The sequence below is a fragment of the Carcharhinus amblyrhynchos genome, chromosome X (assembly GCF_965287045.1).
Source record: "Carcharhinus amblyrhynchos chromosome X, sCarAmb.v2.hapA, whole genome shotgun sequence".
Classification (NCBI taxonomy): domain Eukaryota; kingdom Metazoa; phylum Chordata; class Chondrichthyes; order Carcharhiniformes; family Carcharhinidae; genus Carcharhinus; species Carcharhinus amblyrhynchos.
In genome coordinates, this window is record NC_137359.1 from 11,657,775 (window position 1) to 11,934,986 (window position 277,212).

A 277,212-nucleotide genomic window follows, 5' to 3' on the forward strand; every position below is an offset into this window, starting at 1 on the left:
CTAACCCACACATCTTTGGATTGTGGGAGGAAACCAGAGCACCTGGAAGAAACCCACGCAGACACAGAGAATGTGCAAACTCCATGTAGACAGTGACCCGAGCTGGGATTTGAACCCAGGTCACTGGAGCTGTGAAGCAGCAGTGTTAACCACTGTGCTACCATGCTGCCCATTAAGGAAAGTAAGCTGTTTTATTGTGGGGATCAAAGGCTAATCAAATGCACTTTATGATTTCAAATGATTAATTTTAACAAAAAACATCATTGCACACTCTAAATCAGTTTATTTGAGCAGTATATCTAAACCATGGTGATAGATGATGCCTTTGACTTGTGGACCAGGCTTCATAAGTATGACCGTTGTTTCTAATGCAGCTGAGACCAGTTCTGAATCTGCTGCGAGAAACTTTTTATCATTAAAATAAGTAATTTTAGTTCTATGCATGTCAAGATAAAGTTTGTTTAAAGATGATTGGGAGAAGGAACTTGCATTTTTACAACATTTGTAATCTCAGGACATCCTCAAGCTCTACAACCAATAAAAGTGTAATTGACATTTAGTCAGTTGTAATGCAGGAAATATGAAAGAAGGGCTTGAATTTATTTAGCATGTATTTTGTGACGACCAATATGTGTACTGCACATGGCAGATCATTTTAGGTGTTGCTTCAAGGATGAATATTAATTAGGATAAAAGCAAAATACTGCAAATGCTGGAATCTGAAACGAAAATAGAAAATGCTGGAAAATCCCACTAGGCCTGAGCATCTGTGGAGCGAGAACCAACACTTCAAGTCTGGATGACCCTTCGTCAGAACTCAGGATATTGGGGAGAATTCCCCAACTCTTAAATGGTGCTCTGAGATCTTTACTATCCACCTCGGACAGCAGATTGACTCAATTTAAGCTTTCATTCAAAAAATAGCATCTTTGTATGTAGTGCTCCAGCCTCAGTCCTGCACTGAGAATGTGACCAGTGACATATAGCTGGCTCCAAAATCCCTGTGGAAATTACTCCAGCTTGGCTATGAATTTCTTCGCAGACCCCTCTCCACACCTCTCAACCTTGTCAAATAATTTAAATTATTTCATAGGATGTAGGCATTGCTGGCTAGGCCAGCAACTTTATTACCCATCTCTAATTGCCCCTTAAGAAGATGGTGCTGAGCTACCTTCTTGAACTGCTATAGACCCTGGTGACACCCACAGTCCTGTTACAGAGGGAAATCCATGGTATAGATCTGGTGACTGAAGGAGCAGTGAAATTTTTTTGATGTATTATTGTCACGTATTAATATACATGAAAAATATTTTGCACGCTATACAGACAACACAGCATTCATGGAGAAGGAAAGGGGAGAATGCAGAATGTAGTGTTGCAGTCATTGCTAGGGTGTAGAGAAAGATCAACTTAGTGCGAGGTAAGTCCATTCAAAAGTCTGGCAGCAGGGAAGAAGCTGTTCTTGAGTCAGTTGGCACATGACCTCACACTTTTGTATCCTTTTCCCGATGGAAGAAGGTGCAGGAGAGTATGTCCAGGGTGCGTGGGATCCTTGGTTATGCTGGCTGCTTTTCTGAGGCAGCGGGAAGTGTCGATGGAGTCAGTGGATGGGAGGCTGGTTTGTGTGATGGATTGTGCTTCATTCACGACCCTTTGTAGTTTCTTGCGGTCTTGGGCAGAGCAGGAGCCATACCAATCTCCAAGTCAGGATGGTGAGTGACTTGGATGGGCACCTCTAGGTAGTGATGTACGATGTGTCTTACCCTTGGCCTTTGGGATGGTAGAGGTCACGGGTTTGTAAGGTTTTGCGAGTTATTGCAGTGCATCTTGTAGATGGTGCATACTGCTACCACTGTGCATCAGTGGTGGAAGAAGTAAATTTTGGATCAAGCGGGCTGTTTAGCCTTGGATGGTGTCAAGCATCTTGATTTGTTGCTGCTGCACTCATCCAACAAGTGGAGAATATTCCAACACACTCCTGATTTATGCCTTGTAGATGGTGGACAAGCTATGGGGAGTCAGGAGGTGAGTTGCCACAGCATTTCCAACCACTGACCTTTGTAGTCATGATAATTATATGCCTGGTCTTATTCTGTTTCTGGCCAATGGTAACCCTCTGCATGTTGATGGTAGGGGTTCAGAGATGGTCATTACTTAACACTTAAACAGCAATGTCATGTCAGCCCAGGTCTTGCTGAATTTGACATGGGCTGTTTCAGTATCTGAAAGTCGCAAATCACGCTGAACATAGTGCAATCATAAGTGACCATTCTGACATGATGAGGGGTAAGTTAATGATGAAGCAGCTGAAGATGGTTGTGTCGAAGATACTACCCTGAGGAACTCTGGCAGTGATGTCTTGGAACTGAGATGATTGGCTTCCAACAACCACAACCTCTTCCTTTGTGTTTGGTGTGATTCCAACAAGTGGAGAGTTCCAACCCCCTGATTCCCATTAATTTCAATTTAGCTTGGTGTCCTTGATGCCATACTTTCAAATGCTTCCTTGATATCAAGGGCAGTCACTCGCCACCTGTGGCATTCAGCTCCTTTGTCTATGTTTAGATCATGTCTGCCATAAGACTTGAAGCCAAGTGACCCCGGCGGAACTCAAACTAAGTTTTGGTGAATGGGTTATTACTGAGTGTGTGCTGATAACACTGTCGACAACACTTTGTTGATGATCTAGATTAGGCTGATGAGACAGTAATTGGCCAGACTGGATCTGTTCTGTTTCTGAGAGTGGGACATACCTGGGCAATTTTGCACCACAGATTCTGGAAAGGTTCTTGCAACTGGGATTTAGCAAATGTCACCCCACTAAGAAAGGAAGGAGAGACAAAACAAAGACCTGTTTGCCTAATATCAGTGGTAGGTTGTTGGAATGCTTCAGCTTTATCTTTTGTACTGAAATGCTGGGCCCCATCATTGAGGATGGAAATATTTGTGGAGTCTCTTCCTCCAGTGAGTTGTTTAATTGTCCACCATCATTCACGACTGGATGTGGAAGGACTGCAGAGCTTAGATCTGATCTGCTGGTTGTGGGATCGCTTAGCTCTGTCTATTACTTGCTGCCCATACTGTTTGGTGCGTAAGTCGTCCTGTGTTATAGCTTCACCAGGTCGACATCTCATTTTTAGACATCTGATCATCATGATTTTCAGTGCTCAGAATTTCCTCCGTTATTCTATAACTGGCCAGTGGATGGAGTATCAGCGATAGCGAACAATTCCCTCTGTCCCATCCGAGGATCAAGATCAGGGATTTGTTGTGTCGGGGACATCAGGGGCACAAACCCAGATTCTAACATTTAATGGTAACATACTTAAAGTATAGCTTGTTTGAGTATTTCATAATTGCCAGAAGCACTCATTTATAAAGCTAGAACCCCAGTTGCAATATTATTGCATTTTCATTCTGAGCCTCTGGGTGTCGCTCGAAAGGCTCCTTGATTTAATAAAACTGAATTGTCTTGCAAGACTTCCAAGGGTCAGAGAATGACCCGAAAGACCACCCGCCCCCCGGGGTCAGAGAATGGTTTCCTGTGCTGGATCATTCGGCCCGTCATTGCCGGATGTTGGTGTGAGACTGCATTCACACCCAGGATGGGTTTCTTCTCTTAAAGGTTATTAGTGAAATTGTTGGGAATTTTTAAGGATTTCAACTTCTCAAAAGACATTTTACAGGTTCCACCATTTTATCTAAACAAAGTTCAGATCTCAAACTACTATGATGGTAAACGGACTCCAGTTCATATTGGATGTGTCCAAGTCTCTGAGTTACCATAAGAATAAGAAATAGGAGCAGGAGTAGGCCATCTAGCCCTTCGAGCCTGCCCCGCCATTCAATAAGATCATGGCTGATCTGTCGCTGCTCAGTTCCACTTTCCCGCCCTCTCCCTATAACCCTTAATCCCCTCTCCCATCAAAAACCCATCAACCAGTCCAGTAATTAGAGTAATATAACTACTGTGTACATGTTGCCTTACATAAAATATACTTCACTCTTCCCAACCAATGAATTACTCCTATATGAGTGAGAATTCCTTTTTTAAACTGAACTGTTGTCAGTGTCTTGATTACTCAATAGGTGAGGGCACCACAAGTGACTGTTCTTCAAAAGTACTTCAGTGGCTGTAAAGCGGTTTGAATGTGAAAGGTAGTACATAAATGAAAGTCCACCTTAAACCATACAAAATAGGCGAGTCTTTGGTCCTTCATGAGTGCTAATCTTAGATCCCATAGACTCCGCACAGTGTAAAAAGAGGCTATCCAGCCTATTAAGTCTCTCTGAAAGAGCATCTTACCTAGGCCATCTTTTCCTCCCTAGCCTGTAACCCTGCGTGCTTATCTTGGCCAATTCACCTAACCTGCAAATCTTTCAACAGTGGGAGGAACCTGGAGCACCTGGAGACTTTTTCCAAGGGTGGACGTGTCAATTACAAGGGGGCATAGGTTCAAGGTGAGAGAGGGAAAGTTTAAGGGAGATGTGTGGGAAAAGTTTTTCATGCAGAGAGTGGTGTGTGCCTGGAATGCACTGTCAGAGGTGGTGATGGAAGCAGGCACATTAGCAACATTTAAGAGGCATCTGGATGGATACATGAGTAGAGGGATACGGACTGAGTAAGGGCAGAAGATTTTTTTAAATTAGGGCATCGTGATTGGCACAGGCCTGGAGGGTGTAGGGTCTGTTCCTGTGCAGTACTTTTCTTTGTTCTTTGAAGCCCACTCAGACACAGGGAGAATGTGCAAATTCCACACAGTCACCCAAGGTCAGAATCAAACTCTGGTCCCTGACACTGTGAGGCAGCAATGCTAACCACTGTGCCACTGAAGGTCCAGCTGCCAGGAAGTGGAATGAAGGAAGGGGAGGTGCACTCAAAGCGATATGGAGGGTTTGGGCTGGGAAGAAGGTGTAACTTCAGAGGGAGGAAGGAGTAAAGCCACAGAGAGATTTAAATACAAGGATAAGAGCATTTGGAGATGTTGATGCCAATGTAGGTCAGCAGCGATAGGGCTGCTGAGTGTGTGGGGTAGATACAGCAACATTGTGTTCGATGGGCTTAATGTTTATGACTTGAAGAAGGAGGAGCTGACTGGGTGAATATTGGAGTAGTCGGACCTGATTACGGCCAACGTATTTTTGGGTTTCTGTAGCCAGTGGCCTAAGACAGTTACATGAGTAAGATGGGTATAGGGAGATATGGGCCAAATGTGGGCAACTGGGACTAGCTTAGTGGTTTAAAAAAGAAAGAAGTGCCATGGACAAGTTGGGTCAAAGGGCCTGTTTCCATGCTGACTCTATGAGATGGAAGCAGGCAGTAACATCGAGGTGGAGATACAAATAGGTGTTGTAGTGGAGAGAATATGAGGCTGGTAGTTACAAAGCACGTTAGGCCTGAGGCATTATCCATGCTGAAGGTTGGAATTGGCAAGGATACAAAGTCGTGGCAGGGGCTAAAGACAATGGTTTGGGTCTTCACATACTGTTCAACAAAAAGGAAAATGAAGTTCATGCAACACTGGATGCTGGCCAAGCAGCCTAAGGAGGCAAGTAGCGAAAGAGTCTGGGAAGATAGTGTTGAGGTAGAGCTGAGGGTGTCATGGGTGTGCATGTGGAAGCTGAACCCACACATTTTGATGATGTTTCTGGGTGCAGTATATAGGTGAGAATTGGAGCAAATAAAGTACTATAGAATCCCTACAGTGCAGAAAGAGGCCATTTAGCCCATTGAGTCTGCATCAACTCTCTGAAAGAGCATCCCACTCAGCCTCTCCCCTCCACCCTATCCCCATGCACTAACATAGCCAATCCATCTAACCTGCACATCTTTAGACTGTGGGAGGAAACTGGAGCAAAGCCATGTAGACACGGGGAGAATGTGCAAACTCCACACGCACACAGTGACCCAAGCCGGGAATCAAACCCAGATCTCTGGAAGTGTGAGGCAGCAGTGCCATTGGAACAATAATGGAGGGTTAACAATTGCCCTCCATAATACTCAGCGAAAGAGTACAATGAAGGTCGCCACTCCTGCCCCCTCCTGGTAAGTACCTGCGTTTCAGGTTTTGGCTGGCTTGACTCCAGTACGTATAATCACGGGACTATACAGCCATCTGAATAAACACCTGAAAACAGTAAGAAGAAACTTGGGGAGTTGCAATAGCAGGACTTTTTTTTAGTATCGATTATATATTTAAGGCATTTTAATTCATAGCCGTTGCACAGAAATTCTTACATTTTAGATTTAAGGATGACTGACTGCAAAATAAAATGTTTGTTCCACTCGATTCATGTAATCTTTATTTGTATTCCCTTGTGCTCGCGACACTTAAATCAGCCCTGTACAGTCAATATTGCTGTAAGGCGATGAACTGAACAACTTATATTTTGGGAAGGTTATAACACAAAATCAGCCAGTTTAAATAGTATTTCTTCATAATATCGCCAGCTTCATTCATTCATTAACCCCCCGGGAAACTCCGATTGATGAAAGTTCTGGAGATGTATGTTTCACACCTTCCTGCTGATGCGATTGGCCTCCGAAAGCTGGAGAGCTGCCCACACCACATGTGTCATATCAGCTCAATATAATTGATAGTACTCAGCGTGAGAGTGACTTGGAGCGGGTTGCATGAGTTCCTTACTCGAGGGTGGAAATCAGAAACTTTGAAAACATTTCTCAAAGTTTTCAAACGCTGGATCCCGCTCATCGCGCCGTCTCTTAAAGACAAACACGTTATGGAAGTGATTTCTTAGAAGAGAGCGCAATCTGGAATACAGAAGATGAGAAATTTGCAGGTGTTGGGAATATGCTTACTGTGGATTGTAAATGGTGTTAGCTCTCAGTCAGGTTGGTGGGCTCGATCCTACACTTTGTATCTTTTAATCATAAAGGTGATTTATTATTTCTGATTATGACAAACAGAACTTTTGGTCTGACTAACTTGGTGTGTTTTTCTCGTATAGCCGTTTAAAATTGTCGTGTTTTTTGAATGTAAGTTTCTATGACCAGCTTTTGTCGAGACGGAAACTGAAGCTATGAAAACCTGTTTGTTTAAAGTTTTTGCGCAACCATCTAACGATAAATTGAGGCTGTTTTATGGGAGTGTCTGTCTCGGGGTTGGCAGAACCTGCCTGTGGACCCGGCAATCAAAGTGTTAACTGGCTGTAAAATCAGGTTAATGGACAACTTGAGTTAATGTGGAGTGGGAGCAAGAACCAAAACCAGGGAAAGCTTTGAACTTCACACTTGCTTTTAAAAGCGCCTTTCATTTGTGTAGAGCCAACTCAGAATGAGGTTTTAAAAATCGAAAATCACAGCCAGACATTGTGACAGGGTGGACGTTTGACCACATTTACCACAAGTAATGTTTAATTGTTTCAAGTTTTACTCATTAGCACTTGTTTGCGATAGTCACCTTTGTTAGGTGATTAAATGCGATGAAGCTCAGTATAACTTTAAAGTGTTCGTTCAGTCTTTGCCTGAGTTTGTAGGCGCTTTCACACTTGGTGCTTCTTTATGTGTCGGCTGGTAAAGGAATAATGCCCAAATGCAAGTTCTCCACTTGACCAGAAACCGTGTCTTCTGTCCTGATGCCAGTGTCCCGATCCACTCTTAAGGATCTACGATGCCACTATGGAGTGCAGTCTAGAACCTGGGTCAATATACAGTCCCCACGCTGCTTTTCGACTGTTGATGTCACTGACTTGGCAGAGAACCCCGATGAATCCTAGCATGTTTGTAACTGCAGAACTGTGCACCAGGAGCTAGTTACAAAGTTGTAAAAGCATGTTCAAGATGATCTGGACACTTGTTTCTTTCGTGGGATCTTGGCTCTTTGCGAATCAGTTCCTGTGTATTTTGTACTTCCAAGTAATTTTCTGCATGCATGACGGTGCTATAGAAATGTAAATATTTACGCATTAAATTTAAGAACCTTCAAATTATAATACAGTTTTAATTGTATTGATGATTTGGAATATTTATTTAAATGATGCTGGGACAGACATTTTTAAAAATCCAAGGTCAAGTTAATGTAGTGATTTGGAGTTTTGACTGCAGAGACTCTTACAGGTTTAACCCTTTCTTTCCGAACCTGCCCTTTCTGCTGTAATAATGTTGCTTGCTGCCCTTTCTGCTAGTTGAAATGTAGTTTTGCCTATTAATGTGTGCTTCACACAAGCATATTCACTCTTGTTTGGATGGAAATTCATCCCGTTCTCTTCTCTTGATGGTCTTCAACCTCCTCCCCACCCTCCTCTTTAACAGTAAGCATAAGAAGCTCCTGGATGACTTTGTCAATTTAAATTGAGACTATTTATTCGAATGCGTCAGCCAGATTTCCCTACCCCAGTCTATATGCTGCTGAAGTCCATCCTTGCTCTATTTATAAGTATTCCCACCCTTATATAAACTCGTCCATCTAACCTGTCCTGCACACCTCCCAATTCTCATGTCCAAATTCCTTTGGAACCTTGTCCTTTCTATCTTTCTTCCCACCTCTTCGCCCCCCCACCCCCGAACTATACATTTATTTGACTTGGGTCTCCTGTTCATTCTGCCTTCGCATTGACAGCTGAGCATTCAGATATTTGGACCCTATGCTTGAAATGCTCTTCCTAAATTTCTCTTCTGATACCCCTCCCCCCTCAATTTAAGACTACACAATTATTTTTTGTCTGGTTAGGCTTCTGTGAAGTGTTTTGGGTCCTTCACAAAAAAATATATTTTATTCATATAAAATCTGAAAGACACAACAATTTTAAATGGTTAGTTTTAACAGTAAAGTGCAATGATATTCACATTTTCCCTTAAGATCAAGATGCACTCTGAGGTGTATCTGTTCAGTAATGGGAACATTACAAACATTTCAACATTTTCATTGTAGAGAGTGCAATTCTTTATATATGTTGGCCATATTGCACTCTACGGTGCTCAAATACATTTGCATAGCGTTAGGATTAAGCACACAGTCTGTGGGGTTTTGCCCAGTTGCTAGCCCCTTGGTCTGCATTGGCTGAAAGGCCTTACACAGCCGCCTTCCCCATTTCTCCTTACAATGGCTGCCCCAAGCTTAAGTGTGTCCCTCAGCACGTAGTCCTGGACCTTGGAAAATACCAGTCTGCAACCCTTGGTCATCAACAGCTTTTGGCTCTGGCAGACCAACAGGTTTTGGGCAGACCAAAGGGTGTCTTTCATCGAATTGATGACCCTCCAGCAGCAGTTGATGTTTGTCTGGGTGTGTCCCCCTGGGAACAGCCTGTAGAGCACAGAGGATTGCATCACAGAGCTGTTCAGATCAGGATGCTATATAACTGCAAATTGTTGTTGATGCTGCAGTTTACTGCCATTTATCAGATATTTATGCATAGCTGTCACCCATCAAGCTCATTCTTTCCACAGTCTGTGTCTGCCATAACTTCCATCCGTCCTGTGGTACCTCCCATGGAATGGTTTCTTCCCTCTCGCCCAAAAGAGTAAAAGTAAGCAAAATTTCCAAACATTTATCTCGCTGCCGCACCATCCAGTAGGAATGTGGGCAGGTTTGATTCTCAATCTGCTCAATCCACATTCTAACAAAGCATTTAGGAGACACTAAGCAGGAAAGACGACATTTCCCTGCAGAAGGAGAAGAAAAATCAGAGAAGGGAATCATGCCTGCAATATTTTGCATCTTGGATGGCAGCTACAAGAGCACTGCGAGGTGTTTGGAGAATGGCATTGTCCACTTAACCTCATGATAGTCATTGTGCTGAGGTCAGGTGGACCTAGCACTGAAAGGACCTCGTCAAAGTCTTCAACAATATGATTCCTGACTGCAGCCTTGGGACCTTCTTTTGATTTTAAAGGTGCCATATAAATGCAAGTTGTTGCTTCGCTTCGCTTCCCTTTAAAGCACTGGTTTCTTTATCTGGTATTTTATAAAACAGCATCTCTCTATATAATGATGGCTCTCTCTGACGAAGGGTCATCCAGACTCAAAACAGTGGCTCTATTCTCTCTCCACAGATGCTGTTAGGCCTGCTGAGATTTTCCAGCATTTTCTGCTTTTGTTTCAGATTCCAGCATCTGCAGTATTTTGCCTTTATCTCTCTCTAAGATGTGATCCAGCTCAGCAGTAAATCCTACAGCTGTCTACTTGCCATGTGGAGTGCAATTTCCTCTTCAATAGCACAGCTTTGCATAAAACTCCCAGAGGCAGTAAAATTCTTGATTTCAGAGCAGATGAGAGTGATAGCTTGCCCAGCTATGTCAAATCACATACAGGAACTATTTTGCATGATTTTAATAATTCTTAAACAATGGAGAAATTGGTTTTGAGCTTGTCTCTGAAGAAAAATCTTTAACTAATTGAACTGGCCTTATTCAGTGTAAATGTTTAGCAAGTATATGTCACACAGAGGATTTGGCTGGCAGAGTCTGTGACCTCTACCTGGATGAAATGAAGCTTTTAATGTTCTCTCTAGGCACCTTTAATTTTCAAGCTCTCTTTTCTCCTTGGAACAGCTTTTTCAGATGTTTCAATATATGTATGATGCAGTGTCATCCTCAATCAAAGATGACATGGCAGTGCATTCTGCTGGAAGTACTGCACTGTCAGAGGTGTCATCTTTTGGATGAGATGTCAAATCAAGGCTCTATCTGCCCTACACCTATCAGGTGGACCATGGTATCACTCAAAGACAAGCAGGGGACTTCTTCCCAGTGTCCTGACCAATATCTATCCCTTGATCAACATTGCAAAAAGAGATTATCTGGTCATTATCACATTGGGGCAGCTTGTTGTGTGCAAATTATCTGCCCCATTTCTTACATAACAAGTGACTCACTTAGCTATAATGTGCTTTGAGAGGTCCAGTGGTAATGAAAGGTGCTATATTAATGAATTGTTTCTCAAGTCCCGTTAGTTCAGCTGAAACTATTTTCCTAGAGGGAAAATTTTCACAGAGGTTTCAAAAAGCCGTTTAGCAGATTTAGCACATTCATGCAAGTGTTTTTAAAGTGTTTAAGCTGAGGGTTAGCTAAAATATTTGAGCTAGGTTTAGTTGTTTCAGCTTGTTTTATCATTGCTAAAGACTTCATTCATTTTGTTGATACTGGAGAATTGCAAATGTTACACCTTTCTTCAAAAAAACGGTGACCAGCAACTACATTCAGTTTAAATTTGATGGTGGGGAAAGTTAAACAATACTCCAGTACAAAATCAACAGTCACATGGACAAGTGCGGGTTAATTTAGGGAAAGCCAGTACGGATTTCTTAGCGGAAAGTCTTGTTTAACTAACTTGCTGTAATTTTGGGAAGAGGTAATAGAGAGGGTTGATGAGGGTAATGTTGTGCCCATGGATTTTCAAAAGGTATTTGATACAGTGCCACACAGCAACTTGAGAAAAATTATAACTCATGGAATAAATGGGACAGTAACACATTTATACAGAATTGGCTGAGTGACAGGGAACAGAGTTGTGATTTCTGGATATTTTTTGGGCTGGAGAAAGGTTTGTAGTGCTGTTCCCCAGGGTATTGGGACCCTTGTTTTTCCTGATATGTATTAATGAACTAGGCCTTGGGATGCAGGGCATAATTTCAAAACTTGAAGACAATGTGAAACTTGGAAGCATTGTGAACTGTGTAGAACTTCTAAAGGACAAAGAAAAGTTGTTGGAATAGGCAGGCGGGTGGCAGATGATGTGCAATAAATATGAAATAATTCATTTTGGTAGGAAAAACATAGAGAAACTATAAAATAAAGGGTAGAATTGTATACAGGGCGCAGGAGCAGGAGTGGGGTGTATATGTGCATAAGGCATTGAAGAAGGTGGGAGAGATTTGAGAGCACAGTTAATAAAGCATATAATATTTAGGTTTTATTAATAGGGGCATAGAGTACAAGAGCAAGGTGGTTGTGTTGAACTTGTATTAGACACCAGTTTGGCCTCAGCTGGAGTACTGTGACCAGTTCTGGGGGCTGCACTTTAGGAAGGATGTGAAGAACTTAAAGCGGGTGCGGATCCAGGGATGAGAAACTTCAGATATGAAAACAGATTGAAGAAGTTGAGACTGATTGCCTGGGAGAAAAGAAGACAGAGGAGATTTCCTAGAAATATTCACAACCATGAGGGGTCTGGAAAGACGAGTCTGTTAGCACTCATGAAAGATCAAGAACAAGAGGGCACGGATTTAAAGTAATTGGCAAAAGAAGCAAAAACAAGATGACAAGCTTTTCATGCAGAGAGTGGTTTGGGTCTAGAATGCTCTGCCTGAGAGTGCGGTAGACACAGATTCATTCGAAGCTTTCAGAAGGGAATAAGACTGTTATCAGAAAAGAAAGTAAGTGCAAGCTTATGGGGAGAAGGCAGGAGAATGGCACTGACTAAAATGCTCATTTGGAGAGCTGATCCAGACCTGATGGGCTGAATGGCCACCTCCTGTACTGTAACGTTTGGTTCTGCGACTAATATGGAAAATTGTGGTATGTTCTTTGTTGTATTAGTTTTGTGACAATAAGCTGTGTTTGGATTCAAGTCATTTTGACCATAACTGCTCTTCCATGTGTTCATCCTCTTGTGAAAGAAAGCATCTTCTCAATTTGCATTGATTCTTGTTGTACCAAGTGTTTATTCAGTCTCTACTTGAAGGGATTGAAGGAGAACCCACTTGAAAGACCCAAGCGTCAAGGAAGTAATGTTGTTATGCCCTAGGTTACACTATGATATGAGTATGTATGATGTTCAGACTCCAACACCATTGAATGCAAGAACTTCCATTAAGATTGTAATGGAAAGGAAAGTTCCTGCATTTGTATAGCGCCTTTCACAATCTGAGTGTCTCGGTGTGCTTTACAGTTAATTAAATACTTTTGCGTTGTAGTCTTCGATTGCCAGCCCAATTTGTGCACAGCAAGAATCTCTTAAACGATGAGAGAAATGACCAGATTATCTGTTTTAATGATGTTGTTGGTTGGTTGACCAGGACACCAGGAGAATTTCTTGCTCTTTTTTCCAAATGATGTCATGGGGATTTTTACATCCCCTTTTGAGAAGGCAGGAGGGTCCTTTATTTGCAACTCGGAAGATGAACTACAGCCATTTGAATCAAATGCAAGCGTGTTACCCACTGAACCGTGGCTGACACCTTCGGACCTTCCAGAGCTGTCTTGCTATAGGCAAGTGTTCAGCTTAGTTATTTGCTCCCTTTCGTTCCCCTAAGTCTCAAAGGAAGTAAATACTATTAACAACAGGGAAAGGCTTACCATTTTTAATATTTAATAGTGACACAATCTTCATTCAGTGATGCTGTGGAAATCTTTGACATTAGTGAATAGTATGGGTGGAATATCATCTTTGGTTTCAACATAACCACATTTTTTTTTTCGAACCATTAACATCAAGGATAGAATCGCAATCAATCAGAACACACCACAAATCCAGTTCAACATGAGAGGCTGTATTTATTTTGAAGAATTATATACATTGCTCACCTCATCTTTATAGTTCGCAACTGCTCTGTAGACTAACAATGTCACAGGACCAACGAGCTGCTGTGTGTTGTGGTAGAGGTGTGACAATTAGTTTCAACAGGGGGCAAAAAAAAGGCAAGCCAGATTTCTTGCCTCTTGTATTATCTGCTAGATGTGCATGTACGGAGATGAAGTGAGGCCAGAATTGTTCAATGCCAGGCCATCTGAGCAGACTACTCCCACCAAAGGCTCCTGCCAATGTCTGGTCACCTGGCTGGGCACAGGAGCAGCACAGTGCCAAACTTAGTTCCAACATTGACCATCTTTGGCAAAAGCACTTTAAAAACGATTGAATGTTTTGTGTTTGAATATTCACCAAACCTTGGATGTGACTTTTGTGTTATAATCAACTGTTCACATTGAGCTTATTTTGTTGATGTGTGAGAAACAGCCTTCTAAAGTTAATTTATTAGTCACAAGAAGATTTACATTTACTCTGAAAGTCTCCGAGTCACCACGCTCCTGTTCGGGTACACTGAGGGTGAATTTAGCATGGTCGATGCACCTAACCAGCAGGTCTTTCAGACTATAGGAGGAAACCGGAGCACCCAAAGGAAACTCACACAGACACGGGGAGAATGTGCAGACTCGGCCTTCGCTCCAATATTCACCACTTTCCATTTCTGGTTGGCAACTTGTTTAATTTGATGTGATGGGAAGAGAGATCTTTGTATGATAGGTCGATGATAGATGGAGTCATTGCCTGAAAGAGAAGGTTTGATGTTTTGAATTATAACGCTCCTACAATGATGGTTTAATTTGAGGGAATGTCACAGTGGGTTAGCACTGCTGCCTCACAGCACCAGGGACCCGGGTTCAATTCCAGTCTTGGGTGACTGTCTGTGTGAAGTTTGCACGTTCTTCCCATGTCGGTGTGGATTTCCTCTGGGTGCTCCAGTCTCCTCCCACAGTTCAAAGGTGTGTGGGTTAGGTGGATTGCCATGTTAAACTGCCCCTTAGTGTCCAAAGATGTGTAGGTTAGCAGGTTAAATACATGGGGTTGTGGGGCCATGATAATCCTCAGCACTGGTGTCCCTCAAGGCTGTGTTCTCAGCCCCCTGCTGTATTCCTTATACACCTATGACTGTGCGGCCAAATTCCCCTCCAACTCAATTATCAAGTTTGCCAACGATACCACCATAGTGGGTCAGATCTCAAAAAATGACAAGACAGAGTACAGGAATGAGACAGAGAATCTGGTGAACTGGTGCAGCAACAATAATCCCTTTCTCAATGTCAGCAAAATGAAGGAGATTGTCATCAACTTCAGGAAGCGTAAAGGAGAACAGACCCCTGTCTACATCAATGGGGATGAAGTAGAAAGGATCGAGAGCTTCAAGATTTTAGGTGTCCGGATCACCAACCTGTCCTGGTTCTCTCTCTCTCTTCTTCTTCTTCCTTTCTCCTCCTCCTCCCCCGCCCCCCCTCCCGGCATGCTGACACTATAGTTAAGAAAGCCCACCAAAGCCTCTACTAAGGAAATTTGGCATGTCCACTATGACTCTCACCAACTTTTACAGATGCCCCATAGAAAGCATTCTTTCTGGGTGTATCACAGCTTGGTCTGGGCTCCTGCTCTGCCCAAGATCGCAAGAAACTTCAAAAGGGTGGTGAATGTAGCCCAATCCATCACACAAACCAGCCTCCCATCCATTGACTCTGTCTACACTTCCCACTGCCTCGGGAAAAGCAGCCAGTATAACCAAGGACCCCACGCACCCCGGACATTCTCTCTTCCACCTTCTTCCATTGGGAAAAAGATACAAAAGTCTGAGATCACGTACCAACCGACTCAAGAACAGCTTCTTCCCTGCTGCTGTCAGACTTTTGAATGGACCTACCCTGCATTAAGTTGATTTTTCTCTTCACCTTAGCTATGACTGTAAGAGTGCATTCTGCACTCTCTCGTTTCCTTCTCTATGAACAGTATGTTTTGTGTAGCACACAAGAAACAATACTTTTCACTGTATGCTAATACATGTGACAATAATAAATTGGATAGGCCTGGGTCAGATGCTCTGCTGTAAAGTCAGTACTGACCAGATGGGCTGACTGGCCTCCTTCTGCAGCGGTGGGATTCAATAATTGGTAAATCCAGATGTAACTTTATATAAAGAATGCTCTCTATGTGACAGTGTATGTGTGCTGAGTCATTGCACTAATCTACATTGTTTCTGAGAAGGTAAACAAAACTGAGGAACAGGTGTATGACCAACAAAGAGCGGGCCACATCGAAAGGCAAACTGGGCCAAGGCTATTTGCCCTTTCAGCTGCAGATAACTTGACTGAGGTCATGAGAACCAAATCACTGTGATGTTCTTAGATTGAAATTCAGACTCATTGGTACAGTACATTGCACAAAAAGTGAAACTATAGGGATTGATGTTGGCAAATCTCCAGTGCAACACTTTATACATTACTATTCCAATGACCTTTTGTATATTTGCTGATCACTGACATTGTATGTGTGTCTCTCTCTCTCTCTGTACACCAGCCTCTCTTACTGATTCTTCAACCACAGAATCATCCCTATGAGAACCAGGGCTGGATTTTTTTATTGACTGACTGGATCCATGCATGACCCAAGGTTTCAGATCTTTCCACCATCCTATGCCCTCTCCAACCTCTTCCCCCATGTTACAACTCCAGGGGCTTCCAATATATCTCACTCATTCTTCCTGACTCCTGGCAGTTTCAACTCTAGGCGTCATAGCTGACCTCAGTCCTCCACTTACTGGACACTTATGCACACTCAATTTCTGGAGGGATAGCATTCAGGATCTGGGCTGAATAGCCTCAAAGCACTGAGGCTAATTACAGGAGCCCAACTCCCTCCAGCAAGCTCAGCAGGGACAAGGGAGAAAACTTGGATGTTTGCACATACACGAATATTCCATCGGAGTGAGTGAATAGCATTCAGGAGCAGCCTCTCTTTGACTTCAGCTGTGGTGTTGTTACTATTCCCCCTCCAAAGATCATCTCCTACCATTCAAAAGTCAATAGTGATGTGACTAGCAGCCTCTCTACACAACTCCGTATCATGTTGGGTAGTGCATTCAATCACTGAGCCATCACAAAACCAATCCATTTTCTAGGCAAATCTGGATGGGCTGAGAGCCCTTTCTCATAGGGAGAACACTTCTAGAAGGGCATAGATTTAAGATTAGGGAATTTGAGGACAAACCTTTTTTCATCCAGAGAGTGGTAGGGATCTGGAACCTGCAAGGGGGGGCGGGGATGTTGGTGGGGGGGGTTGTAGAGGCAGGAACCATCAGGATACTTAAGAAACATTTAGATGAGCACTTTAAACACCACAGCATACAAGGCTATGAACCAAGTGCTGGGAAATGGATTAGGATAGGGCTGCTGTAGATACAATGGGCTGAAGGGCCTCTTTCTGTGCTGTAAAACTGAGAGAGAGTCTATTCAGAATCACCAGGAACTAATTTTTTTTTGTTTTCTTCTTGGCAAGAATGTCCAGCACATACCTGACACTAGTTTCTGTGGCCTGGGTGCTGGGAAAGTTGCTTAGCCACTTGCTGAGTTATCTCTGGCTGCGAGTGTAGGTAATGTGTTTAACATTGATGCCATTCACTGAATATTATCTGTGGTAGCTGGAGCTGTGTACAGTGGATGATCTCACCCTGCTATTTGGGTTGGGCCAGAATCCAGGGGCCAGAGCTAAGATTATGAGAAAATATTTTTCAGTTTAATGACTGGCAGTGTCGAGTTTAGTTTTTAAATCCTATTATGTTTATAGTCTTTTGTTGCGTTACATGAACAGCTTTGTGAACGTGAAGATCAAAGTTTGTTTCAGTTGGTTACCTTGGATTGGGGTTACCTTGACTGCTTTCACTTCACCCAGTATTTTTCCAATCCTGGGGATGGAAGAGGGATTTACGAACTTCACCAACAGTGTGATTGATCTGCCAGACTCATTAATGCTGGGCTCTGACTGACAAATTGACTTCCATTTGGCGCTTCTGCAGTTTAAACAGTGGGACAGATCCCTAAGTCAAAATAGTTCAAACTAGCTCTTTTTTTTTAACCCTGATCATGGATCCAACCAAACTCAAGTCGCCTTGGTGAGAAAGTTTTGTGCCCCTAAATTGGTGCTCAGAATACTTCTCTTTTCATTTGCTTCTGAGATGCAACTGTCACTGACAATCAGCATTTATTACCCACCCCCTAGTTGCCCTTGAACCATTGCAGGCCACATGATGTAGGTGCACTCGCAGTGCTTTTCTCTGTAGCGGTTTGATACAATTTGAGTGGCTTGCTAGGCTAATTCAGAGGGTAGTCAACCACATTGCTGTGGATTGGAAAATCCATCTAGTTCACTAATGTCCCTTTAGGGAAGGAAATCTGCTGTCCTTACGTGACTCCAGAGCCACAGTAATGTGGTTGATGCTCAACTGCCTTCTGAACAAGGGCAACTAGGGATGGACAATAAATGCTGGCCCAGCCAGCGACACACATGGCCCACAAATGACTAAAAAAAACGTCACGTGTTAGGCCAGACCAGGTAAAGGCAGCAGATTTCCTTCCCTAAAGGTCATTAATGAGTCAGATGGGACAATCTGTTTCCTGATTTTCATTACAGGGACTAGCTTTTTATTCCATACTTATTAATTTGAATTTCAGTTCCTGCAGCAGTTGTGGGATTTGAATTGTCTCCAAGGCCTCTGGATTATTAGTCCAGGAACATCACCTGACTGGCAAGGAGCCAGTTAAAGTTCATTTATTAGTCACAAGTAGGCTTACATTAACACTGCAATGACGTTACTGTGAAAATCCCCTGGTCATCACACTCCGGTGCCTGTTCGGGTACACTGAGGGAGAATTTAGCACGGCCATTGCACCTAATCTGCACGTCTTTCAGACTGTGGGAGGAAACCGGAGCACCCGGAGGAAACCCACGCAGACACAGGGGAGAACGTGCAGACTCTGCACAGACAGTGACCCAAGCTAGGAATCGAAGTGCTGTGAGGCAGTAGTGCTAACTACAGTGTCATCTTGTCACCTAGTCTCCTGCCCTCCATTTGTGACTCAACTTTGCTGCCTGATCTGGCTCTGACTCTCCAGTCAAGGCCTGCATGGGTGTGGGACGTTGATCATACCAAAGTTCACTCTTTTGCAAGAGAAACAGGTGACTTTGTGAGGAAATGGGGAATATTGGGAAGTTATTTATTTGATTACAGTTCAGTCTTGGTTGACGTCAACACCTCCAGCAAGTGATCATTAGATAGTGATCAACATTGATCAATTTCCTCATCCTGAATCAGTCATTAAACCAATAACTGCCCCAGCTGAGGTCCACTGATTGAACCAGGGATGTTCAGAGTCTGTCGAACTCCATTGCTCATTAGAGAAACATGCTGAGGGACCAAACCATTAACTTGCAAACTTAACGCAGCTTCTGTACAGTATGTGAAAGGACTCCATTAAAATAGATCCTATCATTTTATTGTTCTATCTTTGCCTGTGGAGAAATGCTTGCAATCCACTTGGCAATTGCGCACAAAGGCAGGAATGGAATAAGGAACTTACTGTGTGAAGGCAGTTACAGGCCCACAAGCCATCACTCTGTTTTGGAGCCTCTGCAAGTTGTCCGCAAAACAGGACAATGATTGGGACTGTGGTTCAAAACAAAAAGTTACTGAGTCAAAGCACCCCAGAGAATGGTGCTAGAGTGACTTAAAAATGATCAAAACCCTGGTTCGGAGGACAGTCAATTGAAGTGGTGACTTCATAAACTAAATATCACAGGTTCACACACAGCACTGTAATACCCTGGCCTCCAACACCACCTCCCTAAACACACATTAAGTTTGTTCTGTTTTATCCAGCTACAACACACCTGTTTGCAGTTCTTTTCTAACAAGTGCCAGTGTTCAATCTGTACTTGTCATAACCCAAATAAAGTCTTTTTTGTGTTTGAGGAAGCTTCCTCATGAGATTATGCAGCACCTTAATTTAACTATTGAAGAACTGCTGGCCAATTTGGAAATAATTGCTAAGCATGACACATTCAGCCATTTTTTGTTATTTGTTCTCAGGATGTGGGCAATTTATTGCCCATCCTGTCCAGAGAAGATGTTGGGTGGTGTTATTGAGCTCCTGCACTGTTGGTGCTCCCCCACCCCCACTTGCCCCTACAAGGGGGCTGGATAGGGAATTACCCTATTGAGGATGAAGGAACAGTGATTTGTGTTAAAGTTTGATTGTGCTGTGATTCAGAGGGAATTTGAAGGTGACGATGTTCCCAGGACATTGTTGCTCTTGGCCTTCTCAGCAGTAGGATTGACACAGTTGGGAGGTGCTGTCAAAGTAACCTTGGTGAGCTGCTGCAGTGCATTTTCTAGTTTGTATACAGTGCAGTCACAATGGTGGCCAGGACACTGATAAAGTGGACTGCTTTACCCTGGATGGTGTCAAGCTTATGCAGCGTGATTGCAGCTGCACTCCTTGCCCTCCTGACCTTGAACCTTGTAGATGGTGGAGAAGCTGTGAATGTACATGAGGTGTGTCACCCCCTACCCTGCTCTTGTTCAGATGGCTGGTCCAGTTAAGCTTTCAGTCAATGGGTAGCGCCATCCCCACCTTGCTGCAAGGTGTTGATATTGGAGGCTTCAGTGACGATGCTGTTTTACAATTACACATCAGAGCACATCACACATTCTGAAATGAATTTGAGCTGCTTTTATATTAGGCCTCCTACAGCTATAACCTTCAGGATTGTTAAATGGTTAGAATAATGAGAGTTTCCCTCATGGTCTTGGTGCCTGCTGCTGGTTTAACTGTGGCAAGAGGAAACTGCCCAATTGCTGGCAGCATGAGACTGATGGTGCCTTGAAGTCATAATATTATCGAGTTTGCAATTTCTCTGCCAATCTTGTCATCACTTACTCATTGACATCATTGGGTGAGATTACATTGAATTACAATGATCACGCTCTCCCTCATTTAACAAGTTATTTTTGATACTGAACAAAACTGAGAATGGAATCCTATATTTACAAAGGCACCTGTGACTCTTACCATTTCCAGTGACTCTTGACTGTTTTGACTGTGACTTGCAATGTTGTTTCTGTACATGGCTACAAGTTTATTCCTCGTTAATAGCCAACGATGAAACAATTGACGGTCTTGGGGGAAAAAGTTGCCAGACCAGCTTTTCTGAAAAATCTATTTATTTGTCCTTCTTTCTCTCTTGCCTCCAGTTCCTCCTTTCCTTTTGATGGTGTCCAGTCACACTTGGAGACTGTTCCTCACACATGCACACTACCAGCCCTCAGATACTGACTCAATTGACCATTATTCACATGTTAGTCTGGTCTATATAAATAGCAGGTTATCCAACAGTCGGGCCATCTTAGACAAATCCCCAATCTTATCCTTCCTTCTACATCCACAATTGGGAGTTGCTGGATCCTCATCCTAATCAGCAGCAGAAACCATGGCTGGGACATTGGGGCTCTGATTGTGATCAGTCTGAAAAGACTTTTGCAGACGTCGGTCTGCTAGACCGTTGTTCGGTAGACGGCAGTGCACTATATGGGTTCTCTGACCAAGCTTTGATCTGTCATTGTATAATCCTTACTCTGACGTTTAATATTTATCCAAATGTGCAGCTACTCTGTGCTAAGCACAATAACTGTTGTCAACATGTTGTCTAATTTCACCAAAGGGAAAACGGTGATAGTGACATGGCCTTGCAATTATATCCAGCAGGAACCATTTTCACATTGTAACTGAGCTTTTGGTACATTTGCCTGTGCAAGTCCCCTGTTACTCTGAGGCCTGGTTCCTGCTACGTGAGGATTGTGGGAGGTGAAAAAGAAAAATCATTGCTTTAGTTACAGCAAATGTCATGAATTATCTACAAACAAACAACAAAATGCTAATGTAACATGCATTCCTGCACAAGTTTACTCATTTGGAGCAACTGAAAAGCTAAAATGCAGAGATCATGTAAAGTGGACTTGTGCTATTTAACTCAGGACTGACAGCACCAGGCTTGAGAATGTAGTTCCAATATTAACATGCTGAAATTGGAGCAGAAATGAGTAAAACAGTCGAGGAACAGACCTCTGCTGAAAGCAAATTGTGTTGAGCATCCCCTGCAACAAAGGGGATATATATTTTGCATGTGAGGTAGGAGATTCTGGAATCAGTATTAATAGGGTTTTCTCCCTCCTGCTCTTCTCCTGTTTCTATAGGATATGAGGGGAAGGCAGGATCAGGTGATTGAGTTGGATGATCAGCCATGATCATAATGAATGGTGGAACAGGCACAAAGGGCCAAATGGCCTATTTCTGCTCCTAATTTCTATGTTTCTGTGCATGTGTTGATGATACCTTTTGGTGAGTAATCAGTTATTTAGGTACCAGTCACCCTCAGTTGCCTGGCCCAGATCTGATCTTTAACAATGTCAACAAGCTATTTGACCATGAAAGCATTGCAGCTGTGCCTCATTCTGTCCCCTTCCAGAATTTGCCAGCAACCACTTCCAGCAGGGCTTTTGTGAAACCCTGCTTCAGTTCAGAAGAGAGCAGAGGGGCCTTGGACCTTGCGGTAGATGGTATGGCTCAGCACAGTCACTGGATAATACTCAGCTTGAATTCCTGATCCCCTTGGTAACTGCAGAGTTTCTTTCAAGGCCAAAGCAGATTGCAGATTGTTTGCGTCATGGACTGAAAGACTTTTTGCTCATTTTCCCCCCCTGCAGTCTCTGGTCTCGTTCTGTGGGCACTGACATCTTTCTGGTTAACTATTCGTCATACAAGAGCTGCTGAAGTAAGGGGAAGGTTGGGCAAAGTTTATTCCTCGTGGGGTGAGAATCAGAGCCAAACTGGTTCTTCTCCCTAGTAAATATCCTTGGATTTCCTTTTCTTTTATTCCCTTATCCTTAGTGCAGCATAACAGAGGCCAATTGCAATACTCTCCTCCTATTCCATGCTGCTTTACCCATTGCTGAGATGGAGCACCTTGGACCAGACAAAAGTTAAACCTGGGCCCCCTTGGTCTATCTGCAGCAGCCTGACACAACCTTGTGTGTTCAGTCAGCAAGGCCTTTCTAAACGATTTGGCTGAGGAATGGCTTCAGAGAAGTTGACCTGTAGCACTCCGTAACCATATAATGTGAGCCTTCTCTGGGGAAAATAGTAAGCTAGACCGCAAAGAGTTAAAGCACCTGCAGAACTGGATTGGAAATATTTGTGCCCAGGGTGTGTCTGGGTGAATCAGTCCGAGACCAATCTGGAATGGGCGTTGCTATTTCACAAGGTGCAGCCTTGCAGATTTTTCCCAATATGTGTTTAATGAACGCCAGCCCAGCCACACTCGCTGTGGGATCAGAGCACAGCCTCTGAAATGCAGCTGAGAACCAACAGTGCTGGCTTCAGAAATAATGTCCAAGAAACAATATCGCTTTTAAAATCGACAAAGCACTGAAAGCTCCCACACAGCAAATACAACCTGAACGTGCTGTGAATACTGGTGGCTGTTTTTCTGACCTGATTGTTTCCCTGTAAATGGCACCCTGTGTGCAGTGCATGTCCCTCATGAGATCAGTACGTGGAGTGGGCTAACTGAGCCATTTCTTTGATGTACCTCCTCAGTAACATGTGCCTTTATGTCGCAATGCCAGTGACTGTCTGCACTGTCTGAGTATAAATCCAGGTTGTGGTGGGGAGGGGGACACATGCTGGGTGTCACACTTGGCCTATAGTTTCAGAACAACTGCAATGACCAAGAGGTCCCAGGTTCAAGTTGGGTTGTTTAATCTCAGTGAGGGCAACAGTCAGGCTGCTACAATAGCCTCAGCAGATCCTGAGCTCTAGAGGAGTCGAATCAGCCCGGGTGCCTGCTCCATGCTAGGAAGTGTGTGTGTGTGTGTGTGTGTGTGTGTGTGTGTGTGTGTGTGTGTGTGTGTGTGTGTGTGTGTGTGTGTGTGTGTGTGTGTGTGTGTACAATGGGTGAGGACAGGGTCAGGCTTGACTGACCCCTCTCCACAGTCCATGCCCCACAGATGCTCGCTGTTGATGTTCACCCATGTTGAATGGCTGTTTGTATCAGATACAAGAGAACGGCTGTGCCTGCAGAACAGGACTTCACTCTCAACTGTCAGCATCTCCAAGCAGGCATTTTAAAAAAAAGTGACTTTGTGTACCTTACTTGGAGAACATTGTTTAATGTTTCCAAATTTTTTATGGGATGTATGACCTCCAAAGGGCAATAGCTTTTTATTTTAATTTCTCTTTGATCTGTGATTGTCATATTACCTTGGTCCCAAGGTAAACATGTTTTGAACAGTAGGTTTTATTCTCCAAGTTCCTGGTTGAGGTTTAAGATGCTGAAACTGAGTTCAATCCTCAGAAATATGCAAATCTACATATAATTTGGACTATTGTCATGGCAATACACCTGACAAGGGTCTAAGCTTTATTTTAATATGGTGCTATATTTACAGCTGCATTTTTTTTATATATAGATGTGGTTATTGATGCTGCTTAGGTTGGTGAAAAGGCATTCTGATGTCCTACTTGTGAAAGAATAGATTAGAACATAAGAAATAGGAGCAGGAGTAGGCCAACTAGCCCTTCGAGCCTGCCCCACCATTCAATAAGATCATGGCTGATCTGTCGTGGCTCAGTTCCACTTTCCCGCCCTCTCCCCATAACCCTTAATCCCCTCTCTTATCAAAAACCCATCAACCCGCGTCTTAAAAATATTTAGCGAGGCAGCCTCCACCACTTCAATGGGCAGAGAATTCCAGAGATTCACCACCCTTTGAGTGAAGAAGTTCCTCCTCAACTCCGTTCTAAACCGCCCCCCCCCTTTATCTTGAGGCTGTGCCCCCTAGTCCTACTATCCTTTCTGAGCGGGAAGAGTCTCTCCACCTCTATCCTATCCATCCCATTCATCATCTTATACGTCTCAATGAGATCTCCCCTCATTCTTCTAAACTCTAACGAGTACAAGCCTAATTTATTCAGCCTCTCCTCATAGCTCAACCCCCTCAGCTCCGGCATCAGCCTAGTAAACCTCCTCTGCACTCCCTCCAAGGCCAAAATATCCTTGCGTAAGTACGGCGACCAAAACTGCACACAGATTACAGACCTTTCAAATGTTTCCTGCCATTATTCTCCTAGAATTGACTCGCTCTCTTCTCTGCAACTTTCTGCTTTGGGTGCAGATGATGCCCTGTTCTCTAGAAGCTTGTGCTCTGACTTGCTGAGTACTGATGCTGGCGTTGGACTGGGGTAAGCACAGTAAGAAGTCTCACGACACCAGGTTGAAGTCCAAGAGGTTTATTTGGTAGCAAAAGCCACTAGCTTTTGGAGCGCTGCTCCTTCGTCAGGTGAGTGGGGAGTTCTGTTCACAAACAGGGCTGAGTACTGGCAGCCTTCTGCCCCAACTGAGTGGCTGTTCTTACAGCATGGGGTTCAACAGTGAGTATCCATGGGCTAATCAATCAAGCCAGCTTCGCAGTCTCCTTAGCCAGTGCCCAGAAACAGGCACTTTCCAACAGGGATCAATGTGTATTTCATTAAGAATAAGGAACTTTGGCTGATATTACATCAGCTTCCTAGCAGGTGTGGAGACTATTGAAGAAGGGCTGATTCCTGAGTTCAGTTAGGAATGTGAGGAGGACTCTGTGCACATCAGGTCAGGACAACACCCCCAGCGCCTCTCCCAACACAATGCCATTTTGGTACTTCAGTGTCTAATACACTCGCTGATTAAACTGATCCAGGTACTGGAGGACTGCTGGAGTTAATGCGGATGAAACTGGTCAACACCCATTGGGCAGAAGTGTTGCTGATGCAGTAGCTGCCTGGTTTAAAGCACCCCTTTTTTTTAATTCCGTAGAATTCCTATAGGGCAGAAGGAGGCCATTCAGCCCATCAAGCCTGCATCGACAACAATCCCACCCAGGCCCTATCCCCATAACCCCATGTATTTACTCTGCTAATCCCCCTGACACGAAGGGGCAATTTAGCATGGCCAATCAACCTAATCCGCACATCTTTGAACTGTTCAAACCCATGTAGACACGGGGACAATGTGCAAACTCCACACACACAGTGACTCGAGGCCAGAATTGAACCCGGCTCCCTGGTGCTGTGAGGCAGCAGTGCTAACCACTGTGCCACCATGCTGCCTGGTGTTCGTTGGTGTTTATGGCTACACTCTTGCCTTTCACTCAACGAGCTTTGAAGCCCTTGACAGATTGGTTAGCTGAGAATTATACATTCAGGGCAATATTGAAGAAGGTGTCATTTCTTTCTGGTTAAAATGAGGCCCTATCCACCAACTCAGGGCGATCATAGAGTCTCTATAGTGTAGAAGGAGGTAAATTGACTCATTGAGTCTGCACTGACTCTCTGACAAATTATCTTACAGAGGCCCCCCCTATCTCTATCCCTGTAACCTCACACATTTACCACAGCCAATCCACCTAACCTACACATCTCGAGACACTAAGGGACAATTTACCATGGTCCATCCACCTAACCAGCATATTTTTGGATGTAGGAGGAAACAGGAGCATCCTGAGGAAACCCACACCAATGTGAGGGGGACATGCAAACTCCACACAGACAGTGACCTGAGGCTGGAACTGAACCTGGGTCCCTGGTGCTGTGAAGCTGCAGTGTTAACCACTACCATCCATAAATTCCACCAGCTGCAATGGTGGGATTTGCCCCCAGAACTGGATTAGTAGCCTGCAATATTACCGCGACACCACCATCTTCCCTTGTAGAAGATCTCATGGTGCTATTCAAAATGTTTTCCCAATGGCCTGGCAACATTCCTCCTAAACAAAAACTGATGGCTTGGTTATGTTGCTTATAACCAGAGGAATCTTGTAGTGTGCAAACTGGCTGTTGCGTTTCATACAACAGTGGCTACACGTTAAAACATATTTCATTGAGTTTAAAGTGCTTTGGAACATCCTGAATATATGATTATAAATGAGTTTTCTTTTACTGTTTACTCCTTAGGATTATGCACAATATTTTTCTCTAATGTTGACTTTTATATTTAAGTGAACAATCACTATCATTAATGATAAAATTTGTGGCAGTAATTTACTGGGATTTATAACTGTATTTTAATCTATCTGCTGCAGGAGAATCTCTGAGTCTTTATATTCCAAAATGTGGACTCATAGGTAGATCTATCTGCTCAGTAATTCCTGTCGATCTAATTCTGTCATGTCTAACCCCACCATCTGACCTGTAATTCTTACACACAAGTGTGTCCAGTGGAATGCATGCTTCTTATAACTTGCAGATTGACACTGCCTATAGAAAAGTGATGTTGTCATTCTCCATTAATGGAGTGTTGTGTCCATTTTACATCAGCAGCAGGGTGCAGCTATCAGATTGCTTCTATTTCTGTCCTGACTGGTATGCACAGCACAGCCTTCTGTTAAAGGGAGAGCCTTTTTGCTGACAGCCAGGCAGCGATGATTTTAAACGTTTGCGTTGTAGTCCAGCTCTGGGGCAAATCACTATCTCTTTAGTCTGCAGTCTCCTTGTTTTCTTTTGCCGTTTCCAGATTTCTGAAGTTTTGGCTCTTTTGTACAATTCCTGCTGCTGTTCAGCGGTTTACCCAAATTGGCCATTTTTAATGAGTGAGCCTGGGCAGTGAATGTCAACAGGCAATTCAGCTATGGCCATGCATCACAGCCATGCTTGATCCTGTCCTTTCCTAACACATGCACAACTTCAGCTGCTGTTATTCCACAACAATTAACCCTGCCTGGGAAGCCAATTGTTGTATCCTTACCACTGTGCTGGCTGAGATCAGCAAACAGGCTGCAATCAGGATCTGGGTGGCTCTTCTCACTGAAAAAACTATCGACCAAGAGAGCCATTACTATCCGAGTACTCTTTTTTTTTCTCTCTCTCACATGAGCAATGAGGGATGGGGGGGGCTGCAAGATTGAAATCTGATTTTTCCACTAACCATGTCCCCACGAATAAGATTAAATACATTTAATACATGCTGAATATTTCATAATGAGCTATAGGAAATGATCATACATTAATAGAACGACCATCAACTTTAAATGTTAAAAACAAATGAAATATTGACACTTTGGGAACAGAGGGAGTGCACGGCTCTCACAATCGATGTTGTGTGTAATCAGCACACACCTCACTTCACTCACTCTTAGAACATAAGAACATAAGAAATAGGAGCAGGAGTAGGCCATCTAGCCCTTCGAGCCTGCCCCGCCATTCAATAAGATCATGGCTGATCTGTCGTGGCTCAGTTCCACATTCCCGCCCTCTCCCCATAACCCTTAATCCCCTCTCTTATCAAGAACCCATCAACCCGCTTCTTAAAAATATTTAGCGAGGCAGCCTCCACCACTTCAACGGGCAGAGAATTCCAGAGATTCACCACCCTTTGAGTGAAGAAGTTCCTCCTCAACTCCGTTCTAAACCGCCTCCCCTTTATCTTGAGGCTGTGCCCCCTAGTCCTACTGTCTTTTTTGAGCGGGAAGACTCTCTCCACCTCTATCCTATCCATCCCATTCATCATCTTATACGTCTCAATGAGATCTCCCCTCATTCTTCTAAACTCTAACGAGTACAAGCCCAGTTTATTCAGCCTCTCCTCATAGCTCAATCCCCTCAACTCCGGTATCAGCCTAGTAAACCTCCTCTGCACTCCCTCCAGGGCTAAAATATCCTTGCGCAGGTGCGGCGCCCAAAACTGCACACAGTACTCCAGCTGCGGCCTCACCAATGCCCTATACAGCTGCAGCAAGACCTCCCTACTTTTATATTCAATCCCCCTCGCTATGAAGGCCAGCATCCCATTCGCCTTCCTGACCACCTGCTGCACCTGCAAGCTGGGTTTTTGCGACTCATGCACAAGGACCCCGAGGTCCCTCTGCACCGTCGCCTGCTGCAGTTTTTCGCCACGTAAGTAATAGTCCTTCCTACCATTCTTCTTACCAAAGTGGACCACCTCTTGCTTTACGTGCAAATCACTTCAGTCACACAGGTAGGAAAAAAAACTACACAGATGGAAATCAGTGAAATGTGGCAACTCTGAGTGTGGGCAATAATCAACGAGATATCTCATGAGCCACACGTGCTGTCTGTCCTTATCTAATTCTGACCCTGAAATGCTCTACCAAGCCACTCAGGTTCTATCAAACTGCAATACTTGCAATAGTTTAAGAATGTGTCCACCTTCTCAGGCAACTAGAGATCGGCAATAAATGTTGGGCTTGCCAACGACACCCACAAGAATTATTAAAAGACTAATATACTCAACAGACCATTATAATTGTTTTACAGTACAATACTACACAACACCATTATATTGTATGATGCTGAACATTATATTGTACAGTTCTGTACTACACATATTTGTAGGATGCTGAATGTTATTATACTGCACAATACTAGACAACAGCATTATACTCTATGATACTGTACTACACTATAATACACAACACTATACATAACATCATAATACTGTACAGTTTGGTGCTCTGGTCTCTTCCTGTTAATATTCAAATTATGAGCCAAAGGAAAGTGTTTTTGCAATTAGCCTTAAAATAAATATTTGATGGATTTGTTCAGAATGTCCACCATAAAATATCCATCTGCCATGAGAGCAGCATATTGAGAGGAACACTGCCTCTTAACAGTATCTTTGTGTAGGATATGAAAGGAAAGCTTAGAAGTACCTAGCTTACAGTGCAAAACACCTCCTGTTCAGATGGGCAGTACAAGATGCCAGGCTAGTTGGTAGCATCCTGTCCTTGCTCAATGGCCACATCTGAGGCCATGATTGATCATTTACCCCATCTCCCACCAAGCCCAGGACACTGAGGCCAATAGTAACAGCCCAATCACAACACTGGTATTTAAAAAAAAATCAGCAGAGGTCAGGGAACAATTCTGTTGCTGACCTGTGTGGCTCATCAGGATACCAGGTAATGCCATCAAGTAGCTGGGTAACAAACCTACCCAAATCTGGGCCATCCTTTTATGGCTTCTAATCGCAATGTCATGTGGACCGATTTCTCAGTATGTTACAAGAGGAGACTGAAGTCAGGTGTACTGTATATTGTTATACAAGTCGTACAGTGGGGATTTATTGTAAGTTTTATTTATAACTTTCAGTTATAACCAGTCTCTTGTATAAAGGGAGTAAACAGGACTGAGGTATCTCCTTGTACTGGATGGAGTGAAACTTGTCCGAACGGTTATTTATGTGGCGGTGCAGGTTTGTTATTGAAAACAAGTGAGTTGTCAGGGAACACTCCAAAATACCTGTCCAACATTTGTGATATCATCCCTTTTGAGTTTTGTTTGGTGTGACATTCTAGTCCTTCTATAGTTGAATGCAGGTGTAAATATACTGTTGGTAATGCAGTGCAGTGTCAACTTGGATCAGTTGGTATTCTTCTTGTCTCTGAATCGGAAACTTGTGGATTCAAGCTGTCCCTGCCCCCACAGATCTGAAGAACAAATGTCTTAGCTGATCCTCTACTGCAGTACAGCACTGAGGGAGCGCTGCTCTGTCAGAGGTGCTGTGTGATGTCAAACATGGATGAGATGTTAAACCAAAGCCCTGTCTTTTCAGCTAGGACTAAGATCTCGTGGCACTCGAAAGAAGAACAGGCCAGTTCTCCCCTATATCCTGGCCATTTTTTTTGTCCCACAACCAACATCATTTAAAAAAAGACTACCTGGTCATTATCTCACTTACTAGCTCTGAGAGTTTTCTGTGTTCAAATATATTGCTGTGCTTCCTATTTTACAGGAGTTACTGTACTTCAAAAATGTCTAATTGGCTTTTTCAGTTCTTTGGGATGTCCTGTGGTTGTGACAGGTGCTATAGAAATGCAAGTTTTTTTAAGGACATCATTGAAAGGAATGTGTTTGTGATTGTGTGAAAAATGCTGTTGAAGTGAAGAATTCTTCACAGTTGCCAGGTGTGATGTGCCAAGGGTCTCTGTAATGGATACACCACCCGGCTCAATGGATGTATCGAAAAAAGTAACAGCTCACAAACCAAAACTCTGGCCGACTTGCATTGGCTGACTCTTAATGCTTTGGTTTGATGTCAGATGCTGACCCTGAGTCATGTACCGCACATTCTGTGATGAAGGCCAAGCTTCAGTTGAGAGGGGAGGCAAAAGACTAGAGTAAGTCTCTTATTTATTGTGGGTGTGCTTTGAGTCAAAAGAAGTGGGTGGAATATGCTGAATGTGCCTGGAGAGGTTTGCGGCACAGATTTAGGTCCATTGTACCTTGTCTAATTGCAAAGTCTCAGCTTGTGGAAGAGAGTAAGAGCAAACAAGTGAGAGATTGAAACTATGGAACAATTGATGGAAACTGCAGAAATAAGAGACATTACAAACAGCAGTTTCTATGTTATCTAATTCTGTGTCCGACTTCCTTAAAGGCCCTCCTCTCTCACACTGAGATGCTATTGCAAGGTGGCAGCAGTCCTCAGCTACCCAAGTAGCCATTCAGGGTTTTCAAGAGGGAGACAGAGACATTAGTTTACATGGAGGAACACTAAACTGCAGTGATACTGATAGGGAAACAAGTCACATGCAGATAAAACCGCCAACTTCAGACGTACTCATGCATTATGTGACATTACGTTGCAAAACAATTGGCTGATGGGAAATAATTTGCCCTTGAACATGAGTTTTTTTTTACTGACTTGTCAATATTTTGGCTTTGGGAATCCCAAGGACTGCAGTCTCAAAAACAACTAATATTAAATTCCAGGTCTATCTGTAGGAAAGAGCTGGCTGTGTCTGTTTCTGCTTGTTTGACTAGCCACTGTCATTGTGATTGTGATCTGACTGCTATGCGTCTCCATGAAAATGTATTTCCAACATTCACAACAATCATCATTTTTTAGATGGCTTACTTCCCTACAGAAATGTTACAATCATGTTTTATTGTTGGATGGGTGTCTGTCTCCCCAAAACATTTGGTTGAGAGGGAATGAAATAGCCAGGATGTGCTAAGATGCAGCCCTCTTTAATGATGGCATTTGATTGCAGGCTTGAAAGTTTAGAAGGTGCCTCTGTTTTTAGGTCAGCATTTACAGTGCTAAATCTGGGTTCTTTATCACAGCAGCAGAATTTGAATACCAAGTATTCTTTGTGTGGCTGTGTTTCAGCTGCCAGGAGAAGGGATCCAGAGTTTGTAGTTTAGTCGCCATAGTGGCAGAGAACCATAGGCTGCACTCCTCTTTGAGCGGGAGAGCTGGCTGGTGGTGATTTCTTTTTAAAAAAACGTTTGATTTTATTATTGTCACATGTATTGGTATATAGTGAAAAGTACTGTTTCTTGTGCTGTACAGACAAAGCATACAGTTGAACTGAAACCGAGCTGTTGGTGTCACTCTGCATCACGGACCAGCTGTCCAGCCAACTGAGCCAAACTGAAATGAGTGCCACTACAAAGATGGCTTTAGATTATGTGAATAGCTCCCTCCAACCCGCCCCGGCTAAAATGACAATTGCTAGGTTTCCACGAAGGTCATCTATGTATTTGTATCCCAGTCTTATTGTTCTTTCAGCTTTCCCTTAAGAGTGAATGCTGAACCATCGGGTGGGATTAGATCCCACAGGCAAGATTTTAACTCGCACAACACACATTCATTCACACATAGTTAAAATCAAGCCCCAGGCCTCTGACTCACTGAATCAAGAAATGTGGAAGCCCAAAGCATAAGAATCAAAGCTGCTTCTTGCCATGACTATCTACTCCATTGCTGGATTTTTAATCCAGAGACAGGAACTCACACCCCACCACAGGGGCTGCTGGGGAATTTCAATTCAATTCATTAAAAATAAGTCAGTAAAGGTGACCGTGAAACTATTGGATTGTCTTCAAAAACCCAATTGGTTCATAAAGGGTCCCAGACCCAAAACACTAAAACTCCACAGATTCTGCCTGACTCACTGAGCATTTCCAGTATTTTCTACTTCTAGTTCAGATTTCCAGCATCTGCAGTATCGCCGGCTGACCAACATTTATTGCCCATCCCTAACCACCCTCTACTTCAGAGGGCATTTGAGTCAATCACATTGCTGTGGGTCTGGAGTCGCATGTAGGCTAGAGCAGGTAAGGATGGCGGATTTCTTTCCCTAAAGGACATTAGTGAACTGTATGAGTTTTTTTACAATGATTAACAGTAGGTCATCATTAGACCTTCAATTCCAAATTTTTATTTATTGAATTCAACTTTCACTACCTGCCATGGTGGGATTCGAACCCAGGTCCCCAGATTTTACATAAGAACATAAGAACTAGGAGCAGGAGTAGGCCATCTAGCCCTTCAAGCCTGCCCCGCCATTCAATAAGATCATGACTGATCTGTCGTGGCTCAGTTCCACCTTCCCGCCCTCTCCCCATAACCCTTAAACCCCTCTCTTATCAAAAACCCATCAACCCGCGTCTTAAAAATATTTAGCGAGGCAGCCTCCACCACTTCAACGGGCAGAGAATTCCAGAGATTCACCACCCTTTGAGTGAAGAAGTTCCTCCTCAACTCCGTTCTAAACCGCCCCCCCTTTATCTTGAGGCTGTGCCCCCTAGTCCTACTGTCCTTTCTGAGTGGGAAGAGTCTCTCCACCTCTATCCTATCCATCCCATTCATCATCTTATATGTCTCAATGAGATCTCCCCTCATTCTTCTAAACTCTAACGAGTACAAGCCTAGTTTATTCAGCCTCCCCTCATAGCTCAACCCCCTCAACTCCGGTATCAGCCTAGTAAACCTCCTCTGCACTCCCTCCAAGGCCAAAATATCCTTGTGTAAGTGCGGCGACCAAAACTGCACACAGTACTCCAGCTGCGGCCTCACCAATGCCCTATACAGCCACAGCAAGACCTCCCTACTTTTATATTCAATCCCCCTCGCTATGAAGGCCAGCATCCCATTCGCCTTCCTGACCACCTGCTGCACCTGCAGGCTGGGTTTTTGCGACTCATGCACAAGGACCCCGAGGTCCCTCTGCACCGTCGCCTGCTGCAGTTTTTCGCCACGTAAGTAATAGTCCTTCCGACCATTATTCCTACCAAAGTGGACCACCTTGCACTTGCCAACATTAAATTCCATTTGCCATTTCCTGGCCCATTCGCCCAGCCTATCTAGATCCTTCTGCAGACTCTCCACACCCTCCGCACAATTTGCCGTTCCACCAATCTTGGTGTCATCAGCAAATTTCGACACCATACACTCGGTTCCCTCCTCCAGATCATCTATATAAATGGTAAATAGCTGAGGCCCCAGCACCGACCCCTGGGGCACTCCACTAGTCACCAACCACCAATCCGAATAGCACCCATTAACCCCCACTCTTTGCCTCCTATTTGACAACCAATCCTCTATCCACGCTAACACCCTACCCCCAACTCCATGCCCCCTTACCTTCTGCAATAACCTCTTGTGAGGCACCTTATCAAATGCCTTCTGAAAATCAAGAAACACCACATCCACTGGCTCTCCTCTATCCACCGCCCTAGACACATCCTCATAGAACACCAATAAACTTGTCAGACACGACTTCCCCTTAACGAAACCGTGCTGCGTCTGCTCTATCAAGCAATTCCCCGCAAGATGCCTCGCTATTTCCTCCTTGATGACGGATTCTAACATTTTACCTACAACGGACGTTAAACTAACCGGCCTATAATTCCCTGCCTTTTGCCTGGCACCCTTCTTAAACAACGGCGTAACATTAGCCGTTTTCCAATCTTCCGGCACTTCCCCGGAATCCAGCGACGTTTGGAAAATAACCACCAAGGCATCCACTATCACCTCCGCCATTTCTTTCAGAACCCTTGGATGCATTCCATCCGGTCCTGGGGACTTGTTCACAATCAGTCCCTCCAGTCTGTCAAGCACCGCCTCTCTAGTAACAATAATGTCATTGAGACCCTCCAGTCCTACCACCTTTCCATCGCTAACACCCAACAAATTATTCACGTCCTCCTCCGTGAAGACCGAAACAAAAAAGTTATTCAAGACCTCAGCCATTTCCCCATCCCCTACCACTAAGTCCCCCCTCTCATCCTCTAAGGGTCCAACGTTCACCTTCTTCCTTTTTATATATTTATAAAAACTCTTGCTATCCTTTTTTATATTAAGCGCTAGCCCAGCTTCATAGTTTCTCCTACCCTTCTTTATCAACTTCTTTGTCAATCTTTGTTGACAATTAAACTTCTCCCAATCCTCTTCTCGCCCACTACTCTTAGCTGCTCTAAACGCCTCCACTTTTAATTTAACACTTTCCTTCACCTCCTTCGTTATCCACGGCTTATTACCTCTTGTCCTACAGTCCTTTTTAACCATCGGAATAAATTTCTGCTGAGCACCAAGAAAGATCTCCTTAAAGATCCTCCACTGTTCCTCAGCAGACCTACCTTCCAACGCGCTCCCCCAGTCCACATTCGCCAATTCTTCTCTCATCCTACCATACTCCCCTCTGTTCAGACAAAGGACACGTGTCCGGGAACCCACTTTCTCCTCCTCCATCTGCACCAGAAACTCCACCATACAATGATCACTCTCCCCAAGAGGATCCTTCACCGCAAGGTCCCTAATTCTACCCACCTCATTACATAACACCAGATCCAAGATAGCTCGCTCCCTCGTCGGCTCCAACACACACTGTTCAAGGAAACTATCCCCGCTTTGGGTCTCTAGATTACGAGTCCATTATGCCACTGTCTTCCCCAATTTGGTTCGCTATGTCCTTGAAGGAAGGAAATCTGCTGTCCTGACATGTGACTCTAGGCCACAGCAATGTGCCCTCTGAAATGACCCAGCAAGCTGCTCAGTTGGAATGGCAAAACTCGCTGGTCTTGTAAGCAATGCCCACATCCTGTTAGTTAGAAAAAAAACCAATCGTGGATTAATTTAATCTCCTGAGGAAGCACTCTGGATGAAATACTCCCTGATTCCCAAAGAAATCTAGACTATTTGCCCGAGCTGACAGCTCAGCTGTTCCATGCTTGCCTGCTGCTCTCCATAGAGAACATCCCCCACTACTGACACCCTGCCCCCAGCGCCTCTTCCCCCAACCCACCCTCATGCAGCAACCATTGTGCCCTTGTTGAATGATCAGCAAATTCTTGATTGCTTTTTCTGAAATCCCTGTTACTGGGAAGAAATCATATGCGTGCATCAAGTGTTATTAATTACTTCTGAAATGTGGTCACTGTTTGTGTAGGCAAGCACTGTGGGAAAGAACTGGAAATGTATTTGTGGTGGTTTTGCTGGGCAGATTATCCTGTTTTCCTGATCGAGTAGTGTGGACAGATGAATGAGGGGTATGATACAGTTAGTTACTTTCTACTTGAGTGTTTTTTCAGCAATGTACACGGTTGTATCGTCTGTCTGGGCAGACCCTCTGGTCCAGACTACTTTTCCTGCAAGATCCTGGGGCTCTGTGATAGGTATTAGCCAAGTCCATGCATTACATTCTGTTGCAAATATCTACTCGCTAACCTTTACACTGAGCTTATTGTCTGGGAAGCTCCCATGACATTGCAGTGACTGAAAGCAGATCGTTCTTGGGGGCCTGTCTGATGGCTGGAGATTCACAATGCTGTTTTGTACTAAAACTTAACATGACTCAACTTCCAATACTGAAATTGGCATTTCTACACCCTACTATTAGAAGAAATTGAGTCTATTAATTGAAGAAGCTTCATATTGGATCTGCGTTAATATCAGATTGCAAGCTTAATGAGTACTCCATTTGACTGTGCCAAATACTCATTAATGTTTCAAAGCTTGACTCTGAGTGGTATACTGTCCCAGAGATGATTTAATGTCTCTATGAGCAGATCTACTGCCTGGTACAGTACTTGTCTGGATTCTCCAGTTCTATTCCTGGGATTGTGCTGCTAACTATTTTTAGCCAAGGTAGTGATAAGTGGGGGGACTAAAATCAACTTCACTATCTTATACTGGAGAAAAATCGGCCAAAAGTCAATGTACTTTCCATCATCACCAGTTCCTACTGCAAAGTACACATGAGTGTACGTAAGGTGAGGGGAGGAGCTGCCCAGTTGTGATTGTTTCCAGGGCCAGAGGGCTCCCTGCCTCTCACTATCCAACTTCCACAAATGAAGGTTTGGTCACCAGCGTGAGGTGCCAGAGGGATGGTGATTACTAGGGAACCATATTCCAGTGCAAGTCAAGAATGTGGAACCAGAGGGATTAGTTGAGAAAAATAACATGGATGCATTTAGGGGAAACCTTAATAAACACACGAGGGAGAAAGAAATAGGAGGATATGCTGGTGGGATTAGATTGAAGAGAGGTGGGAGAAGCCTTGCATGGAGCATCGACAGCAGCATGGAGCAGATGGGCTGAATGGCCTGATTCCGTGCTTGTAATACTTTGAATCTGACTCCCTTCAGGAGAGGAGAGAAAAAAATCTTCTATTTCTGAGTGTACTTTGGATGAGACATTAAACCGCGGGCCCTTGTCTGCTCTCTCAGGTGGACTGAAGGATCCAATAACCACTATTTTGATGAAAAGCAGGGAGGTTCTTGCTGGTGTCCTAGCTGATTATGAATCCCTCACCTCAGCAACATTATCACATTGCTGGGAGCTTGAGAGCAAATTGGCTGCCATGTTTCCCACAATACAACAGTTGCTGTCTTAGCTGTGAAGCACTTTTATGTGCTAAAAATTTGAAAGGTGCTTATAAATGCCAGTCTTTCTCTTTTTTCTCTCTGAGTCAGTCTCACCTACATTGTTCCTGTGTGAGTGTGCAAGAGTGAAAAACAGCAGATTCAAATTGCTGACATGATAGGGCTCATTGAGTCACACAGTACCAGCCATGTACGACTAGTTGCCTTTTATCCTGATTGTACTGAATGTCTTTTCAGAGAAGACAAAAAGGCAATTGAGAATTCCATGCATAGCCTGGGGAAGATCTCCCAGCTTGATCTGTTGAGGAGAATAAAGGCCAGCATAGGGTCATGACTCCAACTCAATTAACATAACGCCAACAGTCCCATTTGATTCAGCTGCCACACATCTCCAGCCCTCCGCAATGTTTCTCTGAGGAGCAGGCTGTCTCTCATGGCATCGAAACCATTCCTTTTTCCCCCCGCCCCTCTCCTTCCATTTTAAAAATACATTTTGAGTCCAAATTTATCAGTTGTGAAGCAGGTAGGTTTGTACATGTACCTATTTGTACATGTTTCATATGTACCCAAACTTCCAAGATCAGGTTAGTAAACTGAGAATGTCATGTTCATCAAGGCAAGGTAAATGGAACATTGATCTATTAACTTTTGTACTTGCTGGCAGCATTGAACACTCCCAGGTCAGGTGTAGCAATCCAATGGTGTGAAGTGAGATCAAAGCTTCCTCTAACACCTTCCTTACAAAATAACCAATTCCAACCTTCGAGCTCCTGTTTTTGTTGTAACCTTTCAACTTCCCTCTGTGATCGCTTTAGTTAAGATGGCTCATTTTAGCGCAAATTCCCAGTAATTATGGATAGTTTTGTGCTGTGGACCTGCAGCCATTGAGCTGAGACTGACCACAACTTGTAATCTCATTTGAGGTTCATAAACAGCACAGAGAAGACTCTGCCATCCTGTTACTCTTGGCTACATTCAGACCCACAACCTGGAAATCAACACTTTGTTCTTCCCCCAACCCACCGTGTCTGGATGGTACTCCTCTAATGTGAGGATGGGAAATCACATCCTGACAAAAGTATCAGATTGGGGATGGAATTGAAATTCTCGAGGTGTAGATGGAGGTTGTCAAATACTCCAAGGGGCAGCAATCGCTGGGATTCTCTGGCCTCCCCGTGGTGTTAGTTTCAGTGGCAGGATCTTGTGATTCTGCCACTGTAAATGGGATTTCCCATTGATCCCACCCCACACCACTGGGACACCCATGGTAGGGTGGAGGGGTTAGGGGGTGCACCATCGCTAGGATCAGAAGGTTGAAGAACCAGAAGATTGCGCCCAATATCTCTGTGCTGGTAGAATGATAGGAATATAATTTATTGAAAGCTCTGTGCAACATTGAATAAAAGGTAGAGGTTTCTGGATATTGTAGATATTTGACTGATTTCCCCTTGGAAATTGGAGGAAGAAGCTTTGTATCAGCTTTCCTCTGATTATAGACATGGGGTGGAGTTGCTGATGAGAGAGATTGCCAAGCTGCCTCCAATAGCATCTTCCAAATCTGCAATCTCTGCCACCTAGGACGAGGTCAGCAGACACATGGAAACACCACTACATGCAAGTTCCCTTTCTAACCACGTATCATTCTGACTTGGAAATATATCACCATTCCTTCACTGTCACTGGGTCAAAAACCTGAAACTCCCTCCTCAACAGCACTGTGGGTCTACCTACACCACATGGACTGCAGCGATCCACGAAGGCAGTTCATTACCATCTTCTCAGAGCAATTAGGGATGTGTAATAAATGCTAGCCGTACCAGCATCTTTCACCTCCCAAGAACAATTATTCTGAAAATTGTACAGAGACTGTGCAAGGAGTGGGCTTAATGTCCTTGTCACCTTTCATATATTTTGATTCATTCTGGTTAAGGAAGAAAATTCATGAGGTGGTGAAATGGGTCAACTTGATAAAGTGTTAGTTCACACTTTTTTCCCCAGTCAGAAAGCTTTGGGTTCAAGCCCTATGCCAGAATTTGAGTGAATGATCTTGGTTAACACTTAGTGTTGACTGTCTAGGATGAGATATTAAATTGTGGCCCCATATGTTTGTTGAAGTGGGTGTAAAAGTCCTATGCTGTTTTTCACAAAAAGAACAAGTTCACCAAATACCCTGACTCATTCCTCCTTCAACCAACATAATCAAAACTTGATTGATTCGTGATTTGTAGTTGGTGAGATCTTACTGTGCACAAATTGGCTAAAGCATTTGCTTACAGAACAACAATTTCATTTAAAAAAATCAATGACTGCATATTGACAAACTCAGTAATAAGTCTCACAACAGCAGGTTAAAATCCACAGGTTTATTCAGTAGCACAAGCCACTAGCTTTTAGGGCTTTGTCCCTTCGTTAGGTAAGTGGGAGTTGTGTTCACAAACAGGGTATATAAAGACACAAACTCAATTTACAAAATAATGGTTGGAATGCAAGTCTTTACAGGTAATCAAGTCTCAAAGGTACAGATGAGGTGAGTGGAGAGAGCGTTAAGCACAGGTTAAAGAGGTGTGTAATGTCTCCAGACAGGACAGTTAGTGAGATTTTGCAAGCCCAGGCAAGTCATGGGGTTACAGATAGTGTGACATGAACTCTAGATCCTGGTTAAGGCCATCCTCGTGTGCAGAACACTCTCTGCTCAGCGACACTGCGTTGTCGTGTGTCATGAAGGCTGCCTTGGAGAACGCTTACCCGAAGATCAGAGGCCGAATGCCAGTGACTGCTCAAATGTTCCCCAACACAATTAGTGATTGTTGAGCGGTGTTCATTCATCCATGTTGTAGCATCTGCATGGTCTCCCCAATGTACCATGTCTCGGGACATCCTTTCCTGCAGCGTATTAGGCAGACAACAGACAACATATTGACAAACCGTCAGCACTTCGATATTTCTGACAGATGTGATTAGTTTCTGCATAAATGCAAATTTAAAAATGAACATCTGCACTTCCTTGTTGTAAATCACCTTTGGTAGAAGATTAACGTAATCAGGAAAATGGTGAATGTAGATTGAGAGGGGAAAAGAATGACTTCTTTTGAGCTTTTGTTTTATATATTGCCATGATATGCCTTTGTCACAATTAATAAGTACTTCATTCAAAAATAATTCCAAAGTTTCTGGTGAGATGGCTTTGTTCTTTTTGTGTGTTAAATAAGTACTTCTTGCTTCATATCAGTTAGATGTTAGGAGTGTGGGTGCTTATTAAAGCATTTCATTAAGCTCAGTAGCAGCATACGTTTGAAAGACCTTGATCCCATTTCATAGAGGCTTTGCTTGTTCTGTTCAAAGGACCATTTACAACCTAGTGCAACCAGTCAACCAACAAATCCTGAACATCAAGGTTATTTCCCCAGGACAGATGGACTATACGCCTAGCTATGAAGAACTGTACTTTTCCCTTTAAATGGGATGAATATTCTACTCTTCAAAACAAGTCACCCTGGTTGACCCCAGATCATCTCTTTGGTTCTCAGCTCCCAATGTTCCAGTTAAACTTCCCAGCTACTCTGCTTGAGGAGGGCAATGGAGTAACACAGTCATAAAGGTTTATCTGTTATGTCAAGATTTGGAACATGTTGATCTTGGATTCTCTTGAAGTAGATAAGAACAGGCTCCAAGCAGTGTTAAGTGCTGGAGATTGGAACACTTTCCAATTTTGCGTGCATTGCCAGTTGGTGGAAGGCATTTTAACAGGGTTACATATGGAAGTTTTTAAAAAATTCATTCATGGGATGTGCAAGGATGACATTTATTGTCCTTCTTAACTACCATTCTAGCAGTTTTTACAACTGAGTGTCTTTCTAGACCACTTCAGAGGGCAGTTAAGAATCAACCGCATTACTGTGTGACTGGAGCCCTGTAGGTCAGACTGGATAAGGATAGCAGGTTTCTTTCTCTAAAGGATATGAATGAAGCAGGTGGGTTTTTACAGCAATCTGTTTCATGGTCACTGTTTTTAATGCCAGCTTTTTAATCAAGGTTTATTTCATGAACTGAATTGAAATTTCCCAGCTCCAGTGGTTCTGGATCATCAGTCCAGTATATATGGACTAGGCTACCTTACCCTGCATGATGTGTGTCGTGATAATCAGTGATGTAATTTATTCCGATGGTCAAAAAGGACCGTAGGAGGAGAGGTAATAAGCCGTGGATAACGAAGGAGGTGAAGGAAAGTGTTAAATTAAAAGTGGAGGCGTTTAGAGTAGCTAAGAGTAGTGGGCAAGAAGAGGATTGGGAGAGGTTTAAATGTCAACAAAGATTGACAAAGAAGTTGATAAAGAAGGGTAGGATAAACTATGAAGCTGGGCTAGCACTTAATATAAAAAAGGATAGCAAGAGTTTTTATAAATATATAAAAAGGAAGAGGCTGGCTAGGGTGAACATTGGACCCTTAGAGGATGAGAAGGTAGGGGATGGGGATATGGCTGAGGTCCTGAATAACTTTTTTGTTTCTGTCTTCACGGAGGAGGACGTGAATAATTTGCCGGGTGTTAGAGATGGAAAGGTGGTAGAACTGGAGGTCTCAATGACATTACTGTTACGAGAGAGGCGGTGCTCGACAGACTGGAGGGGCTGATTGTGGACAAGTTGCCAGGACCGGATGGAATGCATCCAAGGGTTCTGAAAGAAATGGCGGAGGTGATAGTGGATGCCTTGGTGGTTATTTTCCAAACGTCGCTGGATTCCGGGGAAGTGCCGGAAGATTGGAAAGCGGCTAATGTTACGCCGTTGTTTAAGAAGGGTGCCAGGCAAAAGGCAGGGAATTATAGGCCGGTTAGTTTAACGTCTGTTGTAGGTAAAATGTTAGAATCCGTCATCAAGGAGGAAATAGCGAGGCGTCTTGAGAGGAATTGCTTGATAGAGCAGACGCAGCACGGTTTCATTAAAGGGAAGTCGTGTCTGACAAATTTACTGGAGTTCTATGAGGATGTGTCTAGGGCGGTGGATAGAGGAGAGCCGGTGGATGTAGTCTTTCTTGATTTTCAGAAGGCGTTTGACAAGGTACCTCAAGAGGTTATAGCAGAAGGTCAGGGGACATGGAGTTGGGGGTAGGGTGTTAGCATGGATAGAGGATTGGTTGTCAAATAGGAGGCAGAGAGTGGGGGTCAATGGGTACTATTCGGATTGGCGGATGGTGACTAGTGGAGTGCCCCAGGGGTCGGTGCTGGGGCCTCAGCTATTTACCATTTATATAGATGATCTGGAGGAGGGAACCGAGTGTATGGTGTCGAAATTTGCTGATGACACCAAGATTGGTGGAACGGCAAATTGTGCGGAGGGTGTGGAGAGTCTACAGAAGGATCTAGATAGGCTGGGCGAATGGGCCAGGAAATGGCAAATGGAATTTAATGTTGGCAAGTGCAAGGTGGTCCACTTTGGTAGGAATAATGGTAGGAAGGATTATTACTTACGTGGAGAAAAACTGCAGCAGGCGACGGTGCAGAGGGACCTTGGGGTCCTTGTGCATGACTCGCAAAAACCCAGCCTGCAGGTGCAGCAGGTGGTCAGGAAGGCGAATGGGATGCTGGCCTTCATAGCGAGGGGGATTGAATATAAAAGTAGGGAGGTCTTGCTGCGGCTGTATAGGGCATTGGTGAGGCCGCAGCTGGAGTACTGTGTGCAGTTTTGGGCGCCGTACTTACGCAAGGATATTTTGGCCTTGGAGGGAGTGCAGAGGAGGTTTACTAGGCTGATACCGGAGTTGAGGGGGTTGAGCTATGAGGAGAGGCTGAATAAACTAGGCTCGTACTCATTAGAGTTTAGAAGAATGAGGGGAGATCTCATTGAGATGTATAAGATGATGAATGGGATGGATAGGATAGAGGTGGAGAGACTCTTCCCGCTCAGAAAGGATAGTAGGACTAGGGGGCACAGCCTCAAGATAAAGGGGGGGCGGTTTAGAATGGAGTTGAGGAGGAACTTCTTCACTCAAAGGGTGGTGAATCTCTGGAATTCTCTGCCCGTTGAAGTGGTGGAGGCTGCCTCGCTAAATATTTTTAAGACGCGGGATGATGGGTTTTTGATAAGCGAGGGGATTAAGGGTTATGGGGAGAGGGCGGGAATGTGGAACTGAGACATGACAGATCAGCCATGATCTTATTGAATGGCGGGGCAGGCTCGAAGGGCTAGATGGCCTACTCCTGCTCCTATTTCTTATGTTCTTATGTTCTTATGTAAGAGGTAATAATTCCATTGTCTCTCACCTGACACAATCCAGGACCGCATTTCAGAAAATTGCCCATCCCCAGGTAATGATTTTCTGTCCGTTCATTTAAATGGATGAAAGTCAAGGTCTGAGAGGATGCTGCTATTTGCTGATTAGATGCAAGGAGAGACATGGTTACACTTTTACCTCGGTTATCCCCTCACTGATCTGGGCTGTCCTAAACACCATTCTGGTCATCTTAACCCAAACCCATTCTTCATGCTCCTTCAGCGCACAATTTCCTTTTGCAATTTTCAATCCAAATTTCCCAGTTGTTGAGCAAACATGAGTTGAGGTTAAGCAGGGGAGATAATCTGTCTTTCCTCAGATCAATTGAAATAAGTGTTGAAAACCTGAAGGAGGAGAGCTGTGGTAATTATAGAGAGAGTGAGATAGCTACCTGGGAGAGAGTAAAGGCTGTAATTAAAGGGGTGGTGAGATGGAGGGTGTTCAGGTGCTTTGTATATTAGTCAAATGAATATCTTGGTATGATTCCAAATCTGCAATCTAATCAAAGGGTTCAGATGACACCATAAACTTGTGAAAGTTTAGCTCCAGAAGATTCTATCAGTCATCATGTGTTGATTCCCATTTATTGTCTTTTATGTGTATTGGATTGGTTTTCCCCCAACTTTTTCAGTCAGTTTTGTACTTTAGAAATGAAGAGCTGTTGGCATTTGTCCTACGGATGCCATTCAGGGCAATCCATGCAGCTGATGCATGATGAGGTCCACAGTGAAGGATTAATGACTGCAAATCTATGTAAGCTTGCAGTGAATGATCATGTGCAGTAGAATGCCATAGAACTGCTGCCTCACAGCGCCAGAGACCCGGTTTGATTCTGACCTTGGGTGACGATTTGTGTGGAGTTTGCAAGTTCTCCCCATGTCTGCATGGGTTTCCTCCAGGTGCTTCAGTTTCCTCCCACAGTCCAAAGCTGTGGTTAAGTGGATTGGCCTTTCTAAATGTGCAGGGTTATGGGAATAGGGCAGAGGGGTGGGCCTAGGTAGGATGCTCTTTTGCAGAGTCGGTGAAGAGTCGATGGGCCAGATGGCCTCCTCTTGCACTGTAATGATCCTATGGTAATATCAGAAAAACAGTAAGAAATCTCACAACACCATGTTGAAGTCCAATAGGTTTATTTGGTAGCAAAAGCCACTGGCTTTCAGAGCACTGCCTCTTCATCAGACTCACCTGATAAAGGGGCAGCGCTCCGAAAGCCAGTGGCTTTTGATACCAAATAAACCTGTTGGACTTTAACCTGGTGTTGTGAGATTTCTTATTGTTTACCCCAGTCCAGCGCCGGCATCTCCACATCATCAGTATCAGAAAAATACAGACATGATGTAATATTTTAACCTTGATAATTGATCCATGTTTTCCACTTTACTGTCTATCTGGCCAGTTCTAACTAGCTGAAAAGGTTTAGTGCCAATATTGGTGCCCAAAATGTGAAAGTGTTAAACATTCCTCAGCATTAATGCCCCTTATCTCTCTTAACGACCATAATCGACCATTGTAATGATTTGATGCCCACATAGTTTTATTCATACTTTCAGGTTCCGTTTCTTTACAGATTTTCTTTTGTTTTATTGATGTTCTCATTTATATTGACGGCTTGAGTTATTTTTGATCCTAAACAAGTTTCTTTCCTTTCCACAGTGCAGCCTTTAGGCACAGGAAGTTGTGGCCTTGCACCCTTTTGTTCTCTGGTCTGTGCCATTAATCACTTGTTAATGATCCATAGTCCCAATTTAAACCCCCGAATGTTTTACTTGTCTGTTCGTAAGGAGTGAGATGCTAATGAGGTCATTTTGTTTCAAAGCCTACATTGTTGGACCTCAAATAAATTCTTCCAATGAGTTATCTGTCAACCATTTAAAAGACAGCAAAAGAAAATGACTTTGATTTCACAGGTTTCTTGATTGAAAAGGCCAGTGGATTAAGACAATTTGATGGGGTTTGAATACAGTGTGTTACTAACAAGAGAAATTATGCAAACTTTTGTTTTATTGCATAACTTTGGGTTGTGCTTGTATATTGACATTAGAAAAGGTGTAAAGGAAAATCTCTTGGATTTTTCAAATCACTTTTTTGTTTTGTCATCTTAATCTCCAGGATTCACCTTTTATAGCAGCTCGCCAAGACTTCATTGGCAGCATCTCCTACATCCCCAAACTCCTCCACCTAGAAGCACAAGGACAACACGGGAACACCAACACCTCCAAGTTATACATCATCATGATTAGGACATAACATCACAGTTCCTTCACTCTGGCTGGGTTAATATTCTGCAAGTTCCCATCTAACAATGTATTCTGTTACCCCACCCCCCATCTCAATGCCCTGCCCACCTCTCTCCTCCGAGTAAAGCCAGTAACCTGCCCAGAGCTTTGCCTGGGAATTTTATCTGTTGGCTGTCCTTCTTAAAAACAAAGTGAATCTCCTGAAAAAGGCTATGTCAGTGAACAAGACTGATTTATACACCAAAGAAGTGCTTTGAAAAACCGAGGCTGGATTTCTCCAAGCTCACCTGCAGCTGGGATTCTCCAGTACTGCTGCAATAAATGGCATTTTAGCTGAGTGTCAAATGTTCTGTTCTCACTGGCAGGGTGTGCTATATTGGAAAATTCCAGCCACAGAGTTTTGAGTTTATACCTTTCCTGATGTGAACACTTCTCTGGTTTCTGTGTGAAGACTAATCATGATGATGTATAACTTGGAGGTGTTGGTGTTCCCGTGTTGTCCTTGTGCTTCTAGGTGGAGGAGTTTGGGGATGTAGGAGATGCTGCCAATGAAGTCTTGGCGAGCTGCTATAAAAGTGAATCCTGGAGATTAAGATGACAAAACAAAGAAGTGATTTGAAAAATCCAAAATGACCTCATTAGATGTGAACACTTGGATGTGGAGGATGTTCTAAAAATGCAAATAATTCTAGTTGAAGACTCTCTGGGCCTCGTTTACCACAATATTTCCACAAACCTGTGATTCAAGTCTGAGAACATTGGGTGTTCAATAAAGCCTTGCTGTTTGAAACTCCAAATCAGCCTTTTCTCAAACAACTCGGTTGCTTTTGTTTGTCAGTTTGGACCTGATCATCTGAAGAAGGCAGGAAAAACTTTGGGAGTCGAATGTGGGACTGCAGCCTCCTCCCTCTTCCCAGAGAACTCGCTTGCACTATCCGACTGGAAGCTTGCCTAACATAATGGTACAGCTACCACCACCAGGGCATTGACAATGCTAGGGCTGGACTTCTGAGGACAGTATTGAAGTGGGGGCTGAGGAGGAGAGTTTTTGAGCAAATGACAAAAACATTTCACATGTAACTTTCCTTGCACATTTGTTAACCTCATACGTGTGCAAAATGTGACCTGAATTTCCAGCAGAAACAAATAGACAATTCACATTTACTGAGTTAAGATTTTAATATAAATTATAATAGAGCTAGGAAAAGGCACACAGTTGCATTAAAAACTGCTATGTAATAGGACAATTGTGTTAAAGTACCTCGCACACTATGAATTGTTTGATTGTTGACTTCAGAAAATGCCTGCGGGTGACTCTGTCAAACTTTGCCAGTGGTTCCAAATGGTCAGAGATTCTGGCTCCCCTCTTCAGAAGCAGAAAAGATAAGTTTAAGTCTGATAAGTATTTGCCCTCGCAGTCTGACAAAGCCTGGTCTGTACGATGTGCCAATTCACAAAGGGCCACCGCTGGCTTCTCTGTGTGAAGACTATTGTTTTTGAATAAAGGACCAAATTATTCTGCTGTTAGCTGTGGCTGTTTGAGGGGCTTGTGGAATCTGACCTTTAGAAGGGGAACACTGCTGAAAAGGCAGAGCTGAAAGTTTGAAGCATTTAACTTAAAACGGGCATCATCCATCTGCGATGGATTGTGGCAGTTAACCCTTAGAAAGCCCTTCCTGAATCTTTTCACAAGTGAAAATAGAAACATTAGAAACTAGAAGCAGGAGGAGGCCATTTGGCCCTTCATACCTGCTCTCCATTCATTTTGATCATGGCTGATCATAAAATTCAATATCCTGATTTCCGCCCCCCCATCCCTTGATCCTTTTAGCCCCAAGAGCCATATCTAATTTCTTCTTGAAATCACACAATGTTTTGGTCTTAACTACTTTCTGTGGGAGTGAATTCCACACATTCCCCACCCTCTGGGTGAAGAAATTTCTCCTCACCTCAGTTCTAAAAGGTTTACCCCTTATCCTCAAACTGTGACCCCTCGTTCTGGATTCCTCCTCCATCAGGAACATTCTTTCTGAATCTCTGCTGGCTAACCCCGTTAGAATTTTATAAAGTGCTTTGAGATCACCTCTTGCTTTTCTAAACTCCAATAAATACAATCCTAACTGACTCAGTCTCTCTTCATATGACAGATATTACAAAGTTGGGGCAGTGGTGGGCAAAAGCAATAAACTGTACAGATCGAGCTTGTTATTTTAAAATCGACTGGCATTCTCTCCCCCTGCCTGCCTTATCACACTGCTAATCCTTAGGCTCCACTTCTGTTGAATGCCCTCTGCTAAAATGCAGTGTTGAGGGCTTTTTTGGGTGTGGGTTCTATTCCCCCAAAATGCGCAAGTCTGGTCTGAACAAATCCACGCTGGTATAGAGAAAGTTTTCCCTGATGCCATCCACAACAAAATAACCCAACAATACTCATTAAGCTCACCCCTTTAGAATGGCAACTTGGAGGATGTATTCAAGGGATTCCAACATCCATTGCGCCACACACCAGGAACAACCCAATGGAAAGAGGCAGGAATGCTTGCTCATTTTTATTGATGAAAAGGATTCAGGTAAGCAGAATGTTGTTTGTGTATGCTCTTGCTGTTTTTGGGAGTTTGCTTGGTAAGTAGAGATGGTGCTCACTCAGCCTGTGCCACTGGGCTGCTCTCCTTCAATGTGGTTTGTTTGCTTGTGGAATAGTGGAATGTGTGCTTTGGTTAAGGTGTTTAAGTGGACCCTGCTCTGCCATGCTGAGCAGAATAGGCCTACTGTATTGTGTTGTTGCTCCTGTCATTTTGCTGCTATGAAAGGCTGTTCTTTCACCCAAGCAATGGATCTGAATTCAACTGCCCTGTATGTTGGCACTTGTTTGAGTACATTCAGTACCAGAGAGTTACTAAACAGGTTTAGAAACATTTAGCACTTGGGTGAAGATTCTGCGTTCAGTGTTATCTAGCATCAGAGTTTTAGTCTAGGCAGGGGCTGGAATTGGTTTGACATCAGTCTGATCTGTGCTGAGTTATCTGAATTTAACTCTTGGTGGGGGGAACTTGCGATTGGCTTCTGTGCCTAGAGGACAAGGAAGGAGAGATGAGGCATTCTGCTCCTGACGCTGCTCTCCAGCGTCACTGGTGATAATGCACAGGTGAGGACCATATTGAATTTGGTTGTGGTACCTTCTCCCCTTTGAAATAGCATGCTGGCAATCACAGTCTTGGTTCACACATTGAAAGTGGCCAAAAAACCAGAATCCAGCAGCCAGTTGGTACCTATGGAGAAGGTGAGTAGGTTGTTAGAAATGGGCAAAATACCTACAGTTTTATAGACTCACCTTTGAACTGATGAATGGATCATTTAGAACTGCTATGTTCACAATGCTATGCTTTTAGAATAAGAACATAAGAACATAAGAAATAGGAGCAGGAGTAGGCCATCTAGCCCCTCAAACATGCCCCGCCATTCAATAAGATCATGGCTGATCTGTCGTGTTTCAGTTCCACATTCCCGCCCTCTCCCCATAACCCTTAATCCCCTTGCCTATCAAAAACCTATCGACCCACGTCTTAAAAATATTTAGCGAGGCAGCCTCCACCACTTCAACGGGCAGAGAATTCCAGAGATTCACCACCCTTTGAGTGAAGAAGTTCCTCCTCAACTCCATTCTAAACCACCCCCCCTTTATCTTGAGGCTGTGCCCTCTAGTCCTACTGTCCTTTCTGAGCGGGAAGAGCCTCTCCACCTCTATCCTATCCATCCCATTCATCATCTTATACATCTCAATGAGATCTCCCCTCATTCTTCTAAACTCTAACGAGTACAAGCCTAGTTTATTCAGCCTCTCCTCATAGCTCAACCCCCTCAACTCCGGTATCAGCCTAGTAAACCTCCTCTGCACTCCAAGGCCAAAATATCCTTGCGTAAGTGCGGCGACCAAAACTGCACACAGTACTCCAGCTGCGGCCTCACCAATGCCCTATACAGCTGCAGCAAGACCTCCCTACTTTTATATTCAATCCCCCTCGCTATGAAGGCCAGCATCCCATTCGCCTTCCTGACCACCTGCTGCACCTGTAGGCTGGGTTTTTGCGACTCATGCACAAGGACCCCGAGGTCCCTCTGCACCGTTGCCTGCTGCAGTTTTTCGCCATGTAAGTAATAGTCCTTCCTACCATTATTCCTACCAAAGTGGACAACCTCACATTTGCCAACATTAAATTCCATTTGCCAGTTCCTGGCCCATTCACCCAGCCTATCTAGATCCTTCTGTAGACTCTCCACACCCTCCGCACAATTTGCCGTTCCACCAATCTTGGTGTCATCAGCAAATTTCGACACCATACACTCGGTTCCCTCCTCCAGATCATCTATATAAATGGTAAATAGCTGAGGCCCCAGCACCGACCCCTGGGGCACTCCACTAGTCACCAACCACCAATCCGAATAGCACCCATTGACCCCCACTCTCTGCCTCCTATTTGACAGCCAATCCTCTATCCACGCTAACACCCTACCCCCAACTCCATGCCCCCTGACCTTCTGCAATAACCTCTTGTGAGGCACCTTATCAAACGCCTTCTGAAAATCAAGAAAGACCACATCCACCGGCTCTCCTCTATCCACCGCCCTAGACACATCCTCATAGAACTCCAATAAATTTGTCAGGCACGACTTCCCTTTAATGAAACTGTGCTGCGTCTGCTCTATCAAACAATTCCCCTCAAGATGCCTCGCTATTTCCTCCTTGATGACGGATTCTAACATTTTACCTACAACAGATGTTAAACTAACCGGCCTATAATTCCCTGCCTTTTGCCTGCCACCTTTCTCAAACAACGGCGTAACATTCGCCATTTTCCAATCTTCCGGCACTTCCCCGGAATCCAGCGACGTTTGGAAAATCTTTCAATATTAAAAATCTTGCACCTTGCACTTTCTGTCAGCCTTTGCCTTTGCTGAATTCACAATTATATGGAAACTGTCTAATGTAAAATTTGTCAAGCTGTAATCGCCCCCGATTGAAAATGTTGCAGCGCCTCCACTTAGAGAAAGATGTAGTTACTATGTGACATGTTCACATAGAGATGAATAGATGACTTTATAATAGAAATACAAAAATAAGGACAGAAACTGTGATTTGCAAGTGCTGATTGAATTAGATCAGCACAGTCTGGTCCAATTACCCCTTCAGTCTGCTTCACTGGAAGGTTACTATTGGTCTCAGGATTGCTGTTTAGTATTTAACATAATCAATTATCATTTTTTTGGTACAATTAACTTTTGGCCATCAAAGTGGTGTCCTTGGTGCTCATTTGTTAAAACTAGCTGAGAATTCTTGCGAGTCCCTAACCAAATAGGCCAATGGTTTTATAAAAGCAGTTGTTCCTTGCCAAGGTTTTACTGTGTATGCACTAGGCTTGCCATGTTAATGATTAATGGAGTATGGCTCAGGATAGGAACGGTGTTTCTGTAGGTCCATGTCGGGAAGATTTGAGAGAATCTAATTCTGCGACGGTTTGCCTCTAAATTCATTCTCAAACACTGCAACATTGGTCCCCACTCAAAGCTTATACTGCAACACAGGCTACTTTTCTGGCTGTATAAATGTATGTGCACGTGCTTTGATGTATTTCTCTCTACCCTTCCCCTCATCAATGGTGAGACTTTCTACTGTTGGCAGGGGAAGGAGTGGCACACTGCATGACTTTCAGGTGAGACTAAGAAGCAAACGGTCACAGGAGTAGTGGGGGGGTGATTGGAATGGAATGAAAGTTCTCCTGCTGCCTTAGCAGGTAAAAGTTCTATAGATTAGAAAGTGTTTGTGATCTAGCCTCAATCAGCTGATGTCAACTAGTATAGGAGGGCTTTCTGACTCCTATGGGATTTGACCACAGCATGAATGAAAACCAAAACAATTTCTGATACTTGGCATTGATTTTAAGACACTCTCACTCTCTCCAAAGACGTTGCATTTCTATCCTGCTTCTGGTTTGGAAACTAACTGCACTTTTGATCTCAAAACTGGCAGGCTTACTGGAATCATTAATATTTTGTAAAAGTGCAATAAAACAATTGGCCTGTGACCAGCCAAATTAGGTGCGTTATGACTGGAAAGATTGGCTTCATTTCTCTCAAACACATTTGAACTGCTCCTTGCAAGTTAACCCCCACAATGCACCAAATTACACTCAAAGTGGCGATCATTTTGACTGAGAGTGGTAGATGAACTAAGGCAGGCCACTGGAGTTGAAATCAATAGCCTAATTCAGAGGGAACACAAAGATGACTGCCTCGTGAAGTGGAGAAATGATGCAGCTGCAGTAGGTGTTTTTTTGGAGGGTGGGACTCTGAGGCACATTGAACAAGTGCAGGGAAACCTTTCACCATGGCTTCTCCAGCAGCCTTTACACAACCTCCACTGCCCGCTCCTATCTGACACTATCCCTCACTGTCTCTGTTCTTGGGGACCCCCCCCCTCCATTGGCTAGCCACGCCTCCCCCCACCTCACCTTCTACATGCATTTAATTCAAGGTCTTTGTCCACTTGTATAAGATGCTCCATGGCCTCACCCCATTTTGCCTCTGTAGCCATCTCCAGGCCTATGGTTAGCCTTGTGCTCTTCTACCTTGGTGGCAGAGACTTCAGTTATGGTCCCACAAAGTTAGAAACTGTCCCCAAACTCCTCCGGTGTTTGTTGCCTCTCTGAAGCCTCAACTCTTTGACTAGACTTTCAGTCACACTAACTATTACCTAACACCCGTGTCTACTTTTGTTCTTGTGAAGCATCTTGAGATGTTTAGCTATGTTGAAATGTGCAGTATCAACGTAAATTGGTGCTGTTGCTCCTCCTATACTTGACCTGGGAATTGTTTGTTACTACTTCCACATAGAAAAGCATTCACATTGCTTTAACAGGACAGAAGACTTCACCAAAAAACTGAGCTATTAATGATTGGCACTGGGTAGGTAGGGGATGTGGTCCTGGGGCCTTGATTATTTACAATCCACTTAATGATTTGGATGAAGGGACTGAATGTCATGGTAGCTAAATTTGCTGATGACACCAAGTTGTCAAGAAGAGGTAAAGAGTCGACAAAAGGGTATTGGTTGAATGAGTGGGCAAAACTTTGGCAGATGGAGTATGACGTGGGGAAAATGTGAACTTGTCCACTTTGGCAGAAAGAATAGCAAAACCGAAAATAGGGAGAGATTGTAGAACTTGGTGGTACAGAAAGATCTGGCTGCCCTGATACATGAATCACAAAAAGTTGGCATGCTGGTACAGCAAGTGATTGGGAAGGCAAATGGAATACTGGTGTTTATTGCAAGGGGAATGGAATATACAAGTAGGGAAATTTTATTTCAGCTGTCCAGGGCCTTGGTGAGACAACATCTGGAATACAGTGTACAGTTTTAGTCTCCTTATTTGAAAAAAGATATTATTGTGTTAGAAACACTTCTGAGAAGGTTCACTTGACTCATCCTGGGATGAGGAGCTTGTCTTGTGCAGAAAGGTTGGACAGTTTGGGCCTATACACATTGAAGTTTCAAAGAATGAGAGGTGATTTTATTGAAACATATCAGATCCTGAGGGGACTTGATAGGATGGATACCTGGAGGAGGTTTGCTGTTGTTGGGGAGACTAGAACTAAGGGACACAGTTTTCCCTTTTTAAGACAGAGATGAGAACTTTTTTTTTGCTCAGAGGGTTGTTTGTGGAATTCTCTTCCAAAAACAGTGGACGCTGAGTCATTGAATTTATTCAAGACTGAGTTAGATTTTATGGGGCAGACAAGAAGGTGGAATTGTGGGTGACATGGTAGCACAGTGGTTAGCACTGCTGCTTCATAGCTCCAGGGACCTGGGTTCGATTTCCCAGCTTGGATCACTGTCTGCGTGGAGTTTGCACGTTCTCCTCGTGTCTGCGTGGGTTTCCTCCAGGTGCTGTGGTTTCCTCCCACAGTCCAAAGATGTGCGGGTTAGGTTGGTTGGCTATGCTAAAATTGCCCCTTAGTGTCCTGAGATGCTTAGGTTAGAGGGATTAGTGAGTAAAATATGTAGGGATATGGGAGTAGGTCCTGGGTGTGATTGTGGTTGGTGCAAACTCGATGGGCTGAAGGGCCTCTTTCTGCACTGTAGGGTTCTATGGATCTATAGAGACTATAATCAGTTCAACTATTATCTTATCAAATGGCAGAGCAGGCTCAAAGGGCCAAATGGCCTCCTGATCTTAAGTCCAATGTTTAAATGTGGATGTTGCAACATTTTAGCAACGTTGTTATCTTAGATATGCCTTTTGCATCATGTTGTGATTTTTGTTTTTGCCTGCTTCCCTTGCCATTGTTGTTCTCTGTACGTGTGTGTGGCAATATGCAGGCATTTCTTGCTTTCTTTCCACACCAGAGGCAGAATAATTAGGTAGTTGATCAGGAAACAGCAGCCACACTCTCGCTTCACATGGGGACAATTAGCTAGAAATCAGTTTGAGACAATCGAGCAAATAACCCAGAATAACAATGTGTTGACTCATTAATCTGTTGAGTAACTTCATGTACTGTTCTGTTTGATGTGAAAAAAATGTGTCAATTGAATAGTGGTATAGAATGACAATACTGCTCAATGACGGCACCAGTGAAGGAACAAAAAAGGAATCATATGATGAGTAGGCAGGGCAGATAGCTCTCAATTTGAGACTTTTTCATTATTCTTTGTTTTTTCCAATTTTCTTCTTTTTCCTATAATTGCTGACTCTGAATGTTGTTGGCCCTCTGACACCTCATCCAAATGACCATTCATCACATGCATGAGGCTAGATATTGAGTGAGAGCAGCTATTCAACTGAAGGTGGCATTACAGTTGAACTCAATCTGTCCTCACCTGATGGGTGCACAGTTTCAGCAGGAATTTCAGGCTAACAATCAAAAGCTCAGCCTGTCTCGACAGCTCTAAGCTACCGGACACGATTGGAGCACCACCATAATCATTTTAGCTGAGACAAATATACCACAAACCAAGGATTGAACTTGGAACCTTGCTGGTCTGTGTGGCTCCTCTTCATCAAAAGGATTTGCCAGAATATTGCCCCTCAAATGTGAATACTGTTTGGATGTCAGATGCTCACCCGATCAACTCGGCAGAGGCCCAGTGAAGAAGCCTTTGTGTTGAACAGCCTGCTCACATTCCATCCCTCGTCAACAGTCAACCATTGCCTAGTTGGTAACACTTTTCCCTGCGAGTCACAACATTCTGGATTCATGTTCCACCCCTATATTTGAGAGAAGAAGAGCAGGGGAGTCCTTCCTAGTGTCCTGACCAATATTTATCCCTCAATCGATGTCACATAAAACAGATGATCTGGTCATTGTCACGTCACCGGTTATGGGCGCTTACTGTCTGCTGCATGCCCTACGCACAGCGGCCAACTTAAAGTACCTCAATGCCTATAAAACGCTTTGAGATGTCCGATGGCCATGAAAAGTGCTATATAAATGCAATTTTTTTTTTCCACATGCACGATGAATAACCAATTGAGCAAAGTCTGAAAGTTCTGTGCATCAACCTGATCTCCCATTTAGTAAGATCGTGGCTGATCTGATTGTGTGCGCTTAACTCCACTTTCCTGATGGCACTCCATAACCCTTGATGACCTGACTCCCTTGTCAATCAAAAATCTGTCTAACTCCACCTTGAATATAGTCAATGATCCAGCCGCCAATACCTCTGGGGGAAAAGAATTACAAAGATTAGCAACCCTTTGGAATGATCTTAAATGGGGGGCCCTTTATTTAAAAACTGTGCCCCCTTGTTCAAGATTCTCTGCTCCCCCCTCCCCCATATGAGGGAAAACATTCTCTCAGCATCTATGCTGTCAAGCCCCCTCAGAATCTTTTGTGTTTCGTTAAGATCAGCTCCCATTGTTCAGATGGGCCCAACTTGCTCAACCTTCTTCATAAGAACAACCCCTTCATCGAAGGAATCAACCAAGGTGAACATTCTCTCCATTTAATGAAACTGTATCCCTCCGGAAATGAGGAGACCAAAACTGAGAACAATCCTTTAGATGTGGTCTCACCAATGCCCTGTACAGAAGTAACAAGTTTCTTAAGTTGACATTCCACCCCCTTGTAATAAAGGTCAAAGGAGAGAGGGAAAATCGGAGAGGATGGGAAATAAGTGTAACTGGATATCAGCTCACTGAACAAGAGTGCAAACTTGCTCTACCACGTGGTGTGCTGGCATTTTTTTTCCCTGGCAGTTTATTTGTACCATAAGCCACTGATGAACTATTTATTGACTCACTAACCGGTGTGGTTTGAAACTTGATAAACAACTCGTGATGGTGGCTTGATAAAACAATCCACCTTGTTGTTAGGGCTGCACCAACACACATTCCAACGCTACTTACAGTTAAACCTTCATAAAAAACCTTTTCAAAGGGTGTTTGCCAGTGGGGGAAAAAAACAAAAAAAAGGTTTGCTGTTCCGTAAATAAGTCAACAATGGAACTTTTGCATCTGAATGGTGACTAAAAATTCATTTTGTATCTGTTTGCGGGGACAGAGACGGGAGGGGTATGTTAAAGATTGAAACACACTTTCTGCCTAATTATCAGCAGCAAGTACTCTCCCATTAAGGTAGTGTAAGCATCATCAGTGTAAAGCCTTGTTTTACTTATCCCAATAATGGGCTTCACCTCCCATTCCAACAAAATGCCTTGGGGTGAATCTACTTGTACACACCCATAGTTATGGACTCCCTGAGGGAGATTACCAATTACTGTTGAATTAGGTCCACTATAGCCCATACCTATTATAGTGTGAGGTGAAGCTGCCTTGAACCGATTTCATCTATGACCCTTACAGTGGAGAGATTTCTGTTTTATCAAGAGCCAGCCATCAGTGAAAAGGCAATGAGACTACAATGGGACAATAGAAACTCTGATTGATACCGATCATCTAAGAATACCTAACACCTTGTCCCAAATTCTTGCCTATGCTAGAATGCCTACATTCAAATAATACAGACCGGAATTCGGTATGAGATACTTGAACAGTCAGTCACACGAGCAGTGATGATTGTGAAACAAAAACAGGAAATGCTGGAAAATCTCAGCAGGTCTGACAGCATCTGTGGAGAAAGAATAAAGCTATTGTTATGAGTCTGGATGACTCTTCACCAAATCACATAGTGACATTCGGGCAGATGACCAAAAGCTTGGTTAGAGGTACATTTTAAATAGGAAAGTAGAGGAGAGAGGTTTAGGGAGGGAATTCCAGAGTTTAGGATCTGGATGCAGCTAAATGCACAACAGCTAATGGTGGAATGATTAAATGCTCAAGGGGCCAAAATTGGAGTGCAGTGATCTCGGGGAGCGGGGGTGGTTGGTGGTTGTAGGAGGTCACAGAGATGGGGAACAGTGTGGCCATGCGTGAGTGCTGACGGTGACATGTTATATGTTCATATCAGCCTCATGTTCACACTTGCATTCGAGTGGGTATTGCTGGATAGCAAACAAGGTGAGGAAGTGTTGCATTTTCCCCTTCTTAATCCAAAAGCAGAGTCGAGTTGGCGCATCCCCACCACTGACCTGACTGGCCCCATCTATGTGGCTTAATTACTCACAGGATAAACCCACTGGCTATAGAGGGGTAAACAGAAACATTTTCCTGAAAAGTGGCAGAGCAACGTGTTTTGAGTAATCAAAATTATTCTGTAAGCAAATGGTTTGCATTTTCTGAGCAACGTACAATGGTCTGTTGAATCCCATAACACTTCAGCCATTCTTATTATTTTCTATAATTATATGTTGATATGCAGTGTGTGGAAGAGATCAGTTCATGCTGTCCGGTACTTATCTGTTTATTAAAATGACTGCTTTCCCCCTCCACAATGGAACACTCAATTCCTGATAATTCAGTGATTGCATTTTGAAATTGCTATGTGGACTTTAACAGTCTGTGGAGTTTGCACGTTCTTCCCGTGTCTGCGTAGGTTTCCTCCCACAGTCCAAAGATGTGCAGGATAGGTAGATTGACTGTGGTGAATTGCCCCTTAGTGTCCCAAGATATGTAGGTTGAGGGCATTACTGGGGTAAATACATGGGGTTCCAGGGTAAGCCTGAGTAAGAGTCAATGCAGACTCGATGGGCTGTATGGCCACCTTCTGCACTGTAGGGATTCTATGAGTAACTAAGTATCTTGTCCCTGACTATCCTTTGCATTTTCATTAAAAATAGAATCTGAAAAGACAAATTCTTCAGCATAATCTCTAGTTACCTTGATATACTACACAGCCTATCACTCAAAGGCGGTATGGTGGCACAGTGGTTAGCACTGCTGCCTCACAGAGCCAGGGACCTGGGTTCAGTTCCTGGCTTGGGTCACTGTCTGTGTGGAGTTTGCATGTTCTCCCTGTGTCTGTGTGGGTTTCCTCTCTGTCCAAAGATGTGCTGGTTAGGTTGATTGGCCATGCTAAATTGCCCCTTTAGTGTCAGGGAGATAGTAGGGTTATGGGGATAGGGCCTAGGTGGGATTGTGATTGGTGCAGACTCGATGGGCCAAATGTAGAGATTCTATGAAGGTTTGGGGGAGGAAACGAGGTTGAAACATGCACTATTTTTATTTAGGAAAGTCCATCTTTTTTAACACAGAACTTATAGCACGGACACAGGCCATTTGCCCCAACTAGTTTATTCTGGTATTTATGATCTACATGAGCCTCTTCCCTTCTTCTAAAGTCTTCTGTTGTTTTCTCCCTGATGTGTTTATCCAGTTTCTCCTTAAATGTATTGATGCTGTTCACCTCAAATGGGAGCGAGTTTCACATCATCACCAGTCTCTGGATAAAAGAAGTTTCTCCTGAAATCGCTATTGGATTTATTAATGACTATTTTATATTTATGGATCTCGAGATCTCAAATTTCCCTCAAAATGGCTGGAATTTCTTTGTCTTGCATTTTTTGTTAGATTGAACAGGCTGGGGCTCTTGTCTTTAGAAAAGATAAGAATGAGGGTTGGCTTGATAGAAGTCGTTAAAATTGTGGTAGGGTTTCATATGGTAGACATGGAGAAGACGTTGGCTGAAAAGTGGGTTTTCCTACAGTGGGGCCGGAGGGCTATTGAAATCTCCGTTTATATCAGCAGGATTGGAAGATCCCGCTGGCATGAAGGGCTGGAAAATTTCCACCAATGTCTTCTAGTGTCTACTGTATGAAACCCTTCCACAACTATCAGGCACTCCTCGCTCTTCTCTTTCCTAGGGACAGGAGCCCCAACCTGTTCAATCTAACAAATGCATAAGACAAAGATGATAAAAGGAAGCTTCTGCTGAAGAAATGTGGTAATTTTACAGAAACACAACTTAGTCACAGGCACAAGGAAAGTTAATTGTTTATGTCATACGGAGTTAGACTTAATGGTGCACATCTAGTTCACAATGATGCATATCATGTTCAAGCACGTAGACTTGGAGTACACAAGAAGTTTAGAAGGTAATTTGTTCCACGAATGTAGAATAGGTTAATTTAACCCAGGTAATGGGCACTGAAATTGTGTGGGGCAGGATGATGCAGCACGTGGCCACATCTAGTGATGGTTGACGCAAAACCTACACGAATCACATTGTCACCCATTTCCTTTCTTTAGTGAGCCTATGTGCAATGACTTTCTCCAATACATCTGCAATGTCATTGTGTAAATATGGACTGAAGGTCACTCTGGATCTTGAATTCCGGGCAAAGGGGGCTTGGCTCTTTGATAATATGAATATAGTTGTTTCTGAACTTTTGATCACACAGCTTGTGAAACCCAGGAAGACGGTAATGAGTGTATTCTATCAAGGGATATGGGGGGGAAGGCACGATCAAGATACTGAATTTGATGATCAGCCACGATCAAAATGAATGGTAGAGCAGGCTGGAAGGGTCAAATGGCCTACTCCTGCTTTTGTTTTCTATGTTTCTACGTTTGTATACAGTGGTGCTTCAGTGCTTGGTTTCCGTGGCATTTGAAGGTTACTACACTTGAGTGCACTAAGTGTGCGCTGCATCTGTGGCTACTGATACGAAAGGTCTCAAACTCTGTAATACCACTGAAGATCTGACTTCTTCCGGATCTTAAAACCTGTCACTAAATTTTGCACTCTTATGGATGTGCAGAGCCTGTTCTATTGGCAGTTTCACATGATAATATATATCTCCAGTTTGCCTGTGTAAAAGCTATGGATGTCCACAAAATCAGGATTTCTTGTGGGCCTCCAGATGGAGTGGTGGGAGAATCACCCAATGCTTTCTCCATATCTCCTGGAATACTTCAGCCTTTAACGTTTCATTAACTTTGGGAAAGGTAAATCATGGAGCACGAGAAAGCAAGATAGAAAATTAATAATATCTTAAAATATACCCATGAAAATGAGGCCCGGCTGATTGAATAGGTGGATGTGTATGTTGTTTTGCCAAGGAAGTCTCAGGTTTTTTGCCGAGGTCGCTGATCCCAATCATTTTGAACAGCTAAAAGTGGCTTCAGCCTCCCTGGACAAGGGAGAAAAAATTCAACCAGGGTCTCCGGATGTGATTACCGGATAGTAAGTCCTTCAAGAAAATGCACATGTGAGCAGCTGCTGAGGATGGGTTTATTCAGCCATCATGTTTACCTTTGTCAAGCAATCCACTGAGAGTCGGTTCCTGTGATCACGTGAAAAAAGCGGTCAGTTGGGCAAGTGCTGAGGGGCTGTAATCATGTTGCAATCCATATCTTGGCTTGAATTGGCACCTTTCAGGAGGAAGGGGGGGGTTATCTGGGGGAGCGGAGGAGAGGGGGTTGGGAAGAGAGAAAAAAAACCCAACACTGCACCTACTGTACTTGGCAGCTCAAACACATCAATAAGCTATTTACACATGCAGCTGCCAGGTCTGAGTGCTGATCCTTGCTGGACTCAAACCCACAGACCTGCTGTCATTTGCATGATGTGGCCTGGCTTGTTCTACAGAAAAAAAAGAGTTTGCGTTGGTGCAGGCAGGTTCTGCAGTTGCCGGACTCGTTCATCCAGTCCAGATTTGGTGCCAATGACATCAGATATTACTGTAAATAAATAGGAAAAACAGCCGGGAGGACCGGCAAACAGAATGAAAACAAAGAAAATATTCAAGGCTTGTCAAACCAGACTTTGTACGCACTGATCACTTTGCCCATCCACAGCCTCCCAGCTGCACCCCCCCCCCAACCCCCACCCACGCAAGATGGAACACTTAGCTGTCAACCAGAAGTCTCAATGGCTATGGAAACTTGCAGGTGGTTTATCCATCTAGATCTTAAAAGGCAAGCCCAATAAAGGAGACAATTGCAAAGAGAAAACCACTGTAATCTGTGTGTTACAAAAGCTATGATGGTTCTATTATGGCTGGTATATAATGTGCAGTATCACTCTAACAGATTATACATTTCTAGGTTCCCTATGTGAGATTGTGTTCGCCAAGAATATCAAATTGCAAGGCTCCACCTGCTCCAGGCAGCTGTGATTTCTGGGCAGGTGTTATGAAAATGTTCACGCAGTTCCTGTTGGTTCCTTCAATCTTAGTAACCTGTAAAAGTAAGTGCTTCTGGGTTCCAAAGCTCATAAATGTAGGTTCTGAAGAAGGAAAATATTATCTTCAGGGCCTAACAAGGCTGAAGAGGCAATGGTCTAGTGGTATTATCGCTAGACTATTAATCCAGAAATTCAGCTCATGTTTTGGGGACCCCGGTTCTAATCCTGCCACGGCAGATGGCGGAATTTAAATTCAATTAAAAAAAACATCTGGAATTAAGAATCTACTGATCACCGTGAAACTATTGTCGATTGTTGGGAAAACCCATCGGGTTCACTAATGTCCTTTTTAGGGAAGGAAATCTGCTGTCCCTATGTGGTCTGGCCTACATGTGACTCCAGAGCCTCAGCGATGTGGTTGACTCTCAACTACAACTAGGAATGGGCAATAAATACTAACCAGCCAGCGACACCTCTGTCCCACGAATGAGTAAAAAAGAGCTATCCTTTTGAGACAGGACATTACAGGGGTTACAGACATTGATCAGTTTTCAATGGAGGGTCAAACTTAACCTAGGAAGCCCCAGGTTTGATTCCTCGTCTGTGGTGCATTAACTAATCTCAACTGGTGTGGGAGGTGAGGCAGTTACAATTGGGCTTTGAGCATAAAAAAAACTCTGCTCAACTTCTTGTTCCTGATTTTGTGTGCAGTGGAAAGTGGAGCATGTGTGATGATGAGTGAGTCAGGATAAGAACATGCTCAATTGTGATGCTCCTCCAGCTGAATAGCCCGATGAGGTTCACGATCCAGACACCAGTATGAAGATGAACCAACTGGGCAAAGAACTGGAGCTTCTGGAAATGTACTCGGGCATGGGTTCCCGGGACAGTGCTCCCAGGATAGGGGTGCGTGGCGGGGTGGGAGACTAAATAATAACATATAGGACAAAAACACTATTTTAGATTTATACTTTGGGATGGGCAACAAATGCTGGCCTAGCCAGCAATACCCATATCCTGTAAATGAATAAAAAAAATTGTCTTAGTGGAGAGCCAAAGAAGGAGGTATTAGGTGGGGTGAGCAAAAGTTTGGTCATGGATAACTTTCAAAGGAGTTTTTAAGGCAAAGAAAGGTGAAGAGCTTTATGGAGGGAATTTCCAAGTGTAGAGACAAAATGACAAAGTCACAGTGAGAATGGTGAAGTGAAGTTAAAGTGGAATGCACATGAGGCTAGAGTGCAAGAAATGGAAGGCTGGAGGAGTTAGGGAGGGGTGAGGCCACGAAGGCCTTTAAAAGCAAGGTACTGAAAGGCCGATTCTTGTGAAGGTGAGGACGGGACTTCAGGAAAGGTTAGTAATAGAGGAAAGAAAGCGGAGGTGAGAAGAGTTATCTTTACTTTCCAGAATAATGCTGGAGTACGCAGCAGTTTCCGCAGCAGTGTGTGTGGGCCGATATAGCATGGGATGTGGTCCAGCCACATCTGGTGATGAACGGTTAAAGCAGTCGTGCACCAGATACACTCATCGTCTTGGACTTGAAGGAGTGAAGGTGGAGGAAGGACCATGATGCGAGAGAGTGAAGATTCTGTTGAGAACGGGCATCAAAAATGGAGGTAGTGCCCTGGTCAATGGGCCCAATTAATCAAGTGGCACATGTATAATTTGCACAGTCATAGATGCCCCATTTATTCTTTGCTGTCTGAGGCAAATAGTTATTGTTAAATTATCCAAAGCCACTTTTACACCAGTGACTGTTTAGTTTGGATTCTGAGAAAACACCACCTGTGAACTGGCTCCTGACATCTGCATTGCTAAATTTGTCTCTTAATCTTGGTGGCAGATTTGTCAATGATTCTGCTGCCAGGGAACAGGACCAGGTTTAGTAAAATGCTGTTGCCAGCTCTCAATCTCCTGGAGCCCAAATTAAACAAGGGGCAGTATAAAGGCACTATAATATCGCAGGAGCCCCATGTTGGAGATGCCAGCTTCCTACAGTGATGGCCTCCTGCAACCAACTCCAAGCCGAATGTAAAACTGCTAGGACCTGTTAAAGGCAGCTGCTGAGAAGTCCAGAACTGAACAACCTGTTCAAAAGGTTCAAGGAAAGTTGCTGAAGCCCTCACTGATCCTCCCAAAGACCCAGGAGAAAAAGTAACCCTGTTCACCCCATCTGGTTGCATTCCAGACAGCATTCCCAGTAAGATTAGAGCCACATTGCTCTAGGAAGTTTTATCTTTAACTATTTATCCTTGTCCCTTCAATATATATTTCTTTAACGGGAGCTAATCAATGTGGCTTCTGGTGGGAGTCAGTTTTAAATATTTGGCACTTTGGGGAGTTGGGGGAATTTTCCTTTGATCTGTTCACATGTACATTTATTTGCACTATTTCTAGACCCAAATGTTGACTCTTCATCCAGTCTTCTCCTTCACTGAGAACACATGAAAATCCTTGTTCAGAAGTCTTACTTGCCTTTTGAGATGCTCCATAGCTGTTTTTACACTGCATTCAGACTACAGGAGACAGGTGTCTATTGTAACCTTAAATCCAGTTCCCCTATTCAGTGCGTAATAGGTTTTACCGGTATAAGATAACTAGATTTAGTAGTATTTCCCTTGTATATCAGGATAACAGTGCTAACAATGAAGGGAACACAAGTGGATAAGTAAACGGGTGCATTGATAACTCTGCCAGCTGAAATATGGCAGATATTGTCTCTTCACAAGTCTCACATTACCATGTTTCTGGGGGGATTTTTCTCCTACTGATCCTAGCATCTCTCACAACTTGTCTCAACACAGGCACAGCATTGAGATTCCAATTACTTCATTTCTTCTCTGACTTCTGTCTCAGTGCTCAGGGTTTGCCAAGAAGCGATAACTAAGTTGCATTGCTTCAAGTATGTCCTTAAATTGTTATTCTACAAGAGAAATCACCTTCAGGACTGGAGTTGAAAGTTGGAAATAAAATAACGATTGGGGTGGCGGTGAGGGGACAGAGGAGAGATGAATCCACCACAAGCTTTACTTCAACACCATGAGAGAGTCCATCACAAGATTGACCTCAACATGTACTGATGCCTGATACATTTTACTGTGTCATGCCAATCTGGAATAGCGCAGGCCCTTCTATCAGTGGCCACCAGATTTTAGTTTTCGATAATTGTGTAGGTAAAACAGTCTGGGACCTAATGTGATGCATTCACAGGCAACATCAGTGCCACGTTGTTGGCCAACAGTGCCAATAACAAGTGAAGGTGCAATAGAGCAGCACAGTGATTAGCACTGCTGCCTCACAGCGCCAGGGACCCAGGTTCAATTCCTGGCTTGGGTCCTGTCTGTGTGGAGTTAGCATGTTCTCCCTGTGTCTGCATGGGTTTCCTCAGAGTTCTCCCGTTGCTCCCACAATCTGAAAGATGTGCTGGTTAGGGTGCATTGCCCATGCTAAATTCTCCCTCAGAGTACCCAAACAGGAGTGTGGTGACTAGGGGATTTGCACAGTGACTTCATTGCAGTGTGAATGTAAGCTTACTTGTGACTAATAAATAGACTTCTAAAACTTTAAACACAGGGTCTGCTAATTCTTTCACCTTCCCTCAGAGAAGACAAATTTCATTAACCCTATCAAATGGTCTGGCCAACTGAGGATGAAAGTCTACTGGCAATGAGTTTGAATCTTGCTCAGGCCCTGGGATATCAAACTCCAGGATCTCCATTTGGAAATCTAGATGTGTACAGCTTGAAATTAAAATTGAGCATGCTCACAAGCTCCATCTTTCTCCCCTTTTAACACCCACATTTTTACATCCCTTGGTGCTAACCATCTTCACAATTGTCAACCTGCAGAAAGTTTAACCTTTCCCCAAGTGCACTACGTTCAACTTTTTTTATTGTGACATTTGTGATAGTATTCTATTGAAGCACTTTTACAAACTAGTGCTGAACCTACTAAATCAGGCACGCAGGGCCATTACTTGTGCTATTTTTCCTTCTATTATCTGTCTGTCATCTGAACTTTGAGCTGTACCAATCACTGATCCAAGTCCAAGTGATAATGAAAATTGATTTGGTTTATACCTATAGTTCTGGACTCTCAACCCAAATCAACTAACTCCTGTACACCTGTATCACTGACTTCACTCAGCACTTTGGAAGGCCTGAATTAGTCCTCCCGATGGTTAATGGCCTAATAATTGTGTTTAATTATATGCAGTTGGAGGGTCATTATTGGCATTTCACTTGCATATGTAGAAAGAGACATTTACTGAAAACTATGCTGTGGTTGAATTAGGAGGAGTACATTTGTAATGTCTCATTCTGTAAATGTAAGCCCATGTAAAGATGGACTCCAGTAATAGCCTCCAATTGGCTTTCCCCTCCTCCTCCCCACAAAATACTGTCCCTCTCCCCAGCGAAAATTATTGACACAATTCTCCTCTTGTATGACAGCTCTTCAAGCCGCCAAATGTTGTTTTCAATAGCTTTGAAGATCAGGATAATTTTGCAAGCCTCTAGTCGCCTGACACAGCTCCAAGCTTTGTTGAAGTCTGAAAAATCTTACCCAAAGACTCACTTATTTCCTCTTGGATTTCCTTGAGGATTCTAGGGTGTGTCCCATCCGGTCCAGGTGTCACAGAAACATTCAAAGCTGCTAATTTTCCCCAAGAAAACTGTCCCCGAGTCTCTAGTCACATGAGGCAGACAATCACATTGGGCCAGAATTCAATGCTATCAGAAACATTGCAGCGATTTACACTCTTTTTTGCTTTTAGAAATACACTATTACCTGACATAGTCAGGTGATGTACAAAAAAAACAGCAGGGCACACCCTTACATGGAACATGCACACTTCTGCTGAACACCAAGTTTTATGGGCTTTTGTTTTGGTGGTAATCAGATTAATGGTGCCAAAAGGCAGGTCTATACTAGTCCAGAATTTTCAGAGATTTTCACTGTGGTTCAGTGGGTATCTGACAGATTTTTAATTTGTGTTATTTCTTGCTCAGCAATGATGCTTTTAAAGTGGTTGAGTTACATTTTAAAATAATTGGGTCACTGCCTCCATGGCTCAGTGGGTGAAAGCCACTTCCACAGTGTGAACTCATACATCAAAGAAAAATAACGCCCCCCCCCCCCACCTCCCCCCAAAACTGGGATTGGATGTCCTATGCTGCTCTCAGTGGTGTGAGGGAATAGTCAGACAAACCAGCTGCTGTCTGGTAACCACAGTTGGAAGTTGTACACGAAAGGACAGAATTGGCGTTGGCAGTGATCCCCTCTGTGGTTGAATAGCTTGCACGGTAGTGAGCTGTGGCTTAGTGAGTAGCACTCACACCTCTGAATTAGAAGGGTGTGGGTTCAAGTCCCAGTCTAGGGATTTGAGCACAAAAGACTGTATTGCTAGTAGCATTGGGGAAGTGCTAGGCTCTCATAGGTGCTGATTTTCAGGTGAGATGTGAAACTGAGACCCCATCAGCCTTCTTGAGTGGGTGTAAAAGATCCACCACAATATTTTATAGAAAGGCAGGCATGTTCTCCTCAGTGTCCAGGCCAATATTTATCCATCAACCAACATCATTTTATAAGAACAGATATTTTGGTCATAGCCAATTTGCACACAGCAATCAGATAGTCATATTTCTTTAGTTACAATAATAACATAAGAAACAGAGCAACATTGTGGCACAGTGGTTAGCAGTGCTGCCTCACAGCGCTAGGGTCCTGGGTTCAATTCCAGCCTTGGGTCACTGTCTGTGTGGAGTTTGCACATTGTCTGCATGGGTCCCCTCTGGGTGCTCTGGTTTCCTCCCACAGTCCAAAGATGTGTAGGTTAGTGGGACTGGCCATGCTAAATTGACCCTTAGTTTTACAAGAGGTGTAGATAAGGTGGACTGGCCATGGTAAATGTGTGGGGTTATGGGGATGGGGATAAGATACTCTGCCAGAGAATTGGTGCAGACTTGATGGGCTGAATGGCCTTCTTTTGCACTGTAGGGATTCTATGAACCGTGACTACAATTCAAAAATAATTAATTGGTTGTAAAGTATTTTGGGTTGAAAGCATGAAAGGTGCTATGTAAATATACTCGTTGACAGTGCTTACAAATGAAGAGTGGGCATTTTGGTAACATGACAGAGGGTGTTCAGAACCCACTCCATAGAATTGGACACTAACATAAAATGGGAGAAAATTGGAGAATAACGGCACGAGAGGGGAATGCATTTGGATCCTGATTCACTGTTGGCTAAAAGACTCTGAAAACAAAATGTTGAATGCAACCGTCTCAATGTTCTGTTCCCTGAATGGAATCTTTTCGTGTGTGTGTGTGTGTGTGTGTGTGTGTGTGTGTGTGTGTGTGTGTGTGTGTGTGTGTGTGTGTGTGTGTGTGTGTGTGTGTGTGTGTGTGTGTGTGTGTGTGTGTGTGTGTGTGTGTGTGTGTGTGTGTGTGTGTTTAACAGCTTTTGTACTTATGGCTATTTTATGAGCCTGTTCAATCTTTCCTGATAGGTACAATCTCTCAGTTCTGGTATCATTCTAATAAATCTTTTTTGTACCTTGCCCAAGCCTCTCTTACCTTTGTATCCTATGGGACCAGAACTGTGCAAAGTGTACTGTGATCAAATGTTGTTAGAATTCAGTAATTCCCAGGTTTTCTGGAAAATTGCATGAGATAGGTTTGACGGTTTTGCCTCCTGCCAACTGCCACTTTAACAAATGGGGATTGATGTCCTCTTCATGCTGGTGAATAGTGCCATAGACACACACAGTGCCAGGTGCCCTGATAGCTCACTGGGGAAATGATACTGAGTGACAAAGACCAGGACCACTCCAGCCTCAATCGCTTAACTAACTGATCTCAACCAGGGTAGTGAAAGGAGCAGTATAATTGGCGTAAGTGTCCCTGAGCTCACTTTAGCTCATTGTCTATTGCTCCTGCTAGAAAGTAGGCATGCACAGCTTGTGGGCAAGGACAAAATTGAGGTTTTGATGCGTCCCATTGTTGAAAAGCAGGCTGACGGGTCAGTGCCAAGCTCAAGTGATGAGCGGCCACTTGAGACTTATTGGAGGGACTTGAGGAAAGGAGGGCAGAAAGTTTAGAAAAGTCTCCAAGGAAAAATAAAGTTGTTCCCAAGGTCTTCAGTTCTGTGCAAGAGTTATTAGTGTGGTACAGCTGTAAGGTAGTCAGATCTGGGAACTGGCACCACTTCATGTTTTGATTGCAATTCCAGGTAACGCAGACAGAAGCAATGTTATCAACACATGCAAATCTACTTTCTCTGTTCTACCTGTAAGTCAAGCCAATAGCATTTACCATGTATAGTTTCACACTTGATTTCAGATGAGCAGGTGGAACGAGGAGCCAAATTTTGAAATCACACTTGATTTGCAAGGTTTTCATGTTGTGTCTTGTTTATGAGGTTGTGGTATTAACCACCTACACATCTGATCATCTTTTATGGACAGGACCTACTGAGATATTGAGTTTGTTCCACCATTTTGTTTGCCACATGATAGCTCTATCTTTTTAATTGCAACTTCCTGCCCTCCTTATCTCGTATCCGTCCATCCCAAATAAATGTTTTAACTTTGAAGCACCTCATTTGACTTGGCATCTAAGGGCCAGTGCATCCTGCATTCTCAACCTCTTTGCATGAATTTTTTTTTTGTGCATTCATTTTTAACTAGTTCAGCTTGAATTCTAAGATTAATTGCCCTTATTTTGGATTCCCTTGCTGAAGGAACAATCATTTCCTCTATCAGCACTGTCACGTTCTCTTTATTATTGTAAATACTTCAATCACACCGTTCTCTCCTCAGCTTCAAGAAATATAAAACAAATTCACCCAATTGCCTATTGTGATTTTTCATCGGGGGGTGGGGGGGCAGTGTGGCCTGGTGGTATTGTTGCTAGACTAGTGATTCAGATACCCAGGGTCGAATCACACCACAGCTGATGGTGAAATTTCAATTCAATAGAAATTTGGAATTAAAAATTAAATGATGACCATGAAACCATTGTTGATTGTCATTAAAAACTCATCTCGTTCGCAAATGGCCTTAAGGCAGATTTCATTCCCTTGCCTGGCCTGGCCTACATGTGACTCCAGATCCACAGCAATGTTGACTCTTAAATGCCCTCAGGGTTGGGCAATAAGAACATAAGAAATAGGAGCAGGAGTAGGCCATCTGGCCCTTCGAGCCTGCCCCGCCATTCAATAAGATCATGGCTGATCTGTCGTGGCTCAGTTCCACATTCCCGCCCTCTCCCCATAACCCTTAATCCCCTCTCTTATCAAAAACCCATCAACCCGCATCTTAAAAATATTTAGCGAGGCAGCCTCCACCACTTCAACGGGCAGAGAATTCCAGAGATTCACCACCCTTTGAGTGAAGAAATTCTTCCTCAACTCCGTTCTAAACCGCCTCCCCCTTTATCTTGAGGCTGTGCCCCCTAGTCCTACTGTCCTTTCTGAGCGGGAAGAGTCTCTCCACCTCTATCCTATCCATCCCATTCATCATCTTATACGTCTCAATGAGATCTCCCCTCATTCTTCTAAACTCTAACGAGTACAAGCCTAGTTTATTCAGCCTCTCCTCATAGCTCAACCGCCTCAACTCCGGCATCAGCCTAGTAAACCTCCTCTGCACTCCCTCCAAGGCCAAAATATCCTTGCGTAAGTACGGCGCCCAAAACTGCACACAGTACTCCAGCTGCGGCCTCACCAATGCCCTATACAGCTGCAGCAAGACCTCCCTACTTTTATATTCAGTCCCCCTCGCTATGAAGGCCAGCATCCCATTAGCCTTCCTGACCACCTGCTGCACCTGCAAGCTGGGTTTTTGCGACTCATGCACAAGGACCCCGAGGTCCCTCTGCACCGTCGCCTGCTGCAGTTTTTCTCCACGTAAGTAATAATCCTTCCTACCATTATTCCTACCAAAGTGGACCACCTCGCACTTGCCAACATTAAATTCCATTTGCCAGTTCCTGGCCCATTCGCCCAGCCTATCTAGATCCTTCTGCAGACTCTCCACACCCTCCGCGCAATTTGCCGTTCCACCAATCTTGGTGTCATCAGCAAATTTCGACACTCTACACTCGGTTCCCTCCTCCAGATCATCTATATAAATGGTAAATAGCTGAGGCCCCAGCACCGACCCCTGGGGCACTCCACTAGTCACCAACCGCCAATCCGAATAGCACCCATTGACCCCCACTCTCTGCCTCCTATTTGACAACCAATCCTCTATCCACGCTAACACCCTACCCCCAACTCCATGTCCCCTGACCTTCTGCAATAATCTCTTGTGAGGTACCTTGTCAAACGCCTTCTGAAAATCAAGAAAGACCACATCCACCGGCTCTCCTCTATCCACCGCCCTAGACACATCCTCATAGAACTCCAGTAAGTTTGTCAGACACGACTTCCCCTTAACGAAACCGTGCTGCGTCTGCTCTATCAAGCAATTCCCCTCAAGATGCCTCGCTATTTCCTCCTTGATGACGGATGCTAACATTTTACCTACAACAGATGTTAAACTAACCGGCCTATAATTCCCCGCCTTTTGCCTGGCACCCTTCTTAAACAACGGCGTAACATTAGCCGCTTTCCAATCTTCCGGCGCTTCCCCGGAATCCAGCGAGGTTTGGAAAATAACCACCAAGGCATCCACTATCACCTCCGCCATTTCTTTCAGAACCCTCGGATGCATTCCATCCGGTCCTGGGGACTTGTCCACAATCAGCCCCTCCAGTCTGTCGCTGGTCCAGTCAGCGACGCCCACATCCTATGAGTGGATGTAAAAAAAAAATGCAAAGGTCAAATTACCCAGAAAGATTATACAGACTAGAATTGTCTTCTCGGGAAGGATTGTCTTTCCAGGAATTTAGAGGATTCAGGGATTAGTTAATTGAAAGTTTCAAGATATTAAGGAGAACCATTAAGTTGGAAAGAATTTTCACCAAGTGGGGAGTACAAGACTGGGGACCATAACCAAAAAGTTAGAGCCAGACCTTTTGGAGTGAAGTTCAGAAATATTGTTATGCATGAGCATGGCAGATGTTTGGTACCCTCTTCCACATATGGCAGTTCGTGCTGGATCAATTTTGAGATTAAATTGGAAATTGATAGATTTTTGGTTACCAAAGGTACTAAGGGGTATGGGGCAAAGGCTGGTTTGTGGAATTAAGTCACGGGTCAACCATGATCTAAGGAAATTTGGCACGTCTGATACCACTCTCACCAACTTTTACAGAAAGCATTCTTTGATTGTATCACAGCTTGGTATGGCTCCTGCTGTGTCCAAGATCACAAGAAACTACAAAGGGTTGTGAACGAAGCCTAATCCATCACTCAAACCAGCCTCCCATCCATTGACTCTGTCTATGCTTCTTGTTGCCTCAGAAAAGCAGCCAGCATAATTACAGACCCCACCCACCTCAGACATTCTCTCTTCCACCTTCTTCTGTCAGGAAAAAGATACAAAAGTCTGAGGATACGTACCAACCAACTCAAGAAAAGCTTCTTCCCTACTGCCATCAGACTTTTGAATGGACCTATCTTGCATTAAGTTGATCTTAACAGTTGGTCCAGTTCATCCAACAGCCTTGTGTTCCCTGACCTACATTGGCTCTTTGTTGAGGAATATCACCTCGATTTTGTTTTCATTTATTCTTTCATAGGATGTGGGCTTCACTAGTGGGCAGGGCCAGCATTTGTTGCCCATCCCTAATTGCCCTTGAACTGAATGGCTTGCTAGGACATTGCACTGGGCAGTTAAGAGTCAACTACATTTCTGTGGGTCTGGAGTCACATGTAGGCCAGACCAGGTAAGGATGGCAGTATACCTTCTCTAAAGGGAGATTAGTGAACCAGATGGGCTTTTTCTGACAATTGATGATAGTTATCATGGTCACCATTACTGAGATTAACTTTTCATTCCAGATTTATTCATTGAATTTAAATTCCACCACCTGCCATGGTGGGATTGCACCCATATCCTCAGACTATTAGCTTGGGTCTCTGGAATACTAGTCCATCGATATTACCACCACGTCACCGTGCTCCTAACTTTAAAATTCTTCACCCTAATTTTCAAATCCCTCCATGGTTTTGCCCTCCCCTATCTCCGTAACTAGCTCCAGCTTCACAACCCTGAGATCTCAAGCCTCTGCACATCCCCGATTTTCATCTCTCCACCAATGGCAGCCACGCCTTCTTCTCTAAACCTCTCCACTTCCTCTTAAGGTGCTCCTTAGAGCCTACCTCCTTGACCAAGCGTTTATTCATCTGTCTTAGATTCTCCTTATGTGGTTCAGTATCAAATTATGTTTTATGATCATTCCTGTAAAGTGCCTTGGTGTATTTTACTACCTTAGAAGCACTCTACAAATATAAATGATTGTTGCAGTGGGTCAGAAGAAGGATGAGGAATTGTTGTTCACTATCTGCAATACATTCTAACCCCATTGGCTTGGGTTAATCCTATACTTCTGCACTGTAAACTGAAATGAACAACCACCTCAGAGGAGCAAAACTGTGAATGGGATAAATAGATGATGGAGGAGCTGGTACTCGTACTTTCCCAATGCACCACTTAATGCACCACTTTTGCCTAATACATGTATGCTGCTATGTAGACAGCAAGTCATTGTAAATTCACTGATGAATGCAAGCTCTTGTTCACTGATGGGATCTGTTTGTGTTTTTGCAGTGTGTGCCGGCACAGAAAACAAGCTGAGTTCATTATTTGGCCAGGAGCAGCAGTATCAGCAACTTCAGAAGATGTACATGCACTGCGAGATTGTGATGGGCAACTTGGAGATCACCAACATCAATGCCAACCGAAACCTCACCTTCCTGAGGGTAGGGACAATGGGCTTCCCACTGTAAAAGGAGATTCACACAAGCATTTCACATTTTTACTTGTGCCATGTTCTCTTCACCCATTATCCTTTTACTCGCCAACCTACACTGTCTCTGTCACACAACACTCAACATTAAAATTCTCATCCTTGTTTTCAAATCCCTCCATGGCTTCGTCTTTCCCTATCTCTAATCTCCTCCAGCTCTAAAACCTTCCAAGATAACTGCATTTTGCTAATTCTGGTCTCTTGAGCATTTCCAATTTTTTAATTGCTCCACCACTGATGGCCGCACCTTCAGCTGCCTATCACAGAATCACAGAATTGTTACAGTGCAGAAGGAGGCCACTTGGCCCATTGTGTCTGTATCAGCTCTTCAAACAAGTATTGTGGCTTCGTGGCATTCTCCTGCTTTTTCCCTGTACCCCAGCCAATAATCATCTGAGGTCCTCCTGAATGCCTCAATGAACCTGCCTCCACCACACTTCTAAGCAGTGCAGTCCAGACCCAAACCACTCGCTGTGTGGAAAAAATTTTTCTTGTATCACACTTATTTCTTTTGCAAATCACTTTTAATTTGTGCCCTCTTGTTCTTGATCCTTTTACAAGCAAGAACAGTTTCTCTTTTTCAACTCTGTCCAGCCCCCTCATGGTTTTGAACATCTTTATAAAATCTCCACTTGGCCGCCTTCTCTCCAAGGAGAACATTCACACCTCTACAATTTATCTTCACAGCTGAACTTTCTTATCCCTGGAACCATTCTTGTAAACCACCTCTTACACTGTCTCCAATTCACATCCTTCCTACAGTGTGGTACCCAGAACTGTACACAATATTTCATTTTAAGGTCTTGTATGAGTTCAGCATCACCTCTTTATTCTTTACTCTATGCCCCTATTGCCCCTATTAATAAAACCCAAGATGCTATTTACTACTCTGTCTACCTGTCCTGCCACCTTCAATGATCTATGCATACGTACATCCAAGTCCTGCACCCACTTAAGACTTTTACCCCTTATTTTATGTTGTCTCTCCATGTTATTCCTGCCAAAATGCATCACCTCACACTTCTCTGCATTGAATTTCATCTGCCACCCTATCTGCGCACTCCACCAACTTGTCTGTGTCCTTTTTGAGGTTCTACACTGTCCTCTTCACAGTTACAATACTTCCACATTTTGTGTCATCTACCGACTGTGAAATTGTCCCCTGCACACCAAGAACTAGATCATTAATGTATATCAGGAAAGGCAAGGCTCCCAATACTGACCCCAGGGTAACTCCTCTACAAACCTTTGGAATTCCCTCTTTAAACCACTCTGCCTCACTTTCCTTCTTTATGATGCTCCTTAAAACCTATTTTTCAGACTAAACTTTAGGTCACTTGCCCTAATATCTCCTTGTGTCTTGGTATCACAGTTTTATAGATGATGTTTTTATGAAGTCCAAGATGTTTTTCTGTGTTAAAGGCACTATATAAATCCAAGTTGTTCACAATCTAAACAAATAGACATCTCTATTCAACCTCTGTAAATATTAATGGTCTCAATGAATTTTGGTTTATATTCACAAATGTTCACATTCTCAGACAATCATGAATGTGTGTTTGCAGTTGCTATTTTTTTGAATTCACAATTCAGTCTCTTTCACCAACGCAATGTTGTGTATTTTCAGGATCAATGGTTATGATTAAGCTTCATTATTTGTGTCAAGATCTGTTGCATGTTGGTCACCTACCTTTTTTGAATTTCCACTCATGTCGAGTGCTCTCTGCTAAATGGCTTCTTTCCTGGAAAGCAAAGTGGAAAGTGTGGTAAATGCTGTGAGTGGGGAGATTCTAATCTACGTTTGCCAGCAAGTTATATCAACATGAACTATCACTGGAGTAACCCAGGCCTGAGAAGGTTTTTGTTTAATCTAATACAAATTCTGGGAGTAAATTGATCAAGACTTATAGTCTTACAGCTGTGGAGACAGAGCCCTTGTGTATATTTAAGGCTGTGACAGATTTTTGATCAGTAAAGGAACCACGGGTCATGGGGAAAGTGCAGGAAAGTGAACATGAGGAATGTTAGATCAGCCATGATCCTACTGAATGGCAGAGCAGGCTCGAGGGGCCAAATGGCCCACTCCTGTTCCTGTTTCTTACAGTCTTAAGATGTGTTGAGTTTGAAACCCTATCTCAGCATCATTGCCTTAAGTAGTGGTGGTGGAAAAAAGGAGCTTGCCTACAACCTAAAAAATCTGTAACTCCTGCCCTCTTTGTAGTCCCTCCATATTTAATGCCCTACACTGAACAGTAGCCACAGTCAAACTTTTCTAACCAATTAACATTTCTAAGGATATCACACAGACTGCTACTTTGCCCATTTAGGATCATAGAACCCCTGCAGATGGCATCAGAGGTGACCTCAGAAGGAGGCCGTTCGGCCCATCGAGTCTGTATGGACCACAATCCCACCCAGGCCCTATTCCCATAACCCCACACATTTACCCTTCTAATCCTCCTGACACTAGGGTCAATTTAGCATGGCTAATCAACCTAATCTGCAATCTTTGGACTGTGGGAGGAAACTGGAGCACCCGGAGAAAACCCACACAGATGCAGGGAGAAAGTATAAATTCCCACAATCAGTGACTGAGGCCAGAATTGAACCTGGGTAACTAACCACTGTGCCACCCTTTCTACCAGTCCCGTGTAGACTGGATGACTCACAATGTCACTTTTTCTTAAGATTGGTAAGAAACTTAAGGAAACCTGAATTCAAATGTCTATCAAGACTTCACACGAGGGCCCAGAAATCTGCTGGTGCTGCTCCTGTTTTGCAGACGCGGACACCTGAACAATTAATGCGTGTGTACATTCAACAATGGAAGTGCCCCTCTTGTCATACCAGATCAGGCTGCTCAGAAGGCATGCAGGCGCGAGCCAGAACCATATAACATGGTCGTCCAAATATTTAAATAGTAACACTTGTTGTAGGACCCCTTTGTGAAATTGATTTTGTCCAGTCCCTGATTCACAACATGATGATAAACCTGTCTATTAACTTATGGTACTAACAGGTATCAGGGCGTTGTAGTTTATGCTGAGATGCACTTTTGGCCTATTTTCTCACTTCCATAACTGCTTTCTAACTTCTAGCAATTTTTTTTTTGCTGCTGGATAGCTTTTGGATGGCACTGTGCTGCCATGGAGTCTGTTCTGAGCTGTTTGCAGAGCATCCAACAGGGTGGGCACCAGTGTCATGACCATGGAGCTGCCCACTAGCTCAGGGTTGATCAGAACAGTCTCCATGCTCTGCATGAAGCTCTGATAGTTCCATGCTCTGAGCAACTATGATCAAACTCACTAGTAGGCTGCCCATGCTGTATACCTCGCATTTCCTGGTGTATGCCCATCTTCAACAGCAAGAGTTTTTGAAGATGGCATCAGAAGTGACCTCAGACTCAGAGCAGATCTAGTCTGTGATCTCACCCTCCAGCAAGCTGAAACCTGTGCCATCCTATCCTTTTGAGTGAACGCTTGCACAGTGATACAAAGTGAATGGTTAGTAGTGATACATTGTAAGAAGTCTCACAGCACCAGTTTAAAGTCCAACAGGTTTATTTGATAGCACAAGCTTTCAGAGCGCTGCTCCCTTCCCAGGTGAGTGGCAAGTTGTGTTCACAAACAGGGCATATATAGACACAAACTCAAACTCAATTACAAGATAATGGTTGGAATGCGAGTCTTTACAGATAATCAAATCTTTACAGATGCAGACAATGTGAGTGGAGAGAGGGTTAAGCACAGGTTAAAGAGGTGTGAATTGTCCCAAGCCAGGACAGTTAGAGATGTTGCAAGCCCAGGCAAGTCGTGGGGGTTACAGATAGTGCGACATGAACCCAAGATCCTGGTTGAGGCCGTCCTCATGTGTGCGGAACTTGGCTATCAGTCTCTGCTCAGTGACTCTGCGCTGTCGTATGTCGTGAAGGCCGCCTTGGAGTACGCTTACCGAAGATTGGAGGCTGAAAGCCCTTAACTGCTGAAGTGTTCCCCGAAAGGAAGGGAACACTCCTGCCTGGTGATTGTCAAGCGTTGTCCGTTCATCTGTTGTCGTAGCATAGCATACCAAGAACAGGAAACTTGAGAAACTCAGTAACACCACCAGCAGCAACGAAGCCTCCCCCAGTACCACAGTAGAAAGCAGTACCACTGCAGGAAGTCCACTGTCAACTTGTCAGACTACACTCTTCAACCAGACGAAACCAAAGTTATCAGTCGAGGGCTCAATGTCTTCTCCACCACCAAAATGGACCCATCAGTTTCATGGTGGACACAGAGGAATTCATCAGGTGAATGAGGCTGCGGGAGTTCTTCTACAAACCCCAAGAGGCCAACAGCGAACACAATGAGACAGCCAATGAACCGGAACAGCTGACAGAGATCCGCGGTGCAGCAACCAAAGGGGAAAGGGTTGAATTAGACTCCTCCGGAAGGCCGCTGCCCTCGACTCAACATGTGTGCCCCAGTCATCAGGAGATGTGACAATGCCAGATTCATCAGCCGCACTCACTAGACAGCCCCGAACGTCACCCAAGCAAAACGCAACGCCATCCACACTCTCAAGACCAACCGCAACATTGTTATCAAACCAGCAGACAAAGAAGGGGCCATCGTCATCCTGAACAAAACGGATTACTGCAAAGAAGTGTACCGACAACTGAACCAGGAACACTACAGACAGTTACCCGCAGATCTGACCAAAGAACACACCCACCAAGTCAACATACTGATTAAGACCTTTGATTCAGACCTTGAGAGCATCCTCCATGCTCTCATCCCACATACTCCCCGCACTGGAGATCTCTACTGCCTTCTGAAGATACACAAGGCCAACACAGTCGGCTGTCCCATCGTATCGGGCAATGGGACCCTTTTGCAAGGACGTCTCCGGCTACGTTGAGGGCATCCTGAAACCCATTGTACAAAGAACCCCCAGCTTTTGTTGTGACACTATGGACTTCTTACAGAAACGTAGCACACATGGAGCAGTTGAACCAGGAGCACTCCTCATTACAATGGATGTCTCGGCGCTCTACACCAGCATCCCCCTCGACGATGGCATTGCTGTAACTGCTTCAGTACTCAACGCTGACAACTGCCAATCTCCAGATGCAATTTTACAACTCATCCATTTCATTCTGGACCACAACATCTTCACGTTCAACAACCGGTTCTTCATCCAGACATACAGAACAGCCATGGGGACCACATTTGCACCTCAATATGCCAACATCTTCATGTACATATTCGAAGAAGACCTCTTCACCGCACAGGACCTTCTACCAATGCTACACACTAGATACATCGATGACATTTTCTTCACGGTGAAAAATCACTGAAACTATATGATGACATCATCACGTTCCATCCTACCATCAGACTCACCATGGACTACTCTCCAGAATCAGCTGCATTCTTGGACACACATATCTTCATCAAGGACGGTCACCTCAGCACCTCACTGTATCGCAAGCCCATGGATAACCTCATGATGCTCCACTGCTCTAACTTCCACATTAAACAGGTTAAAGAAGCCATCCTCTACGGGCAAGCCCTCCATATACACAGGATCTGCTCAGATGAAGAGGAACACAACAGATGCCCACAGACACCGAAAGACGCCCTCATAAGAACAGGATATGGCACTCGATTCATTGATCAACAGTTCCGACGCACCACAACAAAAAGCCACACTGACCTCCTCCTCAGAAGACAATCATGGACACAGCCAACAGAGTACCCTTCGCTGTCCAGTACTTCCCCGCAGCGGAGAAGCTACAACATCTTCTCCGGAGCATTCAACATGTCATTGATGAAGATGAACATCTCGCCAAGGCCATCCCCACACCCCCACTTCTTGCCTTCAAATAACCGCACAACCTCAAACAGACTATTGTCCACAGCAAACTACCCAGCCTTCAGGAGAACAGTGACCACAACACCACACAACCCTACCACAGCAACCTCTGCAAGACATGCCGGATCATCGACACAGATACCACCGTTACATGTGAGAACACCATCCACCAGGTACACAATACATACTCATGCGACTCGGCTAACATTGTCTATCTGATACGCTGCAGGAAAGGATGTCCCGAGGTATGGTACATCGGGGAGACCATGCAGACACCACAACAACAGATGAATGAACACCGCTCGACAATCACCAGGCAGGAGTGTTCCCTTCCTTTTGGGGAACACTTCAGTGGTCACGGGCATTCAGCCTCCAATCTTAGGGTAAGTGTTCTCCAAGGTGGCCTTCAAGACACACGACAGTGCAGAATTGCTGAGCAGAAACTGATAGCCAAGTTCTGCACATGAGTAGAGCCTCAACCAGGATCTTGGGTTCATGTTACATTACCTGTAACCTCCACGGCTTGCCTGGGCTTGCAAAATCTCGCTAACTGTTCTAGCTTGAGACAATTTACACCTCTTTAACCTGTGCTTAACCCTCTCTCCACTCACATTGTTTGTCTGTACCTGTAAAGACTTGATTACCTGTTAAGACTTGCATTCCAACCATTATCTTTGTAATTGAGTCTGTGTCTATCTATGCCCTGTTTATGAACACAACTCACCACTCAGCTGATGAAAGAGCAGTGTTCCGAAAGCTCGTGCTACTAAATAATAAATCTGTTGGACTTTAACCTGGTGTTGTGAGACTTCTTACTGTACCCACCCCAGTCTAACGTCAGTACCTCCACATCACAGTGATTCATCATATTAGGATTTCTCTATCCTACCTTCTACAGTACACATGGTGGCAGTGTTTGAACTGTGACATGAATGAGACAGATCAAGTGACACTGCTTCAGAAGAGTTGGGCTTCATTGCTGAAGTTGTACCTGGGCAATCACACATCTAGCAGCTGAAAGGAAAGGGTGAAGAGAGAGAAGTGGCTGCTGGTAACGGCTGCTCGTTTGTCTTTTGGTGTGTGTGTGTGTGTGTGTGTGTGTGTGTGTAGGGTAAGATTGAAGCATGATATCTTCTCCAGCATTGCCCAACGCCATCATGGCCAGGACTCTCCTCCTGCTCATGTAGGCCAGCAGTTTCTTTCATCAGGACTCTGCCTCCTCTGGTTTAGCATTCTATCAAGTTGTGGATGGGAAAGCAGTGTGTTAGTGGCAACCTTGTGAGATGTTTATGTGCTTGTCATAACGTGAGGTGTGCAATAAGCGTATTACCATGGTAATTCTGTTGAGGTCATTGAACCTGTTTCAACATTGCAGTTAAACTCCTGGTATTAATCTCTGTAGCAACCACTTTCCACTGGTGACTGAAGTTGCCAGGAGGGTTTTCTCCCAGCAGCTTCTCCATCCTGGGGTAAACAGGCTGTTCTCTTCCTCCTGACCAGGGGCTAATGCTCCATCAGAGAGAGAGAGAGTGGTCTTTCTGGACCTCTTGCAGCCATTTCCCTCTTTACAAACACATTCTGGCTGCAGACAGCAGAAAATATCTCCCCTTCAAGAGGTGATGGCTGCATTTAAGTGAAGCTGGTTTCACTCTTCCTCACCCCTACCCTCACTCAATAGCATGAGCTGCCACCCAGCTTGTGATAACAAGCTGCAAGCAACCCGGTCATCATGGTTCCTGCAGTTGTGCACGCACCACTGAATTTCTAGGCCAAGGTGTTTACTTCACTCCTCTCAATCTTTTTTTTAAGTCTTAACTGATGAGGCGTCTCTGTTTCTTGGCAGCAGTACACCGATTCCTATCCAGGCTTGACTGGATGTTTTTTTTTCTGTCTACTGACTGACTATAAATAGGTTCTTTCTGAGGATTTTGTGGCTCTTGCACCTTCTACGAGAAGCTAAACCATTTTGGCAAATAAACACACAGGGCACAGACATTCTTTATTAGATTGAGTCAAATTGAGAGGAGCGTCTCTCATTACACAGTGTGCCTACTTTTCAGTCAGTCGTGTGACTGATTTTGTGCTTAATCATGGAACAGATTCTGATGTATTCACTCCTGGGACAGTGACTCATGCTGCTTTACTGTTCTATGGGTCCAGAAGTACTGGCAATTTTCACGAATGGTCGTTAATGACAGACTAGGGGAAGGGGCTAGGTGGATTGCCAAGGTCTGTTGATTCATTTTTGTTGCATCCATTAATGAACCAGACATAGACAGGTGTTTTTGAGTACTCAGGGAACCAAGGGCTAGTGAGGGAAGGCAGCACTAAGGTGTGAGATTAGTCAATATCATATTGAATAATGGAGCAGGCTTGAGGGGCTGAATGGTCGTCTTTTATGCCTTCAACCCAGTTGTGAGATGACTCCTTTTGCAGATGATGCTAAAATGTGGGTGCTATGGGGAGAGGGGATTTTGTTAAGTTTTTTACAGAGTAATTCAGAAAGCGGTGGCATAGTGGTTAGCACTGTTGTCTCACAGCACCAGGGATCAGGGTTCAATTCCCACCTCGAGTCACTGACTGTGTGGAATCTGCATGTTCTCCCCGTCTCTGTGTGGGCTTCCTCAGGGTGCTCCAGTTTCCTCCCACAGTTTGAAAGATATACTGGTTAGGTGGATTGGCCATGCTAAATTGTCTCTTAGTGTCCAATATGTGTATGGTAGAGGGATTAGCTGGGTAAATTCATGGGGCTATGGGGATATGCCTGGGTCGATTGCTCTGTTGAAGGGTTGGACTGGCCTCCCTTCTGGGAGGGATTCTATGATTCTCGATCTGTTATCGATCATGATCATAATGAACGGTCTCCTCCTGCTCCTATTTTCTATGTTTGTAACTAAGTGAACAGGCAATTGCCTTTTCATATTGTAGGAAAGGTTCAACACCATAATCAAGCAATGAAGGAAACGAGAACAGGGTGACTTCGGAAACATATTCCACAGAGGTTACACTGAGAGCTTCTCATGCTTTGGGATGGGACTTGAAAACCATGTGTACTTCTAAACGGACATGTCTGCATTGGAGAGGGTAAAATAAGTGAACAATAATTAGAGAACTTCAGATCTACACTCTTTAAAGAAATAAGTTACAAAGTGACATCCCACCAAGTTATGTAATGTGTTAAGTGATGATATTATAGTGAACCCAGAATGTTGAGTGGACAGAAATTTAATTGAGAGTAAAATATATTACAGGGAAAGAAATGTCTTTCCTGAAACAGTGAATAACGCCTGGAATGGTCTATCTGCTAAGGGATGGCATGTTCAGAAAAGAGTTGGAAGTTAGATTGGATGAATTAGATGGATAAACACAGTGGGTTGAACAGTCTTTTCTTATTCTTTACTTGCTGGGTTAGTAGAACCTTGGACTAATAATTCCAACAAGCAATTTTACTACAGGGGTGGATTACAACAGGGTCCAATTGTGCCTTCAACTAACAACCATACATTTACATTCCTGATTGCAACCAGGAGCAGAAACTCAAACCATTTTCTGACTTCCCCTCCTCCTGGATGCAGGAAACTGAAGCGCCTCCACCATGGCCCCAGCTGAAATAAACTAATCCAAAGCCAACAAGGAAGTGAACGTGTGGGACTTCCCTGGTTTGTATGGCTCAATCTCTCACTGTGTGCCGTGCACTCACAGACTGTTACTTCAGGGGAGCTTGCTAATGAATGACTTTAATTCCCAAATCCAGTTCAAATGTGACTGATTTGAGTTCCACTGATTGGCCAGTAGGTAAAGAAAACACCACATAGTATTGTACTAAATTGTAGTGTGCAGAACATAAGCTTGTCTGTTCTATATCAGTTGCTGCTGTAGTAAAGAGGTACTACCATTCAGCTCACTGCCTCCAGACCGAAGAGAAGATAAAAATTCATGCTCCTAACTATTATGCAGTGATCCAGGTGGAAAGTATATTTGCATGAGATCATCCTGTGAGCACATGTGATATCTTTCACACTTGAGTTTTTTTTTCCTTTATTCTTCCGTGAGATGTGGGCATTGCTGGCAAGATCAGAATTTGTCATCCATCCCTAATTGCCTTTGAATTGAATAGTTTGCTCGGCCATTTCATACGGCAATTAGAGTCAACCACAATGCTGTAGGTCTGGAGTCACATGTAAGCCAGACCAGGTGAGGATGGCAGCTTTCCTTCCCTAAAGGGAATTAGTGAACCAGGTGGGTTTTTCTGACAATCCGATGATAGTTGTCATGGTCACCATTACTAAGACGAACTTTTCATTCCAGATTTATTAATCAAATTTAAACTCCATCAGCTGCCATGGTGAGATTTGAATCTGTGTCCTCAGATAATTAGCCTGGGCCTCTGGATGTCTTGACGATCCACATTAACACTGTACCACTGTCTCTCCCTCTTCCACATCGCCAACCCCCCATCTTGCCAACGTCTCCTCCTGATATCACTATCTTGCCTCACGTGTTTAAGATGGCCACATTGCAGGAACACTTGGTGCCCAGGGTTATCTGCTGCTGTGTTGACCATGTTAACATAAGAACATAAGAAATAGGAGCAGGAGTAGGCCATCTAGCCCTTCGAGCCTGCCCCGCCATTCAATAAGATCATGGCTGATCTGAAGTGGATCAGTTCCACTTTCCCGCTTCCTCCCCATAACCCTTAATTCCCTTGTCTATCAGAAATCTATCTACCCGTGACTTAAATATATTCAGCGAGGTAGCCTCCACCACTTCAACGGGCAGAGAATTCCAGAGATTCACCACCCTTTGAGTGAAGAAGTTCCTCCTCAACTCCGATGTTACGATTGCCCATCTGTTAAAGTGAATGCTGCTGAGTACAGGGGTGGAAAGCCCCAGCCAGTGTCTCTCTCAAGAGGTGAGCAGGAAATTTGGGGGTGGGATAGGGGTAGGGTGTGGAGGGAGATCTGATTACATGGCTTTTTTAAAATGTACTTATTTTGTCCAGGCAAAAGTTCCCTATTTTTAAACTTTACATCATGGCAGCTGGGATGAAAGTACTTCAAGGTCAGCCTGTGTGATGCTGATACACACAGTATGGAGGTTGTCCATCCAAAACTGGCTTCTCTGCAGCTGTCAATCTTCACTCCAAATTTACAAGGACATTATCTGTGTTAATCCAGAATGGGCAGGCAGCTGCTGCTGACTTGTGAGTTTTTCCTGACTCTGCAGATCCTGGGGTCTTTGGCCATTCTTAATGCATTTGCCCAGACACTGAGCGGCAGCAGGCTGTTTGCAATGGAGATAGGATGACACCTGCTCCATCCTTTACCCACCCAGCATGCATGGACCTACATTTTCAAGCGGGGGATTACCAGAGAAGGAGCTGTCACTCAATTAGTTATTTTACATCGGGGCTATTGAGGTCATTTATAGCTTCTAACAATTGCCCCTGTTGAGATTGGCTAACTCCACACTGACCTAGACTTGAACTTGGGACCTTTTTTGAGATGAATTTACAAAGCCTGTGACAGGAAATAGAGACTTATAGTTTTCATAACCACTGGACATCTCCTAACTCTTTACAGCCAATGAAGTACTTTTCCAAGCGTGGTCACCTGTTGTAATGTAGGAAATGTGACAGCCAATTTGCACACAGCAAGATCCCACACACAGCAGTGTGATAGCGACCAGATAATCTGGTGATGTTGGTTAAGGGAGAAATATTGGCCAGGGCAGCAGGGAGAATTCCCCTGTTCTTTGAAATAGTAAGAAGTCTCACAACACCAGGTTAAAGTCTAACCAGTTTATCTGATAGTAATCCCACAAGCTTTTGGAAACAGTGTCCCTTTGTCAGGTGTGGGAACACCGTTTCTGAAAGCTTGTGGGATTACTATCAGATAAACTGGTTGGACTCTAACCTGGTGTTGAGACTTCTTACTATGTTTACCCCAGTCCAACGCCGGCATCTCCACATCTTTGAAACAGTGCCATGGGATCATTTACATTTAGCTGAGCAGGCAGGTGGGCCCTCAAGTTTAACATCCTGTCCAAAAGCCTTTTCTCTCTCTAGAAAGAAAGACTAGCATTTACATTGCACATTGCTTGATCGTAGTTTTTTAGCCAATGAAGACATTCTGAAACACAGTCACTGTCGTAAATGCAGTGTGGCTCCCACAAATCCAAAATACTTATCACAGAAGATAGAGCTTCAAGTGTATATCCACAGCATTGGCAGTTATTGTCCAGATACAATTTGGGCTGGAGAGAAATCATTGCAAACAGTTTTGGAAAGTGAAGTGGCCACCTATTTCCTCGAAGACTTTACAATTCATGAATTGATCTACCTGTGATTTCTGCAGGCTGTGCTGAATGATCATCATTCAATGTGCTTCATATCCACCCTTTAATGCCTTGATTTTAAAATCAATTAGAAAATCCATTCTACACTGCAAAATGGATTTTTAGTGGGCTCTCTTCCTTGTATTTGGAAAAGCTATGCTGTTACATTTTGTCTCACGGTCTGCTCTATCCATTGCAGTGTGAACTTTTTTTTTAAATCACTCATGGGACATGGACATTGCTGGCTAGCCAGCAATTACTTGTCCCAAGTTGCCCTTGAGAAGGTGGTGGTGAGCTGCCTTCTTGAAATGCAACTGAGTGGCTTGCTAGGCCATTTCAGAGGGCAGTTGAGAGTCAACCACATTCTGTGGCTTTGGAGTCACATGTAGGTCAGACCAGATAAGGATGGCAGATTTCCTTCCCTCAAGGACATTAATGAACTATTAGAATGCTGATTAATTCATTGCTAATACAAAAATACTGTAGACATTGGCAATCGGAAATAGAAATAGAGAATGCTATAAAAACTGGGAATACATATTAAGTAATATCTGTAGAGAGCAAAATGGATTGAACATTTCAGGGCAGTGACCTTTTGTCAGAATTCTACTGGATGTCACAGCCCAGGCTGACACTTCAGTGTAGTACTGAAAGAGAGCTACACTGTTGGAGGTGCCGTCCTTCAGATAACATTTTCAGGTGAGGACATGGAGGCTTTAGAGAGAGTGTGCAGAGAAGGTTTACCAGGATGTTGCCTGGTATGGAGGGTCTTAGCTACGAGGAGAGATTGGGTAGACTGGGGTTGTTCTCCCTGGAAAGATGGAGAATGAGGGGAGACCTAGTAGAGGTGTACAAAATTATGAAGGGTGTAGATAGGGTGAATAGTGGGAAGCTTTTTCCCAGGTCAGAGGTGACGATCATGAGGGGTCACAGGCTCAAAGTGAGAGGGCCGAGGTATAACTCTGATATCAGAAGGACATTTTTTACACAGAGGGTGGTGGGGGCATCGTTTTAAGAATTACCTGGATAGACACATGAGCAGCCTGGGAATATGCGGCACAGGCTTGGAGGGCCGAAGGGCCTGTTTCCTGTGCTGTACTGTTCTTTGTTCTTTGAATGGAAGAAAGAATGGCCACTATTTCGCCCCTTAACCAACACAACCAAAGTCAGATTTGTTGTATGTAGGTATTTGCTGTGTGCACACTTGCTTTGATATAAGTGACTATATTTACGAAAGTAATTCATTGGATGCGAAGCACTTGGAAACACCCTGATGGGTGGCACGGTGGTACAGTGGTTGGCACTGCTGCCTCACAGCGCCAGGGGCCCAGGTTTGATTCCCAGATTGGGTCACTGTCTGTGTGGAGTCTACATGTTCTCCCCATGTCTACATGGGTTTCCTCAGGTGTTCCGGTTTCCTCCCACAGTCCAAAAGACGTGTTGGTTCGGTGCATTGGCCATGCTAAATTCTCCCTCAGTGTATCTGAACAGATACCAGAGTGTGGCGACTAGGGGATTTTCACAGTAACTTCATTGCAGTGTTAATGTAAGCCTACTTGTGACACGAAGAAATAAGCTTTAAACTTTAAGACAATGCAATAAGGTGCTAAGCAAATGCATTGAACTTTATAAAGTCTTATTGACAGGTGTTTTATTTTGTACGGTTTCTACCCTGCCTCTGGAGCAAAATATACTGTGGGAAAATAGTAGCTTTCCCATTTGAAATGCAGGTATGTTGCCACATTCATTATGATACGGAGTGCTGAATAACACACAAATCTTTTATCTCAAACCACAGGCAAGGTATTGCCTGTCTGGACCTGCCAAGTGTACCTCGGGGCTAGGGGATGACTGGAGTAGAGACAAGAAATGCAGAGATTCTTCTGTTGTTATATGAATCAAACCCATGCTGAAGATGCTCCTTAAACAGGCAAACACTGCTTCAAGCAATGAACATTTCATTTCATTTTCCAACTTTCCACAGGATGCTTTTCATTAAATAATTGAAGGCCCTGGGAAGTTGGCAACAGCTACTAAAAACTGCAAATGCAAATTTTATGTATTCCCTTTCGATCTTGCTCAATTCCCCCCCCTGCCCCGAAGCTGCTGACTCCTTGCTGATTGCTAGGCACCCTCGACTTACTACCATGTCCAAACGGCCATCTACATCTGTGAACTATGTGGACTCAGCAAAACTATTCGCCTGGTGGGAATCTTGCACATGAGCCTATTTGTGCTTTTAACTGACCTCCAGCACTTACCCAGCACTGGTCACTGGATTGTGATTAGGAGCAAGAATCCTGGTGCATTTTTCTCCCTCCCTGGCCCAATGCTTCTGAGGCCAATTGTAACATTCCAACTGCTGCCTTGGCTGTGATCCATTAACGAGCAGAAATGTATTAAAGACACCCATTAGTTATTGGAATTTAGACCCTGTGTAGTCACGTCTAAGGTGACCTGAGCTTTTTAAAAGACAGACTTTTCAAATGTTGTGACGACAGGCCATACCGAGATCTCCTACACTGGGCACAGAGGCTTTCTGGGTGAAATTCATGATGTGTCCAGCCCCACCTTCCCATTCCTAAAGGATCAGGCCTTCCCCTGTTCCTTCCTTCTGTGATAGGGGGTTTGCATTGTGGACCAAAGTTAAAATGGTCCCATAAAATGCTGAAATGAGCTAGCGGTCAAAGTGGCACATTTTCTTACGGCTCAGTGACGGGCAGTCAATTATCAGAAATTACATAGAATATAGAACAGTACAGCACAGTACAGGCCCTTCGGCCCTCGATGTTGTGCTGACCTGTGAAGCCAATCTAAAGCCCATCTAACCTACACTATTCCAATATCATCCATATGTTTATCCAATGACCATTTAAATGCCCTTAATGTTGATGAATCCACTACTGTTGCAGGCAGGGCATTCCACGCCCTTACTACTCTCTGAACAAAGAACATACCTCTGACATCTGTCCAATATCTATCACCCCCAATTTAAAGCTATGTCCCCTCATGCTAGCCATCACCATCCGAGGAAAAAGGTTCATTCTGTCCACCCTATCTAATCCCCTGATCATCTTGTATGCCTCTATTAAGTCACCTCTTAACCTTCTTCTCTCTAACGAAAACAGCCTCAAGTGCCTCAGCCTTTCCTCATAAGACCTTCCCACCATACCAGGCAACATCCTGGTAAATCTCCTCTGCACCCTTTCCAGTGCTTCCACATCCTTCCTATAATGCGGTGACCAGAACTGTACACAATACTCCAAGTGCGGCCACACCAGAGTTTTGTACAGCTGCAACATGACCTCATGGCTCCAAAACTCAATCCCTCTACCAATAAAAGCTAACACACCGTACACCTTCTTAACAATCTTTTCAACCTGGGTGCCAACTTTCAGGGATCTATATACACAGACACCGAGATCTCTCTGCTCATCCACACTACTATGTATCTTACCATTAACCCAGTACTCTGTATTCCTGTTACTCATTCCAAAGTGAATCACTTCACACTTTTCCACATTAAACTTCATTTGCCACCTCTCAGCCCAGCTCTGCAGCTTATCTATGTTCTTTTATAACCTGTAACATTCTTCCGCACTGTCCACAACTTCACCGACTTTAGTGTCATCTGCAAATTTACTAATCCATCCTTCTATGCCCTTATCCAGGTCATTTATAAAAATGACAAACAGCAGTGGCCCCAAAACAGATCCTTGCAGTACACCACTAGTAACTGAACTCCAGGATGAACATGTCCCATCAACCACCACCCTCTGTCTTCTATCAGCTAGCCAATTCCTGATCCAAACCACTAAATCACCCTCAATCCCATGCCTCCGTATCTTCTGCAATAGCTTACCATGGGGACCCTTATCAAATGCTTTACTGAAATCCATATACACCACATCAACTGCTTTATCCTCATCCACCTCTTTGGTCACCTTCTCAAAGAACTCAGTAAGGTTTGAGAGGCACGACCTACCCTTCACAAAACCGTACTGACTATCCCTAATCAAATTATTCCTTTCTAGATGATTATAAATCCTATCTCTTATAATCCTTTCCAAAACTTTGCCCACAACAGTAGTAAGGCTCACTGGTCTATAATTACCAGGGTTGTTTCTACTCCCCTTCTTGAGCAAGAGGACAACATTTGCTATCCTCCAGTCTTCTGGCACTATTCCTGTAGACAATGACGACCTAAAGATCAAAGCCAAAGCCTCTGCAATCACCTCCCTAGCCTGCCAGAGAATCCTAGGATAAATTCCTTCTGTCCCAGATGCGGGTTGATAGGTTTTTGATAGGCAAGGGGATTAAGGGTTATGGGGAGAGGGCGGGAATGTGGAACTGAGCCACGACAGATCAGCCATGATCTTATTGAATGGCGGGGCAGGCTCGAAGGGCTAGATGGCCTACTCCTGCTCCTATTTCCTATTTCTTATGACTTGCCTATTTTTACACTTTCCAGAATTGCTAACACCTCCTCCTTATGAACCTCAATCTCATCTAGTCTAATAGCCTGTATCTCAGCATTCTCCTCAACAACACTGTCTTTTTCCTGTGTGAATACTGATGAAAAATATTCATTTAACGCCTCTCCTATCTCTTCAGACTTCATGCACAACTTCTGTCCTTGTCTGGCCTTAATCTTACCCTAGTCATTCTTTTAGTCCTGGCATACCTATAGAAAGCTTTAGGGTTTTCCTTAATCCTACCTGCCAAATACTTCTCATGTCCCCTCCTGGCTCTTCTTAGCCCTCTCTTTAGGTCCTTCCTGGCTAACTTGTAACTCTCAAGTGCCCTAACTGAGCCTTCACATCTCATCTTTACATAAGTCTCCTTCTTCCTCTGCACAAGAGATTCCACTTTTTTTAATAAACCACGGTTCCCTCGCTCGACCACTTCCTCCATGCCTGACGGGTACATACTTATCAAGGACACGCAGTAGCTGTTCCTTGAATAAGCTCCACATTTCAGTTGTGCCCATCCTCTGCAGTTTCCTTCCACATCCTATGCATCTTAAATCTCGCCTAATCGCATCATAATTTCCTTTACCCCAATTGTAACTCTTGCCCTGTGGTATATACCTACCCCTTTCCATCGCCAATGGTAAAAGATAGAGTAAAAAGTGGACCTGTGGGGCGGGATTCTCTAGCCAATCGTGCCAGCGGGGTTCTCCAGTCCCGCTGCAGTGGACAGAGATTTGGCCAAGTTCTCCGTCCACACTGACAGTGGGGTGCAAAGGGCCAGAGAATTCCAGCTGTGATCTCTGAGACATAATTCTTGGAGGGCTTGACAGGGAAAATACTGAGAGACTGTTTTCCCCCTGGGCGGAGAAGCTCAAGCGAATGGCGAGGTGCCAGGGTCATTGTCTCAGGATAAGGTGTCAGCCATTCTGGGCTGGCAGATTAGGAAAAATATCTTCACTCAGAGGCCAGTGGTTCTTTGGAATTGTCTGTGCGAAAGAGCTGTGTGCTCAGTTATTGATTCAAGGCATCAATTGAAGAGTTCTGGACTGAGGGGAATTAAGGAACATGGCGATAGTGCAGGAAAGTGATGTTGAGATACATCAACCATAATCTCATTGAATTGCAGAATAGGCCGGAGGGGCTGAATGGCCTCCTGCAGCTCTTTATTACATCAGTGATGTATTTTCCATAATGCATCAAGAAGGGAAGCAGACACGTGGGAACACCATCACCTGCAAGTACCCCTCCATCCTGACTTGGAAACATATCACTGTTCCTTCACTGTCGCTGGGTAAAAATCCTGGAATTTCCTCCCCAACAGCACAGTGGATGTACCTACAACTCAGGGGCTGCAGCGGTTCAGGAAGGCCATCTCGCCACTGCCTTTTCAAATGGCAATTAGGACTGGGCAATAAATGCTTAGCCAGCGACACCCCCCACCCATGGACAAATAAACAGAAGAGTTTTCAGGGACTGGACGAACAAGACAGGTTTCTGGGTGAGACACACCAAAGAGGCAAAAAACACGACTGCATAAAACGACAAACCTGGAGTTCCCATAGCGAACTTTCCATCACGCGGCACTTTGTGGGATCTTTCTTGTCCATTATGTAGGGATCAGTGGAAATATCTTCAGTGTCCCCAGGCCTTACATTGAAGTGGGTCACGCTAGTACCTGAGCTTAGGTTGTCCTTTTCCCATGCTGTACCTGCAGGTACTGTCACCACTGATGGGTCGTGTGTCACTGTGCTGTTCAATATTTATACTGGGTTACCTACTAGTTAAGGCTGATAGATGTGTTCTACTGTAATAAGATACTTGTGTTACTGTTGTAGCACAGGTCAGAAAGGTTTAAACTCAGGAGACTGGGAGTCAGCATGTTTTTCCCCCAGCTCATGGGAGCTGGGTTCTAATGGAGTCCACACTGGAATGGCGCATGCCTGAAAGTTTACATTGCAGTAAGAAGTGGCTTTCTAAGGCTACGGTAAAGTAATATGAGTGAGCTTTATTCTTTATTGAATCTCTACCTGTGCTGGCAGCATTTGATGGGGACAGTGTAGAGGGAGCTTTACTCTGTATCTAACCCCGTGCTGTACCTGTCCTGGGAGTGTTTGATGGGGGGACAGTGTAGAGGGAGCTTTACTCTGTATCTAACCCCGTGCTGTACCTGTCCTGGGAGTGTTTGATGGGGGACAGTGTAGAGGGAGCTTTACTCTGTATCTAACCCCGTGCTGTACCTGTCCTGGGAGTGTTTGATGGGGGTACAGTGTAGAGGGAGCTTTACTCTGTATCTAACCCCGTGCTGTACCTGTCCTGGGAGTGTTTGATGGGGGTACAGTGTAGAGGGAGCTTTACTCTGTATCTAACCCCGTGCTGTACCTGTCCTGGGAGTGTTTGATGGGGGGACAGTGTAGAGGGAGATTTACTCTGTATCTAACCCCGTGCTGTACCTGTCCTGGGAGTGTTTGACGGGGGGACAGTGTAGAGGGAGCTATACTCTGTATCTAACCCCGTGCTGTACCTGTCCTGGGAGTGTTTGATGGAGACAGTGCAGAGGGAGATTTATAATGTATGTCACGCTGTGCTTGTCCTGGGAGTGTTTTGATGGGACAGTGTAGCCAGTGGGCCATTTATGCAGTTGCATTGTATATAATGTACAAACAAATTCAGGGAAGCTCAAGACATTGAAAATGAAACAAAATGTGTTTTGGCCCTCCAGTTTTTTCTCTTTTTAAGACCCTGAGTGCTTATAATTATAAAGGTGCTAGCTGCCCTTGAGTACCTTGTGTGTGAGCATTGTCAGACCCAGATTTCTGATTATTATTTTAATGTTGAGTAGTGATACTCAGGAGGATATTTGTGAAGAAATCAGTGCTAAATGCAATCCTCAATTGACACCGCCACAAGGGCAGCATAGATAGGTTACAGCACAGAGGGAAAAAGATGTGAGCAAAATTCAACAGATCTTTGATACAAATTGAGTGTTAATCACAATTACTAACTCTGAAAATACATCACATTTGTGTTGGTGAAAGATTGAATCCAACATTTTTGAGACAGTGATACTGAAGAGTGTGCTTTTTTTTATTCATTAAAACGATGTAGGCTTCACTGGCTAGGCCCACATTTATTGTCCATCCACAATTGCCCCCTGAGAAGGTGGTGGTGAGCTGCCTTCTTGAACTGCTGCAGTCCTTGTGGCATATGTACATCCACAGTGTTGTTAGGGTGGGAGTTCCAGGATTTTGACCCAGTAACAGTAAAGGAACAGTGATATATTTTCAAGTCAGGATGGTGAGTGGCTTGGAGGGGAACATCCAGATGGTGGTGTTCCCAGGTATTTACTGGCCTTGTCCTTCTAAATGCTAGCAGTCATGGGTTTGGAAGGTGCTGTCTCAGGAGCCTTGATGAATTCCTGCAGTGCATCTTGTAAATGGTACACACTGCTGCCACTGTTTGTGGGTGTGGAGGAAGTGAATGTTTGTGGATGTGGTGCCAATCAAGCGGGGCTGCTTTTTCCTGGATGGGGTCGAGCTTCTTTAGTGTTGTTGGAGCTGCACCCATCCAGGCAAGTGGGGAGTATTCCACCACATTCCTGACTTGTGCCTTGTAGATGGTGGACAGGCTTTTACTCGCCACAGGATTTCCAGCCTCTGACTTGCTCATGTAACCACAGTATTAACATGGCTAGTCCCATTCAGTTTCTGGTCCACAGTAACCCCCCAGGGTGTTGCTAGAAGTTGACTTGCCAACTGAGCCAATGGTGCACTGAATTTTTTACATTAAATGCAAGATTTCTGTTGGCGCGTAATGGTTGCACCCTGTATACTGATGTCATTTTTCTTTCTCTCCCTGCACAGTCGATCCGGGAGGTGACTGGATACTTGCTGGTGGCCCTGAATCAGTTTGAGTATCTTCCTTTAGAAAACCTACGAATTATCCGTGGTACAACGCTGTACGATGACAAATACGCGCTCGCAGTCATTCTCAATTATCGAAAGGATGGAGTTCATGGGCTGAAGCAGCTTGGATTTAAACAGTTAACAGGTAGGATTGTTGAAATGCAGGGTGGATGGAGGTTCAAGAGGAGCTGTTGGGGGGATAAGTGAGTGCGTACAGAGAGGGCAAGACATAAATTCCCCTTCCAGCACTTGGCAAAGTCCCCCAGTCAAGTACCTTTGATGCCTATGGCACCTTTACAAATATTGTGAATTTTCACCTGTTCTCCTGGGGTTGAGTCTCCCAGGAAGCTCTAGCCTACTGATAAGAATATGGACATGAGCACTGGCGAGTTAGTCAAACAAAGGGAACATCATAGTTGAGCCCAATCTTGCCCTCTAATGAAATTTAGATTAATATCCTGCTCCCAACCCTGAAATAGTGAAATGAATTAAGTTGAGGAATAGCCATTGCTGTTTCAGATCTGAAGCCTTCTACCTTGCAAATTAGGCAGGTAAAAACATTACTGTTTTGTACCGAAAAATGTCTTTGTGCTTTCCTCCAGCTCACTCAATTCTGTTAAATACATGGGTTTGGATGATCCTTGACAGATGTAATTAAAAGATTTATTTGTTGTGACATTTGCAATGAGTCAGTGAGAAACACGCAGTTTCTGTCAAACCAGATTTTCAGCCGGGGAACAGGACTGACGCCAAACTTCATAAAGGAAGGCAGCAAACAGGGCATGCATGGTGAAAGCTAGCTAGCAGACAGCCACCCTAAAGCTCCATCAGCCCTACCTGCCCCACCTCTTCTCATGAAGATATTGCCTCACAATAGAGTTTAAGTTTATTTAGTATCACAAGTAGGCTTACATTAACACTGCAATGTAGTTACTGTGAAAATCCCCTTGAGGTTGCTTGCACAGGTGTCAGGAACCCCTCCAGCACCTGATCCAAGATGCCTTTTCTCAAGATGGAACCTGGATACCCTGCGTCAGTGGGTTTTTCAACTATAGAGGCATCACAGTCGAGTCTGATTCTGTTCTCATCTGATGCCCCCGTATATGCACTTTGCAGTTGAGATGCACTGAATAGTGAGAGCCCTGGCTGATTGTCCTTTTTCAGCCTAGAGAATAATTTTAATGCCTCAGTTAGTACTCAGCATATTAAAGGATATTTGCACTCATAGCACAGACCAGAAATTGATGTGGCTTTGTGCTACATATCAGGCCATTGAGGGAAGCTCACTGTAAGTCTTGCTGCGATGAATTATCCTGCCGTTATCACCATTAATGTCCTATTTACCCAGTGTCCTTCCATGGAAGTGGCTCACTAATTGAGCTGGTTCCTCTAACTCCCCTGGCATCCTGATCACATTACAAGGCAAATTTTACAACAGTGAGGAGAGTACAGGTGCATAAATGAGATTTTAAAGCAACTGCAGACAACAACAACTTTCATTTATATTGTGCTTTTAATGCAGTAAAACATCCTGGGCATTCCACAGGAGCATTTTCCCAGCAAAATATGACCCCTGAGCTACATACGATGATATTAGGTCAAATGACCAAAAGCATGGTTTTAAAGAGCATCTTAAAGGAGCAGAGAGGTGGAATGGAGGAGAGGTTTAGGGAGGCAATTCCAAAACTTGGGGCCAATGTAGCTAAAGGCACAACCATCAACGGTGGAACGATTAAATTGAGAATATGCAAGAGGTCGGAATTAGAGGAGCGCAGGAACCTTGGGAAGGTTGCAGGATGGAAATATGTTGTTGGTGAGCAATTAGCCCACCTCTGTTCTGAATCAGAATGGTGGGCCTGAAGCAAAGTGCCAATAGCTGGTTAACTTTACTGGCACTTCTGATCAGAGATACATAGTGAAACTCCTACGACAGCAACTTGCACACTGTCGCCTTCAATGTCATGAGTGTGTGGCCATTTACACTGCAGTTGTTGTATAAAGAGGGCTTCAAGTTGTTTTCTTTTCCCTTCTCCTTGGAAAGAGCCTTTATATTCAGATTGCTATCTCCAGCCCCCCCTGTAGTGTAGTCCGACTCTTGTGCCATTCAACTGGTGGCACATTACAAAGATTCCTACTTAAAAGATTAAGGCAAAAAGTTACATTAATGCAAGGGATGAGTAATTGGACTTAACAAGCCAGTTCTTAAAGTGTGTGAGCCAAAGTAGTTGTAGACATTGACGAATATTCCCCTCATCCTCCCGGCTTGATAGGGCTGGGCTGGGCTTACTTTGGCTTGTAATGTCACCAATTGTTAGCTATCATGCAGCTTTTTTACATGTTGGAATAAATTATATTCTGAACCAAAGAACAGAACAGGAAGAATGAGTTCTATATAGGATCTTTGGAGATTTGAAATGAATTGTTGGATTCAAAACAGCTGTAGTATATCAAATTGATTTTCTTTTTAGAAAGCATACATGGTTTTTATAAATCTTCAGCCACCTGTATTTTTTTTAAGGTTGGTGTTTGAGATTTTGCTGCACTGGCACTCATTCTCGATGTTCACACTTTTTCCCTGTATTTGTCCCGAATAAAACTGTGACCATTGGATTGTATACTCTCATTCCCATCGTCTTGCATTCCTGGATTTACACTTTTGATGGCGAGTTAATAGTTTTCCTGCTAAACTTTCTCTCCTCGTCTTCTTGTTTGGGTAGAGATTCTGGTCGGAGGTGTTTATTTGGAAAGCAACAACTTCCTGTGTCACACGCAGACCATCGACTGGGCTGATATCCTTCACAATCCAAAAGAGAAAACGGACTTCAATGAGACAGAAGATTTTAGAAAAGGCTGTAAGCATATAAACAATTTGGGGTCACCCCGTTTTTGGAATCTATGCTTTCACAAATTTCACACAGTAAATTAGTCCTTTTTATTAAAAGCAAAGGCCTTAATGTTCCAAATGTCAAACTCTGTCTCGTAAACTTTCTGACTCTTTGTGCACAAGTTCTCCTCCTCCTAATAAATCTCCTTTCCTTTCCAAAGCTATTGATTCTGGCTGGTATACACTTCCATGTGTATCTTGCCCTCCAGTACTTTGCTTAAATGGCCATTCTTCATGTGTGAATCTCAGTGAAAGGCTGTTGTTCAACCATAGGGGCATTACAGAAGAATCTAATTCTATCCTTACATAATGTACTCACAAGCACGGATTTCACCCCCCCTTAAAATCTAGGGGCAGCAATGTCAATTCAATTTTGTGATATGATTTGGGTTCAGATACATTGCTCTGCTCTGTACAGTTTAACAAGCGGATGGGGTGGGAGAAGCAAATTTGCACTTAGCAAAGTTCCACCAACTGCAGTGTGATCACTGACTAGTTGATGGTTTGACAGTGTTGGTGGGGGATAAGTCTTGGCCAAGACATCAGAACTCCCCGACATGCCTCCAAATCTGCCTTGGAACCTTTGGTCTTCTCCAAAGGATATAGATGGGGATTTTGGTTCAATATCTCAACTGATAACACAGCATCCCCCTCAGATTGTGATCCTCAATCATGCACTCCAGTCTCTGGAGTGGGGCTTGAACTGACACAAATATGTTGCACAGTTCGCATTCACACTGTGGTCAGTCACTGTGAACCTGTCGAGACAGAATATTTCAAAACTTCCAATAAGCACCAATGTGAAAAGGAATGTCCCAAAGAAAAGGAAAAATCCATGAATTTAATTAGTTTTAAACTCAGGATTTTAAAAACTTTGCTATATATTCTTTAGCTAAACAAAAAAGGTTGGAATGTATGCATCAGATATAAAATTGGGAACACCATCACCTGGAGGTTCCCTTCCAAATCACTCACCATTCTAACTTGGAAATACATTGCTGTTCCTTCACTGTCACTGGGTCAAAATCCTGGCACTCCCTCCCTAACAGCACTGTGGGTGTACCTACGGCACACACACTGTAGCAAGGAGGTGGCTCACCACCACCTTCTCGGGGCAATTAGGGATGGACAACAAATGGTAGCTTGGCCGGCGACACCCACGTCCCATAAATGAAGTTTTAAAAATTGTTGAAATAAGCAATCAGCTATAGAATGCAGGTGAACATGTCTTTTATCACCTGAAAAAATTGGATGGAACGTGTTTGAAGTTGGAACTGAGGCTTTTACTAACTTTCCTCTTTCATTCAGTCTTTCCCTCTCTTGACATACGTCAGAAGGGTGAGCCTTTCCCAAACTTGGAAAGCCCTAATTCTTGTTGCGCCTCTGTCAAGATGTTAAGTCATCAGGGTAAAACTTTGGCTACATGAGGTTTGTGAGTGCAACCCTGTGCTTTATCACCCTTGCTTGTCCAGGATTACTAAAGATCACCAAGATAATGATGGAAGAGAAAGGCTATCGGTCCACCTTCGTTCATTCATCTAGAACGTCTGGAAAGTCCCCTCTCCATTTCAGCTTGCAATTTTTTTCTTGCACGATCCCTGGGGTTTTGCCCGATGGCTTGTTCCATACACTAATCACTTTTCATGTGCAGAAGGATTTCTGATCTCAGTCTGAAAATGGCCCTTTTACAACTTTGAATCTGTATCAACTTGCCCTAATTGTCTCAATTTAAGAACTTAAAGTAGTTTTCCAAAGTTGAGCCCAGGCCCTATCCACCTAACCTGGTATTGGCAGACCCCAGTCACACAGCCAGCGTATAAATGCAGCACCAACACAGGCAAGATGGGTTGAATAGCCTCCTCCTGTGCTGAAAGATGCTACGATTTTGTCTTGGCCTGTATTTCTTTGCAGACCAATGCCAGAGGTCCCAGAATTAAAGGCAATTACTTCCCCATGCTTTCGTTCATTCAAATGTATCGCTGTCCTGATAAGAGGACCCCTCTCCTTCTTTTTTCAGGTGCCAAGTGTCATGCATCTTGTAATGGACATTGCTGGGGCCCTAGTGAGGATGACTGTCAGACTTGTGAGTATATTGTCTATTACTGAACATTTCGGTTACTGTATATATGGAGCTAGAAAACAGGTTAGTTATGATCTAATTGAACAGCAGAATAGGCTCAAGGGCCTACTCCTGTTCCTACTGCTGCTAGGTAATAGTGAGGTACAGAAAATGGACAGGTTAAGGTGCAATCCATCGGCTTAAGATTGACTTAAGAATTGTAACAGACATTTGCACCATAGCAACTCAATTCAAGTACAGCACATGTTTCTCAAACATGTCAATGCATTCTGGCAGTCGCCAGACTTAACGGATGAATAGAATACAAGTATGAAGAGATGAGGAAAAAATTTGCAATAATTAAAAGAAATATGATCGCACGTGTTGGAGGCTGCCAGCTCCCCTTGTTTTCTCATGCTCACTCATTTAAATAACTCATTCAAAGTGCAGGTATTCTAAAAGGTAAACCAAATTAGTTGCAGACAATTATAAATTAGTGTCAGCTTGGCTCGCTGTGTGTGAAGGTTGTGGTTTTCAAGCGTCATCCCAAGATTTGAGTGCATATTCTAGGTGGATTCTTGAATGCAGTGCTGCTGAAATGCCACATTGTTGGAGGTGTAATTTTTGGATTAGCTGTTAAACTGAAAGCCCCCATCTGCCTGTTCAGTAGATGTAAGAGACCTTGATGGCACTTGTACTTTGAGTCGTTCCAGAGAACGGATAATGCACGTTTTTTTTTGCAGGTAGAGCTGGTGAGTTTGGACACTCCTGTCTGCTCTACCATTTGAAATAAGAATGTCAAAATGTTATCTCGGCCATTTAGGACTGAAATAAAAAGAAATGTCTTCACTCAAAGGGTTGTCAATCTTTGGAATTCTCTACCCCAGAGAGCTGTGGATGTTCAGTTGTTCAAGACTGATACTGATTTGATTTATTATTGTCACAGTACAGTGAAAAGTATTGTTTCTCACTCGTTATAAGAACATAAGAACATAAGAAATAGGAGCAGGAGTAGGCCATCCAGCCCTTCGAGCCTGCCCCGCCATTCAATAAGATCATGGCTGATCTGTTGTGGCTCAGTTCCACTTTCCCGCCCTCTCCCCATAACCCTTAATCCCCTCTCTTATCAAAAACCCATCAACCCGCGTCTTAAAAATATTTAGCGAGGCAGCCTCCACCACTTCAACGGGCAGAGAATTCCAGAGATTCACCACCCTTTGAGTGAAGAAGTTCCTCCTCAACTCCGTTCTAAACCACCCCCCCTTTATCTTGAGGCTGTGCCCCCTAGTCCTACTGTCTTTTTTGAGCGGGAAGAGTCTCTCCACCTCTATCCTATCCATCCCATTCATCATCTTATACATCTCAATGAGATCTCCCCTCATTCTTCTAAACTCTAACGAGTACAAGCCTAGTTTATTCAGCCTCTCCTCATAGCTCAACCCCCTCAACTCCGGAATCAGCCTAGTAAACCTCCTCTGCACTCCCTCCAAGGCCAAAATATCTTTGCGCAGGTGCGGCGCCCAAAACTGCACACAGCACTCCAGCTGCGGCCTCACCAATGCCCTATACAGCTGCAGCAAGACCTCCCTACTTTTATATTCAATCCCCCTCACTATGAAGGCCAGCATCCCATTCGCCTTCCTGACCACCTGCTGCACCTGCAAGCTGGGTTTTTGCAACTCATGCACAAGGACCCCGAGGTCCCTCTGCACCGTCGCCTGCTGCAGTTTTTCGCCACGTAAGTAATAATCCTTCCTACCATTATTCCTACCAAAGTGGACCACCTCACACTTGCCAACATTAAATTCCATTTGCCATTTCCTGGCCCATTCGCCCAGCCTATCTAGATCCTTCTGCAGACTCTCCACACCCTCCGCACAATTTGCCGTTCCCCCAATCTTGGTGTCATCAGCAAATTTCGACACCCTACACTCGGTTCCCTCCTCCAGATCATCTATATAAATGGTAAAAAGCTGAGGCCCCAGCACCGACCCCTGGGGCACTCCACTAGTCACCATCCGCCAATCCGAATAGCACCCATTGACCCCCACTCTCTGCCTCCTATTTGACAACCAATCCTCTATCCACGCTAACACCCTACCCCCAACTCCATGTCCCTCGACCTTCTGCAATAACCTCTTGTGAGGTACTTTGTCAAACGCCTTCTGAAAATCCAGAAAGACCACATCCACCGGCTCTCCTCTATCCACCGCCCTAGACACATCCTCATAGAACTCCAGTAAATTTGTCAGACACGACTTCCCTTTAATGAAACCGTGCTGCGTCTGTTCTATGAAGCAGTTCCCTTCAAGATGCCCCGCAATTTCCTCCTTAATGACGGATTCTAACATTTTACCTACCACAGACGTTAAACGAACCGGCCTATAATTCCCCGCCTTTTGCCTGGCACCCTTCTTAAACAACGGCGTAACATTAGCCGTTTTCCAATCCTCCGGCACTTCCCCGGAATCCAGCGACGTCTGGAAAATAACCACCAAGGCATCCACTATCACCTCCGCCATTTCTTTCAGAACCCTCGGATGCATTCCATCTGGTCCTGGGGACTTGTCCACAATCAGCCCCTCCAGTCTGTCGAGCACCGCCTCTCTAGTAACAGTAATGTCATTAAGACCCTCCATTCCTACCACCTTTCCATCACTAACACCCGGCAAATTATTCACGTCCTCCTCCGTGAAGACAGAAACAAAAAAGTTATTCAATACCTTAGCCATATCCCCATCCCCTACCACTAGGTCCCCTTTCTCATCCTCTAAAGGACCAACGTTCACCCTAGCCAGCCTCTTCCTTTTTATATATTTATAAAAACTCTTGCTATCCTTTTTTATATTAAGCGCTAGCCCAGCTTCATAGTTTCTCCTACCCTTCTTTATCAACTTCTTTGTCAATCTTTGTTGACATTTAAACCTCTCCCAATCCTCTTCTCGCCCACTACTCTTAGCTACTCTAAATTCCTCCGCTTTTAATTTAACACTTTCCTTCACCTCCTTCGTTATCCACGGCTTATTACCTCTCCTCCTACAGTCCTTTTTGACCATCGGAATAAATTTCTGCTGAGCACCAAGAAAGATCTCCTTAAAGATCCTCCACTGCTCCTCAGCAGACCTACCTTCCAACGCGCTCCCCCAGTCCACATTCGCCAATTCTTCTCTCATCCTACCGTACTCCCCTCTATTCAAACAAAGTACGCGTGTCCGGGAACCCACTTTCTCCTCCTCCATCTGCACCAGAAACTCCACCATACAATGATCACTCTCCCCAAGAGGATCCTTCACCGCAAGGTCCCTAATTCTACCCGCCTCATTACATAGCACCAGATCCAAGATAGCTCTCTCCCTCGTCGGCTCCAACACACACTGTTCAAGGAAACTATCCCGGCAGCATTCCAAGAACTCCTCCTCGAGCCCACCGCGTCCAACGTGGGTCGACCAATCAATATGCAGATTGAAATCCCCCATAACTACGGCCGTCCCATTCCTGCACGCCGCACTTATTTGCGCGTTAACAGCCCGCCCCACCTCCAGATCATTATTCGGGGGCCTATAGACGACACCCACCAGCGTCTTCCTCCTTTTGCTGTTCCTAATCTCCACCCACAACGATTCCACTTTCTGCTCCTTGGCTCCAATATCATCCCTTGCTACCACCTTGATGCTATCCTTAATCAGCAGAGCTACACCCCCCACTTTTCCCTCCTGCCTATCCTTCCTAAACACTTGATAGCCCTGTACATTCAGCTCCCAGTCCCTGTCACCCTGCAGCCACGTCTCTGTAATGGCCACCAGATCGTATCCATTTGTGTCGATCTGCATCACCAGCTCATCCACTTTATTCCGAATGCTTCGTGCATTCAGATAAAGCGCTTTCATCCCAGCCTTCACCTGGACCCTATTTGCTGTAACGCCACCAACTATACTCACGCCCCCTACTCCCTCTATTATTGGGACATCCTCGGCCTCTTCCCTTACCTGTCCTGTAATGTCACCTACCCTCGCACTCTCCCCCCCCTAATTAGTTTAAAGCCCTGTCTACAGTCCTCTTTACTCGATTCGCCAGCACTCTGGTCCCAGCACGGTTCAGACCAACCCCATCCTGCCCGAACAGGTCCCACCTACCCCAATACTGGTGCCAATGCCCCATAAATTCAAACCCATTCCTCCCACACCAATCCCTGAGCCACCCATTCACTTCCTTAATCCTGTCAACCTTATGCCCGTCTGCACTCGGTTCAGGCAGTAGCCCAGAGATACCATTCATAAAGTACATAGGGGAGAAGTAATGAATAGGGTGCAGAATATAGTGTTGCAGTTACAGATAGGGTGAAGAGAAAGATCAGCTTAATATAAGGTAGGTCCATTGAAAAGTCTGATGACAGCAGGGAAGAAGCTGTTCTTGAGTCGGTTAGTACATGTTCTCAGACTTTTGTATCTTTTTACGGATGGAAGAAGGTGCTAGAGAGTATATCTATGGTGTGTGGGGTCCTTGATTTTGCTGGCTGCTTTACAGAAGCAGCGGGGAATGTAGACAGACTCAATGGATGGGAGGGTGGTTTGATACATTTTTGGACACTAAAGCATTATGGGAAAGGGGAAAGTGGAGTTGAGATAGAAGATCAACAGTGAAGAATGGAGCAGGCTTGAGGGGCTGGATGTCCTACTCCAATTGTTTACCTGTGTGAGGTACTGGAGGGTACCTGGCCTCTGTGGAAGGCTGGATGAATCAATGTCTTGAGGTAAATAGGAGAAAAAAATTGAGAAGTACAAAAAGTAGTAGTGATTCCAAGCTTTCTCCGACAGTTGGAATTGTCAACCTTGAGCTTTTTCCTGTTTTCCACTCTCTCCCTTTTTCTTTCCCTCAGTGACTAAATCAGTGTGCGCTCCTCAGTGCAATGGCCGATGCTTCGGACAACACAACCCCAGTGAATGCTGCCACAGCGAGTGTGCTGGTGGATGTTCAGGGCCGAAAGATACAGACTGTTTTGTAAGTCTTGGAAAGGATTTTTCTTTCGTCAATGGGTGGCTATATGGGAATTCTAATACAGAAACAAAATATTGCGAATACTGGAAATTGGAAAAGAAAGCAGAAGTCCTCAAAACACTCAGCAGATCAGGCCGTACTAAGTGTAAATTTTAACTGTACCTGACTTGATCAGGAGTGAGAACTGAGCCTGTGCCATTTTACTAGGAGATGATGATGTAACCAAGAACAAGCAAATGCTTGTCTTTTTCCTCTGCAGGCAGGAGGTGCTGGCTTGCATGTGGTTGATTTGAGTGTGGGACAGTAATAGTCCTGACACACAGTTACAGTCAGAAATAACTCCATCAGGAAAATAGCGTTGAAATTGAGAGGTGAATGGGAGGAAGCATGATTGTATAAGCAGAATTGATGTGGTGAATGTAAGAGTGGGATGAGCATTGCATAGTGAGCGTGAGAGTGTATGTGCTAGGGACTAAATGTCTGGTGGACACTAATTGGAATGAAAGTGGGAGAGTGAGTGGGAATTGAGAGACTGAGGACAATGGCGAGTTGCTGTGATGGGACTGATAGCCAGAGTGATTGAAACTGAAATCCATTGAGGCAGGGATTGAGAGGCAGAGAGTGAGACCAGTGACGGGGATGGAGAGTGAGCAATGGGGATTAACAGAAAGAGGTGTGAGACTCTGACAGATTGAGACAGGCTAAGAGACAGCCACTGCATGTGAGTGAGTGAAGGGTTGCAGTGTGCACAAATGTCAGCGTGTGAAATGGTTATTCCGCTAGTCAGTTTGTTTCTTACATGAGGCTATGTTCCCACAGGCATGCAGGCGTTTTAATGACAGCAATGCCTGTGTTCCAGTCTGTCCAAAGCCATTAATTTACAACAAGCAGTCCTATCAGCTGGAGCGCAACCCAGACACCAAATATATGTACGGAGCTTTCTGTGTGAAGAGCTGCCCTGGTAAGTGCACCGGGTTTTTACACTGTTGATGTAAATTTGTTTTCCTTTCACTTCATTCTCTATGAATCATGGATTCATCAGGAGAGCTCATGCAACACTGAGCAGTGTCTGTAACGGACCACTGGACTATCTATGGTAATGACCCCCTTTCCTGAGAGAACAACCTGCCCCAATCCACCTCCAACTGGTGTCCAGGCTGAGATCAGCTAACTCAACAGACCAGAGTGGAACCTGGAATCTTGCTGCTCTGTATGGCTCTGGGATCTTGGTTTTACATTACCACACTGCCCCATCCCCAACTCCCAGCATTGAAGGGAGTGTTGGGATAGGGTTTCATTCTACTGTGTTGACACTCGACAAACGGAGAGTCACGGAATGCAGAATTAGACCATTTGGCCTTTTGTGCCTATCCTGGCTCTTTGAAAGAATTATCCAAATAGTCCCACTCCACTGCTCTGTCCCCATCACCCTGCAAATTTATCTTCTGTCGGCAATTTTGAATTAGCCCATTATACATTATTTCAATTTTCCCTTCCATCAAAGGCACTGGGAGGGAAAATCAGGCAGAGTGGATAATGGGCAGCCATTTTGGTGTCATTCACCTTGCCCAAAGTTAAAAATGACCCTGGTGGTTAATTTACTTTGTGGTGAATGTTTTTTAACTGCTGGAAATCATTACTGGCACTTTGAGGCAAGTGCTCATGGAATGTAACTGGAAAGTTCACCCTGTCTTTTGTTCTGCAGCGAACTTTGTCGTCGATCAGAGTTCTTGTGTTCGTGCCTGTCCCAGTGACAAGATGGAGGTTGAGAAAAATGGTCTGAAAATGTGTGAGCCGTGTGACGGCCTCTGTCCGAAAGGTGAGTGGTGAAGTGTGAGCAGTACAGACCAAACTCCCTCCCTCACCTGGGCACAAATACACTTTAAGTTACAAACATTTCCACCCTCTCAGTTAATACTGTATCAGTTGATAGCTGATTGGGATTCAAGCTCTATCACTTGAATTACATCCAGCCTGTCAAACTGCAATGTGTTTAAGAGATGTGATTTGGAACTTGGAGATAACTTGGAGTTGGAGATAACTTGGAAATCCGGCAAGTAAGATAATCTTTGCAGGTTTGTTCTAAATGTCTGCAGTGCAATCTCATATTGAGATGCCCAACTTAAACCAGAAGTATCTTTCTTTTAACCTTGTATCTATTCAGTTTTAGATTAAGTTGTTTAATTTACCTGGACATTTTAAAATGTGCATATAGTGGGAGGTGGTGGCATAGCGGTATTGTTGCTGGACTAGTAATTCAGAGACCCAGGGTAATGCTCTGGGGAACAGGGCTCAAGTCCAACAATCATAGATGGTGTAATTGGAATTCTCAATAAAAATCTGGATTAAAAATCTAATGATGACCATGAAACCATTGTCGATTGTGGTTAAAAACTCATCTGGTTCACTAATGTCCTTTAAGGAAGGAAATCTGTTGTCTTTACCTGGTCTGGCCTACATGTGACTCCAGATCCACAGTAATGTGGTTGACTTGGCAGGATGGCACAATGGTTAGCGCTGCTGCCTCAGTGCCAGGGACCCGGGTTCAATTCCGGTCTTGGGTGATTATCTGTGTGGAGTTTGCATGTTCCCCCCATGCTTGTGTGGGTTCCCTCCGGGTGCTCCCGTCTTCTCTCTCAGTTCAAAGATATGTCGGTTAGGTGAATTGGCCATGATAAATTACTCCTTTAATTTTCCAAGGCTAGGAGGATTAGCCATGGTAAATGCGTGAGGTTAGGGTGGGGTGGTGGGTCTGGGTATGATATTTTGTCAGAGAGTCGGTGCAGACTCAATGGGCCAAATGGTGTCCTTCTGCACCGTAGTGATTCTATGATTAGATGTCCTCAGGGATGGAGAACCCAGCCATGAATGCAGATGGGAGATTTTTGGTGACAATTAACAAAAACCAAACACCCATCCCTTGTATTATCCTGTCAAACCACTAGCTGTAGAAATAAAGGCCAAGTGTAACAAATTGTCCCTAAATTATTCTCCCCTGAATCTGGTTTCCAATGGGGGTACCGTACGCATACACATGGGTCAAGGTAGGTGTACGAAAATGCTTTGTTAAGATGGCGACGCGGGCTCGGTGGGCCAAAGGGCCTGTTTCCCATTCTGTGTTGTTCTTTGTTCTTTGCCCTGTTGCCAGTTAGCTGTGAGGGGTCCAGCTTTAAGAACATAAGAACATAAGAAATAGGAGCAGGAGTAGGCCATCTAGCCCTTCGAGCCTGCCCCGCCATTCAATAAGATCATGGCTGATCTGAAGTGGATCAGTTCCACTTTCCTGCTTTCTCCCCATAACCCTTAATTCCCTTGTCTATCAAAAACCTATCTACCCGTGACTTAAATATATTCAGCGAGGTAGCCTCCACCACTTCAACGGGCAGAGAATTCCAGAGATTCACCACCCTTTGAGTGAAGAAGTTCCTCCTCAACTCCGATCTAAACCGACCCCCCCCCTTATCTTGAGGCTGTGCCCTCTAATCCTGCTGTCCTTTCTAAGCGGGAAGAATCTCTCTACCTCTACCCTATCCATCCCTTTCATTATCTTATACGTCTCTATAAGATCCCCCTCATCCTTCTAAACTCCAACGAGTCCAGACCCAGTCTATTTAGTCTCTCTTCATAGTCCAACCCCCTCATCTCCGGTATCAGCCTAGTGAACCTCCTCTGCACTCCCTCCAAGGCCAATATATCGTTGCGCAAGTGCGGTGACCAAAACTGCACACAGTACTCCAGCTGCGGCCTCACCAGTGCCCTGTACAGTTGCAGCAAGACCTCCCTGCTTTTATATTCTATCCCCCTCGCTATAAAGGCCAGCATCCCATTCGCCTTCTTGATCACCTGTTGCACCTGCAGACTGGGTTTTTGCGACTCATGCACAAGGACCCCCAGGTCCCTCTGCACTGTAGCATGCTGCAGCTTTTCGCCCTTTAAATAGTAATCCCTCCGACTATTATTTCTGCCAAAGTGGATAACCTCACACTTGTTAACGTTATACTCTATCTACCAGGTTCTCGCCCACTCGCTCAGCCTATCCAGATCCCTCTGCAGACTTTCCACACCCTCCGTGCAATTTGCTTTTCCACTCATCTTCGTGTCATCAGCAAATTTCGTCACCCTACACTCAGCCCCCTCCTCCAGATCATCTATATAAATGGTAAATAGCTGAGGCCCCAGCACCGATCCCTGCGGCACTCCACTAGTCACCGACCGCCAATCAGAATAGCACCCATTGATACTAACTCTCTGCCTCCTATTAGACAGCCAATCCTCTATCCACACTAACACCTTACCCACAACTCCGTGCACCCTAACCTTCTGAAGCAACCTTTTATGAGGCACCTTATCAAACGCCTTTTGAAAATCTAGAAACACCACATCCACCGGTTCCCCTCTGTCTACCGCACTAGTCACATCCTCATAGAAATACGTTAAACACGACTTCCCCTTAACGAATCCGTGCTGCGTCTGCTCTATCAAACCATTCCTTTCTAGGTGCCTCGCTATTTCTTCTTTGATGACGGATTCAAGCATTTTTCCAATTACAGACGTTAAACTAACCGGCCTATAATTCCCTGCCTTTTGTCTGCTACCTTTTTTAAACAGCAGCGAAACATTGGCCGTTTTCCAATCTTCCGGCACTTCCCCGGAACCCACTGAATTTTGGTAAATAATCACTAAGGCGTCTACTATCACCTCTGCCATTTCCTTCAGAACCCTGGGATGCATTCCATCCGGTCCTGGGAACTTGTCCACCATCAGTCCCGTTAGTCTATCAAGCACTACCTCTCTAGTGACAGTAATCGCATTCAGGTCCTCAACTCCTACCATCCTTCTATCTTTAATATCCGGCAAACTATTCGCGTCCTCCTCCGTGAAGACCAAGGCAAAAAGCTTTAAAGGAGTGCAGCCTTTACCCAGACCTTGCTGGTAAGATCTTTCTTCCTTCTGTCAAATTTGTGGTTTTTAACAGAAGCAATGGTGAATTGCATTTTAAACAAAATAGCATTGTGATGGGAATGATCTGTGGTTTTCTCAAAAATAAAATCTGTATGTGTTGGAAATTTGAAAGAAAAGCAGAGAAGGCTAGAAATAGTCAACAGAGAATAGAGTTTATGTTTCCGATATGGAGCCTTCATCAGAACCATGCTTGTTCTGTCTTCTTCCCACATTCCAAATAAATAAATAAGTGCCAGTTTAAGGAATTTTATATTGATTGATAGTGAGCCATTAGTAGCAGAACAGGGTCCTCTCACTGGCTCTGACACAGAAAGAACGTTGATTTTAAACAGTGACTTTCATGCCTCAGGATGTCCTACCAATACATTACTTTTCAAGTGTAACTACTACTTTTATGTAGGCAAATGTAACACAGAGAGGACCCACAAACAGCAACTGAAGGAATCATTGATAAGTTTGTTTTTGATGCTGGTTGAGACAGATTCCCTGGGCTTCAAATAACAGCAAGGGGTCTTGATAGTCCACTACAATAGGTTGATGCGGGCCTCGGTTTAATGTCTCAACCTCTGTCTCATCAGGGGTGGCACAGTGGTTAGCACTGCTGACTCACAACACCAGGGACCCAGGCTTGATTCCAGTCTTGGGTCACTGTCTGTGTGGAGTTTGCACATTCTCCCCGTGTTTGCGTGGGTTTGCTCCGGGTGCTCTGGTTTCCTCCCTCATTCCAAAGATGTGTAGGTTAGGTGGATTGGTCGAGCTAAATTGTCCCTTAGTGTCAGGGGGACTAACAAGGTCAATATATAGGGTTATGGGGATAGGGCCTAGGTGGGATTGTTGTTGGTGCAGGCCGAAAGACCTCCTTTTGCACTGTAGGGATTCTATGATTTTTCTATGATTGAAAAGATGGCACCAGTGATCGTGGAGAACTGCCTTTCTAATGCGGTGAAGTGCTGGCCTAGATTACAGGCTCAAATCTCAGGTAGGGCTTGAACCTACAGCCACTGAAGCAGATTTTATTCACAATAGTCTTCTCATGTAATCAGTGGCAAGAATAATAAGAGACACAGATTTTTTTTCTTTAGTGTAATAAAGTACACACAACAGAAATAGACTTTGGATTGACAAAGAGAAAGGTGGGCAAAGGAACACTGAACAAAAAGGGAAAGGTAGCAAATGGATTGGTACTAAATCACAGCGGTGGAAAGAATGTGTGAAGAAGATTGAAGTGAAAATTAAACTGGAAAATGTAAAGGGGAGAAATTACGACTCGGACATAGAAGAGTATCAAGGAGGAACTGACTAACTGCGCTGTCTTGGGAAGCTGAAGAATAAGTTGAGATTGGCAGACAGATCAACCTATTTATGTCCTTGCATCATTTAGCTGAAGTGTGTTTGCTTGTTGGCATTTTTACTTGCTACGATATTTTAAAGGAGCTATATCAATGCAAGTTAATATGACACCTTCTGATATTTGGTACAAACATCTGGAGTCACTGGCTTTCAGTTGAAAGATGTTATTAGGAGGCTTGCATTTAACATAACCTAGTTAGTGTGAAGCAGTAATCAGCCAAGTAAGTGGAATGCTGAGCTATGCTGCTAAATCAGGAGAGTATAAGTCAGAGGGTCTTGTGCTAAAATAGCAGTGCCCTGGTCAGATTGCACATTGACTACTGTGTCCAGATTTGACCAGTGAGACACAAGGGAAACATTCAAATCCCGAAGGCAGAACAGAGAACAACCACTAAGCTGTTTCTGAGTGTGAAAGGATTGTATTATTAGGGGGAAAAAAAATGAGCTCTTCAACCACATTACAAGATAGTAAATTGTATGGAGAAAATACATACAGAACATTTCTTCAAAAGAAACCATGGTGATAGGACAAGGCGATATGGTGTCAATATTGGTGTGATTGGGTAATTCCATGGGTTCAAACAGGCAAAAGGCAAATTTAGGGCTGTTGTTCTTCATTCAGAGCAGTCAACGTGTGGACTTTAGCTTAGACAGTGGAGACAAAACATTCTGGAATCATATAAGAAGTATTTGGAAGTTAATACATGGAGAAGTGCAGAGGTTTTCTGGATGAATGGGCTAAGATGGGCAGAATAGATTTACCCATCTCCATTCAAATTGTCTCATTGCTCTGTCGGACTGTTTATTTGGGGGGGTGGTGCAAAGAGAGAATGTGTAAACTTTGTGGCTGCTGACGTGGAGCTTAAAGAAGTTAATACTCTCCAACAGCACCACCATCAGGCACTTAGTGACTCTGCAGCTTGGATTCCACAGTATCCATTTTAGATACTGTATTGCACAAAAGATGAGTGTACAGAAATTGCAAATTCAACCATACTTAGGTTACCAATGTGACTTTTATGCTTTCGCCTTTTCCTGACTTTATTTTGATAATTTCCCCTTTGCTGATTCTTGGATACAGTTCCACAGATGTCTGCAGCCCTTCAACATTGTGTGAGACTAGACAGTGAATATTGGTCTACTTCATGACAGGAAATTGCCAAGTTTCTACTTTGGCTGGGACCAGCTAATTCAGAACAGACCAGGAATTAAACCTAGGCCCTTCTGGCCTGTATGCCTTGAAAGAGAAAAAACTTGCATTACTCAAACACGATCTTTGCTTTCTTATGTGACCAGCTTGTGCAGGAACTGGGGCTGGAAGTCGATATCAAACGGTGAATTCAAACAACATTGATCAGTTTATCAACTGCACAAAGATCACCGGAAATCTTGACTTTCTCATCACTGGTATCAACGGGTAAGGAAGAAAACTTGGTTGGACTGATGGCTGACAAGAAATTGTAGTCATGTGAATCCCATGCAACCCTCGTGGCTGTGAAAATGTTCATCCATCGTTGTCATGTAGCGAAATAATGAATGGAGACTATGGAGTGGGGGGAATGTTATTAGCAGAGTTGTAACCCATCCCATTTTGCGCACAACTTGGTTGAAGTTGTCACTTGGGATTGGGAGCCCAAATGATCCATTTGCCTAGGGGTGGGGCAGTGGTGGGCAATACGGAGGAGTGCTGAATGGAACAGAGTCTTTCTCTCACCAAATCACACCTTACAGAAACCACCATCTCTCTCCACTCCATCATTCAATTCTCCCTTCCTCGTCAGAAAATTGATCTTTCAGCAGTCGTCTGATCTGTCTTACAGAAACCCTAGCTAACGTCCCCCCTCTATTGGCCCAGAGGTTAGTTATAACATTTCAACTCTGAAACCTGGGACCTTTGATCTGAATAGTTTGGCCATTTCTGGCTGAACGACTAGATTGGCTCTGTCTTTGTTTAAGTCATCTTGGAAAACTATTTCCAACTTCATTGAGATAATGGATTGTGCTATTCACACCCACCATGGATTAAGTTTAATGGGGAGACTGTAGTGTAGTGATAATATTACTGGACTAATAATCTAAAGACTCAGAGTAATGCTCTGGGAACCTGGGTTTGAATTCCATCACGGCAGAAAGTGAAATTCAAATTCAATAAAAATCTGGAGTTAAGTGTAAAGATAGCCATGAAATTATTGTTGATTGTTGTAAAACAAGTATGTCCGTTAGGAAAGAAATCTGCTGTCCTTACTTGGTCTGACCTACATGTGACTCCAGGCCCACAGCAATGTGGTTGACTCTTAAAAAATGCCGTCTGAACCAGGGCAATTAGGGATAGGCAATAAATGCAGGCCTACCCAGAGATGCCCACATACCATGAAAGAAGAAAAAAAATTGGTTGCAAAGCTGATCTTTCTGCTTTCAGTGTGTTTGAATGTTGATGTTTAGTTTTTTTTATCTTTGTAATTTGACAGTAAATCGCTGCTCTCATATTTACAAAGTGTTTTGAGTTTTTTTGTCACTGGCTTTGCTGATGGTTTACTTGGTATAAGGGTCACTTGATTTGTAGATGCTAGAATATGCCTTAGTTTTAGAATTAATTTAATTCCAGCTTTTTTGTTTGGTTTTAGGGACCTGTATCACAAAATTGCACCTCTCAATCCAGAAAAACTGAAAGTATTTAGAACTGTTCAAGAGATAACAGGTGGGTACCTTAGGCAGATGGGGAAAATTATGATGTGGAGTCTGGTAGCTTGGTGATTGCGTATTCTGTTCATTGATGTGAAGGCTGGTTCTTAAGCTAAATTAACTCTCAAGTGCTCTAAGCCAGTGGCTCCCAACTTTTCAGTAACACGGTACACTGCAATGAGACAAACAATTCCACGCCACACCCACATTTTTCTGCTGAACTGACTGCTCGTAAACACCCCACAATGTAGTGAACTTGTGTGTGATTGGCTACAACCACACACAAGGGACACAGTCACCCGGAGTCCCGTTTCCATGGAGATGGAATGTTAGTGCCTGCTATGTTTTTGGCAGGTTCCATGCGGATATTTGCCATTTCAGGCCATTCAAAAAGAAAGATTTGGAAAAGTGGTATCACAATCAGCAACAAATCTTGAATTATATTTATTTATATATTATTTTAAATGCCCATTTAAAATTAAGAATAATTCAATTAAACAAGTCAATGGTCAGGAAGAAAGAGGAAATATTAGAAACCATTACTTGCAAACTAAATCAACAAAATGCGTTGCATTCAAAATCAAGGAGACTTTGATATATCTGGAAATTGACCTGAACTGTTCAGTTAAATTTGTTATTTAAGAAAAAACTGCTAAAATCCACACTGGCCTTAGAGAGGGAGTAAATGATTTCCAGCAAACCTGCTCACCACAAACTAAATATAATCTTTCATTAGAATTTGGAGGAACACTGTGGGAGCTAAGACATATAAGATTGCAATTTCATTTAATAGTTCCAAATAGTGGCCAAATTAGTGGGTCATTCCAGTTTACTATAAATACAATCTGGCTTTTACTTTTTGCATTACTCACTGCATTAGGTATTAAGAAACAAGTTGACAGCCCTTTGTGCAGCATATCTCCTCTAAGATCTATTACAGAAAAGGCAGCCTTCATTACCTCATATGTGAGGATGTCAGGACTCTACCCTGGTGAAGATGACACTGTTGATTGATGCTAGGGGTTGGGCTCAGGCTCACACTATCGGAGTTTTCCGTCCATTTTCAGGGAAAATCCATTGAGAAATCTCCCAGATTTAACTCCTCGGTCCTTTACTTGGATTAGACCAGCATGGCTTTAATCACAGACAACCATCCACACCTTAAGCAAATTGAATCTTCTTTTTCAAAAAAGTAAAGGGAGATAGTCCAGCTCTTCCAAGTGTCTTTTCCTCTGACAACTTTCCTGAGTAGTTTTGCCTGCTGGGAAATCTCATTAACCAATCAGGTCAGAGACACAAGGGAATCCCCACACTTTCCATCCAATCAGCTAGTGATGTTGTGTGTGTCAACAGAGTTTAAAACAGAAGCTGTTTCTTTTAAAAAGCATGAAAATTACTCAGACTCTGAGAAATTGCAGAAGTAGCATGAACAACATACCCACAACTTGCCATAACAAAACAAATATCTCAGAATGGGGGCCACATGAGATGTACGTGTCCACTAGTGCTTGGAGATTGGAGGGTGGAAGAAAAAAAAATAAAAAGCATTCACCAAATTTAAAAGAAACAAAGGAAACTCATCCAGAAGGCGGTTACCAAAGCAGACACGGGCCTGGATCACGCCCACTCCTCCCCACCGGCGCAGTCCCTGAGTTTTATCTCCATCTTTCCTGGGCTCCTGCTCTGTTTAAAACCCGCAGCTGGCTGCGGCACACTTGCAAGCTTCCTGTGTGCCACAGCATAGTGGTTGGGAACCTCTGCTCTAAGTACTTGCTAATCACTTCTAATGACTGGATCAGTACTTCATTCTGGGTATCTGATGGCTATAAGTTTTAACCTTATGTGCCTCCATCTCAGCCCATTCTGGGTGCAGACCTGAGCATTATATTGTAAGTACATTACATAACACCAGTATTGCTGTGCTTTGATATAAGCCAGAGATCTGCAAATTTTAAGTATTGCTGTCTGACCCATCCCAGATAGAGCCCTGAAGGTACTAGACTTTTGAACAATATTATGCTAGTACAGCTTACACCAGGTACAAGCTTGAAAAGCTGAGCATAGATTACTGGGTAGTCTATTTAACGCCAAGTTGATCATAGCAAGGTTCATTCTTGGCATGGGACCAAAGGGCTGCCAAATATTCTTGGACTTTGAAAATTAGACATGAAGGAAAATGCAGAGGGGGGGGATAATCAGCTCTGGGTTGTTCTTGCACACGTCTGTGCCTAGTTATAGAGTGATTCACAGACAACAGAGTAGAGCCAGGCAGAAATCTCAGCCAAAGATGCAAAACATTTACAAAAGAAGCTACTCTGGAATATTTAGAATGAGCTGGGACAGAATTTTACTCAAATAATCTAAAACAATGATACTGCAAGGCTGATGTTTGAGCGTGAGGTCTGTTAATTGCTAAAGTTGTTTAAAGTCATGCCTACATTCTGTTTCCAGGTTACTTGAATATCCAGTCCTGGCCACAAAACATGACGGATTTCAGTGTCTTTTCCAATCTAACTACTATTGGAGGGAGGACACTCTACAAGTAAGAATTCACAAAACTGAAAGCTTAGTAATGTGAAGGCAGCCAATCTCAGCAGGATAGCTGAAGGGTTGCCCAGGGTAGTTCAGCAGCCTGGATCCTGGTAAGGGAGAGGACGTGGTGAAATGTCGGTTCAGAATCCTGCTTCTGATCAAAATCCAGTGGCTCCAGTTGCAAAGCGCAAGTTGGTGCATATGGGGTGAGAACAGGATTGGACTCAGCTGTGATTTCCTTTGCCACTGCACACCCCTCCCCCCCCCCCCCCCCCCCTCCAAGTGGTCTCATTTCGGTGACACACTGGCACATGTGGAGTCTGTGCTTGTGCGACTCTGAGCTGTCAGGACAGGAGGGGATGGAGTTTTGATTGTGATTGTGATTTTTTTTAAAAATTCATTCCTGGGATGCAAGTGTCACTGACAAGACCAGCATTTTTTTTATCCTTCCCTGATCGCCCCTTGAGCACAACTGAGTGGCTTGTCAGACCATTTCAGAGGCAGCAATCACATTGCTGTGGGTCTAATTACATACAATCACATGTAGGCCAAATTTGATATGGGCAGTGAACCAAATGGGGTTTTTCCAACAATCTAGGTGTTTTATAGTCACCATTACCAATACCAACTTTTTAATTCCAGATTTATTTAATTAACTGAATTGAAATTCCCCGGCAGCTGCAGTGGGATTTGAACTCGTGTCTCTGGATCATGAGGCCAGGCCTCTGGATTACTAGTTCAGTAACATAGCCACTATGCTTTTGTACCTATAACGAATGAGAGTTTCGGTCAGTTTCTCATCACGCTGTGGGAACGTGCCTGGCCGGCCCTGGAACACTAGAACATGGCTTTGTGCCTCTGATCCCCTACACGGTGAGCTTCTGATCAGAGGTGTCCTCTTAGATACGGCTGCACGAGGGTGGGAATAGATGAGTGAAATCAAGTGAAATGCTACCATAGCTGGTTCCAAGAGCTCTCACTGTGCTCCTCATTGTCCTGTTTTACAGCCGTGGTTTTTCTCTGATGATCATGAAGCTGAAGCAAGTGACATCTCTTGGGTTTCAGTCGCTGAAGGAGATTGGCGCTGGGCAGGTGTATGTGGCTTTCAATAAGTTACTCTGCTACTATCATACATTGAACTGGACAGCGCTATACCGTCGGAGGACACTAGCCCTTCCAGCCACCATCAAGAAAAACAAACCAGAAGCAACCTGCAGTAAGTGAGGGGGACACTTTCCTCTGAAGCTCAACAGCAGTTTGTATTTATTTAGCATCTTTAACACAGCAAAACCTCCTACCGTGCTTTATTGCAACATTATCAAACAAAATTTGACAATAAGCAATATAAGGAGATATTGGGACAGGTGGCCAAATATTTGGTCAAAAAGGTAAGTTTTAAGGAGTGTCTTAAAAGAACTAGAGAGGGGTTTAGAGAGGAATTCCAGAGGTTAGGGTCTAAGCAATAGAAGAGACAGCTGCCAATGGTGGGGTGTAGGAAGTGAAAGGGGCAAAGGAAGCCAGAGTTGAAGGAATGCAGATTCGTTGGAGGGTTGTAAGCCTGGAGGAGATTAAAATTGATAGGGAGGAGTGAGGGATTTGAACACAAGGATGAGAATTTTTAAATTGAGGTGTTGGTACACTGGGAACCAGTGTAGGTCAGCAAGCACAGGGATAGTGGCGTTAATTGAGCTTGGCGCAAGTTAGGATATGGGAGACAACGTTTTGGATGAGTTCATGGTTACAAAGTGTGGAAGAGGGCAGGCCAGCCCATTGGAATAGCTGAGCCTGGATGTAAGAAGCCCACAAATGAGGGTTTCAGCAGCAAATTGGCTGATGCAGAAGCACAAGAGATGATATTATGGAATTAGAGGTATGCGACCTTTGTGATGCTGTGGTTATGGATCAGACAGCTCAGGGTCAAGTCAGACATAGAAGTTATAAATAGACTGATTCAGCCTGAGACTTGGTGAGGGAACAGGATTTGTGCCTGGGTCTGAAAACAATGCTTTTGGTCTTCCCGATATTTAAAAGAGGGAAATTGTGGCTCACTCTTTTATCACTTTTATCCAGTAACTCACTCTGGACTTGATGTCAAACAAGTAGTCTGGCAACACAGAACTATCTTTAAGAGGCATAGGTATATCAGAGTAGTGCAGTGTAGAATCCTTTCCCATGTGGATAGTTAGCAGGTCAAAGAGCTGTCACTGCTCTCATGAACCTCCACTTGGCCTGCCACAGAGTAACATGGATTGAGGCTCTCAGCAGTTCTGTTCACTGTCTGTACACCATAAGACCTCTGGTTTTGTCCTGAATTAGCCAAGTGCAGGCAGACCATTAGGCGTGATGCTCCAATTCGTGTCAGGGACCCTAATTTAGAAAAGGGCAAGTGTGAAGGGTCCCAGACCTTATGATCTAGCAACCGCTTGCTTGAAGTGTGGGTTTGTCGTCATCGGGTGAACATAAGGTCTGCTTGGTTATGGTGCCTCACACAGATGAACAGCCCAACAATGTTCACTGAATTGTTGACACGAGTCATGACCCCCTTGAGCAAGAGTTGGTGCTGTGGCATCGTACTCCCAGTACGAGTTTGGGAGAGAAGGAGAAGAACAGCTGTGAAAGGCTGGAACAAAGGAAGCAAATTTGACAGCTAGAGCTTTCACTGTGATTGCTAACTTCCTTCAGACCATACAGCTTGACTTCAGCTCCTTGACTTGTTTTACAATTTGGCTGAACAATCACAGACTGGAGTTTAATAGCAGCAACAAACTGCAGGGTGCACTCTTTCTGTTGGTTTTAGTTGATACCAAAACAAATGCTGGTATGTTAAACACACAACTTCTATTTGGAGACAATTACCTAGTTACATCAGTGATAAGAGAATTAAGAAAAATGTGCCTAGAAGTCAGCCCCGAGCTCTCTGCATTTCCAACTAATGCAGAGGCTGGACTGCAGAAGACTGCTGTCATTGTTTCAGCAGTGAAGTCAGTGATGGATGGAAAATTCCACTTGCTCACCAGTTGGTGGTAAAATACCTTCTCCTGATTTAAAAAAAAACAAGTGGGCTGCCAGCTTGTTTGGCCAGTGCTGCTCCTTCCATCTCTCATTTTTCCTGTTTTCATTGCATATTCTGCATTTCACCTGTGCAGGCCAGTGAAGACATTTAGTAATGTTGTCACTGTTATAGAGGCCTTAATACCTTTCTCAGATTAGATATCTTAGTCAAAAAATGACTAAGTGTCATTTTGGGTGAGAAAACCGGCATGTTTCACAATTTTCTGTCCACGTGTAGTCATTTTTTTGAGAGGGGGTGAGTTTTTTGCATCGGTTTTGAGGGGATGGGGTCTAAACATGTCAGCAAGCCCAGCTTCACAGAGATCAGGTGCCCTTTTTAAAGAGCGCCTCAGTCTCAAAGTGAAATTGAAGACCCCCCCTTCCTCCCACCATGGACATCGGGACCCTGCCCCCCCTCATTGAAGGGATGTTTCCCCACTCCCCTCCCCAACAAAGATCACGGGCATTGGGGCATTAGTGCCATCCCAATGGGTCCCCATTCATGATCCTCTTGTCCCCTCACTTGATGACCCCTGCCTTGACCCCTCCTTCATGCTCCCCCCCCCCCCAGGCCCCGTCCCTGGCAGTGCCCACTTGGTAGTGTGTGGGTGCCAGTTGGTGATGCCAGGCTGGCACTACCAGATGGGCAGCACCCAGCCATGTCCCTGACCACCCAGGGGTTTCAATGGCCTCTGAGCCCCCCCCCGTCCCCCACACCAGCATGGCCATCACACCTGGTGTGGGGGACGGGGGGGGGCTCAGAGGCCATTGAAACCCCTGGGTGGTCAGGGACATGGCTGGGTGCTGCCCATCTGGTAGTGCCAGCCTGGCATCACCAACTGGCACCCACACACTACCAAGTGGGCACTGCCAGGGACGGGGCCTGGGGGGGGGGGAGCATGAAGGAGGGGTCAAGGCAGGGGTCATCAAGTGAGGGGACAAGAGGATCATGAATGGGGACCCATTGGGATGGCACTAATGCCCCAATGCCCGTGATCTTTGTTGGGGAGGGGAGTGGGGAAACATCCCTTCAATGAGGGGAGGCAGGGTCCCGATGTCCATGGTGGGAGGAAGGGGGGGTCTTCAATTTCACTTTGAGATTGAGGCGCTCTTTAAAAAGGGCTTGCTGATGTGTTTAGCGTGGCCGTCACTCCATTTGTGGAGATCAATAGTGATTCTTGCCGGGTCCTTGCTGTGCCCCAAGGTAGGAAAAACCCGGGAGCACAGAGTATCCAGCCTCAAACAGACTCAGCATATTTAAATATTTATTTAAATGTGACAACCTGGTTCTCGCCCTCTGACATCTCATCCAACTTATTGAGTGTACGATGGCTCTTTGACTGTGTGGTGCATCCTGTCCCTATCTGAAGTCCATATCCAGGAGGTGGAGAAATCATTGCATAGCAATCTGAGATGGGAATCCTGGCTCAATTTTATTCCCTCCCTCCCTGAACCTCAGACACAAATCAACTAATGTTTCCGCTGCTCCATCTAAAATCTGAGCAGACTTGGGCCTCGATGGGCAGTAACAACAAACAGAACGATGTATCATCACTGTGCCATTGTGAAACCAGGGGGACAGGAAGGCAGTCTGCTCTGAATCCTTTGCAAACAACAAGTTCTTGATGGATGTTTGAGATTGGGAAACAATAGCCTTGCCTTAACTGAAATTGGTGCTTGGAGTTGTATTAGATCTAAATATTGGCTCAAACCTGCTGGATGCCTGTATTAATGTTTGTGTGTTTTCTTTTCTCTCTTTATTCACAGAGGCTGAGGAAAAGGTGTGTGATCCTTTGTGTTCCAGTGATGGCTGTTGGGGCCCAGGTCCCAGTCAGTGCTTGTCGTGTGGCTTCTATAGTCGTGGTGGAATCTGTGTGAAAAGCTGTAATTTCCTGGAGGGGTAGGTTATTGTGACACTCGCTGTATTATCTGGAATTACTTCCTGCAATGCCCTGTTAGCATTGACCTATCTGCCCACCTATCCCCTGCTGCTGGATCTAATTTCATCATCCTGTATGAACTGGGGGTGAAAGAGAGTTTCAGTTATCTTTCCCCAGCATTTCCTGTCCTCAGTGATACGCAGTGCCTGCAGCCCAAACTAATCTAGTCTGAACTGGGAAAAGTCCCTCTGAAAGATGTGATCCAGCTCATATGTGGGAGCTTCCTGCTAAATGCTGCTTGTCCGATGAATTGACTCCATTATCATTGTCTAGAGAGGAATTCCTTTATTGCTGTGGTACAATAACATCTCAGTTCAAATCACGTCATTCAATCATAGGTGCATTCCCACTCTGTCATGCCAAAAGCTGCTTAAAATTGCACTATGTATGGGATGTAAAGACTAAGAGGGCATTTCAAAGGCAAATTGTATCCTGGAACTCCGATAATGTTGATCAACCACTGAACCATTCTTCTCAAATTCCAGCTTTGTTACATGCTCTCAGCTATTATGTATTCTGCACTTACTGCCCCCTGAAAGAGAGAATTTGGTCACCCATTCAGAGAACAGTTATCACTCACTTTAAAAGAAGCCTGTAAATCAAAATGTTAAAGTTGTCTCGCAAGACAACAATTTCCTGAGTTTTAAAACGAATATTCTTTTTTGGGTTCTTGCTGTTCTGGATTGGGCTGTGGCCGTTTACCTGTGACAGAGCAGCCTTGCTGGACACTCTGGGAGTAACATCCGTAGCTGGGATATGGAGGAGACTTGTTCATCAAATTGAAGTTTGTAGAAACTGAGAAATGCTTGCAGATGAGGAAAGAAAATGATAAACTGTTTAATTACTTGCTGATCTTCGAACCTGTGTAGAAATTCAATGCCTTTTCACCAGCCATATCATTGATACCAAATGTTTACTCATGTCGCTTTTTAACATGTACTTTCCGAATGCTGTACTTAAGATATCACCTGATCACCCCAGATTCATACAAGCATAAATACAAATTCTGAGCAAGAATAAGCCACTCGGCTCCTCCAGCCTGATCTGTAATGTCAACTCCACATTCCCATCTACTCCCAATAACCTATTACCCCCCTTGTAACCAAGAATTGATCTACCTTTGCCTTAAAAATCTACCTCTTCTTCAAAATGTGCTTCCACTGCCTTTTGAGGAAGTGAGTTCCAAAGAGTCAAGACCCTCAAAGAGAGAAAAAACTTTTAATCTCTTTCCACTAACAGCAATGAAGTGATTGATCAGTAAATCTGAGGTTTGACAGTGGTGTTGAGGGAGGAATGTTGGCCAGGACGATGGGCTATCTTCCTGTTCATTTTCAAAAAGTGCCAAGCAATCTTTAATGTCCACTGGAATCATTTGGGACAGGCCTCTGTTTAACTGCACCTCTGACGGTGCAACATTTCCTCAATACTCTATTGGAATATCAGCCTAGATTACTTACTCAAATCCTAGAATTGGGGGAGATGGGGTGCCTAAACCTACGACTTTCTGACTTAGAAAAAATTTCCAGCCCTTCCAGCCGGTGGATCTTTCAGTCCCACTGAAATTGACTCCTGCTGCAGGTTCCCAGGCAGTGGAATAGACGAGCCATGCAATTTGCCATTGACTTTGGTGGGACTGTAAGATCCCTGCTGGTGGTTAGTAGCGAGTCTCCTCTGCCATGAGAAAACCCGCAGGGGGGAGGGGGCTGGAGAATTCCAACCAGTGTTACTAACTGAGGCAAGCCTTGGTAACACCCTCCCAGCTGTCCATTTATTCAACATGGATCTCAACAGCTTGACAGGGTTGTCAGGAACAGTGGTTGTGGTCACGACATTGGATTCATTTAATAAATATGTCAGTGCTGTAAATGGAAGATTGTAGAACAAATCAAATCAGTTTCTTTGTCAAATCTAACATTGTGAACAAGGAGTACATGGATGCAAACAATTGCAGGTTGATGTGAGCTGAGAATATCATGGAGGGATCTTAAACTTGTTGCTGGAAAGTATGCAGAATCAATACCTGATCTACTGTTGCTTCTACAGGGACCAACGAGAGTATGCTGATGGTTCCATGTGTGTGCAGTGTCACCCGGAGTGTAAGAAGATTGAGGGAGGCCCCACCTGCAATGGAACGGTATGAGGAAAACTGACACACTGTGTCAGAACTGACCACAAGTAGCAGGAATAATAGAAAAGCAATTTACTATTAAAATGGAGAGCGATTACAGAACTCGGTGCTACAGAGGGATCTGGGTGTCCTGGTTCATGAATCACAAAACGTTGGTACACAGGTACAGCAAGCTTTTAGGAAGGCAAATGGGATGGGGATATGGCTAAGGTATTGAATAACTTTTTTGTTTCTGTCTTCACGGAGGAGGACGTGAATAATTTGCTGGGTGTTTGCGATGGAAAGGTGGTAGGACTGGAGGGTCTTAATGACATTACTGTTACTAGAGAGGCGGTGCTCGACAGACTGGAGGGGCTGATTGTGGACAAGTCCCCAGGACCGGATGGAATGCATCCGAGGGTTCTGAAAGAAATGGCGGAGGTGATAGTGGATTGCCTTGGTGGTTATTTTCCAGACGTCGCTGGATTCCAGGGAAGTGCCGGATGATTGGAAAACAGCTAATGTTACGCCGTTGTTTAAGAAGGGTGCCAGGCAAAAGGCGGGGAATTATAGGCCGGTTAGTTTAACATCTGTGGTAGGTAAAATGTTAGAATCTGTCATTAAGGAGGAAATTGCAAGGCATCTTGAAGGGAATTGCTTGATAGAGCAGACGCAGCACGGTTTCATTAAAGGGAAGTCGTGTCTGACAAATTTACTGGAGTTCTATGAGGATGTGTCTAGGGCGGTGGATAGAGGAGAGCCGGTGGATGTGGTCTTTCTAGATTTTCAGAAGGCGTTTGACAAAGTACCTCACAAGAGGTTATTGCAGAAGGTCGAGGGACATGGAGTTGGGGGTAGGGTGTTAGCGTGGATAGAGGATTGGTTGTCAAATAGGAGGCAGAGAGTGGGGATCAACGGGTGCTATTCGGATTGGCGGATGGTGACTAGTGGAGCGCCCCAGGGGTCGGTGCTGGGGCCTCAGCTTTTTACCATTTATATAGATGATCTGGAGGAGGGAACCGAGTGTAGAGTGTCGAAATTTGCTGATGACACCAAGATTGGGGGAACGGCAAATTGTGCAGAGAGTGTGGAGAGTCTGCAGAAGGATCTAGATAGGCTGGGCGAATGGGCCAGGAAATGGCAAATGGAATTTAATGTTGGCAAGTGTGAGGTGGTCCACTTTGGTAGGAAGAATGGTAGGAAGGACTATTACTTACGGGGCGAAAAACTGCAGCAGGCGACGGTGCAGAGGGACCTCGGGGTCCTTGTGCATGAGTCGCAAAAACCCAGCTTGCAGGTGCAGCAGGTGGTCAGGAAGGCGAGTGGGATGCTGGTCTTCATAGCGAGGGGGATTGAATATAAAAGTAGGGAGGTCTTGCTGCGGCTGTATAGGGCATTGGTGAGGCCGCAGCTGGAGTACTGTGTGCAGTTTTGGGCGCCACACCTGCGCAAAGATATTTTGGCCTTGGAGGGAGTGCAGAGGAGGTTTACTAGGCTGATACCGGAGTTGAGGGGGTTGAGCAATGAGGAGAGGCTGAATAAACTGGGCTTGTACTCGTTAGAGTTTAGAAGAATGAGGGGAGATCTCATTGAGACGTATAAGATGATGAATGGGATGGATAGGATAGAGGTGGAGAGACTCTTCCCGCTCAAAAAAGACAGTAGGACTAGGGGGCACAGCCTCAAGATAAAAGGGGGGCGGTTTAGAACGGAGTTGAGGAGGAACTTCTTCACTCAAAGGGTGGTGAATCTCTGGAATTCTCTGCCCGTTGAAGTGGTGGAGGCTGCCTCGCTAAATATTTTTAAGACGCGGGTTGATGGGTTTTTGATAAGAGAGGGGATTAAGGGTTATGGGGAGAGGGCGGGAAAGTGGAACTGAGCCGCGACAGATCAGCCATGATCTTATTGAATGGCGGGGCAGGCTCGAAGGGCTAGATAAGAACATAAGAACATAAGAAATAGGAGCAGGAGTAGGCCATCAGGCCCTTCGAGCCTGCCCCGCCATTCAATAAGATCATGGCTGATCTGTCGTGGCTCAGTTCCACATTCCCGCCCTCTCCCCATAACCCTTAATCCCCTCGCTTATCAAAAACCCATCAACCCGCTTCTTAAAAATATTTAGCGAGGCAGCCTCCACCACTTCAACGGGTAGAGAATTCCAGAGATTCACCACCCTTTGAGTGAAGAAGTTCCTCCTCAACTCCGTTCTAAACCGCCCCCCCACCTGCTCCTATTTCTTATGTTCTTATGTTCTAAATGGAATCATAGAATCCCGACAGTGCAGAAGGAGACCATTCAGCCCATTGAGCTTGCACTGACAATCCCACCCAGGTCCTATCCCCGTAACACCACGTATTTGCCTTGCTAATCCCCCTGATACTAAGGGGCAATTTTGGCATGGCCAATCAACCTAATCTTCACATCTTTGGAGTGTGGGAGGAAACTGATGCACCCGGAGGAAACCCACACAGACATGGGAGAAGGTGCAAACTCCACACAGACAGTGACCCAAGGCCGGAATTAAACCCGGGTCCCCGGTGCTGTGAGGCAGCAGTGCTGAACCTATGTGTCTCCCTATCGTTTATTGCAAAGGAAACAGAATATAATAGTTGGGAAGTTTTACTACAACTGTACAGGGCTGTGGTGAGACCACATCTGGAATATGTGTACAGTTTTGGTCTCCTTATTTGAAAAAGGATATAATCGTATTAGAAGCAGTTCAGAGAACGTTCACTCGACTTATTCCTGGGATGAGGAGCTTGTCTTATGAAGAAAAGTTTAGATGAATGAAACATGATTTTATTTAAGCATGTAAGAATCTGAAAATTTGATAATGTGGTTCCCAGGAGGTTGTTCCCACTTGTGGAACACAGCTTAGGAATAAGGGGGTCTACTATTTAAAGTGGAAATTTGGATAATTTTTTTTATTTCAAATGGTTATGTGGAATTTTCTTGTCCAGAAAACAATGGAGATAGGGGAATTGGATATATTCAAGGCTGGGTGGGACAGATTTTGATCAGCAAGGGTTATGGGGAGGGGGAGGCAGACAGCTAGGTGCTATGTTCCTATCTTGCTTTGTTTTTCATACTTACTTTGTAAAAGTTAATTTGGAAGAATATTTCAATATTGTGGGTGGAGTCAATTGGAGGAGAGAGACCTGTATTAAAGCTCCGTATCCTTTGGGTTCATAGAATCCCTATAGTGCAGAGGGAGGCCATATGGTCCATCAAGTCTGCACCAATTCTCTGATGGAATATTTTAACCAGCCTAATGGCTAATCCATCTAACCTAGACATCTTAGGAGGCTAAGGGGCAATTTGCACATCTTTGGAGTGTCGGAGGAAACTGGAGCACCCAGAGAAACCCATTTAGACATTGGAAGAATGTGCAAACTCGACACAGACAGTGACCCAGATTGAATTGACTTGACCCAGAATTGAACCCAGATTCCTGGCGCTGTGAGGCAGCAGTGTTAACCACTGGGCGTCCATGCCACCCACGTTACTCATTAGAAGGCACCAGCAATTGCCAGTTCAACACCAATTGGCTGTAAACTTTGAATCCAGTTCCCATCATCCAGCATCCCCTCTGGTCCTGAGACTGGGGTGGTTATCAACCTGTTGTTTCATTTGAAAGGAGATATCCAAGACGGTACGGGGTAAAGATTAAAAGTAGTGACACTTTTGAAATGCTGTTATGGCTGGAAAGCAATGTTTTCTTTCATAGCCTTCATTTATTTCCTCCTGTGCTTTGTGTCATGGACAAAGAAGATGGTGGGAGATTTCCTCCCAGGACTTCATTGTTCTTATTTGATTGCTGCTTACTATGTGGTGCATTAGGAGGAAAATTGTATCGGTGAGTAGCAATTCATTGTTATGAAGATCAGATTGTAGATTGGGGCAGGGGAGGGGGGAGGACAGACAGAGAGAGAGAGAGAGACTGATAGAATGAGGAATCCATGGTTTTGAGCTCCCAGGTTAGGAGGAGTTACAATAGCAGATGGAGTGCGGACTCTTGACAACACAGGAAAAAGAGAGAGTGCCATTTATCAAAAAAAAACTCATTTTTTTCCTGATCTAACCATGTCTACTTTCCTGCTCTCTCCAGGGCCCAGCTCACTGCTTTCAATGTGCTCATTACAAAGACGGACCCAACTGTGTGGCAAAGTGTCCTGAGGGAATCCAGGGAGAGAGAGGTCTCATCTTCAAATACCCGGATGAGAACAAAGAATGCAAACCCTGCCACGAGAACTGTACACAGGGGTGGGTACAGAGTAACTAGCTGTGAATTCAAACTCTTCAAACATTGCTGTTTTTGTATATTTGTCCTCTTTCCTTTGGGAAACAGTGTGAAGCACTAGAAGGATTTGCAAGCTGATTGACCATCTGACAAGCTGTGGGAGGGTTTTTATGGGCACCCACAGCCCAAAAGATGAGGGGGATGGGAACCGTCACACACAATGGATGTGAGTATCACCTCTGTGCTGAATAGACTGACTCCATCCCTCAGCTGGAGCAGCAAATACTCTCAGGACCTTGGATGGGGGTAGGAAAAATCATCCAAGATTCCCAGGTCTGATTGGTATGCAATAACTGACCCTTGCTGAGACTACACATTTGGACATAAGGATCAGGACAGGATCAGATATGACCATGATGCCTCATGTAGTGAGTAGCAAGCAATACTTATTATTAACACTCATGCATGAATAATAGCTACTTGGGCTTGTGCAAAGGTACTCCAGCAAGGACTCAGTACTTTCAGGAGAATAAAATTGGAGTATTTAAAAAAAAATCTTTCAGTCATTCATGCAATGAACTTACAAAGACTGGCTATTTACAATGTATTCACTTAGTGATGTTACCTTGCGTCTGTGTGCCACAGTATGGTAGGAATGAGGAAAGGTTTTGATCTGCACATTCCCAATCACAGCCGGCGTCCGTGTGTGTGTGTGTGTGTGTGTGTGTGTGTGTGTGTGGGGGGGGGGGGGGGGAGGGGGGGGTGGAGAGAGAAGAGAAGGAGGGGAGGGAGGCAGAGCTTTGCTGGCACACCCCTTCCTGGCAGCTGTACTCACCTGACAACCTCTCAGTTAGACTTGTTGGCAGATTTTGTTTTTCTGTAAGTGAAGGAGCAAAATGTACATTGATAGACTGAAAAATGTATGTTTTGAGTTTCTAGGGTTGGCTCCACAGGAATTTATGGTGCCTATACTGTTTCAAAATGTTGCTTCTTTCCTGAACAGCAGCCTGAAAACTACTTTTGTGGGTTTTACTTGTTTTCTTTTGTTGTTGCCATGACACCAGGTGCCGAAGTTCAGAGGCCGCGGACTGTGGCAAAGTTGTCCATAGGTACAGTTGTCTGTATATGTATATGCATGCTGCCTTGTGACTTTCACCTTTTATTCTGCTTAAATCCAGGTGTAAGGGTCCTACTGTGTTGGACTGCGCTCGCTATCCTTGGATGGCTCCCATTAAAGCATTACACAATAGGTAACATCTCCCCCCACCATTCCACCTCCAGATCAGAGCTGTGACATGAGTGTAACATTACATTTGGATGGCAAAGGGGACAGATTTGAAGAGAAAATTTGACTATTTTCTGTTCTACTGAATGGTACTTATGAGTTCCCCCTAGTGATTCATGTTTTAAAGGTATGACATATCCTGACCAAGAAAAAGATCTAGGTCTTCATGTGTTTTTTTTTCCTCTTCATTCTTTCATGGGATGAGGTCAATGTGGGCATCGTTGGCAAAGCCAGCATTTGTTGTCCATCTCTAATTGCCCTTGAACCTCCTGGCTTGCTAAAGGGCATGCAGTAAGAGTCAACCAAATGAAGTCAAATGTAGGCCAGACTGGGTAAGGACAGCAGATTTCCTTTTTTAAAAGAGATTAGTGAACCAGATGGATTTTTACAACAATTGATGATAGCTTTGTGGTCACTTGCTGAGACTAGCTTTTTAAAATAATTCTATAAACCGAATTTAATGGGATTTGAACTTGTATCCACAGAGCATTAGCTTAGACCTTTGGGTCACTAGTCCAATGACATTACCACTATGCCACTATCTCACCATTTCTAATGTGTCCAGCAAGCTAATCGTAATGGACTTAGAAAATAGGATACTATATTTGACATCGGGGATTAGCAGGGTACGGGAAGAAGGCTGGAGTGGGATTGTGGTCAGTGCAGATTTGATGGGCCGAATGGTCTCCTACTGCACTGTGGGTTTTCTATGATCAAAAAATTGGCTATGGAGTGAGAAATGGGGGAAATCAGCCAGGCTTCCCATTCCTTATCACCATCCAGTGAATAAGCTCAGCTGTATACATGATGCATGGTCACCTGGACCACTGACACTCACTGGCTTGGTTCGTACACGAAGAATGGTCACTTGGATGACATGTCATAGCTCATGCCTGTAAAACTAATTCCTGTCAAGGAGGCATAGCCTGAGGAGAAGAATGGACAGAACAAAAAGAAGGAAAAATAAAATCAGCCTTAAGCTTAGCAGTTTGCTGGTGACAAACATCCCAAGAAATGGGCAAGGTTTAGGGGAAGTCAGGGTGAAGTAAATAATGGGTATCCCAACATTTCACACAAAAAAACCAAGGTAGCTTTGGTGATACAGTGCACCAGCACTAAACCTGTAGTGTCACTGCGGCCTGAGTCAAAACTAGGCTCCACAGCACAGGCTTCAGGAAAAAGGAGGATCTGCAGTAGGAGAGGTCCTTGTTTTCGAGGCTGGAATTTGAAATTATGTCTGTGTTGGAAGTTACCCGTTCAATGTCTGATGCCTCCTCCTTCAGTCTCTTTATATTACCCAAGACAAGAAAGGATATTGTGATCAGTTCTAGTATTTTGCAGGATACGAAGGGCTGAATAACTTGTCCATCAAATCTCAATGTTTCACTCAATGTCATGGCACTCACTAAAAATCACCCCTATTGATCAGAGTGCCACAGAAAATAACCATTTATTTGTAATAATTTGTGCAGAATCTAACAGCCAGTCAATTACATTGTCTACTGCTGTCACCCCCATGTCCCAGAGTTGTGATGCTTCTTGTGTGTCTTTGGGAAGTGCTTTTATTAACCACAGTTTTGATCACTGCACTGTAGTATGCTTTCCCATTGTCCTGCTTTTGGTTGCTGGTGTTTCCTCCTTTCCAAGCCTTATCTGTAAGAATTCCTTGTTGAGAGTGGGCTGAAAAGTCATTCAGCTGCTGGCTCCCTAGAATACATTTTGGTAATCCATTGTATTTGGCTGCCCTGGTGGCTCAGTTGTAGGGTGCAAATCTGGTACTGAGCCACACAGGTCTCATGTTTGACCCCAGGTCTGTCTTCTGTGTCAGCTGATCTCAAGTTGCAGGAGAGAAATTTGGAAAAGAAAGCAGTGGATGGATCTGCTGCATTCTTTGCTGATCTGAAACTTTCCTATTGAGCCTGATTCGAGAGAATTCCTACAGATGAGGTATTTTTGGCTGTACACTCAAGCAAACAGTGTGAATTTGACTTGCACCTTTTGAGGTGTGCAGTGTTTGGTATGAATTCATGTTTAAGGGTAGTTACATTATCTTATGTTTTCTATTGTACCATGTATTTATGTGGAAGAATCTGACTTTCAGTTTGGATAGATACAAACATGGAACAGGCAGCTGATAAGACCATATAGCAATCTACCATTTTCTAGACCACAGGGCCAGAGCTTTCAGTACGTGCCCACAATTTCCCACACACTGAGCTGCCAGTAGGAATAGATTTGGTGATCAGTTTAGGTGAGTCACTTTCTCAGACAAAGGGAGGAGGAAATGTCAACTGTCCTCTCTCTCATTGTCTTATTACAGAACAGTACTGCCTGCCTCCTCAGTTTGAAAAGTAGGATAAAGTTCTGGGGGAGCATGAATTATTTCCTTAATCTATTGTGTCGATTTAAACGCAGGCATAATACTTGTCCAGGGTGCAAAACATGGAGAGACAAAAAGTATGTCTATCCTTACATGTATGAGAAATCCCAAATGTTCCTTTCTTCCACTAAGGGAGACCAAATCATTTTGCTGCAGACACCATTCATGCTGGTCTCTTGTGTCACAATGTCACTGTTCAAACCTTTTCACTGCCTTTGGAGAAATCACCTGCTCACATAACATTAAAAGATCATGGATTCCTCCACCAGCCTTTGCTCTTGCTCAGTATGTCTAGAGAAGAAGTGTGATATCAGAAGCAAAATATAATTCTCCAAATCCCTTGAGTTTCTCGCTGTTCTTCCCTCCCTGTCACTGGAAATGCAGCATAACTGTTTCTCAGAAGCTTAGTGGATTAGGCTTAACAGAAAAAAAACACAGAACAAATTGGAGAATCAGACCAGTACAAAACAGTAATAGTGTCCTTTTTTAATCACTACTCAGTGTCTGGCTCCCATTCTAAAATGTATTTGTGAAAGTTAGCCCACAAAAACATGCTTAGCTTCTTATTAAAGGCTAAGAAAGAGAAACACTCGCAACATTCCTCAAGAAGGGATAAATAGGAAGATTGAATTTATTACTGCCAATCCTTAATTATACAAAGCAAGATAGAGTTTCAATGTTTCACTAGAGCACAGATCAAACGTTCACTCATAAGGTCATTCACATGACCTTAAACACTGGTGCAGTGTGTACCATCTACAAGATGCATGGTGCCATGGTTTCTACAAAAGCATCCCCCAAACCCACCAACTCTACCATGTTGAAAAACAGACAGCAGATGCACGGGAACACCATGTTAATTCAGTGAACATCCATCTGGCAAAGGAAGAAGCTGGAGCCAGTCTGTCTTTAACATTAGTTTATTAAGAAAACTCAGTACAATGGAAGTGCTGATTACTTTTCCCTGCCCCATTGTTCCCACACACGTGGAAACTGGTTCTTAAATAAGTGCCCTACCCTTTCTCAAACAGTATCAGCTGCTCTTAAAGCACAACTAGAGCTTACACTCAATGAACACAGCATTTGCAATGTTAAACACCACCATTGGCAAGTTCCTCTCCAAGCTGCACACCATCCTGACTCAGAAATATTTCAGCTGTTCTTTCACTGTCACTGGGTCAAAATCCAGGAACTCCCTCATGAACACCACTGTGGGTATACCTACACCACATGGACTGCAGCAATTCAAGAGGGTGGCTCAGCGCCACCTCCTCAAGGGCAATTAGGGATGGGCAATTGCTGGCTAGCCAGCCAACTTACTCATTTGATCATAGAATCATAGATTCCTACAGTGCAGAAGGAGGCCATTCGGACTATCAAGTCTGCAGCGACCACAATCCCACTTGGCCTAGCCCCATAACTCCATGCATTTACCCTAGCTAGACCCCTGACACTCAGGGACAATTTTCTTTTTGTTGTTTTTATTCCTATTCCAATTCAATCCAATTAAGTCCAATTCAGAGTCTCAACAAGTTGAGATATTCCTGATCCAAGCTGACAAGACAGGGCTCTCACCTCCTGCCTTGGGTTTGATCTACATGATCCAAGCTGATTGGAGTAGGCATAGCTCCTCCTCCATGACTTGGTCTCATTTGCATCTTAGACAAAAGGCCGAGATACTGGTTTAAAAACTGCTTCAAATGAAGCTGAAATGTAACCTAATGACTTCAACCAAGCACAGCATGTCAATACTATATTGATCTTGGCCGAAAAGGGACAATTTAGCATGGCCAATCCACCAAACCTGCACATCTTTGGAGTGCTGGAGGAAACCGGAGCACCCGGAGGAAACCCACACAGACACGGGGAGAAAGTGCAAACTCCACACAGATAGTGACCCAAGCTGGGAATCAAACCCAGGTCCCTGTTGCTGTGAGGCAGCAGCATTTGCCACTGTGCTGCCTGTGATGGATGATGCCAGCTATTGCATATTTTTGAAAGTAAACCCTTGGTGTTAATTAGATTTAGTGTTGTCCAGAGATGTGTGGGTTAGATTGATTTGCCAAGCTAAATTGACCCTAGTGTCAGGGAGGTTAACAGGGTAAATATGTGGAGTTACGGGAATAGGGCCTGGTGGGATTGTGTTTGGTGCGGACTCAGTGAGCCAAATGGCCTCCTCCGGCACTGTAGGCATTCTATGACTGGATCATTCTACGTTTTCACTGGGATTTCCTCAGTGTTTTAATGTATCTCATTGCCTGGATATTTCCGATACTGAGAAAAATAGGAAGCGTGCCAAAGGATGTCCTCTGTTTTGTAAAAGAATTCTAGGTTACTTTGCCAGATTCTAAAGACAGAAACAAGCTCAAATGCTTCGCAAAATATGCAAATCCAAATAAACCATAGATTAAGGTCAGCTCCCATTAGAAGTATCTTACTGTAGTTTGGTAACATTTCCAAAGTGATTCCCTTACTGTGTATTCAAAATAGTGCAACATATCAGTAACACAAGTGTAACATATGATAACCATTAACAAAAGGAACAGACAGTGAAATGATTATACTTTTTCACTGCTAGGATTGAAAATAAAAAAAAAAGTGTTCCAAATGATATAAACTACAATGATGAATGCAATCTGGAGAAAGTCCAAATATGATAAACTCAGAATTTAAATGGAATATTATTGGGATAATACTAATGGTCAGAAGAGAATTGGGTACATCCATAGAAAGGTAAATATTTGCAGAGCTGTGGGAAAGAGCACAGGAGTGGGACTACAGAGGGCTGCCACAGGCAAAAAGAGCTGAATGGCCTCTTTCTGTGCTGTAAGATTCTGAAAGTTTAAGAAAGATTAAAATCCAGACAGTGCAAAATTGAACTGCTGATTTGATAAATGAGAAATATCACACCGTGCAGTAGCAAGTGTCTGCCTGTGGCTAGGACCAAGGGAGCTTTATGCTGATAGTGGATGTATTGTACTTGCCTGGGAGTGTGGAACGTTGACAACGAGGTGCTGACGAGCACTGAAATCTCTCGTCATAACAATACAAAATCCCCACCCCACCTTTCCAGATTAAACAACATTTCTTTTGCAAAGCTTAGTGTTCCCTCAGTTGGGGAATTCCAGCTCATTGGATTCTGAATGTCTTGTTTGCTATATGTCTGCTTCGTGGGCTTTTGTTTTACAGCTCCTTCTGCTTCTCCACTAGAGCTTTAAAGAACACAATCAAATTAATTAGTGTTTTGCTTCCTACTTGTGGTTAGGATGTTGTATGACTTCTGATTCATACCATGGTCAACATCTGCATTGTAGGGTGAAGTTAGCAAGTTATCAGTGCGTCACGTTAGCAGGTGGATTCAACTAGCTTCAAATCCTCTGGGATTAAGGAGGGATAAAATACAGCCAGAATCCCTGCTCCCAGCCATTAGCCAGTTGCTCTTGCTGGCAAGTTGAAGTCTGTGGATGTTATTTGAGGACATGATGTAGCTTGACCATGACTCTTCCCCCTTCCACCCCCCCCCCCCATCCCACTTCCAAATGGTTGGCATTCACTGTGTAGAATCACAAAATATGGCCATCTTGTGGAGGTACTGAGGGCAACTGGTACCTGCAACATACCATCCCTTTAAGGATCAGTGCCATCGGGAAAAAAAGAAAACTGGGGGAAAGAATCAGGAGAAAGTTGCTTGTTCCTTGGTGAACTTGACCTTGCAATATGCTGGTGTGAAACAAGCAATGTAACCAAGAGACTACCGGGATACATTAACTTAGAATCCCTACAGTACAGAAAGAGGCCATTTGGCCCATTGAGTCTGCACTGACCACAATCCCACCCAGGCCCTACCCCAATATCCCTACATATTATACCCACTAATCCCTCTAACCTATGCATCTCAGGACACTAACGGCAATTTTAGCATGGCCAATCAACCTAACCCGCACATCTTTGGACTGTGGGAGGAAACCGGAGCACCCGGAGGAAACCCACGCAGACACAAGGAGAATGTGCAAACTCCACACAGACATTGACCCAAGCCAGGAACCAGGTCCCTGGAGCTGTGAAGCAGCAGTGCTAACCATTGTGCTTTCACAGATGTGTTCATGAGTTCTCTAAACCACACTGTCTGTTTTCCAAATGCCCTTGCTCATCTTTGCAAATGTTAACAATTTGGACATTTTAAAAATTTCTTTTAGTGAATTTGATAAGCCATCCTTAAAGCTCTGTGTGGCTGCCCTTGTTCTAACCTCTCGCTAGCATGTAGCTACTTAAGAAAATAATGACAGGATTTTAATGCTCCGTGTGTGTGACACATCCTGTTTTGACGTGCTTTGTTTTGAACCTAGACAAATCCCTCAGATTGTGGCAGCAGTGGTTGGAGGACTGATGGCCGTGATGCTTGTGGTGCTGCTGGCTCTCGTTTACTGGAGAAGGCAGATCATTCGGAAAAAGAGAGCAATGCGTCGTTATCTGGAGACTGAGGTAAGAAATCAACCTAAAGTTGGGACAGAGTGGTAGCTTTAGAGGAACAGTGTGCAGAATGTGAGTGCCATGGGAGCTGTGTTCAGGCTGACATTGCTTTGCAAGAGTAATATTGTGTGGAGCTCTAATGACTCTCTTTGTATGTCTGGGCTGAGACATAAAGGAAAGAACTGTTAAAAATTTATTAGCATTTGGGGAATTTATTTTTTAAAGAGCTCCCCTTTCATTTCATGGACTTGCATGGAGTCATTTCCATTGGCAGAAGGATGACACTTTGCCTTTGTGATTTTGTTTGTTCTCATTAGATGCTCGATCCCCTTGATCCCAGTGCTGACTCACCCAATCAGGTAAACACACGAATCCTGAAAGAGACAGAACTGCGGAAAGTCAAGGTGCTGGGGTCTGGAGTATTTGGAACAGTGTACAAGGTGAGTTGAAGCAGGACAGCACCACACTTTCAGTCTAATAGTACATGTAAAATTACAGATTCAACGTACGGCTATCTTTCTGAGGTAGTGCTAAAGTATTCTGTGATACTTAAACCAGTTGAATTCTAAGTACATGGTGGAAAAAGGGCGAGAAGATCTTGAGGTTGATGGCTGAAGGCCCCTTACGTTTTCAATTATGTACAGTTTTACATTCCAATTAGAACACAATCAAGAAAGTACTTGTTAGCATAAAGTGGGAAAACCCTTGTTGATTCCAATAGGGGACCCCACCATCTCCAGGATAAAATCCTTATGATTTACCATAATTGATAAATTGGAGTGGAGAAGGAAGACCAATTTCCCGATCTTTTTCTTGCCCCCTGTGAAACCACTTGGTATTTTCTCCACGTTATCCTCATGTTAGCACACTTTCTTGATGAACATTAGCAAACAGATGAATATGTCCTTTGGTCTCTGCTCAACCAAGATTAGGAAATTGTCACGTGTGGAAGTCTTACTTTTTCAGGAAGCTCATTCTTCGGGATTTATGGATTTCTGCCCAGTTTGCCCGAGCAGTTTACGTTAAACAGACCAAAACAAATGATCAATCCCTTCAGATCGAGCTTTGGTATTGCTTAATCTGTCTGCATGGTGCTAGAATTGGGAAGGGTTGTTATCAATGTGTACAGCTTGTTTGTTGTGCTGGGCTGTTTTCACTTCCTGCACAAAAACAGATTCTATTCCAAGTGGCTTTTAGATTCTTGAGGGACTGAGCGGCCTACCCTTAATTTGTATGTTTGTATTCTCAATGATATACAAAGCATTGATGTCAGTACAGAAATGATGCAGAATAGAATCAAGTTGCTCATTTTAAATGTAGGGCCATTTCTTGGCTGGAAAGAGTTTCAGCAACAGGATGTGAAATTGCAGGTAAAGATCTTGTGGAATCAGTTGAGTGATGAAGTGATGGTTGACTTAACTAATGACTATGTTAGCCTGTTCACATGGTGCTGTGCCGCATACGATGCTAATGGAAATGCATCTTTGCTTTATTCTTGATGGTCTGATAAAGTTTCTGCTCCCAGGGGCTCTGGATTCCCGAGGGCGAGAGCGTGAAGATTCCCGTGGCCATTAAGGTCCTGCAGGAAGGGCGTGGCTGTGAGCCACCAAGAAATATGAGCGAGGTAAGTCTCCCTTCCCCTAGATCTATGTGAAAATTCACACGGGAATTTGCATACAATCCCAACTGGGTTCCTGACCAGCAGCCTTCTGACTTCTCGTTTAAGTCATCTTTTGGCATGTATAAACCGAGATGAGTATTGGCAGGCTATTCAACCATGGGGGCACCACATCTGAGCCCAAGCCGAAAGCACTGGATGATGAGCAGGGAAAAGAGCCCGGATTGATTCCCCCTTCCCCTTTTCTAGCCCAAGTGCCACTGCGACCCCTAGTGCAGAATGGGCTGATATCAGTAAATTCATCCCAGCCAAATAAATGTGTTTAGTGGCTCAGTATCACACTGAACCAATAGGAGAGTATATCCTCACAAAGTATTGGAGAAATTGGATTTAATTTTATTTTCTCTCATATGGATTGCCTAACACTTGTGGAACTATATTTCCAGAAAAGAGAGAGTCCTTTGACAGAATGAGGGAACATTTGCAGAAAAAAGGGGGAACCAAAGTAAATTTAAAACAAAACAATTGGGAACCCATTTAGAATGTACAGCTGGAGTGCTGAACAACAATTACTTTCATTTATATAGCATCTTGAACATAGTAAAACGTCCCAAGGCATTATAGAGGAACATTATCAAGCAACATTTGACGTCTAGGCACATACAGAGATATGACAGCGTCTCTCTCATTCCCTGCCTTACAAGTTGAGTAAGGGAGTGGAAGATCGACAGCTATTGGAGAAAATAGATCTCAGTATTTCTAACATCATTAATTACTTGTGTGCATTTTGAGCAAAGAGGCTTATGTTAGTATGTGTGCTGGTTGGTGTTTAATATTTTATATTGGTGTGTTATTTATAGGACATGTTGATGGTGGGCAGTCTGGAACACCACCATGTCTTGCGGCTCCTTGGAATCTGCCCTGGGGCACCACTCAAGTTGGTCACGCAGCTCCTGCCACTTGGCTCTCTACTCGAATATCTCCACAAAAACAAGGATAACATCCAATCTCAGCTGCTTCTCAACTGGTGTGTTCAGATTGCTAAGGTAAGCAAGACTTCAAGTTATTGGTTTACGTGAGACTCCCATGATTAGCAAGGGAGAAGCAGAATAGGTTCTGTGTGTCCCTGGTTGAGAATTAATTGCTGAAGAGCCCCTGGTGACAAACTTTGCTCATGATGGACTCTTGGATTACACACCAGCTGCTAACGTCCCTATTAAACCAATTGAAATTATCACCACAGGGTATGCGATACCTGGAGGAGAAGAAGATGGTCCATCGGAATCTGGCTGCTAGAAATGTACTGGTAAAATCTCCCAGCCACGTCCAGATCACAGACTTTGGTATTACCAACCTCCTGGCATTAGATGAGAAAAAATATTTCTTTGATGAAGTGAAGGTGAGTAGGCTGATGGCTGCATAATTAACTTCAAGGTAGAAAATAAGAAGCTTTTGGTTTATTGCTCCTTTTTGTTCAAATGTTGTTCTTGCTATACCAGTGAGTTTGCGTATTATGGTGCAGGGAAAAGGTTTTCATAGATTTACTTTCAAAATCTGGAAGGAAAATTCTCTTTCTCCTTGTAATTGTGAAAACTCTCCAATGGCTTGTGAGCTTATTGAGTGAGTAGCTGAGGCAAACAGACCAGGAATGTCCTAGGTTTGGTCCCCAGCATCTGCTAAGTCAGTTGTTGGTGGTAGGGGCTCTGAATTATGGTGGGAATAATCAGCCAGAGTTCTTGCTCCCAACTGCTGCCTAATGACTCCCGCTGAAAGTGTATCTGTGTGTTTACACCTAGTGAAGAAAGGACTGGGATACCTATCACACCATCCACATCAAATGACACCCAATATCACCAGGATAATTACATTTGAGAAAGCCCCTTCAGCCCACCTTAATTCATCCATTCAGAAAGATCCAAATCTACCCACAAAGAAAGTTCATAAATAATAGACACTTGGGTGAGGTACATGGTGACCATGGAAAAATCTATCGATCGCAGTCTTGAACATACTCTGTCTCTGTCACTTACAAACAGAAAGCATGAATGGGTTGTCCTCTCGCTTTCAAAGTCTGATCTTGCTATTCGCACTTCAGCAGAGATATAGAAACTTTTAAAGCATCTACAAGAGACATGGCGGCCTTGTTCTGGAAGTTCTGTGCCATTTTATACAGCAGGTGTTGCGCAAATAGTAATGAGAGAGCAAATTGTTCACTGTCTTTAAACTGAGCTGTTAAACCAAGCTTGTTCCATTGGATCACATGGATGCTGAAGATCCCACGCCAGTATTCAATGAAGGCCAGCTCCCCAGATGTCCTGGCCAATATGCTCTCTCAACTAATACCACCAAAAACTGATTAACCATCATTTATCTCATAGCTGTTTGTAGGACCTTGCTGTGCGCAAATTGGCTGCTCCATTTATGTACAAAGCAATAGTAACTGCATTTCAAATTACTATATTGCACATAAAGCACTTTGGAGAAGATCTGAGATGTGATAATGCGCTATATAAATGCAAAGCTTTCTTTTTTGTTCAGAATGTGCCACACGTCTCCAGTGCTCATTTCCTAATGGTTCTATGGTTTGATTGACGTTACATATCTATGTGCTGTGTGTCATGAGTCATATTTCTACACAAACCCATTTCATTAATCTAAAAGGGAATCTCACTGGAAAAAATTGTAAAATGGGAAAGAATTTTTTTTGTGCAATCTAGGGTTGCCAATGCTTTTGCGCAAAATGCTGAGGCATTCAGAGTACATGTGGTCAAGGGGTTTAACATTGAAATGGCACTCCATTTATATATAACAACTTGACAGTGAAAAATTGCTGATTTACAGTAACATATACTTTATATTGTTGAAACTGGCTCCTTTATTCCACTGGCAGAATCATAGACTCACACACTGTCGTCAGGTTAAGGGGACTGGTGTTAAGAATGTAAAGGCAGGTAGCTGGTGCACAAATCTGATCAGAACAACAGAAGCGCAAAATATATGTTTAACAGATCACTGAACCAGATCTGCACCTATCTTTAATCACCAAAATTGACTAGCTCCTTTGGTTTGGACAGAGACTGTTCCAATGCAGGATGTCAGAGCAGTCGAAAAGGCTTGTGTGAGCTGGTTCACTTGACAATCAGTGAGATCAGGAGCAACACCCTTGATCTGACCATCCAAAGATTGGAAACTTTTCAATATTTTTATGGCATTGAAAGATCCATTGCGAGGATCAAAAGTTTGGTATTTGTCATTGTGTTTTTTTTTTAAACAAACCCACTTGTATATGACATTATCTTAGTACAAAAAAAAGGCGACATGCTTGTGATTAGACTCATAGATTTGACCTGTATATATTTTTTAAAAAAGCTCCTTCAGTGGAGGAGCTTCAAGTGCTGGGAGTGCACAGTAGGAATTTGGTTTGCACTTGATTCATGACGTCCATGATTTTCTGCCAATTTATTTTGTTGGGCAGTAAAATCATGGAGGAACGAGAATCAAGTATCCACCCAAATTCCTGTAGGTGTTCCAGGCGCATGAATCTCTGCACCGGGGATCATAAATTTGCCCTAATGTTTTTTTGAAATTGCCCAAGCTTTTGTGCTTTGTTCTTGAGTCTGTCTGTCTGTTGCCTGCTGTAGATGCCCATTAAATGGATGGCACTAGAGAGCATCCACTTTAGAAGATATACCCATCAAAGTGATGTGTGGAGTTATGGTGAGTCATATACTTATGGAAGCATTATTTTATACTTAAAAGCTACAGTGCTGCAGTTTTAAACCAAGCACTTTCAACAACTTCTACTTTTGATTCCAAATGCATCTTAACTACTGTAGTAAAACAAGAGTCTGGTGGTGGTTTTTGGGTCAAGTGTTTTTTTGTCCTATTGTCAGAGGGAATTTAGATTCTAGGAACAGCAATGAAGTCCTAAAGAATTTATTAGAATTCTTGATATAGTAGCTCAGGTTGTAAACAATGGCTACAGTGAAAATGTGGTGTAGCTGGGCATTAGTAAAGGCTATGATAAAGTGTTTCATGGAAAACGAGTTGAGATCAAACCATGGCTGGTACATACGGGACAAAGGGTGTGTGTATAAATAGCAAGTTTTGTATCTGAAGAGGTGTGACAGTTGAGGTCCTGCAGGATTGGGATCGGTACTTTGTGTTTTCAAACACTTCAGAACGTTTTGGTAGCTTCATTTCAGTTTGTGGATGACAGCAGAATAGTAGGAGTGGTTAATATGGTGGAAGAGGGAGCTCACAAAGGGACTGGGATTGTTTGCAGGGGTGGGCCAGTTTAATATAGATGTGTAAAGTCATGTGTTTCGAGATATAAAGTAAGTAGAGGGAAGATAGGAATTATGGGAAAACAGGAAAGGAATCTGGAAGTCATCCAGGGTAAATCCCTCAAGATATCAGGCCAGAGTCAAGAAAGCTAATGGCATGCTGTTTGCATAACAGGGCGAATGACGTGTAGCTGACATTATGTGAGTGTTGGTCAGGCTACACCTGAAGTATTATATGTCGTTCTAGAAGCCTTGCTGCAGGAATGATGTAGCCAAGCTGGGGAAGGTGACAAAGAGAACTACTAGAATGATTAAGACTAAAAAACAAGACATTTGAAAATAGACTTGCTGAACCCGTAGTATTTTTGGAGAGGTGAAGACTGAAAGGGGATGAGTTTGAAGTCTTCAAATATAGTAAGACTCATAGATATACAGGTTTAGTCTGGGATATGTGTTGTGCTGTTGTGATATGTGGTGTACTAAAAACAAGAGATACAGGTAGAAAATGGGAAAGTGTACATTCAGGCAGAGCATAAAACATTTGTTTTTGGAGTAGCATACGAAGAGCAAGAACTTAGATGGCTGAAAGGTCAAATTGGACAAGTATCTAAAGTAAAAGATGTTGATTACACCTGCTATTTCTGCAGGATGGCAGACTAGGTGGACCTATGGTCTTTTTCAGACTTGAGATTTTCTATATTTCTGTGAATGAGTCTTTTCTCAGAGAACTGAATCTCCACTGACTGAGAAACGTGACTTCAATTTTTTTTAACTTCAATTCCATCTCAGTGAGGGGGAGCATTCTTGGCTGAATTCCTCAATGTGCAGCGTCAGGTAGTGTAATTAGTTATCAGATAACCTAGCTGTTGGAAAATATCACCAGATGCCAGTCATACATGGTTGACACATCCAGTTTAAATGTGCCTTTATGCTTACCGTTGAGATTCTCAAATGATTTCTTCCTGATACCAGTGTTCAGGGAAGGCTTAAAGTAGAAACCAGGTGCATCCCGTGGAGAAATACAGAAGAAAAACTGAAGGTCCAGTTATCTGGAGCACACTTGTGGGATCTGATAGTAGACGAGTACGGGCAAATGGCCAGGAATAGGTTGACAACCTAAATTGGACAAGATATGTGGGTGAAGAGGGAAATATAAGCTGGAAATTGCTGTTGGCTTTAAATCAAACACTATGATATTGGAGCATCACTAATCAGTAATTTAGTGAGTGTTGTTTAGCACTTGCCATCTGCTTCCTCAATACTGTGACAAGAGGTCATGGATACATTATTTAGCAGGTCCCAGCAACTTTATCACAGCAGCAATGCGATGGGCTATTCTCATTCTGATGACCCTGCATACTGCTGGCTTTCCCAGAGTAAGAAGTCTCACAACACCAGGTTAAAGGCCAACAGGTTTATTTGGCAACTCCACATCAGTTCTACCAGTGTTATCATTCAGGCCCCCTCTGCACAATACTGTGCTCTTTAAGAAAAAGGAAATCCCATCACTTCATAACATGTGACTTGTACCTGACCACCAACATAGTCATGCAGATCAATGCCTGCTTCCCGAGATGTTGTCCTGATTCCTTCATTTTATTGCAATCACCCATGAAACTTTACTTGAAGGGGAGAGAGAAAGAGAGAGCTCCTGGGGGGCAGCATTGCACCAAAAATATACAAAAGCAGTACGTTGGTATAAAATTTCTTGTGCCACAATCAGAAAAATCACTGGATCTTAAAGCAAGGCTTCAGAGACTTGGACAGATCTGTGGCTTCCACTATCCTCTCCCATTTGGATTTTTTCTAACCAAGTGTTGTCTGGTAAGATGCTCCTTTACTTCACCCTGTAAAAAGAGCTTGCTATGCAGATTGAAAAATAATATGGCAGAGCAAGAGCAGGAGAATGCAAGTAATAATTAATTTGATGCCAACCCATCAATGCAGCATGTAAAGCTAGTGCTTCTGGCACTAATTCAAGATGGAGTCTATGTGTGTTATTTCTCAAATCTACATTTGCAAAATAATCGTGTCTAAACCACCACCTTTAACATTGCCTGTACAGTTCGTCAGATAACATCTACTTCCATCTTTTGCTGGACTTTTGTCACCATTCAAAACACATGACAAATAAATATGTAAGCACAATGTTCAAATCCATTGTTGTGCATTTATTTGACCAGTGTGTGATGTGCGAATGTGATTTACCACAGTGCTTGCACTTTGTTTCTGACTGAACCTACTCCTCCTAAGCAGTTCCTTGTGAAAGGAGTAAGCATGCTGATTGTTTATACTGGCAGCCTTTGTCCTGAGAGCTCCTTGTGCTGTATACCATTAGGGCCCTGTATCAGATTCTGCCAAGGCTGCTGCTGTTGTGGCTGATTTATCCAGCCTGTTTTCTGGCACGTGCACTGTCCGTTGTGCTTCATAGTTGGATGTGGCCCCGGATTGAACCTTGCTCCTACATCCTCTGGGGTCTGTGCAGCTATCCTTCTGCTTGCCAGAGATGTTTGCTGATAACATAGTGTTTTGTGAAGTGCCAGTTTGCTCAGGTATACCGGCTATGGCTATCATATCTCCCAGTTTCAGGAATATACACAAGTGAACAAAAATGTCACCACACAGCCTGCAATAATCACCTTTAAGCATAATTTTTTTTTGTTCAAGGAATGTGGATATCACTGTCTAGGTCAACATCCATTGCCTATCCCTCATTACCCTTGAGAAGGTGGTGGTGAGTTGCCTTCATGAACTGAACCCACAGTGCTGTTGGGAAGGGAGTTCCAGGATTTGACCCAGCGAGAGTGAAAGAATGGTAATATATTTCCAAGTCAGAATGGTGTGTGGCTTTGAGGCTTGCAAGTGGTGGTGTTCCCATATACCTGCTGCCCTTGTCCTTCTAGATGGTAGCAGTCGTAGGTTTGGAAGTTGTTGCCTAACCAAGGAGCCTTGGTGAATTCCTGCAGTGCATCTTCCATTGCAGTAAGATGCTACTGCAGTCGAGTGTTTGTCCATATGACAGTCACTCAGTAGGGCATTGCAGGACATGAGTATTATGGTGCTGGCTATGAACAGATGAATCAAACCTGTCTTCTTTATTCCCCACTCCCTCGATGTCCCCAACCAGCCAGTTGATTCCAGGGGCCTCCTCAAAAACAATCAACTGCTTAAGTTGCTTGGAACCAGCACATGTACAGATGTGTTCTCTCCGATTAACAGTGCTGGATTCTTATGATATAGAAGGAAACCCGCCACTATATATTTTAAAATGTTACCCTTATTACTATTTTTATTTCTAAACTGGACTTTTTCTGCTGAACAAAGAAAATTCAGATGGCTGCTACAAGTCACCTGATCATAGGGTTGACCCTCTGTCTGGGAGCTAACCCCAGGAATTTCAAGGACAAAATAATTATTTTCTTAGTTTCTGGAATGTCACACATCAATACACCTAGACAGCTATTGACGGACTAGCATGACACCTGAGAATGTTCAGACTGATTGCAAAGAGAATGACACAGATGTTATTTTCATTTTGTAAGCCAACCTTGCTAGTGGAGTAGGTGGGTCTGCTGAGACAGTGGCTTCCCAAATGTCAGACCATCAACATAAATGACTCCTCTTTCAACAACTAATGATTGAGACATCATTAGACCTGAAACCAAAGCCAATTCCAGACACTGGATAAACATTCCTTTTGAGGTCATTGTGGAGAAGGAAAGCCATATGACCTGAGCCTTTGGCCTTCTGGGAAGCTTAATATTACATCTTTGGTTTTCACAGCCAGTCTACTGTTTTAAGAGACAAAGAAACAGGCTGCTCCAGGCAGAACAACCAACCCATCAAACCTAACTCTGCTGGAAGATTTCATACCACTGCCTACAGAATTGACTCAATCTATGCATGCCTACTGCATCTTGTGACATCAGCTCCAATGAAAAAGTGAACCCTACAATGTCAGTTTTCAGTCAGCCGAACTTGGCTGCTTACATGAGCAAATTCCCCGTTGCACTCTGACTTTGGAGCCTGGAGCTCACATGAGCTGATATTCATATTCCTGTAGTCCTTGTTGTGTAAACATCCTTTTCTCAATCCTTCCCTTTACTGTCTGAATGTGCAGAGGGAGATGTTGTGGACCCTCCTTCCACGGGTTTTGAATGTGTAAAATAAACAAACCTGAGTTAATCCTAACTCGAATTTACTGCAGATCAATAGTAAAATTGGATCCCAAAACCAGAGGAGTTGGAAAAACATGCCACCGCTTAATCTTTTAAAAACTAATTCAAACAGCATCTCCTTATGGACAGGTGGAAAGAGGAAATTGGTGTAGTTTGAACTGTCTCTCCTATCCATAACAAAAACTATCCTGCCCTGCAAGCAGATCAGTACTAGGGATAGTGATACTACATGGCTATGAAAAGTATGCAAAGGTGTATTGGTGCAGCTTCGGGGCAATTGAGGATATGTGAAACACCATTAAAAATTGTTGCTGTGCACACAGATTTCTTATACAATTCCTGATTGAGAGTGTAATGTAAGTGACAACTGTTCCCATTCAGATGGAGAATTTCTTGCCCTGCTTTTTTGATGGTTGGATAGTACCAAAACAACCTAATTCAACTGCTTCTCATCTTCCAGGCCAGTTCAAGGTGGCTTACTGTAATACATTTCTTGGGCTCTGACATCTTTTTTACTGGTCTCTTTCCAGCTCCTGTGGGCCCCAGCTGCTGCTGCATTCACACTTTCTCCCACCTTCCTCCATGTCTGTGGTATCAGGGAAAGGGAATGCCATCAGTTCCAAACAATGTCTCCGTTCCTTGTCTCCAGCACCTGTTTGGTAAAGGTGGCTTTTCGTGGTCCTCAATTCCTTAGCTTTATTGCTCCAGTAACAGCTGCCCTAGCCTCTGCAGTGCAATTTCAGCTATTTGGATGGCTTCTAATTGGAGCTCTCAGCCTGTTATGAGGATTCTTGTTTCTTCTGACCCATTGTTGCAAGCATTAAAATTAGGAAAATACTAAAATTAGGAAAACCCATGTAAAAGCAACCCTCAAAAGCCTAAAGTTAATCTTTAATTTGCATCAACAGCAATTTCTAAGCTTGTACGTCCAAATTTGTGCACATTACTCTGGAAGTGACATTCAGCTCCATTTGCCTACACTTGTACAATAACTAGAAGGTAACCAAAGTTTATCAGATTCCTTTTACTGATTTCTAGCACTGGGTTCCCAGCTTTGAAATATTGTGTGCTCTCCACAGGCGTCACTGTTTGGGAACTGATGACGTTTGGTAATAAACCATATGAGGGAATTGCTGTTCGTGAAATCCCTGGCCTCTTGGAAAAAGGTGAACGCCTGCCGCAGCCTCAGATCTGTACCGTTGATGTCTATATGGTCATGGTAAAATGTAAGTATGTGATTTTAAAATAACTTTGAAAGCAACTTGGGAGGACCGATTCTAGAATTTTCTATTTAATTGCCAGGGTGTGCGCACCAAACAGTTGAATGCAAATAAGTGACAACCCTTGTATGGCACATTGGCATCTAGTCAGTTCAATTCCCACTGATCTCCAGTCAGTTAATGAGGTGCAATTAAATATTCTGATACTCTTTTTGCAATACGATACAAGATGTTCCAAAGTAAAAAAAAAGCTGGAACAGATCGTTTTACAGAAAGTAGTCATTTTAATCGAATTATTCATCAGCTTCCAGTTTTATTGCTCAAAGGAGGCATGTAATCCAATTACTCTATTTAATTTAAATCTTCACACCCCCTCTGTTGTCTTTAGCGGCACTGGATGCCAGGAACCTGATAACATTATTCCTGATGTGCCAAGGTTTACCCATAAGGAGTTATGTCAAGATGGCTTATTTCTACAAACCAATTGTTTTCACACACACATCCAAATACAGATAGATATTTTTAACATCAGCCCTTGGAAAATATTAGAAGTAGTGGTAGATTCTGCGCAAAATCTCCCTGTCAGGTTTTTTTTTTGCTATCCTCCATCCAAATTGGTTCAAAATAGGTAGCGAAAAAGTATAAGATCTGGACTTAAGTATTTTCACACACACAAAAAGCAAGGGAGGCAAGTCAACAAGATCTGATCTCACAAACAACTAAGTTACAAGCAGAGTAACAAACAGAGTTGGAATTATTATTTAGAAATTATATTAGTATGGAGTGGAAAGAATAAAATTTATGGACACATTCTTACGGAAGTTGTCTATGTTATAACACAATCTCAGAATTGTTATGGCACAGAAGGAGGCTATTCAGACCATCATGCCTGCACCAGCTCTCCAGTTGGGCATTATGACTTAGTATCATTCTCCTGCTTTTTTCCCCTTAACCCTGAGCTTTGTTTCTATTCATGTGATCACCTAATGTTTTCTTGAATGCCTTGATTGGACCTGCCTCTGCCACACTTCTGGGCAATGCATTACAGACCCCAACCACAATGTGAACATGTTTTTTCTCACATCGCATTTGCTTTTTTTGAAAATCACTTTAAATCTGTGCCCTCTTATTCTTGATCCTTTTGTGAGTGGGAACGGTTTCTCCCTATCTACTCTGTCCAGCCCCCACTACTTACTAAAGTCTGCCGAAGTTACTAGTTGCTTACCAAAAGAGATTGATTCTGTGCTCTGATACAATGTAGATTTGGATTGCAAAGAATATATTATTAGAGTTGAATCTTAAAATGAATAATAAGTTTACTCAGCTAACCTTATCCAGTTAAAATAACATTCACGTTTAAACAGCAACAACAAAATCAAGAAATGAAATGTTGAACAGCTTAGGACATAGGCTTCAGGATGAGCTGTTGTATTCTATGTGGGTTGTAATGACAGAGAGTTGAAAAGGTTTACCATGAGGTGTGTTTTGTGTGTGTTTGCAGTTACAAAGACAGCAAAAGCTCTCTAGCATATTATCTAAGCGGTTATTCTCCACACAAGCTGAGACAGGATGCCAGATGAGTCCATTATGAAGCGGATCATGGTCCATCCATTCACACATTAACATGTGATAGAAAACTTGACATGAATTATGACAGGCATTTCAGTCTAATGAAATTCCATGCTGCCTCACTAAAACACTGCTTTTGATTGTTATTTGTCCTGCTTTTTTTCCCTTTCTCCTTGGATTCTAGTGTTTCAGACATCTACACTTCAGCCTATCCCTTCATTACAAGTGAGAATTTATTTTTTTTAGTTCTGAAGAAGCCATACGAACTTGAAACATTAACTCTGTTCTTCTCCCTACAGATGCTGCCACACCTGCTGAGTTTTTCCTGCACTCTTATTATTTATTTTTCCAGTACCTGTTCCTCTCTCAGCTTTCCTCCTCAGTAAACATATAAGGTGCAACAAATGTGATTTTCTTTGTTTTTAAATCAGGCTGGATGATTGATGAGGACAGTCGACCAACGTTCAAAGAGCTTGGTGCAGAATTTTCCCGCATGGCTCGCGATCCGGCCAGATACCTAGTCATTGAGGTTTGTTCTCATCCAGTCGCTTGAAAATATTGGAAGAAGTTCTCCAACGTTTTGTCAGCTACCTCTAATGTTGTATTTAAGGAGCTCTGAAAACAGAATAATTTCTTTGAATTCCATAGAGCTTACAATACAGTCTAGTTCAGCTGCAAATAGCTGCTGTGAAAAGTCACTGCTAGGATACAAAATATGTGATGGGAACCAAAGGCAATGACTTTGGTGTTTCCAATGCTTATAGGGTGCCTTCAGTGTAGAAAATGCGCTTTCATGCAGTCAAAAATATTGACAAGAAAAAAGCCTGAGTCAAGAAAGGAGATATTAGGACAGGCAACCATAGAGATGGATTTTAATGAGGGTCTTAAAGGAGGTGAAGAAGTTTGTGTAAGGAATTTTAGAGCAAAGGACCCAATCAGTGGAATGCATGGTCACCAATGGTGGAGTGAATAGGAATGGGGGATGCTCAAGACAAGGGGCTAGTGTTACAAGACTAGAAAGCTTAGAGGCAGTTATAGAACAGGAGGAGATTGCAACTCTCGAGTACAGTGCTAGTTTACATAGATTTGCCACTTAATTTAACTATGTTAGAATTCAGGCAGCAACAAACCGCAACAATGCTGCTTTTATGGTTAAGGTCCTAAATAAATTCTAATGTCTTACAAACATGTGATGCACAGACAGTAACTAAAGACACACTAACTGAGCTATTTTGAGCCTTTATGAGAATAACATTACATGCCACAAGTGTTACAGATTGCTTTGGTTCCTTCTGTATTTTAAATTTGACAGGTAAGATGGAATGTTTTTACAAGTTTTCCTATTTCCATTCTGAATTCCCAATCTACCTTTGTGCAGGCTGGAGGAGTTAGTTAGGGATGGACTGCCTCCTATTGTTGTGTGTATTCTGATGATGTAACAGTGGAACTCTGTGCCCCTCCTAACCCACCAGCTGTTTCTTGAACCTTTCTGTATCTTTCCTCAGGGTGATGACCGGGCCAACAACACACATGCTGGTGAACATAGGACTCTGCGCGAGTACGAGGAGGACCTAATGGATTATGATGACCTTGATGAGGATTTGATGGCAACCATGGTGGATGGCCCAACATCAGGATTCAGATCGAGGATTGAATCCAGCAGGGTATGAAACAAGATGATAAAAACCAAGGAATTTGTGATGACAGCAATTATTTTGGACAATTGGTCATCTTCTTTAACCTGCCCTAAATGTTGATGCCTCAAGGCAGCTTAAACTATTGTGTGTTTCCTGTGATTTAAATCTATGCCCATCACTCAGACTATCTCATATGAGAGGGGTTTGTCTTGGTTCATAGACAAGCCAGTAAGTGGAACACAAGGAATCAAATGCTCTTCCTGACAGTTGACTGCAACAGAAAGGAAGTATGGAAAGAGTGGAGAGAACTCCCTACAAGGAAGAAGAAGCCATTCCATGCTGGTGTTTTCATTTTGATTCTGGAAAAGCGGCTTCCATCAGCTGGCTCCTGACACTGATTCTCTCTCTGATTTTAATGGTGTCAAAGAGCCACTGAGAGTCGAGCGTATAGCTGCCACTGAGATTGAGCGGCCAGATTTAATGGTGTAAGCACAGAGACCCAGCTCTTGAACATTTGTTCCCCAGAGTCAGAACAAAATGAGCAGCAAGTAAAGGCAGCTAAAGCAAATCTGAGGATCAGTCACCCTCTGTTGATCTTTTGCATCAGTGTTACAATGTACAGAGTTCGAAGTCTGATGCCATTGGTCACATTTCAGTATGGTGATAAGAAACAGCAGATTCTTGGATGGTTCAGTAGATAACTGAGCTACCGGATAGACTAGCAAAATCCTAGAATTGACACACCAGTTGGATGATCTTAGCTGGGGTAGGGCCCCTGGCCTAGGGAGAGAATAATGTCTGCTCCTGATCACAGCCCAATGGCCCCTGCTGATCATAAGAACATAAGAACATAAGAAATAGGAGCAGGAGTAGGCCATCTGGCCCTTCGAGCCTGCCCCGCCATTCAATAAGATCATGGCTGATCTGTCGTGGCTCAGTTCCACTTTCCCGCCCTCTCCCCATAACCCTTAATCCCCTCTCTTATCAAAAACCCATCAACCCGCTTCTTAAAAATATTTAGCGAGCAGCCTCCACCACTTCAACGGGCAGAGAATTCCAGAGATTCACCACCCTTTGAGTGAAGAAGTTCCTCCTCAACTCCGTTCTGAACCGCCCCCCCTTTATCTTGAGGCTGTGCCCCCTAGTCCTACTGTCTTTTTTGAGCGGGAAGAGTCTTTCCACCTCTATCCTATCCATCCCATTCATCATCTTATACGTCTCAATGAGATCTCCCCTCATTCTTCTAAACTCTAACGAGTACAAGCCTAGTTTATTCAGCCTCTCCTCATAGCTCAACCCCCTCAACTCCGGTATCAGCCTAGTAAACCTCCTCTGCACTCCCTCCAAGGCCAAAATATCCTTGCGCAGGTGCGGCGCCCAAAACTGCACACAGTACTCCAGCTGCGGCCTCACCAATGCCCTATACAGCTGCAGCAAGACCTCCCTACTTTTATATTCAATCCCCCTCGCTATGAAGGCCAGCATCCCATTCGCCTTCCTGACCACCTGCTGCACCTGCAGGCTGGGTTTTTGCGACTCATGCACAAGGACCCCGAGGTCCCTCTGCACCGTCGCCTGCTGCAGTTTTTCGTCACGTAAGTAATAGTCCTTCCTACCATTCTTCCTACCAAAGTGGACCACCTCACACTTGCCAACATTAAATTCCATTTGCCATTTCCTGGCCCATTCGCCCAGCCTATCTAGATCCTTCTGCAGACTCTCCACACCCTCCGCACAATTTGCCTTTCCCCCAATCTTGGTGTCATCAGCAATGATCAGTATGTGTGTGAGAATATTAAGCAACATTAGGTTCAGTTTTGCTGGATTTTCCTTCCTCTGTGGCCTAATAGCCTACTATCAATCTCAGCCAGTATGTGAAGAACTGGCTACTTGAGAAGACTGCCCTACACCAGTGGACCTGTACCATAGAAAGAATTGGTGCCTTTAGTACTAATAGATGGTTGGCTCTTCCAAAACTGAATTAGATTTGACCCTAGTCCCCTAAAATTATACCTTGGGTGAGTCATGTTTAATCCTTAACATGTAGGTCTGAAATACCTTTCCTTGCAAATTTCCTCTGCCAAATAACAGGGAGAAATTTCAAAGCAATTTGGAATTTGTATGCTGATATTCCAAGGCCCAAGTTGGTTCACTATTGATTGCGCTTGTTAACAAATACCACTTCATTTTTTTCTTCCATTTCTTTTTGCAGAGCAACAGTTTGCCAGCAGGGTATATGCCAATGAATGGGATTGGTCCAGACGGTTCTCGACAGGTAGGTCCACAGTGAGGTTTATTTGTAGTTTCCAACAAACTATAATTTCCTGTTCATACAAGAAAACCATCAAATATAACATTATTAAAAATAATTAAGATCTTGTGGAATATTCTTAATGTTATTATTTTAATGGACATACCTGGATTATCTTTAGAGCCATAATAATTTGAATATTTAGTATAGTTGTTATTGTTAACTAGCATCAGTAGCAAGCACTGAGCAGTCATCTAATATCTTTTGAACAAATGCTTTTTCTTGTGGTGGCAGCAAGACAGGTGAAAAACATGCAATGCCAGAAAAAATTATTCGCTTGAATCAATAATGTCAGACCATTGCCTCTTGGGACTTGCACCCACGTTTATTTGATTGAACCTGCCCCACCTTTCCCGATTAGCAGAATCCTAGCCTCGCATTTTACCAATTCTTGATTGGTGAGGGAATCAAAGATTATACGGAAAAGGCAGGAGAATGGGGTGGAGAAACCTATCAACCATGATTGAATGGTGGAGCAGACTTGATGGGCCGAATGGCCTAATTCTGTTCCAATATCTTATGTCTTATGTGGGTAACCAGGCTACTCTAGTGTACAGGTGATGGAGGGAGGGAGTCTGTAGATGCAGAGTAGACTGCCTGCACATTGTCCCAAGAAATTGTTCTGAGACCTCCTATTAGCAGTGTTGAAAATAAAGAGGCCATTTTTGAGTGTGTGCTCTCACTGTAGAACTTCAGGCTACTGTCCCTTAAGCGGTGGCCATGGAGTTGGAGCGTTCCATTCAAAGATATGTCTTTGTATAGATCAAATGAGAATGCATATTGAGCATTCGCTCATAGAGAACCAGTGCTATTGATTTGTGACCTAGATCATTCTCCATTTAGTTCGATGAGGGAATTCTTTGGGCTATAAATTGGGCGTACTGCCTGAAATGTGTTGCCCTTATATGAAGTTCTGCAACAGAAACACAGAAAATGATCCTGAAAATGTGCTTAAAGCATAACTCTAAGCTCCAGAGTGAATACAACCGATAATGCCTTGGGTCTCAGTGAGTTTCACATTGTGGAGGTGTGTAAGCAGATAGTCCAATAGTTCAAGGAGAACTGTATGACAGTGAACATATGAGTATGAGAGTGAACATATTACTTTGAAAAGAAAAACAGGGGTGTGTACTACACTTTTTTTGAAAAAGACCTATAATGGTCTGTGAATACATCTCTTTGACCAGGATCAAATTCACTGTTTAGCTGAAATCAAAGTTTGAGAGAGCAGCAACAAAATCCAATACATAGAGAAAAGACTTGGGGCTCGTGGAGTAGGTAGATATCCCTACAATAAAGTTGTTCTTTAATCCATAATGAGGAAGGATATGTACTTTCCCAGATTCAGTGAGATATAACAAAGTGACCTTTTCATTTGTTAGGCCGGGATGAAGAATGGAGATTTGGGGTCAAAGCGCTCCCTAAGGATACGGAATGAGTCCACGACACGAACTATCTCGGAGTCCTCGGAAGGCCGAGGTACAGCGTCCTCACTTGATCTATATGAAGACATATCTTTGAATGGAACGCTCCAGCTCCGTGGCCACCGCTCCAGGGACAGCAGTGCACGTTTCTCCAATGGCACAAACATGATGATTTCCCCATCTGATGAAGCAGAGGTGGACATTAATGGCTATGTGATGCCAGAGCAAAGGAGCTCTACAGTTGGTAAGTCATTGAGGACTATTTTGACCACAAAAGAGTGGGGTTTTTCAAGAAAACTGCAAATAATAAGACTTGCTGTATGAAAAGAGGAACTAAACTGCCTCTTGAATTTGGTGTAATTTCTGCATCAATCGGGATCAGTGCTAGATTTCCCACCCCAGCCAGAAGTTTGTGGGTTTGAATGCCACTCCAGGACCTCAGCACAAAACCTATGCTGACAGTAGCTCAACACAGATGGAGCACTGCACTGTCAGGATATGCAGCTTTAGGATGAGATAAACCAGAGCCTCACCTACTTATTCCAGTGGACATTAAAAATCCCACTATTTGGATGGATGGGCAGGGAGTTTACTTTATGTCTTAGCCAACATTCCTCCCTCGAGCAACACTGCCAGGAGCAGGTTAATGGGTCATTTAGCTAATTTCCTGAATGTGGGATTGTGCTATGCATAATTGACTGTGGTAGTTGCTTGGATACCAAGTGTGGCTGTAATTCAGAAGTAATTCATGGGTTGGGGATTTGCTTCGAAGATGTGAGGTGTATATACAGTGCAAGTTTGTTCTGCCATTTGACTGCACATCCAGATTCTGCTTTTCCCACTTAATATAGAAATCTTGCAGCATGGTAACTGCACCCCCTCCCGCCAAATGCAATATCTGATTTAGTGCTGAAGTATAAAACCAGGGAAAGTTCTGCTTTCAGTCCATGACCTGTTCTGAGTTATCTGATTTTTCCTTGGGCTTCTAAGTGGGAACTGAAATCAGACAGGACTTTCACTCTTCAGTGCTATCGAGTGATCACTTCTGGAAACACTAGCATGTGGGCATCAGATGAGGACACGATAATGCTTGGTTATGATGACTTTCGTTTCATTAAAGGGAAGTCGTGTCTGACAAATTTACTGGAGTTCTATGAGGATGTGTCTAGGGCGGTGGATAGAGGAGAGCCGGTGGATGTGGTCTTTCTAGATTTTCAGAAGGCGTTTGACAAAGTACCTCACAAGAGGTTATTGCAGAAGGTCGAGGGACATGGAGTTGGGGGTAGGGTGTTAGCGTGGATAGAGGATTGGTTGTCAAATAGGAGGCAGAGAGTGGGGGTCAACGGGTGCTATTCGGATTGGCGGATGGTGACTAGTGGAGTGCCCCAGGGGTCGGTGCTGGGGCCTCAGCTTTTTACCATTTATATAGATGATCTGGAGGAGGGAACCGAGTGTAGGGTGTTGAAATTTGCTGATGACACCAAGATTGGGGGAACGGCAAATTGTGCGGAGGGTGTGGAGAGTCTGCAGAAGGATCTAGATAGGCTGGGCGAATGGGCCAGGAAATGGCAAATGGAATTTAATGTTGGCAAGTGTGAGGTGGTCCACTTTGGTAGGAAGAATGGTAGGAAGGACTATTACTTACGGGGCGAAAAACTGCAGCAGGCGACGGTGCAGAGGGACCTCGGGGTCCTTGTGCATGAGTCGCAAAAACCCAGCCTGCAGGTGCAGCAGGTGGTCAGGAAGGCGAATGGGATGCTGGCCTTCATAGCGAGGGGGATTGAATATAAAAGTAGGGAGGTCTTGCTGCAGCTGTATAGGGCATTGGTGAGGCCGCAGCTGGAGTACTGTGTGCAGTTTTGGGCGCCGCACCTGCGCAAAGATATTTTGGCCTTGGAGGGAGTGCAGAGGAGGTTTACTAGGCTGATACCGGAGTTGAGGAGGTTGAGCAATGAGGAGAGGCTGAATAAACTGGGCTTGTACTCGTTAGAGTTTAGAAGAATGAGGGGAGATCTCATTGAGACGTATAAGATGATGAATGGGATGGATAGGATAGAGGTGGAGAGACTCTTCCCGCTCAAAAAAGACAGTAGGACTAGGGGGCACAGCCTCAAGATAAAAGGGGGGCGGTTTAGAACGGAGTTGAGGAGGAACTTCTTCACTCAAAGGGTGGTGAATCTCTGGAATTCTCTGCCCGTTGAAGTGGTGGAGGCTGCCTCGCTAAATATTTTTAAGACGCGGGTTGATGGGTTTTTGATAAGAGAGGGGATTAAGGGTTATGGGGAGAGGGCGGGAAAGTGGAACTGAGCCGCGACAGATCAGCCATGATCTTATTGAATGGCGGGGCAGGCTCGAAGGGCTAGTTGGCCTACTCCTGCTCCTATTTCTTATGTTCTTATGTAGTCATGGTCCAAAGAACTGAACATCAGCATGAACCAGGGCCTTATAGTAGTGAAGCAGGGGAAAAAAATCTCTCAGCCGCTGTCATTTTTCTGCTGATTCACAAATATTTATTTTGTGCCTACAGAAAAGCTGAAGCCTCCCAATGAAGTTGATCCCTTGAATGATACCCAGTCACTCGAGAGACAAAGGAAATCTGACTCAAAACCAAGTGATCACCAAGAGTATGAGTACATGAACAAACGGGCCTACCTCAATGGCTGTGTCAACGTTGTGCAGAACCCTGAATACCTGGATGACAGTACTGTGTTTGTTACTGAGGGTGACATTCATGCCTTTGATAATCCAGACTACTGGCATAGCAGTCTTCCAGCAAAGTCAGAAATAAAGAGGACATAGAGGACCAACTTCAGGATCCTATTTAGACATCTAACAACCCAACAAGCAAAAATAGTTGATTTCTGAACTTTGGAATGTGGGGTGGCGAGATGGGGAGGAGGAAGAAGGAGAACGGGAGATCCCAGATCTCTGAATCAAAATAGTTTACACTCCAACTAGAGAGATATAGACTGCTTTATTACTGATGTCCCTTGTGTATAATGCCATCCAGTTTGAATCCAGTCTGTTTTCTCCCTTTCTCTCATGTACACCAGTGAATGTCCAGGAATAATGTTGCTGTGTTTTCATCAGGGGATGTGAGAGTTATGAGTAAACTAGATACCCGCCAAACACATGAATGAACGGTCTTCTTGCACCTTGTTGCATGCTTTTTATAGAGCATGGAGAAAAACCAGCCCCTTTAGTAAGTGAATGGAGCACTGCTATTTTCTGCCATTGATGTACAGTGTGAAGGAGGGAAGGGATGCTTCAATGCCTTGCCCATTCAGTCGAAATGCTTCTGTGCTGTTGATTCATAACAAAACATAGAAGGCCAATCCTCGTATATCTAGTGGAAGTGCCCCGATCCTTGATATTCGCCTGCTCAAGATGCTGTTGCTTGCAGAACATACAGCTTTTGAATTGATCAAAAGGGGACTTTGTCAAGGAGGCTAATCAAGCAAAACAGGACATCATTGAACCACAGATTCCAATGGTACACTGTTCATTATTCAGCTGAAGAACCGCTACTAGTCACTCTGTTAATTTTTTTATTCATTCGTGGAATGTGGGCTGGCTGGGCCAGCATTTATTGCCCATTCCTAACTGCACCTTAAATTGAGTGACTTGCAGAATCAACGACATTGCTGGAGTCACATGTAGGCCAGGCCAAGATGGTCCCTAAAGGACATTAGTCAATTGGACTTTCAATTCCAGATTTTTTTAAATTGAATTCAAATTTCACCAGCTGCTGTGGTGTGATTCAAACCTGGGTCCCCAGAGCATTACCCTGGGTCTCTGGATTAATAGTCCAGTGATAATACCACTATCTTCCCAGCGTTATTATGATGCCATTATTGTAGCAGAAAAGGGATCACTGATTCTGACAGCACAATCAAGTGGGCAGAATGAAAATATAATTACCTCCCTCTTCACAAGGTTAGCTCTCGCATAGGATAGATGAAGATTGTGAGGCTCAAACTGAATCAAAATTCTGCATAACCCAGTAAGTGAAGCTACTGACTGGCTGGTTCATTTGCCTCAGCACTAAAGTACAACAGTTTGGTTTTCATGTTTAAGGCAGTTAAAGGATTGTGATCAGAGATTAGTACTTAGAAATTGGGCACCTATGTAATTTTTCAGTAATTATCTTTGAAATTGTTTATTACGTTTTAAGTGGTGGATCAGAAGTGTATTTTTTTCATTAATCTTTGATTGTCATTCATCTAAGGCAGAGCCCGTATAGGGAGTTTGGGAAATGGGTGAGAGGACTATCAGGGGTAATTTTATAAACTGGAAAGGGAATATAACATGTTAAAAATGATTTTCTGGGGTGGGGTGGATAGAAAAAGACTAGTCCCCTTTATCCTGACCCTGCCGCTATGCTCAAATTATCAGTCAGGAAAGGGCTGTTTGTATTCCCGCTTGAGCAGTCTGGGCCTTTCTGTTGGCTGCGTGTTATGCTACTGAAAGGTGGGACTATGTCGTGTTTTCAAGGAAATTTCAGAAGAATGTCGCAATTAACATAATCGTGATTCCAAAATCAAAGACACTAAAAGTGAATGAAGATGTGAGCCTATAGAATCCAGTAGAAGAAATTGGCCTCGATGCCAGATTTGGTAAGAATTTTGGGGCTTCACTATTGAATCGAAAAATTAGTCTGAGTGGCTCCAAAATAAAAGTTGTTTAGATAGCACTGCATGGTGTATCACTGTGTGGCTAGAAGTCTGAAATCTGGATGTTCAAAGCTTAATTTGATCTCAAATTTTTAATAGGTTTGTGCATGTTTGTGATGGGTGTGATTCTATAGTTCCTGTTAAATTCTATATTTGTTTCATGATAGGTAGTAAGAAATCTTATTTGCTTTTCAAATTTATCATCTATCTGAGTGTGTGTTCCTGAGCAACTATTAACTATTGTGGAAAGGCTTCACTCACTCCCCCATCCCCCAACCAAACATCCTCTACCATTATGTGATTATCATGAACTGTAGTGAGTGAAATCTTAAATTTTTATATGTATATAAATGCAGAGCCAGGATACTTGAAGATAGTGATGTGTGATCAGTGGTTTGAACAAGGAACCTTGATGGAGACTAAAGATCACCAAGGCACAGATCTAAGGAGCTGTTATGGATATTTGTAGATTTCCATGAATGTTCCATACCGCATGTTCTTTTCTTGCCTTCACAAATGAAGCAGCAGTGACAAGTATACAAGCCAATTAGTGTCAAATGTTTTTGGGTGTGACCTGACGGGGAAAAACTACTACAAAATTCACTGGTCTGGTCTGATTAGTTGCAATTTAAATTTAGTACTTATCTAGGTGTCTTACATTATCAAATTTTATACACATTTTCCCTTTCATATTCAGCCTGTGGTGTACAATCACACACAAATGACCATTCTTCATGGGGGTGATTATTGGTGGAATATTCTACAATCACACATTCTCCTAATCCTATCCTCACCTAGACTGTCTGTCTTGTGCATATATCAAAAGGCAATGGTGGGGGCGGGGGTCACTGAATAGCAGTAAGCAGCGAGAAACCTGAATGTTTCCTTATCCATTCTCTAGACCAATGCTGCTGCCATTGCTGAGATCAGCAAATTCAGTATGGTCCAGGAATCAAGTTTGTCTCTTGTGGTCTGCATGATATAGTGCATCAATAAAAGATGCCTTAATCCACCAAACTGATGAGACAGCCAAATTTCTCCTGTCCTCTCCTGAAATGCAAACTGTTGCTCAGGAGGAGCTTGCTCTCAAAATCTCATTCAAGTGTCCCTTTCTTTTCATGTGGGTATTGACAATGAGTAGGCACAGGAAGAAGTCAGCCAGGCTTCCCATTCCTACTTACTGCCTCCTACTGGAAAGTGTGTGAGAGAGTGTGGATGTCTGGTGTGGACACAACTGAGCTCAGCTTTGATCACTTACCCATGGTGAATAGCACATTCATGCGGCCTGGACTCTCAAAAGGAGAATATCTGCTTGAGTGAAATACTGAAGGGCAGCTGGATCCCAGGACTCAGCACTGCCTTCAGAGGAAAGAGGGGACATACTTTTTATATCTAGAAAAGAAGTGCCTTTATTCTATTGCTCGCAGTTTTCTAACATATTCAAAAGGGATGTTTCATGTCAAATTAACTCTGTGGTTACTTAAAATCCACTGTGCCTTGAAATATACAAACATGTTCTAATACCTACAGGACTGATTTATTTTCATTTTCTGAGGCCCAATGCTTAATATATAAGTGGATTATAATGAAGAACAGTCAAATAAACTTTTTAATTAATGTTCTATTTTTTAAAGATCTACCAAGATTGAAGTGATTTTTTTTCAGAGCTTGAGTTTGTGACCAATGAGTTGCTGAGTATTAATTACAAAAAATTATTGTTGCGTAAAATAGGTGAGACAGGAAGATTACCTCTTCCTTTTGTACATCAATATAAAGATAGTTTCTTAATTTCTGTTGTGTACCTAATGCTGTTTTTATACAATCTTTAAGGGACTGGTTGGAAGTTCTGGAGTGTTCAGCCCCTTGTGTGAAATTGAAATAAATACTTGTTTTTAAAAAAATCTGCACTAGTTTTCTGAGATGGCAGCTCGTAAAAGCCACTTTTCTGTGTTTGTTCCATGTATTGTAATTATTCTTGCTAATCTTCTCACTTGACTCTGCAAATCAGAAGTAAATTGTAAAGACACATCCAAAACACAATCACAGTGCTGGTTAGACAGGGCAGTTTAACATTGCCCTTTCCCCTGTCTACTTTACGCCAGGACCCTCTTTTGAGTTGAGTACGTGGGATTTAAAGGGTTAAATTATGAGGCCAGGTTGCTTAAACTCAAAACAATAACAAAAAGTGCTTGAAAGATCTAACAAGTCTAGCAGCATCTGAGGTAAGAAAAACAATGAATGTTTCTGGGCAATGATCTTTTGTTTCTGGGCACTGACCTTTTGTTAGAACTGGAGTTTTATTACCAATTTGAGGCAAGTACAGAGGCAGGAAAGGAGGAGCGAGCAAAGAACAAAAGGTAAAGTCTGTGATGGGGGGAAAATGGGAGGATTCTCCAATTTCATTAATTCTGCCACTGCTGCCAGCGAGAATGGAGAATTTGGTACTCAGCCAAAGCTCCATTCACTGCCATGGCACTGGAATATCCTAGCCGTGTGCAAGATCAGGTTTCCAGTGTAAATAAGTAGTAAAATCATTATCAGCACCTCTTGTCCAAATGATCAATCTGAAATTGTTAAACATGATGTTGAGTCAGCAAGGTCGTAAAGTGCCTAATCAAATGACACAGATTGGATTTCTGTTCCCTGGAGTTTAGAAGGTTGAGGGATGATCTAATCAAGGTATTTATAATGATGAAGGAATTCAAGAGGGCAGATGCAGGGAAATTATTTATTTTAATGGGAGGATCCAGAACAAGGGGCACACTCTTAAAATGAAAGCCAAATGATTCAAGAGAGAAGATCAGGATGCAATTCTTCACATGAAGGACAATAGAAAGCTAGAAAAGACTGTTGCCCCTGTTTATATATTTAAGTGGTTACAGATTACTTTAACAGCTGATCACATGATTTGATGGTGATGTCATTAGGGGGCTGCACAGGCTGCTGTTTTAGTTTCAATTCGTACAAGCAAGAGCTCCTAGAATAAACATGTTTTGTGTTACTTTGAATCTACATGTGTGCACCACATCTTTTGTTTTTGTGTAAAACCCACAATCCCTAACATAGGGCATTACAAAAAGAAAACTGACAACAAGTCGGGATTTTCTTTCATGGAAAACATCGTGAAAAGATTCTAAGTAGAGAAAAAAGAACATTGTGGGTCCTTCCTCTTCAAATATTAGAAGACTGGGGAGAAGCAACAACAGGATTGAAGTGCCAGTGCAGGAAGACAAGTAAGAAGAAAGCACCCACTATGATGAGAAAGAACTCAAGGAGCAAAATGACCTATCGCTGTTCCTATTACTGTGTAGTAGCCACTGGCCCCTGTTTGCACGAAATGAGCTGACTGCAGCGACAGTGTGTGCTATGTGGTTTCAAAGATGGGTTTTTTTCCAATAAGAGAATAAGATTCCATGCAGTACCTGGCATATTTAAAAAAGGGGCTCTCTTGTACAACTGGGGACGTTTGACAAAGTCAATGATCTCCAGGGTTAAAAGGGGAGTACTGGGAAGACAGTGAAACAAAAGATATACAGAGCATTCTAGAGTTGCAAGTGCCTTTAAGCGAAGTGAATTAGTGTCAATGAGACCTTTCAATTAAGAAAATGAACCTTGGAGTTTCTATGTCGAGCATTTCGTATTTTGCTCAAGCAAATAACAGTGCAGACGAGTTGCTCGTACCAATACAATCGGGAGTAAAACCTTCAATTTGCTCTTGAATTTGCTTCATCCAGCAAAGACGTGGAGATGCCGGCATTGGACTGGGGTAAACATAGTAAGAAATCTGACAACACCAGGTTAAGTCCAACTGATTTTTTAATGGTTGGACTTAACCTGGTGTTGTCAGATTTCTTACTGTGTTCATCCAGCAAAGTCAGGAACAAAAACTTACGATGACTTGACAAAAATTCTTGAAGAGCATTACTCTGCAAAGCCACTGATCATCTTGGAATGGTTCGGGTTCCACCGAGGGAATCAAGTGGAAGGTGAAAGCATTGCTCAACTTGTGGCCTTCTTAAAAAGGCTGGCACAACAGTGTGAGTTTGGTGAGTCATTAGAAGATGTTCTTCGAGATAGTTTGTGGTCTCCAAAATGAGGCTATCCAAAGAAGATTGTTTACTGAACATGCTTTGACATTAAAGACAGTAGTAGAAATTGCAGTGTCGATGGAACTGGCTGCTAAAGAGGCTTCACAATTTGGTGCAGGAATGAAGATCCATAAGTTGGGAACTGTCCATAAGAAGTCAAAATAGCAACAAGCATGTCAGAGATGTGCCAAATGGACCATTCAGCGAGTGAATGCTGGAGCAAGGGTAGTCAATGCAAGAATTGTGGCAAAATGGGTCACATTTTTGGGCTCGAGAAGAATATTCGTAAGAACAATCTGGGTACCTTCAAGAAGAAGAGCAAGTTGCATCCTACAAAAAGAATGTACAACATGGAGGAAAAGAATTATGACTGTGAAGAAGAAAATGTCCAGAAGTATGACGAAGAGCTCCAACTGAACTCTTATCCATACAGGGTGAATCACATAGGTTGTCCACTTAACTTTGGAATCACTATTAGGATGCAGGCTGATACTGGTGCTGCAGCATCTTTAATTCCTAAGACTACATGCCAACAAAACCTGAAGCATCTTCCTTTAAAACCAACTGATGTGAGTTTTTGATGCAGATGGAGGATGTGAAAGTAGGGTCCTGAACCTGTGTCCTCTGTTGTACGATAGGATGAGAGAGGAATTGGCAAATGTAGATTGGGGGCGCAGATTGGTCGGTAGGACTGCTGAGGAACAGTGGAGGATCTTTAAGGAGATCTTTTTTGGTACTCAGCAGAAATATATTCCAATGGTAAAGAAGGAGCTTAGGAGAAGGGATAATCAGCCGTGGTTATCGAAGGAAATAAAGGAGAGTATTAAATTAAAAGCTGATGCATTTAGAGTGGCTAAAAGTAGTGGGCGAGTAGAAGATTGGGAGAGGTTTAAAAATCAACAAAGAATGACTAAGAAGTTGATAAAGAAAGGAAGGATAGACTATGAAGCTAAACTAGCACTCAATATAAAAAAGGACAGTAAGAGTTTTTACAAATATATAAAGAGGAGGCTGGCTAGAGTGAATGTTGGACCCTTAGAGGATGAGAGGGGGGATTTAGTGGTGGGAGATGAGGAAACGGCTAAGGCCTTAAATAAGTTTTTTGCCTTGGTCTTCACGGAGGAGGACGCAAATAGTTTGCCGGATATTAAAGATAGAAGGATGGTAGGAGTTGACGGCCTGAATGCAATTACTGTCACTAGAGAGGTAGTGCTTGATCGACTAGCGGGACTGATGGTGGACAAGTCCCCAGGACCAGATGGAATGCATCCCAGGGTTCTGAAGGAAATGGCAGAGGTGATAGTAGACGCCTTAGTGATTATTTACCAAACTTCGCTGGATTCCGGGGAAGTGCCGGAAGATTGGAAAATGGCTAATGTTACACCGCTGTTTAAAAAAGGTAGCAGGCAAAAGGCAGGGAATTATAGGCCGGTTAGTTTAACGTCTGTTGTTGGAAAAATGCTTGAATCCGTCATCAAAGAAGAAATAGCCAGGCACCTAGAGAAGAATTGTTTGATAGAGCAGACGCAGCACGGATTCGTTAAGGGGAAGTTGTGTTTGACGAATTTATTGGAATTCTACGAGGATGTCACTAGAGCGGTAGACAGAGGGGAACCGGTGGATGTGGTGTTTCTTGATTTTCAAAAGGCATTTGATAAGGTGCCGCACAAAAGGTTGCTTCAGAATGTTAGGGGGCATGGAGTTGGGGATAAGGTGTTAGCGTGGATAGAGGATTGGTTGTCTAATAGGAGGCAGAGAGTTGGTATCAATGGGTGCTATTCGGATTGGCGGTTGGTAACTAGTGGAGTGCTGCAGGGATCGGTGCTGGGGCCTCAGCTATTTACCATTTATATAGATGATCTGGAGGAGGGGGCTGAGTGTAGGGTGTTGAAATTTGCTGATAACACAAAGATGAGTGGAAAAGCAAATTGTGCGGAGGGTGTGGAAAGTCTGCAGAGGGATCTAGATAGGCTGAGCGAGTGGGCGAGGACCTGGCAGATGGAGTACAATGTTAGCAAGTGTGAGGTTATCCACTGTGGCAGGAATAACAGTAGGAGGGATTACTATTTAAAGGGCGAAAAGCTGCAGCATCCTACAATACAGAGGGACCTGGGGGTCCTTGTGCATGAGTCGCAAAAACCCAGTCTGCAGGTGCAACAGGTGATCAAGAAGGCGAATGGGATGCTGGCCTTTATAGCGAGGGAGATAGAATATAAAAGCAGGGAGGTCTTGCTGCAACTGTACAGGGCACTGGTGAGGCCGCAGCTGGAGTACTGTGTGCAGTTTTGGTCGCTGCACTTGCGCAAGGATATTTTGGCCTTGGAGGGAGTGCAGAGGAGGTTCACTAGGCTGATCCAGGAGATGAGGGGGTTGGACTATGAAGAGAGACTAAATAGACTGGGTCTGTACTCGTTGGAGTTTAGAAGGATGAGGGGGGATCTTATAAAGATGTATAAGTTAATGAAGGGGATGGATAGGGTAGAGGTGGAGAGATTCTTCCCGCTCAGAAAGGACAGCAGGACTAGGGGGCACAGCCTCAAGATAAGGCGGGGGGGGGCAGTTTAGAACAGAGTAGAGGAGGAACTTCTTCACTCAAAGGGTGGTGAATCTCTGGAATTCTCTGCCCGTTGAAGTGGTGGAGGCTACCTCGCTAAATATATTTAAGACACGGGTAGATAGGTTTTTGGTAGGCAAGGGAATTAAGAGTTATGGGGAGAAAGCGGGAAAGTGGAACTGAGCCACTTCAAATCAGCCATGATCTTATTGAATGGCGGGGCAGGCTCAAAGGGCTAGATGGCCTACTCCTGCTCCTATTTCTTATGTTCTTATGTTATGATTTTAAGGACATACTCAGAAGAGATCACGCCATTAAAAGGTTACATCATGGTCAATGTAGGGTTGAGTGGTTAAACAGAGCAGTTGCCTCTTTATGTGGACCAAGGTAATTTTACAGCTTTATCTGGAAGATCATGGTTGGAGCAGATAACACTTAACTGGAGTTCATCGACAGATTTGTCAGTGAAGCAACAGATCTGCAGCACTTTCTGGATAAATATAACAGTATATTCGAAGAGACATTTGGCTCAATGAAGGGAGTTCAAGTGTAACTCAAAATAAAGCTTAAAGGCAATCAAAAAGTCTCAAAACAAGAGTGATGTCATGCAATTCACCCCAAGGTTGAAGAATTAGTCCAACTTGTTAACACTGCTGTGTCCGAGATGGTTCTAATGAGTGACTGGGCTACCCCCATCGTATCTGTCATGAAACAGATATTTCAGTTCGTATTTGTGGTGATTTAAAAACAACCATAAATCCGATGTTATGTGCTGATCAATATCTGCTTCTTTCAATTGAAGATTTGTTTGCTGTGTCTGTACACCAAAAATTACACTTGATGCTTCTCTTTCTAGTTGAGCATAGTTAGATTCAGCACAAGTCAGAGTACGCAAAGCAAAAGCATTTGAACATTGTTCTCCCGAACACATAACATGTGAAACTACTGTCCCTACTCCATAAGGTGAAGTATCGTAAGCAAACAATAATGGTAACTTTGGATTCAAATTAACCGATATTTCAGATTTCTGCAAAGCATCTGACTGGTGGCATGGTGGTTAGCACTGCTGCCTCACAGCTCCAGGGACCTGAGTTCAATTCTGGTCTTGGGTGACTGGGAGAACGTACAAACTCCACACAGTGTCTGTGTGAGTTTCCTCCAGGTGCTCTGGTTTCCTCTCTGTCCAAAGATGTGCAGGTTAGGTGGATTGGCCATGTTAAATTGCATCTTAGTATTCAAAGATGTGTAGGTTCACTTGATTACTAATGCTAAATTGCCTCTTAGTGTTCAAAGATGTGCAGGTTAGGTGGAATGGCCATTGTAAATGCACAGGCAGGGTAACAGGGATAGGGCGGAGGGGAGAGCCTGGGTGGAATGCTCTTTGGAGAGTAGGTGCAGACTCAATGGACCAAATGGCCTTTTTCCACATCGTAGGGATTCTACAATTCTGGAACAGAATGAACTACCACTATTCCTATTACTGTGCAATAGCCACGGGCCCTGCTTGCTCGAATTGGGTTGACTGGAGCGACAGTGTGTGCTATGAAATTCCAAGTACAGACTATGCCAGATATTTTACAGTTCTGTGAAATTCTGCCTGACTGGCTGGTGTTTGTTATTCAGAGAGAGTGCAACACAAAGTAAACATTTGCTATTAACTTAATCCCTTATTCTCAATAATCTTGGAATTATATTGTGATGTAGCAGTGTATGAATACTTAATGCAACAGTTGGAATTCCTTCTCTGCTATTTTACAAGGGGTATCAACATGTGTAAAATAAATAGGTTACTGCTTCAACTATAACAGTGAGAAATTTCAAATCAAGATGTTTCTGTACACCAGTTTCCCTCAGTGTCATTTCAGGACCCAAGTTTTTCTCTTTTATTCCACATTTCCTTCCTAATGATCAATAGGGTGGCAGATGCCTTGCTGCCAAAGGAGTGCTGCTACTGCCACCTTCTAATGGACTGGAAGCAGTAATGGGCTTTTCAGTTTTTATTTCTGCTTCCTGTCTGCCCCTGGAAGCTCTGATTGTTGATTTGCAGCCTGTTCGAAGTCAGGAACTTGTCAAAAGAGACTGAATTTTCTACCCAGAATTTTGAATTTAAGTGCTCTCTTCGCAAGAGAAAGGAGTTGGGTCATGATCCTGTCAAATAATTGCTGAGTCGAGGATACACAACTCGCCTAATTGTCAAACCCAGTTCAGATGCTGTGCACAGTAGTTTTGTCTCTGTTCTTCAGACAGATTTTTAATGAGCTCTCCAATAGATTATTATTGTGTACTGTGCTTGTGTATTGATGTTGCAAAGTTTCAACCTGGAACATGATGGGCAGATGTGTTCAATTAGAAATTAAAAAGGATGGCCACCAATTAAAGCCATCAGTTCATTTTACCTCTCAATTATAACAGTGTGATTGGGATATTTATAATCTGTTGACTGAATCCATTTCATTAAGATTTGGTAGATTAAAATGCAAACTATATGGTTTAATATAGTTTATGGAAATACAGATGTATTTCACTGTTAGTGTGCCAACATCAGGAAGAATAGGGAATTTGACCCACACAAACAAGTGTACAAAGTATGACAAAGTCTAACTTAGAGGCACATTGTTTCTGTTAGCCTTGTTGTGGTGCAGGATAATAAAGAATGGAAATGTTCTGTAACGTTGTGAAATGTAGGACCATTGCCACTAACTCTATACACTGAGGGGAACAGTTGGGGGAGTGATGTTCTTAATAATGCAATGTGCACAAAGCAAATCTGTTAAACCACAGAACTTGCACATCGGTTCTGTCAAATTCCAGGGCCACCAAAGTCCATGTGCCCTAATGCACGTAATTTCATGAGCACCCACTGCTCAAATGCTGCAAAATATGAGCTTACATTCACTCTGGTAAATCTCACCATCTCACTCAGGTACTTGAATGGGATAAAAAGGTGAAATAAAAATGTGATACATATGCAAAGCAATAATTGAGGCCACTGAGTTACTTTCCCAGAATGGACAGGATCACAGAAAGGTATACCTGAAATTCCAGAATATCATGTAATAAGCACAGAATCCCATTTATTCAGATGCTGTAAATGAGTGGCCCTGATAACTATGGTTATAAAATAACTTAAAGTCAACTCACCAAAAGCAACACTGAGGAGCCACTACAATACAATAAATTTCACACCCAGCAGAATTAATCTTGCACTTCCCCGGTTTGGAGGTGGTGGTGGTGGCTCGTAAAATGCAACTCATCTGCTCCTGACCTATCTCCTGTTTTACAGGGGTCATAGAAAATAGGTAATTAACAGTCACTTTAGTGTCCCACCCCCCATCTTACCCATGGCAGAGGGACGCTCACATCAAGTGGGAAGCCCAGCAGCTTCAGGTACACAGACTGGTAAGAGACCCCTTTGTCCATTGGAGGCACCCCACAGGGTCATTACCCACCCCTAGCCCCCACTTTTAACCCTCCCTACCTGGTTTCTCAAACCTGGCTCCGTACTCCCCTTAATCCCCTCGCTGGGGGAATTCCCCAGACTTAGCTTCCATTTGCTCATCTTTGGGGATGCTGTAGCCCCAGCAATAGCCACCACTCATTTAGCACTGCTGAGACTACAGAGCTGCTGGCCAGCAGCTCTCTGAGGCAGGATTTCTGTCTCAGGTGGGGTGGCAGTCTCATCCTTAGCCAATTAAACCCTGTTGAATGTTAAATTGCTGCAGCAGTGCAGCAGATCAGTGTGTTCCTTGCCAACTCTTTGGGTGGTGGGGTGGGATATTCTGCCATCCAAAAAATCCTGCCCTAACTTTCATAAAATTTGATTCACACTTTCCTGTTGCATCTTATTTGCATTTCTTGCAAAATGTTCGCAATACGCTGGCTGTTATACAGATTAATTCCAGCACAACACAAATTACTTTCAGCTGATGGACTACCTGAAAGAAATGGCGGAGGTGATAGTGGATGCCTTGGTGGTTATTTTCCAAACGTCGCTGGATTCCGGGGAAGTGCTGGAAGATTGGAAAACGGCTAATGTTACGCCGTTGTTTAAGAAGGGTGGCAGGCAAAAGGCGGGGAATTATAGGCCGGTTAGTTTAACGTCTGTGGTAGGTAAAATGTTAGAATCCGTCATCAAGGAGGAAATTGCGAGGCATCTTGAGGGGAATTGCTTGATAGAGCAGACGCAGCACGGTTTCATTAAAGGGAAGTCGTGTCTGACAAATTTACTGGAGTTCTATGAGGATGTGTCTAGGGCGGTGGATAGAGGAGAGCCAGTGGATGTGGTCTTTCTGGATTTTCAGAAGGCGTTTGACAAAGTACCTCACAAAAGGTTATTGCAGAAGGTCGAGGGACATGGAGTTGGGGGTAGGGTGTTAGCGTGGATAGAGGATTGGTTGTCAAATAGGAGGCAGAGAGTGGGGGTCAACGGGTGCTATTCGGATTGACGGGTGGTGACTAGTGGAGCGCCCCAGGGGTCGGTGCTGGGGCCTCAGCTATTTACCATTTATATAGATGATCTGGAGGAGGGAACCGAGTGTAGGGTGTCGAAATTTGCTGATGACACCAAGATTGGGGGAACGGCAAATTGTGAGGAGGGTGTGGAGAGTCTGCAGAAGGATCTAGATAGGCTGGGCGAATGGGACAGGAAATGGCAAATGGAATTTAATGTTGGCAAGTGTGAGGTGGTCCACTTTGGTAGGAATAATGGTAGGAAGGACTATTACTTACGTGGCGAAAAACTGCAGCAGGCGACGGTGCAGAGGGACCTTGGGGTCCTTGTGCATGAGTCGCAAAAACCCAGCTTGCAGGTGCAGCAGGTGGTCAGGAAGGCAAATGGGATGCTGGCCTTCGTAGCGAGGGGGATTGAATATAAAAGTAGGGAGGTCTTGCTGCAGCTGTATAGGGCATTGGTGAGGCCGCAGCTGGAGTACTGTGTGCAGTTTTGGGCGCCGCACCTGCGCAAAGATATTTTGGCCTTGGAGGGAGTGCAGAGGAGGTTTACTAGGCTGATACCGGAGTTGAGGAGGTTGAGCAATGAGGAGAGGCTGAACAAACTAGGCTTGTACTCGTTAGAGTTTAGAAGAATGAGGGGAGATCTCATTGAGACGTATAAGATGATGAATGGGATGGATAGGATAGAGGTGGAGAGACTCTTCCCGCTCAAAAAAGACAGTAGGACTAGGGGGCACAGCCTCAAGATAAAGAGGGGGGTGGTTTAGAACAGAGTTGAGGAGGAACTTCTTCACTCAAAGGGTGGTGAATCTCTGGAATTCTCTGCCCGTTGAAGTGGTGGAGGCTGCCTCGCTAAATATTTTAAAGACGCGGGTTGATGGGTTTTTGATAAGAGAGGGGATTAAGGGTTATGGGGAGGGGGCGGGAAAGTGGAACTGAGCCACGACAGATCAGTCATGATCTTATTGAATGGCGGGGCAGGCTCGAAGGGCTAGATGGCCTACTCCTGCTCCTATTTCTTATGTTCTTATATATCAATTTACCAGTTGAATCAAATTTATGTCCTTACATACATTGTTTAACACAGAAAAGGCCAAATAATCAAGTTGGCTGCAAGTAATGTTTCTAACAAAATAAAGCAGTAAAAATTATTCTCTGGAATTTTCAACTCAAGTTTCACACATTATCAGCTGTTAGATATGATCATAAATCATGTACCTGGGGCACAGGACAGCAGGCAGGTCAGGGGACCTCCTCGCTTATTTGACCTGATTTTTTGCTTCTTTTCCATGTCTATAATCATGCTCAGGTACTGTTTCAAAAAAAAGAGCAAGATGATTTCACAGTTACGCCATGTAACATTTGCTCTAAAAGAGTTCCTGAGAAGAGCCTCAACCTGACCAATGAGCAATAAAATCCCATCCACAGTCCCAACCTCCACTATATGATCACCTGTTCCAATCATTCCTCCAGTCAAATGGCAGAGTACACTGCTCAAAATGTCAAGGCCTACCAGTTCTTCAGAGGAACTCTTTTAAGGTAACAACTGTGTCTTCTTCCAGCAAATTTTTCATTAAGACAATTTAACAGTTATGTAATGAAAATCTTCAAATAAGTTTTAATTAGCAGAGAGTTAGCATAATTCAGTGACGCTCAGCAAGGGATGGATAATATCTTTCCTCATCTGAATTTGAGAAAATGAATTAATTTTATAAAGCTTTTCATGTCCACATAAAGGCATGTGATTACCGTTGTGTAATTTGTAAGTGGTTAGAAATTTAAACATGCCTTCTTATTGCAGCTATGCAAGAAAAAGTATTCTGCTCACACACTACTGCTGCTCCCATTGCCTAGCTCCTATTTGTTTATTTTCTTCACACTGTTCATTCTCTCAATGCCCACTATGTTCTTCTCAACGCTATTTCCTCCCCAGATGTTCGCTTGTCCTTGGTCACCAACCTGAATTCTCACCATCTGACCCAAAATACTCATTCTTCCAATTACCCGGAACACTCTCTACCCCCTCAACTACTCATTGCCTCTCCCTGAGCTCTTATTGCTCAATTCAATACCTGATCCCCAATATTTTTCCATCTCCAACTACTCACTGCTTTCCTCTTCAACAATGCCTGCCTTCCTGCCCCTTTAACTTCCGATATATAACCTCTCCCAAATCTTGTCAAACTCAGTGTTCCTCTCCAAACAACAGATTTTCTCACTCACTGTGAACAACACCAATGGACGTCCACTCTCTTATAAACTCTTTTTGAGTTCGCGTACATAATCTTTAAAATGTCACAAACAGGTATAGAAAATAATCAAAAAGGCTAGTAGAATGCTGGCCTTTGTATCTAGACAACTGGAATACAACGGGTTCAGCTATACAAAGCCTGGGTTAGACCACACTTGGAGTCACTGTGAACAGTTCTGGGCACCACATCTTAGACCTTGAAGGAGTGCAGTGTAGGCCTATCAGAATAATACCTGGACTCCAAAGGCTAAATTATGAGGATAAATTACACAATCTAGAGTTATATTCACTGGAGATTAGAATTTAGAAGGATGTGAAGGCATTGGAGAGAGTGCATAAGCGATTCATGAGAATTATTCCCAGGCTAAGGAATTTCATTACAAAGATAGATTTGCAAAGCTGGAGCTGTTCTCCGTAGAGAAGAGAAGGTTGAGGGGGAATTAAGAGCGGTGTTCAAAATTGTGAAAGATTTGGATAGAGTAGATAGGGAGAAACTGTTCCTATTGGTAGAGTGGGTCAAGAACCAGTGGACACCAATTTAAGGTGATTGTCAAAAGCAGCAACAGCAACATGAGGAAAATCTTTTACATGCAGTGAGAGGTTAGGACCTAGTGTGCGCTGTTTGGGAGTGTAGTGGGACAGATTCAATCATGGTTTTCAAAAGGGAATTGGATAATTATCTGAAAAAAGCAAATTTGCAGAAAAAGGCAGGGGGATTTGAATAGCTGAACAGCTCTTAAGGAGGGCTAGCATGGGGCAAGGCAGGTTGAATGGAATCCTTGTGTGCTGTAACCATTTTATGATTTGATTGAAGTTTTCAAGATATTAATTTAGGATAGAGAGAAATTATTTCCACAGGTTAGGGAGTCTAGGACTTGACACATCATCTAAAAATAAGTGCTCTACCTTTCAGGAGTGAAATTAGGAAAACGCTTAAAGAAAACATTCAAAAAACAAATAGAGAGAGTACAAAGCCAACACGTTCCTGTAAAGGTAAAAAGTGGGACCAAAAAGTCCAGAGAAGGAAAATACAGGATTGGATAAGGGAAAAAAAAGAAGCCTTACAGCAGAATCATAGAATCATAGAGGTTTACAGCATGGAAACAGACCCTTTGGCCCAAATTGTCCATGCCGCCCAGATTTTACCATTAAGCTAATCCCATTTACCCGCATTTGGCCCATTACCCCTCCATACCCATCTTCCCCATGTGCCTGTTTAAATGCTTTTTCAAAGACAAAATTGTATCCGCCTCTACTACTATCTTTGCCAACTCATTCCAGACACTCACCACCCTCTGAGTGAAAATATTGCTCCTCTGCATACTTCTGTATCTCTCCCCTCTCATCTTAAACCTATACCCTCTAGTTTTAGACTCCCCTATCTTTGGGAAAAGATGTTGACTATTCACCTAATCTATGCCCCCCATTATTTTAAAGACCTCTTTAAGACAACCCTTAAGACTCCTATGCTTCAGAGAAAAAGTCATGATGTGGATGTGCCGGCGTTGGACTGGGGTAAACACAGTAAGAAGTTTGACAACACCAGGTTTAAGTCCAACCGATTTACTTGATAGTAAACTCACGAGCTTTTAAGGTTAACCTCTTCGTCGGGTGAATGGAGAATTCTGGCCTCAGACAGAGCATATAAAGCACAGACAGTTTACAGATTACTTATTAGAATGCAAATCTTTACACCTAACCTGCTATTCAAGTCTTAAAGTAGCCGACAACGTGCATGTAAGGAGCACTGAGCACAGGTTAAAGAGATGTGTATTGTCTCCAGACAGTACAGTAAGTGAGGTTTTGCAAACCCAGCCAAGTCGCGGGTGTCAGTCTATCCAGCCTCTCCTTATAACTCAAAACATCAAGTCCTGTACAACTTCAACAAGACGTCCCAACTCCTGTGTTCAAAATTATGAGAGGCATGAGCAGAGTGGATAGTCAGAATCTTTTTCTCAGGGTGGAAGAGTCAATTACTAGGCGGCACTGGTTTAAGGTGTGAGGGGCAAGGTTCAAAAGAAACGTACGAGGCAAGTTCTTTTTTACACCGAGGGTAGTGAGTGCCCAGAACTCGCCGCAAAGGGAGCCCATGGAAGCAGACACAACAGTGACCCTCAAGGGGTGTCCTGACAAAGATGAATAGGATGGGAATAGAACATAAAACATAGAACATTACAGCGCAGTACAGGCCCGTCAGCCCTCGATGTTGTACCGACCTGTGAAACAAATCTAAAGCCCATCTAACCTACACTATTCCATTATCATCCATATGCTTCCACATCCTTCCTATAATGCAGCGACCAGAACTACGCAATATTCAAATGCGGCTGTACCAGAGTTTTGTATAGCTGCAATGTGACATCATGGCTCTGAAACTCAATCCCTCTACCAATAAAAGCTAACACACCTTCTTACGCCTTCTTAACAACCTGACCAACCTGGGTGCCAACGTTCAGGGATCTATGCACACGGACACCGAGATCTCTCTGCTCATCTACACTACCAAGTAACTTACCATTAGCCCAGTACTCTGTATTCCTGTTACTCCTTCCAAAGTGAATCACTTCACACTTTTCCACATTAAACTCCATTTGCCACCTCTTAGTCCAGCTCTGCAGCTTATCTATGTCCCCCTGTAACCTGCAACATCCTTCTGTACTGTCCACAACTCCACCGACTTCAATGTCATCCGCAAATTTACTAACCCATCCTTCTACTCCCTCACCCAGGTCATTTATAAAAATGACAAACAGCAACAGCCCCAAAACAGGTCCTTGTGGTACACCACTAGTAACTGAACTCCAGGATGAACATTTCCCATCAACCACCACCCTCTGTCTTCTTGCAGCTAGCCAATTTCTGATCCAAACTGCTAAATCACCCTCAATCTCATGTCTCCGTACCTTCTGCAATAGCTTACTATGGGTAACCTTATCAAATGCTTTATTGAAATCCATATACACCACACCAACTGCTTTACCCTCATCCACCTCTTTGGTCACCTTCTCAAAGAACTCAATAAGGTTTGTGAGGCACGACCTACCCTTCACAAAACCATGCTAACTATCCCTAATCAAATCGTTCCTTTCTAGATGATTATAAATCCTATCTCTTATAATCCTTTCCAAAACTTTGCCCACAACAGAAGTAAGGCTCACTGGTCTATAATTACTAGGATTGTCTCTACTCCCCTTGTTAAACAAGGGGACAACATTTGCTCTCCTCCAGTCTTCTGGCACTATTCCTGTAGACAATGACATAAAGGTCAAAGCCAAAGGTTCTGCAATCTCCTCCCTAGCTTCCCAAAGAATCCTAGGATAAATCCTATCTGGCCCAGGGGACTTATCTATTTTTACACTTTCCAGAATTACTAACATCTCCTCCTTACGAACCTCAATTCCATCTAGTCTGTTAGCCTGTATCTCAGTATTCTCTTCGACAACATTGTCTTTTTCCTTTGTGAATACTGACGAAAAATATTCATTTTGTGCCTCTCCTATCTCTTCAGACTTCACGCACAATTTCCCATTACTGTCCCTGACTGGCCCTAATCTTACCCTCGTCATTCTTTTAGTCCTGACATACCTATAGAAAGCTTTAGGGTTTTCCTTAATCCTACCTGCCAAATACTTCTCATGTCCCCTCCTGGCTCTTCTTAGCTCTCTCTTTAGGTCCTTCCTGGCTAATTTATAACTCTCAAGTGCACTAACTGAGCCTTCACATCTCATCTTTACATAAGTCTCCCTCTTCTTCTTCACAAGAGATTCAACTTCTTTAGTAAACCATGGTTCCCTCAATCGACCACTTCCTCCGTCTGGCAGGTACATACTTATCACAGACACGTAGTAGTTGTTCCTTGAACAATTTAAATTTCCACATTTCAGTTGTGCCCATTCCCTGCAGATTTCTTCCCCATCCTAAACCTTGCCTAATCGCATCATAATTTCCTTTCCCCGAGCTATAACTCTTGCCCTGCAGTATATATCTATCCCTTTCCATCGCTAATGTAAATGTAACTGAATTGTGGTCACTATCACCGAAGTGCTCACCTACCTCCAAATCTAACACCTGGCCTGGTTCATTACCTAGTACCAAATCCAATGTGGCCTCGCCTCTTGTTGGTCTATCTACACACTGTGTAGATAGATTCAGGGGGCTCAAAACAGTGGTTGCCCCAGAGGAGTATAGAAAGTGCAGGGAGGTACTTAAAAATGAAATTAGGAGAGCAAATAGTGGACAGGAAAAAACACTGACAGGCAAAATAAAGGAAAATCCCAAGTTTTTTTTTGTAAGTATATTAAGAGTAAGAAGTTAACCAGGAAAAGAGTGGGGTCCATTAGAGACCAAAGTGGCAACTTGTGTGTGGAACTAAAATATGTAGGTGAGGTATTAAGTAAGTATTTTGCATCTGTGTTCACTATGGAGAAAGAAGATGTAAGTATAGGAAGCAGGGAGGGGGCTTAATTTAATTGAACAGATTAGCATTGAGAAGAAGGAAGTGTTAACAGTTTTATTGGGATTAAAATTGGATAATCCCCCAGGTCTGGATGAATTGCATTCCAGGCTGCTGTCTGAGGCAAGGGAGGAGAGGCAATGGAGGAGATTGCAGGGGCTCTGATAATTTTCAAATCCTCTATGGCCACAGGTGAGGTGATGTTGGAGATGCCAACATTGGACTGGGTAAGCACAGTAAGAAGTCTCACAACACCAGGTTAAAGTCCAACAGGTTCATTTGGTAGCACAAGCTACAAGCTTTCGGAACGCTCCTCCTTCATCAGGTGAGTGGGAGTTCTGTTCACAAACAGGGGATATAAAGGCACAAACTCAATTTACAAAATAATGGTTGGAATGCGAGTTTTTACAGGTAATCAAGTCTTAAAGGTACAGACAACGTGAGTGGAGAGAGGGTTAAGCACAGGTGAAAGAGATGTGTATTGTCTCCAGACAGGCAGTTAATGTGATTTTGCAAGCCCAGGCAAGTCATCAGGGTTACAGATAGTGTGACATGAACTCAAGATCCCAGCTGAGGCCATTCTCATGTGTGCGAAACTTGGCCGTCAGTCTTTGCTCAGCGACTCTGCGTTGTCATGTGTCGTGAAGGCCACCTTGGAGAATGCTTACCCGGAGATCTGAGGCCGAATGCCCGTGACCGCTGAAGTGTTCCCCAACAGGAAGAGAACAGTCTTGCCTGGTGATTATCGAGTGGTGTTCATTCATCCATTGTCATAGTGTCTGCATGGTCTCCCCAATGTACCATGCCTTGGGACATCCTTTCCTGCAGCGTATCAGGTAGACAACATTGGCCGAGTTGCAAGTGTATGTAACGTGTACCTGGTGGATGGTGTTCTTACATATGATGATGGCATCTGTGTCGATGATCCGGCATGACTTGCAGAGGTTGCTGTGACAGGATTGTGTTTTCCTGAAGGCTGGGTAGTTTGCTGCAGACAATGGTCTGTTTGAGTTTGTGCGGCTGTTTGAAGGCAAGAAGTGGTGGGTGTGGGGATGGCCTTGGCGAGATGTTTGTCTTCATTGATGACATGTTGAAAGCTCTGGAGAATATGTCGTAGCTTCTCCGCTCCGGGAAAGTATTGGATGACGAAGGGTACTCTGTCCGCCGTGTCCTGTGTTTGTCTTCTGAGGTCAGTGCAGTTTTTCGCTGTGGCGCGTCGGAACTGTCGATCGATGAGCCGAGCGCCATATCCTGTTCTTGTGAGGGCGTCTTTCAGCATCTAGAGGTGTCTGTTATGATCCTCCTCATTTGAACAGATCCTGTATATATGGAGGGCTTGTGAGGTGAGGTGCCAGAGGACTGAAGGACAGTTAATGCATTACCACTATTCAAGAAGCGAAGTAGAGAAAAACCAGATGATTACAGGCCAGTGAGTCTAACATCAGTGATAGAGAAATTATTGGAAAAAATTCTGAGGGACAGAATTAATCTCCACTTGGAGAGGCAAGGATTAATCAAGCATAGTCAACATGGCTTAGTCAATGGGAGATCATGTCTAATAAATGTGATTGAATTTTTTGAGGAGATGGCTAGATATGTAGATGAGGGCAGTGCAGTTGAAGTAGTCTACATGAACTTTAGTAAGGCTTTTGACAAGGTCCCACATGAGAGACTGATCATGAAGGTAAGAACCCATGGGATCCAGGGCAACTTGGCAAACTGTATCCAAAACTGGCTTTGTGGCATAAGATTGGTTTTGCGACTGGAAGCCTGTGTGCAGCGGTTTACTGCAGGAATCGATGCTGGGTCCTTGCTGTTTGTAGTGTACATTAATGATCTAGATGGGAATGAGGGAATGGGGGGGGTTTGATGCTTTGCAGATGACACAAAAATCGTGGTATCGTAAATAGCGAGAAGGAACGTCTTAGATTACAGGGTGATATTGATGGGCTGATCAGATGGGCAGAACAGTAGCAAATAGAATTTAACCGTGAAAAGTGTGAGGTGATGTTTTGGAAGAACTAACAAGGCAAGGAAATACACAATGAACAGTGGGCCGCTAGGAAGTACAGAGGACCAGAGGGACCTTGGGGTGTATGTCCATATGTCCCTGAAGGCAGTAGGACTGGTAGATAAGGTGGTTAATAAGGCATATGGGATACTTTTATTAGACAAGGCATAGAATACAAGAGCAGGGGCTAATAATAGAACTGTAAGTATATTTTGCTCTCCTTAGATGAGAGAAGGCTGGCACGGGGGGGCGGGGAAGAAAGAGAAAACCCGATTGAGGTATATAAAATTGTGAAAGCCATAAATAGGGTAAATAGGAAGAAAATTTTCCCTTCCAATAATACAGGGGGCATGAATTTAAGGTAACAGGCAGGAGATTTAGAAGGGATTGGAGGAAAAATGTTTTCACCCAAAGGGTGGTGGGAATCTGGAACTCACTACCTGAAGGGGGTGACAAATACAGGAACATTCACAACATTTAAGAAACATTTAGATGAGCACTTGAAATGCCATAACATACAACACTACGGTCTAAATGTTGGAAAATGGGATTAGAAAAGATAGGTACTTGATGCCTAGCACAGACATGATGGGCTGAAGGACCTCTTTCTGTGCTGTATAATTCTATGACTATGACACTTCTATACACCAAAGAGCAAGAGAAGTTTGGAACACTCTTCCACAAATGGTAATTTTAAATCTGAGACTGATAGATTTTTGTTAAACAAGATTTGAAAGGACATGGGGCAAGCTGTCTGGAGTTAGGCCAGCCAGCATCCCATTGAATGGTGGAACAAGCTTGATGGATTAAATGGCCAACTCCTGTTCCTAAATGTTGCTATGACAAATTCCACAGGATTTACAGATAAGCATCACTTCAGTGGCAGTGACCTATGGTCCAGCTGGGAGTCTTTGCTGATTTGCTGAATATTAAACCAAAGTTGATTACCCTTAATGGTATTGCAATGATGGTTGCAGGTGCATAAACATCTTAATAATGTGGTTGTGGATGCTTACTAATGCTCATGGTTGATTTCCAGGAAGCAAAGAAAATATCCATTTTTCAACTACTAATGGAACAAGAGAGCTAAATGGGGAATTATATGATGGCCAGTTGGTGAATGGACACCATTCACTATTTAGTAACATTCTAAAATATTTACCATTTATAAACTTATGAAAAGCATCAACGAGTTTTACTGTAGCAGATCTGGTACGTCCTGCAATACAAACTTGCAGTAGCTGAATTTGTGGAAGACTGTTCCACTCTATAAACAATGTGATAACACTTTTATCATGACTTCTTATGGTTTTCACAAAGAAGCAAAATTGCAATTATTGCTGGACAAGTGGCACATTTTGATGCAATGTAAGTCACTGTATTGAATATTACAATATTGAGAATCCTCAGCCTCTGAAGTTGTCAATTTTTGTAATTCTATATTTACCAGCTTTCCTTGCTCCATTAAATTCCTGGGTCCCTGACACCAATCTGTTGGCCCTTGGACAGGAGTTCTACATTTACAGGTGATCTCTCACAGAAAAGTTTGGAAAATCACTTGTGCAGAACTTCTACATGAAACAGGTACCTACTAAATATGTCACCAGAGCGAAGTGGTCATATTGGCTTTATTCAGACAGAAGTATCTTATTATTGACACCAAGCAGCTTCTCCTCAGAGTGTTTATCACCAAGCTACTTGCGGTTTTTTTTTCTCCCATGTTCCTCTTCTATGTCATAAACAGGTAAACAGGTTTAGATTTGATAATAACAGCATTATAATGTTCAAATTGATCTTGCAGTAGTTCGATGGTTGTTTCACTTTGGTGCAAGCTCTACTGTTTCCTGAGTGTGGCTGAGGGGGAGGGAGAACCCAACTTACAAAAAAATCCCCGTAAGGACGGAGGCACTGTATTCCTTTCCGCATGCGCAGTTGTCGTGGTGCCCGCCGGGAGATGTAGTTTCGCGCCAATGCCAGCTTTAATATAAAAATCTGGATTGGCTGCGGTGCCTGACTACATTTCCCAGGGAGCATGGCGGCGTTGGTCTGTGTGGGGAAAGGTGGTGGGCGGGAGAGTAGTCGCGCGGGCTTGTGGGTAACAGGAGGGAAAAGATGTCGGACGATGAGAGCCAGGAACAGACCATTGCCGAGGACCTGGTGGTCACCAAATACAAGATGGGCGGAGACATCGCCAACCGTGAGTGTGGGGCTCTCCGGGAAGGAAACGGGAGGGAGGCAGGTGGCACCGGGTTGGGGAGAGCTCTCAGCAGAATCGAGCCGTGTGAGCGCGCTGTTGCCATGTGGGCGCATGGGGAACGGGGAGGCCTCGGCACCGACACAGGCTCCGGCCCGGCCTGTCCAAGTGGCTTCCCGGCCCATCTACTGCGGCAGAGTGAAGCACGGTGGCTACCCTCCACCGGCCTGAATCGCTCTTTCTGTCTGACAACGAAGCAATGTGGCCAAAGAGCCTGAATCTGGCGCCTTCTGGCAGTAGCCAGCGTGTTTCCTCCTATTCTCTACCATGAGGAATTAAGGAGGTTGAAAATACTTTTTCTAAAGGCGCTGCTTGACAATCTAGACAACTCTCGTTGGTTGACTTGTATACAATCACAAATACAAAAGTAAAATACGGCAGATGCTGGACGTCGGAGAATAGAGCACAAAATGCTGGAAATCCTCAGCGGTGTGGGTCAGGCTTCCAGATGGGGTTGGGGGTAATAAAGTACAAAATGCTGGAAATGCTCAGCCTTTGTGAAGAGAGAAATAGTGTTAGTGTTTCGGGTCCATGACCCTGTTCATCATGGAAGGACTTGAAACGTTAATTCTGTTTCTCTCAACAGAGGCTACATCAGTATTTATTGGGCATTTTTTTTTAAAATTCGGATCACATTTTCTAACCTTTTCGTCTAAAGGTGTTTAGTTGCAGTTTGGACCTGGGATGTGCAGATGTAAAATTCATTCTTTCTTTCCTAAAATGCATAGCCCTTTATTTCCTATTTAAGGCATTGCTAGCCCCACGGTTGCCTGAGCCGTAATCATGAGTGGCCATGGGCTATTCGACCACATGGACATCACGTGTGTCCTTTGCGCAAGTCTTGATAATTCAGGCTAATTGTAGCACACCTATGGCTGCTGCTGAGATCAACATGGGTATTCAATTAACCAGTGACTTTCCAGAATGCTACACAATGCATATTTTTAAACAAAAAAAAAAGTTTCTATGGTGAGGGTAAATTTTAATTTTCTGTGTACATCTTTTCAGATAAAATTAAGAAACTGATTTTGGATGCGTGTGGGGCACTTGCAGCAAACTGCTCCAAAAATAGTTTTATGTCTTGTAGCTTATGTTAAGCTTACAGTTTTATAGAACTTGTATAAACAACTGGAACTCAACACTGAGTTTTTGATAAAATTTCTACTTCTGAAATCAAGTTGCACGTGGACCTGACAAATGGAGGGACAGGAAGTGTCCGTATGACATCACGGAATAATTGAAGGTGGAGAATAAAATAACCTTTGCTTGTGGTCGGAGTTGATAGTGTAATTGCTAACTTTATGACCCAGGTGTCAATAAAACAAAGTGGCTGTGTGAATTATTTTCATAATGAAAAACCTATGTTAAAGTAATGAATTCTGTATAATCCTGTGAATAAAAAACACATTAAATCATGTCAGACAATCTGCCAAAGTGTTTTAAATTTATTAATGTTTGTGTTGTAGGCTGACTTGCAGAATTGAAGTTTGTTTCAAATTTGCAATTCCATTGTGAGTTCAAATGCCTTGAAATTATCCTGCCATCCTGGCTAGTTGTTGAACCTCTAGATCACGTTACTGACTTAGTACGTGCCACCTAACGAATGTATTTTATTTATTCTTGTGGAAACAACAGTTTAGCGCTACTTAAGAGTGAAATTTAAGTGTAAAATTGATCTGATTCCAGGAGATGGATTTCCTCTTCTATGTTTGTAGTAATTTTGGCATCCTTAACCCAGAGGTAAAATTACAGGCCCAGTTTTTTATGGGTCTATGATTCTGCATTTAGAATAGGGAAGCCAAGGTTGGCCATGTGTAAGCAGTAAACCAACTCACTGATGTTGATGTTCTTAAATCTGACCTAAGGAGTGCTGATCTATAGGTGATTACATGTGTCTCTGGTTTTATACTCCTTACAGATTGTGTGCTGAGGTTTGGAAGGAGTCCACGATTCTCGTTGTCCTTGGGATAGGAGCAAATGACTCTTGAAGGAAGCATCTATGCATGCATATTAAATAAAGATCAGATTGGTTTTGTTTGTATGGCACTCCTCTCGCTCCATTATTCACTATCAAGGCTCGTTGGGTCAAATTGATTAATGTCTATCATAGTCATTATTCAGATGCAGGCTTTGACAAACTTGGTCAAAGGTATTCCAGGAGAGGATGGTATCGGTGGAGAAAAACACATTTTGAACATAAGCCACTGAACAGCTCCAATAATGGCTGAATTAGTTGTGCAACTGGGCTAAAAAGATCAGAAGGTTCCAGCCTTGATTCCTGATCTGTGCTCAGTTAATAGATTTTACTATGGCAACTTCAAGTTGTTGAAGCACCCCTGATCTCAGGTGTAGAAGAGCAGCCTGACTTGCCTTCTGTTTGTAATTTCAGTGCCCAGTTTTTGATGTTCATGCCTAAATGCCAAATAAGGGCAAGTTTGACTATGGCTATGATACCACCATGATCAGTCAGTGTCCATTGTTTAGGCCTTTGTGAAGAATGGTCGTTTGTGGAGGGCTGCTAATACTTGTAGAAGCTATGCCCTGGCAAGAGGACAGACTTAATTGGCAAAATATATTAACTGTGCTCAGTAGTTGAACAGCTGTTTGCAGTGTAGAAGCTAAACATTACATTCTGCTGATTAAAGTAATGTATGTGCCAAACTTGTTCCATAAACTTTTATGGTATATTGAAACTAAAATTACCCAGCATACTGCATCTCTATTTATCTATTCTGCACAGTGGCTATTCAATTTGTTGGGCTGGAGTTGTGATGGAAAGAATTCTATTTTGGGATAAATATGTTGACAATTAGAGTTTAATTGATGCATGTGTGCTACAATCCATTGTTGGGTACATGCGTTCAGAAGACCTTCTAGTTTCCAAATATCAAAAATGAATTCCCCCCCCAAATGTGTTCTTTCCAACGGTAGTGAGATTAAGTGACAAAAGCTATATAGTTTAAGAGAAATTTTGGATGCAGGTGTTAAGACAGATTGAAACCTTTCTCTGGCTAGTGATTCAGTTCAAAATTTTGAATTTGACTTAACATGCAATCAGTTGTAATATGTAGAAACAGCATGGAGGTGATGTTTTTTAGAATAAAAACGTTGCCTTGCCCTGCCCCCCACCCCCATTAAAAGAGCAAGTGAGTGACTGGTATACTTGTTGAACTGTGCAGAAAGTTGCTTGCAAGACAATTTGTAAGAGTTTCCTAAGTAATGCCAGGTTTATTTTTAGTTGAGAGCACCTAGCTTTAGATTAGCAACTCTAATGAGGTCAAGAAACTGGAATGGAAGGGACCACCTGGTCCTGTGTCGCTGTGATTATAAGACGTTTTAAGTTTTAACCAAAAATAAAGCTTGCTATCTTGGGTGGAAATGTCACCGCTTTTGTAGCTCCTCTTCATTCTTATCAGTACTAATTTGAGTTGATGATGTAGGATAAGTACAGCTAAACTAGATGACTTTGGGGACTGAGTATTTACTTTGAAACTGTCAAGGAGATAGCTTTTTACAGCTTTGGCTGTGCATTTGGCTGCAGTAACACTGCAGTTGGTGTGAAATCAACATTTGGATTTGCGTAACAGGCTGCATGGTCACCATTATGTTCTCCATGTTAAAGAGCAGACCGCATTGTTCTTGCAGAATTAAAAGCCACCTCTATTGGGCTTATGGGTGCTCAGTGTCTCTTTCATTCCATAAGAGTTGTTGGAATCTATGGTAGAATTTTTTTAGAATCATGTACCACTTGTCAAATGCAGTGTTAATGTAAGCCTACTTATGACACTTTCTTTAAAAAAATTCAGGTTTTAATGGTAGTATAATATTTCAGTTAGATATAATCAGATGGAGCCTAAGGTTAACCCCGAGTTTCAGATTTTGGCTAACACTGTCGCAATCTAGGCATGAATAATAATGGACAGTTGAGCATCTGACTGAAGGAAGGTGGCTTTGCAATGCTCCATATACTCCGTGATAGCAGCGGAGCCCAAGCAGCCAAGTGCAAGAGATGAGGCTGAGGTGTTTGCAGCCATTTTCTGTCAGAAGTGCCAGGTGGATGATCTTCCTCTACCTGCTCCTAAGGTCCCTATCCTTGCACGTATGCCCATCTTTCAATGCATTTGATTCACTTGAGTGCACTGAGCACGTAAGAATAGCTTCAGGCCCTGACCACATTCTGGTTGTAGTGCTGTATCTGCTCCAGAAGAAGCTGTTCCACGACAATGACAGCACTAGCATGCTTCTGATGGTGTGGAAAAGTTGCCCAGGTATGTCTGTTCACAAAATAGACCAATTGCTGCTCTATAGCCCTACGCTCAATCATCAGAGAAGTGGAAGGAGCTGTTGAAAGTGCTATCCAGCAGCATGCTTTCACTGGTGACCTGCTGGCTGATGTTCCTGTCGGCGAATTGATTGGTCAACCTATTAGAAATTTTAAAAGGATATACAAAACAATAGGCGCAAGGTAGCAGGAAAATTCAAGTTCACGTTTTTACTTCAGAATGTGTGTCATTTAAGCATTTTGAAATAAAATTGAAACTTCTATGCACCAATTCCAAAAAGTTAAGTCAAGACTTGTTTTTTACCACGGTATCATCAAACCTCTTTTTCTAGTGGCACAGCCAAGAGTTGACCGAACCATTTGGGCTTCCAATTTTATAAGTGAGTTGATATGGCTTTAACATGCATAAAATGTTCTTATTCCCTGCAGCTATAATAAATTAATTTCTTCTCAGTACAATTGGGGAGTTATCTGAGACGTTAAAGCAGTCTATTTGTTGCTGATCTGTGCTCCCCATCTTTGACACCCAAGTCTAATTGGCAAAGACTAGGTTGTGCTGAATTTGCTGGCCTCGTGTATTTTAGATATTGAAGCTTTAAAGCTAATGAATTGCCCTGCTCAAGTGTTGCTGGTAACATGTGCTTTAATGGGGATGATGAGCCTACATTTGGTATTGAAGTGATGGTCCCTTTTAAGAACTGGGTTTTCCCAGGGTATGATTTTTTTGGGAAAGCACCTGGCTTCCAATAATTGATGTGACCAGCTTATCTGGGAAATAAGCAATTAAGGAGAAAAAAGGTTAACTTAAGTTAATTATAGGGGTATTCTGTATTCAAGCAGTTTTGGGTTTAAGAAGCAGCTGGTTGCAGAAGAGAAAATGACAAGTTCATTGGGCTTTTATTTTACCTTTTATTGTTGCTATTTAAGACGGTATTCATGTTCTTTGATTTGTGTGTAATTTTGATTTTTGAACCAGGTGGCCTCGTTATTTTAGTAAGTACCTGGGGTTTGTTTTTGGAATTTTTTTTTTTAAATGTCCTGGTGTCTCCTGAGGTCATAACAATTGGAAGCCTTGTCTGGGTGGCAAAATGAAGAGAAGTGGAGTGTCATGTGGATCAGTGATGGGGCCCTATCTCTATAAATGACTTGAAGGGGCCAAATGTATGGTTACTAAAACAATGGTGGGTAGACAAGTGAGTTATGAAGAAGGCAGAAGTCTGCAAAGGGATGTAGGTAAGTTTTTAAGCAGGCAAAAATGTGGCTAATGGTGGGAGAGAATGTGAACTTGGCCATTTTTATTGGCAGGAAAAAAAGAAATGCAGCATTTTATTTAAATGGAGAGAGATTACAGAACTATGATAGAAGGATCTGGGTGCTTGGTACATGAATCATAAGTTAGTGTACAGGCAAATGGAATCTTGTTGTTTATTGCGGAGGGAATGGAATATAAAAGTAAGAAAACTTTGCTATGGTTATACAGGACATTGGTGAAACCACATCTGGAATACTGTATACAGCTTTTGTCTCCTTATTTGGAGAAAGATAATTGCATCAGAAGCAGTTTGGAGAAGGTTCACTAGACCAATTTCTGGGATAAAGGGATTATCTTATGAGGAAAGGTTAGATAAGTTGGGCCGGTATCCAGTGGAGTTAAGAATGAGGTGATCTTACTGAAATATAAGATGCTGAGGGAAATTAACAGGTGGATGATGAAAGAATGCATTTGCTTGTGGGAGAGACTATAACTAAGGAACAGTTTAAAAATACAGGATCTCCTGTTGAATGTCATCTTCAGGAGAAATTTTCTCTGAAGATCGTTAGCCTGCGGAATGTTCTCCGAGTAGTGGAAGCCAGGTCGTTGAATTCTTTTAAGACTGAATTGAATAAATTATTGATTGACAAGGGAGTTAAAGGGTGTAGTGGGTAGTCAGGAAATTAGAGGCTGCAATCAGATCAGCCATGATCTTAAACAGTAGAGCAGACTTGAGGGGCTGAATGGCCCAGGCCTTATTTGTATCTTCCAAGATTATAACATTAATACATGTCTTTTTGCTGCAGGTGTTCTGAAGATGGTGGTGGATGCAGCAAAGGTGGGAGTGTCTGTTGTAGCCCTGTGTGAGAAGGGCGATGAAATGATCATGGAAGAAACAGGAAAAATTTTCAAGAAGGAGAAAGAAATGAAAAAAGGTAAAGTGACTTGACACTCGAACCCTTCTTTAATGTCAGTGTGGTATGTTATGAGACACCCATGTTTGAGATTGTGCTTTTTGCATTAATATTGTCAAAGTTTTGCTCTGCAACATTTACATCATGTTTATATCAATCAAGGATTTATAAATGTTCAAAGATAAAAATGGCCTCAAACTGGAAGCTATACTTATGTAAATTACCCACAATAATGAAGCATTTTCTAAGCTGTTGCTGTTAGTGCCTCACAGGGTGATTTATGGCCTTTAAGTACAGGTGTGTTGTGATCCACTGCATTATGTACTTGAGTGTTTACACTATTCAGCAATGTCATGTGTGGTAAAGGTACTTTGTAATGGGCTGGAACATTGTACTGATGCATAGTGTTAATAGAAAATCAGCAGGATTTCAATCAGGATGCCAAAACTTAAATTTGTTCAAGTGATTAATCTTTGTTATGAAGATACAAAGGTGCTCATGTTTTCTAAGTAATCATAAATAAAGGTGTTTGTGAAATTGATCTCTGAAACACTAAGCATCTCTTTTTTAAAAACAATTCAAAGTAACCTAAATTTATTGGCTATAATCTACCAGATTTGCTTTACATCTTGTTGCTGTCCTTGGGGCATGCAGTCTCACCAATGAGGTGGAAAGACCTTGTGTTTTGATCAATGGGTAACTGTTATAGAATGAACTGAACAGCCTGATGTTTTTAATTGCCTTTAGTTAACCTCTCTGTTATAAAGGTGTCAAAGTCAACACTAATGGTAATCTATTTGTGAGGCCGTGAGAGATTTAATTCTGTTCGTGGCTCGTGTTTTATTTAAAGGAATTGCCTTTCCCACCTGTATATCAGTGAACAACTGTGTTTGCCACTACTCTCCACTCAAGAGTGATCCTGACTACATCTTGAAGGAGGAAGATCTTGTTAAAGTGTAAGTACATCTTCAAGCTTGCTTTCTGTATTTGATTTAATATGTCAAGCCTTTTCATGAAAATGTGAAATTGTCCAACAGTTGGGTAGAAAGCTGGGTGCCTGGGAGTGTTGTCAATAAGGCGGCTGACTTCTACTTCAGTTTGATGTGTTCTGAGGTGACTAATCAGTCCAATGCATGATCTGCAGATTGCTACTATACATGTTGGTCAGATATTTCTTGGAGGGTCAGTTAGATGAGTTGTTTGCTGGTTTTTGCGCTCCGTGCCGCTTTGACTTTGTCTCTGCGTTTTCTTGATGAAGGCTCATGCTCTCTGGTGGAGATGTTTGACCTCTTCAGAGATGCTTTGGAGGTCTCTAAAGTTTCAGTGGAGGTGGCTTTGCGTAATTAGCAATCTTTAGACAATGCCCTTCTCACTGGCTTTAAAATGGCGCCTCTACCTCATTTGCTGCAAAGTTGAAAAGGGGCCAAACTTGGGGCTCCAAATTAGCCAGAAGGTTGCAGAGTTGGGCTTCTGAAGGGTAAATACTACATCCTGTATTCTTCACCCAAACAAGCCCTGAGACAAGGAAAGGAATTTTATTTGTGTACTGTACCAAATGTGCGCCTCTCAGACTTTAAAATGACTTTACTGCCTCACGCAATGCAAAGCTCTACAGAAGACATATACCTGGTGCTCCAAAATTAAAATCTGCTTGCGTAGTCATGGTATGGGCCTTTTCTGCATAGAAATAAGTAAGTCAGCCTTCAGTTTCTTCCTCGCAAAAAAAACCTAAAATCTGCTGGTTTGGATATTCTTTGAGAACTTGCTTCAGAGTTTTTGAAAAAGAAATGAAGATTCAAAATGGCGCCAATCGGGTCACAAGACTAAATATCATGATGCCGCAGAACGCACAAAGCCACGCAACAAGAAGGCGCAAAGCTGCAAAATAACAGCAAATCGAAATCGAAGACGCAAATCGGGAATGCTGATACTTAAAAGCTGCGCAACTAATGACTTAAGGCCTGGCAACTTAACAGGGACTTGCTGTTTATTGTGATCTAATCAGTGTTCGCCATTTGAACATGGGTGTGAAGTTTATAAAACTGACACTATTTTAGATGTCAGCTTGGATTAAATTGTTACGTTCAAATCCTAATCTAGGATTTCAGCATGAAATTAAGTATGACATTCTGGTACAGAACTACGGGAGTGTGGCACGAACGGAGATGTCTTTTTAATTATTAAATCTAATCTGAATGCTCAGATAGGTGTGAAAGATTGCATAATGCTATTGGAACAGGAGGTTCTAATCCAGTTCTTACTTGACATTCACTTTCCAGAAGTGTTAACTGCATATTGATCTAAGGGTGGCAATACTGCTTGAGTCTTTTCACTTTTTTTTGTTTGTTCTCTTTCCTGCTTCCTCAATCCAGGCACACTGAAGCTAATTGTAGTACCCCTACCCTGCCTCGACTGATGGGAATGACTCGAGTATTTTTGGCTTGTATGCTTCCACCAGCTGACATCTTGGGGAAAGCTCTTCATCCTTAAACCTGTGTTTGTAGTGATGGAGGAGCTTTGGAGCTGTGAATGAATAGCATATTTGCAGTTGCAATATTCTGTGTACATGAGCTACAGATAAGATTTATGCCAATTTTGTTTTGCAGTGACTTGGGCGTTCATGTAGATGGATTCATTGCTAACGTGGCACACACTTTTATTATTGGTGTTGATAAGGTATGTTTAATTTGTGAGCACTATTTCTGGAGAAGTAATGTCCTACCTGGTATGGAGAGGGAGTGTTCCAAGCCTGGTGGATAACGAAGCCACTTAGGTTAATGAGATGAATCCACAGTGGCGACGCTGAGTTTGGTTTTGGCAGCGTGCTTGTAACTTGTGCCCATTTTCAAAATGTTTGATACAAATTGAAGTAATATTTTACTGCCTTAAATTTTAAAAATGTTGTAATCGATGGTTTAAAGAAGTAATTTTTTAAAACTTTAAAACGAGTTCCATGGCTCCCACCAAGCAGGGAGGGCAGGTAGTCTTTTACAGGCCTCCTCCAATCGTAGTCTGAAATTCACCATTAGCAGGTGAACAGCAGTGGCCTGCTCCCCCCTGGGGGGGATTGAAAGAACACTTGTATTCCTCCAGATCTTCACAAATTGACCAAGATCAATTGTGCAATACCATAATCATAGCTACAGGTCTGCTCGCTGCTATCCCTTGGCATCAGAAGCTGGCAATCTTGTACCTCCCACAGTGCATTAATAATTTTAGTGATGGTTTCATTGGTGTTCTTATGTTCACTTCTCCCTTTTTAAAATGGGCTGGACCAGCTTTTACACAACTCTATTTTGGAACAAAATCGCTTGGTTTTAATCCAGACTGACCACTAGGGCAGATTTGTAGGGAAATAAATAAAAACTAAAGTGCTGAAAAGGATCTGATAGCATCCGTGGAGAGTGAAAGAGTTAATGTTTTGAATTCAATGACTTTTTTTCATATTCCAAAGAAAAGTCATTAGTCTCAACATTAACCCTCTTCTCCCTCTCCACAGATGCTGCAAGATTTGTTGTTTTCCAGCACTTTGTTTTTATTTCATATCTCCAGCATCTGCATTATTTGCTTTTATTTTTGGTGGGTGGGGGTGGGGAGAGTTCTAGGTTAATAGTACATTCAGACTATGTGTCCTTCACCGTACTCTTTCCTTATTCAAAATACTTGATTTTCCAGGGTACTCCAATGTCTGGTCGCAAAGCTGATGTCATTAAAGCTGCACACTACTGCGCAGAAGCAGCTCTGCGGCTCGTGAAGCCAGGCAATCAGGTATGAAACTGGAAAAGGAGACTAATTTAAAAACTGATCTTGTTTATCCCATTCACAGTCATAGCTGAAATTGAATATTTCATATTGAATATTAAAGTTTGTTTCCTTCCCCCACCTTGAAGCGCACATCCTTGTTTTTAGACAGAATTATTTATTGAGGCGATCTAACAATGCTTATGACAACTTGATGGTTGTATTACTTAATCTTTAGGTTTCAAAACTGTGTGCCAAGGTTCAAACCTTGGCCTGATATTGACTTGGCTGTCCTTTGATTCAGGGTAGGGATGAGTTTGCTTCTTTGAGGCTAAACTGAACAGGGTACTGGTGATGGTAACGTTATTTGAAAATGGGGAGAGGGGCAAGTTGAAGACCAGTTTCAAGCCCACGTGAGGCACCTGTGTTGGCCCATTGTAGAGCAGTGATTTCAGTCCTGCTGCCTAATAGGGTGATGTCATAAGTAATCATGATATGGACCTGAATAGGAAAAGAGCATGAGAATCGATTGTTGGAATCAGAAATGTACTTTTTATGTTGAATTTTTATAAGAGCAGTGGTATTAAAGGGAATTTTCTTTTTCGCCTCAGAACACTCAAGTGACAGAAGCTTGGAATAAGATTGCTCAGTCCTTTAATTGCACTCCAATAGAAGGTGAGATTACCGATACTGATTTGCCAAGAGAATGTGTGCTTCTTCCAACTTGCAAAAAAAAGTGTTTCCAACTATTTTAAGCGTTTTGTAAACTGGAACAGCCCTTCAGTGCAAGGGCTATTACGTTCAAAGAACTTGAAACATGTCCATTGTTGGCTAGTCGGGAGGGGATTGCTCTTTTCATTAACTACATGATCGTTAGGCCATTGGGGGGGGGGAATTGGGAGGCTGTGTCCTGGGCCACATTCAGGGTGGGTTTGTAAAATTCCTGATATGTCACCCCCTCCCCAATTGACGGGGTGCATAGAATGTACAGTGAATTTGTTTTCCAGTATACTGCATGTACTCAGCCTCGAGGAGAACAATTACTGGTAGTCACGTTTGATGGAGGAGTCAAAAAGACCTGCTGATAGTTATGTAGTAGGGACACAATGCAGGAAGATCCTCCTGTTCAGCTTGCTCCAGCAGATCATCTTCTGTTGCTTGTGTTGTCTATACATGGTTTGTGGATGGAGGGACGTTAGACCTGAGTAAGTAATCATTATTGGTATTCACTTTCAAGAATAAGCATTTTTCAATTAATCTGCTCTCAATTTGGGAGAAGATGATTGGCGCATTTGTCACCTTTTTGCAATTATAGGTATTAAAACTAAATAACCAGAGATGTTTGAAATGATGTACCGTTAACAGGAGATCTTGTGGCACAGTGGGTAGCATACCTGCCTTGGGGCCAAAAGCTGCAGGTTCAAGTCCTGCTTCAGGATTTGATGGGCACGGAAGGTGTGTTCATAACAGCCAAACAGATCGAGTATCAACTTGGCAAATCTTTCCAATTTATGCCAATGACCGGCAGTAAAAGTTGGAGATTCTGGGAGATTCATGGTCAGCCATGTGATGGAAAGAACTTGGAGCCTCTACCATCACTATCCATAGCTCCAGACTATGACATATGTGTTGGTGCTAACAGCACAGGGTTCAATCCCCTATTCTAAATGGGGTGGATTTGGGATCTGCCTCCTAGCCCCAGCTCTGGTGATGTGTGGATCAGACTTCACTTTGAGCAGAGAACTTGAAGATGACGATCAATAACACACTTTCTGGGAATGAAGACAGCTGGACCTGCAAGGGACAAGGGACACTCTGTACTCGGGTAGCGGGTTGACTTTGAAAATTTAATCCTCAGTGATGTCACAAGAAAAATGCAGTTTCATTGGTTAGTAACTTCTAACTTGAATTATGTATTTTAAGTTGCTTTCGGATTAAAGGTGATGATGAGAACCATTTTATGGATCAAGAAGCCAAAAACTCAGTTGAAAATTTTTCTTAAATTAAAAGCTAATTAAATAAAATGGGGATGGAGGGCCAGGTGATGTTGTACTTGCATGATGTGGGAGCTGGTAGACCCAATTGTGGTTCCAAGCAAACTCATCTGTAGTAAGTGATGGTTGTTCGAGGAACTTTGGTTCAGCGTTGATGAGCTGGAGTCTGAGTTCCAGATACTGACACATCAGGGAGGGGAGAGATACCTGGACGCTGTACTTCAGGAGGCAGTCACACCCCTTAGATTAACTGTTTTAATTCAGCCAGTGGTTAGGGACAGGAGGATGTGGAATGTGAATGAAGCAGATAGAGGGATCTAGGAGGTGGAGTTGCAAGCGCCGTAGGCCTTGTCCAGCAGGTTTGAGATCCTTGCTCTCCGTGGACAAGAATGGGGACTGCAAGGAGGATGAGCAAACTGAGCACCATGAAACAGGGAGCCATTTAAATGGGGGTGGGGGGGGGGGCGGGGAGAGAAATGTTATCATAACTGGGGACAGTATAGTGAGAGGCATTGACAATTCTTTGTGACCAGGATTGAGAGTACTGTAGGTTGTGTTGTCTACCTGGTGCCAGGGTCGGAATATCTCATCTGGGCTGCAGAGGAACTTGGAGTGGGAGAAAGATCCAGTTGTCGTGGCCCACGTAGGTAACAATGACATGGGTTGGATAAAGATTCTGCTTAGGAAATATGAGCAGCTGGGGCTAAATTAAAAAGCAGAACCAAAGAAAAGATCTCCAGATTACTACCTGAGCCATGACAATAGGATTGAAGAGGTAAATCGATGGCTCAAAGATTGGTATGGGAGAAATGGGTTTGAATTCGTGGGACATTGGCGTTAGTATTCAGGAAGAAGGGAGCTGTTCCATGAAAGGAAGGACAACATGTGAATGTCATTTTGCAACAAGGAATTATACGAGAGTAGGGAAAATTGATCGAGCAAACTTGAAGGTTTTGTATCTGAATACATGATGCATTTGGAACAAAATTTAATGAGTTAACGATGCAAATAGAAACAATTTGGTGACAATTACTGAGACATGGTTACAGGAGACCAGGCCTAGATCCAAAAGTATTTAGGAAGAATAGTTAGAAAAGAAAACGAGGTGGTGTTGCTTTGCTACCAAAGAAAGGGATCGGTGCTGTAGTGAGAAATGATATAAGCACTGCAGATCAAGATGTGGAATCAGTCTGGGAAGAAATAGGAAAGTCCCTGGTGGGAGTAATTTATTTGGCCCCCAAACAGTAGTTCTGCAGTGGGGCCCAGTATAAACCAGGAAATATTGGGGGCTTGTAAGAAAGGTACGGCAACAATCCATTTTTTAAATTTTTAATATGCATAGACTGGATTAATCAAAATGGCGAGGATAACCTTGAGGGAGAATAAATGATTCTATTAGAGAATGTTCTTGCAGCAATATGTTGTGGAACCAACCAGAGACCAGGCTATTCTTAATCTTGATAGTGTAATGAGGAGGGATTAATTAATGACCTCTAGTTAAGGATCGCGTGATCATTATATGATAAAATTCAAAATACGGTTTGAGGGAGGAGAGAATCTGGAGTCCCACACTTGCATTCTGGAGTTAAACAAAGGTAATTATGAGAACATGCTTGGCTCTAATGGACTGGGCAGGAAAGCTGAAATGTAAGACAGTTGACGAGCAGTGGCAGTTTTTTTGAGGAGACATTCAATTCCTTCCAACTAAAATATATTCCAGAGGGGGAAAAACGATTGTAAGGGGGAGGGAATCATCCGTGGCTAAGCAAGGAAGTTTAAAAACATAGATAAACTAAGGCATATCATATTGCAAAGGCTGGTGAGAGGTTGGGGAAACTTTTAAAGATCAGCAAAGGGTTACTAAAAAAGTAATGAGAGCAAAGGTAAATTTATGAAAGCAAACCAGCACACAATATCAAAAAGGCTTCTAATGAGCATAAGAAAAAAGTGAATGTTGGGCCCTTGGAGGATGAGACCAGGGAGTTCATAGTGGGGAACACTAAAATGGTGCAGATGCTAAATCAATACCAAGCCTCAGTTTTCATGGTGGAGGACACTTGTACTATCCCAATAGTAACAGGTAACGCAGAAAAAGTAGAAAAGGAGGAATTTGGAACAATCGTCATCAATTGGGAAATAGCCAACAAACTTGGGGATTGGAGGCAGACAGATCCCCAGGGCCTGATACCGTAGGATTTAGGTTATTAAAGGAAGTGGTAGTGGAGATGGTGAATCCATTGATTATAATAGCTCCAAATTCACTAGATGGAAGAAAGATTCCATTGGATTGGAAAAATGCTAATTTAACATTCTTGGTCAAAAAGGGAGGGAGACAAAGTAGGGAACTATACAGACCGCATCTGTTGGGAAATTTAGAATCCATTAACTAATAACAGGACATCTGAAAAGTCAAAATGCAATCCTTCAGAGTCAGTGCGGTTTTATGACTAATCGTGTTTGACTAATTTGCTAGAGTTTATTGAAGATGATGTGACAAGCCAAGTGGATAATGGGGATCCTGCAGATATAGTATATCTGGGCTTCAGGGAGGTGTTTGATAAAGTGCCGCACAAAAGGTTAATTCAGAAGATAAGATCACTTGGGGTTGGGGGTAATTATTAGCTTGGTAGAAGACTGGCTAACTGACAGAAGGCAGAGAGTTAGGATAAATGGGTCTCTTGTTGGAAGATGTAACTAGCAAGGCTCAGTTCTTAGATCTCAAGTATTTACAATCAATATTAATGACTTGGATACGGTGATAGAAGGTAATATAGCCAAATTTGCAGATGACACTAATAGTTGGGATAGTAAGTTGCAATGGAAAAATGTACAAATGGGTGTAGATAGGTTAGGTGAGTGGGCCAAAATATGGCAGATGGTGTTTAACATGAATAAGTGTGAGATTATCCATTTTGGTCAGGAAAATAGAAAGGCAACTTGTTATCTAAATGGAGAGACTTTGGGGTGCTTTGGTTCAGAGATCTGAGTTGCAGGGAACTGGTATTCAGGTACTGAGGAAAGCAAATGGAACTTTTTTGTGTCCATAGCTAAAAGAATGGAGTATAAGAGTAAGGAAGTGTTTCTGCAACTATGCAAGATATTGGCAAGACTGTGTGAAGTACTGTGTACAGTTTTAGTCCCCTTATTTGAGGAAGGATATAGATGTAGCATAGATCCTACAGTGCAGAAGGAGGCCATTTGGCCCATCAAGTCTGCACCGACCACAATCCCACCCAGGCCTATCCCCATAACCCCATGCGTTTACCCTAGCTAGTCCCCCTGACACTAAGGGACAATTTAGCATGGCCAATCCACCTAACCTGCACATCTTTGAACTGTGGGAGGAAACCTAGTAAGAAGTCTCAGAACACCAGGTTTATTTGGTAGCACAAAGGAAACTTACACAGACACAGGAAGAATGTGCAAACGGCACACAGTGACCCAAGCGAGAAATTTGAACCAGGGCCCCTGATGCTGTGAGGCAGCAGTGCTAACCACTGTACCACCTTTACGTAGTGGCATTAGAGGTAGTTCAGAGGAGGTTCACTAGGTTGATCCCATGTATATGGGGTTTGTCTTGTGAAGAGAGATTGAGCGGTTTAGGCCTATACCCAGAGTTTGGAGGAATGAGAGGAGATCTAACTGAGGTATTACATTGATAAAAGGTATTGACAAAGTCTACATAGAGCGGATGCTTCCTCTTGTGGGGCAATCTAGAATAAAAGGTCACAGTTTTAGGATAAGGGGTAGTAGATTTAAAACAAATGAGAAACTACACTCAAAGGGTCGTGAAGCTGTAGAATTCACTATCTTAGTGCGGTGGATGGCATGACAGTGAGTAAATAAGGAAGAGATGAGCAGACGTTACGTAATGAAGGGTTATGGAGAATGGGCAGGAAAGGTGGCAGATTTTCAAGGAATGTTTGACTAGAGCTCGGCGTGACAACGTTCCGGTGAGACAAGGAGGTTTTGGAAAGTTGTGGTGAACCTGGTCAGGAAGAAAAGAAAGGTGTATAAAAGGTTCAGAGAGCTAGGAGATGTTAAGGATCTAGAGGAGTATAAGGCTTGTAGAAAGGAGCTTAAAAAGGAAATTAGGAGAGCCAGAAGGGGTCATGAGAAGGCCTTGATGGGTAAGATTAAGGAGAATCCCAAGGCGTTCTACAAATATGTGAAGAGTGAAAGGATGAGGAGAAGGGATAGGACCTATATAAAAAGTGAAGGGGGAAAAGTCTGTGGAACTGGAAGAAATGGCAGAGGTGCTTTAATGAGTACTTTGCCTCGGTATTCAAGGTGGAAAGTGATCTGGGAGGTGGTACTACAGGTTTGCGGCAGACTGAAAAGATTGAGTATGTGGATGTTAAGAAAGAGGATGTGTGGGAACTTTTAAATTCTATCAAGACAGATAAGTCGCTGGGACCAGATGGGATGTACCCCAGGTTACTGTGGGAGGTGCGGGAAGTGATTGCAGAGCCCCTGGCGATGGAGACGGGAGAGGTTTTGGAGGATTGCGGATGTGGTTCCTATTTTCAAGAAAGGGAACAGGGATAGCCCAGGAAGTTACTAACCGGTGAGTCTGACCTCTGGTTGGTAAGTTGATGGAGAGGATTCTGAGGGACAAGATTTATGAGCATTTAGAAGTTTAGAATGATCAGGAATAGTCAGCACAGCTTTGTCAAGGGCAGGTCGTGCCTTATGAGCCTAACTGAGTTCTTTGAAAATGTGACTGAACATCTTGACGAAGGAAGAGCGGTGGATGTGGCTTACATGGACTTCAGCAAGGCGTTTGATAAGGTCCCCCATGCAAGACTTCTTGAGAAGGTGACAGGGCATGGGATCCAAGGGGCTTTGGCTTTGTGGATCCAGAACTGGCTTGCCTGCAGAAGGCAGAGAGTGGTTGTGGATGGGGTTTTTTTTTGCATGGAGGTTGGTCACCAGTGGAGTGCCCCAGGGATCTGTTCTAGGACCCTTGCTGTTTGTCATTTTAAATGACCTGGATGAGGAAGTGGAGGGATGGGTTAGTAAGTTTGCCGACGATACAAAGGTTGGTGGTGTGGACAGTTCGGAGGGATGTCAGAAGTTGCAGTGTGACATAAGATGCAAGACTGGGCGGAGAAGTGGTAGATGGACTTCAACGCAGATAAATGTGTAGTGGTCCATTTTGGCAGGACAAACGTGATGGATGCAGGAGTACAATATCAAGGGTAGGAGTCTTAGTTGTGTTGAAGAGCAGAAGGATCTTGGGGTCTGGGTCCGTAGGACTCTTAAATTGGCCTCACAGGTGAAGGATGTGGTCAAGAAGGCGTATGGTGTACTGGCCTTCGTTAATCGAGGGATTGAGTTTAGGAGTCGGGAGGTAATGCTGCAACTTAAGACCCTTGTCAGACCCCACTTGGAGTACTGTGCGCATTTCTGATCGCCTCACTACAGGAAGGATGTGGAAGCTATTGAGAGGGTGCAGAGGAGATTTACAAGGATGTTGCCTGGATTGGGAGGCATGCCTTAAGTTGAGGGAGCTAGGTCTCTTCTCCCTGGAGAAACAAAGGTTGAGAGGCAACCTGATAGAGGTTTATAAAATGTTGAGAGGAATAGATGGGGTGGATTTTCGGAGGCTATTTCCCAGGGCTGAAATGGTTGCTACAAGAGGACACAGATTTAAGGTGCTGGAAAGCAAGTACAGAGGAGATATTAGGGGTAAGTTTTTCACTCAAAGGGTGGTGAGTGAGTGGAATCGGCTGCTGTCGGTGGTGGTAGCGGCAAACTCGGTGGGATCTAATGGCATTGGGAGTTACAGATAGTTCTATGGCTTGGTAGGTATCGATGTGATCGGCACAACTTGTGGGCCGAAGGGCCTGTTTGTGCTGTAGTGTTCTATGAAAGTGGAGTTGAGGCCAAGATAAGATCGATCATCCTTTTTAAATGGCAGAGCAGGCTCGAGTATTGAACTCCTGCTCTTGGTTCTTATTAACCATGCCAGGTGATAGGTTGTGTTGAGTTTGCAATTCATAGTCAGGTTTACAGCATGGAAACAGGCCCTTTGGCCCAACTTGTCCATGCATCCCTTTTTTTTTTTAACCCCTAAGCTCGTCCCAGTTTCCTGTGTTTGGCCCATATCCCTCTGTACCCATCGTACCCAGGTAACTGTCTAAATGTCTTTTAAAAGACAAAATTGTACCTGCCTCTACTACTACTACTACTACCACCTCTGGCGGCTCATTCCAGACACTCACCACCCTCTGAAAAGAAATTGCCCCTCTGGATCCTTTTGTATCTTTCCTCACTCACCTTAAACCTATATAGTTTTAGACTCCCCTACCTTTGGGAAAAGATATTGACTATCTAGCTGATCTTATGCCCCTTATTATATTCTATAAGATCACCCTCAGCTTCCTACGGTCCAGGGCAAAAAGTCCCAGTCTATCCAGCCTCTCATAACTCAAACCATCAAGTCCTGGTAGAATCCTAGTAAATCTTTTCTGCCCTTTTTTTCTAATTTAATATTCTTTAAGGTGACCAGAACTGTACACAGTATTCCAATTGTGGCCTTACCAATGTCTTGTACAACTTCTTCAAGATGTCCCAACTCCTGTATTCAATGTTCTGACCAGTGAAACCAAGCATGCCGAATGCCTTCACCACTCTGTCCACCTGTGACTCTACTTTCAAGGAGCTATGAACATGTACCCCTAGATCTTTGTTCTGTAACTCTCCCAAAAGCCCTCCCATTAACTAAGTCCTGCCCTGGTTCAATCTACCAAAATGCATCACCTCATTTGTCTAAATTAAACTCCATCTGCCACTCATCAGCCCACTGGCCCAATTGATCAAGATCCTGCTACAATTGGAGAAAACTTTCCTCACTGTCCACCACATCACCAATTTTGGTGTCACCTGCAAACTTACTAACCATGCCCCCTATATTCTCATCCAGATCATTAAATGACAAATAACAGTGGGCCCAGCACTGATGCTTGAGACACATCTTTGGTCACAGGCCTCCAGTTTGAAAAACAACCCTCTACAACCACCCAACAATTCCATAATGGTTAATGCTGAATCATAGTTTTGGATGAGTATAAGTGGCTAAAGTAGGAACAGTGAAATTCTTGATTTAAAAGCATTCAGATTCATTTCCTGCAATCAGTCCCCATCTTTAATTAACATAAAAGCCTCCAATTTTCTTGACTCAAAAGTCCAGAAGGCATCAACTGTTTGGACATGGTTGCTGGGACTCTTTCTGGTACTTTGCGTAAATGGTCAGGCCTGAGTCATGATGGGATTAATCAACAGGCTTCGTCAATGAACCTGAAGTTGTATACAAATGCTGATTTCTCCCAGAGTTCACTGAATAACAGTCAAGGGCAGGATCCTAGGCTGTTTCCTTTCCTTGCGCGATTTGAGATGCAAAGGTGTTTGTAGTGCACAACCATTGTCTTGTTGAGATCAGATCTGATGGAACCTGGAGCATTCCTGGTCTGTATAACTCTGCTACTCCTGAACCAGGTTGAACTTTTCAATTAGTTGGGGCCTTGTAGCTGAAAAATGATCCCTTCACATTCATTTGGCATCACGGTGCAGGGGTCAGCCTAGATTATGTGCTCAAATCTTGCAGTGAGGCTTGAACCCATTTTTTTTTTTAGCTCAGTTGGTAGTATTCTTCAAGCTTAATCTGACAGTGGGGTGAAATTATACTCAGCATGTTTCTGATGCAATGTTAAGCTGAAGCCCAATCAGTCTGTCCAAATGGCTGCCATTGCACCATGCAGCACTCAAAGTCCTGGCTGATATTCGATTAACCAATACCATGAAAACTAGGTTAACTAGTCATTCTTCTCTCTTTTCTGATCATAACATCTTGTGGCTCTTGCTTGCATAACTACGATATTGAGATTCAAAAAGTAATTCATTGTAATTGAAGCTCTGATGTCCTGAGAGCATGTTGAAATGTGAAATATATGCAGGTTAGATTTTGATGTCACCAGAATTTGAGCTGTAATTTTTTTCTCTCTTCCAGGCATGCTATCACATCAACTCAAACAGCATGTTATTGATGGGGAGAAAACGATCATTCAGAACCCCACAGATCAGCAAAAGTAAGTCTGATCAGAGAGAATTCATAGCAGGTTTACTTTGTTCCATAGCTTGGGTTTTCATTATTTATTTAGGTCAGCATAAGTGTGTCTTTTTCTGGTTGGCAAGGTGTAACAAATGGTATGCCACAGGTATCAGTGCTCAGGCATCAATCTTTTACAATTTATTCTAATGACTTGGATGAAGGGATTGGAGCTATGGTTGATGACTTTGTCGACATAAAAATGGGTAGGATAGTAAGTTGTGAAGAGAACATAAGGAAGCTATAAAGAGTCTTGAGTGGGCAAAGACCTGGCAGAGGGAGTAGAATGTTGGAAAGTGAAATTATCTATTTTGGCAGGAAAAACAAAAAACATTATTTAAATAGTGAGAAACTGCAGGGGTAAGGAAGGGAGTTTATGCTTCAGTTGTACAGGGCATTGTTGAGATCACATCTGGACTATTGTTTGTCAGATGTACCAGACTAATACCTGGATTGGATGGGTTATATTGTGAGGAAAGGTTGGACAAGCTAGACTTGAATCCCCTGGAGTTTAGAAAAGTAAGAGGCAACTTGACTGAAATCTTTTAAAATTCTGAGGGGTATTGACAGGGTGAATGTGGAAAGGATGTTTCCTCTTTGGAGTCGCTGTTTAAAAATAAAGGGTTACACATTTAAAACAGATGAGGCAAAGAAATTTTGATTTCACTGAGTATCAGATCAGTCATGATATTGAATGGCAGAGCAGGGCCGAGAGGTCTCCTCTTGCTCCTAATTTGTGCATATGTTCGTATGTATGTCATTTAATTGTTTGTACTTAAAGCACGAAGGAAAAACTAAAAGAAATCCTTAATATTGTGTTGGAGAAATTGCTGGGATTAAAACCCAAAAAGTCCAAGGGCCTGATGCTCTGCATCCCAGAGTGCTCAATGAAGTGGCCCTAGAAACAGTGGACACATTGGTGATCATTTTCCAGCATTCTATAGACTCTGGAAGAATTCCAGTGGATTGGAGAATAGCAAATATAAACCCCACTTTTTTTAATGAAGGAGGGAGAGAGAAAACCAGGAATTATGGATTGATTAGCCTGATATTGGTGAAGAGGAAAATGCTGGAGTCAGTTATTAAAGACGCAATAACAAAGCATTTGGAAAGCGGTGACAGGATCAGTCCAAGTCAGCATGGATTCACTAAAGGGAAATCGTGCTTGACAAATTTCACAGAATTTTGTTTGAGGATGTGACCACTAGAGTGGACAAGAGTGAACCAGGGAATGTTGTGTATCTGGACTTTCAAAAGGCTTTTGACAAGGTCCCACACAAGACTTTAGTGAGCAAAATTAAAGTTCATGGTACCGAGGGCAACATATTGATGTGGATAGAGAACTGGTTGGCAGACAGGAAGCAGAGACTGGGACTAAACAGGTCCTTTTCAGAGTGGCAGGCAGTGACGAATGGGGTATCACAGGGTTCGGTGCTGGGACCCCAACTAGTCACAATATACATTAATGAATTGGATGCAACATCTCCAAATTTGCAGACGACAGTAAGCTAGGTGGCAGTGTGTGCTGTGGGGAGGATGCTAAGAAGCTGCAGAGTGACTTGGACAGGCTGGCTGAATGGGCAAGTACAATATAATGTGGATAAACGTGAGGTTATTCACTTTGGCAAAAACAGGAAGGAAGATTGTTATCTGGTGGCAGTTTCAGAAAAGGGCAAGTGCAACGTGACCTGGGTGTCATGGAACAGTCACCTGAAGGTTGGCATGCAGGTACAGCAGGCAATGAGGAAAGCTAATGGATTTGAGTTTAGCAGTCTTACTGCAGTTATACAGGGCCTTGGTGAGGCCACACCTTGAGTATTGTGTGCAGTTTTGGTCTCCTAGTCTGAGGAAGGACATTCTTGCTCTTGAGTGAGATCAGCGAAGGCTCACCAGACCTGGAATGGCAGGACTGACATGAAGAGACTGGATTGACTGGGCTTGTACTCAGAGTGAGAGGGGATCTTGTAGAAACTTATAAAATCCTGGTGGGATTGGACAGGTTAGATGCAGGAAGAATGTTCCCAACGTTGGGGATGTACAGAACTATGGGTCACAGCCTAAGAATAAGGGATAAGTCATTCAGGACTGAGATGAAGAACTTCTTCACTCAGGTTGTGAACTTCTCTACCACAGAAAGCTGTTGGGGCTAGTTCATTAGATATGTTCGAGGGAGCTGGATGTGGCCCTTGTGGCTAGGGGGATCAAGGGAGTATGGAGAGAAAGTGGGAATGGGATACTGAAAGTGCATGACCATATTGAATGGTGGTGCAGGCTCAAGGGGCCGAATGGCCTACTCCTGCACCTATTTTCTAATGCTTTTTTCTATTTGAAATGTTTTTAAAAAATTGGTCTGAAAAGGTGTTCTAAATAGTTTCTGGTAGTGGAATGGTGTTTCTGGGTGTCTAAACTAATTGGTTTAATTGCTGCAGTGCAGTATGTGTGATGATTTTTAGAATAGTTGTCACAATTCAGATATTAATATTTTTGATCAGCCAGAATGAGCAAAAAGTTGGAATGCTCTTTAAATTTAAACAGCACTGTGCTGTCAATTTAATCCTGTTGCCTTAATTTGGCATCAAAGCTTCGCAGGATTGTTTCCTGGGATGCAAAGCTGATTAAATTGGTTTTTAGAAGAATGAGAGGCGATCTCATTGAAACCCAAGATCCTGAAAGAGATTGACAGGGCAGGTGCAGAGATTGTTTTCCCTCGGCTGGGGAACCTAAGACCCAGGGCACAGCCTTGGGATAAGGGGCCATTCATGAGGACTGATTTCTTCACCCAAAGGGTTTGAATCTTTTGGAATTCTCTATCCAGGGGATTGTTGGATAAAGGGAGACAATCAGGCACAGTCATGTTGAGTGGCGGAGTAAACATGAGGCACCATATAGTTTACCCATCCTATTTCTAATGTTAAATCTGTCTAAAGGTTGTCGAGTGGAGCTGCATTGTTTGCAGTTCACTAGGTACAGTGAGAATTGCTGTTCAGATAGGTTTACATCTCGTTGACAGAGAATGGCCCTGAATGATACATTTGCAGGCTGAGTGCTTGTATATATTGTAATTCAGAATTGGTCCTGATGTAGAATCTTTGGGCTGTTTCTACACTGCAGCATTCATTTCAGCCATTTAAATCCATGCTGTTGCTTTCTTCTCTCTAAATGAATTACTCTAATTCCACTCCAGTTTCTCCCCATATATTTTGAATAACTTTCAGGTAATGTTTTAATTCCTCTGCAAAGTACTTGCAGGTTCTACTTGAATAGTAGATTTTGGCAGATAATTTCACACTAATCATTATGTAATTTTTTGGGGGAGAAAGCAGGATTAGGCTATTGAGTTGGATGATCATGATGAATGGCGGAGCAGACTCTAAGGGTCAAATGGCCACCTCATGTTCCTATCTTCTATGTTTCTAAATAGTTTTTAACTTTCCATTTAATTTCCTTTTGCTGTGTCCTTTTCATCCTAATCTCACTGACCACTAGAAACAATTAATCAAAGATAGCATTTTATAACTTCCTGTGGGTCACCCTTAATCTTGGTTCTGCGGGAGTGATGGAAGGAGTCTAACCTGTACTTGAGTTCCTTGTGAACCTACACTTTATCTTTTCCATTATTTTTCTATCATTTCTGTAATGAAGTCCCCAAAGCTGCATTATACAGCAATGATCTATGGTCCTGTAGAGAAAGAGTTTACTGGATGTTGACCAAGCAGTCTAACATTTATTTAGAGGCAGCATATCAATGAGAAATAGTCTAAGGATAGGTACTGGGGGGATGTTAGAATTAACCTGCAGGGGTCAGAAGAGAAGCTATTGCAAGTGACACTCTAGCAACGACTGGATTGATGAGAATGCAACTAGGCAAGTGCACTTCCCCCTAGCTGGATACCAGTTATGATGTTGGATTAGGATGATGTAGTCAACCATGTCTGCTTTGACAGGTGAAGGTTTGGCTCAGGATGGGGGTTGTGCTTGCTGACTGCCGAGGGCCATTTTGGTATTGTGGCAATAACCTGATTGGCATTTGCTCTTGACTTTTATTTGCTATTAGTAACATTTGAGCTGAATTGTATCGTGGTTAACTGTTTCCTAAATGTTCCTCAATCTTTTGGCCACCCAGTTCTATCAGCCAGAATCCAGTTAAGCAAAGCTTCTTGCAAAATATTGAGAAAACAATCCTAGGAATGCTATAATAAATGATCTCTTCACCACAATAAATTTCTTTATGATGACTCTACATGGAGCTATGTTATACAGGTGCTTGTGCCACAGAGTTTAATAAATTAATTGACATTTTGAAGGTTAGATTTCTAGTCAGTCTGCTACAAGCTCTCCATGTAATCATGAGGGACATCCTAATTTAGATATCCACAGCAATCTACTGAAACATGGAAAATTCAGTGGTGTTGACTGACCGTTCCTTTTCTTGTATAGGAAAGACCACGAAAAGACTGCATTTGAAGTTCATGAAGTTTATGCTGTTGATGTGTTAATAAGTACTGGAGAAGGCAAGGTGAGGAATTGTTTCATAACTGGTCCTTAATTTGATTTTTCCATTTGCTTGTGAAGTGAAAGGTTTGCTATGGTTGGGATTGTGAAAGAATAATGCTGTGAATCAAACCTTGCTCGTGAGTGAGTGGTCGTAGTGTGAACTAGTACTGTCACTTTTCGCCATCAAGTAAAATGTGGAGCAGTCATGATGTGTATATAAATCACTGTGGAGTGATGTCTTGAATTAATAACTGGTGTATTGAGTAGATTGTGGTACTGATTGATTGGGTGTGTGTTTTTGTGCTTTAAAAAACATCCATGGAGAACCATTATATTTCTGCATTTGAACACCATGTTGCATTATTATGTTTTAAAGTTTGGTTGTCTGGAATTGACTTAATTAGTTTCATGAGATTTAAAGCTTTTGTATAGAAAATATACTAATCTGCAATAAATATTCTTTCTGTGAACCTAATGAGTAATTAAAGATTTTTTGGAAAGTAAGCCTAGTTGCATCAATTATCCTGCTCCCTGACAAAGCAAAATTCTAGGAGTGTGTGAATTCTGTTTGAGTACAAGCTCCCCAGTTAATCACTGTGCAGCATTATCATTGTCCTGAGGTTGAAATGGCTTTTCAGGTTCCACAATGAGAGTAATTTTGTTCACATTTTCTATGCAACTTGTGTGGCTGAATATTTGGATATTGCCCCTAACTGCTTGTTAATTAAACACTTGACCTAGCTGTAACAAGCATTGTTGCAAAGACCAAACCTCGTACTATTTGATTTTTTTGTCTGTGGCTGCCTGGAGACTTTTCCTCCGGTTGCTGTCTTTTGCACTTCTGGTTCCTGACTGCAGGGGGTGTTTAATTGTGCTAACGGCTTAGAACAATCTAAATTCCTCAATGGCCTTTGTTTAAAGAAAAAGAAATTGCAAAGTGGATATGAAAACAGTGTGAAGTTGATCAAATAGCTTGGAGTAGTGTGAAGGGAAAAATGGATATTGAATAATCCCAAAAGAATGATGTCCAGTTGATTCTCTTGACTCTCAAAGTGTGTTATAAAACAACCTCCACTTTAATATGCTTCCAGGCAAAGGATGCAGGTCAGAGAACAACTGTGTACAAGAGGGACCCAACGCAGCAATATGGTTTAAAAATGAAAACATCTCGTGCCTTTTTTAGTGAGGTTGAAAGGCGGTTTGATGCAATGCCCTTCACTCTGAGGTATGTCTGATGTGTAGCATGTGACTGTTCGTCTAATCAGGGGTAAATTGATTTGATTTAATGTGCAGACTTGCTTTTTTTTCCTGAGCCTTGAAATAGTCAGCTTTATGGTGGAGAGTTCATTAGAATGTTTGTAAAACCATGGCTTGTCTTTTCAAAGGGCATTTGAAGATGAGAAAAAAGCCAAAATGGGGGTTATGGAATGTGCCAAGCATGAGCTACTTCAGCCATTCAGTGTGCTGTATGAGAAGGAAGGTGAGATCCTGTGAACTGTGTACCCATCGAGCAAATTTAAAGTGGAATTTCACCTCTTATTGTTAAGTAAAGGTACTGCCTGTTAAATGGGCTATTTTGCTCCTGCAATCGATCAGCCTGTGATGCTTGCTCACATGGGTATGTGGATGAGATAAAACCTGTTTCCTAACATCTTCAGAACTATAATTCAACAATATTTTATACCTTTTTGTGGGAGATGGGAGGGTGGAATAGTAAAAGGTGGAACTCCAGGCAAGCAGAAACATGCTGCATGTTATATACTTGATTTCAAACTTTTTGTGAACTGCAAAGAAGCTTTCCTTAATAAGGTGTCGACCTTGATAAGACTAGCACATGTGCTAATCTTCGGCTTTGTTTTCCCTCTGCTTCCCTGCAACCATTGACCACCTGAGATTCCACAGGTGTTTGGGCACCTTCAGATGCCTTGTGTGGGTGACTGTTCATGTGTTGGATCTTATTCTGTGTCTCTCTCTCTCTCTCTCTCTCTCTCTCTCTCTCTCTCCCCCCCCCCCCCCCCCCCCCACGTGCACAAACAGTCTTCTGGCTTAGAAATCTTTTCAATTTAATTTTCAAGTGGCACATTTGCACAGCACTATGGTTAGCATTGCTGCCTCTCAGCGCCTGGGTCACAGATTCATTTCTAGCCTCTGGTCACTGTCTCTGTGGAGTTTGCACATTCTCCGCATGCCTGGGTTTCCTCCAGGTACTCTAGTTTGCTCCTATAATCCAAAGATATGCAGGTTAGGTTGATCGGCTGCCCTAATCTGTCTGTTCGCATGAGGGGGATTAGCAGGGTAAAATGCATGGGGTTGCCGGAATAGGGCTTGGGTGGGATTGTGGTAACTGCAGACTTGATGGGTTGAATGGCCTCCTTCTGTAGGGATTCTATGATTTTTGCTTCAACACCAGTGACTAGATTACATTTTTGGTTAAATGAAATATTGGGGACTTGCTATTTAAATCCGATTCACTGATTTGTGATATTGAACCTTTTACTTGCAATCTGAATTTGAAATGGTGCACTTTACCTGATTTGTTGTATTTTTCCAGGAGAGTATGTGGCTCAGTTTAAGTTCACCGTGTTACTCATGCCCAATGGTCCAATGAGAATCACCAGTGGGACATTTGAAAATGAGCTCTACAAGTCTGAATTGGATGTGAAGGATCCTGAACTAAAGGCAAGTGCCTTTTTAATATCGGCCCTTGTTTTCCATTCCTTCTGCAATCAAAAGCTGATTTCAAAATAGTGCAAAATCATTGCAAAATGTCCTATGAGCTTTTACCCACATGTTCTGCTCTGGGTAGTTCATAGGAACATAAGAAATAGGAGCAGGAGTAGGCCATTTAGCCCCTCAAGCCTGCCCTGCCATTCAATAAGATCATGGCTGATCTGAAGTGGATCAGTTCCACTTTCCCACTTCCTCCCCATAACACTTAATTCCCCTGTCTATCAGAAACCTATCTACCTGTGATTTAAATATATTCAGCGAGGTAGTGTCCACTACTTCAATGGGCAGAGAATTCCAGAGATTCATTACCCTCTGAGAGAAGTAGTTCCTCCTCAACTCTGTTCTAAACTGACTCCCCCTTATTTTGAGGTTGTATCCTCTAGTTCTTGTTTCCTTTCTAAGTGGAAAGAATCTCTCTGCCTCTACCCTATCTAGTCCCTTCATTATCTTATGTCTCTAAGATCACCCCTCAGCCTTCTAAACTCCAACGAGTACAGGCCTAATCTACTCAATCTCTCCTCATAAGCTAACCCCGTCATCTCCAGTATCAACCTGGTGAACCTTCTCTGTACTCTCTCTCCAAGGCCAATATATCCTTTCGCAAATAAGGGGACCAAAATTGCACACAGTACTCCAGGTGCGGCCTCACCAGTATCCTGTACAATTGCAGCAAGACCTCCCTGCTTTTATATTCCATTTCCCCTCGCGATTAAAGACCAACATACCATTTGCCTTCTTGATCACCTGCAGACTGAGTGAGGTTTTTGCGATTCGTGCACAAGGACCCCCAGATCCCTCTGCACAGTAGTGTGTTGTAATTTTTCACCATTTAAATAATAGTCTATTTTACTACTATTCCTTCCAAAGTGGATAACCTCACACTTGCCAATGTTATACTCCATCTGCCAGATCCTCGCCCACTCGCTCAGCCTATCCAAATCTCTCTGCAGACTTTCCACATCCTCCACGCAATTTGCTTTCCCACTCATCTTTGTGTCATCTGCAAACTTTGTTACCCTACACTCAGTCCCCTCCTCCAGATCATCCTATGTAGATGGTAAACAGTTGAGGCCCCAGCACCGATCCCTGCGGTTCATTGTTCCTTCGTTTATCAAATAAATGCTCTTCTCATCTAGTTTTAATGCTGTGGTTCTGCACTTCCTCTTGTTTCTTACTGTTGGAGCATAATCAGATTTAAGTGCAGGCTGCACTGTCTTGGTCCTTTTTTAATTTAAAAAGATTTCAGGAAGTTTTGCACTAGTGATATGACCTGGCGTTTTGCCATTTCCAACTAGAACTCTTGGAATACCCAAGCAAAATTGGTATTCTGTGGATGTTAATTCTGGAAGCAAAATAGAAAATGCTAGAAATAGAACAGGTCAGGACGGCATCTGTGCAGAGAGAAACAAAAGTTAGTTTCTGAAATGCTAACTCTCTCCACAGATGCTGCCTGACCTGTTGAGTATTTCCAGCAATTTCTGTTTATTCTAGAGTCTTGCAACACCCTGAATTTCAAGCAGTTGGTGAATTATGCCAAATGTTATGTGGAAACAAAAAAAAGTTATCTGTTGTGTTAATAGCATTTTGCAAAACCACCCTGAATAATTGGAGTCTGATCAGTTCATCAATAATACCAGGCTCTCAAAATTCGAGTCCCTGTGATCACTTCTAACAGAAAGTAGCCTAATTTTATTCTTGTTCCCAGAAAACCATGATCAGCACATCACTGCCAGCATTACCCACACACTCAAACTGCAAGACAGGTGTACCTACACCGCGTGGACTGTAGTGGTTCCGCAAGGCAGCTCACTACCACCTTTTTAAGGGCAATAAAAATGCTGGCCTCGTCAGTGATGCACCCAGATCCCATGAAAGAATATTTTTAAAAACACACGAGGAAAGCTTTCATGGGAATTTTGATTTGTTCTTTAAGCTGTTTGTCTTGGAGTGTCTCAATACTATTTCATAAAGCTCAACTAATTTCTAAGATGCTTTTAAGGAACAAGTGTTTGATGTCTAACCATGTCAAATCTACTTCTATTGCATCATGGCCACACATTAAACCATGAATCTCCCTATTCTAATAAATGCTTCTTTGCTGTTCTTCTGCATGACCACTCTTTGCTCTGTGATGATAGAATCCTTCATAACAAAGTTAGAGTTATGTAGTTTTCACTTTTTTTTCCCTCTCTAACCATGTGGTTCACATCAAAATTATTTTCCTTTTTACCCCTTCCAGGCCCTACTTCAAAGTTCTGTTAGCCGAAGGAACCAAAAGAGGAGGAAGAAGAAGAAGGTGGTAAGTCATGTATTTTTGCAATGGAGGAACTGTCCAGAAACAACTCGTCCAATTTTTCCCTTAAAACTCACTGCAGCAAAACTATCATTGGATCTAGTTTGTGTTTTCTAATCAATCTTCTTTTGTGGGGGTTTTAAAACATGTGAATTTCTATTTTTTCTTAATGGCATGATGGCATTAAATCTGCTTACTAGCTCAGTGTAGTCTTGTCATATTGCACATGGCCTTCAGGTAGGTGGAGCCTGCACACACTACAGTTTGGGCAGGCTGAAGCAATTAATAAGTTTGTTTTATAATTGACTGGAAGCATGAAACAAACACCTGGTAAATGCTAACGATATAACACAGTACCCATTATGTACGAAGTATGTCACATCTCCTTTACAGCCTCACGATTGAAAATAAAGTGTGAGCTATAAACCTCCAGTTGTGGAGTATTCCAACTAGTGCAAATCTCTGAATGAATTGAAGAACTGCAGTTACTTTGTTATGCAAGAAACGTAAGAATTACATTCTTAAATGCAGTGAGACAGCACAAATCTGTCAAAGGTACCTTTCGTGTATCGCTGAAATCTGATCCTATTCGCACTTCCCTTGATGGAGAAAGACGGCCTTTATTTTCTACCCGTTGATCCCACAACATACTGCAAAAGTATCAACCAACCAATTAGCTCAGTAACAAACATTCAGATGAACCATAGCCACTTTTGAATCTGTGGAACTCTGTTTATATCAAGATGCTGTCATTAGCAAGTTAGTTTTATTGCATTTAGGATTCGTTCTTTGCGACCAACAATGAAACTCGTGTCCTGATCTAGGATGTGTTGGTGCCCCTCATTTACTGATCGAGAATGTGAGCTTCAGGCTTCTCAAAAGGCTTATCTTGGTGATTAATGGAATATTTTTGTCAAAGGAATATTTTAATACATCTGTTTTTCATCTCCAGGCTTCCCAATCTGCACTCAGTGCCACCACTGGCAGCACCAATGAGGAGAACGAAGCTGGAGATTGACCTCTTGTAACCTGTAACCCCAGAACTGACCTGACCTTTGACATAGTTGTCTGTACCTGACAGCGAGCCCCATTCCCCAGCGCTGTTTAGAGTGCAGCTCGTGGGACCTTTTCACCAGCTCCTATATTCTTACACTGAGGGAGGACCACAGGACTCGCATTTATGACTGCAGACTACTCCAAAAAATAAAAACAAAAAAAAAAATTTGTGCTATTTGTATGGTTTTATATTTTCTATCCAAACGAGAGCATACCAAGGTGAAAGTAATTGGTACTGAAGATTTGAAAGGTATCTGTAAAATTTATATTCTTCCCAGTCGACTTGGATCCCAAGCCTCACTTGTTTGCATTGCAGTAGGTTGCCTCAAGTGTTGGTGCAGTCACCCAACTGTCAGCTGTTGCTGTTCATTGAGACAGCATTGTAGGTACTTGGGGCTGATTGGACAGACCTGGAGATTGGTGGGGGTGTGGGGTCCTGAATTAAACCATTTTAAACTGTATAGATTATTAGAAGTTAGTTTCTGCCTTTTTTTTTGTATCCTGTTTTACGAAATGTTGCCAGTTTCCCCAAATATCTATTATGGTTATAAAGGAAAAAAAATGCTGCAAATTTGGGTGGTCTTTTCTCCAGTAGAGTTTTCAGTAGACTCGAAACAGCTCAGGATAAACTGAAACATACATTGCAAACTATTATTAATTATCCCAGACTGTTCTGAATGATTTGGAAATTGCCAGGAGGTTGGGCAACTTAAAAAAAAATCTAACCCTGTGTGAATAATAGGCCAAGTAACCATTGGCAGCAGAGCAGTTCAGAGTCCACGTCCATTTTCTCTGCATTCTGAACTGAGTTTTTTATTTTTAGGGGGAAGGGCAAACTTTCTTTTTTGATCTGATTTGCAGGATTGTAAATGCACTTTCGGGTGCAGGCTGAATTGATGAGATTTATATTGTAACAAAATTAATTGTGTGGTTCTGCCTGATTTTTGATTGTGTCTTAACAAAAGAATGGCGATAGTTCTGTTGGCATTTGAAAATGCTGCCCCAACCTTTTTACATACAACAACAAAAAGTGTGCAGCTTGCATACGAAGCTGGTATAAGGACTCTTGTTGTGCTAGCCCTTGCCATCATGAATTTGTGTTTGTGTGAGATAGGAGCTCAGTGTAATACCATGATTTGTTTTGGGTCACTGTGGGGATTAAATAAATAACTGAATATTAATCCTGCACTTGATTTGTCTTGTTTTATGTCCACTGTCACTTGCCCCATCATTACTTCAATGACGTCCTATTAGTAAAGCAGGTTTTGGATGGTTCTGATAATACATGGTTCCTATCATTGAAAGATGTTGTCTGTTGTCAATTGTCATTGTAATGCTGCCATTTGTATTTGTACCTAAATTGTACAGTAACTACCTCTTAGTGCACACGACCATCACAGGCAGCAAAGCTTCCTTGTTCATGAATTTGTCAGGCAATCGCCCTGGAGGTGCTGTAGACAGCTAACTGGCACTAATAGTGCAGCACAGCTGGATACTTCTGCTTTTTTTCTGTTCAGTCCAATTGGCTATTCATTTTGTTATTTAAATAAAAAATCAAAGCAATGTAGGTTTTTGTCAATTTAAGGAGAGCTAATATTTGTGCTCAGTTAGTGTTTGAAATGCTTTCATCTTAAATTGAGTTTGCAGCTGGAGTGGTTAGTCCGTCAATTCTTTTTTAGGAATTTCTTCTAACCTCTTGGTAACTATTTTAAATTCATTATCTTTCATCACTAATTCACCAACCAGTGGGAAATTCTCTCCATGCTGGAGTTTTTTGTCTTTTTAAAATTTCACTTGGCCTTCTCTCATTCTCCTCGAGGACAGTTTCATATCCTTGCTCAGTTTTTTTTTCCAGTATGTCTTCCGTCGCTTTAATAACAATATATCCCTGTTGCATTACTTCATATTTATCCAGTCATTTAGTTAAAAAAAATCTATTAAATTTGTGAAACTCAGCTTCCCTTTAACAAATTGACACTGGCTGCCTGCAATGACCTAAGCATTACTAAATGCCTCTTAATGATGGATTCTTTTGAATTTTCCCATAATTTGTGTTGCATTTAACCCAGTTTATAGTTGTGGTTTATCCTGCTTCCCCTTAAAGATGATGCTATATTGTAAATTTTTTTACTTTTCCAAATCAGTTTACAGTAATTCTACACTTATTCAGGTTAATGGAATGCTTTTTGGGGCAAGTCTGCTATCTCATTTTGAGGAAGGATACCTCAAGTTTAAAAACTACAAACTAAATCTTGAACTCTAAATTTGGAAATTGATGGTACAGTACTAAAAGCAAATGTAAGCATGGAGAGAGTACTTCATCAGCTGCAAATCTAACATTTGCATGCACCTCTTCCAATCTTAACACTTGGATCCTGTTTCTTCTGCATAGACATTGAAAAAGACAGGTGATAACTATATCCTTGTTAAACCTCTCTTCCAACTGCACACAGTTCCAACTCCCCATTGGCTCCACTTTTTATTGTTTGTCCCATGTATGTTTCTGAATTGTCAATCTCCAGTTTATTCCAATGTCTTTCAGCACTGACAAGAACTTAATATAGTCAACCTGATTGCTTTTCAAAATCTACAAAATAAACTCTAATCTGAAATAAAAACAGTGCTTGAGAAACTCAGCAGGTCTGGCAGTATCTATAGAGTGGAACAACATTTAGTGTTTCAGTAATTTTATGCACATTGCCCCTCTTTCATCCTGAAATCCAAGCCACAGCTCTGATGTAGTTCTGAGCCTCCCCATCCACTTTTGCAATCCTCAACACAACCTTTTGCTACATGAACAATCAGACTAATTGTGCTGAATGTCAGCATGCCTTTGGCTTTCTTAGGATGAATGTCATTGACTGCATGAAGTTCCCCTGGCCATTCTACTGTGTGGATTTGGAGGAGGAGGATGGGAAAGATCAACTGGATAGATAACATGAAGTGCTGAAGCAATGACGTGCACAAGATGCATTTGAACATAACTAGGAAAAGGCAGACTGGGTGGATAAACATGCCCAATAGAGTGGGGAAGATTTCAATGAAAAAATGGAAAGAATTGAGCATTAACGCTGGATGGCTTGAAAATGTAAGGAAGCTATTGGAAAATTTAAAGACTGATTCAATGGTGCTGGCTGAGAGAGTAATTGATATCTTGCATTGTCTGCCATTCATGGATTTGTAGTCTCTGGCTGCTTGTGTCACAGAGATTGAAATGTGAGAAGCTGTTGGATAGGCTCCTGGGCATTAGTTCAGCTTCATGTATTATCTTGGTCAGAACAGTATCTGATGAGAAACAGTCCTGCCCAGGACAATAACCAAATACCTCTGCTACTAGGGAAACTCCAAATGTATGTTTGGAGTTCAATAGAAAATTGCAGCAGTCATTTAAACCACTTCAGTCCTACCCAGGTCATAAAATACTGACTGCCAACATTCTCCATTTCAAGGTTGTTTAAATTGAGAGGTCAGTAGAAAAAATGAATTTAGTCTCTATGTTTGTATAGAAAAGCTCATTGAACTATAATGCGAAAAGAACAGTAACTTTTTGGGTCATTTTAAAACCTGATCTTCCACTAGAGGCAAACACAGCAGTAATTAACTGGTTTCTTGAATTAATCTTCATCTGAGGAATGTTTATGTGCTGACTCAATTGTAAAGTTGTGGTCTCAGAAGAATTGTAATACATTTTTGTTTTCTCATCAAATTGAAAGTACATTATCTGGACAATGGGTTATTAGCTGAGCCCACTTAAAAGTACTGAGACAGATCATGGCAGAAAAGACTTCCATTAACCTGATGTCAATGGATTAGGCATTTTCCCACTGATTTGTGTACTATATCTAAAACTACATTTTAGAATGTCCTTTTTTAATTTTATTTGCATGGTTACATGAGTAGCCTCAGACTACAGCCGCAGAAACTTGCATTTACAATACACTTTCAACATGGTAAAGCGTTGCAAAGAGCAGAATTACACAGTAACGTTGCAGCCGTCAAAGAGGTGACCAAAAGCTTCATCGGAAGAGTATTAAGGAGGGAAGGAAATTAGGAAGGAGAATTCGAGTCTTCAGCTGAAGATGCAGCTGCTAATGATGCGATCAAGGGGTAATGTGTGGACTAGCTGCCACGATTGCATAATTATCATGCATTGTTTGTGTTCAAAAATAATTACATCTGCTAAATATGACTTGTAGTTTCACATTATTCAACTGAATTAGGAATGAAATATCAATAAAAATTGTTAATACTTAGATGAATACCATAGCTCACTAACGAGTGTAGTAGTGTCAATTGTGCTGGTTTCTCATCTCACAATCAAGCCTCTCTGAATAGGGGTGCTCACTCTTAAGTGGATGTGATATGCCATTGCTATTTAATTCTATAAACTGTCATACTCCAGGAGTATGTGTATCAGGTATGCCTCAGTTGGTTGTGCTCTTGCCTCTGAGTCACAAGGTTCTGAGTTCAAGTCCCACTCCAGAGACGACATCACAAATCAAGGCTGACGTTCCTGTGCAGTGTTGAGAGTGTTGCGATGTCGAAGCTCCTGACTTTCAGGTAAGACTTTAAATTCTTGGCTGGATGTAAAAGATCCTATGGCTACTATTTCAAAGAAGGGCATGAGAGTTATTTATGGTGTCATGGCCAATATTTATCCCTCCATCAACATCGCCCGGGTGATGTGATTACCTTTGCTGCTTGTGGGATCTTGCTGCATTTCATTCCTTACAACAGTGACTACGCTTCGTGTACCTCCTTAGCTACAAATCGAGAAATCCAGTGGTTGTGAAAGAGGTGTATGGAGAGGTTTCTGCTTTGTTTTCCCCTTTGTCTGGTTGCATGCTGTGAGGAAGAGACAAGTATCTTAACTCCACCAGAGGGCCCACTTGAGCTAAGAATCCAACACCACAACAATTTGAAAGAAGGCAGCCATAACTCTGCACTGCATCCATAGCTGCAATGTAGAGTTTGAGGAATTATTAACAATTGACCTTATTGTTTGGGAGGAGGATTTCAAACAATGCTGCTATTAAGAACAGTCCCAACATCTCCAATCTATTCATATAACAACAGATAGATGGTTATATACATTAATAACTAGATCCTGGTATCAATATAACCCACCCATTTCTATATCTCCCAAGTCAGTAATGAGAATTTGAAGAGTTGACTTTCCCAGACTGGGCTGTGGAGCAATTGAAATCTTTGCTGTAGCACAGTGACTCAAATATTTTAGCAATAGATTGAGAGTAAGAAGACAGATTTAAAGAAGCAAACGTGATGTGTGAAAAAGTTCTTGCAAGTTTTTTTCCTTGGGGTCTAGAATGCACTGCCTGGAAGTGCGGTGGAGGCAGATTCAATCAAGGCATTCAAGAGGACATTAGATTGTCATTCTCTGGCCTTTTCCTGTACCCCTGCTCATTACTTAAATAGAAACAAAGTCATAATGCTTATTTGGAGAACCAGTGCAGACGCGATGGGCTAAATGGCACTGTAACGATTCTGTAAAATCTTAGTGACTGCAATCCATCAGACCATAAATTTAATTGGACCAGCCATATCACAGGATGGCATGATGGCACAGTGATTATTGCTGCTGCCTCAGCACCAGGAATCCAGTTTCAATTCCAGTCTTGGGTGTCTGTCTGTGTGCAGTTTGTACATTCTCCTTGTGTTTGCATGGGTTTCCACCAGGTGCTCCGGTTTCCTCCCACACTCTGAAGATGTGCAGGTTAGGTTGATTGGCTATGCTAAACAGCCCTTGATGTTGTAGGGACTAGCATAGTGTATAGATGGGGTTATGGGGATAGGCCTTGGGTGGGATTGTTGTCAGTGAAAGTGATGGGCCGAATGGCCTCCTTCAGCACTGTAGGGATTCTATGATAAATGCAGTGGCTACATCAGGTCAGACTTTGGGAATTCTGCAGTGAGTAACTCACCTGATTTCCCAAAACCTGTCCACTAACAAGTGTGATGGAATACCCTCCAAGTGAGATGGGTGCACCTCCAAAAACACAAGAAATTTGACACCATCCAGCACAAAGCACACTTGATTGGCACAACGTCCACCACCTGAGACATTCACTCCCTCCATCAGCACATAATGGCAGCGGTGTGTACCATCTACAGGAAGCACTGCAGTAACTCTCCAAGGCTCCTTGAACACTATCTTCCAAACTCACAACAAAGGCAGCATGGAAATGCATGATGCAAGAGTACCACCACCTGGAAGTTACCCTGCAAGTCACTCAGCATCCTAGATACCTAGCCTGTCAGTGGTTAGCACTGCTGCCTCAGAGCCATGGACCCAGGTTCAATTCTGGGCATGAGTCATAGTCTGCACATTCATAAGAACTAAGAACATAAGAAATAGGAGCAGGAGTAGGCCATCTAGCCCTTCGAGCCTGCCCCGCCATTCAATAAGATCATGGCTGATCTGTCATGGCTCTTAATCCCCTTGCCTATCAAAAACCTATCAACCCGCGTCTTAAAAATATTTAGCGAGGCAGCCTCCACCACTTCAACGGGCAGAGAATTCCAGAGATTCACCACCCTTTGAGTGAAGAAGTTCCTCCTCAACTCCATTCTAAACTGCCCCCCCTTTATCTTGAGGCTGTGCCCCCTAGTCCTACTGTCCTTTCTGAGCGGGAAGAGCCTCTCCACCTCTATCCTATCCATCCCAATGATCATCATATATGTCTCAATGAGATCTCCCTTCATTCTTCTAAACTCTAACGAGTACAAGCCTAGTTTATTCATCCTCTCCTCATAGTTCAACCCCCTCAACTCCGGTATCAGCCTAGTAAACCTCCTCTGCACTCCCTCCAAGGCCAAAATATCCTTGCGTAAGTGCGGCGACCAAAACTGCACACAGTACTCCAGCTGCGGCCTCACCAGTGCCCTGTACAGTTGCAGCAAGACCTCCCTACTTTTATATTCAATCCCCCTCCCTATGAAGGCCAGCATCCCATTCGCCTTCCTGACCACCTGCTGCACCTGCAGACTGGGTTTTTGCGACTCATGCATAAGGACCCCGAGGTCCCTCTGCACCGTCGCATGCTGCAGTTTTTCACCATGTAAGTAATAGTCCTTCCTACCATTATTCCTACCAAAGTGGACAACTTCACACTTGCCAACATTAAATTCCATTTGCCATTTCCTGGCCCATTCGCCCAGCCTATCTAGATCCTTCTGCAGACTTTCCACACCCTCCACACAATTTGCCGTTCCACCAATCTTGGTGTCATCAGCAAATTTCAACACTGTACACTCGGTTCCCTCCTCCAGATCATTCTCCCAGCGTCTGCGTGGGTTTCCTCCGGGTGCTTCAGTTTCCTCCCACAGTCTGAAAGACACGCTGGTTATGTGCATTGAACATGCTAAATTCTCCCCCAGTGTACCAAATAGGTGCCGGAGTGTGGGGATGAGGGGATTTTCATTGTAACTTCATTGCGGTGTTAATGTAAGCCTGCTTGTGACACTAATAAATAAACTTAAACTTGGAAATATGTCAGCTGTTTCTTCACTGTTGCTGGTCAAATTCCTACACCACATGGACCGACTGTACAAATAACAATCCTGGAACTCCCTAACAGCACTGTGGGTGTACCTACACCACATGGACTGACCTGACTATCCAATAACAATCCTGGAACTCCCTAACAGCACTGTGGCTATACCTACACCACATGGACTACAGCGTTTCAAGATGACAGCTCACCACCACTTTCTCAAGGGCAATTACACTTGGGCAACAAATGCTGGCCTAGCCACTGACACATATCCCACAAAAGAATTTTTAAAAATCCAAGTGAGATTGGAAACAGAGCACTGTCAGAAAGCCACAAGAGGTTTTGAAGGGTCACAGTTGGCCAGCAGGCAGCATAATCAGTGGCTCTGCCATCAAGTACAGAGCTGTGGTTGTCATGTATTGAAGCATGACACTGTGCAGGAAGCCTGCATTTTCTAGCTGCCTTTTCCTATTCCCACTCACTTGATGGGACTGAAATGTAGTGAATTTGCCAGAGCTGGAAACTGGTGTGGAAAAAGTGATTTGAAGTATCAGAATCATTTTGGATTCAATTCAATATTACTTCATGAAAAATAATATGAAGAAAGGAATTCTATTAGGAGGAGTAAACTGTTGGAATAGAAATAGCCTGAGTGTCTTGGGAATGAGACTCTGCAGACTGCCTCAGTTAGAGTACGCTGGGCAGTTAGAGTTTGTGGACTCTGTTGCTTGTGAATCTATCAATTGTATTTAAAAACAAAATCTTTAACAGTAACTTGGAAATTTTTAGTAAAAGGTGAAAGATGAAGAGAAACCAGAGTATGAAGCATATGTGAACATTTTGAAAATACTTTGCAAGATTGACTCTTAAACTACCCAACTGAGCAGCAAATAGGGCCATTTGACAGGTCAAGCTCCATTTGGCTATTGAGGCAGAGCTGGAAAGCAGAGAACAATAAAATAGCTACCAGGGTATATTATGAGGATTTCAGTGTATGTGAGCTCTTGGTTTTAGCTGAGCAGGTTGAATGTAGTACAAAATGCTGAAGCACTTCCATCAGAGAGAACTCACAGCAGATGAATCCGCTTGTTAATTATGTGTTGTGATTATTCCAGGAGTAGTAAAAAGACATGGGTAGATTGCCAACCTGCCTCAGGGTACAGAAGTGGCATAGAATATAAAACACAGAAGTAGGCTGTTTGGTCCAATCAGTCCATACTGATGTTTACTGGAGTCCACTTGCATCCTTTCTCATCCTTCTCATGTCCTTCTATTCCTTTCTTCCCCCATGTGTTTATCTAGCTTCCCTTCAATGCATCTTGTACTGCTCTCCTCTACCACTCCTACTCTCTGAATTTAGGGAGTTCCCCCTGAATTCCTTCTCGGAATTGTTTTTTGTGGTTGATATCCCATATTGATGGCCTCTAGTTTTGCTCTTCCCACAAGAGGAAGAATTCTCTCTCTATCCATGAAATCAAATTATTTCAGAATTTTAAAGACCTCTATTGGTCTTTTCAAGAGAAAAGATACCTAGCCTGTCAATCCTTTCCCAACATTGCAATACAAGTATCTTCCTCGTAAATAAGCAGAAAAGGACAAATGTGAGGTAATGCATTTTGGAAGGTCTAATACAGATAAGAAATATACAATAAGTGGTAGAACCCTTGAGTATTGATAGGCAGAGGGACCTGGGTGTACAGGTACACAAGTCACTAAGTGGCAATGCAGGTGGCGAAGATAGTCAATAAGGCATACGGCATGCTTGCCTTCATCGGCTGGGGTATTGAGTTTAAAAATTGGCAAGTCATGTTGCAGCTTTATAGAACCTTAGTGAGGCTGCACTTGGAATACAGTGTTCAATTCTGGTCGCCACACTACCAGAAAGATGTGGAGGCTTTGGAGATGGTACAGAAAAGATTTACCAGGTTGCCTGGTATGGAGGGCATTCGCTATGAGGACAGGTTGGACAAACTTGGTTTGTTCTCACTGGAGCGACGGAGGTTGAGAGGCAACCTGTCACTTGTTGTTGTTGTCAACCAATTGTTTGATAGAGCAAACGCAGCACGGATTCGTTAAGGGGAAGTCGTGTCTGACGAATTTATTGGAATCCTATGAGGATGTGTCTAGTGCGGTGGACGGAGGGGAACCGGTGGATGTGGTGTTTCTCGATTTTCAGAAGGCGTTTAAGGTGCCGCACAAAAGGTTGTTACAGAAGGTTAGGGGGCATGGAGTTGGGGGTAAGGTGTTCACGTGGATAGAGGATTGGCAGTCAAATAGGAGGCAGAGTAGGTGTCAATGGGTGCTATTCAGATTGGCGGTTGGTGACTAGAGGAGTGCCCCAGGGATCAGTGCTGGGGCCTCAGCTATTTACCATTTACATAGATGATCTGGAGGAGGGAGCTGAGTGTAAGGTGTCAAAATTTGCTGATGACACAAAGATAAGTGGAAAAGCAAATTGTGCGGAGGGTGTAGAAAGTCTGCAGAGGGATCTAGATAGGCTAAGCGAGTGGGCGAGGACCTGGCAGATGGAATAAAATGTTGGCAAGTGTGAGGTTATCCACTTTGGCAGGAATAATAGTAGGAAGGACTACTACTTAAAGGGCGAAAAGCTGCAGTATGCTACGGTGCAGAGGGACCTGGGGGTCCTTGTGCATGAGTCGCAAAAACCCAGCCTACAGGTGGTCAGGAAGGCGAATGGGATGCTGGCCTTCATAGCAAGGGGGATTGAATATAAAAGTAGGGAGGTCTTGCTGCAACTGTACAGGGCACTGGTGAGGCCGCAGCTGGAGTACTGTGTGCAGTTTTGGTCGCCGCACTTACGCAAGGATATTTTGGCCTTGGAGGGAGTGCAGAGGAGGTTCACTAGGCTGATACCGGAGTTGAGGGGGTTGAGCTATGAAGAGAGGCTGAATAGACTGGGCTTGTACTTGTTGGAGTTTAGAAGGATGAGGGGGGATCTTATTGAGACATATAAGATGATGAAGGGGATGGATAGGGTAGAGGTGGAGAGGTTCTTCCCGCTCAGAAGGGATAGCAGGACTAGAGGGCACAGCCTCAAGATAAGGGGGGTTGGTGCAGGCTTGGAGGGCTGAAGGGCCTGTTCCTATGCTGTAATTTTCTTTGTACTTGTTCTTTGTGAAAGACAGAACTGTAAAACCAGCCAAACATGTTGTCTGACTCGTTTCAAATCTTCTCAATATAAAATCATTTGGAAGCTCTCGAAAGGCTTGTTTGGGTTTTGGAAAAGATACAGATTATATATGACCCAGTCATATATAATTTGAGCAATTATATATGATCCTTAAAAGGGTAGGGTCAGATTAATTTTCCATCCTTTTGTGAATGTTATTCTGATTGCAAAAAATGTGGAATTTTAGCCTGTGTTGACCAGCAAAGATGAATGTCGCTATCAAACATAGTGTTCTTTTGGCCAAGGGTCCAATTTAGTGGTCTGTGTATTAAGATTTGGAAATTGCCACCCAGTGGGATTTTAACTTAAATCGTACGTGACTATGACTGATGCAGTTGTATGTTGGTGCAGAGTTTTTGTGAAATTTTATACACCTCAATAAGCCATGTGCTGGTGTCCACTTTGTCAAACACACTATTGCAAAGGGAGAAATTGCTGTGCAGCCTCTGCTTCTCAGAGCTGGCTCTCTTTAATGAAAATTGTGTTTGTTCTTTTTCAAAGAAGTTGAATATTGTTGCCTTGTCTGTAGATCTAACGTGTGAAAGAGACCACAAAAGTGATGACTAGAGTTAAATGTTTTTGAGTGATAATACTTGTTTACAAAAGAAAGGCAAAACCAGGCCTTAGATTTTGCTTCTGTCAAAAAAAAAATCATATTTCAGGGCTTTTCAAAGCCAAAGCCAATCTGTGGTCGACAGGGTGACCTGCTTCCAGACTATCACTAAGACTACTTCTGTCGATAGCTGAATGGTGACCCATCTGCAGATGAAAGTCAGCTTTCATGTGACAGCCAGTTCTATCTTGTTACCATTTTACATGACCATAGACTGCAACCATATTACTTGTCTAAAATCAGGTCCTGAAACCATCCTGTTCACCTCCTTCCTCAAATGTTTGTTGCTGATACAATTCCCCCTTCCCCAACTAGATCAGATCATTTGCACCGTTAGCTATCAGCCATGCCTCAATGGGTGGCACTCTTGCCTCTGCATTCAAAGGTTGCAGGTTCAAGTCCTACCCGAGAGACTTGAGAACATAATCGCGGCTGGCTCTCCCAGTGCAGTACTAAGGAAGTGCTGCACTGTCAGAATTGCCATCTTTCGGATGAGTTGTTATATCAAGGCTGCATCTGTCCTCTCAAGTCAAAGATTCAATGGTACTGCTTCAAAGAAGATAGGGAGTTAATCCCCAGTGTCCTGGCCAATTTTTATCCCTCAATCAACCCAGTTAACACATTACTCTGTGGGAGTTTGCTGTGTGGAATTTGGCTGTGGCTTTTCCTACATTACAACAGTGACTACACTTCAGATATGCTTCCTTGACTGTAAAGTGCTTTAGGATGTATATGGTTGTGAAAAGTAGTACATGAATGCAAGTTCTGTCAATTTTACTGAGTTGAGGGTTTTATATTACAGGCGCCCTATGCATCAACAATGGTCTTGAACCGTCTTCTGCTACACTTGTCACTCAGTCTGCAACTGATGCCTTTATCTCCAGATCTGACGTCTTGAATGATCCCAACTTCCACTCATAAATGCCAACTAGTCCAACCTGACATGATACACATATCTTATCCTGCACTGAGTCCTGTTTGTCCATCTCCACTGGACCTACAGATCTGTCCTGTTTTTCTGTGTCCCCAACCCCTCCAAAAGCATCAATTTCAGAATCCATAGGCCATAAATCCTTCCAATGTCCTGGCTGTCATGAAATCTCCTTGAGCCCTCTTTTCTCTTTTGGCCAGTGGTGTTCCTCTGACTCCAATTTTTTCCACATCCTTCCTTCATCTCATGTGCGATGATCGAGCCTTCAACTGCCTCATCCTCGGTCATTGGAATTCTGACCCAAGCGCCTCTGTCTTTCAAAACAAAACCAATCTTGCTGATCTAGTTTTGTCCCTCACCCACTCTAGCCTCTTCCCTCCTACCCTGGTGCTCAGCTTCGCTGTGTTTATTCCTGCAGCATTTCATTATTTAAATAAAATTGCCCTGCCCAGCAATGTTTGTGCTGCCGTATCTTATTTTGAAAGGCACTCAGTTCAACTGAAAGAAGATACATTAATGCTTAAAATGGGTCCCTTCATTCAAACAGTCTTGCTTTCACTAAGAGGTAAGAAATAGTTAGCTAACCGAAAAATAAATTTTTAATACTGCATACCAAGCAACGTTTATTTCACCTAACAACAGTCTCAAACATTTTCTGCATATCTGATTTCCAGTGATTTTTTTTTAAAGTTATCTCAATTTCGTTGTCTATATTGCAGATTACTATGCTGATGCTGCTTTCTTTGATGTCTTTGTACTGATAGACTGGAAGTCATGTAGTTGCAGATTAGGAACCCAAATCAGAGGCACTCGCCTCGGTCTAAGGGCAAAGAAATCCCAATGAGTTGCATCCTTCAGTGGCTTCCCAGCATATTACTGCTCCATTTCCGTTTAAGGTGCACAGTGGGTAGTAAGTGAGCTGGCAGAGTACAGCCTGATCCTCGTTTGCCAGTAATAAGCCCCCAGACCAAGTTAGCTCAGTAGCTGAGTATGGTGGGTTGGTTGGGCCAACCATCAGAGCTTGGTGGGGACCGTGATGGGTTTGAGAGGCAATCCCAGTCAGGTGGCCTTGCACAGGCATGCAGTGGGTCAGGGCAGTTTTTTTGAGGCTTAGGAGGAGTGACACCCTACTGGTCCCTTTAAGGAAATTGGGCTAGGCTGCTCAAGGCTGGTTAATTTGTATCTCAAAATTCGCATCCAGATCTGCTTAAACAGGTCTGGTCATTGTCACTTGGTGTGCTATGCGTAAATTGATTGACATATTTCCTCCATCACAACAGACTTTCTCCTCGAGTTCTCTGCAGGTCCAACCTACAGCACCATCACCTTCACAGGTAAAGCAAGAAGGCAGGTCCCAATCCAGCCTAGACAGAATGAGGATCAAACCCCATACTGCTGGCACAAATTTGATCCATACAGCCAATAAGGAGTCTGAGTGTCTGTGGCAACAGTACTTCTACATGCACGTTGTAGCCTGGAGCTATGGATACTGATGGTAGAAGCTCCAACTGTCTTCCCATCATATGGCTGACCAGGGAGATCTCTCACTCTTACTGCCTGCCATTGGCATATGTTGGAAGAATTTACAAGTTACACTCAACCAATTTGGCTTCAAGTCCTATGGACTTGAACCCAAGGCTTCTGGCTCAGTGGCAGGGTCCCTATCCACTGCATCACAGGATCGCCTCCACAGCAATTACTACACTTCAAAGAAGTACTTCAATGGCTATAAAGTTCTTTGGGGCAACTTGAGACTGTGAAAAGTGACATGTGACATTACTATGCCTTTAATGAATGTATTTTAATCCTGTTTCTCTGCAGTTTTGTTTTAAGCAGGCACTGAGCTGTCTGTCCTTTTATTGTTGTTAGAATCATATAATTGACTTGTTTATTTTTAATTTGGCCTAATGCACTGCCCTGGAGTTTACCACCTCTTTGAATTGTTGGGAGAAGAATGATTGACAGGTCAGGTGGGACAGTTTTTTCCTCAGAACTTCACTTTCAGTTTGGCTAGTTAGAAGCTGTTGGACTCAAGACTGCAAGCAGTGAGTTTCTGGGTCTCTCCCTGGTATTGGAAATTTAGCTCTTGGTGGCTGGCTACCTTGTAACTAAAGGCAAAGAGTGCCTCTGTCTCTTGAAGTGGTTTGCTGGCTAAAAGCCAGAGGCCAGCAGTGGCTCTATCTCTACCTCGAGGTGTGCTGGGGGTTACAGGATGGGGAAATCAGATTCAATTCTCCATCCAAAGGACTGATTCACAGCAGGTGTTCCAAAGCTGCAAAATCCAGCATCACATGAGCTTTCTTATTTTCTGTGTTAAACCTAATTGGGGTATGTGTTTGTAGGGGTTTCATTTAGTTGGAACAGTACTTTTGAGCTGTTAAGGTACATACAATATCAGGATTTTTTCTTATTTGTAATTAATAAAAGCTATTGATTTGTTTTATTATATGTTAACTGTATTCTTTAAAAAACTTTGTTCGTTAAAAGCTCCCCTAGTGGGTCATTTGAATCATACCTGGAGTGAAACATCTTACGCTCACCCATGCCAAATTTCAAAGTGCAAAACTTATGATCTAGGCTGATTTCATAAAATAGCTTGGAGTTTCTGATCTGGATTATAACACAAATGGAAGTTCTTTCTTACTATGTCATTGGTGGAAACTCCAACTCACTACTTCAGAACCACAACTGATGCCTGAAAGCCCAGTGTAAGTGGGACCTGAAGCGTTTGTGTTGCTGCAACAAACGCTCATGGGACATTTGTTGTAATAAATTAGAAAATGGAAGAAATATTAATATATTTCATTTCCTAGCTTCTAATGAAGCAAAAAGGATGTGAGGGGGCCTTGTCAAGAGGGCAACTGTGCCCTGAATTGAGTGAGGTTGGGAGATTGAAGTGAACTTTCCTATAGTTATTGCTATTGGGCTTGTACATAGCAGCATCTTGAGAAACATAAGTTTTTTTTTCAGCACAGTGGGGCAGAAGAGGAGGAGGGTGCAATTTTAATCACCCTACTGGATATCAGGGGCAAGTTGCAAACTGCACGACAAAGAGAGCAGCATGAAGGGCGATTGCCAGGAATGGAGGGATCATTACAGTGGAAACATGTTTGAGGATAACTAAATCATAACATTTTTTATGCTGCAGAGCAGCGTAGGGGAAAACAAATCCAAATGTCCTGGAGATAGATTCCAAACATTGCTGCAATACCATCATCCTTAATGTTTAGGCACCAAGCCCATAATTACAGACAACAAAAATGTGGGAATTCTGGCAGACTCTTTTTGTAAGATTCTAGTTTTTTGACAGCCATGTTCAGAACAGAGAATCTATTGATGAAGCAATGACTACAAATGGTGGATGGGCAGGTTATCCTCCAAGTGGGATAATGTGGATGTGTCAGCATTTATAAGGGCTCGCCGGGGAGAGTGTGTCAGTATTTACAGGGGGTTCCCAGGGACAGTATGTCAGTACTTACAGGGGGTTCCCAGGGACAGTATGTCAGTACTTACAGGGTGACTCCAGGGAGAGTGTAGCAGCATTTGCAGGAGGTCCCCTGGAGTGGCACAGTGGTTAGCACTACTGCCTCTCTGCGCCAGGGACCCTGGTTCGATTCCCAGCTTGGGTCATTGTGTGGAATCTGCACATTTTCCCTGTGGGTTTCCTCCCACAGTCCAAAAGACGTGCTAGTTAGGTGCATTGGCTATGCTAAATTCTCCCTCAGTGTACCTGAACAGGTGCCGGAGTGTGGCGACCAGGTGATTTTCACAGTAACTTCATTGAGTGTTAATGTAAGCGTACTTGTGACACTAATAAATAAAATTTTACTTTTTTAAAAAAGTGTCAGTATTTATAGGGGTTGCCTGGGGCGTGTGCCAGTATTTACTGATGATCATAAAAACCCACCTTGTTCACTAATATCCTTTAGGGGAGGAAATCGACTATCCTTAGACCTGGTCTGGCCCACACCTACAAAGATAATAAAAAAAGAATGAAACGGGATGGACCACCTGGCGATGACCTCAGCACCAGAAATGCCAATGACAAACCCAGAATTCTTGACCCTGCCAAGTTCTCCTTACTAACATCTGGGGGCTTGTGCCAAAATTGGGGGAGCTGTCTCAGACTGGTCAAGCAATAGCCTGATATTGCCATATTCACTGAATAATACCTCAATGTCCCAGACAGCACCATTCCTGGGTATGTCCTCTCCTACTGGCAGGAAGACCACTAGATGTGGTGGCACAATGTTATACAGTCAGGAGGAAGTTATCCTGGGAATCCTCAACATCAAGTCTGGACCCAATGAAGTCTCATGGCATCAGGTCAGACATGGGCAAGGAAACCTGCTGCTGATTTACAATGTACTGTTTCCCCCCTCAGCTGATGAATCAGTACTGCTCCATGTTAAACACCACTTGGACGAAGGACTGAGAATGGCCAGAGCATAGAGTGTATGCTGGTGGGGGACTTGAATATCCATCACCAAGAATGGCTCAATTGCGTCACCACAGACGAAGCTGGCTGAGTTCTAAAGAACATAGCTGATAAACTGGGACTGCAACATACTTGACCTGCCACACATGCAACTATCCATTTTTTTAGTGTGTGCGGTAATCATAAAGCCAGGCAATAGCTTCTGCGGTGACTAAATGGACCTCTGTGAGCCCTCTGCTGAATTTTTTCAGGAGGCAGTCTTCAATGATGTCAGTTATTTATTGGGATGTACCACAGCTGCAGTCTGGGTTCCCTGCAAGGACCCACTTGTGCCAATTTGCTGCACAAAAGAATTGGCTGGTGCAGAAATGGTTGAAAAGTGCCCAATGTCGGCATGGCAAGTCGAAGCTGGATCGGCTGTGGGATCTGTGATGAGGAAGTGTTTTTTAACGGTGGCCTCTTTGTTCCATTCCTGCTGTCACAGGGCCTCTGCTGTTATTCCTTGCTACAGTCGTCTTAAACATCCAGGCTGTGATAGGAAACAAACAGCAGGTGGATTGGTAAGGTTCTTGTGTAGCAGCAGGCTTGGGTTGATGTAAATCTTCTCAAGGAGCTTTCTTGTTGCAAGGGGATGGGATATTGCTCAGGACCGGGAGCCAGGGGTGTTGATTTGATTGGTGGATGTCCGAGATGAAATGCATTGTTGTGTTAAACTGGGTATCTACAGGACTGGTAATGGGATGAGTTGTCATATACTAGTGCACAGGACTCTGCAGTTGAGTAGGCAATGGCAAAAGCTGAAGTCCTTAAGGATTTAGTGTCTGAAGTGCCATGAATAGCAGCAAGTTTGCTGAAAAGGTTGTTTTGCATTTTGATTTTTGCTGCTATCATGCTCTGAAGTTTTTTGTCAGTCCATGACAGTATTGGTAGGGGTGACCACCGCACAGCCTTGGGACAAAAGTTCCGTCTTCACATTGAGGATACCCTCCATCGTGTTGTGCGGCACCACCATTGTGCTAAATGGGATACATTTTGAACCGATCTAGCAACTCAACTGGACATCCATGAGTTTCTGTGGGTCATCAGCAGCAGCAAGAATTGTACTCAACCACAATCTATTACCTCATAGTCTGGCATATCCCTCACTTTATCATTACCACCAAACCAAGGGATCAATCCTGGTTAAATGAAGAATGTAAGAGGGCATGCCAAGAGCAACACCAGACACCTAAAAATGTGCAACCTGGTGAAGCTACAACACTGGGCTACTTATGTGCCAAACAGCGGAAGCAGCATGTGATAGAGCTAAACGAACCCACGGTTAACCAACGAATCAGATCTAAGCTGTGCAGTCTTTCCACATCCAGTCGTAAATGGTGGTGGATAATTAAACAACTCACTGGAGAAGGAGACCACAAATAATCCCATCCATAATGACAGCAGAGCCCAGCATATCAGTGCAAAAAATAAGGCATTTGAAACAATCTTCGGCCAGAAGTTCTGAGTGGATGATCCATATCGACCATTCCAGAGGTGGCCAGCATCACAGACACTAATATTCAATCAAATTGATTCACTGCACATGATATCAAGAAACAGCTGAAGGCACTGGATGTTGCAAAGGTTAAGGGCCCTGACAATATTTCAGCAATAGTTCTGACGAACTATAGTTCTGCCAAACTGTTCCAATACAGTTACAACACTGGCATCTGCCCGACAATGTGGAAAATTGCCCAGGATTGTCCTGTACACAAAAAACAGGACAAATTCAATCCAGCCAATTACTGTCCATCTCATGATCATCAGTAAAGTGATAGAGTCATCAACAGTGCTATCAAGCAGCAATTGCTTAGTTTGGATTCTGTCAAGATCACTCATCTCCTTACCGTGGTTCAAACAAACATGGACGAAAGAGCTGAACTCCAGAAGTGAGGTGAGATTGACAGCAGCATTTGACCAAGCATGACATCAAGGAGCCCTAGCAAAATTGAAGTCAATGGGAATGGGGGGGGGGGAAGAATCTCTCTGCTAGTTGGAAGCATAGTCATACCTGGTGTTAAGGAAGATGGTTGTATTGGTTGGAGGTCAATCATCTCAGATCCAGGACATCACTGCAGGAGTTCCTCAGGATAGTGCCCTGGATCCAGCTATCTCAGCTGCTTCATCAATTACCTTCCTTTCATCTTAAGATCAGATGTGGGGCTGTTTGCTGATGACTGCACAATGTTTAGCAGCATTTGCGACGACTCAGATACTGAAGCAGTCATGTTCAAATGCAGCAAGACCTGGACAATATCCAGGCTTACGCTGACAAGTGGCAAGTAACATTTGTGCCATACAAGTGCAAAGGCAATGACCATGTCAGATAAGAGAGAATCTAGCCATCGTATCATCACGTTCAATGGCATTACTATTATTGAATCCCCCACTATGAACATCCTGGGGGTTACCATTGATCAGAAACTGAACTGGACTAGCCATATAAATACTGTGGATACAAGGTCAGAGGCTATAAATCATTTGGCAAATACTGCCCAAAGCCTCCATACCTTCTATATGGTACACAGTGGGCGGCACGGTAGCACAGTGGTTAGCACTGCTGCCTCGCAGCTCCAGGGACCTAGGTTTGATTCCTGGCTTGGGTCATTGTCTGTGTGGAGTTTGCACATTTTCCCTGTGTCTGCGTGGATTTCCTCTGGGTGCTCTGGTTTCCTCCCACAGTCCAAAGATGTGCTGCTAAGGTTTGGCCATGCTAAATTGCCCCTTAATGACCCGGGATGCATAGGTTAGAGAGATTAGCGAGGTAAATATGTGGGATTACAGGAATAGTGCCTGGGTGGGAATGTTGGTGCAAGCTCGATGGGCCAAATGACGTCCTGCACTGTAGAGATTCTATCAGGAATGCGATGGAATACTCTCCACTTGCCTGGCCGAGTGCAGCTCCAATGACACTCAACGCCATCCAGGATAAAGTAGCCTTGCTTGATTAGCATCCCTTCCACAAACATTCAGTCCCTTCACATTGAAAAACAGTAGCTAACCACTGTGCTACCGTGCCACCCACTGTGTGCCATATAGAAGGTATGGAGGCTTTGGGCAGTATTTGCCAAATGATTTATAGCCTCTGACCTTCTCTTGTATCCACAGTATTTATATGGCTAGTCCAGTTCAGTTTCTGATCAATGGTAACCCCCAGGATGTTCATAGTGGGGGATTCAATGATGGTAATGCCATTGAATGTGATGATACAATGGCTAGATTCTCTCTTATCTGACATGGTCATTGCCTTTGCACTTGTATGGCACTTGTCAGCGTAAGCCTGGATATTGTCCCGGTCTTGCTGCATTTGAACAAGTAGATGGTACACACTACAAGATGCACTGGAGGAACTCACCAAGGCTCTTAAAAAAAGCACCTTCCAAACCCGTGACTGCTACCATCTAGGAATAGGTCAGCAGACACATGAGAGCGCTGCCACCTGCAAGTTCACCTCCAAGCCACTCACCATCCTGACTTGGAACTATAATGCTGTTCCTTCACTGTCACTAGGTCTAAATCCTGGAACTTCCTTTCTAACAGCATTGTGGGTGTACCTACACCACAGGGACTGCAGCAGTTCTAAAAGGCAGCATGTCAGCACCTTCCCGAGGATAATTAGAATGGGCAGCAAATGCTGGCCTAGCCAGCGATGCCCACATCCAGTAAATGAATAAAAAATGCAGGGGGTCTGAAGGGAATGTGTCAATATTTACAGGGGAATTGCTGTGATCTCTGACATCCTGCCCACATGTTGACATGTTAGCTTGGGCAATGTGTGCCAATGGACTAGTCAAGCGTGAGTCTGTGTGGAGTTTGCACCTTCTCCCTGTGTCTGCGTGGGTTTCCTCCGGGTGCTCTGGTTTCCTCCCACAGTCCAAAGATGTGCGGGCTAGGTTGATTGGTCATCTAAATTGCCCCTTAGTGTCCCAGGATGCATAGGTTAGATGGATTAGTGGGTAAATATGTAGGGATATGGGGATAGGGCCTGGGTGGGATTGTGGTTGGTGCAGACTTGATGGGCCGAATGGCCTTCTTCAGTACTGTAGGGATTCTATGATATGATGAGTGAGTATCACAGTCAGCCCTTAACCAACATCTACACTTGCACATCCCAATCAGAGGCCACTTGATAATTATAAGGCGCAGAAACACTGATCCACCGAATATTAAATTAAGCTCTGAAGTTCCAGGAGCGAGTAATGGTTGTAAGTATTTTCTGCAGCTGGTTAGTTTTAATGGACTTCATGATTGCTGGCGACTTCAATGTGGAACTGTGATGAAAAATGTCTTGCTTAAAATGATTCTGAACTTGACCCCAGATTAATCCAGAATATAGAACAGGAATGTTCCACTTAAACCTTTCTATAGTTGACATACAGGAAATTACTTGTAAAAATGTTCTGCTCGAACTAAAAGATTTCAAGATCCAATTTTGTTTTGAGATGAGCAAAAAAGCCTCTTTGTTTGTGTGTGGTGCATGGCCTTTGGCAAAGTGATCTTTGCAAATATAGTATGCACGTTAAATTGGTCTAAGCACTCAGGTTTAACTCTGATAATGAGGTGTGAGCATTTATTTCAATGTCCACCAGATACTCAGGTTAGAACTTGTTTTTGTGACTTTTGAAAAATATAACAGTTTAAGAAATATTTTCCTTGGAGGAAAAGACTTGATTGGGTAGCCTAATTGGAATCTTCAAGATTATTATTTTTAAGTTTATTCTTAGCAGGTGAGTGCCACTGGTAAGGTTAGCATTTAATACTCATCCCTAACTGCCTACAACTGAGTGGTTTGCTAGGGCCATTTCATAGAACACTTCATAAATTCCTACAGTGCAGAAGGAGGCTATTCAGTCCATTGAGCCTACACCAACAACTATCCCACCCAGGCCCTAACCCTGTGACCCCATGTGTTGACCCTACTAATCCCCCTGACGCTAATGGACAATTTAGCATAGCCAATCCATTTAATCGCACATCTTTGGATGTAGGAGGAAAATGGAGCACCCGGAGGATACCCACGCAGACACGGGGAGAACATGCAAACTCCACACAGACAGTAACCCAAGCCAGGGATCGAACCTGGGTCCCTGGCACTGAGGCAGCAGTGCTAACCACTTTGCCACCATGCCGCCTTTTATAAAAACATACTTTCAATATCTCTATTGATGAGGTCCAAGATCCCATACGCTTTACTAACAGCTCTTTCAATATGACTTGCTGCCTTCTGTTTCTTGCTATTCTCCAGAATGATGAAATTTAAACTAATTTGCCTTTCTCCATCCCTTCTGCCAAAGTGCATCACCTCACACTGCTTTGTGTTAAAATTCCATCTGCCACTTGTCTGCCTATTCTGCTGGCTCTAAGATTGAATGAGGTCGAATAGGACACTCCAATAATTCTTGTAGTCACCATGTATGATATGGCTCCAATAATACAAATGTGGCCAAAATCAAACTACCTCTTCACCAAACTCCAAGGAAAGATTTTATAAAAATGACAAGTGAGCGTTCTATTGAAGCACTGAAGATTCTCTACCCTTTCTCCAGAATCAGTGCCACATGATTATGCGTGGCACAGAATAAGTGATCTGCACAAGTTCAAGGTCTGATACATTTGGAACTTAGGAAAGGAAGTAGAGGGGAAAGTTCAGCACTTGATCTGATCACAATACACAGAATCCTGGCTGTGTTCCAGGAAAACGAAGCCTCCTGTTCTCATCAAGTAGGATGCTGTGTGTGATTGTACTTGACGAGCCTCGGACAACATGAGCTGATCCTGTGCATCATCCTGTAAGTTGATAACAGCGTGTTTGTCTTGGGAATGTGGTCGTAATTACTGTCTTTAAAACTGGGAGTAAAGCCTCTGATCTCCTGACTGGAATTCCGATGTCCTCTTTTGGATCTGAATGAAGCGATGAAATAAGTAAATGTAGCATTCAGTATTACTCCCACTGATAACTTGAGACAATGGTTTGTACAAAGAAAGCTCTTCAGCCCAATGATTCTCATCATTCAGAATACCAAACTTGCACTCTTCCCATAACAGCATCTAGTTATTGTTTTAAATTGCCAGTGTCATCACCCTCCATAACTTACCATTCCACCTGTCTTAAATTTACATTCACACCATCACATTCTGCTGCCTCAACTTATTGTTGCAAGTTTAATCTCCTCTGTCCAATTAGTTATCATGTGTAAACTCTCTAAGGCTCCCTCCTGTGAGTGTTCTCTTTTTGTAAACAGCTCCAGCTTACCTGATTGTCCTATTAATACTGATCTTCAGACTCGCTTGCTCTTCTAATGGTTTTGCGTACTTCTTTATTGCAGTGAGCAAAATAGCTGCAAAAGAATAGAAAGAATGAGAATTGAGGAATGGAAGAGAGGGAGTTGGGGGCTACTGTAAAGGTACATGGAGCTAACCAGTCCTGGTCAAATGGCACTTAATATGAGGAGAAAATTGCTGTGCTGGTGGGTAGACAGTGTTAACTTTAGAATGCTGCTGAGGGATTTAACAGTCATGAACTCTTATCTGTGACTGGGGATTCACGTCATGCATCAAGTTGGAATAAATGTTTCTGTCTTTTGCATGTTCTCATTTCTCCCAGGTCATGTGTTATTCAGTAAAGAGCGTGGGCTCCCAGTTCTTTCAATGTTGTTGGAGGTGAGCCAGCAGGCTGATAAGCATCGGAAGCCTGAGACCGGGTGTCACCCTGTTCCTCATCCTGTACTGGAGCAGTACCTGCCTTCCATTTCCATTGACTTCTGACCCTTACACAATGGCAATGTTGCGGTGTCCGCTACTGTGCCAGCTGCACACACACTAAGCTGGAATGAATCGCCATGTTTGGAGCTTTTCTACTCTGAGATGTGATCAGTGAAGATTCTCTTCACTGTGAGTGTTTTCATAAGAGTAAATTAAGATTTAAGTTTTTTAGAAAAATGATTTTGCAAATGCTAACTGTATCTGATAGGCCATCCTAAAAAATGAGCTTCTGCTTTGTCTGTAAAGGGAAAATCTGGTTTCTGCAAAATTGATATTTATAAATGTTGGGAATCTTTTCCAATAACTAGTTCCTGACTCTGACGATCAGGTCAGCTACATAGAGAGAACTGACTTCAAACTGAATAGGTTTCCCTATACTAACATCCTGATGTTACATGCTGGCTGAAGATACACAGAGACAGGAGTTCCCTGCCTCCTCTGTTTATCCTGTCCTTCAGCAAAATGACAGTTCCTGCAGGAAACACCACTGGAAAACTGAACGAGAGAGATGTGAACTAAAGGAGGGTGGCTTCAACAGGCTCGGGAACCTGTGCATCAAGTGTTGTGAAATTGTAAACATGGTTATAAAGATGTTTAAGATAGTGTTAAACAAGCTGCAAAGAGAAAATATTCCCTTCTGAGGATTCTCGGAAGTTTCATTTTGGAGGCAGAGGAAATGATAGGTTCAATGAGCTGAATGGTCTTTGCTCAGCCTGGTTAACTAACTAGGTTCCAATAAGTGGAAATACAAAAGCCCTTTTACAAGTCTTCAACATCTCTGCCCTCTTGCACATCCCTCATTTTAAATTGCTCCACCATTGGTAGCTACTCAACTGCTTGGGCTGCAAGCTCCAGATTTTTCATAATGCTTTCCACCTCTCTGTCCAATTATAAGATGCTCCTTATAGGAACTTGGTCAAAACTTTGACCAAGTTTTTTTATCACCTGACCTCATATCTCCTTATTTGCCTTGGTATGAAATTTTGTTTCCTACTCTTCCTGTGATGAAGTGCCCAGGGATATACTGCTACATTAAAAGGTGTCATTATATATGCAAGTAGAGCTTGTAGCGCTGTGGGTAGTACCCCTCTTTGTCAGAAGCTCTGGGTTTGAGTCCCACCCTAAGACTTGGTAGCTCAGGAAGCTGCTCTCATAATGCAGCTAAACAGGTTCAGTGTCAACCTACAAATCCTCCCAAACACACCAATTGGCAGGCAATAAGAATGGGAGAGATGCCTGGTCAGCCATGGCTGATGCAGAGTGGCACCCCTCAAGCTATAAGACCCTGGTCCAGGAAGAAACCTCGCTATGGGAACAGACTTGTGCACCACTAGGGAAGAGAAACAACAAAAATAAATGTAAGTTACTGTTATATAGCTTCCCTCTGTCGTAGTCAGCAACATCATAGGAACAGGAGTAGCCCATTCAGCCTGTTCTGCCATTTAATGAGATCATGGCTGATCTATGGCCTCACTCCATATCTATCTATCTCACTTTTATCTATTAATCTCAGATTTAAAGATATGCGACAGTGGAGGGTGAACATAGCAAATGTGCACTCAAAGAAAGGGGTATGGGCTAGAGAAAGGGTTTCTGTACAAAGATGCCATTTTTCTGAGCTTAGCTCCTGTCAAGTGAGACTCCATGGAGGTCTCTGAATAAAACCTTCTGCTGTTACCAACACTATTCATAATTCCTCTCTGCACATGGGGGCACATAACTGAGATTTTGGATGAAGATTTGCTGGAGGTGGGTGGGGGGGGGGCAGGAGGGAGAGAGGGAGGCAGGGGGTGGTGGAGGAGGTTAAATTCTAGTGATGTAGAGTAGCTAGGGGACACCTCTGCAATAAGAAAGTAGATGGAAAGGGGACACCTCTGCAATAAGAAAGTAGATGGAAAGGGGACACCTCTGCAATAAGAAAGTAGATGGAAAGGGGACACCTCTGCAATAAGAAAGTAGATGGAAAGGGGACAGTTAGAAAGGTGTGGAAAAGGGGGGGGTGCTTTGACATAGAATGGAAGTGTATGGAAAGAAGCCATTCAGCCCATCATGTCTCTGCTATTTAATGAGTTCCATAGCCCCTGCTCTTTCTCACTAGCTTTGCAAAGGCATTTGGAAAGTTACTATTGAATCTGCTTCCACTACACTTTCAGGGAGTGCATGGTAGATCATAACAATTTGCTGCATTGCTTTTTAAAAAAAGATTTCCTCAGGTTCTTTTGCCAATCGCCTTAAATCTGGGTCGTCCCCCCCCCCCCAGTCCCGTTCCCAATGTCACAGTTTCTCCTACTTTAGTCGACCAAAACCCCTCATGATTTATCTCCCTTTACTTCTCTCTGTTGGAGGGAGAACGGTCTCCAGAAAAGTGAAGTGGATTGCGCCTTGGCAAATTTCCTCAGCACCCTCGCCACCGCCTCGCCGGTCTTCCGAAGGTGCTGCGCCCACGTGCCAAATAAAGGGCGGGAAGAGCTCGAGCAGTTGCTTCTCCTCATCCGGGACCGAGTAGTAGCTGAGGCAGACTCCTCGGCTCTGGATCAGAGCTAGTTCCAACTACTGCTCTCATTTAAATAATCATTTGCAGGATCCCTAGAAGAGACTGGAAAGAGTGAGGGAAAAAAGTTCAGTTTATTGAATTTAAATACTCCCAGCATGTCGTCATCCTTTCTTTTGATTGATGGCTGTGTTATGAAATTCCCGAGCTCCAGTCAATGCAGCTGAGGCTTCTAATATCCCAGTCGGCTAAGTTTGTTGACACCTGTTTGTGGGGAAGGGAACAGCAGCCTCCTCCCTCCAAGCTCAAGCACATCTGGCCAGAGGAAAGTATGTTGTACTGTGACCAGAGCTGCCGGTAAATAGAGGCGGTGCCAGAAGAAGTAAAACTCCTTCTCTGAAGGGAGGACGGATAAAAAAATCTCCCCGGGAGTCCGAGCAGAGCTGCAATCAGAGAGAGAGAGCTGTATGGGCTGTGCTCTAAGTCTCGATTGCTGCGGGAAGGAGTTGTGTGGGCCCCCAGATGAATCTGCGAGGAGGAAAGAAGAAAACATGAGGCTCACAAAGGTATTTCATACCATCCTGTGTATGTGTGTCGTTTCTTTTTAGTGCGTTAGCTATTATGTTGAAACTGTTACAATTACACTGTAACTTTGCCCCTGCATTCCTTCAGTCTTCTGCGGAGTGAGACAACAAGCCATCTATCATGTTGAATAAATTTAACTTTTTCTTTTATTTTTGTTGTCCTGCTAGACTTGTTTTCAATCCAAACCACTGGCTGGGAGCATTCTGCTTTTTAATGTATGGCTAGGCGAGGAGGGCAAAGGTCAAGTAACTGTAATTGTCTGGTAACACATGAATTGTTAATGTTTTATTTACCAAACTTGGTAACCTTGAGGAGCCAAATAAAGAACATGGACTGAAAGTGACAGGGAGAAGTGATGAAGCCAACTTGCTGCTTTTTGGAAGTTTATGAGGGATTTTACAGGGGTGCAGCCCTCATCAAAATCTCTGGAAATATTGTTTTTGTGGGAAGGGGACCAAGCAGAGATTTAAATACAGTTAATGCCGCATGCAAGCACCAGCTTGATACCATTCAGTTGTGTCAAGTGTGAGACAAAACTAAACATGCCACAAAATAGAAAAAGTTGTGCTTTGCTTTGTGATGCTCATTGAGAGGGCTTATCAGGGACTCCTTTCCAAGCATGTTGAATAGAAAAGTAACAATTTGTGTGCAGGTCCTTGCAGTCTGAGATCTGATTATGCAGCGAATGTTTTTCTGGCTACAGTCACTGAGCTCCTCAAATCTTCCTGGAATGCGCTGCCTCCGATGTCAAGGAAAAGGCCACATACTTAATAATCTGTTCAAAGTGTTCTGCGTACTAATGTGCTGGTTTCTTAGGTGGCAGTGGAAATTGCACAATCTTCAGGGCTCCTGCTTGCATCACACTGCACCCACACTATCTAGCCATACCAAGTAAGGTGTCCCCTCTATAAACAGAGCCAGTCTGTAATATGCTGGACCGGCAAGAGATTGACCCCCATGGATAATACATGGAGCAACTGAACAACACCAGAGTGCACATGTTTGAATAATGCAATTTGTGTCTCTTATTGTTAGCCCCATTGAAAGTCTTTCGGAAGCTGCCTTGCTGATCTCTGCGCATTCATGGGCAGGAAACCACGTTGTTGGGTGGCTGGCTGGTGCATTGCCATTTAACATTAGTGTGGCTGTTACCTCAGGAGGTGGGGACGATGCCTCCTTTAGCTGCCTCTCCATGGAGAGGAGATGATGCCCCTGTTCCTGGTATCAGGGTCTGATTAAATATTGGGTCCCAGAGCTTTGTGGGTTTTAGATCTAATGCTGGCAAAGACCCATCAATGTGACAAGTGTTTGTGTGTTTGAGCTCTCTTGCCTGCCCTCAAATGTGTAATTGCCATGAATGGACATATCCTGAGGTCAAGCAGAGACTAATTGTTTAACAACCTTCTCATAGACCAATGTTTAGCCCCAAACCAAAATACTGCAGATGTTGGAAATCTGAAATAAAAACAGAAAATGCTGGAAATACTCAGCAACTCAGGCAGCATCTGAGAAATGGGTCAATGACGCATTAGAACTGGTGAAATAAATTCTGATGAAGGGTCATTGACCTGAAATGTTAACTCTTTATCTTTCTCTGCACATGCTGCTAGATCTACTGATTGTTTCCAGCATTTTCTGTTTATAGCTCCTCCTCCGTCAGAACAGGAAATGTTTAATCAATTTAAACTCCTTTTAATCAATTTATTTTTTAAGCATGACAGCAAATTTTGGCCGGTGTGATGGTGAAGTGCGACTCCTGAAGCAAGGATAGAAATGCATCAAAACTTTCATCTGCAATGAATAACAGTAATTTGCATTTATATAATGTTCTTTAGCATAGTAAAACACCCAAGATGTATCACAAGAATGCTGTCAAATAAAATACCAAGCCATTAGAGATAAAAGCAAAAGAGCAGATGCTGAAATCTGAAACAAAAATAGAAAATGCTGAAAAATCTCAGCAGGTCTGACAGCATCTGTAGAGAGAGAATAGAGCCAATGTTTTGAGTCTGGATGACCCTTCGTCAGAGAAATCATAGAAACCCTATATTACAGAAAGAGGCCATTCGGCCCATCGAGTCTGCACTGACCACAATCCCACCCAGGCCTTAACCTCATATCCCTACATATTTACCCACTAAATCCCTCTAACCTACGCATCTCAGGACACTAAGGGGCAATTTTAGCTTGGCCAACCAACCTAACCTGCACGTCTTTGGACTGTGGGAGGAAACCGGAGCACCCAGAGAAAACCCACACAGACACAGGGAGAATGTGCAAACTCCACACTGACAGTGACCCGAGCCGGGAATTGAACCCAGGACCCTGGAGCTGTGAAGCAGCAGTGCTAACCACTGTGCTGCCGTGCCACCCCAAAGCGTGAGAGCTGAGAGCAAAGAGAATCAGCAGAGATTTATACTATGGGGGTGGGGGGTGTGGAATAGGACGAAGGGAATGTAAATGAGGATACAGAAGTCTGAGGAGGTGCTAAGAACTGGCCATTAAGTGATCAGAACGTGTGAATGGCAGAACAGAGGTGCAGATTGTTAAAGGACTGCCTGAGGAATATGGCAGTTGCCCTGAAGGACAGGTGGTGGAGGGGTGGTTGATGAAAGGAGGCAAGAAGAAGAGCTGGAATGTAAAGTGGAAAAATGAAGGTGAGAAAGTAGGATGATAAAATGGATGAATAGGATGAAATAAAATAAATGGAAATGGGGTGAAGGTGGAGCCGTTAAAGATATTAGGGCAATTGATAAGATGTTCAGTGAAAGATGAGGGTTTTAAAGAGTGTCTAAAAGGAAGAGAGAGAGGTTCAGGGAGGGAATTCCAGAGCTTAAGGCCCCAGGTCCACCAATGGTGGAGCAAGTAAAGTTAGGGATGTGCAAGAGGCCTGAATTGGAGGAGCACAGATATCTGAGGGTTGTGGGGCTGGACGGGTTTACAGAGACAGGGAAGGGAGCCAATGGAAGAGTTTAAAACCAAAAGATGAACATTTTTAAATTGATGTATTGCTTAACCGAGAGCCATTGCCAGTATTCTAGCCCATCTTCCATGCCGGAGGGAGCCAGTTAAGTGTAGATCTCAAGTGAAGCTGGAGTTGAGGGTACAGGAAAATCAGACCAAAGCTGCAGAAGTAATTCAGTGTCCATCTTAAAGTCACACACTCTCTCCCCTTTTTTTTGTATTTTCATTCTAAACCTAATGGAGACATCCTGTACGAATTTGTCAAATTGCAATGGCGTCCTTTACCCGGTGGTGGTACCTCCACAATTTGGAGGGTGTCATTTCAACATGGCAAGTTTGCATACCCAGTTTCCAAATGTTATTATATCCAGCTCAGCAAATGAACCAACCTGGCTGAGTTTTCAGTATATCTTGAGCTATACCGTATATATTACAAGAAGGACTTGTATTTATATAGCACCTTCCATGAATACATATCCTGTGACCATTGCTCCATTTTTTTCATGTTTGGTTTGTGATGTGATCTTTGTAATTATTGATTAAAGAAAGACTTGCATTTATATAGCGCTGTTCACATCCCAAAGCCTTTTACAGTCAGTGAAGTGCTTTCAAAGTGCTGTAATGTAGGAAACGTAACAAATTGGCACACAGCAAGTTCCCACAAACAGCAGTGTGATAATGACTAGATAATCTGATTTTAGTAATGTTGACTGAAGAATAAATATTAGCCGGGATACTAGGGGAGAACCCCGCCCCCCCGCCTCTCTTTTCAAAATAGTGCCATGAGATCTTTAACATTTACCTGAGAAAACAGGCAGGGTCTCATTTTAATGTCTCGTCCAAAAGATAGCACCCACTCCCTCAGTGCTGAACTAAAGTATCAGCAAGGATTTTTGTGCTGTAGTCAAGATTTCAGCCCAAGACTGAAAGAATGAAAATCTTTGATAGCTGGTTGTAAGGCAGTTGCTGAGCAAGACTACATGATGGCTGATGTGGAAAATGGATAAGTGCGATGTTGGAGCAACAGGTGCCATTTTTTTGAGATCAGGAGTGAGGCCTATTCTTGAAGTAGAGGTAGCTTCACTTTACATCTTTACGTTTACGCTTTATGCTGGCAACTAGTGCCTGATATGGAAAGAGTTTCAACATTCCTTGCCAGGGACAATTTGCATAAAGAATTTGAAAACAAGTGGCCAGCAAACTAATTTTTATTTCATAGAATCACAGAAGAAGGCCATTCAGCCCACTGTGTCTGTGCTGGCACTTTGGTTGAGTTGGCTGATTAATCCCACTTGCTTGCTCTTTTCCCTTAGCTAGGCTTATTTAATTCTCTGCTAAAAAACCATTCCCATATCTGCATCCATATGCCTTTTCAGGCATTGTGTTCCAGATCACAATAACTTACTTGCTTACAAACATGTCATGATAACCCCGATTATGTCAGCATTCAGCCTTGCTTCAATTCTTTGATGGTAGTGCACCAAAAGAAAAATAGTTCGATGAACATTCTTTTTCAAGAAAGACAATGCCCCTTTAAGTTGTCTTGATGTAAAATAAACCGCTTCTAAATAAACTTATTTTTTTTTCATCACAGCATGTTTCCAACTCTTCGGTGCAGGAGCCAGACTAGTTTTCTTTATAAAAACCTGCAGAAAATCATCTCCACTCTTGAGAAGAGTGGAGTTCAGGGTAATATAGACCTAAACATGTGTGACCCAACATCCTGTCAAAGGGCTAGCACTCTCTAATGAGTCACATATGCACCACAAGTGTTCAATAAAATCAATATTTAACTAAACTCTGGGTGTTCATAAAAATGTTTCCATAAAGGAATGCTTCTTAGCTTAAGGACTTTAATTGTTAACGGGAATTATGTACACTGGTATGTTGAAATAAAACCAGATTTAAAAACCCAAAACATTTTGGACAGAGTCACAATTGAAATTCAAATCATTTTCAATAACTTGAATTTATAGAATCATAGAAATCCTACAGTGCAGAAAGAGGCCATTTGGCCCATTGAGTCTGCACCGACCACAATCCCACCCAAGCCCTACCCCCATATCCCTACATATTTCCCCACTAATCTACACATCTCAGGACACCAAGGGGCAATTTTTAGCATGGTGACCTAACCAGCACATCTTTGGACTGTGGGAGGAAACTGGAGCACCTGGAGGAAACCCATGCAGACACGAGGAGAATGTGCAAACTCCACACAGACAGTGACCCAAGCCAGGAATCAAACCCAGGTCCCTTGAGCTGTGAAGCAGCAGTGCTAACCACTGTGCTACCATGCCTATGACTTAGCATCAGAGACAGTAAAACCTCAGGAGCTCTAACTAAGTGTCTCAGAGCAGCAGACAGGATGAAACGTCCTCTGTGATCATTTACATTTTCTTTTACATTGTGGGGAGGGACACTAACTGTTTGGAACCTCTAAATATTTGCTGGGCTGTCTGTGTTAGGGAAAGGCTGTGATTCATGTTCCAAGTTTAGCTGTTTCCCCCTGTTCACTGGAAGCAGGATGTAGCACTCCACAGGTCAAACAGCTGTCAGCTGAACATGATGGCTATCTGTTGACTAATCTACTTTAACCCTTTGCTTTGCATGGCCATTTTAGGCGGCATTATCAGAATGGCTTATGGAACGTGGATTTTGCTAAATTTTAACACATTAGCCATCAAACTGAGTTTCTTTCAACATTTTAAGTATTAAAGTAAAATATCCAGGGATTGAGTGCATAATCTAGGTTGACACTTCAATCCAGGACTGAAGGAGATCCTATAGTGTTGCTGGTGCCATGTTTCAGATGAGGCTGTGTCTGCTAATGCAGTTGGATATTGTTACGAAGGGGGGCGTAATCTCCTCTCTCAGAACTAACACAACCACTCAAAGATAAGTACTTCCCTTTCATAAGTACTTCACTTTAAACAGCATGTGAAAAATAGTACGGTCTGCCTACGGCAATTTTTAGTGGTTAGATCAAAAATAACTCCCTGAGACACTCTAAAAGAAACAAGTATTACTTTAGTTTCTAACCAACAATGAACAGGTTAACTAAATTAACAAACTGAATCAAATACTATTCTAATGGAATGCTGTTTGGATAATTACAATTCCCACTTATTAATAAAAAAAATAGAATTTTTATAGTCACTCTCAAATGTCAATCAGGTTTGTAGTCTTCCTGGAATCTTTCTTCTTTGCTTCTGCTGGTCTGTGATGACATAAAATGTGGCTTTTACAATGGCTGAGAGTTGTCTGTGTGTGTGTGTGTCTCTCTCTCTCTCTCTCTCTGCCTAGCTGTTAGCTGTGGCAGACTGCTGGCTGGCAGTCGTCTTCCGGCTTCTGGCCCTAGTACCTCACAAGAGGTTATTGCAGAAGGTCGAGGGACATGGAGTTGGGGGTAGGGTGTTAGCGTGGATAGAGGATTGGTTGTCAAATAGGAGGCAGAGAGTGGGGGTCAACGGGTGCTATTCGGATTGGCGGATGGTGATTAGTGGAGTGCCCCAGGGGTCGGTGCTGGGGCCTCAGCTTTTTACCATTTATATAGATGATCTGGAGGAGGGAACCGAGTGTAGGATGTCGAAATTTGCTGATGACACCAAGACTGGTGGAACAGCAAATTGTGCGGAGGGTGTGGAGAGTCTGCAGAAGGATCTAGATAGGCTGGGCGAATGGGCCAGGAAATGGCAAATGGAATTTAATGTTGGCAAGTGTGAGGTGGTCCACTTTGGTAGGAAGAAATGGTAGGAAGGACTATTACTTACGTGGCGAAAAACTGCAGCAGGCGACGGTGCAGAGGGACCTCGGGGTCCTTGTGCATGAGTCGCAAAAACCCAGCTTGCAGGTGCAGCAGGTGGTCAGGAAGGCGAGTGGGATGCTGGCCTTCATAGCGAGGGGGATTGAATATAAAAGTAGGGAGGTCTTGCTGCAGCTGTATAGGGCATTGGTGAGGCCGCAGCTGGAGTACTGTGTGCAGTTTTGGGCGCCGCACCTGCGCAAAGATATTTTGGCCTTGGAGGGAGTGCAGAGGAGGTTTACTAGGCTGATACCGGAGTTGAGGGGGTTGAGCTATGAGGAGAGGCTGAATAAACTAGGCTTGTACTCGTTAGAGTTTAGAAGAATGAGGGGAGATCTCATTGAGACATATAAGATGATGAATGGGATGGATAGGATAGAGGTGGAGAGACTCTTCCCGCTCAAAAAAGACAGTAGGACTAGGCGGCACAGCCTCAAGATAAAGGGGGGGCGGTTTAGAACGGAGTTGAGGAGGAATTTCTTCACTCAAAGGGTGGTGAATCTCTGGAATTCTCTGCCCGTTGAAGTGGTGGAGGCTGCCTCGCTAAATATTTTTAAGACGCGGGTTGATGAGTTTTTGATAAGAGAGGGGATTAAGGGTTATGGGGAGAGGGCGGGAAAGTGGAACTGAGCCACGACAGATCAGCCATGATCTTATTGAATGGCGGGGCAGGCTCGAAGGGCTGGATGGCCTACTCCTGCTCCTATTTCTTATGTTCTTATGTTCTTATACTCTCAATGGCATAGCAAAATTTGCACAATAGGATTGGTTTGCAGGTTATGAAAGCACCAAATTCAGATCCGATAGGCTGATGTGATTCAAATGCTTATTTTAAATTGATTGGTTAACATTCAAAAACATTTTTTGATTCAACTGCTAAAGCCTGTTACCACAGCAACCCTGTTGTTTTGCCTCTCTATACAATGTTTCAATTTGTACTGGATTCTTGCACCTGCAGTTTCCCAGCACACAGACAAAACTAAACCAACTTTTAAATGGACAATTTTTACAACTCTTAGCATTTTACCAGTATTTATAATTTTACAAACACTAACTTCACAATGATATAAAGAATTCCATAATCTTTCTTCATTTTAAAAAGAGAAGCAGCGTGTTCATTATGTTCTGGTCATCATAATAGCTGAACTGAGAGGTTCTAACTATTAGAAAAGGCTGAACAGTCTGAGATTCTTTTCTCCAGGAAAGAGAAGGCTGAGGTCTTCAAGATTATGACAGGTGGGCTAGATGTGCAGGAGATATTTCCACTTGCGGACAAAACCAAAACTATAGGGCCATCAATACAAGATATACAAATAAATCTAATTGGACAATTCAGAAGAAATTTCTTTACCCAGAGAGTGGTTAGAACATGGAACTCGCAACAAGGAGTTGTTGAGGCAAATAGTGCGGAGATATATTTACGGGGAAGTGAGATAATGGTATGTTGATGGGTGGGAGGAGGCTCAAGTGGAGCAGATACACCAACATGGACAATGGGCTGAATGGCCTGTTTCTGTCTTATAAATACTTTGCAACATTATGGGCAGCAGACCTGACAAAATGGGAGCCCAAATTGGGAAATGGTTCCACTCTCCAGCCCTACAGCATCCCTCACATTGATAAGCAGCAAAATAACCCTTTAGCCCTAAAGCATGTAACATTGAGCTTCTGTCATTAATGAGGCGGGTTCGAAGTTCCTCTGAGGTCCATTCCACCCCAAATGGGGCTAGCTAATGGCAGTACAGGTAAAGTAGAATATGTGGAATAAGGCACCTCTATTCTCTGGAACAGATGGGTAATTTTGTTCTGCATGTGTCAGTGGTCAGATCCATGGGATTTGGTGGCCAATCCAATACACCTTAGCTCGTACATTTGCCAGAGGCTCTTAAAGCATATAAAATGCATAGACAAAATCTTTTTGAAGCTCTGCTGATGTGGAGCAATTGGTGCCTGTCAGTTGGTTCTAACAAACAGCATGCCATGAGGATAAGGCTTTTGTTTTTGGTTAATTGGTGAGCCAAGAATATTATTCTATGCCTCTCCTTCTCAATTAGTGAGAGTGAGCTTTGACTAGCTGCTGATGGGTTCTTGTAACAATTGGCACTCCAAGTGAAATGGTATTAACCCTACAGCTGTTTGGACGACATTTAATAAAAAAATCAGAACTCTGTCTAACCCTCTCTGATCCAGTCTATAAAAAGCGAAGAAAAAGTGTCTTTTTCTAAAAAAAAGTATTTTCACAAATGCCAACAAGTAAAAAAAATTATGACTCAGATATAACTGACTCATATAACTCCCTCTCAATCTTTGTTTTTAGTTGTGCTGAAAATATAATTGATTCTGTGGCTTTGTTTGGTAATGAAGTTTGTCTTGAACAATCTAAATTCACGTAACAATGGAAGTGTAAATATGTCTTCAAACATTTAGTGGCCTGGAAAGAATTAAAACAGTTTGTCACCAGTGCCTGTCAGACAGGGTAAAGGTCACATCTCTTTTGAGTTTTCAACATGTGCTGAACAGACAATGTAGATTTTTGAGATGAAAATTGGGTTTTATTTATGTGAGGTAATTGCTCATGGTTCCCAGTAGAGTTTGAGGTCTGGCAGCCCTATAGCAATAAATTGGAAAGAGAGATTAGGCCTCATTGTTATTGGAGCCGCAGGATGCCTTCTCATTTGTCCGTATTGGTTACATTTAAAGAACACTCCCCATTGTGAATTGAATTTGGTAATATAACAAAGATATAGAAAAGAATGCAGAGTGAAATGAAGGTCCAACCTCACTTAATGCCTTGATTAGTTTGCCCAGTGAACTGACTTCACTAAATTTGGCTGATGGTGCCTGCCCTTGCTTCTGGGAATCTGGGGCCTTAAAGCTGTTTGTCTTAATTTGCAGCAAAATGTTTACCCCTTGTGCTCATTGATCCACGCTGGCTCCCTCACAAGCAGTGTCTCAATTTTAAAATTCCTGTCCTTATTTTAAAATCCCTCCATGGCCTCAATCCCTTCCCCTCTCTATAATCTTCTCCAGCCTCACAACCCTCCACAATCCCTGCACTCCTCTATCTCTGGCCTCTTGAACACCCTGATTTTAATCGCTCCACCAGTGGCGGTCATGCCTTCAGCAGCTTGGGGTCCTACACTCCCTAAACCTAATGTGTCTCTGTCTCTCTCTCTCTCTCTTCCTTTAGGATGTTCCTTAAAACTTACCTTCTGACTGAGTATTTGATCGTCTGACCTAATATCCCCTTTTGTGGCTTAATTATGTTTGCAAACCTCTCTTGTCAAGTGTCTTGGACATTTTATGATGTTAAAGGTGCCATATAAATACAAGTTGTTGTTGTTGTGGTCATACTTTAACTTGAAATATTGTTCAAGATTAACCTTTTTAATTGTTACGAGGACCCAGGCTAGAAAGCTGTCTCTGCTCCTCTCAATGGTAGTGGCTGGAGATGGTCCCATTGACTCCGTCAGCCAAGTAGATCATTCCTGGCCGAGACACCTGGCAAGTCTTTGCGAGTGTATTTGGAAAGGAGCCAATTCAAAAATCCCCTCTCAAGATGGAGAGGATGATTTTTTACTTTTTTAACACTTTCTCCTTCACCCTGTCTGCTTTATGCTTTCTAAAACCCCAGCAAAGGCACACCCTGGCAGCAGCAATGATTGAAATGTCTCAGTGTGGTCAGCCACCACTAGGTTTCTCTTGACCCAAAGTCCTATGCTCCAAATGATAATGCCAGGTATTATTAACCCACAGACATGGAAACCCAATCACTGGAGACCCAAATTTCCAACTTTCATTTGTGTATGAGGCAGGATCACTTGTCTGTACAAAGTGTCACAACAGGAATGGCAATGATTGGTTTGGTTTCTCACGCCATTGGAGGCACTGATGGTTTTAGCCAAATGGACAGAAGGCGTAGTGTTGAAAAGTTAACATCCTTACCAGTTGCTGTCAGTATTTGGCACAGGCATCCAGCTCTTTTTTTTGAGCACTGACAATCCTGTGACACAAACATACCAGTCTCTGTAGGTCATTATCACTGACGCTCGGAAGAAAAACAACTTGCAGGCTAACTTTGCTTGAAGCAAGCCTTTGTTGAGAATTCCTACCGAAGTGTGACTGCCTGGTGTTGGGAAAAGATAATTTTACAACCAAGTGATTGATATCCCTACGAGAGAGAAGGATAGCAATAGTAGAATGATTACAGCACAGAAGGAGGCCATTCAGCCCATCACATATTTGTTGGCCCTCTGTGAGAGCAACTCACTTAGTCCCATTCCATGCCCTCCTCTCCCTGCCTTTTCCCTGTAACCTTGCAATTTATTTCTCTTCAGGTAATTAACCAATTTCCTTTTTGAAAGTCATGATTAAATCTGTCTCCACCATGCTCTCAGGCAGCGAATCCCAAATCCTAGCCACTCATCAAAGTAAGAATTGGTGTTGGTGCACCACTGGTATCAACTCCCTCCAGCTCTAAGATGGCTGCTGTGAGGATAATTTTGTAATGGAGTATCTAGTGGAGTTCTGTTCCACTGACCTTTTGATCACAATGGTGAGGCTGTGTTTTAATGAGGAGCTGTGCCTTTAAATTCCCCCTTGAAAATCTTGTGAAATAGGCCTTTGGCCATCGTTTCCAGTTGCACCATTGGACTTTCTGAAATCTAAATTGAAACAAAAGCTTTCACTCTTTAAGGAGATGACATACCTTGAATGCTGCTGAATGTCCCACCTGCCTCTGAATATGCTGGAACTTGGAGCTGACACAAATAGAAGAGGTCAACAAAAAGAGTTTCTTCAGCGTTAAAGTCCCATTCTCAAGGATGATTATAGCAAAAAAAAATGTATTTATGTAGCAACATTAATGTAATGAAACATCCCAGGGTGCTTCAAGTCTAGTGGTAACAAAGCCATGGATTAGAGTTTCACGAGCACGTGAGCTGAGATAGGTAGTTGAGTGATGTCACAGAGATGGAAACAGGCAGTATTAATGATGGTGCAAATATGAGGTCAGAAGCTCATCTCTGGGTCAATTGATTGCAGACTTCATTGCAGAAATCTATTTGAATGGTTAGCACTTCAAAGATCAGCCAGAAAAAAATTATGTGTGCAGTTTGCAGTGATCAGGAATGACAAGAGTATTCACTAAATAGCACAATAACAAGGGGTTGACTAAACCACAACAGCTGGTAGTGATCAGGGGCTGGCAACTATCAGAAGAACTGACGTATTAGCCTCTTTACATTCCAAGTACTCCTCCTCTATTCATTTCCTGTTGTCTTCCCATAGTGGTTTACTTTACCCAGCAGATGAGGCCTTTTCAGTTTTCAGGCCTCCCATTGGAATATTGGTATGCAGGCAAAATATTTGGTCCATCAAAACAAAATTGCATTTGGGTGGTTTGACCAAATCCTTGGCAAAAATGACTGACATTTAGAGGGATATCATAGACAGATATAATGGAGAATGGACATGTGGGAAAACAAAGGCTGTTTGATACAAAAAAGTGGATAGGGAGATTCTACAAACGAGAGACATGCGTGAACTTTTAGCCAATGTGATTTGTATCTGAAATAAGGGAGTGGCTTCAAAATTAGGTTTTACATTCCTTTCAACAGAGTTCAATACTCGAATGCAAGGAAACTTGGCAAAGGAAATCTCCAGTTCACACTGTACTTTCCCAGATAAGACTTGTAATTGAAGCCATTTTTGCTTGAGTGAAGATTCCAACTACAGAATCCAGTGGGAGTGCGTGTGGTCCTGCTGCACCTTGGAATCTATTCCTACTATTTCCATCAATTTGTTACATCTTCCATTGCGTGCGCTCTTATTTGTGAGAGCTCCACGTTCCAACATATTCAGAGGCAGGTGCAACATTCAGACAAACCCAAAATTTCCGGTGGAAATTCTTCATATGCTTTTGCAGGAGGAAGATTTTCAATGATGTGTGCTGGTGTGCACAGAACAAATGGAAATAGGTACATTCAATATATCAAATTCTGTTGATGGTATCCAAGTCATTACAAGGGATTTGCAATGATTGTGTCGGGTAATGGGACTGATTGGGTCGCTCCACTGAGACCCAATCCAACAAATATAAAAGCAATAGGTTCAATATGAGTTTGTTTTTCATAAAACTATATTAAAACATTATACCTGTACCATGTAAGTTGGAATACTTTACATTGTTACATTGTTAAATTTTACTTTTGGTAATTCAAAAACTTTTCAAATAAAATAAATTTAAATACATAAAAGAAAAAGCTGAGTCTTCCTATTTGCTTCCACCTTGCTGCCTGTCCCTCACCCTGACCCTCCACCTTGCTATTTCTCCTACTCATCGTCCCTCCTAACACTACGGCCCCTCCTGTTGCCACCATTTGTGCTGACCGAAAGTCCTTCACACTGAAAGTCCCATTCACCACTTTCCTCTCCTGAACTATCACAGTGGGCGTGGGCTGAAGAGATGAGTGACAAGATGCAGGAAGAGCAGCTTTGAGTTGCAGGGTTTGTGGAGGTGAGTTGTAAACTGGGAAGGCGGTGAGAGGGAAGGTTGGAAAAAGAGAAGATTGAGAGGGAAGGTTGACAGTGACCAGGAGGATAGCCACCTCTAGGCTTGCTCTGGGCATGTCAGATGTTGTGGGTTTGGCATGGATGTTTCTTGAAACATCTTCCTAGTATATCTGACTCAGTGGGCCATGTGCTGACTCAGAAGGGGAGGACAATCATTATAGTAACGTGTCTAGAATCCAGAGCTTGAGCTTTGACAATCCCACAATGGCACATTGTGATATTGAAGTCCAGCTAAATTTGGGCATTTGCAGGTTGACACTGGAAAAATGTTGTACAAACTCTGGCTGGTTCACTAGTATCCTTCAGAGAAGCGAACTGGAATCCTATGCTGGTCTGGCCTACATGTGACTCTGGTCCCGCACTCTATAGTTGATTCTTAATGCTCATCAAGCAATCTGTTGTTCAATGCAATCACAATAGATGATCAAACATCTCTGTGGGGTAGTGGGGAGGGACAATAAATGTGGTCTTCCCAGTGCTGTCCAAATCCTGATAGAACAGTTTATTTTAAAATTTATTTGTTGTGAACAACTAAATGAAGTTGTACAAAGCCTGAAAGTGACCTTGGACTGCGGCTTTAATGGTGTTTGTGTTTACTTTGATGTAATACTATGGCTAACTCATTGTATCAATAGGAGTTAACTTGACTGTCCCACTGTCTGGTTTGAATTTGGTTGTAGACTCCTCATTATTTGAGTAGGTCCAAGCTGTGAGTGACTTCATTGTTCCCTGTAGGTTCTCTTCTAACTGAAGCGTCCAATGTATGATTGGGTGTATTTATATTGTTTGCCCTGAGACTGTTCTCATAGAAATCTTCTTGGGGATTCTGTCATTCATGTGAGAGACGTGGCCTATCCATCAAAATTGAATTTTGTGCAGAGTGGTCTCCACATAGTTGAGCCCAGCATACTGAAAGATCTCCTTGATTATGATTTTGTCCAGCCATTGAATTCTCATGATGGACCTCTAGTGTTTTTGGTAAGAGTGTTCGCGAGCTTTGGGGCTCCTATAACAGAATCAGGATTCTGATTAGAAAGCAAGCTCTGCCTATCACCCACTTCTGGATCCTGTTTGGATGCAGCATGGTATTAAGCTCAATGCCTCAGTTACAACTCTTGTTTGGGTTTTGAAAATGCAATCTTACAAACCACACAATATAGCTTGCCATTGTCATATAATTCTGCCATGAAGTGAGCACTATAGGCTGTCAATTCTATTCCGTTCAATAAACCCCATCAGAGACTAGACACTGATGAATGAAAACAGTGGGACTATAGTGGGTAACTTAGGTAACTCAGTCACATAGGATTGTGCATGTAAATGTGTCTTTTGTTCACTAGGAAAGGGAGGATGCTTCTACTTTTTGTTCAGTATGAATAGGGGGATATTCGCTTTTGAAAACAGTCTTATTAAGTGTACTACATAGCTTGCCATACTCATGTGACTGCCATAAGACAAGTACTGTAGAATGCCATTTCTGTTCAGTTCAACAAAACTTCTTGAAGGGACAAGACACTAATGAAGACTGTTTTCCTTGTACGTGAAACACTAACATATCCAGCATTATGGGGAGTCACTGAATATCAGTGCTTTTTGATGCCATTTGTCTGGGTTCTAGCAAACATCTTGTTGGAATTGAATTGACTAAATCCAATACAGTCAACCTTGATGTAACAAATTATAAATTTCAGCTGGTGATTTTCTAATGAATGCAGCATATATATCCTGATTTAAATTTACTTTGTCCTTATTAAATCATGTTCTGTTTTTAAAACTTAAGTAATGGCGGCTAGATTTATGTACAGTGCACAACAGCTCAGAATGCTTTCTATTCCATCCAAACTCATCTGAAGTTCTCAACCGTGTCAAAACTCCTCAAATTCTCACCTCTTCCTAAACTCTACGATACTACCCTGAACATTTTTTAATCCCCTGTTAAAATTGAGACTTGTAGTTTCTGCTACTCTGACTCATTCTTCCCTGACTCCTCACTGCCATCAGTTCTCCCATTTTAGCATTCTTTTAGACGTGCCGTCTTTTCTCATTAATGACACAGGTTTCACAATAATAAAAAGTCACTTTTTTCCCCTCAAACTTCCTCCCACAGCACCTGCATGCCACTTCATTTTGTGAAGGGCAACCCTGTCTGGGCACTAGTAACAACCCACCCCCCATCCCCCACCCCCAGGAAGTGAAGTAGTGGTGGGAGGAGATTTATATGGAGTAGAACACCTGACATGAATCTGTGGGGCAGAATAGCCTGATTCTGAGGTCTTTGACACCAGCACAGTAAAATTGGAAAGGGTGGTGCATCAGGGTTGGGAGGGGTGAGTTCTGGTTGTGGTGGGCGGGAGTGGGGAAGGCTCGATAGGAGAATTAATGACGCAATAAGGAGTGGAGACAAAGGCTGAACATTCTGTGTGCTCAAAAGGATGAGGGGAGCTTACCACAAGGTCCTCTGTGGAATGTTGTGTTAAATTTAATAAGACCCCTTCTGCATGGCTACCTTTCTTTTAACAGTTTGGCAACTTGTCAAACTGTTTGTCTGTCAAAAGTAAGGCAGCTCGACTAAAATTACTGGCAGGGTCTCAAAACTTGATATTTGATAACCGGGGAGGATTAAATTGTAGCTCAAACATTTAATCTGTCCACTAATTAATGTCAATTTGAAGCGGTTCCAAGAATGTGGGAGAGCATTTAGAGGAGGCAGTGATGAAACAAGTTCTAGACTGTTCATTTCCAATCCCACATACAGTGCTCACTTCATTTGATTTTAAAAGGCAACTGAGACGCTTGTGATGGTGAAGTTCAAAAATTCCCTGCCCCTGTACAACCATTTGCTGGTGCAAGGCATGAGACGAATGAAGCACTGGCAAATACCATTCAGTTGAGGGAACGTGCTGCTGAATGGTAGCACCTTGCCCAAGCAGCTTTCCTTCATGTGTAAATCCAGATGGTGAGTTGTCAAGCAGAATACTGGATCTAACCCAATATCTATTGCATGGGGGTTACCCTCCCCCGTTATCTTACCCTCAGTGGCACTGAGGCCAATTGTACTTACCATTATATTTTTGTCCCCAATAAGTAACTAGTATTGATTTCACTTTAAATTCAGTGGGCAGTGGTTGTTTTGTCAGTAAAAGTGTAAAGCCAGTGCTGATCAATCCTGAGTGTGCTAATAGCTACGCTTGCAACCAATTGAAAATAATCAGTCCAGCTTGTAATATAGTTCATTTTAAGCTTGCTAGAAAACTTGTACATTCATAGGGAGGGACCCACTCTCTACAAAATAAAAAGAAACTATTCAAGCCTGGCACAATTTTTGAATTACCCAGGAGCTTGGGGAGCCTATAGTTCTCTGTTATTTTCTCAATACCTCAGCCAATCAGTGTGGACTTACCAACAAATCAGCGGATTGTTGTGGTCATTTAAAATTTTTTGTTCTTGTGTTTGTCCTGATGAGTGCAGGACGAAAAGCTTCAGCAATCTGTTTCTCTCTTTAGTAACTTTCAAAGCCAATGTTGTAAAATTGTATTGAATGTCACACGAGGTAATCTATGCTGGTTGCAAGTGTCAATGCTACTGTATTTTTTTTACATTTCCCCTTCCTTTCTAATTTGTGTTGGGATGCAATTTAATGGTTGTCATTGCTGTCAAGTCCAAGTGGCCATTCTCCATGTGTGAGGGTAGATGGTGGATGTTAACAGGCCCTTTAATTATGGGGAGATATAGCAACCAATCCTGATTCACAGGCCTGCAATTCCCAATGGAATCATAGTTGGGAGCAGGGACCCTGCATGATTGTGCAACTATGACCATGTCTCAGTTGGCAGCCCACCCGCCTCTGAGTCAGAAGGTTGTCTTCAAGTCCCATGCCAGAGACATGGGCCCAAAAATAAAGGCTGACCCTTCAGTGCAGTACCAAGGAAGATGGCATTGTTGGAGATGCCATCTGTCTCAAATCTCAGTTTGATGTAAAAGACCCCTATTGTGGAGAAGAGCATGGGAAGTCTCCTAGACAAAATCTATTCCTGAATTAACATCACAAAAACAAACACGTTGCTGTTTATGTGAGTTTGCTGTGTGCACATTGGTGACTGCATTATAACAGGGACTACATTTCAAAATATTTCATGGGCCATAAAGCACACTAGGTGAATGCCCTTGTAGAGAACACACTGGGTCAAATGGTCCCCTTCTGTGCCAAAGCCATTCTATAATTCTTCTCTATCAGTCTGATTCCAATGAGAGTAACATCAACTGAGCCACAAGCTGACACCTCTGGCACTTTAGTGCTCTCTGGTTTGGGATGATGCTGACACAATTCCCCCAGTGGCAGGTTAATGGTAAGTCACTCTTCTCCCTGACCAGTGGCACAAATTCTATTTGCATTTCATGAATGTTCATTAAACAGCTGCCCACCAGTATCCCATCACATCTTTCAATCTTGTATGACACCAGCGGGTAATCTTGTCAGCACCAAACCCAGTTATTAAAGAGTGATGTGAACAACGTGGTCCTCAGTTCACCAGAGACTTTGAAGGGAGGGCAATAACTTTGTGTCACAGTGCTGTGCTGCTCAAAATGCACTGTTCATCACTCTGCTGGGGCAGACCAGTTCCTGCCCTCCACCCCCATGCCAAGCTACTCTTCATTTAACAGCACTGTACTGCTAGACCCTTCTGGTCACATTTTGGATTAGTACCGCTTCTGTTGTTGAGGAGTACAGGGGTCTCCTTGTCCCCTGGTGCCACACCAGTGTCTACCTGGACAGCATGGTACTGTGGGACTCATGGACCCTCCAGTGTCACCGTCTCAGATCAGTACGATGCCTGGGATTGAGGAGTACAGGGGTCTCATTGTCCCCTGGTGCCACACACCAGTGTTTAGTCTACCTGGACAGCACAGTGCTATGGGACTCATGCAGCCACCACAACAGAAGTCTAAAGTTCGACCGGGGTAGAATATGAGGTGAGGCCGGGGTTAGGCCTAACAAAGACAAAGGGGCAATGTAGAAGGAAGGCTGTGGAAGGAGGGGAGAGCAAGGGCAAGGGTTCACGTAGACAGGCAGAGGGGCAAGGATGAAGAAGACAAGCAATGGAAGGCAGAGGAAAGACTGAGGGAAGGGAAGCTGGCCCCTGACAAGGCCGCATGAAAAGTTCACAAACAGGTGGGGGGGGGGAGTGGTTCAAAGGAATACCACATTATTTACTGGAAGGGGATGGATGAGGGCATTGGGTAGAGGTAAAAGTGGGACATTTGTGCCTCACAGGGGATGAGCTTGGGAGCGGGACTGGTTGAATTAAGGAACAGACTATCCTTTTCTCTCTGGGTTGCTGACATCCTACACGGTCTGATGAAGTTAGAGGGCTGGAGAGAGTAATGTGAGTGTGCTGGACTGGTGTTTAAATATGGTGCCGGAACTTTCAAACCTGTCAGCTGAGGGCGGGCAGATAAATCAATGGAAACTCACCTATGCATTATTAATAAGCTGCTGAGTATAGAATCTGAGCTGGGATTCTCCCAAAAAAATTCTAAGTCCCCAATTTGTGGGAAAATGGGAGTAAATCCTGCTAGTTTTTTTTAGCGTGATTTCCAGAATGAATCTCTGATACTCTACATCAGAGTGCCCTAACATGATGCACTGTGAAAATCAGGCAGCAGGGCGTCTTCCCGTTGCGAGGCCGGCAGCATGGTGTGAGCAGGCTATTGTGCGGAGATTGGCACATGCGCAGTGGCCCCACGTTGCTGGCCTCCAGATAGCTGGCCAGCCCAACTGATGGCCTCCCGAAATTCCCCGGGCCAGCCCTGACCTCCTGGCTTTTTTTCCTTCCTCCCACACGCTCCCAACAACCCAGATGGCCCTGATCACCTCCTCTCTCCCCCCTCCCTCTCCCAGTCTTCTCAATGCAGAGTCGCAGCGGGACCCTCACCTCCCCACATGCTTGGTACTGCCTGATGCTCAGTTTGCCCCTTGAGCAGTGCCTGGGGGCCAGGCTGGCACTGCAGGCTGGTACTGCCCAAGGGGTACTCTCTCCTTACTCCTGACCTCCCAGGGGAGCCTCAAAGGCCTCGCTTTCCTCCAGCATTGTGGGGCTGCCTGTTCCCTACTAGTAGGGAGCAGTTGTAAACCCCACTGGTGTGTCCCACTCCTGGGTGATGATGGTGGTGGTGGTGGTGGGGGGGGGGGTGCTGCTGCCCAGAGACTTCAGTTGGGCCCACTAATTAAATAGAAATGCTAATTTCCATGATGTCATCAGCTCTACTGATTTCCGGCACGAACCTGATTAAGCTGGACATCTTAGAAGACACGCGGAGGCCGTGGCGCCCAGCAGGAAGTCCACTAAACGGCCCCTGCTACTTTCTCCTGGAGCAGCACAGCGGGCTGGGAGAATTGTCCCCCTGATGTGTAATCCCGCTATTCTGACCAGTGAGACAGGAATTGCAGGAGCCACCCGCCACCTCAGTCTCAAAATGGGAGAATTCCACCCCATGCCTGGAAAATAGAATGCTCCAGCTTTTTAGTTGATTGCAAGTTGAATCAGAAAGTCCTTCCCCTCTAAATGCTTTGGCTTGTCCATTGGGTTTTGAAAATAGATTTTATATACACTTGAGAGTGACGCACCTTGTGAAATATAGCAGAGTTTGGCAAGCAGTGGGAAGATTTAAATGTCGAACTTTGATTAACTTCTATAGAGCTGGAACTTCCTGGAAAGCTGTGAGTTCTGCAATTCTATAAATCATTTTCAACTATTTTCCAAGCCTTTTCCTCTTGGGGGCAGGATAAATTAAGGTCTTTCTTTTCCTCCTCTGCCTTCTCTGCTTCTTTCTTTACTTATATCTTGTTTAATGCCATGATTGACTTGGTTTATGTGTTTGCCAGTTTTATCCCATGTTCAATCCTTTATTCTTAATGCTATACATTGATTTGATGTTTAAGTCCTTGCAGGGATTAAGGATGGGTAAGTGAGTCTTGCATATCAGGACAGCATGCCTCAACAATCCACAATCCCATTTTAAAAAGAAAGGTTTTTCTATTACTTGCCACTTTTCAATTCCTATCTCTGTCTTTCTGGAATACAAGGCTAATCTTAATCAAGAGGGCATCCTGTGTAATTCTGTTGCTCTTAACTGAAGTTGCCTCTGGTGAGGTGAGTGAATGTTTTGTGTAGTTTGAATCTGCCAGTGCAAAATTTGAAATCGTATTGGTGGAGTAAAGAGTCAAAGGCTTGCGCCATCACTGCCCAGGTTGAAAAAAATTCATTTTTATTCCTCTTGGTATCCAAAAGGTGGCGTCCAAACTCTGCCCTGGTCCTTCTTAGAAACAGCACAGTGCAGTATTTCAGGCACAGCTTCTGTGGAAAAGGCAATACAATTGTTTCTTCGTGAATGCTTAACTGAAGACAGCAGTTTGGAAGTAAACTTAAGGGGGAGGGAGGAATTCCAACCTTTGGTAACTGTCTGTGTGGAGTCTGTACGTTTTTCCTGTGTGTGTGTGGGTTTCCTCCTAGTGCTGCGGTTTCCTCTCATAGTTCAAAGATGTGCAGGTTAGGTGGAATAGCCATGCTAAATATGCGGGGTCGTGGAGATAGAGTGGGAGGTGAGGAGGGCCTGGGCAAGATGCGTTTTCAAAGAATCAGTGCAGACTCAATGGGCTGAATGGCCTCCTTCTGCATTCTAAGGACTCTGTGGCTCTATCTCTCTAAGCAAGGTAATTTCACTATTAACCACTAGCTGCTGTCTTGATGCTTGGCCCCTGATGCCTGACAAACATTTTGTGCGATGAATCTACCAGTGGCCTGAGGAATCTGGTTACCACCCTGTAAAGGTATTGAGATGAACCCTGACCACCTGCAAAACAAAGTACAGAGATCCCAAATATAATAGTGCCTTTTAGCTGCTTCCCATAGGAAGGCCCCAAGAGTAAGCATCCTGTAACACAGGATAAGACCAAATGGAAGTCTATTATACCATGGGAAGAAGATGCGAGTTCTGAAAAGTCAAACAAACAATGAAATGCAATTGCTTTTTGGGGTATGTGTGATTTTTAAATTGCTTATTTTTGTTTTCAAATTCTTCCACAGCCTCTATACCACTCTCTATCTCTGTTACCTCCTCCAGCCCCCTATACCCCCTCCCTATCTCTGTATCCTCCTACAGCCCCTTGGGGGCGGGGGAGGGGGGAAGAAAAACCCAGCCTGCAGGTGCAGCAGGTGGTCAGGAAGGCGAATGGGATGCTGGCCTTCATAGCGAGGGGGATTGAATATAAAAGTAGGGAGGTCTTGCTGCGGCTGTATAGGGCATTGGTGAGGCCGCAGCTGGAGTACTGTGTGCAGTTTTGGGTGCCGCACCTGCGCAAAGATATTTTGGCCTTGGAGGGAGTGCAGAGGAGGTTTACTAGGCTGATGCCGGAGTTGAGGGGGTTGAGCTATGAGGAGAGGCTGAATAAACTAGGCTTGTACTCGTTAGAGTTTAGAAGAATGAGGGGAGATCTCATTGAGACGTATAAGATGATGAATGGGATGGATAGGATAGAGGTGGAGAGACTCTTCCCGCTCAGAAAGGATAGTAGGACTAGGGGGCACAGCCTCAAGATAAAGGGGGTGCGGTTTAGAACGGAGTTGAGGAGGAACTTCTTCACTCAAAGGGTGGTGAATCTCTGGAATTCTCTGCCCGTTGAAGTGGTGGAGGCTACCTCGCTAAATATTTTTAAGACGCGGGTTGATGGGTTTTTGATAAGAGAGGGGATTAAGGGTTATGGGGAGAGGGCGGGAATGTGGAACTGAGCCACGACAGATCAGCCATGATCTTATTGAATGGCGGGGCAGGCTCGAAGGGCTAGATGGCCTACTCCTGCTCCTATTTCTTATGTTCTTATGTTCTTAAAGTCTTGCATTTCTATGGCACCATTTATGATCTTAGGATATCCCAAAGTACCTTGCTTAAAGTTTGATTACTGTTGTAATGTAGGAAAGGAGCGATCAATTTGCACTCAGCAAGCTCCCACTAACAATAATGTGATAATCAACAGCTCAGAGGAGATGATGGTGTACTGGTAATGCCACTAGACTAGTAAACTAGAGATCCAGGGTGATGCTCTGGGGTTCTGGGTTCGAACGGCAGATGGTGAAATTGAAGTTAATAAAAAATTTGGAATTAAAAGTGTAATGGTCACCATGAAACTATTGTCAGTTGTTGTAAAAACCTTAGGAAAGGAAATCTATTGTCCCTACCTGGTCTGGCCTACATGTGACTCTGGACCCACAACAATGGCCTAGCAAGCCACTCAGTTCAAGGGCAACTGAGGATCGGCAATAAATGCTGGCCTAGCCAGCGACACATGCATTCCATGAATGAATAAAAAAATTTGCTTTTGTGATGTTGATTGAGGGATAAATATTGGCCAGGACATTAGGGAGAAACTCCCCCTGCTTTTGTTCAAATTGGGTTGTGGGATCTTTTACATTCATCTGAGAGGGAAGGTGGGAGCCTCAGTTTAACATTTCAGTTAGTCCAGCACCTTTGATTGTGCAGCACTTCCTCAAGACTGCGCTTGGGTGTCAACCTGGATTATGTCCTGCAGTCTCAGGAGTGGGGTTTTGATCCATAACTTTCCAGAGCTAGCTACACCAAGCCTCAAAACTGAGCAGGATGGGGCTTGTTTCCCTAGAAAAATAAACAAGTGGTGACCTGATGGAGGTCTGTAGAATTTTGAAGATCTTGATAGGGTGAATGTGGAGCGATTGTTTGTTTCTACCTGTGGGAGTTCAGAACAAAGCACAAACATACTTGGCTGCTAATCGATCAGTTTAAGGTGTTTCTATAGAGAGCAGTGAGAATGTGGACCTGCTGCTATATAAAGTAGTTGGAACAGAGTATTGATACGTTGGAGGGGAGACTTGAGGCAGGATTTTCTGGCTGTGCTCACCCTGAAACCAGAAAATCCTGCCCAGGTCAACGGGTTCCTTTGGTGTGCGGAATGGGAAAATTTGCCCCTTGATGCGTGCATGAAGAAGAAGAGAATAGAGGGGCAGGGTAGGAAGAGATAATTGAAGTGGGAGGAGGTTTGTAACAGCACTAACGTAGACCAGTTAGGCTGAATGGCCTGTTCCACAGACCCTGTAAAAAGCCATATTGTCTAGCTGACATATGAGGTTAAAAATACTTTATAGCCTGGTTTGCTTTCATGGTCAGGTCAGAAGCTTGCCAAAAGCAGATCAAAACCAAATGAATTACATAGAGGCCTGGCCAAAGCCCAGTCTGACTGGCCTTGTAACCAAATCATTAACAGATGATTTATTTTCTTCCATTGTTTCCCTTCCCTCTTTCCTCCTACAGGGATGAACCTTTTGCTGGGGACAGTGCCATTGACATTGGGAGGGGGTGGGGGGGGGGTTGCTTTCCTTTATCTGTGACTATCTCTGGGTTGGCAGTGAAAGTTGCCATTGCAATCATCCAACATCAAGCCACTGGAAGCCTGGCCAAGTTTACATTCCCTCACTTGGAGGACAACCAAGGCAAATTGTGACACTGGGTGACAGACAACTGGAGTTTTGAGTAACGAGAACTAATGAAATGGACAAGATTCTGAAAGGACTCGATAAGGCCGACATTAAGAGATTGTTTCCCCTGGCTGGGGATTCTAGAGTCAGGAAAAGGGGCCGATCATTTATGACTAAGGTGAGGAGAAATTTTTTCTTCTCAAAGGATTGTGAATCTTTGGAATTCTCTACACCAGAGGGTTAATTTTTAAGAATTCTTTCATAGGATGTAGGTGTCACTGGCTGGGCCAACATTTGTTGCCCATCCCAAATTGTCCTTGAACTGAATGGCTTGCTAGGCCATTTAGGAGTCAACTACATTGCTGTGGGGTCTGGAGTCACATGTAGGTCAGACCGGTTACAAATGTCAGATTATCTTCCCTTAAGGACATTAATTTTTGCAACAAAAAATGATTGTTATCATGGTTACCATTGCTGAGACTTTGCTTTTAATTCTAGATTTATTAATTGAATTTAAGTTCCACCAACTGCCATGGTGGGATTTGAATGCATGTTTCCACAGCGTTAGCCTTGGCCTCTGGATTACTAGCCCAGTGGCATTACCACTGGGCGACCATCTTCCCATCATTGGATATATTTAAGGTTGAGAAAGACAGACAAATTTCTAGCCTCTCATTGAAATGAAGAATATCAAGAGCAGCCTAGAAAGTGTAGATGAGGAGACCAACCATGATCATTGATAGAAGAGCAGGTTTGAGGGGCCAAATAGTGCTCCTATTCCTTAATTGGTGGTGGGGAGGGTGTTGCACAGCAGCAGTCCGTGTGGAGGTAGTGGGAGTCTTGAGTTAACAAATTTATTAATGTTATGTTGGTTAAAGTCCAACAAGTTTATTTGGAATCACAATCTTTCGGAGCACTGCTTCTTCATCAGATGCAACTCACCTGATGAAGGAGCAGCACTCCGAAAGCTCGTGATTCCAAATAAACCTATTGGACTTTAACCCGGGGTTGTGAGACTTCTTACTGTATCCACCGAGTCCAACACCAGCATCTCCACATCCATGTTGGTTAAAAGTGGTACTTAACTTGATTCAACATGCTTGGAGACCAGGTAACTGTTGCCTGACTCACTGCATAAAAAGGTGGAACATGTAATTGATAGTAGAGGAAGCTGGATGATCCTGGGGGTTACCACTGACTAGAAACTGAACTGGACCAGCCATACTGTGGCTGCAAGAGCAAGTCAGGAACTAGGAATCCTGCAGTGAGTAACTCACCTCCTGATTCCCCAAAACCTGTCCACCATCTACAAGGCAGAAGTCGGGAGTGTGTTGGAATACTCTCCATTTGCCTGAGTGGGTGCAACTCCAGCAACAATTAAGCAGGACAAAGCAGCCCGATTGATTGGCACCCCATCCACAAACATTTACTCCCTCCACCCCTGATGCACAGTATGTACCATCTACAACATGCCCTGCAGGAACTCTCTGTGGCACCTTAGACAACACTTTATAAACCTACGATCTCTACCATCCAGAAGGACAAGGGCAGCAGACACATGGGAACGTCACCACCTGGTAGTTCCCCTCCAATCCACTCACCATCCTGACCAGGAAGTATATTGTCATTTCTTTCCTGTCACTGTGTCAAAATCCTGGAACTCCATCCCTAACAGCACTGTGGGTGTACCTACACCACATGGACTGACTGATGTCCAATAACAATCCTGGAACTCCCTCCGTAACACCACTGTGGGTGTACCTACACCACATGGACTGACTGATGTCCAATAACAATCCTGGAACTCCCTCCGTAACACCACTGTGGGTGTACCTACACCACATGGACTGACTGATGTCCAATAACAATCCTGGAACTCCCTCCCTAACAGCACTGTGTGGGTGTATCTACATCACATGGATTGCAGCAGTTCAAGAAGGCAGTCCATCACCACATTCTCGAGGGCAATTAGGGATTGTCAACAAATGCTGATCAGCCAGCAACGTCCTCGTCCTATAAATGAATAATAATTTAAAAATTGGAAAATCCCAAGGTTGCTTTTCAAAGGAATGTTTTACTTGGATCAGGTTTTGTGTAGATCGAAAATCCAAATGAAAAGCGAGTGCAATCTTTGACTCCTAGTGTGTCATTCAAGAGTTATTTTTGTTCAAGACTGTGGGGGCAAAGTTCTACGTGCTGAATCTGTGGGAAAACCGTGTAAATCATGATTGTTTTTTCAGTGGGAGTTCAGACTCAAATATCCCACACTCTGCCCACTGCAAGAGGTTGCAATTGTGAATATCATTAAAAGCTTGGGGGGGCGGGCCTATTCACGCCAGAGTATGACAGTTCCGGGCCTCTGTGCAGTGGCCCTGAACTGTCATAGAACATTACAGCGCAGTACAGGCCCTTTGGCCCTCGATGTTGCGCTGACCAGTGGAACCAATCTAATGACCCTCTAACCTAAACTAGTCCAATGTTATCCATATGCCTATCCAATGACCATTTGAACGCCCTTAAAGTTGGCGAGTCCACAACTGCTGCAGGCAGGGCATTCCACACCCTTACTACCCTCTGAGTAAAGAACCTACCTCTGACATCCGTCCTATAATTATCACCCCTCAATTTAAAGCTATGTCCCCTTGTGTTAGCCATCACCATCCGAGGAAAAAGGCTCTCACTGTCCACCCTAACTAATCCTCTGATCATCTTGTATGCCTCAATTAGGTCACCTCTTAACCTTCTCCTCTCTAACAAAAACAACCTCAAGTCCCTCAGCCTTTCCTCATAAGACCTTCCCACCATACCAGGCAACATCCTGGTAAACCTCCCCTGCACCCTTTCCAATGCTTCCACATCTTTCTTATAATGTGGCGACCAGAACTGTACACAATACTCCCAAGTGCGACCGCACCAGAGTTTTGTACAGTTGCAACATGATTTCATGGCTCCAAAATTCAATCCCTCTACCAATAAAAGCTAACACACCGTACGCCTTCTTAACAACCTTATCAACCTGGGTGCCAACTTTCAGGGATCTATGCACGTGTACACCGAGATCTCTCTGCTCGTCAACACTACTAAGAGTCCTTCCATTAGCCCTATATTCTGTAATCCTGTTACTCTTTCCAAAGTGAATCACCTCACACTTTTCCACTTTAAACTCCATTTGCCACCTCTCAGCCCAGCTCTGCAGTTTATCTATGTCCCTCTGCAAACTGTAACATCCATCCTCACTATCTACAACTCCTCCGACTTTAGTGTCGTCCACAAATTTACTAACCCATCCTTCTACACCCTCATCTAGGTCATTTATAAAAATGACAAACAGCAGTGGCCCCAAAACAGATCCTTGTGGTACACCACTAGTAACTGAACTCCAGGGTGAACATTTCCCATCAACCACCACCCTCTGTCTTCTATCAGCTAGCCAATTCCTGATCCAAACTGCTAAATCACCCTCAATCCCATGCATCCATATTTTCTGCATTAGCTTACCATGGGGAACCTTATCAAACACTTTGCTAAAATCCATGTACACCACATCAACTGCTTTACCCGTATCCACCTCTTTGGTCACCTTCTCAAAGAACTCAATAAGGTTTGTGAGGCACAACCTGCCCTTCACAAAACCATATTGACTATCCCTAATCAAATTATTTCTCTCTTGATGATTATAAATCCTATCTCTTCTAATCCTTTCCAAAACTTTGCCCACAACAGAAGTAAGGCTCACTGGTCTATAATTACCAGGGTTGTCTCTACTCCCCTTCTTGAACAAGGGGACAACATTTGCTATCCTCCAGTCTTCCGGCACTATACCTGCAGCCTGCAGTTTGCTGGCCAGCTCAATTGCTAGCCAGCCTGGGACCCCCGCAGTGCTGCCCCTCCCGACACTCCCATTGCCTGATTGTGGTCCTCTGGAGCATTCCTGGAGCGCCCCAATCTCGAGTCCCCCACCCCAGCAGACTGCCCATCCTGATTGCTGGCCTCCCTCCAGCCCTAACTGGATCCCAGTGCAGAGTGGCAGTGGGACTCCCCCCTCCCCACTGATCGCTTCCATGGCGCTGCCCCATAGGCCTTTCCGCCTACACCCTGCCACCTTGGCACTGTCTGCCTGATGGGCAGTGCCAAGGTGTCCTCTGGGCATGGGCACTTTGCCCCTTGGGCAGTGCCAGGGGCACACGTTGGCACTGCCAGGATGCCCATGCCCAGGGACGCCACCTGACCCCCTGGGGTGCCCCGATTGCACCCTTTCACCCCAGCAGGGTCTCCCAGTAGTTCTCTGAAAGTGGGAAGCCACTCTAAACCCAGCGGGAGTGAATTTGTACTGGCGTAGTGTGAGATGCTATTGGGCTCGGAGAATTCAGTCCCAGCCCCAATAATCACATTTAAATTACATTAAAAATAGATTAAAATGACTTGCCTGGTGTTCCCGCCGGTTTCCTGTGTGGTCTCGACTGCGCCGGATTTGCAACGATAGGGAGATGCACACGCGCTGGGAATGCATGTGTGAATCAGCGCACGCGCATCTCCCGACCCACCAAAAAATGAACAGATTGGAATGGGTGAATCACCCCCACATCTCTGTCTCAGGGAGAAATTTGGCAGTGGGTCTGACTATTTAATGTGCTGAAAAATAAATATTGGATAATTGGAACACTCTGGGTGGGGATTGTGATGATGTATCGAAGTATCCTACTCGAACCAGGAATGCCATTCAGTGGCAATGAAAGAGAAGTGGTTTGACTGTGAGCGCAATGAGAGAATATAGTGGAACAATGGGGCTTGATGGTAAAAGACTGGGGCTTTCTAAAATGGGAATGTCAGAAGGTCTTGTGCTGCAGTGGGTGATGTCCCTGGCTCTGAACCAACAGCTCTGGGTTCAAGCCCCGTTGAGGGACTTGATGGCCATTGAACGTGGCTAAAGTCCGTATTGGAAGGATTTACTGGCTGATAATGTCAGGCAGGAAGAGTGGAAGCGTTTCCTGATCAGGCATACTGCAGAAGGCAATGGCAAATCCATTGCAGTACCTTTTTAAGCATTATGCCCCCTGAGGGCATGGAAGCTGAATAAAGAGAGAGATAGTGGAAATAAATAAGATGTGGCTTGGTATTATACAGATGAGAATGAATGTGAAAGGTTTCATACAATGCAAGAGAGCATGCAAAGGTTTTTGATAGACCCCATTTGTGTGTTGACTTGCCTTTGTGATCTCCCACGTGAATGTGGCTTCAATTGTATTCCATATTAAGGGTATTCAATCTCCATTTTTATGCCTTGTGCTAACCTTAGTTTGGAAAATCCCTACCACTGCCGTAGTATTGTCCATTTAGCTCAGAGAATGGACTTTTTATACATTGTGTAGTGGGAGAGAATAGGAAGTGCTTTCACACACCCTCCTTCTGTGATTGACCCAGGTATGTTTTAATCTGGAATCAGATAGAATAAAGCAAAGATCACAAAAATAAATGTTCCAAACAAAAATGATTTCTTGTCTATTTGGACTTCCTTTGGCAGATGGCGACTTCTGACAATGCACTTGCTGAAGAGGTTACCAAAGACAGTGGTTTTCCTTCAAGGCAGGAAGTTAACTTGCTGTGGATTTCAAGTCTGGGGATTTTGTAAAATTTAAGGGGCAAAAAAGTGGTCAGATCTTATAGGGATTTACCCAAAACTATGAGTGGCTATTGTGTGACCATTGCAGTCTGTTCTCTTGAGCCTAACGAATTGGCACTTAGAGAGGACAAGTATGTAAAATTATAAAATATAAAACAAATGTATAAAATTCTGACAAGCCCATACAGGGATGCTGTTTCCTCTGGCTATGCGGTCTAGAACGAAGAGTCACACACTTAAGATAATGGGGTAAGCCATTTAGGACTGAAAGGAGGATACGGTTCTTCTCATAGAGAGTGGTGAACCTGTGGGATTCTCTTCCACAGAAGGCTGTGGAGGCCACATCACTGAATATATTTAAGAAGGAAATGGATAGATTTCTAGACTCCAAAGGTGTTGAGGGGTATGGGGAGAGTCTAGGAATATGCTGTTGAGATAGAGGATCAACCATTATCATAGAGAAAGATGGGGCAGGCTCGAAGGGCCAAATAGCCTATTTTTATTTCTTATGTTCTAAGTGGTGATGTTTGCTAAAGAAGAACATTTAAATTGATCTTTGCCCAATTCAATTGCTGACAAGAAGGTGGGATTGCCCCAGTCTCAACTTTCTCTGGAACAATGCATTAAAGAAAGCCTTGCACTTGCGTGTAGCTACCACACACCTCAAAGCATCGTGTACCCAATTAAGTACTTTGGAAGATAAGGTGAAGGAGCATATTTTCAAATGCTATTAGCTGAAAGGGTCAGAATTAGAATATTTCCTCAGCCTGGCTTCCCTGCAACGCTAAGGTTAAATTGTTCACGTCTTAAACATGGAGAACAAGGAACAATTTTTTTTCCAAATAATTCTGGAGTTTAGAAGATTTGGAGGTAGTCTTATTGAAACGCAAGATTCTGAAGGACTTGACAGGATGGTTATTGAGAGATTGTCTCCCCCAGCTAAGAAATCTAGAGTCAGGGTAAGGGACCGATCATTTAGGACTGAAACTCAAAGGGTTGTGAATCGTTGGAATTCTCTAAGGCAGAGAGTTGTGGATGCTCCATCATTGAATATACTTAAGGCCAAAATAGACAGATTTTTGCGGTCTCAGAATCCAGGAATATGGGAAGCATGCTGGAAAATGGAGTGAGACAGATCAGCCATTATCATATTGTATGGGCGTATCAGGCACAAGAGGCCAATTGATCTACTCCTGCTCTTATTTCTTATGTTCTTAAAAAAGCCTTGGGATTGAGATTGTTGACCTGCAATAGACACAGGGAATAATACAGTAAAAGGAAGGAAGCCATTTGTCTCAGTACAATTGCAAAAATAGTGGGTAAGGAAATAGACAAACGAACTCAATCATTTCTATTCAGTGACTCCTATTGTAAAGGGTGTGCATGTGGAAATCTTAGTTGTGGGTCTGGCTGAAATACCACCCATGCTTCCATGTCATTTCATCACTCATTGGGCTTGCAGACAAAGACTGAGTGAGGCACTCATGGGTGACTGATGCTTGTAAAGGAAGTGCTTCCACCCAGAGTTTACCACCTACAGCTTGGGAAAGATCAATTCAAATCCAGGTCCTGGTGTGAAAAGCATTGGGGCCAATCCACTAATGCCTTCTCAGTTCCCAAATAATGTTCTTTATCTTCTCCACACTTTGCCACCGATATTTGGAAGATGGGAAAGCAGAAATCTGAACTATTCACGCGTCACTATCACGAGCAACTTGCATTTGTATAACACCTTCACATCCCAAGGTGCTTGAGGAGGAGTGGCTTTCAAACAAAATTGGACCCTATTGCCACATAGAAGATAATGGAACAAGTGACCAAAAAGCTTGGTCAAAGAGGTGAGTTTTAAGGAGGAGGAGAGAGAGAGAGAGAGGGATAGGAGAGGTTTAAAGAGGAAATTCCAGAATTTGGGATCCAGGCAGCTGAAGCCTGGCTACCAATGATGGAGCAAAGAAAATTAGGGTGATGCTCAAGAGGCCAGAATTGGAGCAGCACCGAGTCCTAAAGAGGTTTGTGGGCATGGAGGAGGTTACAGAAACTTGGAAGAAGTGAGGCCATGGAGGGATTTGGAAAACAGGGATGATTACTCCGTAACCTAGCCAATAAGAGTTGTTCAAGACTGTCTCTTTGTATTTATTCTTCATCGTCCTTACAGGAAATGCCTGCTTTGGGTTCACCAACCATTCTGCACCATTTGAGAGTCTTATAATAAATTTCCTCACCTGTGATTCTCTATTAAACCTGAAGCAGTGAATTTTTATGCTCATCAAGGCTCGTACTAGTGGGGGAAGGTCACATTTCAAACACTGGTTATCCATTATCAAGGAAGTCCAGGGTTAATATCTAGGACGACTGGGTGCGGAATAAATCTCTCTCTGCTGTGCCCAAAATCATAAGAGCAGGTTTGACTGCACCAGCATGGCATTTTCATTATCTGCAGTGGGTAAGCTGTGGGCTCTCTGCATGGCTTTGCCAAGTAGTACAGAATTAATGATAGGTTCCAGCTCATTTAGCAACAGTAGGAGTCTGAAAAGAAAAAAGTGTGGTATCAAATTTAGTAAACAATCCACTGAAACATTTTTCAGTTAAATGGTAGGCTCATTTCTGTTGAGAGCTGAGTGGAAATCACCTCAAACACACATTTGGATCTTCACAGATGGAGCAGCCTACTCCAAGCGTTCCCCTCAGCTTGGGCTGGTTGCAAATGCAGACTGCAGGGCCCACTGTAATCCATCTCATGGTTAGGGTTTTTTTTATATAAGCAATTCAGAATGATTCAGACCATACAGTTTGGTGATAACTGCTATTGTGAATTCATGAGACCATCAAAGCTGAACTATGGGACTGAGTAAACAGTCATCTTGATGTTAAACTGCTAGACCAGAGCCACATGCCAGAGCTTTCAATAACAACCTCCTCCTCTGTCCCACTGAACATCATTGTGATGCATAATTTGTCTTCAACAGTTCAGGCAGGGAAGCCTTGCACATGTGAAATTCAAACATTTTCAAGTGCCTGAGTTTCCAGAGGATCCTTCAATTCCATCAAAATCTTCCAACATTTATTACCATTCCCTTTAGACTTGCACCATCAATCCAGCTCAGTTGGCTGGGCAGCTGATTAGTGATGCAGAGCAATGTCAACAACCTGTGTTTAGTTCCCCGATCTGCTGAGCTATTCATGAAATTTTGCCTTCTCAACCTTGCCCCTTACATGAGGTGTGGTGATCCTCTGGATAAATCACCACCAATCAGCTCTCCCCTCAAAGGGGCGAGTAGCTTACGGTCATCTGGGACTGTGGTGACTTTATTTACAACCTTTTGATTTAATCTCTCCTGTTTTCCACCCTATCACACATCTTCCCTTTTGGTCTTTCCTCCTCAATCCCTTTCCCTGTCTTGCGAAAACCTGTTCCATTGCTCACTTTTCCCAATTCAGGTGAACAGCCATCGGTCTGAAATACTGACTTAATTTCCATCTCCATTGGCACCGCCTGACCTGCTGAGTATTCCCACCATTTTCTGTTTTGATTTCAGATTTACAGTAGCAGTAGCAGATTTACAGTACAGTAGTATTTTGCTTTTGTACAATTCCACATGGACTGAGTAACCTCTTGCTCTTGCTCTCACCTAATTGTCCAGTCTTGTGCATAAGTTGAGATAGGGATTGTTAACAGCCATGTGTAAAATTCTAGGGCTTGAGACCAATTTGGCTGCAAATAATCCTTCCTGTGCTTAACTGAGTGTTGTCACACTCGACAGCCAAACTTTTCCGACCGTTTCCACCCGCATTTTCTTTATCCCACTGACGGCAGCCCCCCTGCCACAGGTTCCCTGGCGATGGAGGGTGTGAACAACTGGAAAATCTATTGATAGCAGTGGGACCAGAAGATCCCAATGCTGGTCAATAGCTGGCTGCCCCTGCCACCACAAAACGCGCCACTGGAGCTGTGGAAAATCCCACCTAATGTCTTGAGCAACAATCATACAGAACAGTCTTATTTGCTTTCATTCTGGATACAGAGCATCACCTTTATAGTTCTTCCATTCTTTATTTTCTCTTTTTGAATTGTGAAGGGAAGTTAAGATCTTTATAGGGCTGTAGTTATGCACATCCATCCCTTAAAAGTTTCAGTTTCCAAACAGGACCGGTTGATTTATTTGCTTGTGATGTAGTATCTCCTCTTATCTGGGAAACCACTGACCCCTTTATTCAGTGTTTCTTGTTAACAAAAAAAACCTCTCCTTGCTGACAAAGTTTTATCTTTCTAAATGCTACCCAGATTCTGGGAATAAATAACTCGACCATTTTATTATTTTTAGTTGCTGTGTGAGTTGACAATTTGTACATGAAATGAAAGCAAAAACAGTAATCCTATGGGATGTGAATCTGGAAATAAGAATAGATTATAACACGTGAGTATTGCCTTGGGCAGTGGTATGGTGGCAATGGGTGGCAAAATGGAGTGAAACCTTGCTCTCAACTTCCACACTCTCCAACAAAGTTCACTAGAGCTTGATTTGCTGTCATCTTAGGGGCATCAGGGCTTACTGTTTTATACTTATGGACTGGCTTAGCACAAATCGAGAATCTGACCTTGGACTCTCCTAATGGACGTGGTTTAGTTCCTTAAGACCCTTTATCCACCCAGCCATTAGTAGTGCAATCCATCCATTATTTCACAAACAATGACTGAGGCTAATGAGCGTTTTAAGGGTTGTGAAATTAAGACTACAAAAAGATGTAACATTTCGCAAGAACTCTACTTGGCAGTACGGAGACACTTCATGAGTGAACGACTGTTTGACCAAATTGAAGTTATGTACTTGGATGAAGGCTGCTTGGGAAAAGTCATTTTAAAACCTCACATCTCCATTTGAACTCACATCCTCCAGCTGCTACATAAAGCAGCCTTGAATGACCTTATAAATGCACATTTTTTGTAACTAAATAAAAAAGCTGACAGGGAACTGTTTAAATAATTTCTCAACCTACCCTACAACTCTCCAAGGACACCCTAGACTTGTATCGCTGAAGATTTTGACATGTAATACGTCAATAGCAATACCACTTAAAAGGCCCAATATTACTTAAAAAGGCATTTAGTAAGATCCACAGGAATTGCTTGGCTTATGTAGGATTTGTAATTCTATTTCGAAGCTTTGACGGAAAGCAACATTTGTATAGAAACCCTGATCATGTTTCATGTGTGTTTTTAACTCTTCAACTCTCTGTGTACATCAATAGTGTTATATTGAAGATGCCTGCTATTTTTAATATATTATTATGTTTTATGACTGCTTGTAATTTTACAGGCTTTGGAACCAGTACTTTGAAAGGATTTAGAATTCATGTGAAAAAGAAAGACTTGCATTTGTATAGCACCTTTCACAATCTTAGAACATCCCAAAGTCCTTTGCAACAGATGAAGAATAGTCACTGTTTTGATGTAAGAAATGTGGCAGTGAGTTTATGCACAGCAAGCTCCCACAAAAGGATATTCACTGTTGCAATGTGGGAAATGTGGCAACTAATATACGCACAGCAAGCTCCACAAACAGCAATTTGATAAATGACCAGGATCTAATTTTAGGGCTGTCGTTTGAGGAATAAATATTAGCCAGGACACTGGAGAGGGCACCCCTGCTCTGTTAATAGGATCTAAGTTGGTTGGTGTAGCCAAAACAAAGACACACGGCTTTTCTTCGTTCTGTCTCGCAACTGTCCTTCATTTATATGTGCTCAAAGACAATTAATACTCATCACCTGTTCCACATGACCGTAACAATGTAATTAACAAGACATTAACATGTTTTTCTTCCAAATATTGCTGTGGGACCCCTTATCTTGGGGACATGACTTTGGCTTTCAGATGAAATGTTAAACCAGCACTCCAACAGTGCAGCACTTCCTCAATTCGAGACTGGGAAAGTTGGTCTCAATTTTTGTGCTCAGGTCTCTGGAGCAAAACTTGAGCCCACGACCACCTGACTCAGGCAATAATGCTGCCTACTGATCCACAACCAATATATTTAGCATCAGACAAGAATGCACACAGCCATTGAGATGAATATTCTGTATATAAATCTCTCACCACACACATTACCCTTCATCACACAATAAGTGTTCTCAAAAAAGCAGTAATGTAGCAAAAAGATTCCAAAAATATTTAGGATTTGGTACAAGGACCGTGCAAACAGAATACATCTGAGTGCAAGATAAACCACTCAAGACCTCCTTTGGCTCATTATGTAAATGCACCACCCACCACCCAACATGTGATACCAATCAGCTCCATTCAATCCCTGGCATGTGTTCATTCTGTTGATGAATCCAGAAGTGGCGTGAGAACTATAATTGCACCTGGTGGAAAAATGTGTTTGCCACCCCCGATTCAGACCCTGCTGGGAATTCATGGATGTCAAACAAGGACAGCATTGGCCTCGCCAAGCTAGCTGACTAATGGGGTGTCCCAGCCAAGATTCACTGAAAATTGACCACTTGGGAAAATGAACAAGAGGGCTGCCAGGGCATGTGAAGAGACCAACCCTGAAAGTGTCAGAACCTTCAGATGCAAAGGACAATGTCACGAGCTTGCTTTATTTCCCTCGTACTGACCGTGAATTTTTTGGCTATCAATTGGTTCTTGCATTTGATGTGTAATGATTCAATGGCAACCTTTAATCTTTCAGGATGGTCTTTGCACCTCAGACTCACTGAGCTTTTGACACCAAACCCCCATCACCTGCAGTGCAGAAACCCAATGAACTAGTTTCGCAAAAAATAACATCTTGTAATTCCAGAGTAAAAATGTTTTGGCCATGCACAAACTGTCCATTGGGTGAGTGGAGTCGGAATCAGTGGTAAAATATGTAGGCTGGACAACTCTCTTTTTGGCAATTGGTGAGGTTGTCATGGCAACTAATCTCCATTTAAGAAAAATAATGGAACTGATTTTCGATAAGAATCCTTCAGAGAAGGCCTTCTGCTTGAGGGCCATGACAGTTGATGTACTGCCACTTTGGGATGCACTCCAGACTGCACTCTTTCAATAAATTGTATTAACTTTTGCTGGAGTTTCATCACTTTGAGTTCTTGATTCACAAAATGCCCCATAATTGAGTGGCGTATAGTGAAACATCAGTCGTCACTATGCAAATTCCATTTGCCAGCGGGCAGGGCAGTTTGTGCCCAGGCACACCAGCCTTGACAGCAGTTGCCTTATCATGGGTTGCTGCAGGCTTAGGGTTGCCCATGTCAATTTGAAAGGGGCCTGTGCCACCCCGACGCCACAGTGATTAGCACATAAGGGAATATATTCATTAAAATTCCAATAAGTCATTCATGTATCGCTGTACAACACACAGTCAACACCTCAGCAATGTGGGTGGTAACATACACTTTCCTTTTTTCCTCTAGCTCCACTTCTCCTGAAGATCCTGACTCATAGCGGAACACCTTTCCACATGTGCAGGTTACTTCTTGGTGACTCACTTGTCTGGGAGATGTTGTAGCTGAGCGAAGCTGCCCATATTCCTGAGTATTGACGCCAAGAAGGCTGTAACATGTCAACAAATAGTTTTCCTCCCACTTTTCACCAATGATCAATCACCTATTTTTTGGATCTGCAGAAGTCCTCAGCATAATGCTGACTGTAGGAACAGGAAAATGCCATTCTGCCCCTCAAGCTGATCTGTCCCTTAAATCCATCCACTTATCACGGTTCCATATGCTTGGCTAACCAAAATCTATCACTGTTAGATTTAAAATTTGAATATTGCTGATAGACTTTGTCGAATCCTTTCATCTTGCACTCTTGCAAGAATGCCAAATTTCAAATTATTTGTTGAGCAATAATTTACAGCTATTCGTGGGAGAGAGCTGCTACCATGCTTTGTGTGGAGAATTGTTTCCTAACTTCTCTCCTGGATGGCCTGGCTCTGATTTAAGGTAATGTCCTCTTGTTTTTCTACATGGTACAGGTTGTCGGTTTGGAAGGTGCTGTTGAAGAAGCTTTGAGGTCCTGCAGTACATCTTGTAGATGGTGTACACAGCTGTCATTGTTTGTTGGTGGTGGAGGGAGTGAATGTTGAAAGTTTGTGGACAGAATGCTGATCGAGCAGGGCTACTTGTCTTGGATGGTGTTGAGCTTCTTGAGTACCCATCCGGGCAAGTGTAGCATATTCTGTGACTGGTGCTTTGTAGATGATGGACAGGCTTTGGATAGTCAGGATGTGAGTTACTCACTGCAGGATTCCCAATCTGTCACATGTTCTTGTAGCCACAGCATTTACATGGTTGGTCCAGTTATTCTTAACAAAACAGTGGGCCCATTTTACCATCCAAGTTGCACCTGTTTTCGAGCGCAAAAACTTGGTAAAGTTGGGCTTGAGGTGAGTAATGTGATCTGTGCCTGCCTCCGTGCCGGTTCTCCTTTACCAAGGCCCAAAAATGGACACAATCGTGATCACGTCCAAAATGGGTATGACGGCTATTTAAATGTATTTGAATGCATTTAAATTGAATTAGTGGGCTGCATGCTCAACTTTACTGGCACTTTCCCCTTGACCGCTGCATTCGCCAATCCGGAGTCGGTGTGTAACATGCTCCATAAAAGTCTGATTTGGGCACTCCATCGGTGAGGGTTAGTGAGGAGGTAAGCGTGTAGAGTCCAGTGGCGCTCTGCTGCTCACAGGTGTCCATTTGTTGTGGCCATTTTCTGTCTTGGGTCGGTGGCGGATCTACGAGTGTGTGGGGAGTGTAGGGGGCCATTGCTCAGCAGGGTCTCCAATGTCCGACTTGCAGCATGGACCCTGGGCCTGAGCACTGACCTCAGGTCTTGTGGATGCTGCTGGGTCCTAGTACATCCAGCTGAAGGATGTACACAAAGCCCTTGCAAATTGCACTGCTGCAATTGGGAAATTGGGAGTGGGGGCTGTGACTGTTGATGTACTAGGGGCAAGCAGTCTTCCTTAACCCACCCCCGAGTGACGAGATGGCTTTTGTGATGCAACCAATCGATCTTGCTGGTCTTTTGGTTGCTGCTGCAGCTGCAGAGGAGGAGGAGGAGCCAGAGGAAGAATTGCGGCACAGGAGGCCCAGGTCTTACCATTTGCAGGAGATGACCACCAGAGGCAGGAGGTGGCCGCCATTCATGTGGGGGGTGCAGGGGGGAGTTGTTGGGGGGGGGGTGCGGGGGGGTGCAGGGGGGAGTTGTTGGGGGGGGGTGCGGGGGGGTGCAGGGGGGAGTTGTTGGGGGGGTGCGGGGGGGTGCAGGGGGGTGGGGGGGGAGTTGTTGGGGGGGTGCAGGGGGGTGGGGGGGAGTTGTTGGGGGGGTGCAGGGGGGTGGGGGGGAGTTGTTGGGGGGGTGCAGGGTGGGGAGGGGGGATGCAGATGGGGAGGGGGGGATGTGGAGGGGGGATGTGGGGGGGGTGGGGGTGTGTGGATGGGGAGGGGGGGATGTGGGTGGGGAGGGGGGATGTAGATGGGGAGGGGGGGATGTGGGGGGGGGTGGGGGTGTGTGGATGGGGAGGGGGGGATGTGGGGGGGTGTGGATGGGGAGGGGGGGGATGTGGGGGGGTGTGGATGGGGAGGGGGGGGATGTGGGGGGGTGTGGATGGGGAGGGGGGGGATGTGGGGGGGTGTGGATGGGGAGGGGGGGGATGTGGGGGGGTGTGGATGGGGAGGGGGGGGATGTGGGGGGGTGTGGATGGGGAGGGGGGGGATGTGGGGGGGTGTGGATGGGGAGGGGGGGGATGTGGGGGGGTGTGGATGGGGAGGGGGGGGATGTGGATGGGGGGGGGTGGATGGGGAGGGGGGGATGGGGAAAGGGGGGATATGGGGAGGGGGGATGTGGGGGGGGTGTGTGGATGGGGAGGGGGGATGTGGGGGGGGTGTGTGGATGGGGAGGGGGGTGATGTGGGGGGGCGTGTGTGGATGGGGAGGGGGGGATGTGGGGGGGTGTGGATGGGGAGGGGGGGGTTGTGGGGGTGTGTGGATGGGGAGGGGGGGGTTGTGGGGGGGTGTGGATGGGGAGGGGGGGGTTGTGGGGGGGTGTGGATGGGGAGGGGGGGGGTTGTGGGGGGGTGTGGATGGGGAGGGGGGGATGGGGAGTGGGGGGGTGTGGATGGGGAGGGGGGGGATGGGGAGTGGGGGGTGTGGATGGGGAGGGGGGGGATGGGGAGTGGGGGGTGTGGATGGGGAGTGGGGGGGTGTGGATGGGGAGGGGGGGGATGGGGAGGGGGGGGATGGGGAGGGGGGATGGGGAGTGGGGGGGTGTGGATGGGGAGGGGGGGATGGGGAGGGGGGGGGTGTGGATGGGGAGGGGGGGGGTGTGGATGGGGAGGGGGGGGATGGGGAGGGGGGGGTGTGGCTGGGGAGGGGGGGGATGTGGGGGGAGGGGGGGATGGGGAAAGGGGGGATATGGGGAGGGGGGAGGGGGGGGGGGGATGTGGGGGGGGTGTGGATGGGGAGGGGGGATGTGGGGGGGGTGTGTGGATGGGGAGGGGGGATGTGGGGGGGGGTGTGTGGATGGGGAGGGGGTGATGTGGGGGGGCGTGTGGGGATGGGGAGGGGGGTGATGTGGGGGGGGTGTGGGGATGGGGAGGGGGGGATGTGGGGGGGTGGATGGGGAGGGGGGATGTAGGGGGGGTGTGGATGGGGAGGGGGGTAGGGGGGATGAAGGT

General features: G+C 43.5%; 3 protein-coding genes across 8 annotated transcripts in view; all 3 read left to right on the forward strand.

Annotated features, from left to right (window-relative positions):
• Window positions 1–6,611: 6,611 nt before the first annotated feature.
• Window positions 6,612–159,466, forward strand: LOC145361999 (receptor tyrosine-protein kinase erbB-4-like). 2 transcript variants are annotated; one of them, XM_080218018.1, is made up of 28 exons: window positions 6,612–6,853; window positions 72,951–73,102; window positions 93,677–93,863; window positions 96,436–96,570; window positions 98,620–98,685; window positions 103,538–103,659; window positions 104,476–104,617; window positions 105,362–105,475; window positions 111,265–111,385; window positions 112,593–112,666; window positions 115,102–115,192; window positions 116,190–116,398; window positions 120,001–120,133; window positions 122,217–122,307; window positions 126,389–126,543; window positions 127,585–127,629; window positions 134,532–134,667; window positions 134,973–135,095; window positions 136,181–136,279; window positions 137,134–137,319; window positions 137,517–137,672; window positions 139,915–139,990; window positions 145,817–145,963; window positions 147,958–148,055; window positions 149,032–149,190; window positions 151,376–151,438; window positions 152,857–153,142; window positions 155,426–159,466. In XM_080218018.1, exons 1-28 carry the CDS (start codon window positions 6,787–6,789, stop codon window positions 155,695–155,697), a joined length of 3,705 nt encoding a protein of 1,234 aa, XP_080074144.1. In that variant the 5' UTR covers window positions 6,612–6,786; the 3' UTR covers window positions 155,698–159,466. The 2 variants fall into 2 exon arrangements, with proteins under 2 accessions (XP_080074144.1, XP_080074143.1); XM_080218017.1 differs by lacking the exon at window positions 127,585–127,629 and adding an exon at window positions 127,699–127,770.
• Window positions 159,467–179,467: 20,001 nt separating this feature from the next.
• Window positions 179,468–211,688, forward strand: pa2g4a (proliferation-associated 2G4, a). Its single transcript, XM_080217784.1, has 13 exons — window positions 179,468–179,577; window positions 185,975–186,103; window positions 186,933–187,038; window positions 188,689–188,758; window positions 189,758–189,850; window positions 190,435–190,498; window positions 199,829–199,907; window positions 204,365–204,443; window positions 205,513–205,646; window positions 205,807–205,901; window positions 206,973–207,100; window positions 209,391–209,450; window positions 210,397–211,688. Exons 1-13 carry the CDS (start codon window positions 179,493–179,495, stop codon window positions 210,460–210,462), a joined length of 1,188 nt encoding a protein of 395 aa, XP_080073910.1. The 5' UTR covers window positions 179,468–179,492; the 3' UTR covers window positions 210,463–211,688.
• A 24,572-nt stretch (window positions 211,689–236,260) lies between these two features.
• LOC145361876 (tensin-2-like) overlaps window positions 236,261–277,212 on the forward strand; it is a 314,264-nt gene continuing 273,312 nt past the window's right edge. For 4 of the 5 annotated variants that reach the window (XM_080217864.1, XM_080217866.1, XM_080217865.1 and 1 more), the window contains exon 1: window positions 236,261–237,044. In XM_080217864.1, the coding sequence (XP_080073990.1) occupies window positions 236,946–237,044 (99 nt within the window). In that variant the 5' untranslated portion in view covers window positions 236,261–236,945. Of the gene's footprint in view, window positions 237,045–254,736; window positions 254,752–277,212 lie in introns of those variants that run through there. The other variant, XM_080217869.1, reaches the window with a different exon arrangement.

Coding starts and splice junctions, on each gene's coding strand:
- LOC145361999 (XM_080218017.1), top strand. CDS start 6,787: ATGAGAAATTTGCAGGTGTTGGGAATATGCTTACTGTGGATTGTAAAT. Junction 96,571..98,619: donor AGAAGATTTTAGAAAAGGCT/GTAAGCATATAA, acceptor TTCTTTTTTCAG/GTGCCAAGTGTCATGCATCT. Junction 115,193..116,189: donor GGAGGGAGGACACTCTACAA/GTAAGAATTCAC, acceptor CCTGTTTTACAG/CCGTGGTTTTTCTCTGATGA.
- pa2g4a (XM_080217784.1), top strand. CDS start 179,493: ATGTCGGACGATGAGAGCCAGGAACAGACCATTGCCGAGGACCTGGTG. Junction 179,578..185,974: donor GGGCGGAGACATCGCCAACC/GTGAGTGTGGGG, acceptor TTTTTGCTGCAG/GTGTTCTGAAGATGGTGGTG. Junction 209,451..210,396: donor GGAGGAAGAAGAAGAAGGTG/GTAAGTCATGTA, acceptor TTTCATCTCCAG/GCTTCCCAATCTGCACTCAG.